This window comes from Saccopteryx bilineata, chromosome 5, assembly GCF_036850765.1.
Source record: "Saccopteryx bilineata isolate mSacBil1 chromosome 5, mSacBil1_pri_phased_curated, whole genome shotgun sequence".
Lineage (NCBI taxonomy): Eukaryota > Metazoa > Chordata > Mammalia > Chiroptera > Emballonuridae > Saccopteryx > Saccopteryx bilineata.
This window is the reverse complement of record NC_089494.1, coordinates 137,773,400-138,010,310: the sequence shown is the minus strand read 5'-3', so window position 1 is coordinate 138,010,310 and position 236,911 is coordinate 137,773,400. Positions and strand designations below refer to the sequence as shown.

General features: G+C 40.6%; 2 protein-coding genes and 2 pseudogenes across 14 annotated transcripts; 2 read left to right on the top strand and 2 right to left on the bottom strand.

The window, feature by feature from the left end:
- Positions 1 to 12,850: 12,850 nt before the first annotated feature.
- Positions 12,851 to 56,142, bottom strand: LOC136306553 (protein adenylyltransferase SelO-like; annotated as a pseudogene).
- Positions 56,143 to 56,521: 379 nt separating this feature from the next.
- Positions 56,522 to 93,621, top strand: PDSS1 (decaprenyl diphosphate synthase subunit 1). Of its 2 annotated transcripts, none has more exons than XM_066280635.1 (11): positions 56,522 to 56,725; positions 63,837 to 63,901; positions 64,749 to 64,869; positions 67,964 to 68,094; positions 72,774 to 72,915; positions 75,877 to 75,988; positions 76,080 to 76,189; positions 83,899 to 83,979; positions 84,079 to 84,192; positions 89,378 to 89,458; positions 91,904 to 93,621. In XM_066280635.1, the coding sequence occupies exons 1-11, from the start codon at positions 56,579 to 56,581 to the stop codon at positions 92,042 to 92,044; spliced, it is 1,245 nt and encodes a 414-aa protein (XP_066136732.1). In that variant the 5' UTR covers positions 56,522 to 56,578; the 3' UTR covers positions 92,045 to 93,621. The 2 variants fall into 2 exon arrangements, with proteins under 2 accessions (XP_066136732.1, XP_066136734.1); XM_066280637.1 differs by lacking the exon at positions 56,522 to 56,725 and adding an exon at positions 56,754 to 56,943.
- Positions 93,300 to 217,976, bottom strand: ABI1 (abl interactor 1). 12 transcript variants are annotated; one of them, XM_066280622.1, is made up of 12 exons: positions 217,718 to 217,975; positions 167,017 to 167,184; positions 130,206 to 130,382; positions 117,268 to 117,282; positions 116,449 to 116,549; positions 115,416 to 115,556; positions 111,165 to 111,265; positions 109,976 to 110,056; positions 105,238 to 105,414; positions 101,254 to 101,340; positions 96,469 to 96,654; positions 93,300 to 94,224 (listed from the first exon to the last, which is right to left on the bottom strand). In XM_066280622.1, exons 1-12 carry the CDS (start codon positions 217,832 to 217,834, stop codon positions 94,049 to 94,051), a joined length of 1,527 nt encoding a protein of 508 aa, XP_066136719.1. In that variant the 5' UTR covers positions 217,835 to 217,975; the 3' UTR covers positions 93,300 to 94,048. The 12 variants fall into 12 exon arrangements, with proteins under 12 accessions (XP_066136719.1, XP_066136722.1, XP_066136726.1 ...); XM_066280625.1 differs by lacking the exon at positions 101,254 to 101,340 and having other exon boundaries at positions 217,718 to 217,976; XM_066280629.1 differs by lacking the exon at positions 167,017 to 167,184 and having other exon boundaries at positions 217,718 to 217,976.
- Positions 155,542 to 158,228, top strand: LOC136337968 (large ribosomal subunit protein uL1 pseudogene; annotated as a pseudogene).
- Positions 217,977 to 236,911: the final 18,935 nt, after the last annotated feature.

The window sequence follows — 236,911 nt, the reverse complement described above, 5'->3', positions numbered from 1 at the left end:
GACTTATTGTAGTGATCATTTTATGATATGTATAAATGTCAAATCATTATGTTGTACACTTGAAACTGATACATTGTTATATGTCAACTCTATCTCAATTAAAACACTTTTCCAGTGGTTCTATCACTTACTTAGATATTATTTAGGAAATGCTTAGTTCTGATATAAAAGATTACATAATTATCTATAATAAAAGAGTAAAGCCAAGAGATCAAACAGAGTACATTACTATATTACCAATACTCTAAATAAGAAGATTGCACCATCATCAATCTTAGAATCGCTCTTACCTTCTCGGGCACTTTCTTTACACATCCTTTTATTAAAGTCAGTTTTAGACCTATCTAATCCCACCTACTAGTTTACAAGCTCCCTGAACCAATTTTTATACTTCTCCACAGTGCCTCACATACAGTAGATTCTCAAGAAACCTTTGAAGCAAGAAGGTAAACACAAGTTGTATATGTAAAGGGCTTCATGTAAAAGGTTCAACAAAATCTTCCCTGCCTGAGAACAAAGACCTTAGGTAACATTCTAGGTCTTTTCCCTGGCAGCCTGATGAGATGGTGTGTCAACTGTATCACCACACAGCACTGCTTCTGACTGAGAAGCAGCCTCAGGCCCGGGGAGCCCTGTAGATACCTGACAGATGACTCGGGCTGTCCTAAGGGTGGTGACTCTCCAGACAGGTCTCTTGTGGGGACATTGGAAACCACACCTATGGCCTTGTTACAAGAGGTTATTAGTTTCTGTGGAACATGAAGCTTTTTTTTTAATCGTTATTGAGTTTATTGGGGTGACATTAGTTCATAAAGTTATATAGCTTTCAAGAGTACAGTTCTATCACACATCATCTGTATATTGGATTGTGTGTTCATCCAAAGTCAAGTCTCCTTCCACCACCATTTATCCCCCTTTACTCTCTTCTACCTCCCCCAAATCCCATTTCCCTCTGGTAATCACCATATTGTTCTCTGTGTCTATGAGTTGTTTTTTATTTTTCTTAATCTCTTCACTTTTTTCACCCAGACACTAACACCCTGCACTCTGACAGCTGTCAGTCTGTTCTGTCTCTATAAATCTGTGTGTTTTTTTTTCTCAATTAGAGTCTATATATAACTAAGATCATATGGTACTTGTCTTTCTCTGGCTTACTTCACTTAGCATAATAATCTCTAGATCCATCCATGCTGTTGCAACAGGTTAGATTTCTTTCTTTTTAGGCCAAGTAGTATTCCATTGTGTATATGTACCACAACTTCTTTTATACACTCATCCACTGATGGGTACTTGGGCTGTATCCAGATCTTGACTGTCATCAATAAATCAACAAGTGCTGGCGAGGGTGTGCAGAAAAGGGAACCCTTGTGCACTGCTGGTGGGAATGCAGACTGGAGCAGCCTCTGTGGAAAACAGTATGGGAATTCCTCAAAAAATTAAAAATGGAACTGCCTTTTGACCCAGAAATTCCACTTTGGGAATATACCCAAAGAAACCCAAAACACTGATTCAAGAGAATATGTGCACCCCTATGTTCACTGCAGTGTTATTTACAATAGCCCAGATTTGGAATGTGAGCCTCTTACACCAGGGCTGTCCCTGCATCTTCACAGAGTGGCTCATCCCTCACGCCAGCGCTGTACTACCACGCCCTCCTGCTGGTGTGGACTGCTGCCAGAGCTCCTGCCAACGAGGGGTCTGACGCTGCCCTGGTCATAGCCATGTCTCTGTCTGCCCTTCTGAGCCGAGTGGGGCCAGAGCAGCCCGTGATAGTGCTGTGAGCCTGCATGTTTAGTTGAACTTAGGAAGACACCCCCCCCCCACACCCAGAGAGGGCACTGCCTCATTACTCAAATATACTTCTGAGAAAGGGAAGAAACAAAAAGGAGGAAAGAAAAGGAGAAACAAGCCAACAAATTTACTAAACAAAGCAGCTTGGATTGCTTTACCCAAAGATAAGTGCTGGGTTATCTCCCTTCTCTGTTTTTTCTTAGTACTATAAAATGATCATATTTAAGAATAATTTATTTTCTAAAATGAAAGCCTAGAGTTGTCAGGCTAATTAAACTACTGAAATAAAAATTAATGCAAGTTCTGCCTGACTGGTGTTGGTGTAGTGGATAGAATGTCAGCCTGGGACATAGAGGTTCAAAACCCCGAAGTCACTGGCTTGAGTGAGGAGTCGCCAGCTCAAGCGTGGGATCATCAATATGATCCCAAGGTCACCGGCTAGAGCCCAAAGGTCTCTGGCTTGAGTCCAAGGTTGCTGGCTTGAGCAAGGGGTCACTGGCCTGGCTGGAGCCCCCCTGGTCAAGGCACATATGAGAAACAATCAATGAACAACTAAAGTGAAGCAACTACAAGTTGATGCTTCTCATCTCTCTCCCTTCTTGTCTCTAGCGTCAGCCTCGCATGTGGATATCCTGGGTTTAATTTCCAGTCAGGGAACACAGAAAAAGCAACCATCTGCTTCTCCACCCTCCTCCCCTCCCTTCTCTCTCTATCTCTCTCTCTTCCCTTTTCACTCCCATGGCTCAGTTGGAGCAAGTTGGCCCTGGGCACTGAAAATGGCCCCATGGCCTTGCCTCAGGTGCTAAAATAGTTCCATTGCCAAGCTACGGAGCAATGTCCCAGATCGGCAGAGCTTTGCCAAGTAGGGGGCTTGCTAGGTAGATCCCAGTCTGGGTGCATGCAGGAGTCTGTCTCTCTGCCTCCCCACTTCTCATTTAAGAAAAAAATGATAAAAACCCTTGTACACACACACACACACACACACAAATATATATATATATATATATATATATATATATATATCATCTTTAAACAAAAATAAAAATAAAATGCAATAAAAATTGTGGATCACTCAGCTTAGGCAGAGGGTGAATGGAGTCATTCAATTAAAAGTTTGACAAATTTGACAAACATTTTCTAGAAACCTGCCAACAAAATAACATAAAATATATTAGTAATTTCAGCTTTAAGTACTTTGCACCATATTATAGATATACAAACTACTCGAAAATCAGGAAAGTATAGATTTGTTTATAAGATTGTTTGAGGAGTTATCTAATTCCATACATTTTTCCTGGTTTATAACTTTTTGTTTGTGAGTTATTTCTTCAGGCACTAAAATTTTAAGCAGCAGGGTAAGGAGGATTATATTTTTAAAAAAACCCAACCAGAGTTCCATATAATTTGATAATCACTGATTGACCAGAATATAAACTACTTAAGGGCAAGTATCTAATTTATCTTTGTAGTTTCAGCTTTAAACAATGTGACTGTGCTAAAAAGGGGGGGCACATAGTAGGGGTCTAATACCCTGTTTCCCTGAAAATAAGACATCCCCTGAAAATAAGACCTGGTGCAATTTGTTTCAAGCTTGGAAATATAAGGCCTCCCCTGAAAATAAGACCTAGTGCGTCTTTAAGAGCAAAAATTAATATAAGACACTGTCTTATTTTCGGGGAAACTCAGTATATGTGTTGAATATGTAAATTTAGTGCTGGGAAAAGAGGCATAAAACTATGCTTTATGACTACATCATAATCTTAACATGTGCCAATGCTACCATCCAGTGGAAATCATCAATATGTCAGAAATTCAGCAGACTCAATGGCCATAAAAAAAAAACTGAGCATTTCAAATTATTAGGTTCAATAATAACTGAAATTGAAGAATGGTGGTTTATTTATCATTTATTATTTAACTCAATGAAATATGTATAAATTAAATAAACCAGTCATAAATATTAGTTATTAAATAATAGAAAAATTATTCAAATATAACATATTCAACTTTTTTTTTTTTGATGCCTCAGAGGAGGAATTAAGTAGAAAATTTCTCTTTTATTCTATTACCTACAAAAGGCTAGGTCTGCAAAATCTACTTGAGGTCACTATTTAAACTGACAGTATCCCCTTAACTGACAGCCCTTTCACAATGATTCCCAAATTGTCTTGTTTAGTTTCCACTGCAGGCTCTCAGCACACACAGGAAATGCCTCTGACTTGCAATTGGTCCAGCATTCTCTTTGTGTTATCTTCCAAAAGCAGTAAGTTTGTGTTGAGCCAGCCCCAGTTTGGGCCAGTTCATTTCCCTGTGATCAGTGGTATGCCATTTGCAGGTGGCGGATGGGAGGTCAGTGGACTAGGCCTGGGGTTATATTCTATAATGAGGCTCAAACCCCAGGATTTCAACTTAGTTGGTCTTATACCTGAGTTCTAATCAGCTGAACAAAAACACAAAGATTCTTCTGAGCATGTGCCACAAATTCACTACTGGGCATGAAGAAAAGCAGAATTACACTGATGAGTTGTTAAATTACAACCAACCTCATTTTTATTGCCGATGCAGATATTTTAGAGCTTAAAAAAATCTCCTTAGTAATATAAACCCAATCATATAATGCTGGAGCTATCTAGAGTAACCTCACCTAGCAGTGTCATTCTTTTCCATCAAGATGAACCAGGGGCACTGGGGTCACCAGCAGCAATCTGTATAAGCCCTAAGTATGTAAGGCTTCTTAAGGACTTAGGATCTTCTGTCTCAACTTCTTTCATCTTGCTGGAATTCACATTGCAAAAAAGAACTATTTTTTCTTTCTCCAAGCCAAGTGTTACATAGCAAATTGAAATCAGTATATAATGATGATTAATTTTTAGAGCGATCACTTATTGAATGTGTATTATATCCCAGGCACTGTAAGTAACAAGATACTTTACATATATTATTGCTCAGCATTACAGTATCTCTCCAAAATATCCCCATTTTACCATAGCTAAGGCCTTAAAACTTGGAGGGTTAAATATCTTTCAGAGTAGACATCCAAAAAGTGGCATGATGTGCTTCATCTGCCAGATTACAAAACTCATGTTCTTTCCACCGTAACTCAAACCACCTTCCTGTCTCTTCACCATCTTTAAAGACTATTTTTCTTTAACATCAGTATGCAAATTTACTGAACACAGGGCTATCACACTCTAAGTTAAAAATCATCTACTGAAATTAGAAAAGTTTATGTATGATACTTCAACTCAACTAAAATTTATTCATCTAGAATTCTCTAGTTTAAAAAAAAAACTCAGTTCCCTCAAGTACTTACTTCTGGTTTTCAAAATGTTTCTTTTATGTGATTATTTAAAAAAATTTTAAATCAAAATGATTACTTACTTGTCATTCTTTTTCTTCTTCAATATCTGAATCATTTTTGTTACTAAAAGTGAATAAAACAGAAGACAAAATTATCTGCTGTCTCTCCAAATTATATCTTTTTTTTTCAAAAGGGTGAGAATTATTTCACAATACAAATATTGACAAAATATCTTTAAATCACATTGAATTAGTATCTGAAAGTAATACAGAAGCCCTGGCCAGTTGGCTTAGTGGTAGAACATCAGTCCAGTGTGTGGATGTCCTGGGTTTGATTCCTGATCAGGATACACAGAAGCGACCATCTGCTTCTCCACCCCTTACCCTTCTCTCTCTCTCCCTCTCTCTCTCTCTCTCTCTTCCTCTCTCTTTCTTCCCCTCACACAGCCATGGTTTGATTGGCTTGAGGGAGTCAGCTCCAGGGGCTGAGGATGGCTCCTAGTGCCTCCATCTCTTGAGCTAAAAATAGCTCAGTTGCCAAGCAATGGTCCTAGATGGGCAGTAGGGGGCTTGCCAGGTGAATCCTGGCTGAGATACCTGTGGGAGTCTGTCAGTTTATCTCCCCACCTCTAACTTTAAAAAAAAATGGAATATAGGAAATATTGAGTTAATTAAGTAATGTAAAATATTACCTTGTTTAGTTATTTTAGCTAATACCAAACCTCTTTTTATTTTTGCAAATTGAAAAATATTTTTGTCTAAAAATAGTCTCTACTGCTTAACAGTTTTCTCTACCTTAAACATAATTTTCTGAAACTATTTTGATCTTTTCCTGTTTTCTCAGGGTCATCTGTACAAACGGCCCTCAGCAGCCTTGAAGCTCTGCAAGCCTATTGGTGCCTGTGTGCCCTGTGGTCTTCCTGTGTCTCCCCCAGCTGCCTCCACCCACAACTCCTTTACTCTTTCATGTTTGTTGCTTTTAATTCACTTTGAGTTATGAAACAAAGTAACTTCTACAATTGAACAAAATGTTCCACCAAGCAAACACTGGACGAGAGCCAAGGGCCAACCGGCACCACTGCAGGGCTTGGGAAGCCTGGGGATCTGCACTAGGGGGGGAGTCGAGATGAGCAGGTGAGTGCTCTCTCCAGGGGGAGGTGTTCCTGAGATGGCTCCACCAGGGCAAAGCACCCAAGGGTGAAAAGGGAATGGTAAAAAATAAAGAAGAAAGGAAGGATCTGATGGACTGGCTGTGCTAAAGTTATGCATCCCATGCTTTTTGTAAAGGATTAGGTTGCCTTACCTCTTCAGTCTCAAAAGGTACTGGAAACCCAGGCAGGAAAGAGTTTATGCTTTGAAATTACCTTCAGTGCCCAGAATTGTTAAATGAAACTATAGTAACAGACTGCTTATTCTATTAATATTTGTTTGATTTAACTCAGCGTTCCTTTATCTATATAAATAAAAATGTAAATGTTTATTTGTTCAAAATCTTAAATCTCCAAAAGTTCTTTATCAATTGCTTTGAAATTTTGATACAATGTTGCATTCGAATACATGCTCTTTTTTATATACCTACTATTATATAGATATAGATGTAACACCTGGACAGGTAAAAACATGCTTTTTGAAAAATAGCGTCATCTATTGGACATAAAAACAACACATGCTATACTAAATATTTTACGATTCCATTTCAATGTTTCCGATTTATGATTCATTTATGTGCAGCCAGACTTGAGACTGTAGGGTTGCAAGCATGGCGATCACGTTCTGCAGCTTCAGATCTGCTTCATTCTCAACAGAATGAATGCAACAGGTTGAGAGTGACTGAAAGATGTCAACGAAAAACAGCAGATCAGCATCAAACATGACTCCATGCTCAGCAATCACACGATTACAATCACCTTGCATTCTGGTACAACCTAGCTGATGATTATAGTTTGAGCCGGCATGTTCTCATCAGCACTATGACTAAAGTGTGTCCTTATTGCAAGGCTCTGAAATTTAATAGAGAAACAAAAGGAATGTGTTGCGCCGCTGGAAAAATTAAACTGCCTCAACTTGGAGAACCGCCAGAGCCATTAAAAACTTTGCTTGCCGGCTATACCGCTGAATCAAAGCATTTCCTATCTAACATCAGGAAGTAGAACTCATGCTTCCAAATGATGTCGTTCGACGCAGAAATCCTAACAGCTCAATTCATGCCAACTTTAAAAGTGAAAGGACAAATGTATCATAAAGCCAGCTCCCTGCTTCCGTTCCCGGATGGTCAACATAAATTCCTATGAATGTATTTCATCAGTGATGGCAATGATGAACTGAATTCATGCTGCAGAATTTCTACCTGCATAAAGAGGTCCCATTGTTTCCCAACTGCAAGAGCTTCTTCACAAAAAAAACAATTTAGTGTGTTTGTTCAAAACAGCAATTGACATGATGCCATCTGATACACACAAGATTGTCATTCATGCTGACAAAATGGTTGCTGGAGAACATGTGCGAAGATTCAATGCTCCAACTATAGACAAAGTGGCAATTGTTATAGTTGAAGATCAATTCCAACCTAGAGATACTGTTCTTCATGGGAGAAACAATCAATTGACAAAACTTGCAGAAACTCATCAATCCTACAATGCCCTGCAATATCCAATCATTTGGGGGGGGGGGGTGCCGATGGATATCACTTCAACGTTAAGATGACAAATCCAGTGAGTGGCAAAGAAACAAATATGAAATGCAGCGCAATGAACTATTATTCATACCAATTAATGATTCGAGACAATGAAGACAATCTCATTTTGAAATGCCGTCAATTGTTTCACCAATACATTGTAGATATGTATGCAAAAATCAAAACGGAATGTTTAATATTCATCTATTTGAATATCAGACCAAGCTTCACTCTGAAGAATACGTTCATTTGCAAGATGCAGTTGTAAATGACAGTAATACAACTAACGCTGGAAGACTAACAATTTTTCCATCTTCATATACAGGCAGTCCATGTCATATGCATGAGTATGCTCAAGATGCAATTGCGTACAGGCGTCCAGACCTATTCATTACATTCACATGCAATCCAGCTTGGGATGATATACAACAGCTCTTACTTCCTGGCCAATGGCCGGTGGATAAGCATGACATCATAGCACGTGTTTTCAGACAGAAGCTGAAATCGCTGGTGGATTTCATGGTAAAACATGAAATGTTTGGGTGTGTGCACTGTAAAAAATTAATGAGCAACGTCATAGAAGCAACAATCTTGACAGGACCTTTCAAAGGTGAAGATGTCTCCCTTCCTTGCATTCCTATGATTCCAACGGATGTACCATTTCAATTTAAGAGACTGCAATTCCCAATTCAAATGGCATTAGCAATCACCATCAACAAAGCTCAGGGCCAATCTTTAGAATTAGATCTACACACGAATTGCTTCTCACATGAACAATTATATGTTGCATGTTCTAGACTCGGCAAACCAGACAATCTCTGTATCTGCACAGACAATGAAACAACAAAAAATATTGTATACCCACAAGCATTGTGAAATTAAACATATTAGAAACATGTGCTTTCTCTTTTCTTTCTTTTCCATTTAACCAGTCTGAGTCACAGCAACGCCTGGCCAAATACAGCTAGTATTCTTTAATAAGTTATAATAGCCAGATTGTTTAAAGTATACTATTTCAAGTAGAAGTAATAGTAAAAAGAAACATTTTCCTTTTCTTTATATAACATTCAACTCTAAAATTCTAATTAATGAGGCAAGAACACAAAATAGGGTAAAGATAATCTATTCAATAAATGGTTTTGGAAAAATTGGACAGATAATATGCAAAATAATGAAACTAGACCACATTCTTGCACCATATATAAGAATAAACTCAAAATTAACTAAAGACTTAAATATTAGATTCAAAACCATAAAAATTCTAGAAAACAGGCAGTAAAATCTCAGACATTTCTCATAGCAATATTTGTTCTGATATATCTCCTCAGGCAAGGGGAAAAAATAAAAAATAAATAAATGGAACTACATTTAGATGAAAAAGTTTTTGCACAGCAAAGAAAATCATCAACAAAATGAAAAAAGAACCCACTGAAAGGGAGAACATATTCGCCAATGACAACTCTGATAAGGGCTTAATATCCAAAATTTATAAAGAACTTGTAAAACTCAACACCCCTACAAAAAAATGAAACTAGACCACCAACTTACACCATTCACAAATATAAACTCAAAATGGATAAAAGACTTAAACGTAAGCCATGAAATCATAAGCATCTTAGAAGAAAACATAGTCAGTAAGCTCTCTGACATCTGTCGCAGCAATATATTTGCTGATTTATCTCCATGAGCAAGAGAAATAAAGGACAGGATGAACAAATGGGACTTTATCAAACTAAAAAGATTTTGCACAGCTAAAGACAATAAGAACAGAATAAAAAGATAAACTAAACAATGGGAGAACATATTTCACAATACGTCTGATAAGGGGTTAATAACCAAAATTTATAAAGAACTTATAAAACTCAATACCAGGAAGATAAATAATCCAATCAAAAATGGGCAAAAGAAATGAATTGACACTTCTCCAAAGAGGACATACAGATGGCCAATAGGCATATGAAGAAATGTTCAACATCACTAATCATTAGAGAAATGCAAATTAATACCACAATGAGATATCACCTCACACCAGTCAGAATGGCGCTCATCAACAAAACAACACAGAATAAGTGCTGGCGAGGATATGGAGAAAAGGGAACCCTCCTGCACTGCTGGTGGGAATGCAGACTGGTGCAGCCTCTGTGGAAAACAGTATGGAGATTCCTCAAAAAATTAAAAATTGAACTGCCTTTTGACCTAGCTATCCCACTTTTAGGAATACACCCCAAGAACACCATAGAACTGTTTCAAAAGGAGAAATGCAGCCCCATGTTTATGGCAGCATTGTTCACAATAGCAAAGATCTGGACACAGCCCAAGTGTCCATCAGTAGACAAGTGGATTAAAAAACTTTGGTACATATACACAATGGAATACTACAGGGCCATAAAAAAGACGGAAATCTTACCTTTTGCGACAACATGGATGGACATGGAAACTATTATGTTAAGCGAAATAAGCCAGGCAGAAAAAGAAAAATAGTGTATGAGCTCACTCATTTGAGGAATCCAATGAACAATGTGAACCGAGGAATGGAATTGAGACAGAGTAGGGATTAAAGGAACCAGAGGAAAAGAGGACAGAGGGAAAGGGGATGATACGATGGGATAAACCTGAAGGGAAGGGGGGAGGGCACTATGGGGAGGGGGACAAGGAGATGTTGAAGGGAATATTGGGGAGGGGGCATGCATTCGGGGCAACACTAGAATCTATGTAAACACAATAAATTAAAATCAATTCTAAAAATCACCAAAAAACAAGAAATCAAATTAAAAAATGGCAAAGGACCTGAGTAGACATTTCTCCAAAGAAGACATAGAGATAGCCAATAAACATAAGAAAAGATGCTCAATGTCACTAATCATCAGAGACATGCAAATTAAAACCACAATGAGATACCATCTCACATCTTTCAGAATGGCTATTGTCAATAAATCAACAAAAAATAAGTGCTGATGAGGCTGTGAAGAAAAGGGAACCGTTGTGCACTGGTGCTGGGAGTGCAGGTTGATGCAGCCACTGTAGAAAGTAGTATGGAGTTAATATCAAAAAATTCAAAATGGACCTACCTTATGACCAAGTGATTCCACTTTTGGGAATGTATTCAAAGAAACCTGAAACACTAATTTGAAAGAATATATACACCTCATGTTCATTCTAGTATTATTTACAATAGCCAAGATTTGGAAGTAGCCTAAGTGCCCAACAATTGATGAGCGGATATAAAAGCTGTGGTACATTTACACAATGGAAAACTACACGGCCATAAAAAAGAAGGAAACCTTACTCTTTGCAACAGCTGGATGCACCTGAAGAACATTATGTTAAGTGAAAAAAGCCAGTTAGAGAAAGACAAATTTCATATGATCTCCCTTATATTGAAATCTAATGATCAAAATTAACAAGCAAAACAGAGGCTGACTCATAGATACAGAGAACAGACTGACAGCTGTCAAAGGAGAGAGGGTTGGGGGTCTGAGTAGAAAAGGTGAAGGGATTAAGCAAAAAATAATAAAAACCCTCATAGACAGACAACAGTATAGTGACTACCAAAGGGAAAGCTAGTCTGAGCACCAGCCTCAGACGAGTGTTGCTGAGTGGATTCTGGTCAGGGTGCACACCGGAGTCTGTCCCTCTGTCTCCCTACCACTTTCACTTAAATAAATAAATAGGCAACACATATTCTTAAAAGTGAATTAAGTGCAGCCACATTGGAAACAGTTTGGCAGTTCCTTTAAAAAATTAAATTTACTAACCCATCCAGTAATTCCACTTCTAGGAGACACACAAAGGAAATAAACATATGTTCACACAAAAACCTGTACGCAAATGTTCAGAGCAGTATTTATTCACAATAGCCAAAAAGTGGAAATGACCCAAATGTCCATAAACTGGTAAACGGATCAGAAAAATGTGGTACAGTCATACAATGAGTGCCACTCGGAAACAGGAAAGAACTACGGATGCAGCTTATGACCTGAACAGACACAGCACAGGAGAAGCGAAGAAGCCAGACCTGCAAGGCCGCAGACGTGTAATTCTATTTACAGAGAATGTCTAGACTCTAGAGAATGGAAAGCTTGAGAGAGGGAAGTCGATCAGTCACTGCTGGAGGTTGGGAGTAGAAACAGAGATTGTCTGCAAAAGGCCCGTGATAGAATTGTTTCAAACAGAATTGTGGTAACTGCCGGGATCTGTAAATTATTAAAAAAAATCACTAAATTGTATACTTAAGGAGAGTGAGATTTTATTGTACGTAAATTATACTTCAATAAAACTATTAAAAAGAAAATAGAATTAAGGAAAAAGCCAAATGTCACAAATTAATACTGAGGAATGCTGAGTTCCTGTAACTGGTTTGGAGTGATCTCACTGAGCTACCAAAAGGTCACTGTAAAATCGGCTTCTGTTTCTTCCATGAGCTAATGAAAACAAGTATGTTTATCAACCTCAGTTCTTTGAGAAGATGATGATTAGTAATTCAAATACTAATCAGGAAAAAAAGATAAAATGATAAACTCACATGTAAGAAAAATGCAATTAAATCATCATCACCTTTCCTTTCTCCAAGTAATCCCAATTTGGCTTTGAACAATTCTCTAAATCTAAAAGAAGAAATGCCAATTTAATTTGTTATTAAAATTCTCAGCCCTGGCAGGTTGGCTCAGCAGTAGAGTGTTGGCCTGGCATGTGAAAGTCCCGGGTTCGATTCCCAGCCAGGGCACACAGGAAAAGCGCCCATCTGCTTCTCCACCCTTCCCCCTTTATGTCCTATCTATCTCTCTCTTCCCCTCCCACAGCCAAGGCTCCATTGGCCTTTGCTCCATTGGGAGCAAAGTTGGCCCCGGCGCTAAGGATGGCTCCATGGCCTCTGCCTCAGGCACTTGAATGGCTCCAGTTGCAATGGAGCAATGCCCCAGATGAGCAGAGCATTGGTCCCCTGGTGGGCATGCTGGGTGGATCCCGGTCGGGCGCATGCGAGAGTCTGTCTCTCTGCTTTCCCACTTCTCACTTCAGAAAAATACAAAAAATAATAATAATTATTCTCACTATCTTAAGAATTATCCTTAAACCAACCACAATGCTCTAACATCTGTATTCAAAAAGAACAAATCTTGTGTAATCAAGCACAGGACAGCCTTCAAGGATATGAGCAGCGCTGCTGGAAGGAAAAAGGAAGGACAGTTAAGCCTTGATTCAGAATCAACATTCTTGAATTACAGTTTACAAGAACAAAGTGAACTTTCTAGTGTATTAAATAACATTAGATTGTGTGCTGCTGATTCTGGTTTATTGATTTAATTATATAGCATATCTTAGAGAAAATTATCAATACAAATTTATTGTCTCAAAGATTTTATCTTAAGTGAGAGGAGGGGAGATAGTGAGACAGACTCTGATGCGCCCCAACAAGGATCCACCCCGCAGCCCTGTCTGGAGTGATGCTCAAGTACTGAGCTACCCTCAGCGCCCGAGGCCAACGCTCTGACCAACCACACTACCTCAGAGCCCAGTCTCCACACTAGAAACAAGCCACTGGCTGCAGGAGGGCAAGAGAGAAAGAAGTGGGAGGGTCGAGGGAGAGAATCAGATGGTCACTTCTCATGTGTGCCCTGACCAGTTATTGAACCCAGGATGTCCGCACAATGGGCCAATGCTCTGTACACTGAGCCAACTGTCAAGGCCTCAAAGATTTGGATACAGTACAAATCATACCATGTCACTCCAGAGACATTAGTATATAAATTAGCTTATAAGATAAATGTGGATATACTAGAGTTATATAAATGGGGTTTTTTTGGTGTATTTTTAAAATCATCTTAGACCCAAAATAATGCATTGCAAGTAGCTCACCCAACACAATATTTTACTTGTCTGAAAGTATGACCATATAATGAAATATTTCATGAAAATATAAAAATTAAAGTTTTTAACCTTAAACCAATTTTTAAACAAATACAGTTTCATTTCTTAATATTTTTAAGTGTATTTTCACTTACACAAAAAGCTCAACTCCCTTTACCTTCCTGACCTCATCCTCCTACAATTATTCTTGCTCATTCTGCTGCAACTATCTTGATGTTTCTTAAACACCCCCCACACACTCCCACCTCAGGACCTTTGCACAGGCTGCTTCCTTGCCTGTAGTGCTCTTTACCCAGATATCTGCATAGTTTGCTCCTACGATTCCTTTAAGCCTTTGCTCAAGTTCTTTGCCGACAATGCTTTTAAAACCGCAAGCCCTCCGTCCCTCCCTACCCATTGCTTTTTCTCCATAGTACTTATCTCCTTCTAATAAGTTATGTAACTTATTTATTCTTTTTATTGACTGTCTCTCCCACAAGAAGTTAGCACTATGAGGGCACAGTTATATTGCTGTTTTTTTTGTTGTTTTTTTTTTATTTATTTATTCATTTTAGAGAGGAGAGAGAAAGGGAGAGAGAGAGACAGAGAGAAAAGGTGGGGAGGAGCTGGAAGCATCAACTCCCATATGTGCCTTGACCAGGCAAGCCCAGAGTTTCGAACCGGCGACCTCAGCATTTCCAGGTCGACGCTTTATCCACTGCGCCACCACAGGTCAGGCTATCTTGCTGTTTTATTTGGTGCTATCACCTTAGCACTTAGAACAATGTCTGGCACATACTGAGCACCTCAATAAATACTTGTTGAATGAATAAATGAACTCTGCAGGACAAGAGGGATGTAAAATTAATGGACACAAGGGTGGAATAAAAACTGCTTAATGAATATTTTATATAATTTTGATTTTGAACTATGTGACTGTATTACCAATACAGCTTTAAATTAATTAATTAAGAAAACCATAAATGGGATATAAAACTTTTTCTTTACTATCAATATAATAATTTTTTTGCTGCCTGGGATTAATAAAGTGACTATATGCCTTGTCTTCCATTTGGGGTCTTGGACTGGAAATGTTAAATTTTAGGTTGGAGAGGATGGAGAAGAGTGTGAAGAGAAATGTTTTATCTCCTAACAAATACATTGGAGACAAAGAAATGAATAAAATGTGGTCCATGCCCTCAAAAAGTTCAAGGACCAGTGGTTAGATCAATAAATATCTTAAGTGAGAGGAGGGGAAATAGTGAGACAGACTCTGATGCGCCCCAACAAGGATCCACCCTGCAGCCCTGTCTGGAGTGATGCTCAAGTACTGAGCTACCCTCAGCGCCCGAGGCCAACGCTCTGACCAACCACACTACCTCAGAGCCCAGTCTGACATAATGCTGGGCCTCGTAGCTGCCGGGGTGTGGAGGATGTGGGAAGGACCTGGGGGTCAGCGCAAGGCGCGTGAGGGAAAGCATGCCTATCCCACAAAGAAGTTTAACACAGCTAAAGAGCAGATTTTACCAAACACGCTCCTTGATCACAAAACTGTGAATATAAGAAGTGTAACTACCTAGAAATTAAGAAACAGTGACAAATAACCCTTGGATCAGAGAAGAAACAAACTAAAATTTCACACATGAAAAGTAATAAATAGAACATAACTTATCCTGATAACTATGGGAAAAAGCCAAAACTGCACTAGAGAAATACATACAGTTCAAAATGCTGTCATTATGAAAGACTAAGTAATAAGCTGGAAAGAAAATCTCACTCTCTTGATTTTCAAAAAATGAGTGTTAAACAAATACAGTGTGTCCATAAAGTCATGGCGCACTTTTGACCAGTCACAGGAAAGCAACAAAAGACAATAGAAATGTGAAATCTGCACCAAATAAAAGGAAAACCCTCCCAGTTTCTGTAGGATGATGTGGCAGCATGTGCGCATGCGCAGATGATGATGTAACACCTTATATACAGCTGAGCAGCCCACAGCCATGCCAGTCGAGATGTGGATGGTACAGAGGAAAGTTCAGTGTGTTCTGTGGCTTGCTAAATTCGAATCTGTGACCAAAGTGCAACGTGAATATCGGCACATTTATAACGAAATGCCACCACATAGAAATAACATCACTCGGTGGGATAAGCAGTTGAAGGAAACGGCAGTTTGGTGGAGAAACTCCATTCTGGTAGGCCATCAGTCAGTGACGAGTCTGTAGAGGCTATACAGGATAGCTACCTAAGGAGCCCTAAAAACTCTGTGCGTGAGCCCACATCGAACTGCACTGAATAGGTATGAAACCTGGGAGAGTTTTCCTTTTATATGGTGCAGATTTCACATTTCTATCGTCTTTTGTTGCTTTCCTGTAACCAGTCAAAAGTGCACCATAACTTTATGGACACACTGTATATTTTCACACAGTTTTAATTAGCAGATTTAAGATGTACTCACAGCTGCTTCTGCCCTGAACCCTGTAATGGGCTTAGAGCTTGTAACACTTTGTTCAAATTAAACATCCCAATATTGGCCTGATTTTCTATTTTATATCTTCTTTCATCATCAGATGTGTTTGATACAAAATCTGTTTAACACAAAAACACTATCCTTAATACAGTGAGGATAATTGGAACAAATAGCTTGTTTCCTCATTTTTAAGTTAATATTTAAAATTAATAAATTTATATTTACTAGAAAAAAACTTTTCTGACATTGAACATTTAACTCAAAAGTAATAGAAATACTTAATATCCATACACATGAAAATATTTTGCAATATAAATATTTGAGTATTCGCCTAGTAGAAGAATACACCTCTAACCTGCAAGGATTTCCAGGTCATCACAAGTCAAACTCCAACTCAAGGAACATGCCCCACTCATACACTCTGAGCCTTCCAGTGTTGAGGATTACATCACTGCTCCCTCCATTGGGTAGGTTAGGAAAGGAAAGGGTCAAGAACTTGTCCTAGGGCACAGAGCCATGGCAGGAGTCAAACCCACGTTTGTCTGACTACATATTCCCTCAAGCCCTCATGTCATCTTCTCTGATACGAAGTCCATGAGGGCAGAGGGTGCACAGAACTCATCTTGGTACACCTATGGCACCTGGAAGACTGAGTACCACAAAAAATGAGTGTGGTTCTATGAATGATCCCAATTCTTTTACTACCCTATCACTGTATTAACCATAACAGTTTATCTAAAATAAATTTGTGAAATAAGGCATTTTTGTATATACATATAAATCATACCTACCTGGGTAATAGGCCTTCATAAAACCAAATGGCCCATAGTCAATTGTAATGGATAACAAACTGAAGTTATCAGTATTGCAAACACCTAAAACAACAAAAAATTCCAAGAACATGATAATAAAATAATAAAGCAGGCTTGACTGCATAGCTCAGTTGCAGAGCACACAGGTTGCTGGTTCAATCCCCAGTCGCTGTTTCGGTCTCTCTTCTTTCTTCCCTCTCTTTCTCTCTCTCAAATCAATACAATAAACAGTTTTAATAATAATAATAATAAAGCATTTGAACTGTATAAAATTATCCAGAATAGAAAAGGTCATGGAAATGCATTTGTTTTATGAAATAAATTAAACAAAATTAGAATATCAATTGAAAGTTTAACTAGTAAAGATAAATGGCTTAATATATATTAAAACTATATTTTAAAATCAAACCATCCTCTTGTTTTATATTCGCCCGTCTCCAAAGATTTCAAATACTTTAAGGAACAAAAGCCCAAAGAAATGAAACTTCCTCTTATTATCCTCAATTTCTAGCATTTGTTTAAAACATGTTATTTTAATGGAGTTGAGACTGGTAAAGGAATAAAATTAATTTTCAAAGGCTGTGAAAAGAAGAGAAGATGAAAATATGGACATGTACCTCCATGACATAAAATGAGCTGCGGACTACTAGCAGTGTGTGCAGTGCTCTCCCAGGAGAGGGCTCATGGGTGGGGGTAGGGTGCGAGGTCAGAGGAAGCCACGGACACACCAGCCTAATACAAGATATCTGGGCAGCTCCTTGTGACAGCTCCTAACAGACTGAACTGGGGTCGGGTTGCATTTTCAAGGATTTGGAATGGTGATGGTGCCAACTTGGACTTGGTGAACATGTTAAGGACACTACTCTTTTATGGATTCTTGCTGTATTGGCCAAGAGTTTGCTTAAAGGCTTTAATCACTGTAAAAAAAAATGGAGGACTGGATAAAGAAGATGTGGCACATATACACCATGGTATACTATTCAGCCATAAGAGATGATGACATCGGATCATTTACAACAAAATGGTGGGATCACTTTTTTTATTATAAATAAATTTTTATTAATTTTAATGGGGTGATATCAATAAATCAGGGTACATATATTTAAAGAAAACATGTCCAGGTTATCCTGTCATTCAATTCTGTTGCATACCCATCACGCAAAGTCAGATTGTCCTCCGTCACCTTCTATCTAGTTCTCTCCACAAAGAAAACTGGATGGAGGGTGACGGAGGACAATCTGACTTTGGGTGATGGGTATGCAACAGAATTGAATGACAGGATAACCTGGACATGTTTTCTTTCAATATATGTACCCTGATTTATTGATATCACCCCATTAAAATTAATAAAAATTTATTTATTAAAAAAAGATATCTAGGCATAATAGCACAATGTCCAATATAGAGAGTTTCCCTGTTTAGCACAGTTTCCAATATAGAGAGCAAGATGGTCCTGTTTATCAAAATGTTAAATGTACAAACTCTCTGACCCAGTCATTCCACTTTTAGGAGTTTATCCTCAAAAACTCACTTTTGAGAATAAAGAAATGGCTATATGGTGGTCACCACAGCACAGCCTCGGAAACACCTACCCTGTTCTCCCCACCTCAGTGAGATACGGAGTGTGTGATAATTGCAAATCAAGAAGGTCTGCATTGTGGAATCCCCCTTTGTTACTTATCTAGAGACCTTAGTACAATATTTACAGAACCTGCTTTTCAGTTATTTCTGGTTCAGGCAAATATTCTTTCCAGTGTAATCCCATATAGTGAATGGCTTCAAACACACACAAGCCAGCCCTGCTGTTTTTATAAATGTATGAATATTACCAAAATAAAGTCTAGAAAACTTGATATGAAATGGTTAGTAATGATTATCTTGGAGTATGGAACTCAAGGTCACTTCTGTATATTTTAAATTCTTTACCACAAGCATGTAGTGCTTTTATAATTATGATTTTAATTTCTTAGTGATTTTGAGAGAGAGAGAAAGAAACAGGAAGGAAGAGAAACAGAAAGCAAGAAAGAGAGGGAAGAGAGAAAGTGAGAAGCAGCAACTCTTAGTTGCTTCACTGTAGTTATTCATTGATTGCTTCTCATATGTACCTTGACTGAGGGCTCCAGCTGAGCCACTGATCCCTTGCTCAAGCCAGTAACTTTGGGCTTCAAGGCAGTGACCCCACACTGAAGCTGAGGAGCCCATACTCAAGCTGGCTACTTCAGGGTTTTGAACCTGGGACCTCAGTGGTCCAGGTTGATGCTCTATCCACTGCACCACCACTGGTCAGGCTATAATGAAGTTTTTAAAAACACCTTCCTTATTCTATTTTGTGTATGTTAATCAATTTGAAACCATTTTAAACACAAGAAAATTGTTTCTCTGTTGCTAAAAACAAATTCCTTTATTATAAATGTTAAGAAACACCTGACCTGTGGTGGCGCAGTGGATAGAGCATCCACCTGGAATGCTGAGGTCACCGGTTCAAAGCCCTAGGCTTGCCCAGTCAAGGCACACATGAGAAGCAACAAGCAAGCAATGAACAATTAAAGAGAGGCAGATATGAGTTGATACTTCTCGCTCCCCCTATCTCCTTTCTCTGTAAAATCAATAAATAAAATACTTTTTAAAAAAATTTTTTAAGAAGCTCACAGCAGGAATATTTTGAAATACACACAAGAACTCTTGTGCCAGAACAGATTAATTCTCATCAAAACAGGGAAACAATCAATAGATAACTTACCATGAGCAAAACCAACAGACAATAAGTTGTGCTGTTTCAGATGCCACAATGGAAAAAAAGTTTCTAAGATAAAATTTATAAATTTTTCAGATTTCCTATACTGTATACTCTTTTTGGATCATCTAATAAATCACAAGAGGAACATAGAAAGAATTCAAAGGTGGGTCAATAGATGACTAAAGGAATGGAAATTATATATGGAAAAACATAAAGTTATTCACGCAGAAATAATATAGAAAAGGTTCAGCCACATATTATGGCCAGAATTTCTCCATATCCAATAAGAAAAGGGAAAAGCATTAGAATTCAGCACAAGGGAGTTAAATATAAGTGTAGTGAGTTATTAAATGAAATGAGTCACCAAAAAAAATAATAATGGAATTCTTTTCTCCTTGACTGTTAAAAGAATTAAAAATAGTTATAAAGATCAAACAATTTCCACAAGAATAGGCCCTGGCTGTGTGTCTCAGTGGATAGAGTGTTGTCCCAGCGTGATGAGGTCACAGGTTCAATCTCTGGCCAGGGCACATGTGAGAAGCAACAATGAATGCACAACTAAATCAAACAGCAGTTGAACGAGTTGATGCTTCTCTCTGTCTCAAATCAATGGGAGGAAAATCTTTTAAATTGGATAGACAATCATATTTTTTATTATGTATCATTTATTTTAGAACTACAATTATAGAAATATCTATATATCTAATAGGTGAGAAAAGAATTTATGTGACCAATTTACAAATGCTGCTCAAAAAATATCATTGGCCCTGGCCGGTTGGCTCAGTGGTGGAGCGTCGGCCTGGCGTGCAGAAGTCCCAGGTTCGATTCCCGCCAGGGCACACAGGAGAAGCGCCCATCTGCTTCTCCACCCCTCCCCCTCTCCTTCCTCTCTGTCTCTCTCTTCCCCTCCCACAGCCGAGGCTCCATTGGAGCAAAAGATGGCCCGGGCGCTGGGGATGGCTCCTTGGCCTCTGCCCCAGGTGCTAGAGTGGCTCTGGTCACGACAGAGCGACGCCCCGGATGGGCAAAGCATCGCCCCTGGTGGGCGTGCCCGGTGGATCCGGGTCGGGCACATGCGGGAGTCTGTCTGACTGCCTCCCCGTTTCCAGCTTCAGAAAAATACAAAAAAAATAAAAAAATACAAAAAAAATATATGTATATATATCATATATACTGTGGTGGCTCAGTAAATAAAGAGTCAACCTGGAACGCTGAGGTCACCAGTTTGAAACCCTGGGCTTGCTGGTCCAGGCACATATGAGAAGCAACAATGTGTTGATGCTTCCTGCTCCTTCTCTCCCCCTCTCTCCCATCTCTAAAATATCAGTAAATAAAATGTTTTAAAAAAATAATGTATACTGTCAGGATGTAGCACCTGTTCTTTTTTTCTAGATTTTCAGACAAAACAACTTTCTAATATATGCCTTGTTTATCTTTTTCTAACAAAATGTTCCAGTGCTCCACGTTTCCTTTCCTAACTGTAGGTTTCTAAGTCCTGTGTTGTAGCCACTAATGTCGGCAGGTCAATGAGAGAAAACAGTATTCCCCTTCCTCTTTAAAACTTACCATGTATCTATTAGATCCTTTGACATCTACTGAGGGAGAATGTTCTCGTATGATGAAATCTAATAATGTCCTGGGGATTAAAAGGAGATACCATCACTGTTCCTCAGAATACAGTATTGAATATCCAGTCATCTAAATCCACCCCTGCCATTTATAAATTCATTAGATTCACACTTAAAATTTTTAAATTTAACATAAGATTGTACATATTCCCAAAACATCAAAAGAGATATATTTCTTCAATACCAATCAAAACTGGAAATGTGTTTCTAAGATCATATTAGATTCCATCTTATTATGTTACAAGTTTGGTTTACTTCAGTAGTATCCATGGAGTCCCTACTGCAGCAAGCATGAGAGAAGAATGACAAGAATGACAAGACTCAGACCCAGCCCTCAAGAAGCACATAGTCAATTAGGGAAGAAGAATATACAAAATAATGACATTCCAGCACATTACATGCAATAATAGAAGTACATAAACAATATAAAACAATAAAGCAGGGAGTGATTACTTATGTATGGCGGTCACAGAGGTTTCACAAATGAGATGAGAAAAATCTGGCCAATGTTTGAAGTTAAAATATTTAAGTGGAGTATGTATCATGTTCTTTATTCCAAATTTTAACTGACTATTCTAGTTAGTCAATTACTCCTGTTATTTCACTGCATAAGAGAGAGTCCAGACCCCAAAAAATGGAGATTGTAGATATGATTTGGAATTCCTAAAACCCAGTCAAAACAATAGGAGTGGATTAGAGTTGAATGTATCACAGTTTCATTTTTCAATAATTTAATCATTGAATAATTTAAATAAGTACCTATGGGTCAAGAATTGTTTCAGGCATTTAGAGAACCAAATAGTGTATAGTCATGTTAGCCAGTGGAAGCATTTTAAGGATGAAGTGGTCATCAATGTACATTAAATGTCAGAGAGAGAGAAGTGAAATATAGCTAAAATATTGCCACCAGATGGAACGATTTCAGTGACATGGTGAATCCAAACAGAAGTAACCCAAAAAATAAATGAGAAGTTAGAAATAATGCCCAGTGAGAGTAGACAACTCTTTCAACAAGCCAAGATGACCATGAATTCAGTGAATATTTGCTGAAGTAAGAGACTCAGAGAAACTTCCAGTCAAGATGGCAGAATAGGTAAATGTAGTTCTCAGAATCTCTCACAACTACTTCAAAGTTACAACTAAACTACAGAACAGCAATCATCCAGAACTGCCTGAAGTCTTCCTGAACAGAAATGCTATTACTAAGGATATAAAGAAGCAGCCAAATGGAGACTGGTGTAAGGGGCTAAAGCACAGAATGGGCTGGTCCCACACCAACGTGTGGCAGGTAAAAATAGGGAAGGGCTATCTCAGCTGCAGGGACCCCTGAGGAGTGAGGGGCCCAGCCCCACACCTCATTCCCAGCCCAAGGTGCTGGGAAGAGAAGTACTCAGGGCTTCTGGCCGTAAAAGTCAACAGGAATTGTGGCTGAGTGAGACGGAGGGCTGCTGGAGACCCAAATGTTCCTCTTAAAAGGTCAGGGCTGGGGCAGCAGCTCAAAAGGCAGCAGGAACATATCGGGAGGAGCAAATTGTCTGGCTTTGAGGTGATAGTTGTGGAAGGTCAGCTTTCTCCCAGACAGATGTGTTAGCAGAGGCCATTCATTGTTCTTTTGATGAGCCCACCTCCCACTAAGCTGACATGCGGGCACCATATCACAGTTTCCATCAACTTGGTTCTCACTGTTAGTCCTGCCCTGGTGATTATCTGAGACCCTGCCCCACCAAACTTGTGGGGCCACACATGCCATTTCCAGTGGCTTTTCAATACAAACAGCCTTTCTTGGCTCAGGCTGCCATCTTTCGTAAAATCTCTCCAATATTCACAAACCCCAAACGGCAGAATCTGGCCTCATTATGCTCTCTGTGCCTCTTCTTAAGTGGCCCCAGGCCCAGCACTAGTGGCTGCCAGCCTTGGTTCACAGCTTGGCCTCTCCTGGGCACCTCCAAGCCCAGCACAAGTAGCAGTCATCAGCAGATCGTTCTATATCTCATGTTGTGTGGCTTCAGGCAGGGAGCAGGTGGCTATTGATATTGGCTAACATGTCCTGGTAGTACCCAGAGCCAGCACACCCCATCAACACCTTCAGACCATGCCAGAGCACCACTCAACCACCTCCATGAATGATACACAGAAGGGGCAGACTCAGTGGACACCAGAGTCCTGCTGAAGCAAGTTCTACACTGTGGGGGCAGTCTCTACACAGCAGCTCCTTCACTACAGTCAAAACCAGTCCTCACAGCCAATTGACCTAGATGTAAATCCCTCCCATTGACGTACCAACAGTAATCAAGGCTCAACTACAACAAGAGGATTCACAAAGCCCACACAGGGAGTGCCTAGCTTGAGTGACTGAAGAAGTGGCAACATGGGGCTCTACAGGACATCCACTACACAAGGCCACTCTACCAACACTGGGAGACATAGCAGCTCTACCTAATACATAGAAATAAACACAGGAAGGCTGCCAAAATAAAGAGACAAAGAAACATGTTCCAAATGACAGAAAAGAACAAAACTCCAGTGAACGAACTAAACCAAGTGAAGACAAGCAATCTACCAGATGAAAAGTTCAAAACACTGGTCATAAAAATGCTCAATAAACTTAGAGAAAGAGTAGATTAACTTAGTAAAAACTTCAACAAAGAGGCAAGAGACATAAAAATTGAGATAGAAAACATAAAAAAAAACAGTCAGAAACAAAGGATATAATAATTGAAATGAAGAATGCATGTACATACATTACAGAGAATCAACAGTAGAGTAGATAAAGCAGAGGATCAAATCAGACACTTGAAAAGATAAAGTAGCAAAAAACACCTAATCAGAATGAAACAAAAAATAACTATCTTATCTTAACAAATGAAAATAGTATTTTTATTTTTTCTAGATGAGAGGAGGGGAGATAGTGAGGCAGGCTCCCACATGCACCCCAACTGGGATCCACCCAGCAACCCCCATCTGGGGCCAATGTTCAAATCAACCAAGCTATTTTTAGCACCTGAGGCTGACACTCTTGGACCAACCAAGCTATCCTCAGTGCCTGGGGTCACACTTGGCGGTGGGAAAGGAAAAGGTGGGGGGAGGAGAAGCAGACAGTCACTTCTCCTGACTGGGGATCAAACCCAGGACATTCATATGCTGGGCCAGAGACTCTCGAGATGGCAGTGGAGTAGGCAGATGCACAGACTCCCAGCTCACACCACCAAACTGGATTACAAATTAATTTAGGAACAATCAATGTGAAAAACCAACTTTGGATTAAAAGAACAGGTCTCAAAAACTAAGGAGCAAAGAAGAAGCCACAGTGAGCCTGATAGGGAGCTCTGAGCTGTGGTGGGGGGGGCTCCCTTGCTTCCAGGAGTGAAGGTGGGGTGAGACTGAGAGCCCAGAAGGGCTCTCATTACAAGGAGAAGAGCAGAGGATAGGGCTCACAGCCACTTCCTGGGGACTTGGGAATGAGGTGTGCTGAGAGGGCTGGCTGGTCTTCCAAAAGGAAAGTGGGGAGAGAGAGACAGACAGTGACGGACCGAAGAATATATGGGATGACCTGAGAAGCTGACTCATCCACTGTGGAGGCAGCCATAGCTAGGAAAGAAGTTGATTCCTCCACACAGCACAAGCCTAAAGTGGTTCAGAGTGACCCTCCAGAAAGCTCTCCAGCTCCAATCAGAACAACAAGACACAGCTGAAAACAGGAAGTGGGGAGGAGGGTCAGTAACTCAAGTCTCCATGAAGATCACTGCCCCCTACTGAAACGGAGAAAGCACTCCATCCCTAGAGAGAAGCTGGTAGATTTCAGGTTACACCCACTGCATTCCTGGATACAGCTTCAAAAAAGCACCCTGCTGAGATCAGTAAACAAGACTACCACTGAATTAAGAAAACTGAGAAGAAAACAAACAGATCAAGACTTCAAAGAGGCTATACTAAGTAAGGAGATCACAGCTAAAAGAAGCCTGCAAGTCATAGAGAATAATGGGTAGGCAGAAAAGCATAAGTCATATGCTTCAACAAGATAAATCCTCTGATAAAGTCTTGTACGAATCAGAAGTAATCAAATTACCGAATGCAGAGTATAAAATCATAATTTTTAGGATGCTTAAAGATCTCAAAGCTACAATGGATAGACTTAATGAACACTTCAATAAAGAAATTGAAAGCATCAAAAAAGACACGGAAGAGACCTGAAGATGGCAGCGGAGTAGGCAGATGCACAGACTCCCAGCTCACACCACTGAACTGGATTACAAACTAATTTATGAACAATCAGCATGAAAAACCAACTCTGGACTACAAGAACAGCTCTCAAAAACCAAGGAGCAAAGAAGAAGCCACAACAAACCTGGTAGGGAGCACCTGAATCTCCCCTGCTTACAGGAACAGAGGGAGGGGTGAGGCTGAGAGCCCAGAAAGGATCTCACTCCAAGGAAAAGAGCAGAAAATACTGCTCACAGCCACATGCCTGGTGACCAGGGAATGAGGTGTGTTGAAAGGGCCAGCTTGTCTTCCAAAAAGAAAGAGGAGAGAGACAGATGGTGAGGGGCAGAGGAATGCAGGGGATGACCTGAGAAGCTGACTCATCAGTGCTAGAGGCAGCCATAGCAGGGAGTGGGGCTTATCCTTCCACAAAACAAAATACAAAGTGCCTCCAGTTCACAGATCTCCAGACATCTCTCCAACTCCAATCAGTGCAACAAGACACAGCTGAAAACAAGAAGTGGGGAGGAGGGACAGTTACTCAGGTCTCCATGGAGATCTGAGATACACCTCCCCCTACTGAAGCTGAGAAAACAACCTGCCCCCAGAGAAAGTAACTGGCAGAAGAGACCTTCAGAGTCTCAGGTTACACCATACACATACCTGGATATAGTTTCAAATAAAACTCCTGCAGAGATCAGTAAACAAGCCTATCACCTGTTAAGAAAACAAACAAATCAAACTTCAAAGCAGCCCAAATCCAAAAGTGGATTATAAATAATAGCTGATGCCAACCCAAGAAGACCTAGAAATATCACAATTGAAAACTGGAGGCGAGAGTAATGGCGGGGTAGGAAGCGATACCGATAAATCTCCCCCAAAACTCAACAAGATCTTCAACCAGAAACAGAAAAACCTATCCTTGGAGCCTCCAGATGTTTCGCAATACACCCGAAGGTATGATCAAGTGAAAAATTGGCTAAATATATAACCAAACCCCGAAGGAAATACAAAGTAAGAAAGGCACCTCCATCCTCACTAACCTAAACAGGGCGGATTTCACTGGGAACTGAGATCATCAGAAAACCCCCACTCCAGGAATTACTAAAGGGGGTTCTCCAATCAGATACAAAGAACAACAACAAAAAAAACCAAAGCCACAAGTAAAAGCTCCAAGAAGAACACAATAAAACCAAATTTAAACTGTGACAACAACAAAAAGAAAGAGGGGGAGAGGATGGAGATTAACAGTAGCAAAGGACGATGGACTGCAAAAGTACTCACAAAATAGTGCACTTCAATGAACAGGGTAGGAACCCTTTTCATTACTTAAAGTTAACCACCATTGAAAAACCACCACAGAAGCACATGAGATAAAAAAAGATAGCAACAGAGGAAAGATGTATGGAATACAACCAAATAAAAACAAAAGATAAAAAAAACGAAAGAGAAGGATCAAACAAGACACAAAACTAACAGAAAGCAATCTATAAAATGGCAATAGGGAACTCACAAGTGTCAATAATTACACTAAATGTAAACGGATTAAACTCACCAATAAAAAGGCACAGAGTAGCAGAATGGATTAAAAAAGAAAATCCAACTGTATGCTGTCTCCAGGAAACTCATCTAAGTAACAAGGATAAAAACAAATTCAAAGTGAAAGGTTGGAAAACAATACTCCAAGCAAATAACATCCAAAAAAAACAGGCGTAGCAATACTCATATCTGATAATGCTGACTACAAGACAACAAAAGTACTCAGAGACAAAAATGGCCATTTCATAATGGCTAAGGGGACACTGAATCAAGAAGACATAACAATTCTTAATATATATGCACCAAACCAAGGAGCACCAAAATATATAAGACAGCTACTTATTGACCTTAAAACAAAAACTGACAAAAATACAATCATACTTGGAGACCTCAATACACCGCTAACGGCTCTAGATCAGTCATCCAAACAGAGAATCAACAAAGATATAGTGGCCTTAAACAAAACACTAGAGCACCTGGATATGATAGACATCTACAGGACATTTCATCCCAAAGTGACTGAGTATACATTTTTCTCCATTGTACATGGATTGTTCTCAAGAATTGACGATATGTTGGGCCACAAAAACAACATCAGCAAATTCAGAAAAATCGAAGTTGTACCAAGCATATTCTCTGATCATAAAGCCTTGAAACTAGAATTCAACTGCAAAAAAGAGGGAAAAAATCCCACAAAAATGTGGAAACTAAACAACATACTTTTAAAAAATGAATGGGTCAAAGAAGAAATAAGTGCAGAGATCAAAAGATATATACAGACTAATGAAAATGACAATACGACATAGCAGAATCTATGGGATGCAGCAAAAGCAGTGATAAGAGGGAAGTTCATATCACTTCAGGCCTATATGAACAAACAAGAGAGAACCCAAGTAAACCACTTAACTTCACACTTAAGGAACTAGAAAAAGAAGAACAAAGACAATCCAAAACCAGCTGAAGAAAGGAGATAATAAAAATCAGAGCAGAAATAAATGAAATAGAGAACAGTAAAACTATAGAAAAAATTAATAGAACAAAGAGCTGGTTCTTTGAAAAGATCAACAAAATTGACAAACCCTTGGCAAGACTTACCAAGGAAAAAAGAGAAAGAACTCATATAAACAAAATCCAAAATGAAGGAGGAGAAATCACCACGGACACTGTAGATATACAAAGAATTATTGTAGAATACTATGAAAAACTTTATGCCACTAAATTCAACAATCTAGAAGAAATGGATAAATTCCTAGAACAATACAACCTTCCTAGACTGAGTCAAGAAGAAGCAGAAAGCCTAAACAGACCTATTAGTAGAGAAGAAATAGAAAAAAAAACATTAAAAACCTCCCCAAAAATAAAAGTCCAGGCCCTGATGGCTATACCAACGAATTTTATCAAACATTTAAAGAAGACTAAGTTCCTATTCTACTGAAAGTCTTCCAAAAAATTGAAGAAGAAGCAATACTTCCAAACACATTTTATGAGGCCAACATAACCCTCATACCAAAACCAGGCAAGGATGGCACAAAAAAAGAAAACTACAGACCAATATCTCTAATGAATACACATGCTAAAATACTAAACAAAATACTAGCAAATCAAATACAACAACATATTAAAAAAATAATACATCATGATCAAGAGGGATTCATCCCAGAATCTCAAGGATGGTTGAACATACGTAAAACGGTTAACGTAATACACCATATCAACAAAACAAAGAACAAAAACCACATGATCTTATCAATAGACGCAGAAAAGGCTTTCGATAAAATACAACACAATTTTATGTTTAAGACTCTCAACAAAATGGGTATAGAAGGAAAATATCTCAACATGATAAAGGCCATATATGATAAACCATCAGCTAACATCATATTAAATGACACTAAACTGAAGGCTTTCCCCCTTAAATCAGGAACAAGACAGGTTTGTCCACTCTCTCCACTCTTATTTAATGTGGTACTAGAGATTCTAGCCAGAGCAATCAGACAAGACAAAGAAATAAAAGGCATCCATACCAGAAAAGAAGAAGTAAAGGTATCACTTTTTGCAGATGATATGATCCTATACATCGAAAACCCCAAAGAACCCACAAAAAGACTACTAGAAACAATAAGCCAATACAGTAAGGTTGCAGGATACAAAATTAACATACAGAAGTCAATAGCCTTTCTATATGCCAACAATGAAACAACTGAGAATGAACTCAAAAGCATAATCCCCTTCACAGTTGCAACAAAAAAAATAAAATACCTAGGAATAAACATAACAAAGAATGTAAAGGACTTATATAATGAAAACTATAAACCATTGTTAAGAGAAATCAAAAAAGATATAATGAGATGGAAGAATATTCCTTGTTCTTGGTTAGGAAGAATAAATATAATCAAGATGGCCATATTACCCAAAGCAATATACAAATTTAATGCAATTCCCATCAAAATTCCAATGACATTCTTTAAAGAAATAGAGCAAAAAATCATCAGATTTATATGGAACTATAAAAAACCCCAATTGCCAAAGCAATCCTAAAGAAAAAGAATGAAGCTGGGGGCATTACAATACCTGACTTCAAACTATATTATAGGGCCACGACAATCAAAACAGCATGGTATTGGCAGAAAAGTAGACACTCAGACCAATGGAACAGAATAGAAAGTCCAGAAATAAAACCACATATATATAGTCAAATAATTTTTGATAAAGGGGCCAACAACACACAATGGAGAAAAGAAAGCCTCTTCAATAAATGGTGCTGGGAAAACTGGAAAGCCACATGCAAAAGAATGAAACTGTACTACAGTTTGTCTCCCTGTACTAAAATTAACTCAAAATGGATCAAAGATCTAAACATAAGACCTGAAACAATAAAGTACATAGAAGAAGACATAGGTACTAAACTCATGGACCTGGGCTTTAAAGAGCATTTTATGAATTTGACTCCAATGGTAAGAGAAGTGAAGGCAAAAATTAATGAATGGGACTTCATCAGACTAAGAAGTTTTTGCTCAGCAAGAGAAACTGATAACAAAATAAACAGAAAGCCAACTAAATGGGAAATGATATTTTCAAACAACAGCTCAGATAAGGGCCTAATATCCAAAATATACAAAGAACTCATAAAACTCAACAACAAACAAACAATACAATAAAAAAATGGGAAGAGGACATGAACAGACACTTCTCCCAGGAAGAAGTACAAATGGCCAACAGATATATGAAAAGATGCTCATCTTCTTTAGTTATTAGAGAAATGCAAATCAAAACTGCAATGAGATACCACCTCACACCTGTTAGATTAGCTATTATTAACAAGACAGGTAATAGCAAATGTTGGAGAGGCTGTGGAGAAAAAGGAACCCTCATACACTGTTGGTGGGAATGTAAAGTAGTATTATGAAAGAAAGTATGGTGGTTCCTCAAAAAACTGAAAATAGAACTACCTTATGACCCAGCAATCCCTCTACTGGGTATATACCCCAAAAACTCAGAAACATTGATACGTAAAGACACATGTAGCCCCATGTTCATTGCAGTATTGTTCACAGTGGCCAGGACATGAAACAATCAAAAAGCCCGTCAATAGATGACTGGATAAAGAAGATGTGGCACATATACACTATGGAATACTACTCAGCCATAAGAAATGATGACATCGGATCATTTACAGCAAAATGGTGGGATCTTGATAACATTATACAAAGTGAAATAAGTAAATCAGAAGAAACCAGGAACTGCATTATTCCATATGTAGGTGGGACATAAAAGTGAAACTAAGAGACATTGAGAAGAGTATGGTGGTTACAGGAGGAAGGGGGAAAGGGAAAAGGAGAGGGGGAGGGGGAGGGGCACAAAGAAAACTAGATAGAAGATGACAGAGGACAATCTGACTTTGGGTGATAGGTATGCAACATAATTGAAAGACAAGATAACCTGGACTTGTTATCTTTGAATATATGTATCCTGATTTTTTTATGTCGTCCCATTAAAAAAATAAAATTATAAAAAAAAAAAAGAAAAGAAAACTGGAGGCAAACAACACCAAGCCTAGACTCAACCAGCTATACAAACAAAACACCCAAACACATGGACATAATGAGAAGACAGAGAAGTGCAATCCAAATGAAACCCCAAGAGAAACCTTCAAGAAATGAACTGAGTGATATGCAAATAACCAAACTTCCAGATGCAGAGTTCAAAATAATGATTGTAAGGATGCTTAGGAATCTTAGAACAACAATAGATGGTCATTACAAACACCTAAATAAAGAAATAGCAAGTATAAAAAAGGATATTGAAATATTAAAAGAGAAACAGTTGGAGATGACAAATACAATATCAGAAATGAAGACCACAATGGAAGCAATTAAAAACAGGATGGATGGAGCTGAGGATTGAATCAGTGAGTTGGAGGACAAGTGGAATGAAGGCATGAAAGCAGAGAAGAAAAAAGAAAAGAGACTCAAAAAGTCAGAGGAAACTCTTAGAGAGCTCTGTGACAACATGAAGAGAAATAACATCCGCATCATAGGGGTTCCTGAAGAAGAAGAGAAAGAACAAGGAATAGAGACTTTGTTCAATCATATCATAGCTGAAATCTTCCCTAAACTAATGCAGGAGAAACTCTCACAAGTTCAAGAAGCACAGAGAACTCCATTAAAGAGAAATCCAAAGAAACCTACACCAAGACACATCATAAATAAAATATCAAAGCTAAGTGATAAAGAGAAAATATTAAAAGCTGCTAGAGAAAAAAAGGCTATCACCTACAAAGTAGCCCCCATAAGGATGACTTCCGACTTCTCCACAGAAAGACTTGAGGCCAGAAGGGAGTGGCAAGAAATATTCAAAGTAATGCAGAACAAGAACCTACAACCAAGACTACTTTATCCAGCAAGGCTATCATTTAAAATTGAAGGAGAAATAAAAAGCTTCCCAGACAAAAATAAACTCAAGGAATTCATTACAACCAAACTAATGCTACAGGAAATGTTAGGGACCTGTTGTAAACAGATCAAAGTGGGAAAAGAATATAGCAAAAGAGGAATACAGCTTTAAAGAATAAAATGGGAATAAACAAGTACATATCAATAATAACCTTAAATGTAAATGGATTAAATGATTCAATCAAAAGACATAGGGTAGCTGCATGGATAAGAAAACAGGACCCATACATATGCTGTCTACAGGAGACACACCTTAAAACAAAAGATGTACATAGACTGAAGATAAAAGGATGGAAAAAAACATTTTATGCAAATGGAAATGAAAAAAAAGCTGGAAAAGCAATACTTATATCAGACAAAATGGACTTTAAAACAAAGGATATAGTAAGGGATAAAGAAGGCCACTACATAATGATAAAGGGAGCAATCCAACAGGAAGATATAACTATTATAAATATCTACGCACTTAATATAGGAGCACCTAAATATATAAAGCAGACTTTGATGAATATAAAGGGCAAGATCAACAACAATACTATAATAGTAGGGGATTTCAATACCCTGCTGATATCACTAAATAGATCCTCAAGGAAGAAAATTAACAAAGAAACAGCAGACTTATTGGAAACACTAGATCAATTTGATTTAATAGATATCTTCAGAACCCTTCACCCTAAAGCAGCAGAATATACATTCTTTTCAAGTGCTCATGGTACATTCTCTAGAATAGACCACATGTTAGGGCACAAAAGTGGTCTCAACAAATTTAAGAAGATTGAAATCATATCAAGCACTTTCTCTGATCACAATGGCATGAAACTAGAAATCAACCACAACAGAAAAACTCAAAAATTCTCAAACACATGGAAACTAAATAGCACCTTGTTAAATAACGAATGGATTAAGAATGAGATCAAAGAAGAAATAAAAAAAATTCCTAGAAATGAATGATAATGAGCATAAAACAACTCAAAATTTATGGGACACAGAGAAAGCAGTACTGAGAGGGAAGTTCATAGCACTACAGGCACATTTTAAGAAGCTAGAAAAAGCTTAAATAAAAAAATTAACCCTGCACCTAAAAGAACTAGAAAAAGAACAGCAAGTAAAGCCCAAATGTAGTAGAAGAAAGGAAATAATAAAGATCAGAACAGAAATAAATGACATAGAGGCTAAAGAAACAATACAGAGGATCAATGAAACTAGGAGCTGGTTCTTTGAAAAGGTAAACAAGATCGATGAACCTTTAACTAGACTCACCAAGAAAAGAAGAGAGAGGACTCAAATAAATAAAATTAGAAATGAGAGTGGAGAAATAACAACTGACACAACAGAAATACAAAATATTGTAAGAAAATACTATGAAGAACTGTATGCCAAAAAACTAGACAACCTAGATGAAATGGACAAATTCCTTGAAACATACAATCTTCCAAAAATCAATCTGGAAAAATCAGAAAACCTAAACAGACCGATTACACCAAATGAGATCAAAAGAGTTATCAAAAAACTCCCAACAAAGGTAAGTCCTGGGCCTGATGGCTTCACAAGTGAATTCTACCAAATATTCAAAGAAGAACAAACTCCTATCCTTCTCAAGCTATTTCAAAAAATTCAAGAGGAAGGAAGACTTCCAAACTCCTTTTATGAGGCGAGCATAATTCTGATTCCAAAACCAGGCAAAGACAACACAAAGAAAGAAAATTATAGGGCAATATCCCTGATAAATTTAGATGCTAAAATCCTCAACAAAATATTAGCAAACTGGATCCAACAATATATGGAAAAAATCATATACCATGATCAAGTGGGATTTATTTTGGGGAGGCAAGGCTGGTACAATATTTGTAAATCAACCAATGTGATTCATCACATAAACAAAAGGAAGGAGAAAAACCACATGATAATTTCAATAGATGCAGAAAAAGCATTTGATAAAATCCACCACCCATTCATGATCAAAACTCTCAGCAAAGTGGGAATACAGGGAACATACCTCAACATGATAAAAGCCATCTATGACAAACCCACAGCCAATATCAATGGGCAAAAATTAAAAGCAATCCCCTTAAGATCAGGAACAAGGCAGGGGTGCCCCCTTTACCAATCTTATTCAACATAGTCCTGGAAGTCCTAGCCACAGCAATCAGACAAGAAGAAGAAATAAAAGGCATTCAAGTTGGAAAAGAAGAAGTAAAACTGGCCTGACCTGTGGTGGTGCAGTGGATAAAGCATCGACCTGGAAATGCTGAGGTCGCCGGTTCGAAACCCTGGGCTTGCCTGGTCAAGGCACATATGGGAGTTGATGCTTCCAGCTCCTCCCACCTTCTCTCTCTGTCTCTCTCTCTGTCTCTCTCTCCTCTCTCTCTTCCTCTCTGTCTCTCTCTTCCTTTCTCCTCTCTAAAATGAATAAATAAAATAAAATAAAATAATTTTTAAAAAAAGAAGTAAAACTATCATTATTTGCAGATGATATGATATTGTATATAGAAAACCCTAAAGTCTCAGTCAAAAAACTACTGGACCTGATAAACGAATTCAGCAAAGTGGCAGGATATAAAATTAATACTCAGAAATCAGAGGCATTTTTATACACCAGCAATGAACAGTCAGAAAGAGAAATTAAGGAAACAATCCCCTTCACTATTACAATCAAAAAAATAAAGTACCTAAGAGTAAATTTAACCAAGAAGACTAAAGACTTGTATTCGGAAAATTATAAAACATTGATAAAAGAAATGAAGGAAGATACAAACAAGTGGAAGCATATACCGTGCTCAAGGTTAGGAAGAATAAACATCATTAAAATGTCTATCTTACCCAAAGCAATCTATAAATTCAATGCAATACCAATTAAAATACCAATGATATACTTTAAAGATATAGATCACATATTCCAAAAATTTATATGGAACCAAAAAAGAACACAAATAGCCTCAGCAATCTAAAAGAAGAAGAATAAAGTGGGAAGTATCACATTTCCTGATATCAAGTTGTACTACAAGGCCATTGTACTCAAAACAGCCTAGTACTTGCATAAGAACAGACATATAGATCAATGGAACAGAACAGAGAACCCAGAAACAAATTCACAGCTCTATGGACAACTGATATTTGACAAAGGAGGTAAAGGCACACAATAGAGTAAAGACAGCCTCTTTAATAAATGGTGTTGAGAAAATTGAACAGCTACCTGCAAAAAAATGAAACTAGACCACCAACTTACACCATTCACAAAAATAAACTCAAAATGGATAAAAGACTTAAATATAAGCCGTGAAACCATAAGCATTTTAGAAGAAAACATAGGCAGTAAACTCTCTGACATCTCTCACAGCGATATATTTGCTGATTTATCTCCACGGGCAAGTGAAATAAAAGACAGGATAAACAAATGGGACTCTATCAAACTAAAAAGCTTTTGCACAACCAAACACAATAAGAACAGAATAAAAAGACAAAGACAAATGGGAGAACATATCTGACAATACGTCTAATACTGGGTTAATAACCAAAATTTATAAAGAACTTGTAAATCTCAACACCAGGAAGACAAACAATCCAATGAAAAAATGGCAAAAAAAATGAATAGATACTTCTCCAAAGAGGACATACAGATGGCCAATAGGCATATGAAGAAATGCTCAACATCACTAATCATTAGAGAAATGCAAATTAAAACCACAATGAGATATCACCTCACACCAGTCAGAATGGCACTCATCAACAAAACAATACAGAATAAATGCTGGCGAGGATGTGGTGAAAAGGGAACCCTCTTGCACTGCTGGTGGGAATGCAGACTGGTGCAGCCTCTGTGGAAAACAGTATGGAGATTCCTCAAAAAATTAAAAATCAAACTGCCTTTTGACCCAGCTATCCCACTTTTAGGAATAGAACTGTTCCAAAAAGAGAAATGCAGCCCCATGTTTATGGCAGCATTGTTCACAATAGTGAAGATCTGGAAACAGCCCAAGTGTCCGTCAGAGGATGAGTGGATTAAAAAGCTTTGGTACATATATATTATGGGATACTACTCAGCCATAAGAAATGATGACTTCGGCCTGACCAGGTGGTGGCGCAGTGGATAGAGCGTCGGACTGGGATGCGGAAGGACCCAGGTTCGAGACCCCAAGGTTGCCAGCTTGAGTGCGGGCTCATCTGGCTTGAGCAAAGAGCTTACCAGCTTGGACCCAAGGTCGCTGGCTCCAGCAGGGGGTTGCTCGGTCTGCTGAAGGCCCACGGTCAAGGCACATGTGAGAAAGCAATCAATGAACAACTAAGAAGTCGCAACGTGCAACGAGAAACTGATAATTGATGCTTCTCATCTTTCTCCGTTCCTGTCTGTCTGTCCCTGTCTATCTCTGCCTCTGTTAAAAAAAAAAAAAGAAATGACTTCGGATCATTTACAATAACATGGATGGACCTTGATAACATTATACGAAGTGAAATCAGTAAATTAGAAAAAACTAAGAACTATATGAACCCATACATAGATAGGACATAAAAATGAGACTCAGAGACATGGACAAGAATGTAATGGTAACGGGGGGGTGGGGAGGGGGCAAGGAAGGAGATAGAGGGGGTGGGAGGAGGGGAGGGGCACAAAGAAAACCAGATAGAAGGTGACGGAAGACAATTTGACTTGGGTGAGGGGTATGCAACATAATCAAATGTCAAAATAATATGGAGATGTTTTCTCGGAACATATGTACCCTGATTTATCAATGTCACTGCATTAAAATTAATTAAAAAATAAGATTAAAAAAAAGACATGGAAATGATAAAGAAGAACCAGACAGAAATGACAAACACAATATCAGAAATAAAGACTACACTGGAAGGAATTAAAAGCAGGCTTGATGAAGCTGTGTATCAAATCAGCAACTTAGAGAACAAGATAAGTGAAAACACAGAAGCAGAGCAGCAAAAAGAAAAGAGACTGAAAAAATCTGAGGAAACTCTAAGAGAGCTCTTTGACGACCTAAAGAGAAACAACATCTGCATCATAGGGGTTCCTGAAGTAGGAGAGAAAGAACAAGGGTTAAAGACTGTGTTCAATCAAATCATAGCTGAAAACTTACCTAAATTGATGAAGAAAAAAGTCACAGAAGTTCAAGAAGCACAGAGAATTCCATTAAAGAGAAATCCAAAAAAATCTCACCAAGACACATCATAATTAATATATCAAAGCTAAGAGATAAAGAGAAAATATTAAAAGCTGCTAGAGAAAAAGAAAAAGTCTATCATCTACAAAGGAGCCCACATAAGGATGACATCTGACTTCTCAACAGAAAGACTTGAGGCCAGAAGGGAATGGCAAGAAATATTCAAAGTAATGCAGAAAAAAGCCTACAACCAAGACTACTTTATCCAGCAAGGCTATCATTTAAAATTGAAGGAGAAATAAAAAGCTTCCCAGACAAAAATAAACTCAAGGAATTCATTACAACCAAACTAATGCTACAAGAAATGTTTAGGGGCCTGTTGTAAACAGAACAAAGGGGGAAAAAATATAGTAAAAGGGGAATATAACTTTAAAGAATAAAATGGCAATAAACAAGTACATATCAATAATAACCTTAAATGTAAATGGATTAAATGATCCAATCAAAAGACATAGGGTAGCTGCATGGATAAGAAAACAGGACATATGCTGTCTACAGGAGACACACCTTAAAACAAAAGATGCACATAGACTGAAAGTAAAAGAATGGAAAAAATATTTCATGCAAATGAAAATGAAAAAAAAGCTGGGGTAGCAATATTTATATCTGACAAAATAGACTTTAAAACAAAGACTATAGTAAGGGATAAAGAAGGTTACTACATAATGATAAAGGGAGCAATCCAACAGGAAGAGATAACTATTATAAATATCTACGCACCTAAATATATAAAGCAGATTTTGATGGACATAAAGGGAGAAATCAACAGCAATACTATAATAGTAGGACATTTCAATACCCCACTAACATCAATGGATAGAGCCTCAAGAAAGAAAATTAACAAAGAAACAACAGAATTAAGGGATACACTAGATTAACTGGATTTAATAGATATCTTCAGAACCTTCCACCCTAAAGCAGCAAAATATACATTCTCTTCAAGTGCTCATAGTACATTCTCTAGGATATACCACATATTTGGGCATAAAACAAGTCTCAACAAATTTAAAAAGATTGAAACCATATCAAGCATCTTCTCTGACCACAATGGCATGAAACTAGAAATCAACTACAACAGGAAAACCAAAAAACACTCAAACACTTGGAAAGTAAACAGCATGTTATTAAACAACAACTGGGTCAACAATGAGATGAAGGAAGAAATAAATTTCCTTGAAACAAATGAAAATGAGCATACAACAACTCAAAATCTGTGGGACACAGCAAAAGCAGTCCTGAGAGAGAAGTTCATAGCATTACAGGCATACCTTAAGAAGCTAGAGCCCTGGCCGGTTGGCTCAATGGTAGAGCACCGGCCTGGCGTGCAGAAGTCCCAGGTTCGATTCCCGGCTAGGGCACACAGGAGAAGCGCCCATTTGCTTCTCCACCCCTCCCCCTCTCCTTCCTTTCTGTCTCTCTCTTCCCCTCCCGCAGCCGAGGCTCCATTGGAGCAAAGATGGCCCGGGCGCTGGGGATGGCTCCTTGGCCTCTGCCCCAAGCACTAGAGTGGCTCTGGTCGCAACAGAGCGACACCCCAGAGGGGCAGAGCATCGCCCCCTGGTGGGCAGAGCGTCGCCCCCTGGTGGGTGTGCCGGGTGGATCCCGGTCGGGCGCATGCGGGAGTCTGTCTGACTGTCTCTCCCCGTTTCTAGCTTCAGAAAAATACAAAAAAAAAAAAAGAAGCTAGAAAAAGCTCATGCTCATATGCTGGGCCGATGCTCTATGCACTGAACCAACCGGCCAGGACTGATTGTATTTTTCTTAAAGGAAGACATGTCTTTGTTTGAAGAAACGTCTTGCAAAGTCAGCTTGAAGATGGAATTCTGAAAGCACAGGCACCTCAGGACCCAGATCCCAGAGGACATGGAAGCCATACTGCATACATCACACATAGGGAGGAAGGGTTGCTTTTGCTCTTTTGAAGCAACCCTTCCTCCATCTCCCCTGCAGAAATCTTCAGTAAGATGCAATCTGTTCTTTAATGCTTTGTGTAAATTTAGTCTATTGGGGTTTTTTTTTCATCCTTTTAAAAGGGCTGATTTTCATATTTGAGCCAACCCAGTGTCAAACAGGCATAACACACATGTCAGTAAAGAAGAGTCCAGTAAAGAAGAGACACAAGACAAAGAACACGTGCTGGGAGTCCTGGAAACTGGTGGAGAGCTCTGACTCCTTAAGGTTACAGAAATGGGGATGTGAATCACTTCCACCCAGGTCTCTGAATGGCACGGAGGCCCTCAAGCACAACTGAGTTGCATACTAGATAAAATAATTACTTGAGAAAGGGTCTACTGGGCCCTACACTTCTCTTTTCATCCTCCTAGAACACCCACATGATATTAGGTATACAAAAAGTGTTAAAAATATTTATTAGCCTGACCAGGCAGTGGCGCAGTGGATAGAGCGTCGGACTGGGATGCGGAAGACCCAGGTTCGAGACCCCGAGGTCACCAGCTTGAGCGCGGGCTCATCTGGTTTGAGCAAAAGCTCACCAGCTTGAAACCAAGGTCGCTGGCTCCAGCAAGGGGTTACTTGGTCTGCTGAAGGCCCGCGGTCAAGGCACATATGAGAAAGCAATCAATGAACAACTAAGGTGTTGCAACGCACAATGAAAAACTAATGATTGATGCTTCTCATCTCTCTCCATTCCTGCCTGTCCCTGTCTATCCCTCTCTCTGACTCACTCTCTGTCTCTGTAAAAAAAAAAAAAAAAAAAAAAAAAATATATATATATATATATATTTATTAATTGAAATTTTTGGTTTTATCTATAAGAAAGTCAAAAATATTTTAACTTCTCAGCACATAAATTAGCATTTTTAAAGGCCTTCTACCATTGAAAAAAAAAGTCATATTCTAACCTTAGTAAATTCAGTTCACCACAATGAGCCAAAATTTCTAATGATACAGTTCTAAACCATGATCTTGCAACACGCTGCACTATTGTACCTTCAAAAGAAACATTTATTTCAGCATAAATGGTTCTAAACTATAAAAACACAGCCTAATATGCTTTTCTAAACAATAAAATTTTATTTAAAAAAGAATTCAGGGCCCTGGCCGGTTGGCTCAGCGGTAGAGCATCAGCCTAGCGTGCGGAGGACCCGGGTTCGATTCCCGGCCAGGGCACACAGGAGAAGCACCCATTTGCTTCTCCACCCCTCCGCCACGCCTTCCTCTCTGTCTCTCTCTTCCCCTCCTGCAGCCAAGGCTCCATTGGAGCAAAGATGGCCTGGGCGCTGGGGATGGCTCTGTGGCCTATGCCTCAGGCGCTAGAGTGGCTCTGGTCGAACATGGCGACGCCCCGGAGGGGCAGAGCATCGCCCCCTGGTGGGCAGAGCGTCGCCCCCTGGTGGGTGTGCCAGGTGGATCCCGGTCGGGCGCATGCGGGAGTCTGTCTGACTGTCTCTCCCTGTTTCCAGCTTCAGAAAAATGCAAAAAAAAAAAAAAGAATTCAGTATCTGAATTTATGGGAAAAACAACTAATTTATACTCTTGAAAGAATCAAGGTGTGTGGTTTTTTTCTATTTCTTTAAGCCTGAACCAGTTAGAATGTTAGGAACCACAACAATGTCAGAAATACTGAGGCCCCAACCTCAGGAATGGCTGCTCAGTGACATCGTTGGGCTCCAAACATCAGGTACCACTGGCTCCTCACTTGTGATCTTTTCCCTGTGCCTCATCCCGAATTGATGAATTAGTGAATTATTTCTATGGCATAGACCCTGCAAAGGCCTTTCACTTGTGCAACTGAAAATTAACTTCAATAAAAAAATGTTTGCATATGTTCCAACTTATAAACATGCTGAAGAAATAAAATGAACCTATGCATTTTTGTTGGGGTTTGTAGCCTTTTTTTGCTGCCTTCTGTTTTGACATTAGTAATACAATTAATAAAAAGGACTCATGTTTCTTTCTTCTATAATGCTGTGTTTATCTGTGTTTAGGCTTCACGAGGAAGTCTAGCCCAGGTGGCCTGAGCTGCTGGTGCTGGCTCTGGGCTGTCTCCGGGCTTTGAGCTAGTCGCCCTCCCCCAGCCCCTCCGCCGGCTCCATGTGCTGCACTCCCTCCTTCTCCCCATACGGAAACCTTTCCTAATCTTATACTCAAGATCAATTCCTACTTCCTCCATAAAGCTAAAATGATTCCCCTTTTACCAACTTCAGATTTTTTATTGTTCATCTGTTCCATGTATTAAAGTCTTTCTCTATGAAGTCTGAGTTACTTAGGACCAGGACTATGCCATACACTTACTACTCCTTGACGTCCTAGAGTTTAGACCAATAGTACGCACAGCAAAGGGCCAATTAGTATTTACTAGGTTGACTGAATTACCATATAGTCAGGATTTATTCACAATATTGATCTGGACATTTGTTTTCATGTGAGGTTTTTTTGGGGGGAAAGGGAACCATAAAAATGCAGTCACTTAGAAAAAAACATAAGAGCTCAATAAGTTATGTTAATGTTTACTTAATGAACAGCCATTGAGAAAACACAAAAGTATCATCTAATCTAACTGCTTCACTTTAGATGGAGAAATAGGGCTGGAATGAGACTTGCCCAAAGTCACAGATCAATTTCCAGAGAGCCAGTTCTAGGCTTCATGTATCCTTTTTGCCTGTCCAGCACTTTTCTCACTGTACCACCGTGCCTGCTGGGCAAATACTAGGGTAAAAGCACCATCGATATATCTGTACATATGTGAACATTTAAATATGGAAATTCTAGAAATGGCCTAAAAAGGAGAAACACTTGGGACCATCTGAAACCATTAAGATTGTGGTTCAGAATTCATACTAACAATATATTATATAAGTCACAGCCACAAAAGTAAGTAGTGTCGTATCCATCGTATGAACAGTCTATGTTTGGAAGCGCATTTCCAATCACCATTAACAAAAAGATCTAAAAGGTTGTTACCAGCTTGTGTGCAACAGTACCACATTACTCAGATGATATTCAAGGGGAGCGAAAGATGCCATAAAAATAAGTAAGCCTTAATTCATTCAAGCATGACTGCTTTGGGGGAGATTGTTTTTTTATCGAAATCTTATCAAAACATATTTTGCACTAAGTATAAAGCTCATAAAATGAACTCTAATGAATCACCATGAACATCAATAAACATGCTGACCCAATAAAGCACATCGGTAGTTCTTGATAGCTCCACTTTTTAAGCAGTTAAATATGTTTAATTTAGATTTGCAGGTCCCCTGCCTCCCCAGAGCTTCAGAGTCAAATCCCTCACTCTCTCCCTACAGCATCCTTCTCATCCTCTTTCTAATTTCTTATGCTAACCTACTCAAGGCTGAAGGAAACATTAACTGGACTTATTAGAGGTAAACATGAAGTGGGAGCAACCAGGCTCCGAGGAAAGGCTCACGGGCTCTCACTGGAAGAAAGTGGCGTGAACTTTCCTGTACTAGCTTCATAACATCTTGTCAACTGTCCATAAACACTTCTGTTCACTTCCAAGATGTTTGCTGTTTAAAATGGGAGGATTAGTGATGTAAGGATGTGGGAAAGAAAATTCTATTATAATATCATAACGCTGAAATATGTAGAAAAACCACAGATCATTCTTCAGGATTTAAAACTTGTTGATTATCTGTTGCTATTTAAGAACTTAGTCTTGTACCCCTATGGTCACTGCAGTTTTATTTACAACAGCCAAGACCTAAAAGCAACCAAAGTGCTCATCAGCAGAAGCTGTGGTACATTTACACAATGGAATACTACTTGTCCATTAAAAAGAAGGAACTCTTCACTTTTGCAACAGTATGGATGGACCTGGAGATTACTACACTAAGAGAAATAAGCCAATCAGAGGAAGACAAGCACTGTATGACTTCACTCATATGTGGAATCTAATGAATAAAATAAACTAACAGAATAGAAGCAGACTCATAAACACAGAGAGCAGAGTGGAAGCTGTCGGGGGAGGAAGTTTGGGAGGCTGTAAAAAAGGTGAAGAGATTTAGCAAAACAAAACTCATATACACAGACAACAGCATAATAATTACTAGAAGGGAAAGGGTAAATAAATGGTGATGGAAGAACACTTGACTTTGGGTGGTGAACACAGTCTGTACACTATACAGATGATGTACTATAGAACTGTACACTGAAATCTATATAATTTCATTAACCAATGTCACCCCAATAAATTTAATAAAAAAATAAAATATTAAAACTTAGTCTCATTTTATGTAGGTAATCTAAAAACTGTTATTACCTTGTTCTTTCACAGTATTTCCATTGTAGAACTGATCTCTCCACACTTCATCCTCACTTACAACCAGACTGGAACATGAGAGAATCAAAGTTACACTGTAACTGCAAGCAAGCTGTTAAGAAGCACCTAAAACTTGTAAGAAAAGATAAGCTGAAACGCGTCTGCTCAATTTACTGCCATGTTTCTAGAGATAACAGGACTGAGCCTTGAAAGTTAGCTCCAAAGAAGGGGTCACCTTGCAGCTCTGCTGGTTGGCAGTCCAAGGAAGTGCATAGCCTCACTGCATAAAAATTCTCTCACTGAGGAACGCAGGCAGCTGCCAGCACCGTTTCTGCTGGAAATAGGATGAAAACATGTTCAAGGGGAAAGACAACATGAGTTTTCATTTTAAAAACTTAAAAAAAAATCATACAGGGTCTTTCCTGAGCCTTTTAACTGAAGCTCACACTTTTTACCCCACCTTCCAAAAAATATCCAAGTATTAGAAATTCATATGAATATTTAGCAGAAGAGGAATTCCACAAGAAAGCACGGGGTACCTGTTCATGTAAATTCCCAGTAGATGGGCTCTACCATCCCCAGGCTGATCTGCCCATATCCCGAACTAAAAGAGAAAAAGAAAATTAGTCATGTTTATTCATGCTTATTAGCTTTTATAATAATTTTATAGCTAAGATTATTTTATCAAAATTGAGAATGAGGTATTGCATTTTGGGGACTGTAATAATCAACAACTCTAATAAAAGTGAAAATAAAGTTCAATAAAAAAAACAGAAGTACAATACATTTTTAAAATATAAATTTAAGACACATAATTAATTTCTTCTTATCTTATAATTGAGCATAAGTTTCTTAGGTATAGAAAACTTAGAAGTGATCTATTTAACTCCAGAATATGAAGTAAGAACAATTTACTATTAGAAAAATTTTCTGACTATACACACACAACATAAAACCAGGAACATACTTGTGCCTGAAAAAATTGCTTTTGAACTTGCATGAATAACTGTTTTCAAACTTTTCTGTTAAAATTTGTTTGTGGTTGTTCAACTTCCAGTTATGCCACTTACTGTGGAAATTTGTTTGAGTTTGATCTCACTGAGCTTGACCTTTCATTTCTGTAAAATGGTATAACCCTTGCCAAGTTGTTGTAAGAATGAATGCTAACACATATATGCAAAATGCCATGTCCTGTGTCTGATATTATCAAGTGCTCAAAAGATGGTAATTATTATTATTGCCAACAGTTACTTGCTAACTTAGACAACACTCCCTTCTCCACATAAATGTTACTTCTACCAGAAAGCTTTCTCTAAATTTCTGGGAGTAGAAGGAAGGTCCTATAAATTTCCATAACTTCTCTATTTATCCCTATTACAACCTAATGTTATTTGAATTTATTTATCTATCTATCCCCTCCCCAAAGTATTAGCAATCTCATCGAAGGAGATAGGTCTCATCATTACAGTTCCTGGCATTTAAAAGGAGTTCTATAAACCGCTGTGTAAATATTTAAACAATATTTACAATTCTGGAAGAAAATCATGAAATTGAAAAAAATTTATTCAATATATTAATTTTTAATCTTAACTAGAAATGGACCACTATTAATTAATTTTAGCTGTGGACTACATCTAAAAGCAGAAGCATGATAGGTGCTCTCCCTTTTATTGCAAAGTTCTAAAGTTGACGATACATTAGCTAAATCCCACACCATGAAAGGTAAGTAGGAAGGAGGGTGAATCCAGAGCTTGGAGTGAACTCGGAAAACAGGATAAAAGAGAAAGCATTTATAAATTGATAAAAGCTTAATCTAATTTACTACCCAAAAAAAAGTATAAAAAAGAATAGCTTAACAAAATTCATCAGGGCTTAAGGTTGCATTTGTACTTTAACACACATGTAAGTACCGGCATAAAATGCTGATAAATTTATCTTATATGGGAATGGCTTTTTGAACCATGGGGTCCTGTATTTAGGAGCTAGAAATAAAAAATAGATCATCTAGTCTACAAGTTTCTAAACTGAGAAACATAGTGCAACAAAATGTGAATAGTTACTTCTTAAAAACAAAACCACCACAAAGCCCTGTAGTCAAATATGTTAAGGAAATGGTGTGTCATATAAAATTAAGCAGATTTCTTTCTCACAGCACTTCTCACAATGGCTGGAGTGAACCTGGTCAATACTCACACATTACAAATCAAGACACTAAGGTTCCTGTTTGTCCCAGACGACCCATAGGGACCTTTTCAATTCTTACGGTCACGTCACTTTGCTTTTTAACTGATGTTAGTTTAGATTCTTAGCTTCTCTGTTACTTTTGCTTCTTAGGAAATCGAAAAATGCAAGCAGTAAAAATAAAAAAAGCATGAACTACCACAACAACCAGAGCTTGATACTAATCATAATAACAGCTATCATGAAAGCATTTTTTATATATTTCCTAACTTAATCCTTACTCCAATCCTATTATACTTTGCTACTTGTCCTAAAAACTATTCCTGAGTAAACTAGTCCCCTAACAACCAGTGTTTAATTAATCTCTAGTTCGTCAGAAGGTCACAGCAATATCAACAATTGGTCCTGTGTTTCTTTCCCTTTTTTCTTTTAAATTAGTCAGATACCACACCTGAACTCGCTTCAATATCTTGCTTTATTTCTAGAACATGCCTTCTTAATGGCTTCAGCACATATAACACCCTCAACTAATCCTGATTTAATTCCTAGCCACTCTAAAACTCTGCTCTACAGGTATCCTGGCAAAATGATAATCGATTGTCCTTCCAAGGCTTTTATATTGACTCATTGTGCTACTTGACTTTGCCTAAATCTCTTGTCAAAATGTCACTGAATGAGTTCTCTAGCAGTAAGTCACAGAAATGTCATATTTGTACTGCCCATTTTCTCAATTCCATTAAAGAAACTTAGTCTCTAACTTTATCACATCAAGAAATCCTATCAGCTAACCTATAAATACTCCTGATAATACATTCTTCTAGAAACATTTTGCTCAAATCTCAATATCCTAATATTGAAGAAATTAGTGCAAAGTAACTTCTTTAATAAGAATTTTTTTTTTTTTTTTACCTAGAGAGACAGAGAGAGGGACAGATAGGGACAGACAGACCAGAAGGGAGAGAGATGAGAAGCATCAATTCTTTGTTGCAGTACCTTAGTTCAAGGGTCGGGAACCTATGGCTTGTGAGCCAGATGTGGCTCTTTCGATGGCTGCATCTGGTTTGCAGACAAATCTTTAATAAAAAGAATAAGAACGTTAAAAATATAAAACATTCTCATGTATTACAATCCATTCATTTCCTACCACTCATGTTCATGGTTGCGGGTGGCTGGAGTCAATCACAGATGTCCTCTGGGACAACACTAAATTTTTATTGGATAATGCATAACATACACAGGTCGTTGTATGGCTCTCACGGAATTACACTTTAAAATATGTGGAGTTCATGGCTCTCTCAACCAAAAAGTTTCCCGACCCCTGCCTTAGTTGTTCATTGATTGCTTTCTCATATGTGCCTTGACCCAGGAGCTACAGCTGAGCCAGCGACCCCCTGCTCAAACCAGCAACCTTGGGCTTCAAGCCAGCGATCTTTGGGCTCAAGCCAGCAACCCTAGGCTCAAGTTAGTGCGCCTGCACTCAAGATGGATGAGCCCACACTCAAGCTGGGAACCCTGGGGTTTTGAACCTGCGTCCTCTGCATCCCAGGTCAGTGCTCTATCCACTGCGCCACCACCTGGTCAGGCAATAATAAGACAATATTCCACCAACTGTTCATTTTGCATAAGGGAAACAATGCATCTGATACTACTCTTACCTGGTGGCCCTTATATCTGTGAGCTAATGGAATGGATCCAAATACTATCTTTCCACCACTTACAAGCTGGATAAAATCATCTGTTTCTGAGACAGCTAAATCAAGGTCCCAAATATCTTCTAGAACTTCCTGAGGCAGGGAGAAAAAGAACACCTCAGTAATCCTTTAATAATTTTTGAGAAAAGAGACTTTAAGGAAAGAAAATTAAAAGAATAAACCTCTTCCAAAAATACATTAATATTTTTGTCATAAGAGATGTACCATATGTTCTATGATTATTTGTTATTTGGGAAAATTAGTTCCATTAGAAAGTTCTAAAACTTTTACACATTTCTTGTGATGTATAGTTTAATAACATTTTTCCTAACACATATGTCCTATTTTTATCCCAAATTCATTTATATCATGAAGGAACAATTTAGAATTTGTTATTAGAGCTCATTTCTAAGAACTCAATTACCTATTCCTTGTAAAATATATAATTTTACAATGAATCTGAGTACTGGGTTCTAAGAAGACGTATCAAAAAGTGTTTTCTAAGAATGACATTCTCCAAAGTGTCTAAATTTTAAACATGAAGATGATTATTTATCAACAGACTAAGAATTTAACTCTGAAAAAATATTAATATCTTTTTAGACAAAAGTTATACAATGAATTAAGCATTTGTGTTGTAAGAAAATAAAGCCTAACCTTAGAAACTGCTACAAGATATACTCTTGATTCAAAAGGAGTAGGGAAGGCAATTGAGAAAATACAGTTTTTCACTTTACGAACATAATTTTCTCTAACAGGGTCAATTGGCAACACAGCTGATTAAAAAGAAAAAAAAGGACAACCTTAATGTTCTCATTTGTTGCATTTACAGCATTAATATTTTTTAGAAAGTCTATAGTTCTTCAAGAAAATCAACTTAAAACACTACTTTCTTCATATTTTGTTATTTAAAGGCTATTTTATCACTTTCAACCACTATATGAATTTATCACTATATGAATATGTGCAATGGAACTGTCCAAGAAGATGGGAGAAGAAAAACGTTTAAAACAAGACACATATCTGCCTTCAAAGATTTTCACTCATGGCAGATCAATAGGATGTGCAACATATTTGTAAATAAGAGTGTATAAATAAAATGGTAGGAGTTGCATTATAGTATTAGAATTATAGTACAAGCCAATTCCATGGAATCCAACCAAAAAATATTAGGCACTTAATCACATTCTTTCTGCCTTTCAGAAAATCATAATTAACTGAATGAAACAGGTACATACACAGTTGTTTTACATACAGAGTTGTTTTAAATGTACCAAAACACTTTCAATCCCATCAGAAACTCAAAACATGAGATACATGCCTGTCGCAAGGCTAGACATGTAACTGCCTCTAGAGCTGTGTTTCCCAACGTGGGGTCCACGCCCCACATGGGGGCAATTCCATAGTTAAGGGGGGCAATTTGAAAATGGACTCGACATGACTTTAACTCTTTCGCCCCGGGCCATTTAAATGCAATGCTAGATATCGGTGCCAAATTTAACAAAAAATGCAATTCTTAAATAATTGCGGTAAATAATTATTAAGTATAATTTCATTTGACGAGACCAAAATATCAACTGGGTGATTGGCGTCGTCAAGTAAACTTCGTCCTGGGTTCACCGCAGAGCGAGCCGTCTGCCCCGGACGTTTTAAAATCTCGCTAAACAACGCAGTTATTCTCACCTAATTGGCCCATCGCAACTTCTGTAGTGTTTCACATCATTCAGTTGGTGTTAATTTGAAATAAGTGTCAGCCAAAACTGTTGTAAAAGCTTGTTGATTTAATAAATATACATATATATATTGTATAGATATAATTGGTAAGTATTTGATTTTATTTTTATCAATATTAAACTCTTTATTAAGTACTTCTTGCATCGGGGCTAGAAAGCACTAATATTTTATAAATATTATTGGGGCTATAATAGTGCATGCATGACAATTTTAATTTTAGAAGCATAACTTTCCAGAAAATTTTGTCAAGTGGAAAAAATATAGATACCTTTTGATTTGCGGTGGTAGTGTAGTAAATGTGTTATATACATTTAAATAAATATGAATTTTTAGTATACGTTTACTCTATGTCACATTGAATATATTTTAACACATATTTTAATATTAGTTTTTAATTGTTCTTATTTTTATTTCTTATAGCCCATAGTAAAATGAGTGGTGCAAGCAAGAAAAAAACTCATCAATATTCGGAGGAATATTTAAAATTTGGGTTCATACCCGCTGTTCACGATGAGCAGATTCCTTTTTGTCTTTTATGCCAGCAATGCTTGACCAACAAATCAATGAAACAAGGTTGTCTTGAGGCGCATTTGAAGGCAAAACAGTGCTCATATTAATTCAGATTTGAGTTACTTTAAAACTTTAAAGAAAAATTTTGAAAAAAGAACATTAAAGTCTCTATTTACTGCTCATACTTCAACTAATAATCGTGTTCTTGAGGCTAGTTATCAAATTTCTTTATTCATCTCTAAAACTGGAGAAAATCACACTATAGAAGAGAATTTAATAAAACCGTCAATATAAGCATTTCTTAAAACAGTTCTTGAAAAAGATGACAAAGATGTAAAAGCTATGCCACTCAGTGACAATACTGTTAGCAGAAGAATAGACAAAATGAGTGAGGATATTGAAAAACAACTTATTGAAAAGCTGAAAACAAGAAAATTCTCCTTGCAAGTGGATGAATCAACTTTGAAAGACAGTGAGGCAGTATTAATAACTTATGTAAGATATATTGATAAAGGACATTTTGCTGAAGAAATGTTGTTCTGTAAAAGATTAGAAAGCACCACTACCTCCAAAGATATATATAATAAGCTAAAAAACTACTTAGATGTCAATGATATACCAATGAAAAATATAACATCTTGTGCTGCAGATGGTGCTCCCAATATGATGGGCAAGAAAAATGGCTGCTTAAAATTGATGAAAGATGCGAATCCAGAAATGATTCTTGTGCATTGTGTTATTCATAGGGAAAACTTGGTAGCTAAAAACATCTCGCCTGTTCTGAATGAAGTATTACATACAGTAGTAAAGTGTGTTAATGCTATTAAAGCTAGTGCCAAATGGGAGCATCTTTTCAAGCTATTTTGTGAAGAACAAAATGAAGACCATGTGAGACTTTTACTTCATACTGAAGTAAGATAGCTATCTAAAGGAAACTGTTTGAAAAGATTTATGGAACTGTTTGATACTCTTAGTGATTTTTTAAGCGACAAACCTGAAATGAAGTATCTGTTAACAATAGATGGTAAAGTATTTGTGAGTTATTTAGCCGATATCTTTGAAAAACTAAATATATTAAATAAGCAACTTCAAGGAACAAATAAAACTCTTGTCAATGCAAAAGCAAAGATATTTGGTTTCTTTACCAATATTGAGTTATGTCAGAAACATATTAACAACAAAAACTTTAAACAGTTTCATTGGCTCCAAAAATGTGAAGTAACTGATACCGCTTTACTTGTTATTGTCAATCATTTGAATATTCTATCAGCTGATTTAAAAGAAAGATTTTCTGATTTAAAACAAATTGATTTCCCAACATGGATGATGCAGCCAATATTAGTGGATTTGTCTGATATATCAAATACGCAGTATCAAGAAGAACTCGCAGAATTGCAAAATGATGAGTCAGTTGAAGCTTTATTTAATATCAAAGGAGCGATGGCATGGCTTTGTGAGGAAACAGAAATCAAATACCCAAATTCAACCAAATGTGCAAGAAAACTATTGCTACCGTTTCCATCTTCATTTTTAGCCGAATGTGGATTTAGTGCTGTAAATGATTTACTGGTAAAAAAAAGAAATCGGCTGGATATAACACAATGTGGAGACTTGAGACTAAAGCTAACCAAATTGGAACCTAATATAAAATCTCTGTGCAGCAAGCATCAAGCACAAGGATCATACTAAATTAAAATAATAAATTAATATAGAAAAATCTGAATTAAAATTATTTAGAATTTAAATTTGTTTTTCATTATATGTTTTGAAATTTTACTTACTGTGTTTTGTTAACAATTTCATAGTGATTTCTTCCTAGAACCTATCATTTATGTTTATTAAGTGAACAAATCAATTTTTTAATGTTAAAAATTATGTATGTTACATAGGGGGGGACATAAAAATTTTAGAAAGGTTAAGGTGGGGCATGGCACAAAAAAGGTTGGGAAACACTGCTCTAGAGAGATGAAGTATGTTTCATGAAGTCTAGGCACTAAAGCACAAGTGTTTGATTTTAAAAGCTGTAGAGAAAAAGAGAGCAAGAGCTTTGCATATGCTTTAGATCCACAAAACATACTTACTTTTAAGTACAATTCTTAAAATCTTAATTAAATTAATGGCTTTTCCTAATTCAAAGCAATCAAAAAAATAGAAAATGTAGGTGTATTATTGAAACTACAAAATAAAGGGACAGAAAAGCCTATGTCACTGAATAGAGATTATGTTGTCAAGATGTCAGTGTCACCGTTATTTAATAAGCATAATGGAAATCCAATCAAAAACCTAGTAGAATTTTTTGAAGAAACATATAAACTTAAAGTGTAAATCTGGAAAAATAAAGACTAATATTTTTTAAGTAAGAGAAATGAGTTTCCTTATCACATTAAAAATATTGTTACTCAAAAGATGTAATGATCAATAGGACTCAATAAAAAGTAAAGAAACTGCCCAAAATAATATAAGAATTCCCTATATATTCCCTGGCCGGTTAGCTCAGTGGTAGAGCATCGGCATGGCATGCAGAAGTCCCGGGTTCAATTCCTGGCCAGGGCACACAGGAGAAGCGCCCATCTGCTTCTCCACCCCCCCTCCTTCCTCTCTGTGTCTCTCTTCCCCTCCCGCAGCCGAGGCTCCATTGGAGCAAAGATGGCCCAGGCGCTGGGGATGGCTCCTTGGCCTCTGCCCCAGGCGCTAGAGTGGCTCTGGTCACGACAGAGCGACGCCCCGGAGGGGAAGAGCATCGTCCCCTTGTGGGCATGCCAGGTGGATCCCGGTCGGGCGCATGCGGGAGTCTGTCTGACTGTCTCTTCCCATTTCCAGCTTCAGAAAAATACAAAAAAAAAAAGAATTCCCTATATAATAAAAATTCCCTTTTTATTTTTTTTATTTTTTTTTTATTTTTAATTTTATTTTTTTATTTATTCATTTTAGAGAGGAGAGGGAGAGACAGAGAGAGGAGAGATAGAGATAGAGAAGGGGGGAGGAGCTGGAAGCATCAACTCCCACATGTGCCTTGACCAGGCAAGCCCAGGGTTTCGAACTGTCGATCTCAGCACTTCCAGGTCGATGCTCTATCCCCCTGCGCCACCACAGGTCAGGCAAAAAAAATTCCCTTTTTAATAAGTAGCAAAAGGTAACATCAAGACAATTTATTCAACTGTTTAAACTAATTCATTCCACCAAAGGCCAGGTAAACTAAATGTCAGTTACAACAGAAATAAGAGTAATCTCGTATCTTTCCATATTAGTATAAAAACAGGCATCTGTGAAAAACAAAACAAAACAAAAAACAAACAGGCATCTGTGGGCCACCTTCAACCCTTTATACTTTCTTCTAAGTACAGGGTGAATAAAGCAGCACCATGGGAAAAGTGGTCAAACAAAAAACAGATAATTTTAGTATCCACCTCAGAAAACCCGACAGTTGGAAAACCCACCAGCATCTTTTCTCCTTTTAGGAGAGCCTCTGTGTGGCAAGAGACTGTTATAGAATTAACATGTTTTCTTTTATGATGCTCTAACATTTTAGTGGGACATGGCAGTATATAATTTCCAATAGTACTTATGATTTTATACAGATGCACATTTGGCGAGGTAGCTGATCATGGGCTACCTATGATCACTGGCCACAGAACAAAAAAAGGCTAACTGCTTCAGAGGACCCAATCCCCTCCCTTGTTATGATTTAATCAAGCAATCATCATAGCCTAATAACACCGGCAAAAATTCCAAATATATGTTAACCCTTTGACATCTCAGAGAAATCAGTAATTCCAAAATTCTTTAGAATTCAGTTTTGCGCCTGACCAGGTGGTGGCGCAGTGGATAGAGCGTCGGACTGGGATGCGGAAGGACCCAGGTTCGAGACCCCGAGGTCGCCAGCTTGAGCGCGGGCTCATCTGGCTTGAGCAAAGAGCCCACCAGTTTGGACCCAAGGTCGCTAGCTCCAGCAGGGGGTTACTCGGTCTGCTGAATGCCCACGGTCAAGGCACATGTGAGAAAGCAATCAATGAACAACTAAGAAGTCGCAATGCGCAACGAGAAACTGATGATTGATGCTTCTCATCTCTCTCCTTTCCTGTCTGTCTGTCCCTGTCTATCTCTGCCTCTGTTAAAAATAAATAAATAAATAAAGTTTAGAATTCAGTTTTGCTTAAGAATAGGAAATCCCCCCAAACTGCCAATCTTTCAGTGCAACCATACTTGAACCTCTTCTCTCATTGAACATTCTTCTCATAGTTACCTTGATAATTCATTGATTATTTCTTATAACTACAGGATGAGATCAATACTAGGAATGGAGACTTATTAATAAGTATGTATATAATCTGTAAAACCTGGACCTATAATGTTTTGAACAGTATCATCATTACAGAAAGTAAATGTCTTACTGTGTAGCCAAGCCCCCAACATTGAAATAACTACTTTGAAAATGTTTTCAATTATACTCATTCCATTTTTATCAGTCAATATTGGTTGTTCCATTTGTATCAGTGCAGTCAAAAAGGTCGTTTTGAGCCTGTGGAAAGGGAGTTGTTTGGCAGTTACTTGCCCAGCTCAGTCTATGTTTTCAGCTTCCTAGACTCATGCTTGGCCTCATTGGGTCAAAAGAACAATTAGTTGGTATTCTGCATGTACTACTGATAGGTTACTGTTCACCAGGGGTTTAGCAATATTATAATGTTGGAAGCCCTCATAAATTTCATCTTCCCTCCCTACTTAGTCTTGCCATATTACACCTTTTTAAGAACCAAGTATTTTGTTTTAATCTGGAAAAACAATTTCTAAATAAAACTGACCTGATAGAATTGCATTGTGCTATATCTGTCAACTACCTGAGCTTGGGTAAGACACTTAATCCCTGTAGCTCAGTTTCCTGATCTGTATAAAAGGGCAAATGATAGTATATAAGTCATAAAATTGTTGCAGGCACAGGTGTTTATTGCTACATTCTACTCTGGCAAATTCTACCTGTAGTGTATTTAACATAAAGCTTTATCAGGATAAGCCACGGGTATGTATTAATCACCTTCATTTGTAAAGCACCTGAGACCTTCCTTTTTTTACGTAATATTCTTCGAGATGGGGGAGAGGAGAACTCATAAAATCGGATTAAGAAATTTCTTTATCCTACACTTTTATTCAGTAAAAAACAATACTTTCAAGATAAATATAATATAATGTGCTCAGCTAATCGGATACTTAAACTCTGGTGCAAAAAGCGTGGTTCAGAGAACAAGGAAAAATACCAGGACTGCAGTTGCCTATGTCCTCAAAGTGAATTTTTTCAGGACAGAGTAAGTTTCTTTCCAAAAGCTTACACTTTCTGTCTGACTCTGTGTGTTAGTATGCATGCATTGATTGATTAATTCTATCATGAATTTATTACAAATATGCTCTCTCCTGACCATGGGAAGAGATTCTCCAGCATCCCCTGGGCTGGCTACAGGTAGGTTCAACATTACTAATTATTCCACAATCTCCCACAGCGCAGTACGCCCACGAGCGGGGCTCATGCATCCAGGTGCGAGGAAGACAGCCCAACTATGCCACCATCTACCTATAAGACTGTTGTAGTGTACTTTAATATGCGGGTTACATAGAGACACCAAGGCAGGTTACAGAAGAAATTTTTGAGGAGTTTATTAATTAGCTGGCTAGCTACACAGGGCACAATCCCAAATCATGTAAGGCCTCATACAGTTCTGAGCCTGCTTTTATACAAAATCAAGTACTGGTTGGGGTGGGTAAGGAGGGACTTGTGATCCCTTTGTCCAGAGGTGTAAGTCACTCCTATGACTTTAGGTTTGGAGGGTGAATCCAGTATAGGAATTCTTGATTAAGGTACGTAAATATTGTTTTCTAAGGTTTTCAGATAAGTTCCATCTTCTTTGCTCTGTGTGGCAAGTGGCCCCAGGCACCCTTTCAGAAAATTCTAGGAATTAGCTAAACTATGACTAGGTGACCCAGTTGTCCTTGTAAGCCAAGAAGCTTCTACATTCTTTCCAGTCTCTACAGAAAGGAAGGGTAAGGGGGCCTGACTTTTCCTTCTTAAAATACTAATTTTAGTCTGACCAGGCGGTGGTACAGTGGATGGAGCGTCGGACTGGGATGCAGAGGACCCAGGTTGGAGACCCTGAGGTCGCCAGCTTGAGTGCGGGCTCATCTGGTTTGAGCAAAATCTCACCAGCTTGGACCCAAGGTCGCTTGGCTCCAGCAAGGGGTTACTCGGTCTGCTGAAGGCCCGAGGTCAAGGCACATATGAGAAAGCAATCAATGAACAACTAAGGTGTCACAACTAAAAACTAATAATTGATGCTTGTCATCTCTCTCTGTTCCTGTCTCTCTGTCCCTATCTATCCCTCTAATTCTCTCTGTAAAAAAAATAAATAAATAAATAAAAATAAAATACTAATTTTAACAATTCCTTGGCACTTTATCACAAGACTTTCAGAGGAGAGGGCAAGAGACCAGGCTAATCTAGCTTCTCTTTCACAACAGCCCTGACCCTGGTTTGACTCGTTCCTGAGAAGATGAAAAGGTTGGCACTTCTCTCAGGGCTAGGTGGTAATAAAGAGCGGAGGACAACGTGGCAGGTCGCACACAGAAGCAGCAGCCGCGGAATCTGCTGCCTGCGGACTAAGCAACAAAACGGCAACCCGGTTCTTTGAGACATATTTCTGCCTGCACCTGCAGAACAAAAGTTAGTGACGAAGTCTGGCGCTCGGTGGCACTGCTTGCTGACGGCTGGCCACGCGAAGGCACACAATGCTCCGGGGGCGCTATGGGCTTCCCGCGAAGCGCAGGGAAGGCTCGGGAGGGGGGCCCACAGGGCGCGAGGTCGCGGTTAGAGCCTCCCGGGCGGGCAGGCGGACAACAGGCAGGGGCGAAAGGGCCCGCCGCCGCCGCTGTGGGTGCGCCACCTCCCCGCCAGCCGGGCTCCCGCGCCCAGAGGCCGTAGCACCAGCGCGCCCCCGGCACCGCCTCGGAAAGGCGGGAGGAGGGCGGGCCCGTGAAGCTCTTCCTGGGCCAGGTTTCCGGCTCCGGGTCCCGGAGGAGGGCCGTCGGTCCATAGGCGGAGCCGCCGCCGCCGCGACTTTCAGACTCGGACCATGGGCTCGTGCTGGTGGCGGTGGCGGTGGCGGTGGCGGTGGTGGCCAGGCTGCTCCTGGAGGCCGGCGGCGCAGAGCCCCGGGCCCGGCTCCCCTGGCCGCGTGGGACCGTGCGGGCCTCGCCCCGCCGCCGCCGCCTGTCCGCAGGTGAGGCCGGGGAGCGCGCGCCACGGCGGGCACAGAGGTCACCGCGCAATGACAGCGGTGCGGCGGAATGAATGGGAGTGAGCGGCACGTGCTTCGTGCGGAGCACCGCGCGCGGGCCGCCGGGGAGGGGCCCCCGGGATGGGGCCAGCCGCCGAGGGACGAAGGGGTGGGCGCCCCGCGCCGGACTGAAGAACAGCGTCCGGGGGACCCGAGAGAAGGTGGGGATCGGGAAGGGGCGGTGAGAAACCGGGTCCTTCGGGAAACGCAGGAGCATCGGTCAGATTTATATATAAACCTGGAGACGGTGTGCAGCTATTTCCTTTCTAGTTACACAGCCAGAGCTTCGGGAGGACAGATCTTAAGGTATTTCAGAGCAGGAGGTGCTCTGAGCCCTCTGAGAGCCGGGCAATCCCAGTGGTCTTACGGTAGGCGGAGATCTCGCGGAGGATATAAGGCTGATGCTAAGAGTGGACAGAATTTCAGCCGTAGGTATGGTGATTGCTTCGGAGGAAGAGCTTACCTGTACGGGGTGGAAGGGCACTGAAAGGTTAAAAGCCCTGAGAATGTCAGGTAGAGACACCTTAGGGTCATCTTTAACTTGACTTGTGACTTCATGAAGTAGAGTGAGAATCTCAGCACTAACCATGGTTCTTTGATTCTGCCCCTGATGCCTATGGACCCAGTCTCGTTTTTCTCCCTTCGGTCTGTTTAGCCCTTGTAAATGAATATGTTTCTACAGCTCTGAGTCCTCTCTGCACTTTGTAGTGATTGATTCTCAACCTGCAGCAGGCCCATGCTGTTTAACATAACTGCCCAGATGATCTGTGGACTCACTGTCCTTTTTACAGACTAGTCACATAGTAATTGTATGTGTTCATCTCGTATTCCCAAGGCTTATTTTTCTAAGTTTACTTAAATTTAGTACTCTTCTGTTAAAGTCAGATTTGGTACACTTTATATTCCCATCTGTCCATCAAACACCATTTACCAATATGAAATAGCTGTTATATATAAATGTAGTCTACTTTGTACCAAAGTGAATGCATATCACAACTTATCCAAGATGGACATTTGACGAGAGGATGGCAGCGGGGCTGGAAGATAGACTCCACAGTAAGGGGAGAACATGGGAAAAGAGAGCCTCAGGACTTTGCTGGGATCCACTTTGACACTGTTCTAGCCAGACTTCAGATGTCTCTAGTACACAGATGAGAAAGAGATGGATGCACCCACTCTCTGATGCCACTGGATACCTTTCTTTGACGCTCCTTTTTTTGATTCCGTGCCTGCCAAGTGACTGTCTTGGCAGCAGAAAGGAGGCTTTCCTGGAGAGGCTGTGCTTTAGTGGACAGACAGCACCGAGGATGCCAATGCTGTGTGTTTCTGATTTGTATTGTCTGTGGTGTTTTTCACTGTAAATTAATTCATTAGCCTTCTGCTTGGTTTGCCTCGGGCTTGTGTTTCGGTTAATTCAAGTCTTCTAGGAGCTAATAGTCCTTGGGGACAAAGGGCAACAATAATAAAACCACCCCCAGCTCTCCAACACAGCACTGTTACTTCCTGATGTTCGTACATTCCTCCCCACCACCACCCCCACTTCTCTACTGGTGGTGGTAACAAGTCTTTTTTTTTTTAAAGATTTTATTTATTGATTCTAGAGAGAGAAAGACAAGGGTTAAGAGAAGTGGGAAGCGTCAACTCATAGTTGCTTCTCATATGTGCCTTAACCAGGCAAGCTCAGGGTTTTGAACTGGCACCTATGGCCTCAGCATTCCCAGTGCAATGCTTTATCCACTGTGCCACCATGGGTCAGGCAATGTGGTAACAAGCCTTGTAATCAGCCTGACCAGGCGGTGGCGCAGTGGATAGAGCATTGGACTGGGATGCGGAGGACCCAGGTTCGAGACCCCGAGGTTGCCAGCTTGAGCATAGGCTCATCTGGTTTGAGCAAAGCTCACCAGCTTGGACCCAAGGTCGCTGGCTTGAGCAAGGGGTTACTCGGTCTGCTGTAGCCCCATGGTCAACGCACATATGAGAAAGCAATCAATGAACAACTAAGGTGTCGCAATGAAAAACTGATGAATGAAGCTTCTCATCTCTCTCCCTTCCTGTCTGTCTATCCCTCTCTCTGACTCTCTCTCTGTGTCTGTTAAAAAAAAAAAAAAGTCTTGTAATCATACAAAACCAGTGTGCATTAGATCAAGCCAAATCACTTGTCAGTGTATCGTTCTTACTCAGCATTTTCTCTTGTGTATTTTTTTATTATTATTTAAAATTTTGTATTGATTGGTTTCAGAGAGAGAGAAACATCGAGCTGTGCCTGTGTGTGCCCTGAACCAAGATTGAACCAGCAACTTCTGCACTTTGGGATGAAGTTCTAACCCTCAGCTATCTGGCCAGGGCACATTTTTTCTTATTTATTTATTTATGTTTTGTATTTTTCTGAAATGAGAAGCTGGGAGACAGAGAGACAGTCTCCTGCATGCGCCCAACCAGGGCCCACCCAGCATGCCCAACAGGCGGTGATGTTCTGCCCATCTAGGGCATTGCTCTGTTGCAACTGGAGCCATTCTAGCGCCTGAGTTGGAGGCCATAGAGCCATCCTCAGCACTGGGGCCAACTTTGCTCCAATGGAGCCTTGGCTGTGGGAAGGAGAGAGACAGAGAAAGGAGAGGGTGAGGGGTGGAGAAGCAGATGGGCGCTTCTGTGTTCCCTGGCCAGGAATCGAACCTGGGACTTCCACATACCAGGCCGAAGCTCTATTGCTGAGCTAGCTGGCCAGGGCCCAACATTTTTTCTTTTTTAATAAAGTAAATTCATAGAAGGCAAGGTAGGTTTTCAGGGACAGTATGCGATGTACTCCTAGGTCAGAGGGAACTCGTTGCTGGTGCTAGCTTAGGCACACCCAGCAACACAGCTCTAGTTTCACACTTTCTTTTACTACTTTTATAGTAGGCCCAGTGACCTGCGGCTTTGCTTTCCAATCTCAGTTACCTCTGCTCCAAAAATATTAGATAGAAAATTCCAGGAATAAACAATTCATAAGTTTTAAATTGCACACTGCCCTGAGTAGTGGGATGAAATCTCACACGGTCCTGCTCTGTCCCTCCGAGGGTGTGAACCATCCTTTTGTGCAGAGTATCCACGCTGTGTTTACTACTCACCTATGAGTCACCTCTGAGTAGACCCCTCGGTTACCAGACTGTCATGGTATCATAGTGATTGTGTTCAGTAATCTTTATTTTACTTAATGACGAGCCCAACATACAGGAGTAGTTATGCTGGCAATTCAGGTGTGCCGGAGAGAAGCTATGAAGTGCTTCCTTTATGCAAAAAGGTATGTCTATAAAAGGGGGGGGGGGAGGGACAACATATAGGGTTTGTTATCTGCGGTTTCAGGCACCCACTAGGGGTCTTGGATGTATCCCCTGCAGATAAACAGGGGCTATATAATCTAAACCTACTTTGGAAATCATTACCCTAAGATTCTCTTAAAGCAGAAAATAGCTTGATTAAATAGACACTATATTAAATGTATACAGTGTATTAAGCTCTGAGCTCAGAGCTTTACATACACCCTCTCAATCTCAGCACCTCTCCAGGTAGTAGGTATTACCAGAAAGATATCACACGGTAACACAACCAGGAAATGCTGGGATTTGAAGCAAGGTCCATCTTCCATAGACCCAGCTTTTTTTTGTTTTGTTTTGGGTTTATTTTTTGTTGTTGTTTTTTACAGAGACAGAGCGAGAGTCAGAAAAAGGGATAGATAGGGATAGACAGGAATGCAGAGAGATGAGAAGAATCAATCATCAGTTTTTCGTTGTGGCACTTTAGTTGTTCATCGATTGCTTTCTCATATGTGCCTTGACCCTGGGGCTACAGCAAACCTTGGGTCCCAAGCTGGTGAGCTTTGCTCAAACCAGATGAGCCCACGCTCAAGCTGGCGACTTGGGGGTCTCGAACCGGGGTCCTCGGCATCCCAGTCCGACACTCTATCCACTGCCCCACCACCCGGTCAGGGAGACCCAGTTTTTAACAGCTGTCACACTGCCTAGTGGTTAAGAGAACTCTTTGTTAGCTGTGTCCTTTCGACTCTTCACCCCAAGGTAAAACTTAGGTCTTGAACTGAGTAAATATGATAAAATACTGAATTCATATGAATGATTACTCATGAAGACTGACAAAAGTAGGTTAAGTTTCATATAATGGTAAAGTGACAGGAAGATAATCACTTCGTTTTCTTGGGACATTATAATAGCTTGGGACACCATAAATGTTCTTACCGGTTCAGTGAGTCTGTAGTGCTATGGTGGACAGAGGGGAGCTCAGACCATCTTATTTGGCCAGGCCTGCCTGGCAAAAGTCAAAGTTCATTGTCATTTTAATATGTTTCAAGCAATGTGTGTTTACTAGAGAAAAATCAGACAATAGAAACAACAAAAGGAATGAAGCAAAAAGAAACCCAACCCTAATTATTCCAAAATAACTATTTTAATACCCTGCTGTATATGTTCTCAAACCCTGTCTTCTGTGTAGTGTGTGTGTGTGTGAATTTCTAGTGGAATTGCATAATGTGCACAGTTCTCTAGGTGTTTTTTCTTTTGGTACTTCCCCTCATTTCTTTCAGCTGGTCAAGTAATTAAAATCACATAAAACAAATTAAGAGGAGAAGATAGACCAATTTAATTACTTATGTACATAGGCATTCCATAAAAATAGGGGACAGAAGACCTAAGGAGAAAGGGAGGGGAGTGGTTTGGGACTTCAAGGAGGATGAATGCAATTCCTGTGGAGATGGAAAAGCAAATGTTTGACAAACAAATGTTTGCTGGGCCATCTTTAACAGTGGAACACCAGGAGGACTTGGGTCAAATGGGTCTTGCTAGGTGCCTCCCTATGACACCTAGTTCGAATTACACGATCATTATCTATGAAGATTGCTCTCTTCCTGATGCACTTCTCTGTCTAAATTCTTTATGCAGTTAGGGGAAGGTCAAAGGTTCTTCCCAGGTCTTTGATTCTTAAAAATAATTGATACCCACTGGGGGCCCAGTTCAAAACCTCCAAGGTCGCAGGCTAGAGCGCAGACTTCCCAGCTTGAGTGCTGGGTCACCAGCTTGAGCGTAGGCTCATCAACATGAGCCCAAAGGTCACTGGCTGGGCTTGAGCCCTCAGTCAAGGCACATATAGGAAGCAGTCAATAAACAACCAAATTCCTCAACTATGAGTTGGTGCTTCTCATCTCTCACCCTTCCAGTCTGTCTGTCTGCCTGCCTGTCTCTCTCTTTCTCTAAAAAATGTTCATAATAATCCATATCCCAAAGAGTCATATTTTGGGCTGAGCAAACTCTGCTCCCCTTTAATATGCAGGCCTGTGCCACTGGGGTATGTTCTTAGATATGCATTGCTAGATGATATTGTTGTATGAGCATCAGAGTATACTTACACAAACCTAGATACTATACCCTGCAACCATGCTCAGTTTTTATATGACTGACAGTGTAGTGTTGTTTATACCAGCAGTATCACAAGTATGTGAGTAATGTGTTTTGCTAGGTATCATATGGTAATAGGAATTTTTCAGCTCCATTATAATCTTATGGGACCACCATCAATATGTGGCACATGACCATCCTTATTGTAAACATCGTTATAGATGAATTACGATGGTTCAACTTAAGATTTTTCAACTTTACAATGGTGCCAAAGTCATACACATGCAGTAGAAACCAGCTAGGCTAAAGTGTGATGCTCAGTAGGTTAGGTGTAGTAAATGCCTCTCCAGCTTCTGATATTTTCAACATATGATGGATTTATTTAGACATAACCCATCATAAGTCAAGGAGCATCTGTATACCAGTTTTTAGACTTCACTTCTCAACTTCAAGTTCTCCAGTTGTATATAAAAGTAATTGAGGGGGGTCAAATAATGTAAAAGCACATTGTAAAGTTTTATTACTAATAGAGTAAATTCATTTTATTTGTCTTGCACTAATTTTGTCCTTTTTGTCAAAATGCTTTCTTCAAGTCCTCTATAAGAGCCCTTACCACATTAGATTAGTAATTTTTGAAATGCCTGTGTCCTTGAATTCTTTGAGATTGGCAGCCTGTTACAATTCCTGACCCATATTGTGCTTACTAAGTGTCGGAACTAATATTTGTCACCACCACTGAATCTTTTAGAAGTTCTGTTGTCCCTCATCTCTAATTAGGTTAACATGATTAGAATGTGCTACTGAGCTTGTGTCAGACCATTACTTATCAAGAAGCAGCATTTCCAAGTGTATGAGAGGCAATAACTTAACATAGGCAGTGCTTCGGCAAGTGTCAGTTCTCTTCCTAACTTGGAAATTGTGTTCCTTTTCACCACCTGGGCTGATACTTTTGGCATCTTGATTATTCTTTGTTTTAAATCAATGTAAGATTTTAAGGGAATGCAAATAACACTAGTCTTTACTATTCTCTAACCAACCTTAGTTAAATGGAAAGAAATTGTTTTAAAACTACTTTTCAGATCTGGAAAGATAGATATTAATCTGGAAACTGTAGCTTTCTTTGGGGAAAAAGATAGATTTTAGATTTTTTAAATTTTCTGCTTTTTTCTTATCTATATTTTCTGTAATGACAAATATTGCCTATGTAATAAGGAAGGGAAACATCATTTTTCTAAAGTTTGCACTCTAACTAAAAGATAAAGATTATATTTATTATAAATTATGGGAGTTTTTGTTTTTTCGATGGGTTTATAAAACATTTTTTTCAGTTACAGTTTACATTCAATATTATTCTGTATTAGTTTCAGGTGTACAGCATATGGTTAGACAATCATACACTTTACAAGGTGTCCCCCTGATATTTCTAGTACCCACCTGGCACCATACCTAGTTATTGCAGTATTACTGACTGCATTCCCTGTGCTGCAGTTCACATCCCTGTGACTGCTCTGTAACTGCCAGTTTGCACTTCTCAGTCCCCACTTCCTTCATCCTGTCCCCTCCCCACTCCCCTCTGGCCACCCTCTGTTCTACAAGGGTTTTTATTTAGTGTAATAAACAGGTTTTTCATGACTATTCTTATGCGTTTTTTCGTTCATATTTTTATTTTATAGATGTCCTACTTTCATCTTGTGAAGAGTTTAACATCTGCCTGTCCAAAAATGTATAGTATATCACGGTAAGTTTACAATCTGTATCTCCAATACCAACATTGTTAGCCGTACTGCCAGTATGTCTCTATTCTAAACTGTGGTGGGTTAGTTCAGCAAATTGAATATGTTGTTTAAGTAAGTGCTGTAATATCTGCTCTGTATGAGCTCTACCTTTTCTTTTTTTTTTTTAATGAGAGGAGAGACAGACTCCTGCATACACCCCAACTGGGATCCACCCAGCAAGCCCACTAGGAGGCAATGCTCTGCCCATCTGGGGCCATTGCTTAGCAATGAAGCCATTCTTTTAGCACCTGGGGCAGAAGCCACGAAGCCATCCTCAGTCCAACTCTTAAATAAATTGAGCTATCACTATGAGAGAGAGGAAGAGGGACGAGGAAGACAAGTAGAGAAGCAGATGGTCACTCCTATGTGCCCTGACCGGGAATTGAACCCAGGACATCCACATGCTGGGACAGTGCTCTACCACTGAGCCAACTGGCCAGGGCCAAACTACCTTTTCTAAAAATAAAAATAAAAAATGGGAATATGACAAAACTTAAACTCAACTCAGAACATAATAAACATAGTTTAGTCTTTCTTTGATTTGGTGCGTTCTCGAGGTCCTGATTATTAAAATAAATTGTTTATATTTATTTTTAGAATAGTAAATTATTGTTTAGCAGGAACAGAATTCTGTATGGTTTTTCTAAATTATAATGGCCCTTTTGGATGAATGCTTAATTTCCAGCAAGTATCTAGGCTTCATTTTTCTGTCATCTGTCTACTATATGTATCTGTATACTCATGTGTGTATAAGTTTTACTTGTGAAATAACACTCAAACTCCCATTTTGTGCATCTGTGCTTGTCCCAGGCTCCGTCTCACAACATCGGCCACATGTTGTTGTAGTAAGACACAGAGCGGTGAGAAGTATACTGATCCTTTTCAACTTGGTAGGAGGTACTTGAAAGGTCTGTATGAGGACATTAGGAAGGTAAGATTGGGGTTTTTTTATAACTTTTTTTAATACTTTATTTATTCATTTTTAGAGGGGGGGAGTAGGAAGCATCAACTCCCATATGTAAGTTGACCGGGCAAGCCCAGAGTTTTGAACTGGTAACCCCAGTGTTCCAGGTCGACGCTTTATCCACTGCGCCACCACAGGTCAGACAGGAAGGTAAGATAGTTTTGATGATGCTGTGAAGTAATGTTGAGCTTTTAGAATTTATGAAAACACAGTGCAGGTTTCAGATACGTACAGAACCACTGCATCAGGAGTCATGAATGTCGAGTTTGAGAAACTTATTGAGCAACAACAATGGGGCAGTGTGGAATACAGGACACATGACCGTCCAGAAGGAGGCTGTGGCGGAGTTGGGCAACTGAAAAAAATGGTACAAGCAGCAGCTACCTGTCCAGTAGCTTATGTAACATTCTCTCTCCCATTTAATCACCCACTCTACATAACTTTAGAAACTTTAGGAACACCTAAGCCATCATGACTCTTGCTTTTGTCTTCCTGATCAAATTCTGAATGTCAGCACCAGACTGCCCCAAATAGGGCTCTCTTCATTAAATAGGGCTTTTTTCCCAAAAAGTTTCAGTGGTTCCCAGCCTCGGTGGAATCTCGCATGCTGCCCAGAAATGCTCCCAGGCCCTCGTTGGCTTCCTCCCCTTTCGAGGTTCTCCACTTTCTTCCTCAGTACTCCCCCCACTGAGCTGTTGTCACAGCCCCACCTCCTGTGTGGTAGACCAGGTAGAGGCCTGGAAGGAGGACGACCCTCAGGGCCTGCTCTGTCTCGCGTACAAGCTCATCTGTGCCCGCCTGCGTGGAGTACTTAAGTGTCTCTCCCTCTCCAGGGCAGTCCTAGTTAAGCTCCACCCCCGGGGCCTTGGAGACTTCCACAGCGGGCTGTCCTTTATCTGCAGACTCTCTTCATGTCTCTCTCCTGTCCCTTCTAGGTGCTCCAGTTTGTTCCTATTTGTCTTATAAAGGGTGGTCCTTTGAACGGGGCCCCACCCCTTCCCTCCATCACAGTGTCTCTGCGTGTGCCTCCATGTTGCTCTTTTTTTTTTTTTTTTTCATTTTTCTGAAGCTGGAAACGGGGAGAGACAGTCAGACAGACTCCCGCATGCGCCCGACCGGGATCCACCCGGCACGCCCACCAGGGGCGAAGCTCTGCCCACCAGGGGGCGATAATCTGCCCATCCTGGGCGTCGCCATGTTGCGACCAGAGCCACTCTAGCGCCTGGGGCAGAGGCCACAGAGCCATCCCCAGCGCCCGGGCCATCTTTGCTCCAATGGAGCCTTGGCTGCGGGAGGGGAAGAGAGAGACAGAGAGGAAAGCGCGGCGGAGGGGTGGAGAAGCAAATGGGCGCTTCTCCTGTGTGCCCTGGCTGGGAATTGAACCCGGGTCCTCCGCACGCTAGGCCGACGCTCTACCGCTGAGCCAACCGGCCAGGGCACCATGTTGCTCTTGCACAGCATTCCTGTCCTCCAGCCTCTGCTCTGGGTCTGCTTCTGCCTCGTCTTCCATTGCTTCCTGCTAACAAACCCAGTGGACACTTCCGTTTCTGTCCTCCTTGATGTATCTGCACACTGGAGACTACGGGTCTCCCATCTCATGACACCCTGGCCTGCTCTGCACTCTCCTGTCCTGGTTCTTAGGCCGTCCTTCAGTCTGCTTTCTGGCTCCCTCTTCACCCCTCCACCTCACCCTTCCACCTCACCCCTTTAAATTTTGCCATTCCCCGGGGTTCTATTGACCCTGCCTCTATGTCCTTAAGTTTGTCCATTCCCATTCCTACAACTCCCAAATAATCTCTCTATTCCAGATTGAATCATGCTTCTAAACCAATATATGTAACTGCTTACTGGCCGCTCCATGAAGTGTCCATGACTATCTCATACTTAACGTATCTGAATTTCTCCCTACTAATTGTCTGTTCTCCTGTTTTTCCCAGCAACCTCAGAAGGCTCCTCCACTTACCCCCCTCCCCTGTCCACATCCTCTAGTCTGTCTTGCCTCTGGTCCCACTGCCTTAGGTTAGGCCAGTCCGTTTCTGCTGCTGTCATCCTTGCTGTCCCCTGTCCTCTTTCACCCTGAGCCAGAGGTGCCTCCTGTCTGATCCTGGGGTAACTGTGCTTGTGGCAAGGACAGTGCCAGTCACACTATTGTGTATTATTGCTTCTCCCAGCCGAGACTCTGAGTTCCAGGTGGGCAAGGGGCTGTCTTATTCATCTTGGTAACCTGCATTTATTACCGTGCTTGGCACTGAGTTGATAATGTAGTGAGTTAGTGACCAGCCCGCTGGATGGGGGTCCCTGGGTCCATTCTCAGCTGCCGCTGCTGCTGGGGACTAGCTCTGGTCCACTCCAGCAAGTCCATGCGTGGCAGGTAAAGCAGGCTCACCTCCACCACCTGGAAGGCCCCCCTCCTCTTCACAAATCAAAGCCCTGCTTCTCCTTTAATCCCAGGTCAGAGCTTAGCTCTTCCAGGAGATGTTTGGTTTTCTGCCCACACTGCCGTCTCCCCTCTTTGAACTTACAATGTATGTAACATAAAGCATTGTGCAAACTACAACTGCATTGTTCACCGAATATTTTGTTTTTAGAACAGTTTTGTCTCCCCAGTTCAATTGTAAGCTCCTGGCCATCAGACAAGCCACGTCTTACATTTCCTTTATGAATTTAAGATGGCCCGGGTCCCCTCTCCAGCCCAGGGTGCAGCTCTGCCCGTCCCCGCCCGGACAGCCTGACCTCCTGCTTCACAGGCTCCAGTCCCTTCCCTCCCTCCACCCCCCACGCTGCTAGCTGGCCGGCTCCTTTGGCGTCAGTGGGGCCACGGTGCCTACTTGGGCACTGCCATCGCTTGGAGTCGCTTGGAGTCGAGGCAGCCCTTGCTTGTGGCCTCGTCACCCGGCAGCCAGGTGTTTGGCCACACCGTGTAAGAACATGTTCCAACTGAGTGTTGAATTTCTCAATTAAAATAAATACACTGAAATCAGGCCCAAGTTTTGTAAAAGAAATCCTGTTAAGTTTTTATGCAATGATCATGTTATATTGACACACAGAAACTTCATTCCAGGAACTACTCATATCTCCAACAGAACTTAAGGAAATGTCTGAATACTACTTCGATGGAAAAGGAAAAGCCTTTCGACCAATTATCGTGGTGCTGATGGCCCGAGCATGTAATATTCATTATAACAACTCCCGGTGAGTCGTTCTCTTTTGCTTCTCTGTCATCTCGTATTTGGCAGGCCCTCCTTCCCAAGGTTACCTTTTAGTGTCCTGTTTAGGGAGTAGCATGTATCTAAGAATTTACTTTGTGATGAGTGGACTCTGACTTTGAGTCACTCAGTCACTCTGGAATCTGGTTCAAGTCCAGTCCATGGAAGAACAACTTCAACTGCAAATAAGCATTTCAGAACGAAGTCTAAAAGCCAAATTTGGTTTTCTTTTTCAGGAGTAAAGACTTCCAGGATATATGCATACACGTAATCATTTTCTGCACGGCTAGTTAGTGCAAAGGTTGCCGGTTATAAAGTGATAAACTTTTCATGATTCCAGGTACCGCTCCCCCTGCAGGTCCCGCCTTCCTGTAGCTTCCGGAAACGTGCTGAACCGAGATCTTTCAAGAAGGTGTTTTGACTGTGGGTCCTCAACTTTTGTGTTTTGAATATATTTGAAATATTTAAATATTAAAAACAACTGCAACATTTCATATTAAACGAAGTCTTAAGAGGAAAGAGGATGCACCTATGTGGCCTCATGCAGCTATCTGTGTCATTCCCCCTTGTGCTCAGTCATACAGTCTGTGAATAACTTAGTTCTGCTTCGTTTACTTCCCAATATTCTTTAAAGTCTTTGCCATATTGCCATATTTCTCTTGTCTTCATAGTTGTTACTTTTACATCATGTAATCTATTGATGGAAATTCCAATAGACCATAATGTACCTAAACATTCCCCCAGCCCCGAACATTTGTACTGCATTCCCTGTTTTGAACAGGTGATAGTTTAAGGAATGTCTTCATCAGCACTGAATTTAAAGATGCTCTAGGAGCGAGCGTTAGACACTGCCTCGTAGTGGCTGCGCCCTTGACGCACTGCTGCCCCAGCCCGGCGCGCCGTGCCCGGCGCTGCCTCCCAGGCACCCTGCGACTTGCAGAGAGCTCCCAGTGTAGTCTGCACAAGCTGGGAAATCTCTGGCAGTGACCATTTAACCTCATCAGGCCCGTTTTCAATTCACATAGAAGGCAGAGCAACAGAAATGCTCCCTCAGCCTCTGAGCCAAACTTGAAGTACAGCTCATGTGGTCTAGAGCAGGGATTCTCAGCCCTGGCACGACTGACATTTTGGGCCACATCATTATTTGTGGTGGGTGGGCTGTCATAAGCACTGACACAGGGTGTAGGATGTAGCGGCACTTCTGGCCTCTCCCTCTAGATGCCAGTAGTGCCCCACCCCAATGAATGATAACCAAAACTGTCTCCAGACATTGCCAAGTGTCTCCTGGGGAACACAATCGTCCTTACTTGAAAACAACTTGTTTAGGAGAATGGAGTTAATATTTTTATTTTTTAAGACTTTGTTTTTTCATTTTAGAGACAGAGAGAAGGGGGGAGGAGCAGGAAGCATCAACTCCCATATGCGCCTTGACCAGGCAAGCCCAGGGTCTCAAACTGGCGACCTCAGTGTTGCAGGTTGACCCTTTATCCACTGCGCCACCACAGGTCAGGCTGGAGTTTATATTTTTAATTTCTCAGATTAATCCTTAATACATTCTTTTGTCCTCAGAGCGAGCGTGCTCTAACTCCCGTCAGCTGTTACCCCCATAGGTGAAGGTTTGTCCTCAGAGCGAGCGTGCTCTAACTCCCGTCAGCTGTTACCCCCGTAGGTGAAGGTTTGTCCTCAGAGCGAACGTGCTCTAACTCCCGTCAGCTGTTACCCCCGTAGGTGAAGGTTTTTTCAGTTTTACTGAACTGTATGAACTGTTGGCTGCAGAAAACATGGGAGAATGTAACACAGAAAAGGCATTGCTAGTTCAAACAGCAAGTTCAAGACTGCCCTCTCCAGGAAGGTGGCGGCTGCAGTGCCACTCGACCCTGCGTGCCCACGGCAAGGCTTGCTGAAGCCACGCTGCAGACGCAGCGTCGACCGCGGCGTGAGTCCTGACAGGGGCGGGCGTGTGGCTGGTGCAGTGTCCCAGCTGTGTTACTCCCCAAACCCCAATTTCTTGAGAATAGGGGTCCTTCCTAAGATCTCTCCCAAGGAACCCTTTGGATTAGGCTCTTAAAGAGCTAAATATCTAGCTGTGAGTTCCATGCCACTTAAAGCAGGACAGGTGGGGAGCCAAGGGCCGGGCCGAGCATGATTTTGCTTCTGAGAGAGGCGGAGATAGCACAGCTCCGACAGCAGGACAGCAGACCGGCAGGTGGAGATCACCTTCTGTGGGCTCAGTGGTACAAGGACCCAGACCGGTAGCAAGTCAGTTCAGTGGCAGATAACAATAACAGCTACCTTCACCTATATGGATGCATCATTGAGCACACTGAAGATGTGGATGTGTGTACCTTTGTCAGGGAACAATTAGGAAATGCAACTCACCTCTTGAGACTTGTATAAAGGCAAAGAGACCTTATTTGCATTTTAAGTCGTAAGTTTCTTCACAATCAACCTGATGCAGTTCTAGTCAGTTTTTTTTCTTTTCTAAAAAACAATATATTTTATTTATTGATTTTAGAGAGCAGAGAGAGAAAAACTCATAGTAGTTGCTTCTCACATATGCCTTGACCGGGGAAGCCCAGGGTTTCAAACTGGCAACCTCAACATTCCAGGCCAAGGCTCTATCCACTGGCCACCATGGGTCAGGCTTAAGTCACATTCTGTAAAACTCATAGCGATGCAGAGGACAGGAGGAGAGAGGTCTCCCTCCCATGCCTGTGTTACTCAGAGCCGGTGAGCCTCTCTGTTCTTACGTTATGAAGAGACTTGGGAGAGTCCTTAGCACAGGACCTCTGAACTGATGCTGCTAGTTTCAGGGCCCCTTTCGGATCAAGCAGCCTCTCACTCCATTTTCCTGTGGTATATAGGTGGGACGCCAGTGGGTCACCGAAGGCTGAGCCTGGACCAAAACCCTCCTTAAGGAAAGCTTCCATTGACTTACAGTAAATTAAATGAGTACTCCCACTGGACAGAGCTGTGTTCCCCAGACTTTGTGCATCAAGATCACCTGGTGTGCTTCTTCACGACACAGGTTCCTGAGCCCCACCGTGGAGGTTTGGATTCAGCGAGCCAAGGCCTCAGTCTGCACTTAGAGCAGGGGTCCCCAAACTACGGCCCGCGGGCCACATGCGGCCCCCTGAGGCCATTCATCCGGCCCCCGCTGCACTTCCGGAAGGGGCACCTCTTTCATTGGTGGTCAGTGAGAGGAGCATATTGACCATCTCATTAGCCAAAAGCAGGCCCATAGTTCCCATTGAAATACTGGTCAGTTTGTTGATTTAAATTTACTTGTTCTTTATTTTAAATATTGTATTTGTTACCGTTTTGTTTTTTTACTTTAAAATAAGATATGTGCAGTGTGCATAGGGATTTTTTTATAGTTTTTTTTTATAGTCCGGCCCTCCAACGGTCTGAGGGACAGTGAACTGGCCCCCTGTGTATAAAGTTTGGGGACCCCTGACTTAGAGAGTGTTGATCCTGATATGGTGGACGCGGGGTATCTGCTTAAGAAACCTCGGGCTTGTCAGAGTGCTAACAAGCAAAGTGAAACACTTAGTTTAGAACTGTCAGAAAAGACAAACAGAGGAACATTTTTAAATAGAAATAGAGCCTCTTATATGACCTGAGATCTCTGTTCATACATAATCTCTAGATATGGGGATAGAGGCTTCTCGGTCTGCTGTTAAAATGAAACCAGATTTACTATTTTATTTGCTTCCCTCCTTTGTTCCGAACCAACACAATACATTGCTGAGACTCGGTTTTCTTTCTGTAGACAATTTGTCCTCATAGCAGATTTCCATGTGTTTCAGATGTCTGAGTATGAAAAGATAAAGAAATTGTTTGTTTTTTAATCATATGTAAGCTGAATGAAGTATATGTGGGAGGTCATTATATCATTACATCTGTTTCTGTCTATGCTTAAAATTATTCATTATAAAAATTCTGTTTCAAATCTAAGGAACATAAGCCTGACCAGGCGGTGGTGCAGTGGATAGAGCATGGGACTGGGATGCTGAGGACCCAGGTTCAAAATCCCAAGGTCGCCAGCTTGAGGGCGGGCTCATCTGGCTTGAGTGTGGGATCATAGACATGACCCCATGGTTGCTGGCTTGAGCAAGGGGTCATTCCCTCTGTGGTAGCCCCCCCACCCTGTCAAGGCACATATGAGAAGGCAGGCAGTGTGAACAACTAAGGTGCTGCAACAAAAAATGAATGCTTCTCATCTCTCCCCCTACCTGTCTATGTGTCTCTATCTGTTCCTCTGTCTCTGTCACAAAAAAATAAAATAAAAAAATAAATCTAATGAAGGAAAAATAAATGTCCTGATGGTGTGAATCACACCACAACCTCACCGGTGTGACATAAAGAGGATGCAGGCTGATGCCCAGATTTCTGCCGTGTTTATCATCTTTTTGTTGTGAATTAATACAAATTCTACTTCTTAATACAGTGTCCATAAAACAGAATCATGGCATACAACAGTATCTCACGCATATTTGAAATGTTCTTCAGGTGATAGAAATGTCTCTGTAGAGAAGCCCAAGTTTTTCTGTGGTTTTTCATAGAGAGGTAAAATTCTCTGTGCTAGATCTGGTGTCCAGGTTGCACACCTGAGGAGGTTGCAGGTGGCACCCCTGTTAAAAAGCATTCCTCTCTGTTATCTAGAGATGTGCAAGCCAGCCAGCGCGCCGTAGCCTTAATTGCAGAAATGATCCACACTGCCAGTCTGGTTCACGACGACGTTATTGATGATGCGAGTTCTCGGAGAGGAAAGCACACGGTTAATAAGATCTGGGGTGAAAAGAAGGTATGTTCTTCTCCTTTTTGTCTTTTATCTTATCAAATCACATACTCTTTAGATTATATCTATTTTCCAGATTTGTTTCATGAAAAAAATGTTTCCTCAAATGTAGTCTTTCAGCTTTCAGAGTAATATTCATGTCTTATCTTTATATAGATATTTGATGATAGATAATACCGTAGAAAAATAATATTTCTCAGTTTTTTTATAGAATTCCTTTCAATTATAAGGAAAGGGATTTCTGTAGTTATCCTAAAAGCGTATTTCATAAGGAATTATACATTATACTTTTGGACTCAGTTACTCAGATTGGGTTTAATTCCTTAACCATTATTGACTGTCCTTTGTAAGAATGTCAAAACTTTTAAAAAACTTAAGAAAATAAAGCTTTAAGAATAGCAAAATTAAAAAATATACACCCAAGTTATTTTACAATGAAAATTTTACCTTTTGAAACAGGCTCTATAATTGGGATTGGTCCGTGTGTGTGTGTGTGTGTGTGTGTGTGTGTGTGTGTGTGTGTGTGTATGAGAGAGAGAGATTTTAAGCAAGAGAGAGACAGACAGGAAAGGAGAGAGATGAGAAGCATCAACTCATAGTTACAGCACCTTAGTTGTTCACTGATTGCTCTCTTATATGTGCCTTGACCAGCGGGGCTCAAGCCAGTGACCTTGGGCTTCAAGCCAGCAATCTTGGACTTCAAGCTGTGACCTTGGGCTCTAGCCAGCAACCATGGGGTCATGTCTGTGACCCCACACTCAAGCCGGTGACCCTGCACTCAATCCAGATGAGAAGCCAGCAACCTCAGGGTTTTGAGCCTGGGGCCTCAGCATCCCAGGCAGACAGGCGCTTTATCCATTGCACCACCACCTACCTGGTCAGGCTATATATGTATATTTTAAAACATATTTTCATATTACTTGATTAATTCTTGACAGGGATGTACGAAATGGAGGGTTTTGTTTGAGGATGCTTAAATCACGGGCTGAAGAATGGCGGTGCAGCTGAACAAATACAGGTGCAGACGGCAGCCTGGTGGGAGAACCTGTCTCCTCTGCACCTGCTCCTGCAGCTCTGCTGGCCACCTGGGCATGTGAGCACGAACCAGACCTGAATGTGAAAGCTTTCCCCTCGCTCACGTAGCAGTGGTGCCTGGTTCCTGCTCTTCTCTGATCGCTGTTATCTTCACATGCTGGTTTTGCTCTAATGTCCCCGACTTTGTTGTGTGATTAGTCCTGCAATTTCATTTGTAAGGTTTTTATTTCAAATTTTAGATAGAAAGGTTTGGTGTCCCATTGACAGAATTCCATACATCAGGACATTATTAAAGAGAGGTTCGTGTTTTGCTTTGGAAAGGTCATGAGTGAGTAACTTCATGATGTGTCCCTACAGACAACTGTCTGTGTTGAGGGCCTGTCCTAAAGCCTCATTTGAGCTCTTGGTCAGGCAGAAGGATAAAGAAAACAAATTCAGGCTTTCTCCTTGACCAGGCCCCCCCAGTGACTGCCTCTGCTGTTGGGGGGCCTCTTTCTGAGTGTAGGTGAAAGAACGTGCTTCCCGCTGCCATCTGCCTCCTGGAGCTGTGAAACCGGTCTGCCCCACACGGGGCCAGCTGTTGGGCTGCTCTCCTGCCTCTCAATCAGAACTACTATGATACCAATAAAAAAAACACAAAAAAAAAGCAATCACACAATGCCTCTTCCATGAGCCCCAACACCCAGCCGCAGCTACCAGCCCGGCCAGCCCCGGCCAGCAGCTCAGCCCCAGCTCCATACGCTGGGACTTGGCCTCGCGGACCGGGGCCAGGAGAGGAAAGAGGCAATGGTCTGGAGACCTGGGCCTTCCACTGCTAACGATGCAGTGTGGATGGACGGGTCTCTGTGTACATGTGTCATAATTATACAGTGGCTTCATAAATCCAAATTTGTGTCAAGATATATGTTACATAAGATGATGGTTAACTGGTCAACAGTGAACATCACTAATTATAGATACTAGAGAGCCAACAGAGAATAAAAATATGTGGTTTGTTGAAAAGTCTATGAATTAAAATTTCTAGGAATGCTAGCATTTATAACTAGTCACTCTATAACATAACACTTAGGTGCATCTTCCAGTATGCAAAGTTAGTGTATTTGATTACAGCATAAAATTCAATTATGTCTAATTTATAATTAGTTGCAAATACAGTACAGACATCTAAAGAAGTTGCAAATACAGTACAGACATCCATCTGAAGAAGATTGGAAAAATATTGATTATCTAGTATTCAGTGGAAAACACATTTTGGGCAGGAATGAGGGGCAGCATACTATTATATAGTGCAGAGAGCACTGAACTTGGAGCCCAGTTCCTTGCTTTAGTTCCATTGAGAAAAGCAGGTGTGCCCCACATCAGGGCAGGCTGAGTCCCAGCTGCGATAATCCCCAGTCCGAGCTGTCAGGAGCCTGGGGGATAGATCACTGATGTGGAAGACCACGCACACACAGCATGTGTGAGGTGTGGGGCATCTGAGTGGACTTCCTGGAGGTGGCATCTGAGCTAATTATGCAGGCGAGTGCTAGGTGAAGAAGGGGAGGACTGAGGGCAGAAGAAACAGTAAGGGCAAAGGTCCAAGAAGATGGCGAGGGAAGCACCAGTGGTCCAGCATAACTAACTACAGGCTGCTGCTCTTGGCAGGGCAGGGGGATGAAGCCAGAGGGTTCACTCTATTGGCCTCATAGCTGCAGCTCTGAAAGGGAGAGCTGGACTAGGTGAGCTCTGAGAGCCCCTCTGGTCCAAACAGTGTCCCAAGGCTACAACTGGTGTTTACAAAGTCCTACTGAGCAAGAGGAAGGAGAAAACTTAACATCCAAGATGACGATCTCTCCCTCACATTCTGTTTGTATCTTCTGAGAAACTGACTGTTGTTGGCACCATTGCTCTGACTCTTCTCTCTGAAAGGATTCTTATTTTTTTCTTTTCTAGGCCGTTCTTGCTGGAGATTTAATTCTTTCTGCAGCATCAATAGCTCTGGCACGAATTGGAAATACAACTGTTATATCTATTTTGACCCAAGTTATCGAAGATCTGGTGCGTGGTAGGTTAATTCTGACTTCTTTTTTCTTCCATGTTAATATCTAGCCAGGCAATAAAAATATGTCTCAAATGACCCCTTTCCTTCTTTATAGGTGAATTTCTTCAGCTAGGGTCCAAAGAGAATGAGAATGAAAGATTCGCACACTACCTGGAAAAGACCTTCAAGAAGACTGCAAGTCTGATCGCCAACAGTTGTAAAGCAGTATGTACGTTCTGTCTTTTTTTACGTTTTAAAAAAAGAAGCCTGATAGCTCTTTCCTGGGAGCTAATTCTCCTTAAAAAAAAGTCACTGGAGAACCTTAAATTAATAACCAAACTCCCAAGAGTCATTGAGAAAAGAATGAGTCCCCAAACAGCAGAGAACGACGTGGCTTTCCCGTCTCTCCCTGCCATTGCTGTGCACGTGGCATCCTTCCCACCAGGAGTGTAATCAGAACACGCATTAGTCACTAAAGCTAATTTACATCTAGTTTCCAAACCATGTTACCTTTTGGACAACTTATGAATAATTCTCCTGACTGTTGTCCCACACACTATTTCTGACATTTTACCTTTAAAAAGTTATGACATTGCTCTTATTAAATATTTACCCAGGAGGAAATGTCTTAGCTATATAGCAGCGGTTCTCAACCTGTGGGTCGCGACCCCGGTGGGGGTCGAACGATCAAAACACAGAGGTCGCCTAAAGCCATCAGAAAATACATATTTTATATATTATCAGATTATACTGGTGTTCTGTGTCCTTGTTTATGAATAGGAGATCCTCCCTTTTTTTTTCATGAAATATAAACAAGCTATTTTTTTTTCTTTAGGTTATAAATTGTTAACCGTAACTTTTTCTTTCCTTAGCATTCTCCCTGGCCTTCCCTCTACTCTTCACGTACTTTTCTTTTTTAAAAAAAACTCAGCCTTATCCTTAATCTGTAGTCTGAAGTGTGTGGTGTTCAGTGCTGGCCCATCAGTGAGCTCTCTCCATAGAGTGACCCTGTGCCGTGTCTCAGCCCAACAGGCTGACAGGTGAAAGCTGGGCAAGTACCAGCTCCTGTAATTAAAGCGACAGGAAAGACGACCTGTAAGTAAGGGACAGGTGTCAGCTGGCTGCTCTCAGGATACACTCAGCATAATTACAGTTAAAGAGCTTTTCCTCCGGCCTCTCAGGTGCAGGCGTCCCTCGCCAATAATGTCTCTATTTTGAGAAGTGTTAAGAAATGGATAATGGTGAGCCAGCAAAGAATGAGAACATTTTCTTCCTAAAAAAAAAGCCTCATTGAATTCCTGAGGAGTGGGAATCATGTAGACCATGCTGGCAAGTTTCAGCTACTTTGGTCTTTATTGAAAGGGCTATTTTTTTTTTGTTTCCAAGAAATTGCAATTTTTTTTTTTCAAAAGAGAGATGGGTAAAAATATGGTAAACACTGGTGGAAAACCAACTAAAAGAATGACCTGTTTAAGATGGGTGCTGTACGTTCTCATAACCTTGATGGCCAGACTATCCGAGCAGGTCGAGCGTCTATAGGCACCGTGCCTTCAGTGGAGCTCACTGAGGATTTCCACAGCTGGCGGCTGCGGTTAGGAGCACACGCAGGGAGAGCGGCTCTTGGAATCAGAACACTTGGAATTGCTGTCCACACAAAGCGGGCATCCCAATAGGCACAGGCAGCGGCGCCACTCGTAGGCAGAACAGGAACTGATGCACTCAGTGGTCAAGTCCCATAAAGGAGCCAAGGTGCCGGCATGAGTCATCAGAGAAAGGCCTAATTATGGTCACCGTCTTCTGTTTAGGAAGCCAAAGACATTCTAGCACATGTAGGGGTTTATAAAGAGCACCTTGTTCTTCACAGGTTAGCAGGTAAACAGTTGATGTGAACGGGAACATGGCTCAGCCTGATGGACAAGGAAATGTTTTATGCTGTCCACTAGGGGGCATGCTGGCATCATCCCAGCACTACCCACTTGTGTGGGGTTTATTCCTGAACTCCAGTGCTATTGCAAAAATAAAGCAAAATCAGTGTGAGCTCTCCAAATAAAAGTTTTTTTATATCTAAGAGTCTATGGGTAGAAATATTCCAGAGGTGTTGTTTTCAAAATGCTGTTTTTATATAGCCCTGGTTTTTAACATGTGTATGCGAGCTACAGAAGAATGCATACAAGGCAGATCAGAGATGCCAAGGAGGGACAAAGAGAATTTAAACATCAGATTATTACAGAAGAACTAATAGAATTCTATGATGTTATGCAGTGTGAAGGAAATTGAGCATCTTATAATTCATTCTGCCAGAACCATTTCTTCCCCCGTCCCCGTTTGTAATCACTCATTGTATTTTAGTGGAGATATATAGTATTGAAATCTAAGAGAGGGCTGTCCCGCATTGTTTGTGACACTGATATTAAATAGAAGTAATCTTAGATGATTGGCTGTTTATTTATATACATAGTCAGCCTAGTACCTTCTGTAGCTTACCAGTGAAGGCTGGGACTAGTTTCCCAGAGACTGATGGGAATGAGACCTGAGAGGGCTGGTTGCTATCTAGTGCTACTCAGTCTGATAGGGGCTAAGCTGGGCTTTGAACTGAGAACTGAATATGATAATTCTGCATTTGTTTTCCTCTTTGTTTTTTTGTTTTGTTTTTTCCTGAATTGATATGGGTGCATGTGGCCTGGAATCAGCAAGCTGACTTCCTATTCCTTTGTTTCCAAAGACAGCACAGACCTTGACGTTGGTTGCGTTTGCAGAGCACTCTGTTTGGTTACGATCTTGTTATCTAATGTGCAGATAGACCTGATTCAGATTGTACCAGTTGTACTAATACTGTTAAAACAAATAGAAACCATTTTTTTCTGGCCCAGGATCCAACCCATGATTTCATGTTGTATTTAGTTGTCATGAATCTTCAGTCTCTTGTATTCCGGAACAGTTCTTTAATCCTGCCGCCAGTGATGTTGACTTCGGTCACCCGATTAGGGCCGTGTCTGCCAGGTTTCTTCACTGTCAAGTTCAAACTCCCACTCTCTGATTTTAGCATCTCCTTATACTTGTTTCCTGAGGCAGTTATCACTGTGCTTATTGCCACATGGCGTTTTAATTCCACTATTCTGCTACATCACGTTTCTGCAGTTGAGCTGGTATTTTATTTTAAAGATTTTGTGTATATGGATTCTTGGATTCTTAGTCTTTGGATTATAACCTTATACCCCTTTATTGTTATTTATTTGAATGCTTGATTGCCCCATATTTGGCCTTGGGGGAGGCCCTTTAACCTGGCTCCTTGTATGGGATTAACATGTCCATCACTCCTTCAGCTTTTCCTTCAATTTTGGGAGCTCATCCCGACCCATCATTTCCAGGGAGCCCTGGTTGCTTCTGGTGGAAAATGGTATTTAAAAACCAGGATCTGGGTACTAGGTCGCTATTTCCAAGCACTCCCAGTGGGCAGAGCTAGAAAATACATGTCTGTAGATAGGTGGATATTTGTCTTTCTGAGTTCATTTATTCAAAATCATATTGATTGCTCCAAATCCACTGAACACCACAGGGCTCAGGACTTATTCCAGCAGTCCATCTTCCCATATCTGTAACTCCCTTCCCCCGCAGAGAGGAACCCAGCTCCAATTCCACAGTACCGTATCCACATTCTCTCCTAGAATATATCCACAGGCACTTAAAAACAGATAACTCTCATCTTTGAAAAACAAACTGAGTAGCTCAAGTTCAGCATTTGTTCAGTGTCTTCTGTCTTTAGCTGGAGGAAAATATAGTCAAAATTCTGTGTTTAAAAGTTATCTTTCTCTCGTTTCAGTGGTTATGTTATTTGAAATGTAAGTTAGGTGCTTTCTTTTATTCCATGTTAAAGGTTCCCTCCAAATTCTTACTGATATTGTTTTTTGGCATCAAGGTTATCGCTGTTGTGAGGGTGGAACATTAACATAGCCCCAGAAGTCAGAACTGTACAACAGGTGCCCTGCCCTCTCATCCCTGCTGTCCTGTCCCCACTCCCCACCACGCCTACACACCTGTGAGGACCCCGTCTCATTAGCTGTGGTTCTTTCTTATACAGTACGTAGCCAAGCATATGTTCTTTTCCCTTCTTTCTTACAACAGAAAGTAGTGCGCTGTGGTACTGTGGATAGGTGGTTTTAATTTCTTTTGTTTTTATTCCCCTTTTTTTCAGTGAGAGGAGGGGAGACAGACTCCCACATGTGCCTGAACTGGGATCCACCCAGCAAGCCCACTAGAGACTATGCTCTGCCCATCTGGGGCATTGCTCCATTGCTCTGCAGCAGGTGGGGGCCATGGAGCCATCCTCAGCACCCAGGGTCAACTCACTCCAGTTGAGCCATGGCTGTGGGAGGAGAGAGAGAGAGAAGCGAGAGAAGCAAGAGGGGGAGGGGTGGAGAAGCAGATGGTCGCTTCTCCTGTGTGCCCTGACAGGGAATTGAACCCAGGACATCCACATGCCAGGCCAATGCTCTACCACTGAGCCAACCAGCCAAGCCTTTGTTTGGTGGTTTGTTTAGCTTTTGCACCATGCTTTCTTCAGTTAACAATATCTTATGGAAATGATTCCATGCTGACTTGTAGACTCTTCCTCATTTTTTAAACAGCTATAATGCCTCCCATTATGTGGACATGGCAGGGTTTACTCAGCTACCGGGCGTTTAGGTTTCCGATTATAAATAACACTGCAATGACTAACCTTGTGTAAACGTGTTTTTGTGTTATTGGAGGTATCTCTTTAGGGTGGTATATTTTAAGGTGATTGTAGATGTTGTTTTATTGAAGAAAAGTCTCCTCCATAAGGGCTGTCCCTTCATGTTCCTACCAGCAGTTGGCGAGAAAGCCCCTAGCCTTATTTCCCTACAGATAGTAGATGTGTCAGAGGACTTAATTTTTTGTCAGTCTGATGATAGATGAGAAATGGTATATTACAGTGGAGTTTTAATTTGCATCTTTCATTTCTGGGTGAAGTTGAACCTTTTCAGATGTCTAAGGGCCATTTTTACATCTTCAGTTTTATGAATTGTCAGTTCATGCCTTTTGCCCATTTTCTTATGTGTGTTTGGTCTTCCCCCTCCACCCCAGTTTAAAGAGTACTTTATATATTAAGAATATAAGCTCTTTATCTGTGATGTTATATTGCATATGTTTTCTCCCGATATTTTCCATTGGTTTTTCACAATAACTTGTTTTGATTTTTTTTTTATGCAATGATGGAGCTACAATAATCTCCACTATTTCTAAAAAGCCCACAATACATATATGTATCTATCAGAATATAGCTCATAACCTAAACACTTCAAAGATAGAGATGCTTGAGAAATATCTGTGGCAGTGGCCCTGCTAATACAAACAGCACTAGTCTGTGAGACCAGGCTCAGGAGCACCTTCTGAGAGATGTGGCCCTTCCCCAAAAAGGTGCCCGCATGCACTCCATGTGCACACCACAGCCTGGCTGCAGACCTGCTTCAAACAACAGTTTGCAGAGCTCCACTTTCTTTTCTTCATCCCACCCACTTCCAGAAAGGAGTGCAGCACCTCTCCTCTTGTGCCAGGAATGAGCCTGTCCCTCGGACATCAGCACACCTCCCTCCTGGTTTTGCATTGCCTCCAACTTCCCTGATCCTGTTTGGCAGATCCAGACTGCCCTTACTGGGTGAGGAGTGGTCTCTGCACTGCAGTAGTTAAAACCTGAGCAAAAACATCCTTCCAAGCTGGGAGGCAAAGCTGCCCTCTGAAAGTGGCAGAAAAACAGAGAAGACTTAGGACCAAGGAGGATCCTTTGATAATGAAAGAACAATATCTGTGTCTAAAGCAGGAGACTGGAGACTATCACAGACTTATCAAGAAATAACTGCATTTTAGGCCCTGGCCAGTTGGCTCAGCAGGACGTCGGCCTGGTGTGTGGAAGTTCTGGGATCGATTCCTGGACAGAGCACACAAGAGAAGCACCCATCTGCTTTTCCACCCCTCCCCCTCTCCTTCCTCTCTGTCTCTCTCTTCCCCTCCCACAGCCGAGGCTCCACTGGAGCAAAGTTGGCCCGGGCGCAGGGGATGGCTCCATGGCCTCCGCCTCAGGTGCTAGAATGGCTCCAGTTGCAATGGAACAAGGCCCCAGATGGGCAGAGCATCACCCCCTGGTGGGCTTTCCAGGAGGATCCTGATTGGGCACATGTGGGAGTTTGTCTTTCTGCCTCCCTGCTTCACACTTCAGAAAAATACAAAGAAAAAGAAATAACCGCATTTTAGAAATAAGTGAAATTACTAACAACTTACTAAAAAAAAAAGACTGCAAATGGGGAAATACACACACACACACACTGCTCACAAAAACTAGGGGATATTTCAAAATGAATATGAAGTGATAAAAAAAGAAGCATTTGATTTTTTTTATTAAACATCAGAAAAGCAAACTACAAAGAAAGTTGTTTGATTATGCAAATAAGATGCAAAACCAACTTTTATTTCATTGGTGAAAATGCACTATGCAAAAGGCCGAAAGTACTGGAATATCTGCACATTCCCTGGTCTCCTAATTTTTGTGAGCAACACGATGTTTTATGGGAACATTGTGTATATGATTACATTAGATACCTATCCCTAAAACAAAAGCCACATCAATAGAAAAATACAAACAAAGCCAACATCTGTGACAACTACCTAGAGCTAGAAGCCAGCATTTCATAGATTGGGTCTGTTTCTTTTGCATGTCAAAAGGTTAACCAGCAGAACTGGTCTGGAATAGATAAATTTTTCCTGAGCAGGAAAGAGGGTTCATCCTGTGAAAGAAAGCAGAAAGGGATTGTTTTCTTAGAACTTAAGGAAACAATCTGAGACTGAAATCTTTTCATTAAAGCACGGGTATAGTTGACCATTGAACACAGATTTGAACAGTGTGGGTCCACTTATATGGGGATTTTTTTCCAAGAAGTACTGTAAATGTATTCTTATGACTGTCTTAACACTTTTCTCTAGTTGACTCTATTCTAAGAAAACAGTATATATAATATACATAATACATATAACATGCAAAATATGTGTTAATTGACTGTGATTGGCAAGGCTTCAGTCAATGGTAGACTATTGGTTAAGTTTTGGGGAGTTAAAAGTTGTACTTGCAGGCCCTGGCCGGTTGGCTCAGTGGTGGAGCATCGGCCTGGCGTGCAGAAGTCCTGGGTTCAATTCCCGGCCAGGGCACACAGGAGAAGCGCCCATCTGCTTCTCCATCTCTCCCCCTCTCCTCTCTGTCTCTCTCTTCCCCTCCTGCAGCCGAGGCTCCATTGGAGCGAGGATGGCCCGGGCGCTGGGGATGGCTCCTTGGCCTCTGCCCCAGGCACTAGAGTGGCTCTGGATGCAACAGAGTGACGCCCCAGAGGGGCAGAGCGTCGCCCCCTGGTGGGTGTGCCGGGTGGATCCTGGTCGGGCATACCGGGTGGATCCCGGTGGGGTGATGTGGGAGTCTGTCTGACTGTCTCTCCCCGTTTCCAGCTTCAGAAAAATACAAAAAAAAAAAAGTTGTACTTGCAGCCCTGGCCAGGTGGCTTCAAGTGTCGACCCGACATGCCAGATGTTACAGGTTCAACCCCTGTCAGGGCATATATTGTACAAGAGGCAATTGATGAGTGCACAACTAAATGGAACAACTAATTGAAACAAGTTGATGCTTGGCTCAAATCAATGAAGAAAAAAAGTTTTTTTTAAAGTTATATATGCATTTCTGACTGTCATGGGGTCAGCACCCTCTACCCTACATTGTTCAAGGGTCAGCTGTACTTGTCGTGTTTGGTCTCCTGACAGTAGTATTTCCTGGTTGTACGTAATCCAGCCTCACTTCCTGTCACCCAAAGGGAGCGGATGTCTGACTCCTTGCACGCAGTGGCTGTGCCAGCCACTGATCTCCGAATTCTCTTTTTCAGGTCTCTGTCCTGGGATGCCCAGACCCCATGGTGCATGAGATTGCCTATCAGTATGGAAAAAATGTGGGGATAGCTTTTCAGGTTGGTCTGCTTCTTAAGACTCTGGCCTCTTCATATAGTGGGAATGGTGGCTGTGATGTGGGGATGCTGGTGCTTACGACATCCCTGTCTTTCCACTAGCTAATTGATGACGTACTGGACTTCACCTCATGTTCTGACCAACTGGGCAAGCCAACATCAGCTGATCTGAAGCTTGGGTTAGCCACTGGCCCTGTCTTGTTTGCTTGTCAGCAGGTAGGTTTCACAATTTGACACACTGTGTGCAGTCCTGCAGAGCCAGTATCTTCCAGAACAGCTGGTGGGAATGTTTAAATAAGGAGTAGTTAGGAAAGCATTTAGGTCAAAGAACTCAGGTCTGGATCTTGTTCCATGACTGCGATATCAGGGCCAGGCATTTCACCTCTAAGCTTTATCTGTTTCTTGATCTGTACAGTTGAGAAGACTACAACTTTCCTAGAGGGTTATGAAGATTGAGCTCAATATTCATGGAGATGCTTTGTAAATTAAGTGCCATGTGCATTTATGGTAGCATTGATTGTTTCCATGCATTCAAAGCGCTGACAAGGCAGTTTCCACATGTTGATTATAGGACTAGACTTTGTGTGTGCCTGATCAAGAGGCACAGGAAGGGCCTCCGAGCGTAAGAATTTGGAGAAATTCTCCAGTTCTAGAAGTTTAATGGGACTGTTTGCTGCTCTCAGAGGGCCTCAGCCACTGCTTCAAACTGTCGAGAAGTCAGTGGAGCCCACTGCCAGAGCCCCTAGTTCCTTCTTTCTGCAGACTGAGGGGCTGTCAAATAAAGGAAGCAAAGCTGCCTTCATATTCTTAATGTGGATGAGAAGCATAGGAAGCTTCAAAGATGCTGCAGTGACTTGCAAGGCAGACATCCGGAGCCTGCCCGGGACCCTGGCCACACTGCTTTGGCCATGCCAACTGTCATTTGGAATTAAGTGGCTGGTATTTGGACACCTTTTTCATAAATTTCATTTTAGCATTGAAGTCATTATTTAACAAAGCAGGAAGATGGTTCATCACCATGCCATGTAATTAAAAATTAGCTCTCTGATCTGAAATTTTAGTAACTTAGTCTCAGAGATTTTTGCCTCTATCATTCTCAAAAATTTACAAAGATAAGTCATGCCTTCCATAGAACTCACTGGTTGGTTCCATTTGGATATTACAGAAACCAGTGACCTTGCTTTTGATCAGTTTTTGACCAGAAAAGGAGAGGTCATCTTTTTTCCTGTATCTAGTCAAGCTGTAACCAGGGCAGTTCTCAGAGGAGGCTGATGACTTAGGGGCTGGGCCAGGTTACCTTGGGCAGCACCCAGGGGACACCGTCGGTGAGGAACAAGGCTGAGAGGTGGGAGCATCCTGTGGGGACCGAGCCTCCATCCTCTGGACACTGAGGCAGCAGGAAGAAGTGAAAGGGCTCCTCCCCTAATGAGACAAACTCACCAGCCCAGAACTCAAGAATGTCAACAGACGTGCCAAGTTCTGACAAAAATGTATAAAATCCCCTTAAAGCATGAGTGAGGAACATTTTCTTTACCATTAACCCCCTAAAACTAGATTCATGGGCCATGTAAAGGCATGGCTGAGGTTAGAAAGATCAGTCACTGGCCACTATTTATACAACTAAAGAAACGGATCTGCTCCTCAGAGCCTGGCTCGTCAATGTGAGCAAAGGACAAGCTGGACAGAGCACACCAGGACCCTGCCACTGAGCAACGCTGATTCGGCCAGGCTCCGAGGCGCCCACAGGGCTGAGGAACAGGCCCTTCCCTACAGCGCCTTAGCATCCACTAAAAAGTAATCTTAATTACAAGTAATGTCATGAGCTCCATAGTTAACAGCCAAGTCCTACCTAGACCTTCAGGAGACTAAGGGACTCCTTTTCTTGCTATTTTACTGTGAACATGTGTCACACAAGGAGTGATGAGTAATCCTGCCTTCATATTTAGTGGGGCGAAGTCAACAGAAAAATGGGCGACACCTGCACACTGATTTATTAGTGATCTACAAGAGGTTGAAAAAATGCTAGTTTTATAAAAAGGGGATGGCAAAGAACAAAACTCCCAGTGCCCCAAACCCATGTTCTGTGTGTCTCGCGGGGAAACCCGTGTCACGAGGTGCACACTCACCCTCAGCAGACAGCACTTTCCCATCTGCCCATTGAGCAGTGGGCAAGCCGTTCAAGGGCACTTTGAAGCCTCAGAAAAGGGAACACGGAATGAGGCCAGGCAGGAAGTGACTGTTCAGGGCTCGTTTCCTAAGTAGACTTATTGTTCTGTCTTGTGGCACATGGGCCAGAAGTGAGTCAAATATGTATTTATAAGTTGTTTTCAAAAGAAAACATCACACATAGGCTCTATTGAAGATTACTGTCAAAAGCGGACTCGGCCAGTAATTTGGGGTAAAACAAGTTCCAAAAATGATGCAGAATGTGCAGGATCTCTACTTTATGAAAATCCATTGTTTTCATAGTGTGCAAAGGATTCTTTTATATGTTATATCTAATCTCACAAACCCTCTTCGGTGGCAGGTAGTATGTCCATTCTGCAAATAAGAAAGTGATGCTCAGACTTGGCCAAAATGAAGCAGTACCTGGCACAGCGGGTCCCCAGGAGGTCTCCCTCAGAGTAGGCATGGGTGTGACAGCTTCCACTGTCTGTGACTGGCCTGCCCCTTTAGTGGAGCCGTTCGTTTTAAGATGTGTTGTTCTCCACAGGCAGGTGAGGTTTGCAGATTAGAAAAATCCATGTTTGAACTTTTCCATCTGTGACCACTGCATCCCACTGGACCAAGACAGTCGACCCTGGGAAACTGCTCCTTTTTAATTTAGCACAGGCAACTTGGCCTTGGTTGAACCCAGCAACTTGATAGAAACTTCCTTTCTGAAATTCACTGTTTTTGGCATCTGTCTAAAAGGGTTTCTTGACAACAGTTGATACAGGGGTTTAATAAAAATTTTAGGATTTCTAGAGACATCCCAATGATAACAGAGCCCTCCCAGGATTCTGTGTGGACATATTTTCTTCAAGAACAGAAACCTCTTGTTAAATCTTCAAAGAGGATATGGGTCTCAGATTTTGAAATCTTTAGAAACAAAATAGAAGTGGGTTGGGGGGGTTGTTTTGTGAGACTACAGTAGTGAGTTCTCAAATAACCTTCAAGAGGTCTTCTCCTTTCCTCTTCTGCTTCTCTTCCTTACTTGCTAAGTTTTCAGACCTAAATGTCAACCTGTGACTGTGCTTCCAACTGCCACCACCGTCACCAGCCCCTGTGCCAGCTGCAAGGAGTTTACTTTATGGTATAGTTTAGATTGGAGGTGTTCAACCTTTTCCTTCTCCTGGCACACAAATACTAAGGGAGAAGAGGTCAGTGCTCCTCTTTGACTTTAGTAATTAGTATATGTGTGCCATGCAAAAAAAGTTGAAAATCACTGGTTTAGATTTCACAGGCTTAAAATCTGATTCATTTACAGCTGGTTCTCCTACTCTTAAAAACAGACTGAGTCAACAAAACTTCCTCTTTCCTTAAATCTGTAGGCAGGCAACTGTTCTTCCTGCCCTGTGTCTCCTGTCTTCTCTGCAGACACGTGGAGGGGACAGAGGAGTGCCTAGGGGAAGAAAGTGCTACTTGCATAGTAGTGCTGCACACAGTACATGTTTCAAAGGAAGGATGCATTCACATTCAATGCAAACATTTTTTTTGAAGTTTTGCTTTCTCAGTGCTTTTTATAGTAAAAAGGAATCAAAACCCATCCAGTCAGCGCATTTTACCACACGGGTTAGTATTGCAGGAAAAGCTCATATAACATAAACAAGGGGATTTCACCAGATGCTGAGGACAGTACCACACCAGCTTTGAGGATACAAACTTCTAAAAATCCAGTTTTAGAATGTAGTATTAAGAAGGTAGATGCCTACTTGATTTGACTTTCCCACCACTAAAATTGATTTATTTGGGTTTTCCTGATTTGTTTCCTGTGAAACTTATTCTTAAAAGAAAGACCAGTAACTAAAGCAACTCACTGGTTTTTATTTAAGACCTAACCAGTTGCTGGCTTTTTAAATGTTATGAGCATGTTAGCAGCCTCTATGTTGAGAACTTTGTTCTGACACAGATTCTGCTCTGAAACCGGCCGTCTTAATTCCTCATCTGCCATCATTTGGTTGAGGTTTTTCCATGTGTCCTGTTTTTTCTTCTTGATTACTAATGCCTTGGTGGTGGTCACAGGATAACAACTTATTTCACCCTTCATGCTCACTGCGGGGAAAACTAGCAGCTGCTGTCAGCACTGAGATGTGCAAAACCAAACACATCAGCTTCCTCTTACCTCCTGGCACCATAAATAGAGATCCCGGACCCCAGGCCCTGGAGTTCAGCTCCTCCATGACACACGGCTTGGCTGGGGCCCCAGAGATACAGGAACTCACCTAGCTGTGGCAGCACCCACCCTAGAGCTTGGTCTGGAAAATGAAGTCATTGGGTGTCCTGGCTTCCTTAATCTGTTAGTGGTGACAATTTTCCTAATTATCCCCAAGTATCTCAGAATAGATTTTTCTCTTCAATGCCTTTTGTGCCCGTTTTCTTTTTTCCTCTTACGTATTACCATCAGCTCAACTCTGGTCTTCTTTGTAATTTACTACAGTAAACTGACTAGTATTTTTACCTGTCTCTCCTCTAATTCAATGGTTTTCAACCTTGGCTGCATAGTAAAAACACCTGGAGAGGTTTTAAAATCCTGATGCTGGGGCCAAACCCCAAACCAAGCCAATATAGTCAAGAGATTTGGGGAGCAGATCCAGGCAACTGTGTTCTAAACCTCCCCATCTGACGTGCAGTCAGCACTGAGACCCACCGCTGCTCTGCTGCCGTCCACCCCACGAGCTGAGACAGCTCTGCTCAGAATACCTGCTGCTCAGAAACCTCTACGGCTCTGAAGTGTCACTCAGTTCAGTAGTAAAGGTAGAATGCCCAATGCCCACCCTCAGTGGTTCTCAGAGTCTTAGCTGACACCAGGCACACCAGCAGCACTGGGAACTTGTTAGATATGCATGCTCAGCCCCCATTCCGCTCCCCCCCACACATTGAACTAAAAACTGTAGCTCGTGGTGCAATCACAAGTTCAGAGAACCATAGAGGAGGAGAGTACAGAGGTGTGCTCTGCTCCATCTCCCCTACTCAGCACTGGAGCAAGGACAGGACAGAACACTAGAGTGAGCACTGCAGCCCAGTCCCTGGGCATGGAAGATGCATGTCCTAGCTCTGCTTCTTAATTGCTACAATTTACTGCCTCTACATCATCTAATCACCTTTTTGTTTTTCCTATTGCTTCCTAGTTTTACAAACTAGTATTAGGATATTTGCTCCTGCCAGGAGCAATAAATAGATTTTCTGTCTTTACGGTTAGTTCCCAGAAATGAATGCCATGATAATGAGGCGGTTCAGTTTGCCAGGAGACGTGGACAGAGCTCGGCAATACGTCCTACAGGTAAGATTGTTTTATTATTTATTTGGTTAGTTATTTTAAGTGAGAGGAGAGAAGATACAGAGACAGACTCCCAGGAGCGCCCAGACCGGGATCCACTGGCTGGGGCCATGCTCACAACCAGCTATTTTTGGCACCTGAGGCCGACGCTCCACAGAGCCATCCTCAGTGCCTGAGGCCAATGTGCTTGAATCAATCAAGCCATGGCTGCAGGAGGAGGGGAGCTGGGGGGGAGCAAATGGTCATTTCTCCTATGCACCCTGACCAGGAATCGAACCTGGGACTCCCACACGCCAGGTTGATGCTCTACGTCTGAGCCATCCAGCCAAGACCAGTAAGATTGTTTTAAAAAGAAAAAAGGCGGCCATGGACTTCTTCCCCCCTGTAGTTGATTGGTTGGTTCAAAGGTGGCCCAGGGTGCTGAGGATAGCTCTGTTGGAGAGCATCAACCTCAGGCACTAAAAATATAGTTTGGTACTCAACCATTGGCCCCAGATGGGGTTGACGGATGGGTCTTGGTTGGGCACGTGCAGGATTCTGCCTGTCTTCCCTCCCCTCACCTTAAAAAAAAAGGAAAAAAGGCAACAGCAGGTCCAATGTGGGAAAGGTTTTTTAACTAAACAAATAACAGTAACAGTAAATTTCAGCTACAAGACCAAGTTTAGCCCATTCTTTTTTTTTTTTTTTTTTTTTTTCCTCTTCATATTTTCTGAAGTAAGAAGTGGGGGAGGCAGAGAGAGACTCCCACATGCATCTGACCAGGATACACCCAGCATGCCCACCAGGGGATGATGCTTTGCCCCTCTGGGGCATTGCTCCATTGCAACCAGAGCCATTCTAGCGCCTGAGGCAGAGGCCATGGAGCCATCCTCAACACCCGGGCCAACTTTCCTCCAATGGAGCCTTGCTGCAGGGGAGGGGGAAGAGAGACATAGAGAGAAAGGAGAAGAGGAGGGGGTGGGAAGCAGATGAATGCTTCTCCTGTGTAGCCTGTCCGGGAATCGAACCCAGGACCTCCACACGCTGAGCCAATGCTCTACCACTGAGCCAACCGGCTAGGGCTAGCGCATTCTTGATTTGACAAAAACTGAAAAAGAAAAACTTGTATAATTAATTTTTCTTCTAGAATTCTTTCTACTGATTCTAATTTAATTGGCCTTTGGATAGGGACTGGACATTAATATTTTTTTGAAAGCTACCCCAGTGATTTTATGTGCACACAGGGTTGACACCCACTGATTTGGTCTCAGTCTCCCCACATCCTTCAGTAGCATGATGCTTCTCCCAGTCACCCACACTTGCTCCAACCTAGTCCAGGCCCTCACCCTTGCGACACGGATAGACTATTACAGCAATCTACGCAGAACTGGTCTTTTTCCTAGTCCATCTTATATAACTGCCATAAAGTGTAACTAAAGATATGTTAACTTAAAAAATTAAACCAACATAGGCAAACTAAACTGTTTAACCATTGGAAGTATAAGCTTATTTCAAATATATTGCCACATATCCTTAGAACTTTCCTGTTGAAGCCAGATTGTTTTGTATATTATCAGTTTTGATGAGCATCTTTTGAGAATGAGCTGTTTGTAAGATCCAAATCCAGTTATTTGGAACCAATAGACCTAGTTAATGACATGGAGCGAGCAAACAATTTTTTAGTAAGCATATATGATCTGAGATCTATAATCAGTGCAGTACTTGAAAGAATTCCAAATAATTACCTTTCAGATATTTTTTAATTTCCAAAAAAACAAAACCCCTCCAAAGGATTCTCTGTTAAGCATCACAGTTTGCTATGGGTTACCACCTTTTTGGGGGGTAATTTGGCAGTAGGAGCAAAAACTCCATATGAAAGGGAGCCATAAAGAAGTTGCCAGGCCTGGGAGAGATTCTGGCTTCAGAAATAGCAGTACTACTGAGTGCTGAAGGGAGTAGTGGAACCAAAGAGAGAAATTAATTGTAGCTCTTATGCAAAACACTGAGGTTCCAGCAAGCTCAGCACAAACACACTTAGAAAGAAATCCTCAGGACTGTCTCTAAACATTTTATCCAAAGACCTCTAAATTCTAGCTCCCTTTTTACCCTAGAGCTCCTAATCACTATCCCCTCATTAAATATGAATGGACAACTAGGGCTTATTTAGTAGGATTAAATAAGCTGATTAAATAGCTGATTAATGTTTGGAATGGAAGAAACTAAGATAAACAGAAACAAAGAGGAAAAACATAATTAGGGGGATTCAAAGCTAACTGCACTCATAAAACAAGAACAGGATAGCATCTTTAAACAACGAAAAGTAGCCTAAAAATAAGTTGGTAGAGGAAGCTAGAGAAACAGAAACATGACTTAGCTGTTAACTAATCTCAAAAATGTTTTAGTTATTGTAACAAAATTGCGAGCTGACCCAGTAGGTAACATGCATCTGATCTGTGTTTTGTATCTCAGAGTGATGGGGTGCAACAGACAACCTACCTCGCCCAGCGATACTGCCAGGAAGCAGTCCGAGAGATCAGCAAGCTTCGACCATCCCCAGAGAGAGATGCCCTCATACATCTCTCAGAAATTGTACTCACAAGAGACAAATGACAAGTCTTTGTTATATCTGGCAGCTATTTTACCAGACTGTGCCTAAAGAATTTTGTCGGATATACTTTGCTTCATGTGCAGATAACCAAAAATCACTTTAAAACATTTCAACCTTCATAATGGGCAGTTCTTTTTATTGGCAAAATTTTTCAGAAAAGTTGTAAAATAATTAAATCATCTGAAACTGTCATTCTGGTCCTGTCAATTCTAATTGAGGTATCTTGATGGTTCTATGTGGTATTGTTTACAATGTTCATATTTACATGTAAAGCCATTACACAAATAAATAATGTTAAAATTCAAAGGGTTTATCTTATTTCACTGTAGGAGTAAATGTCAGAATTGTCAAGTCTATATTTTCAATCAGCACTAGATTTTAACAGTATCCAAAATTTCATATAGAAGAATGGTTTATTATAAAAGACTGTACATAAAATTTAGACGAGTTATATACAGAACATTCCAGTTGAAAAAATGAAATGAAAGCTGATCACTAGTGACATTGAAATCATGTTTAAAATTAACAAGGCTATATGCATATGCAACAGTCACACTGCTATGGTAGCAATGGTCTTTAATTCTCAGAAATAAGTGTCTGTCTTACCATTTACTATGCTGTTAAAAGTCTGTAATGCCCAGTAATACTGTTATTTGAAATTCCAAACAATTCCTCAATACAAAGAAACCCACACTTGAGTGCTCTATGTTAATGTCCTAGGCAATACAGAATTATATACAAGAGAAAACGTCCCTTTAAACCTCCCTTAAATTAAGAGACACACAAAGTGCACGTGTTGCATTTCAATTTTGTCAAAAGACAATACAGGTATATCCCTGTTCACTGATTAATATGTGACCCACCTTTTCCTCAATTTTAAAAATCTTTTTATGTCGCTAGTGCCAAGTAATGGATTAAATAGTACCTATTCAAAAGTCAATGGCAGCCACATCTACAAAACAGTACGTAAAAGATACTTAAATTTCCTTTCATTGAACAACAGTCCACTGGAAAACTGGAGGACTGATAACAGCAATCCTTAAGAATTTTACCTACATAATGTGTATACTTTTACACATTTTCTTAGCTCTGAAAAAAAATTATTTTAGAAAAGCAATTAAGTACATTGACTTGTAAATAACCATCCAAGATTTTTAATCTGCAAAAATCAGTTACTTTTGATCCTGGGAGAGGATGAGATAAGGCTAGAATTTTTTTTTCCAAGTTAATATATATACTAAGAAAACAGAACCATAATTCTGCAATAAATCAGTATATTTTATTTTTTAAAAGCAAATCAGTGAAGTAAAGGACAACCTTTGGTTCACTTATGTATTTATGAATGGAAAAATTTATAATGCAAATTCACGCATTAAAAAACTTAGGTACAAATTACAACATTACAGATAACCCTTTTGTTTGTTTTGTTGCACATGGAAACCTTAGAGACTCAATTCATTTTCAAGAGATTTAAGTAACGAGTGCTCCAAGAAAGTATTACACAAATTGGAAGCATTTTGGATTTTTTAAAGTATATTTCAATACATAAATTTGTATGCATGCTTTAAACAAATAGTTACACTATATTTCAAAAATGAGTCTAAACAAAATGTATGACCAGCACCAGAATTTAAGTTTCTGATTTTAATATTAATCTGACATAGCATTAGTAACCATGCTGCACTGAAACATGTATACAATCTGAATCATGATTTGTTAAATAATATACCCCCATACCCCGAGAATATTTAAGCTGGTCATAAAGTTAACATTGTGTTAAGTAAGTATATAAGCATAATCAGTTATGGACAGGCTATTGTATAAATTGCTGTTTAGCAATATACAAACTGCCTCAAAGATTTATGCTTACAGGTAGACATTCAATTATACCAATAAAACCGCATGTCCTGAAAATATGGGTATATTTTAAGACAATTTTGTTAACCATTAATAGTCCCACAGTATGACTGAGTAATAATAAGAACCTACTTTAAAAGCAAAACAAGTTAATCAGTATAGTGCATGATTGATTCAACATAGTTTCCAGGGAACAGACCAGTCACTCGATTGCAGACTCCTTCATACCAGCCGTCATCATTCTTCTTTATCACATAAATGATTGCACCCTCCATAAATGATAGCTCGTCATCTTTGTCTTTTGTATAATCATATATTGCCACAACTATGGAGAAAAGAGTTGAAATAAGAGTGAGCTATACCCAACATTTAAATGAATTTTAAAATGTAATGCCAATTAAATTTATAGCATAGCAAAACCAACTATTTTTGTAAATATTCTTAGCTCTTCCATCTGTAATTATAGGTATACCACAGCCAACCATGTACCTAAGTCAAGAGCTTGATCTTAGGGCCAAATTGACAATTAGATTTGTAGAAACCACTGATTTCTCTAGTCGGATCTATTTAGGAAAGATCTATGAATTTTAGGTTTTATTAGATATTTCAATTAATTTGTTCAAATATCTACTAAGTACCAACCATATGTAAAACACCATTTTTCAAAATAACTATTGGGCAAAGCTGCACAGCCAATCAGTAAACCAGCTATCTAATTTGAAAATATACATACCTGGAGGTAGTTTAGCCTACTTCACCCAAGGAAAGTATTCATGTAATAGACAGGGCTATGCTCAGAATTTTATAGAATACATACTTTCAAAGACAACAGGGTTTTTATAAGGGGAAATAACCGTAAAGACCCATTAAGATTTAGAACTACTCCCGTATCTGGATTATTTTGAGTTCAAAATATTCACTTTCTTTGCATAGTGTTGTAAGAAAGGAAAGGCATCAGAAATATTACTGGTTTTCTAAACTACTGGTTTGTAAATTACTTATTCCTTCACTCTGCCTTCATAGCATAAAAATTCTGAATTTATATGCAATTTTCTAGTAAATGTGAAGTGGTATGTGATAGGGATTATTTTTTCACTGATTTGCCATCCTGTAGTTCTTCTTAAAATCTAGACTTCTTAAGACATTTAAGATGTTCTGGAACTTGCTTTTCCCGTAACAAAGAGGGCTACTTAACATAATTATTCTGAATTAAGGAATTACAGTAAGGAAGAGACCTGAAGTACTAATCCATGGTATCATCTGCCAAATTAAAACAGGCTCACCAGCTTGAGCATGGGATCATAGACGTGACCCCATGGTTGCTGGCTTGAAGCCCAAGGTCTCTGGCTTGAGAAAGGGGTCACTCGCTCTGCTGTAGCCCTCCCCAGTGAAGACACATACGAGAAAGCAGTCAATGAACAACTAAAGTGCCACAACAAAGAACTGATGCTTGTCATCTCTCTCCCTTACTGTATGTCCCTATCCTTCTCTATATCTCTGTCTGTCACTAAAAATAAATAAATAAATAAATAATAAAAATAAAAGAAAACAGCAAATTTACTTTTAGCCATGTATTAAAATCTTAGGCAGGAGAGAATGGAACAGGTCTCAAGAGCTACAGTTACCTGCTTAAGGTCAGTTAATTGAGGAAAAACAATGGAAGGGAATACATTATATTTCAAATACAATCAAATGTTATCAATTAAATTACAAGCATTTTTCAGAACTCTATACAAATACAGGTTTTTACATAGCATATAATAGGATGAAAAAAGCAAACTCTAAATACATGATTTGTTCCCAGAGTTTCTTAATAATTATAGCAGTTGTCAGGTAAGTTAGGTAAATTTTTTTTTTAATTTTTTTAAATTTTATTTATTCATTTTAGAGAGGAGAGAGAAAGGGAGAAAGAGAGACAGAGAGGGAGAGAGAGAGGAGAGAGAGACAGAGAGAGAAGGTGGGGAGGAGCCAGAAGCATCAACTCCCATATGTGCCTTGACCAGGCAAGCCCAGGGTTTCGAATCAGCGACCTCAGCATTTCCAGGTCGATGCTTTATCCACTGCGCCACCACAGGTCAGGCCAGTTAGGTAAATTTTGACATGAAGAGTTATACATAATTTCATGAAATAAAATCTAGTGATTATCTTCTCTTTTATAAGATCAACTAAAAACCTTAACTGACGCTTTTTTCTCATGATAATCCCAAGATTTTAAAATATTTGAATATGAAAGCTTTCTATTTTTATTATGAGTTTACAAACTGTGTTTTCGATCTTTATTAATTATATGACTAGCAAATCATTTCACTTCCTTTTTGTGTTTTAGTTGTTTCATCTATAAAATGCAGAGAGGCAAGTTAATCTCCAGCTAAGAAACATTATATCATTTGAAAAGCACACCTAACATAATTTAAAATATAAAGAATCCTCTCTTTATACTGGGACCGTATAAGAAATCAGGTTTAACTAAATCATCTTGACTGGTAAAGTTATTCAAAGAGTTGAGAAACACTGGATTAGGTGGTCTTCATAGCTCTTTTATTCCAATTCAATGATGAGTGTACCTTACCTTTCTCAATATAATTCTTGGGGGCCCAAGCAGGATCCCCATCTGCATACGGGTCATTATACTGAACTACTGCAGCTTCCTCATCTTCATAGTCCACCGGAGGCGGGGGTGGTGGAGGTGGGGAGTCGTCAAACATGGGCATGTCATCTGGTGGAGGTGGTGGTGGTGGAGTTGGACTATCAGCAACTAAAAAAAATCAGATAATTAATTTGAATCAGAAACTAGACTAAATGGAAATTCATAAATTAAAAGAATTTAAGGAAGCTTTAATTCATATACAGCATGCACTATAATAAAGCATGCAATGGTTAGAAATAAAAGCATGGTGTGTTAAAGCTTCTACTACTCTTAAGAATAATTTTGCTATAATAAGGTAAAAATAAAGATAAGAAGTACGACAAATTAATGAATGCAAGAGGTTAGGAGACAATATTTCTTTTTGTAAGGACTATAGGAGTAAAGAAGTTTCCTTATTCGAAGGCTCAGGCAGAACAAATGTCACTCTTTAGCTCCTTAAATAAGCCTTATGTCACTTTTGTCATTTGGACTCCAGTAAACATTATGAATAACATTAATGGTTTGATTGCCAGTGACTGTGCACATTCATGTCCCTGATTTTAGCTTTTAGTATCTTTAGTTCCCCAGAAATAAGTCTCCAGTAGATGGACATTTATTTTTGTAGTTAATATAGAAAAAAAAAGGTGGTGGTTTTAGGCCTGCTTCTATGTATATGTTTTCTATTCTATGTAAATTTTAACAAAAGAAAATTCAATTAAAAATTAAATAATTCCAAACTAGTAGAAAATTGTCACTGAACATTTTTTTCAATGTTTGTATTAATGTGGAAAGCAAACTAAAATCTTTGCCTTATTGTTAGTATGGAACAAGGGAAAGACTAGATCCTAAAGATCCATTCTAAGAATACATCCACAACAAAGATTTAAAAATAAAGTATTGTGGTAATTAAAAGAAAAAAAAACATACACCGAAAGTAACTCATATCATGCAAAACAATAAAAACAACTCATACCTCCAATTCTAGGTGGCTGTGCTACATGTCTATGTGTGATTTAAATCATCAAAAGTGTCAATGGGAAAATGTCAGGCTAGGACTGTGTTCACTGAACTATTATGCCACCAGGTAACACATGCTCCAAACATTAAGAAAGTCAAAGCTGGAACACTACTAATTTAAATTTCTTACCCATACATTTCTTTAAAAGTTAAAAATGTGAAAAAAATTTTAATACAAATTGATACAGGAGTTATATCATGTGTGCAGGTTAGAAATTCAGAACACTGATATACTAACTCAAATGCCAATTTCTAAGACAAATTTTATGTGATTACAAAAATAAGTCATAAGGCCCTGGCCAGATGCTCACTTGGTTAGAGCGTCATTTCAATACACCAAGGTACTAGTGGGTTCAATCCTAAGTCAGGGCACATGGAAGACTCAACCAATGAATGCATAAATAAAGTAGAACAAATTGATGTTTCTCTCAAATCAAGAAATTTTTAGCCTGACCAGGTGGTGACACAGTGGATAGAGCGTCGGACTGGAATACGAAGGACCCAGGTTCAAGACCCCGAGGTCGCCAGCTTGAGCACGGGCTCATCTGGTTTGAACAGAGCTTACCAGCTTGGACCCAAGATCGCTGGCTCGAGCAAGGGGTTATTTGGTCTGCTGAAGGCCCGTGGTCAAGGCACATATGAGAAAGCAATCAGTGAACAACTTAAGGTGTCGCAACAAAAAACTGATGATTGATGCTTCTCATCTCTCTCCGTTGCTGTCTGTCTGTCCCTATCTATCCCACTCTCTCTCTCTCTGTAAATAAAAAAATAAAAATTTAAAAAAAAAAGAATTTTTTGACCCTGGCCGGTTCGCTCAGTGGTAGAGCGTCAGCCTGGCGTGCAGAAGTCCCGGGTTCGATTCCCAGCCAGGGCACACAGGAGAGGCGCCCATCTGCTTCTCCACCCCTCCCCCTCTCCTTCCTCTCTGTCTCTCTCTTCCCCTCCCGCAGCCAAGGCTCCATTGGAGCAAAGATGGCCCGGGCGCTGGGGATGGCTCCTTGGCCTCTGCCCCAGGCGCTAGAGTGGCTCTGGTCACAACAGAGCAATGCCCCGGAGGGGCCGAGCGTCGCCCCCTGGTGGGCGTGCCAGGTGGATCCCGGTCGGGCGCATGCGGGAGTCTGTCTGTCTCTCCCCGTTTCTAGCTTCAGAAAAATACAAAAAAAAAAAAAAAAAAAAAAAGAATTTTTTAAAAAGCAGTCATAATCTGTAATACACGTTTCAAACTTTTTCCCAACCTATTTGGAATATTGGGCTGAGAATAGATGGAGGGGATCAAAATTTAAAACATTTGCAGATAATAGCCCTATTTCCACTTCAATTCTGTGAATTTCTATTTTATCCTCCTGAGAAATAAAAAAGGCTATTATAAAAGAAAAAAAGTCCTGTGGTGATGCTCACTCTGATAGGTTTGCAATTTATTTTTTCTTTGAATGCTGGGATCTATTTTATTTTTGCCTATAAGTAACTCTTAAAACTTTCCATTATTATTGAGAAAAGAAAATGGGTGGGAATCAATCCCAATGTCCAAGAGCCATAGCTCCCATCCTTAATTTGGCTTAATTTATAAATTATAGTTTGCCTGAATCCCTAAACTGCATATACTCTAGATTTATACGTAACTTACTAGTTTAATGTTTTCATTCAATTGTCTTTATGACACACTACTGTGAATCTACATTGGCTTATCTTCAAACTATACACACAGGGACAGGAGTCTGCTCAATCTGTCTATGTGTAATACTTTATCTAGTACCCTGTGTGATTTCAAAAATGCTTTCTGATGTTAATCCTAAACACACAAGTAACTTTTTTAGAGGCTCATGTCTTAAACTTGAAACACATTTATTAGTAAGTTAACTGCTACATGCATTCATTATCATAAACTTTGAGATGGTGGAACTCTATTTAAGAAACTTAAGTATCTAAGGGAAGAACACAAAAAAACTTGTACTTCATAAAACACTTAAGATACTGATGATACACAGTTTCTCATCAATTTTCTTAATATGCTTTCAAAGAAAATAAACTGCTCACAAAAATTAGAGGATATTTCAAAAATGAATATGAAGCGATAAAATATCCCCTAAGTTTTATGAGTAGTATACATAGCAAATAAAGCTGGACATTCTGCAGTACCAGAAGAATTACGACTGACTCAAGTTTATCTATTTGGTGAAAAGAACTAAATAGTATCATGGGCATCTTTAGCAAAAATCAGGCATGCCTAAAATGATGGACATTAAATATGAATTTCTATTTAAAGTTACCAAAGAACTATTCAATGAGCTTTGGACCCACTAAATGGATGTTCATTTAGGTTATTTTTAAATAGTTTTGAAAAATTCTTAGTTGTACGGTAGTTCAAAAAGTTTAACTGGCTTAGTTTTAAAACAATTACAGCATTAAAGACCAGCCATTTACTCTTATTTTTAAAAAGATTCATGTATTTTTATATGTTTAAACACAGAGTTTTCAAACAAATTTCAAGGCTGGTTTACACTCAGAAATTTCAGTATTTTGGAACTATAATGTTTTATAAAAAATCCATTAAATCACACATTTCTTACAGGTAGGGCCTTTGTCCTAGACTATTTGTATTCTTCCCAAAGACTAGCACATAACACTAAATGAACAAATATTTGGAAGAAGGCAGGAAACAGGTAGAATAATACAAAAGGGTCAGCAAAAGCTAAATGGAATTGGCCATAATGTAATCTCCTAGAAGATTGGTTATTCAAGGCGGTTACCCATTTGTTCAAACCATTCTGAGATTTATTTGGATGGTGATGGTCCCAAATAAATTACTTCTAGACCACCTTACCATCTTAATCTCAACAACTACTTTGGCATAATAAAGTTCTGTGATAGTGGTATTCTTCATTTTGCCAAGTAGCATTCACTATGATCATGTAACTAGGACTATATATCTAGAACCTTAATCAGGCAGCAATATAAACTTGCTATCCTAATTAAATCCACTTATTTGAAAGAATTTCAAAAACTCTCTCATCTTCCTTCCAGCAGACCTAAGAAATATAACAGATTTGCATACTCCTAAACCATCCTCATGGGTCTGCATGTAGCTAGCCAAACCATGAGGTGGGCTCTGTGATTATCACTCATACAAGTGTATATCATGGATGTAACTTACTTATTCTTGCAGAATCATTCTTAGTCTAACAATAAATCTTTATCTAGGTTAAAAATTATTCATGTATCAAAATCTAAGGCTACAAAGTTTTCTCTAAAAAATTTTTTGTAACTAAAGGGAGGGGGGGAACTGTCCCAATTACATAATAAATTTAGCCTTACAGTGTAACAATCATTATCTTGATGAATTTGGGGACAAATGAATACAAAATGCTTCCTTCTAATTCCCCTAATAATTATTTGAAGCTAGTGGCTTCCACCTAATTAAAATTTTTGTTTGATTCTTTTTTAACAATCCGCAAATATCCAGATTTCATGTTTTATATCCTGTAAATACATAAGAAAGTTGCAGTTTTGAAATTTATATAGGTCAGTAATCATGCACACAAGAGAAAAAAACTGAAGACCGTGCTCTTCAGTCTCAGTAACATATCTGCACCTACTTTCAAGATAAGATTAGCTTCTCAATAAGAGTAAGGAAAATGATGACTCATCAGCCATGCATGCTATATATAAGGCGACAGCCTCTACCCTTGGATAGCTCAGTTTTTCCAAACTTACTGTTTTCCTGCACCCTGGCCACGAAGCCTGTGAGAGGTATCTGTGGAGTCAACTGAGGCATAGGTGGAGGGGGTGGAGCAATAGAAACTGATAGCAACAATACAGTATGGGGGAAGTACGACAGATAAAGGAAAGAAAAGGAAACAAACAAAAAAGCAGAAGTCAGTTACAAGGACCACAAACATAAGTATGCAAAGAACAGTCTGCAAATGAAACAAAACAAAACAAAAACAAAACAAAACAAAAACCTGCAGAACGTTCAAGTTCATTACATACTAGAAAACCTAAAGCTGAGTTGTGCATAGCCAACTAGTTAATTTTATTAAAAAATACATTTAATTTTATACTAAATGTTATGTTGTTTGGGAAAGAGTTAAATTTACCCTCACGTTGACCTTTATGCAATGAAAATTTCAAATTCTAAGATTTAAAAAAAATAGCAGTGAAATGCTGATAGAGGTTTATAGGATATTGTATCTTTGCCTTATTTACAGGTTGGTCTAGTTTAGGGTAATGTAAATTAGAACCCAAATAAATAAAACAAAATATTATTAAAAAGCTATTTACTCCATATATAAACAATTACATTAATCACAGTTTCCTTTAAAGACAATTCTATATATAAATTTACACACAGTTCTCCAGGAAAAAACTTTGTTTGTAAAACAAGGTTATTATTACTCTTTAAAGTTGATAATTTTAAAGACATCACTCCTAAATATACTAGAGAATAAGAGTGCTCCATATACCATGTTAATATTGTTGAGTTTTAGGGAATAAGATATCTCAAAAGTGACCTTTCTTTTTATCACTATTCTCATAAAGGAAACCTGATCTAACAATTGTTTAAAATATGCAATTACTTGCATTTAAGTAATTTCTATCAAATCATTGAGTAGATGGAAATATCTTCCAAATTCTTTCTGGAGAGGACATAATTTATGTGGGCAGGATATGGATTAAAAGATTAACCCACTAAAAACAAATATATATATATGGTTACCACTCTGTCTCACTTTACCAAGACAGTAATTGCTAAAGATTGCTCAAAAAAGTCAATAGGAATGGATCACAAAATTCCGTTTACTGGTAGTCACGAGAAGGGACATTAAATTGACAGAGAAAAACAATTTATTGGTTCCCAAGGGTCAAGCAATCAAAAGACTGCTTCAATTATTCCAATTAACAAATTTTGTTGGAATGCATAAAAATGTGAAAGAGGTTTAGTATTCAAAGAAGCACTAACTTGAAGCAATTAATATTCATTTTATGGCTAAAAATAACATTCAATTCCCTATGAAGTTGGTCCTTGTTCATTCTGATACTTTGTACAAAGAAGGCTCTTAAATGAATAAAATGTTACAGTTTAGATATTTAAAACTCCCACAAACCCAAAAGTTTTTTCTAGAAATAACCCTTAGCAACTAGCCATGCTGGTTAGTACATAATGAAAAAGCTGCACTGTGAAGATAATTTTTACCACCATTTAGACAAAAGAGGAAATATGCACATCAAAACACTAAAAACATTTACAACACCAACAGTAACTCAGATTGAAGGATTTTACAACACGTAGTAATATATTTAAAATTTGATGCTAAATTTGTTTTACAATATCCAAAAGACAGACATTTAATGAAAATGTCTTGTCTCTAAATAATCCACCAAAGTAATGTTAAAAAAAAAAACCACTATACAATGATTAGGTAGGTGAAGAGTCACCAAAAACCCTATTTGCAGAGGAAATTAAATGTCCAAGCGAGAAAAAGAAAAAATGAACATAAAGATAGGATCTAAAAAACAGTCTAGTACGAAAAAAATTCATAAAACTAGTGAGCCTAATAATAAGATAATCTGGAATATTCAGACCCTAGCTAGCTACCTTTCACTACCAAAGGAGACAAGAAAAAATGTGAGGTAAAATTCTAATTGGTAAAGTGTCTTAGTAGTTTGGAAGAAAATTTTAGTCGAGGAAAAAGAATTGTATAAATTTTAGGATTATCTGTGAATTTGGACACTTCTGCTAATGCGGTTTTCAATTCTTTGGAGGTTTTTCATTTGTTTTGCTATAACACAATCTTTAACTTGAAAATTTAAAAAACAAAACAAGTAACTTCCCACAGCTCTACTTTAAAATATATACATATGTTCAGAACATAAAAACAACTTAAACCAACTTCCAATGTAAACATGGAGTATTCAGTGATTTTTAGTTTTAATACTTTTTTTTATTTTGAAATTACAACTGACATATAATATTAGTTTTAGTTTTACAACCCCGTAATTACATATTCATATAACTTTTAAGAAGTAATTACCCTGATAAATTTAGTACTCACCTGGCACCATACAGTTATTAAAATATTACTGGCCCTAGGCCCTGGCTGGTTGGCTCAGTGGCCCGGCATATGGAAGTCCTGGGTTTGATTCTCCGCCAGGGCACACAGGAGAAGCAACCATCTGCTTCTCCACCCCTCCCTCTCTCCTTCCTCTCTGTCTCTCTCTTTCCCCTCCTGCAGCCAAGGCTCCACTGGAGCAAAGTTGGCCTGGGCACTGAGGATGGCTCCACGGCCTCACCTCAGGTGCTAGAATGGCTCCGGTGTAACAGAGCAACACCCCAGATGAGCAGAGCATTGCTCCTTAGTGGGCTTGCTGGGTGAATCCCAGTCAGCTGCATGCAGGAGTCTGTTTCTGTTTCTCTGCCTCCCCACTTCTCACTTAAGGAAAGGGGGGGGGGGAATATATATATATATATATATATATATATATATATATATATATATTTATTTATTTTAACTGGCCCTGGACAGTGGCTCAATGGATAAAGCATCAGCCCAGTGTATGAATGATTCCTGGTCAGGGCACACACGTTTGCTTCTCCCTCTCCCCATTCTCTCCCTCTTCCTCTCCCACAGCCAGTGACTCAATTGGTTCAAGTATGGCTGGGTGCTGAGGACAGCTCATTAGAGTGCATTAGCCTCAGGCACTAAAAATAGCTCAATAGAGCATCAGCTCCAGCCCCAGATGGGGTGGCCAGGTAGATCGCAGTTGGGGCACATGTGGTAGTATGCCCTCCTCTCACCTAAAAAAATAAAAAAAAAAATATTGACTATATTCCCTATGCTGTACTTTACATGACTATTCTGTAACTATCAATTTTATTCAGTGTTCTTTTAAGCCAACTAATAAAACTTCTTGCTCTAGAAGTAGCTACAAAAGTTATGTGGGAAAAGCATGTTTCAGACTAGTCCTAGAGATCACCATCCAAGCCAGTAACAGATTCTAGATGAAAGGCTCATTTCAGATCTCTTTATCTGCTTTTCCTTTTTGGATTAAGCATCTTGATATGAAAAGTGAAATGAATGACTGCCATAGCAATTCAAATTTCCTGACACTACATGGTCCAAACTATTTTCTAATCTTATCAGCTTTTAAACACTGATGCAGTTAGTGTTAAGATGTGCAATTGAGGTGAACAAGAAGAAATCAAAAGAAAATCCTCCCCACTGTTGTAATTATTCAGAGACAGAATAAGTAATATCACAAATGTTTTAATGGTTTTGAACTCATTTCAGTATAAGTTAACAAACTTAAAAGTGATAGCCAGCAATTTTACGTTATTTTAAACGAAAACATCAGTGTTTTAAATTTTACTGTTATTGAACAGCCTCTAATATGCTGATAAAAATAAATTCAGTTTAATTAATTTCAGTGTTTCTCTTCTCTAGCTCTATTTACAGTAATAAAAATATATTAAAGCATCAGTTTAATTTCAGTATAGAAGTACACTAAACCTGAATTATTTAAGAAGTGATAAGCAATTATTTTTAAAATGGTATGATTCAAGAAACAACTTCTAAAGCAAAAATAAGAATGAAATAACATGGTTTCAATTGTTGTCTATCACTGGCAAAAATAAGTTTCAAATAATTTCCTTCAAGAGGAGCTCCACTGGTGTTGTACGCCTGCAAAGCACAAGCTTACTTGAATTCTGAGAATAAAGTGGACCTCCATTAACATGAGGCTGAGCAGAAAACTGAGCAGTCACAGAGGGAGTTCGTCTGTATCCACCAGAAGATGTCGAGGAAGTGGTAGAGTTGTGTCGCGAAATCTGCCTGGTCATTGTGCCATACTGGGAACCAGGAGCTGAGCCCGGGGCCGCTGAAAAGCATTAGTTAAAGGCAACCAACAAAGAATTTGAGCACCGAATATCACCTCCAACAGCAGAACAAAGAGAGGAGGACTCTCAGTAAGAAGTATATATTTTTTAAAGCCCACAGAACAAAATAAAGAGAAAAGTAAAGGTAAAATGCAAATAGCTCTATCTCTGAAGTTACAAACACGAAAAAACTGATACCTTGGAAAGCTGCAAAAGTAAATAAAATTCTTAAGCCTTTTAGTTCAGCATAATCCTAAGTGTTTTGCTAATATTACGTATAAATTTTTTCCTGTCATTTCAGAACACAGTTTTTATATGTAAATTGTATCTCTCCAACAAAGCAAGTACCAAAAGACAGTCTGAAGTGGAAAGCATCAGTTTAAATGTGAATGTATTAATATCTGGCTTGCAAACTTCTTCCTTTTCCAACACCAAATCTTCAGAAGCTCAGTATAAGAATCTATCCAGTCAAGCATAATTTAAACAGTCAAGTATATTTTCCACATATTGTACTATAATTATGTGAATGTTTATTGTATTAGCAGTTATTAATACATACTACAGTAGAATCATCTTTGAGAGTACAACTTCTAGTTTCAAAGCTCTTATATATAATGTCAAATTTTTTGTGTATCTCCAATAACATTTCCCATCACTTAAATTTCTATTATAACTGTCAAAACTAGAAAAAAATTTAGATTCTGATAAATATGGACATTTTCAGGCAAGTTTGTGTAGAAAATTCATTTTCTTCCTCCATACTTGGAGGATTTTCCCCCATACTATGTATATACCCAAAGCAATCTTTTAAAAAAAACTATCATGCATATCATACACTGACTGAAGTATTCACAATACTTAAAGCTTTATTCAAAGTCATCTTTATCAACATTTCACAAGTTTAATACTTTAAAAGGTTAATAAAGTTCAAAGCCTCTAAAGTTAACTATACTTTCCAATGATTACTTTGGGATTAATATTATCATCTTTGCCCAACCAAAACATCTAACCATGACTCATTAAAAAGACAGCATCCTAGTTTATTTTCATTCAGTTGTTTAATATAACTTCCCCTAGAGGTCCTAAAAGTTATTAGATAAACCATACAGCAGAGGTTGTTCATTAAAAGAAGTACTAATATTTAACATTTTGGAGCTCCCAAGCCATAGGCAGTCACTAATTATTTGAATCATCCACACACTCATTTTCTAAATAGAAACATATTTTTAAACTAATAGTCTACTCAGTTTTCATGAGTAACTTCAGACAGCTAGGCTTTCTAGATAGAAAGCTAAGAAGTAACTATATAACCATTTTTAACAGAAATCTCTCAAATAATTTTTATATTCCTCTGACTTATATAAAAAGTGTATGAAATCCAAATTATTTCTCTTGGTGATTTAAAATAAAAAACCAATGGTCCTCGTTCAGTGGTAGAGCGTCAACCCAGCATGTGGAAGTCCTGGGTTTGATTCTCGGCCAAGGCACACAGAAGAAGCGCCCATCTGCTTCTCCACCCCTCCCCCTCTTCTTTTCTCTCTCTCTTCCCCTCCTGCAGCTAAGGCTCCACTGGAGCAAAGTTGTCCTGGGTGCTGAGGATGGCTTCATGGCCTCTGCCTCAGGTGCTAAAATTGGCTCTGGTTGCAATGAAGCAATGTCCCAGATGGACAAATCACCCTCTAGTGTGTTTGCCAGGTGGATCCCAGTAGGGCGCATGTGGGAGTCTGTCTCTCTGCCTCCCTGCTTCTCACTTCACAAAAATATAAATTAATTAATTAATAAATAAATAACCAACCAATCATTTGGCAGTTCCAAACTAAGCCTATTTTAGAATTTATTTTAATATTTTATTATAAAATAAACCATAATACCAGAGTATATAATTGATATATGTAACTTATATATATAAATTATACATATACATATATGTGTGTGCATGGATATATGCTAATATGTAACTGTATGTAATGATTATAACTTATGTATATAAATATAGATAATTTTTTAAAAATAAGATAAGCTAAATACCTGCTCCAAGAAATAGAATATTACCAGTATCATTGAAGCTTCCTGTATGCCTCCTTCTGGATCACAAACCCCAAAAGGTATGTGTTAAACATTTTCTTTCGTTACTATATATAGCTTTATAAAAATCACATATATAATAATCTTAATGCAGAGATTTTATAAATTTATAAATATTTATAATAATGATTATGTATTCTGTTGACTTGTGCTTTTCCTTTAGTATTATTTTTTAAGATTCACCCATATTGATAAGTATATCAGTAGATCATTCATTTTTATTGCTACAGTTACATGGAAACATGCCTCAAATTTATCCACTCTATTAGACATTTCGGTTACCTCCAGAGTTTTGCTATTATCAATACTACTACTATAAATGAACATTCCTAAATATGGTTCTTGAGTTTCTCTAGAACAGTGGTTCTCAAACTTCAGCTTTGATCAGAATTGCACCTTGAGGCAATTCAACAGATTGCCAAGCTCCATTACTCAGAGGTCTCTAACTGAGTAAGTCTAGAATGAGACCTGAGAATTCTAACTAATTCCCCCACAATGACGATGTTATTGTTTTGAGGGTCACACTCCAAAAGTCACCACTCTAGGACACTGGGTTTTAAACTTTGTGGTTTTAGGGTTCAGTTTATTGGAGAACCTCAATGGAACAATAAATGTTTCAATAGAAACAAATGTTTCTCTCTTCCTCTTTCTCTCTAAAATCAATCAATAAAAATTTTTTTTAATTAGAGAACCTCAAAAGTATTTTGTTGAGGTAGATTATAATAATAGGTAATAGAATTTAAAACTCACGTATCTTTAAAGCACATGACTGCATAAATATGCATTCCATTAGCTAACAAAGCATTGACTTTATCATATGTCATATAGCCTCCGGAAAATTCCACGATACCAGAATGAGAACAGGAAAGGCAAAAAAATTTATGACTATAGTTCTGACCTCAAAAACTCCATGAAAGGATCTTGGCAACCCCCAGAAGTCCCATAACCATATTTTGAGAATCAGTATTCTAGGGTAAATATCTAGATATCAAATTAATAAGTCTATGGTAAAAATCTATTCAACTTGACTATAACAAATTACTTTCCAAAGTTAGTGTATACTTATAAACACTGACCAGCAATTACTTTCCCGTTACTACTGCACATCCTCACCAACATTTGAAACTAGGGGACTTTTTCATTTTTTACTGTCTGGTGAATAAAATCTAATTTGCCATTGTGATTTTTTATTTTCCTTTTCCAGATTACCAATTAGGTTGAGGGAATTTTTTTTTCACACAGACTTTCTGTCAACAATTTTTATTATTAGGAACTTTTTATTACCTCCCTTTGACCCTTTTTTCTTTGAGTACAAGTAGAAGTGTTTAGAAAAGATGTTGCTAGACAGCTTCATTTCACAATAATTAAACCCCACTTTCCTTATTTGAAATACTTCATTATCCATTTATATGTAAATTATTGATATCATATATTTTTAGTCTGAGTAGTTTTTTGGTTTTTTTTTGTATTTTTCTGAAGCTGGAAACGGGGAGAGACAGTCAGACAGACTCCCGCATGCGCCCGACCGGGATCCACTCGGCACACCCACCAGGGGCGACGCTCTGCCCACCAGGGGGCAATGCTCTGCCCCTCCGGGGCGTCGCTCTGCCACGACCAGAGCCACTCTAGCGCCTGGGGCAGAGGCCAAGGAGCCATCCCCAGCGCCCGGGCCATCTTTGCTCCAATGGAGCCTTGGCTGCAGGAGGGGAAGAGAGAGACAGAGAGGAAGGAGGGTGGGGGGTGGAGAAGCAAATGGGCGCTTCTCCTATGTGCCCTGGCCGGGAATCAAACCTGGGTCCCCCGCACGCCAGGCCGACGCTCTACCGCTGAGCCAACCAGCCAGGGCCTAGTCTGAGTAGTTTTATATGGAGTCTGTATTTAGAATTGCTTAATATACTCAATCCAGTCACCCTTCCTTGAGAACAATTTAAATGCATTTTTACTGAAGAAAAAAAATGTTCCATGGCATCGTCAGATGCCTTAAGTACTGAGTACTGCTGTTTTTCAAATCGCTACCAACAGAAGAGCCTCAAGCACCCCACGCCACACAGAGTTTTCTTTCCCAGTTTCCTACCCCTGACCCCAACCTGCCCTCCAATATTTTGACTGTTGTATATACCAGGGAGTTCCAAATCAAGTTTCGTTTTTTAAAAAGATTACATTACTAATTTTTAAAAAATGTTTGAACAATCACTGCTATAATTTTTCCTAGAAAAATCTAAACAAATACAAATCACATTAAATTGGTTATAAACTAAGCATAGAAACATTTCATATTAAAAAGTCACTTTAGATTCGTTTTCTGTGTAACTTCAGAGGCCTTTCACCAGAAGAAATTAGTGTAAATTAGATTTAACACTTTAACCTTTGTATTACCACTTACAACCTAGTAACTATAAAAACTAGCAGTCTAACAGAGGAGTTTATTATAAATTATGCAAAGTAAGGTAAATCACTCCAATGGTTATGTGGTCTCACCTATCACAGTGTTCACTGGGAGAAGTGGTGGAGGAGGTGGTGCTGGTGGAGCTCCAGAAGGAGGAGGGACAGAAATGTTTTCTAATAAAATAGTTTATAATTCAGGTCAGAGTGCAAGAAAGAGAACTAAACATTCTGAAACAGTAAGAAAGTACAATGTTTTGGAAAGAAGAAAAAGAGAGAGAGAGACACACATATGTAAAGCATGTTCAAATAAATAAGAATTTTACTAGGTAGAGAGGTCGTTGAGATTATACCTGCATTAACTATAAAATGCCTGTTTTTATAAGTAGGTTTTTCTTTTTTTCAACATCCCTGAGCAGCTAATAAATTTCCCCTAACAGTACTGATTATCATTCTTACTTTTAAAATGCATTATTTTTAACCTTACAAAGTTTTCATCTCATTTATTAAAACTCAAGGGACTAATTTAATGCTCTGTAATAACTTCATAAGTTTTCATATAATCTAAAAAGTAAAAGAACTTTTCCTTTTTAAATTCCATTTTATATTCATGGTATTTTACTGAAATAAGTATTGAATATCATACATAAATATAGTAAAGTCACAGAACAAACAAACACAAGCTGTGATACTAGCCTATAGAGCAGCGGTTCTCAACCTGTGGGTCGCAACACCGGCGGGGGTCGAACGATCAAAACACAGGGGTCGCCTAAAGCCATCGGAAATACATATTTTATTGTATAATAAATATGTATTTTCCCTGTGTTTTGGTTGTTCGACCCCTGCCGGTGTCGGGATCCACAGGTTGAGAACTGCTGCTATAGGGCAACATCAAAACTCACTGATACATAATTCACACTACAGACACTAATCCTTGGTTGCAGTATCAACAATATTGGTTTGCTCTTAAAATAAACAATCATTCTTGACTATGCCTAAAGCAAATATTTCTAAAGCAAATGGTCAAAAGTTATTTAATAAATAAATAAGTTACTCAATATGCTTCATACTTAAGAAGAAATAGCTGGTAAAAAATAAAAAGGAAAAAAAACCTTCAAGACTGAAAACCAACCTAAAAATGTTTTTGAATTTGTTGTTAGCATTTATTTATAGCAACAACCACATAAATTTAATAAATAATTTGATCTAACAGCTAAATTATCAAGCTTCCAAAATCAAGCTCATTAATACTACCACATATTAACTAGATTAGTAAGTAATATACCTGGTCCAATGGTGGGTGGTGAAGGCGTAGGCACGGCAATGGGAATGCCAATACTGCTGCTGCCACTGTTTTCTCGACTTCCACTTCCACCACTACTTCCACTGCAAAGAAATAAAACAATGTCAAAAAAAGCAATCCTAGTAATTTATCCAAAAAAATTATAATTCAAAGGCACAAACAACTTTTTTACTGTTTATATATTTATTTATACATTAAATATATAAAGAAATTTATTTACTAATATATAAATATATATACAAAGAAATTTAAAAATCTGTTCAATACAAATTTTAATCCTAATTCTTAAAGTGGTTCTTGTGTTTCACTCTATTCAATCTATTGGAAATCAATCTAATCTTAACAGTACTCTGAACTATCAGAGGAGATCATCCTACTGAGAAATGAATGACCAATAAAATCTTATAGTACAATGAGTAAACAGTTTATTTAAAACCTGCTATGAACAGCAAGGAATGAGGCAGACATGAACCATGTTGTCATGGAGCTCACAGTCGAGAATGAAAAAATTGACATTAAAAATAAACAACAGTGTAATGGATGCCACCAAAGAAAATGTACAAGATTCTACAGAAATTAAATAAAAGTTTAACCAATTTTAGTCTGGAATTAGTATAAAAACCTCTACTCATCAAAGAATGGTGATAAAACAGAAAATGTCCTCCAAAATGAGCAAAACAAAAAACTGAAAAGGCAGAGTAGTCAAGAAAGGTCCAGTGTGGAGCATTGCAGAATAGTCATTATTATTGTTCAACCTGAACCAATTCCATACTGTGGGAATTCCTATGGATTCACTATCTCTATTGGAATAAGAATTCACACTATATAGTTGTTTTCAACAAGTACTGTGTGCATGTACACATATGCAAATGTTCCTATGTGCATGTGTAGACCTGAGCTCCGTGTTCTATTTTTAATACATGTGTAGGCCTAGAAAAAAATCAAAACAAAGACTTGCATTGCTTATTTAAAAGAGTTTTTCTCCAAAGTGATCATTCTATAATTACATAATCACATGTTAATGAAAGAAAAACAAAGATGTTTATATTACAAAAATAGCTTCGATGTGAAGGCCTCCCTTAATTTCTTGAAGCCAGGTGATCAATATTCTTTGTGCCACCGATGCATCACACACATGAATATTTCTGCATTATCATCCTCTTCCACAATGATTGGCTTTTTTTCTAACATGGGAGTTGGGAAACCACAACACATAAGTCCAATCTGACTCAATTTGATTTTTTATGACCTGTGAGCTAAGAACGTTTTTTACATCTTTACGTACTTTAAAAAAATCAAAAGAGAAATATTTTATTATGACACATTAAAATTACATGAAAGTCAAATTGAACTACCATTTATAAAATATTACTGGAGCACAGGCTCATTTGATCATTTACATATTGTCCATGGCTACATTCATTCGCATTCATTCTATGATGAGGAGCTGAGTAATTGCAACAGAGACCACATGGCCCACAAATCCTTAAATATTGACAATATGGCCCTTTATAAAAGGTGATTGATCACTGTTCTAACAGAATGGGCTCCTAAAATAAAATAACTCTATCTTTGGTATACCCCTAAGTATCTAACAAAGTAATTCTTTTTTTTAATGTTTAATTTACTGATTTTAGAGATAGAAAGGAAAAGAGCAAGAGAGAGACAGGAACATCAATCTATTCCTGTATGTGCCTTGGCTAGGGATCAAACCAGCAACCACTGTGCTTCAGGACAATGCTCTAAGTCTAACCAACCAAACTATCCGGCCGGCGCTATGAAGTAACTCTTAATAACTAGTTGTTCAATAAGATTAAATTATAAAGAAATTCAATAGTACAATAACTTAAAAACAAACATAAAAAAGAACAATTTGGTCCCAAGTGTACTTAACCTGATAAAGTAACTGCAGATATCAACATAAGAATTTACTGCCCTGGCCAGTTGGCTCAGTGGTAGAGCGTCAGCCTGGCATGCAGGAGTCTAGGGTTTTATCCGGGCCAGGACACACAGGAGAAGCACCCATCTGCCTCTCCACCCCTCCCCCTTTCCTTCCTCCCTGTCTCTCTCTTCCCCTCACGCAGCCAAGGCTCCATTGGAGCAAAGTTGGCCCAGGCGCTGGGGATGGCTCTGTGGCCTCTGCCTTAGGCACTAGAGTGGCTCTGGTTACAACAGAGCGATGCCCTGGATGGGCAGAGCATCGCCCCCTGGTGGGCATGCCAGGTGGATCCCGGTCAGGTGCATGCAGGAGTCTGACTGCCTCCCTGTTTCCAACTTCAGAAAAATAAAAAAAATAAAAAAATAAAAAAAAAGAATTTACTAACAGCAGCAATAACAAGTGCCAATTACATAGCATCTAAGGGCCTGTTAATTATTTAGTTGAAAGTCAAAATCATTCTGCTAAGCTGTATCTCTTATAAACCAACCCAAAATTCAAGACAAGGAGAGGTTCTTGCCCAAGTTATTATATGAGAGAGAAAACTGAAAAATAAAAACAAATTAAGTTATACAATAAATTTGTCTGGCTTTATAAAAGTGCCCAAATGGAGTGTTGACTCTTTGGGAGAAAAGGTAGAGGTAATAATTGGGAAAGGGTCTGACCAGGTGGTGGCGCAGTGAATAGAGTGTGGGACTGGGACGCAAAGGACCCAGGTTCAAACCCCGAGGTCACCAGCTTGAGCGTGGGATCATAGACATGACCACACGGTTGCTGGCTTGAAGCCCAAGGTCACTGGCTTGAGCAAAGGGTCACTTGCTCTGCTGGAGCCTGCCGTCCCCCCTTCAAGGCACATATGAGAAAGCAATCAATGAACTAAGGAACCACAACGAATAATTGATGTTTCTCATCTCTCTCCTTTCCTGTCTATCTGTCCCTATCTGTACCTCTCTCTGTCTCTATCTCTGTGTCTATGTCAAAATAATAATAATAACAACAACAACAACTAAGAAAAGGCCTGAGGGGAACTTCTGGGTTGCTAGTAATGATCCATTTTCTGACCTGGGTGACAGTTACATGAGTGTGTTTAATTTGTATTAATCCATTAAGTTATATATTTAATAACATGTATACTTCTCTAAATGTGTTATATCCCTGCCTGGTTTGCTCAGTGGATAGAGCCCCGGCCCAGATATGGACATCAGAGGTTCAATTCCCAGTCAGAGCATACAAGAGAAGTGACCATCTGCTTCTTTCCTCCTTCCTCTCCCCCTCTCCCTCTTCTCCTCCTGCAGCCAGTGGCTCAACTGGTTTGAGCATCTGTCCTAGGTGCTGAGAATAGCCCAGTTGGTCCCAGCATCAGCCTCAGGTGCTAAAAATAGCTTAACTGATTCGAGTATCAGCCCAAAAAAGGGGTTGCTGGGTGGATCCTGGTCGGGGCACAGGCAGGAGTCTGTCTCACTATCTCCCCCACTCTCACTTTGAAAATAAATAAATGTATGTACGTATGTATGTTATGCCCCAAAACCAAGTTTTTAAAAATCCAATGGGTCGCTGATTTCTAGAATGCTTAAAAAAACAATTTATACATAACATATTCTAGGGTATTCTTCTTCAGATCTAAGCCAGGTCTTTCTTCCAAACTCTTACAGTTTAAATCATGTTGTATAATTTCTGATATTTAACCTTTTATCCAAAAATATTTAAGAGTGGTTACCTTGATCTTTTTAAAGACTGTTTTAAAAAATTCTTTAGCCTACATCCAAATATCTCTGTCAAAAGGAAGACATAGCCTGACTAAGTGGTGGCACAGTGGATAGAGCGTTGTACTGGGATACTGAGGACCCAGGTTCAAGACCCCGAGGTCGCCAGCTTGAGCATGGGCTCATCTGGTTTCAGCAAGGCTCACCAGCTTAAGCCCAACATTGGTGGCTTGAGCAAGGGGTCACTCAGTCTGCTGTAGCCCCCAGTCAAGGCACATATGAGAAAGCAATCAATGAACAACTAAGGTGCCGCAATGAAGAACTGAAACTTCTCATCTCTCTTCTTTCCTGTCTGTCTGTCCCTATCTGTCCCTCTCTGTCACAAAATAAAGGGAAGATATTGTAGCAATCTATTTATATATGTATTTAAAAATCTAAAAAACAGAAGTTATAACAGATTTACATGAACATATATAATATTATTACCTCAACTTTTATACTCTGTGTTAACATTATAGTACTTGACTCAGCAACTGTACAGAACAATCAATACCCCCACTCTCAAATGTTCAAAGGCCCAACCTGAAGGGTTACCTGTGTGTCCTCGGTCTCTGATTCAAAGAAGCTGTCCTTCCTGGGCTATGCTGACTTCCAAGCCTAGCAGGGCTTGTCATATAGTCATTAGGAACTGTTGGGGGTTTAACAGGTTCCAGAGTTTTGTAAGGAGTATTTCGTCTAAAGAAACGTTAGAGAAAGGAATAATGAAAAAGAAAAGGCAAAAAGATATTTCTCCCTTTCCCCAAATTTGTGATTGTCCCTTTGTAACCAGGTAGAACCCAAGTTTTTTTTTTAAGTTTTTAATAAAGTTTAAAATTTTTTTAAATTAGAGTATATAAATTTTGTTACTTTGTGCAAAAACTAAAATTTGTTATCTTTTCTTGGAAAACCATAGGAAAGGTAATTTAAAAGTTCTAACTTTATTTCTAAAAATAATGGTTATAACATTTGAAATGCTCAGTAATATCATACTTTGAAATACACATTATTCCCAATTCAATAATCCAAGTAGCTGTCCTTGTACAGTATGAAAGCTAAACATCTCGTCTGCAATTCATTCCTACCTCAATATAAAAATACATGGACAATGGACAAGTATAGTACATTCTGATCCTAGATATAATGTCATTAATTTCCAATAGTTTTTAACTTTTATATTTAATAAATTCATATATATTTTTTTGCAGGGGCAAGAGGTTTATAGAATAAAAATAAAAGGCCCTGGCAGGGTGGCTCAGTGGATCAAGTGTTATCCCAGCACACCGAGGTTGGGAGTTCAAGCCCCAGTCAGGGCACTAAGAAGAAGCAATCAATGAGTACACAATAAAATGGAACTAAATAAACAACAAGCTGATACTTCCTCCCACCCTCCACCCTTCCCCCCTCTATCACAAATCAATGGAAAAATTCAAAAAAAGAAAAAGGAAATAATCAAAATGATTTTGTAAAAGGTAGTGAGTGGTCACATTGAGATGGTCCCATAGCAAGGATCCGTACACTTACTTAAGTCACAGAATCATTTTTTCCTTTAGCAAATGAATTTCCTTGTAAAATGTAGCTGAGTTCTTACCCCAGCGTCCCTCGGCCTGACATGGGAGGACTGGGCGGTTTCTGAGTAGGAGGATTTGTTCTCGACAGTGTGCCAGTTCTTGCGGGCTGATTATTTCCATGCTAAAATGTAGAAAGAATGCGTTTATTTTTATATCAAATTGTTCTCTTGGTGTTTGATACCATGTATTATTATTTTTTAATATCAGAATGTGAAGTAAGGATTCCCAGACAGTTTTAACAACAGACTTTGTTTCTACAATTTAAAAAGTCAAAAAACCACTTGCACTTGGCTTTTCTTATTACTCATACCAATGTATGGCAAAATACAGATAAAATTATTGAATTTTATGTTATTTTATTGGTAAATATGTTCACTGAGATCAAACTTATCTGCATTCAAACACAAAGTTTCCCAAATTTTGAAACATGTGCACAACTAAAAATAAACTACAGATTCCAGTGTCAATTTGCTAAAATTTTTAACTTAAAAAAAATCATCTTTCTCCTAACAACTGAGCAACAAAGTCATATATGATGTCTGGGAAACCTAACTATAAGTCAATAAAAGCAAGGCAACTATCAAAAAATAAGCAAAGCAATATATGTTAGCAAAATTAATGTTCCTATATAAATGCAGATGTCAATATATCTTTGATATATTAACACATCCAAGTTAAATGGAGCTGATTTGTACTGAGTTTGAGTATATTTAATCTACATAAATCCTATGGGGAAAAAGCAGACAGACAGAGGAAGAGTTTTCAAATTTTAGTGGCTCTGCAGCCTCTATCAATATAGAGGTAAAACTGTGGATCAAATGATAAGTAGCATCTCTTACCTTGGCTTTTAGCCACTTTACGTTGGCAAAAAAAGGGGGGAAAAAGTAGAAATTAATTCTATATAAGTTATACCTAATAGGACAGGTTTACATTTACAGTTATTGAATTCATGTTAATGAGTTTTTGCCCAGCCATTATTTCAAATATTTTGTAATTTAAAAAAAAAGAAAAGAAGAAGAAAGAAAAGATCCATAAGCAGTAAGGAAATGTTCACATGTATCACATACTTTTCAATAGAATATATTCATAAGGAAACTGCCACTTATATTTCTGTTGATCTCAGACAGGCCAATAATATCTTAATTTCATCTTTTAACCTATAGAACTAATTCAACTGAATCACGGGTGATAAACAAACTTTGATTTAAAAACAAATACCATAACAAATGATATGTAAAGCTGGAATACATCAGTGTACAAGACCTAAGATTGGATAATAAACACCTGAGTATAAGTATTCATTATCTGAACAGTAATATAGTATTTTTAAAAGTGGTAAACTGCAAATAATTAAATTCAAAATAACAGGTTGCTTCAAATTCAGAAAATAACCTAACACCTCAATATTTAAAAACAAAACCACTATGCACAGTAATAGCTTAGGCAGATTTTAACTACAGAATAAACAGAGTCTGGAAACCCTCATTTGTAACTTATGAATCCAAATCTGAGCACACCAACACTTACAGAAAGTTATAGGTTTAGTTCTAAGTTTTCTTCTGAAACTGCTTAGCCCAAATTCAAAACTGAAAAGCAGCTGCTTTGATCGTAAAGGCTACTCTCATGAAATATGACTAGTGTATATATAATAACATGTACATATGAAATAATATGAACATACAAGTACATATTTGAGTAATATGAAAAGTGTACAGTACTAAAGCATCACTACTCGTACTATGCCACTTAAGAAAAAACATTGTCAGGTTATAGAATCTAACTTTTTATAGATGTTTTGGGTTTCAAGTTCATTCCGTATGCGCTGTTCTAAATATATAGCTATCATTTTTCAGGTGATCGGAAAGACATTAAGGACATCAATCAAAGGAGGAATGTACTTTGTCTTAGATATATCATTTTTAGAAACTGCCAGAAGTTTGGTATTCTTTAATGTCTGCTTAGAATAAGATTGCTTGTTTTTATCTAGAAACAATGTTGGAATTCTGACAAGCCACTATATTTCATGCCTGGATTTAGAAATTAAATACCATTTTTTATCCTTGGAAATAAGATATACTAAAAATAATTAAGCCAGCAATTTTTTTTTTAGCTGATTGATTTTAGAGAGAGAAAACCATCAATGTGTTGTTCCACGCATTCACACATTCACCAGCTGATTGCTGTATGTGCTCTGACTGGGAATCAAACCTGCAGCCCCGGTGTACTGAGACAACACTCCAACCACCTGAGCCAACCTGCCAGGACACCAACAATGATCTTTACAAAAAATCAGAAAAATGGGAAATAAAGCAGCAATGAGACTATTAGGAAAAAAACAATCGTGTTTGCATTTGTATAACACAAACAAAATATGGACAAATACGCCATATTACAGCTTCTAACATACACTATTCTGACAGACCAACCTCCCTCCTACACCAGTCAAAATACATTTTAAAGCTTCTGATCAAGATGGTAGTGCAGGTAAATGCAGTACTCGAATCTTCCCACAATCACATCAAAATTAAAACTAAACTACAGTACAGCCATCATTTGGAATCACCTAAAATCTAGCTAAATGGAAGCCACATTGAGATTGGTAGGAAACACGAAACAGGTTGGCCCCATATCCACGTGTGGCAGTTAAAAATTAGAAGGGGATACCTTAGCTGTGGAGGAGGGAGGGGTCCCAGCCCAACACCAGGCCTCTGTCCCAAGGTTCCTGTGCCAGGAAGAGAAGTCCCCATGGCTTCTTACTGTAAAAACCAGCTGGAATTGAGGCTGAGGGAAAGGGAGGGCTACTGGAATCCCAGGCAGCTCCTGTTAAAGGGCCCCTACGTGGACTTACTGGAACTCACAACCCTCTGAGCTCCAGCACTGGGGCTTGAAAGGCACCGGGGACTTCAAGGGAGGAAGTGAACCTTCAGGCATCAGGGTAAGAGCTTGGGTGGGGGTGCAACTTTCTTCCAGACAAAAGTACTAGCAGAAACTATTTATTGTTCCTTTGCTGAACCCTCCCCTCCCTCACCCCCAAGAGCCATCAGGTAGGTACCATATCTGAGTCTCCATCAACCTGGCTAACAACTATGCCACGCCCTGGTGATTCCTTGAGACCTCAGATCCATCTAACTTGCCAGCTAACCCACGCTGTTTCCAGAGGCATTTCCATACAAATGGCCTATCTTGGATCATGCTTCAGACTTTCCTAAAATCCCTCAAAAAAGCAGCATCTGGCCTTAGCATGACCTGTACAAAGCCCCACACTAACAGCAGCTGGCCTTCGTTCACACTTGGCCTCTCTTGGGCACTGTCAAGCCCAGCACAAGTAGAGCCATCTGCAGATTGATTTATACCTCATGCCGGGTGTTTCTGGGCAGAACACAGGCTGCAACTGACCTTGGCCTGTACCTCCTAGGAGGCCCCAAAGCCAGCACACTCAGTAGGCAGCTTCAGACATGTCAAAGCACCATGGAACCATCTCCACAAGCAACACATTCAAGGGGCAGACTCAGCAGGCACCAGAGCCCCACTGAAGTAAGCCCTGCTCTATGGGGTGGGCCCTGCACAGCTGATCCTCCATGGTGGTTGGGGGTTGCAGCCAGTATTCCCTCCCATTGATGTGCCAACAGTAATCAAGGCTCAACTACAACAGGAGAGTATACAGAGCCCACACCAAGGATACACCCAGCTAGTTGAATGGGGAGGCTACACTACTGGACCCGACAGAACACTTACTACACTATAGCACTATACTAAGACAGGAAAACAGAGCAGTTCTACCTAATACACAAGAACAAACAAAGAGGCAACAAAAATAAGACAAAGAAACATCCCGAATGAAAGAACAGAAATAAACTCCAAACAAGAACTAAACAAAATGGAGACAAGCAATCCACTAGATGCAGAGTTCAAAATACTGATTATAAGACTGGTCAATGAGCCTTGCCTGTGGTGGCGCAGTGGATAGAGCACTAGCCTGGAATGCTGGGCTTGCTGGGCTTGCCAGGTCAAGGCACATACTACAAGCAACCAATGAACAGCTAGAGTGAAGCAACTACTTCTCATCCCCACTCCCTATAAAATCAGTAAATAAAGTCCTTAAAAAAAAAGGATGGTCGGCCCTGGCCGGTTGGCTCAGCGGTAGAGCGTCGGCCTGGCGTGCGGGGGACCCAGGTTCGATTCCCGGCCAGGACACATAGGAGAAGCGCCCATTTGCTTCTCCACCCCCACCCCCTCCTTCCTCTCTGTCTCTCTCTTCCCCTCCCGCAGCCAAGGCTCCATTGGAGCAAAGATGGCCCGGGCGCTGGGGATGGCTCCTTGGCCTCTGCCCCAGGCGCTGGAGTGGCTCTGGTCGAGGCAGAGCGACGCCCCGGAGGGGCAGAGCATCACCCCCTGGTGGGCAGAGCATCGCCCCTGGTGGGTGTGCCGGGTGGATCCCGGTAGGGCACATGCGGGAGTCTGTCTGACTGTCTCTCCCCATTTCCAGCTTCAGAAAAAAAAAAGGATGGTCAATGAACTTAAGAGTAGGTCAACTTAGAACTTCAACAGCATAAAAAAGGACAGGGAATGATCAAGTGGGATTTATTCTGGGGAGGCAAGGCTGATACAATATTTGCAAATATATCAATGTTATTCATCACATAAACAAAAGGAAGGAGAAAAACCACATGATAATTTCAATAGATGCAGAAAAAGCATTTGATAAAATCCACCACCCATTCATGATCAAAACTCTCAGCAAAGTGGGAATACAGGGAACATACCTCAACATGATAAAAGCCATCTATGACAAACCCACAGCCAATATCAATGGGCAAAAATTAAAAGCAATCCCCTTAAGATCAGAAACAAGGCAGGGGTGCCCCCTTTACCAATCTTATTCAACATAGTCCTGGAAGTCCTAGCCACAGCAATCAGACAAGAAGAAGAAATAAAAGGCATTCAAGTTGGAAAAGAAGAAGTAAAGCTATCATTATTTGCAGATGATATGATATTGAATATAGAAAATCCTAAAGTCTCAGTCAAAAAACTACTGGACCTGATAAATGAATTCAGCAAGGTGGCAGGATATAAAATTAATACTCAGAAATCAGGCATTTTTATACACCAACAATGAACAGTCTGAAAGAGAAATTAAGGAAACAATCCCCTTCACTATTACAACCAAAAAAATCAAGTACCTAGGAGTACACTTAACCAAGGAGACTAAAGATTTGTACTCGGAAAATTATAAAACATTGATAAAAGAAATAAAGGAAGATACAAACAAGTGGAAGCATATACTGTGCTCATGGTTAGGAAGAATAAACATCATTAAAATGTCTATATTACTCAAAGTAATTTATAAATTCAATGTAATACCAATTAAAATACCAGTGACATACTTCAAAGATATAGATCACATATTCCAAAAATTTATATGGGACCAAAAGAGAACACGAATAGCCTCAGCATTCTTAAAAAAGAAGAATAAAGGGGGAGGTATCACACTTCCTGATATCAAACTATACTACAAGGCCATTGTACTCAAAACAGCCTGGTACTGGCATAAGAACAGGCACATAGATCAATGGAACAGAACAGAGAACCCAGAAATAAACCCACAACTCTATGGACAACTGATATTTGACAAAGGAAGGAAATACAATGGAGTAAAGACAGCCTCTTCAACAAATGGTGTTGGGAAAATTGGACAGCTACCTGCAAAAAAATGAAACTAGATCACCAGCTTACACCAGTCACAAAAATAAACTCAAAATGGATAAAAGACTTAAATGTAAGGCATGAAACCATAAGCATCTTAGAAGAAAACATAGGCAGTAAGCTCTCCGACATCTCTCACAGCAATATTTGCTGATTTATCTCCATGGGCAAGGGAAATAAAAGACAGGATAAACAAATGGGACTATATCAAACTAAAAAGCTTTTGCACAGCCAAAGACAATAAGAACAGAATAAAAAAACAAACTACACAATGGGAGAACATATTTGACAGTAGGTCTGATAAGGGGTTAATAACCAAAATTTATAAAGAATTTGTAAATCTCAACACCAGAAAGACAAATAATCCAATCAAAAATGGGCAAAAGAAATGAATAGACACTTCTCCAAAGAGGACATACAGATGGCCAATAGGCATATGAAAAAATGTTCAACATCACTAATCATTAGAGAAGTGCAAATTAAAACCACAATGAGATATCACCTCACACCAGTCAGAATGGCACTCATCAACAAAAGAACACAGAATAAGTGCTGGCGAGGATGTGGAGAAAAGGGAACCCTCCTGCACTGCTGGTGGGAATGCAGACTGGTGCAGCCTCTGTGGAAAACAGTATGGAGATTCCCCAAAAAATTGAAAATTGAACTGCCTTTTGACTCAGCCATCCCACTTTTAGGAATATACCCCAAGGACACCATAGAATGATTCCAGAAGGAGAAATGGACCCCATGTTTATGGCAGCATTGTTCACAACAGTGAAGATCTGGAAACAGCCCAAGTGTCCGTCAGAGGACAAGTGGATTAAAGAGCTTTGGTACATATATACTATGGAATACTACTCAGCCATAAGAAATGATGACATCGGATCATTTACAATAACATGGATGGACCTTGATAACATTATACGAAGTGAAATAAGTAAATCAGAAAAAACTATGAACTATATGAATCCATGCATATATGGGACATAAAAATGAGACTCAGAGACATGGACAAGAATGTGATGGTAACAGGGAGTGGGGTGGAGGGATGGGGAGGGGGCGAGGAAAGAGAGGGAGGGGGTGGGAGGAGGGTAGGGGCACAAAGAAAACCAGATAGAAGGTGACGGAGGACGATTTGACTTTGAGTGAGAGGTATGCAGCATAATCAAAGGTCAAAATAATCTGGAGATGTTTTCTCGGAACATATGTACCCTGATTTATCAATGTCACTGCATTAAAATTAATAAAAATAAGATAAAAAAAAACAAAAAAAAAGACAGGAAAACCATTTTAAAAATCAGTCAGAAATGACGGCTACACTAACTGAAATGAATAATAATTTAAAGGGAATCAACAGTTGAGTAGACTCAAAACAGCAATTTGGAATATAAGGAAACAAAAATCAATTGAACAAAACAGCAAAAAGATCAAAAGAATCCAAAAAATTAAAGGATAGTTTAAGGAGTATCTGGGACAACTTTTGGCATACCGACATTCAGATTATATAGTACCAGAGAAGAGAGAGAGCAAGAAATTAAAATACTATTTCAACTAATAATGACAGAAACCTTCCCTAACCTGGAGAAGAAAACAGACATACAAGTCCAGGAAGCACAGAGTATCAAACAAGATGAACCTAAAGAGACCCACACCAAGACACATCATAATTTAAATACAAAAGGTTAAAGACAGAGAATCTTTTTTTTTTTTGCTCCTTGCAAGAGAGACAGGCAAGCAGACAGACAGACATAAAAGGAGAGAGATGAGAAACAGCAGCTTGTAGTTGTGGCACTTTAGTTTGTTCATTGATTGTTTCTATACATGCCCTGACGGAGTGACCCCTTGCTCAAGTCAGCAACCTTGGGCTCAAGCCAGTGACCATGAGATCATGTTGATGATTCCACGCTCAAGCCAATGACCCATGCTTAGCCTGGTGAGCCCATACTCAAGCTGGATGAGCCCACATACAAGCTGATGACCTTAGGGTTTCAAACCAGGGACCTCAGCATCCCTGGTCAACACTATCCAACGTGCCTCCACCGGTCCAGCTAAAGACAGAGAATCTTAAAAGCAGCAAGAGAAAAGCAGTTACAGCTAGTGCTCGACTTACGACCACGATTGGTTCCAACAGACCCGTCGTAACACAATTTGGTCGTAAGTTGAGTAGGCTATATGTACAGTACTGTGAAATGATGTTATAAAAATATTTAAGTCATATTTTATCATAATTTTCTTTCACTATTATATATCATAATTTTCTTTGTTCATTTTATTCCATTTGTATTATATCTACACCATTTTGTTTCTTATTTTTACATTCGTCAGGTTTAAATAAAACACTGCATTACTAGTACAACTGGTTTAATATTTGCAAAGACAATTTCCTCTTGGTAGACATCCTGGGAGGGGTTTGATGAAAAATATCCAAGACACAAAACACAAATTACTGTACCAAGTCTGGGATAACAGTTAAAATGGTGCAGGCGGAGATGGTAGTGCTGCCAGAAGCTGGTCCGCACTGTCGTACACCCAGCTGGCCAACGCTGGCGCTGCCAGACGCGGAGCAGTTGTGGCTAGTGACTGCGGTTGTAAAGTCAAATAGTCATAAGTTGCATAGGTCGTAAGTCGATCAATAGTTGTAGTTATCTACAAGGAAGTTCCCGTAAGGCTGTCAGCTGATTTCTCAATAGAAACTTTAAAGGCCAGAAGGGATTGGCAAGAAATATTCAAAGCAATGAAAAGCAAGGACTTACAACCAAGATTATTCAACCCAGCAAGGCTATCATTTAAAACTGAAGGAGAAATAAGGAACTTACCAGACAAGAAAATGCTAAAGGAGTTCATCAAAACCAAATCAGTATTACAGGGGGTCCTCAGGTTACAACAGTCTCAACATACAACGTTTCAAGTTTGTGACACTCCCATAAAAACTCAAAATAATTGAGACGTGAGTGTTTCAGCTTACACTGTCAGCATCATACTATGGACTACATAGGTGAACTAGTTTGGTTGCATGTGGTGGAAGAATACTCAGTACAGTGTACGGCAGGGGCCCCCAAACTTTTTACACAGGGGGCCAATTCACTGTCCCTCAGACCATTGGAGGGCCGGACTATAAAAAAAAAACTATGAACAAATTCCTATGCACACTGCACATATCTTATTTTAAAGTAAAAAAACAAAACGGGAACAAATATATTTAAAATAAAGAACAAGTAAATTTAAATCAACAAACTGACCAGTATTTTAATGGGAACTATGGGCCTGCTTTTGGCTAATGAGATGGCCAATGTGCTCCTCTCACTGACCACCAATGAAAGAGGTGCCCCTTCTGGAATTGCGGCGGGGGCCGGATAAATGGCCTCAAGAGGCCGCATGCGGCCCGCGGGCCGTAGTTTGGGGACCCCTGGTGAACGGTACAGTATATTTATGTCCTTTTCCTGTGGCTTGTGTTTTTATGTTCTAGATTATGATTTTACAACTGTGTTAGGATAGGTAAATGACTTAGGCTACAGTGTGTTTCGAATTACACCAAAATTCAGATTGCGTCACTGTCATAGGAACAGAACTGTGTCCTAACTCGAGGAACCCCTGTATACGAAATTGTTAAAGGATCTTCTTTAAAAGGACGAGAAGGAATAGGAAGAAGAGAAAAAGAAAAAGGAGGAGAAGGAGGGAGAAGGAAGGAAAGAAGGAAGGGGAGAAGGAAGGGGAGGAGGAGAAAGAGGAGGAAGAAGAGAAGGGGAGGAGAAGGAGGAGAGAGAGGGGAAGGAAAAGGGGGAGGAGGAAGAAGGGGGAGAAAGATAAAAAATATGAACTAAATGGCAATAAATACATATCTACCAAAATTGAATCTAAAAGTCAAAATAAATGAACAAAGAGAACAGAAACAAACTCATAGATACAGAGAACATTTTGATGGTTGCCAGATGGGAGGGGGTTTAGGGCGATGGGTGAGAAAGATGAAGGGATTAAGAAGTACAGATTGGTAATTACAGAATAGTCATGGGAATGTAAAGTACAATATAGGGCAGGGGTCGGGAACCTATGGCTCGCAAGCCAGATGTGGCTCTTTTGATGGCTGCATCTGGCTCACAAATTTTTAATAAAAAAATAATAATGTTAAAAATATAAAATAGGCCCTGGCCGGTTGGCTCAGCGGTGGAGCGTCGGCCTGGCGTGCGGGGGGACCCCGGTTCGATTCCCGGCCAGGGCACATAGGAGAAGCGCCCATTTGCTTCTCCACCCTCTCCTCCTTCCTCTCTGTCTCTCTCTTCCCCTCCCACAGCCAAGGCTCCATTGGAGCAAAGATGGCCCCGGCGCTGGGGATGGCTCCTTGGCCTCTGCCCCAGGCGTTAGAGTGGCTCTGATCGGCAGAGCGACCCCCTGGAGGGGCAGAGCATCGCCCCCTGGTGGGCAGAGCTTTGCCCCTGGTGGGTGTGCCAGGTGGATCCCAGTTGGGCACATGCGGAAGTCTGTCTGACTGTCTCTCCCCGTTTCTAGCTGCAGAAAAAATACAAAAAAAATTTTTCAAAAAAAAATATATATAAAATATTCTCATGTATTACAATCCATTCATTTCCTACCGCTCACATTCATGGTTGCGGATGGCTGGAGCCAATCACAGCTGTCCTCCGGGACAACACCAAATTTTTATTGGATAATGCATAATGTACAGGGGTCGTTGTATGGCTCTCAAGGAATTACATTTTAAAATATGTGGTGTTCATGACTCTCTCAGCCAAAAAGTTTCCCGACCCCTGATTTAGGGAATACAGTCAATAATATTCTAGCCTGACAAGGCTAGAATAGTGGACACAGCAGACACAGTGGACACAGCGTCGGCCTGGGACACAGAGGACCCAGGTCTGAAACCCTGAAGTCACCAGCTTGAGCAAGTGCTCATCCGGTTTGAGTGTGGGCTCACCAGGTTGAGCGTAGGGTCACTGGCTTGAGCATGGGATCATAGACATGATGCCAAGGTCACTGGCTTGAGCAAAGGGTCGCTTGCCCTGCTATAACCCCCCATACCCTTGTCAAGGCACATATAAGAAAGCAATCAATGAAATAACTAAGGTGCCACAACAAAGAATTGATACTTCTCATCTCTCTCCTTCCTGTCAATATGTCCCTATCTGTCCCTCTCTGACTCTCTGTCTCTGTCAAAAAATAAATAAATTAATAAAATAATAATATTCTAGTATCTATGTATGGTATCAGATGAGTACAAAATTTATGGCCTGATTGCTTAGTAAGTTATATAATACAGTGGTCCCCAACCTTTTTTCGGCCACGGACCGGTTTAATGTCAGAAAATATTTTCACAGACCGGCCTTTAGGGTGGGACGGATAAATGTATCATGTAACCGAGACAAGCGTCAAGAGTGAGTCTTAGATGGACGTAACAGAGGGAATCTGGTCATTTTTTAAAAATAAAACATCGTTCAGACTTAAATATAAATAAAATGGAAATAATATAAGTTATTTATTCTTTCTCTGTGGACCGGTACCAAATGGCCCATGGACTGGTACTGGTCCACAGCCTAGGGGTTGGAGACCACTGATATAATATATAGTAAAGTATATAATATACAGTTAAAACTAATATAATGTTGTATGTTAACTACAATTGAAAAAATTCTTAAAATACACTTTAAAACAGCCTATATAACAACATGAATGTACATAATGCTACAGAACTGTTCATTTAAAATGATTAGGCCCTGGCCGGTTGGCTCAGCGGTAGAGCGTCGGCCTAGCGTGCGGAGGACCCGGGTTCGATTCCCGGCTAGGGCACACAGGAGAGGCGCCCATTAGCTTCTCCACCCCTCCGCCGCGCTTTCCTCTCTGTCTCTCTCTTCCACTCCCGCAGCCAAGGCTCCATTGGAGCAAAGATGGCCCGGGCGCTGGGGATGGCTCTGTGGCCTCTGCCCCAGGCGCTAGAGTGGCTCTGGTTGCAACATGGCGATGTCCCGGAGGGGCAGAGCATCGCCCCCTGGTGGGCAGAGCATCGCCCCTGGTGGGCGTGCCGGGTGGATCCCGGTCGGGCGCATGCGGGAGTCTGTCTGACTGTCTCTCCCTGTTTCCAGCTTCAGAAAAATGAAAATAAAATAAAATAAAATGATTAAATGTTAAATTTTACATGGTTATATTTTACCACAATTTTTAAAGTTAAAAAATAAAAAAAAGTCTAATATCCATACAAAAAATAGATTGCCGCCTGACCAGGCGGTGGAGCAGTGGATAGAGCATCGGACTGCGATGCGGAAGGACCCAGGTTCGAGACCCCAAGGTCACCAGCTTGAGCACGGGCTCATCTGGTTTGAGCAAAAGCTCACCAGCTTGGACCCAAGGTTGCTGGCTCAAGTAAGGGGTTACTCGGTCTGCTGAAGGCCCGCGGTCAAGGCACATATGAGAAAGCAATCAATGAACAACTAAGGTGTCGCAATGCGCAATGAAAAACTAATGATTGATGCTTCTCATCTCTCCGTTCCTGTCTGTCTATCCCTCTCTCTGTCTCTGTAAAAACAAAAAAAAATTAAAAAGAAAAAAAAAGAAGAGAAGAAAAATAAAAAGTAGACTGCCAAAACTCACATCTGTATACTTTTCAGTATATATCATGCTGTATTTACACTTCCCATTTATACATATATATAATATAATGAATAGTTGAATACTCCTATCCAAAATTTCCTTGTAAAATGTGGTTTCATTGTATACCTTAAGTACTATGTATTAAACAATTATTAGTGAAGGTACAATAGAGAATATTCACTTCTAGGATAGTGACGTAATTTTTTTTCATGGGTACATATTGCTTTGGTAGGAAAAAAAATCAAGAGTAGACAAACATGAAAGAAGTAAGAGTTAAGTGAATATGCGTACATATGGGCATATACATGTGTAAAGTATACATATCATTTTTAATCCAAAGGCACATAATATTACAAAAATAAGTTCTTCCAGACTCTCAAAATTCAAATCATATAGATCAATCTAGTCTAAAATATCTTAAAATTGTATTTAAGTTCTTACACAACCCTAGCCACATCCTTGGCTAAAAATACAAGAAACAAACAAGTAGCCTCCTCTACATTTGCAAAGTGTTCCAACTTTACATATAACTAACAAGCAAAACAGCAAAGGGGAAAGTCTACTATTCTCAGAGAAGGGTTAAAGGTCAATGTCATTAGCTTGAACTCCCCTCTTGATCAGGAACCCCAGATAATTCAAAATGCAACAGATCCAGCAAAGAACCAGTCAGATCAACCAGCTAAGAAAAGCTTCAAGATTCTGGCAGACTCCTAAAAATGATTATAAATATTCTAAACACCAGAAACAAGATCAAATAATGGTCCTCTAAAAAAGGGACTGTAAAATTTCAGAAGAATAGTTTATCCTGAGCAGATATGACTAAAGAATTCAAGTCATTCCAGATGCTTGCAAAATGATCCATAAATACTAAAATAGTAGGCTACACACATCCACCAAAAGCAATTCTGCTATGCAAGAAATGTACATGGGCAGCAAATAATCTCTTCCCAAAAAGCTTATTAGGTAGGGGGTGGGCAGTGGGGGAGAGTATACAGAACAAAATTACATAAATTTTATTTTTCCTAGAGTGCTAGAATTACATCCACATAGATGCACTAATATGATATATATACATATATAGGAATAAAAGTTTAAAGTATTTATAAAGTACGTTCTAAGTCAATTGTAAAAAGCTTGTAAATTTTTTATTTTTAAATATTCAGTAGTTAAAGCAAGACATGGTATTCAAAATACAAATTTATAATGTTAGTCTAGGATTCAAATGGCTCAATTAATGAATAGCCATTTCAAGTTTTAATAGCCTCTTGAACATAGCCTTTTCCACAGGTAAAATTCTGTTCCATTTTGGTATAATGTATAACTAATATTAAATAAATATTTTATGAAAATTGTATTCAAGTTACTAGCTAAGAAAATCTATTAATTCTTGAAGAAAATTATTTTTATCAGCATTTTGCTATCCAAAATATTTACCAGATAAATAAGTCATTTTAAGTTAATGTAACATAAAAACGCTTACCTTAACACCATGGCCCACATCATCCAAAACTGTATAGTCAATAGGTTTTCGAATATACCTTACAGGTCGCTCCATGTTTGCTGGTGCTATTATTTTGTGACTTCTTGATGTATTCTTATTTGTTGTTAAAATACCGATCTCTCTTCGAGCCACTTTCTCTTTATGGATGTCCACGGTCTATATTTTAATATAAACAATACAAAAAATATTATCAGGCATAGTAAATAATACAGTGTGTCCGTAAAGTCATGGTGCACTTTTGACTGGTCACAGGAAAGCAACAAAAGACGAGAGAAATGTGAAATCTGCACCAAATAAAAGGAAAACCCTCCCAGTTTCTGTAGGATGATGTGGCAGAATGTGCACATGCGCAGATGACGTAACACTGTGTATACAGCAGAGCAGCCCACGGCCATGCCAGTCAAGATGTGGATGGTACAAAGTAAAGTTCAGTGTTCTGTGGCTTGCTAAATTTGAATCCGTGACCAAAGTGCAACGTGAATATCGGCGCATTTATAAAGAAGCACCACACATAGGAATAACATTACTCGGTGGGATAAGCAGTTGAAGGAAACCGGCAGTTTGGTGGAGTAACCCCGTTCTGGTAGGTCATCAGTCAGTGACGAGTCTGTAGAGGCTATACGGGATAGCTACCTAAGGAGCCCTAAAAAATCTGTGCATGAGCCCACATCGAACTGCACTGAATAGGTATGAAACTGGGAGAGTTTTCCTTTTATTTGGTGCAGATTTCACATTTCTATCATCTTTTGTTGCTTTCCTGTGACTGGTCAAAAGTGCACCATGACTTTACAGACACACCATACATGACGTCCATATATACTGGATCATCTATACATAGGTTGGACCATACAACTGTATCACATGTCTATTTCCCAGTGAATACTCTTTCCCTTCAAAATTAAGCAAATTAATATCCTCAAGGTTCAAAACAGGGAATACCTTAAAGCAGTGGTCCCCAATCCCCGGGCCGCAGACCATACCGGTCCGGTCCGTGGGCCATTTGGTACCGGTCCACAGAGAAAGAATAAATAACTTACATTATTATTTCCATTTTATTTATATTTAAGTCTGAACGATGTTTTATTTTTGAAAAATGACCAGATCCCTGTTACATCCGTCTAAGACTCACTCTTGACGCTTGTCTTGGTCATGTGATACATTTATCCGTCCCACCCTAAAGGCCTGTCCATGAAAATATTTTGTAATTTTCTTTACTAAAGATCTGGTGTTTGTGGGAAGACGGGGGTGGGGTGGGGTGGGGGATCATACTCTGAGCAGGTTACACTTTATGTAGTGAGCATAAAAACCAGCAAAGAAATAAATAAAACAGTAAGGTAAGTGTATTGGCGACACATGCACAGTTTATTAGAAAGGTGTTCAGAGCAAGATACCAAACTGAGTTGAGAAAGCTTCACCTAAAGGCTTTATAGAGTAGGTAGGTTTTTAAGTATGAATAGAAAAGGCAAATATAAAATTATTCAGGGCAGAGAGAGCTGCACGTTGCAGACAACAGTGTAAGAGAAAACATAAGAGCAAAGGTCACAGCCTACCTAATACTGGTCTTCATGGCTTAAAAACATTGTTGTTTTTTAATTTACTTGTCAACATTTAAAAATGAGATAGTAGTTAGCACAGAGAAATAATTACACAACTGCCCAACAATTTAAACTTTATCCCAATAGTAATGGGGAATCAATAACAAATGTAAATGATGACATCATCAGATTTGCATTTTAAAAGATCTGGGCCTCCCTCTAGAGGCCCATGCCTGCCTGCCTTCCTTTAGGTGTGTCTATTTCTCTCCTAAGCTCCTAGGGCCCCTCTGCCTCTGTAACGTTGTTCAGGAGCCCACACAGCCCAGCTGGCTCATTCTTTCATAGCTCACTTCTTTTACCTCTGTAACTTTCTAAATAAACATTTACTTGTTTTAAAAAAAATCCCTGTGGCTGAGGTGTTGGGGGTATATAGAACAAGATTACTGGCAGGGAGACTAGATAGGTAATTATGGTAGTCTGGGTGAGAAGAGGCAAGGCTGAGAACTAAACTGAAGAAAGTGGGCTGGGGGTTTTGTGAGAAAAAGATAAATTTAATATTAATGCTTGTTTAAGATTCTATTTCACCAGAATTATAAAAACCGCGATTGGGAAAGAACCTGTAACAAAAAGATGTTTTCCCAATTTCAAAACAAGGTACAGGGAGACAATTCTCCTTGGGTGTCCAGCACTTCTGCACATATTGCAAGAAAAGCCACTTGATTCCCTTTGCTCTGGGTATTTATATATAGTAAATAGGCTTAGAGGGCATAGTGTCTCCTTATAAAGCAAAATGCAGGTTTATTTAGTTCAGTATAATAAAGATTATGTCACCCTTCCAAGGCAAAGGTAAAGAAGGCTTATTGCCCGTTATAAAAGATCTGCTCCAAGCTGGGAGTTCCTTTCTTTTAATACACCCAATTCAGAGTGCAGGCATCACTCAGCTCTCTTTGCAGAATTCTATAAAAATTGGGGCTGGCAACCTGGCACATATGATAACACTTTGGCTACTGCTACTGACATGAATAATGACCTCCTTTTGTAACCCAAGAGTCTCATGTCTTCCAATAGTAAGCCATGATACTGGATAGCTCGAAGGAAGGGTGAAATCTCAAATCCTTCATAGTTTTCTGTAGTTTTGGCAATGAGGGTCTAGTTAATAGTAGGAATTAAGAGAAGTCCATGATTGTGAGTCAACACTTTGATCAAACTGTATGGTCAATCAAGCAATGAATGATCCTCCACTTTACTGCCTATTAATGGGGCTGAATAGAGGAAGTACCATATTTCCCCATGTACAACATGCACCTTAATTTTAGGGGCCTGAAATTTGAAGAAGAAAAAAGTATTACATAAAGTTATTGAACTCAAGTTTTATTCATCATAAAATTCATACACTCCTCATCACTGTCAAAACTCCCATCCATTAGCTTGTCCTCATCTGTGTCTGATGACAAATCACTGTCTTCAACAATGAGCACAAAAACAAGCACAAAAAAGCGGAAAATAAAGGAACTTACAGCCACTGTATAAGACGCATCTGGTTTTTAGATCCCAAATTTTTTGGGAAAAGGTATATCTTACACATGGTTAAATACGGTAGTTTCAGGCTGAGGTCCAGTAAATAGCAGGTTCATAGGCAGCAGTATGAATAATGCCCCACTTACTGACAACTCTCTACACCAAGCCAACAATAAGCCTCAGCAGATTTGCCCTATGAACAACTAGTACTAAGATCTGTCTGGTGGGGGGAGAAGGGAACATAAAGTTCTACCCCCTGTACAGAGAAACATGTCCACACAAAAGGAGGTAAACTGCAACCACTGTGATCAGAATCACAGAATCTTTAGAACAACTGTTCAGGAGAACTGGGGCAGGGCACATAATGCTTGTTAATGAAGAATGGTAACCTCTGCTTATCTTATTGCTCAGCCCCTCCTGCAGTCTATCATGTCAACACTAGATCCATTGGATGAGCAAAAGGCCTTAGCATTTTCTGGCAGTGAGTCTTGTCTGCTATAGAAGAGTTTTGGCCTCCTTAAAGAAATTTCCCAGGGACACACTTCCTGTACTGATTTCGGTTGAAAATGATGATGCAAATGTTTCACTATAGAATGAGAAACTCACCCAAAGAAATCTAGATAAATTCTTGCTATCAGCCATGCAAGCCTAAGAAAACTTCCCTAATCCTTATGCTGAAATCAAGTAAGAATTCAAGAGATGTTATCTTGACAGTGGAGCAGCAAAGAGCCCAAATTAGGTGAGTTCCTAAAAACAATGATGCTACTGCTGAGCAAGGCCAAGTCAGGCAAAGGGTACAAACTCATGACCCCACCAGAAAGCAATGTGGCTGCAGATGTTGAATAAATGAATGACATCAGTAATGATGACCCTGCTGCACAATACAGGGCTTTGGGCAGACCAAAAACAACACAGGTTATTGATTTATCAGCATGTGGCCACAGCACCACACAGCATGAAAGTCAATGAACCTCATTTGCTGGTGTAAAACAGCTCTCTGCCAACCATTCCCTACACCCCAACCTCTGCTGCTTTTAAAAAAAGACGGATAAGGGTTGGGTCGAGCTCTCCCAGTCTCAAGCAGAATCCAGGACCTCTGTAAGATATCCATCTCTGGGTATTTATCAGAAAAGAATAAAAACACTAATTCAAAAATATACAAAATATATAAATGCACGCCTACTGTTGGTCAAATAAGTTTGTAAATATGATGTATATGTTTGCTCGCTTTGGGTGTGGGGGACAGGCTGTGAGCTGGCAGTCATTATAGCCTAAGGCTTAGTTTTCAGACTAAGCCTTTCCCTCCCTTCTAATACTAAGGTCTTCTCAAAACTAAGCTTTCCCCACACCCTTGACTGTTGCATGATGTGGGGTGGTACACTCTTATGAGGAATCCCCTTTATGCCTCAGATAAGTGGCTTTGTATCAGAGACTTCCTTATTTGTACATTGGCTTAAAGGCTTTAATTTTCTACTACACTATCAAATAAAGCAGACCAGGGGCTCTCGCTCTCTCATCCTGCTACCAGCACTGCAGAGGCCTCCCTGACCTCTTGTCCTCTATGGGAAAAGTAGGTTTTCTGCTTTTCCCTTAGCTTTTCTGGTGGCTTACCTGGTCTTGGCGAGAAACCAATAAACAGAATGGCCCACCATCCTCTGACTACCGTTTCTTTACTGTCTGCTCGAATTCAATGAGAACCTGCATAAGAATGGCCACGATGGCGGACCCTAGCCATACACCCATGTTTTCTGCAGCACTATTTACAATACCCAGGATATAGAAAAAACCTAACTGTCCATCAATGGATAAACTGATAAAGAAACTGTGGTGTGTGGGTGTGTGGGTGGGTGTGTATAAATATATGCACACTGGAATACTATTCAGCCATAGTAAAGAATGAAATCATATCATTCGTAATACCATACAGGGACCTTGAGGACACTATGCTAAATGAAATAAGTCAGACAGAGGAAGACAAATACTGTAAGATCTCAGTTATACTTGGAATTTAAAAAACAAACAAGAACAAATATAGGCTCATAAATAGACAAGGCTGGTGGTTGCCAGAAGGGAGGAGGTGGTCAAAACGGGTTAAGGAGGTCAAAAGGAACAAACTTCCAGTTATAAAATAAGTAAGTCATTAGAATATAATGTATAACATAACAACTATTATTTAATAATACTGTATTACATATTTGAAAGTTGCTAAGGGAGTAAATCCTAAGAGTTGCCATCACACAAAAAAAGAAATTTTATAATTATACATGGGACAGATATTAACTAGACTTATGATGGTGATCACTTCACAATATATACAAATATTAAATCATCATGTTGCACACCTGAAACTAACATCATTTATGTCTATTATACCTCTATATAAAAATATACATACACACATCACATTAACAGAAATGTCTTTCTTTCTGCTTCCAACACTTTAATCCCAGTCCAATTCACTACCAGCACTGAACCTGGCTGTTGCAATAGCATTCTGATTCATTTGTATCCAATATAACCTTTTTCCAATCTGTTCTCCATGGTGTATCCATGGTGATCTTTACAAAAACAGTTCCCAAAGATATATGCACCCCTGTGTTATTCAAGGTGGACAAGAAATGGAAACCTAGATGTCCTTGAGTAGATGATTGGATAAAGATATAGCACATATACACAATGGAACACTACTCAGCCATAAGAAAAGATAAAACACTGCCATTTGTGCCCTAGCTGGAGAGTTCTGTTGGTTAGAACTTCATCCTGAAGCGTAGAGGTTGCCAGTTCAGTCCCTAGTCAGGGCACATACAGGAACAGATCAATGTCCTGTCTCTGTCTCTCTCCTTCCCTCCCTCTCTAAAATTAATAAATAAAATTTTTTTCAAAAAAGAAATACTGCCAGCCCTAGCCAGTTGGCTCAGTGGTAGAGTGTTGGCCCAGTGCATAGATGTCCTGGGTTCGATTCCCGGTCAGGGCACACAAGAGAAGTGCCCATTTGCTTCTCCACCCCTCCCCCTCTCCTTTCTCTCTTATCTCTCTCTTCCCCTTCCACAGCCAAAGCTCCACTGGAGCAAAGTTGGCCAGGGTGCTGAGGATGGTTCCATGGTCTCCGCCTCGGGTGCTAAAATGGCTCCAGTTGCAACAAAGCAACGCCCCAGGTGGGAAGAGCATCGCCCCCTAGTGGGTTTGCTGGGTGGATCCCGGTTGGACGCATGTGGGAGCCTGTCTCTCTGTCTCCCCACTTCTCAAAGCTTCAGTGAAATACAAAAAAAAAAAGAAATACTGCCATTTACAACAATATGGTTGGGCCTTGAGTATATCATGCTAAGCAAAATAAGTCAGACAGAAAAAGTTAAGAACCATATGATTTCACTTACATGTGGAATATAAAACTAAAAACAAACAAAAAAAAAACAAGAAAAAACAGAAAAGAGCATGGTGGTTACCAGAGAAAAGGGGGTGAGGGGTAGTGTAGGGGGTCAAATATATGGTGATGAAAGATTTGACTTTGGGTGGTGGGCACACAATGCAATATACAGACTATGTATCACAAAAATGTACACTTGAACCCTATATGATCTTACTAACCAAGTCATCCCAACAAATTTAATTTAAAAAAAAAAAAGTAAACTTGAGAAAACAAAATGAAAAAAAACCTGAAAGATATCTCACCTGTTAAATCCTATTAAAATAATATCCCACATATTTCCCAGTCTTCATGGGAAATACAAATTCAAAATGGCTCAAGTTTGTTCTATATTTTTCTCATACATCATTGTATCTCCTTAAAATCATCTTTTTTCATCCTTCCTACCTCCTTCACACATTATAGAACTATTCAGCACACTATTTCAAATTACTTCAAAATTTTTCTAAGTCTACTCTCTCTCCAGTCTCCCAATTAGGAATCATGAAAGTCCAAATCACAATCCATCCAGCAAAGTACAACCCTCCATATGGCAGAGTGAGTGAATAAAGCAGGTAGGAGGAGGGGACAGGCTTGGAACATTTGTATAACAGCATGCATATGTTCACCAAAATAAAGTTAGCTTTCTCAGGGAGATGATTCTTTCACATACTTGAAATCTCTTACTTTCACATGTTTTTCTTCATCTTTAGGTAGCAAAAGAAGCAGTTTAATATAAAGAAAATTAGTTTTCAATTCTAATATACTGGACATATAATTTAAGAGTTACCCTAGTTAAAAGGGACTAGAAGACTCAGGTGATCATCCTGTAGCAACGCCTGAACCTATGAAGAAGAGCTGAAAACTGATAGTAAAAAACAAAAAAACAGGCCCTGGCCAGTTGGCTCAGTGGTAGAGCGTCGGCCTGGCATGCAGAAGTCCCGGGTTCGATTCCCGGCCAGGGCACACAGGATAAGCTCCCATCTGCTTCTCCACCCCTCCCCCTCTCCTTCCTCTCTGTCTCTCTCTTCCCCTCCCGCAGCCAAGCTCCATTGGAGCAAAGATGGCCCGGGTGCTGGGGATGGCTCCTTGGCCTCTGCCCCAGGCACTAGAGTGGCTCTGGTCGCAACAGAGCATCGCCCCCTGGTGGGCGTGCCGGGTGGATCCCGGTCGGGCGCATGCGGGAGTCTGTCTGATTGTCTCTCCCCATTACCAGCTTCAGAAAAATACAAAAAAAAAAAAAAAAAGTACTTTCTTTTTATTTTTATTTTTTGGTATTTTTCTGAAGTAAAAAGTGGGTAGGCAAAGAGACAGACTCCCACATGCAGCCGTCCAGGATCCACCTGGCATGCCCACTAGGGGGTGATGCTCTGCCCATCTGGGGCATTGCTCCCATTGCAACTAGAGGCATTCTAGCACCTGAGGAGGAGACCATGGAGCCATCCTCAGTCCCCGAGCTAACTTTGCTCCTGGAGCCTTGGCTGCTGGAGGAGAAGAGAGAGATAGAAAGTTAGGAGAAGGGGAAGGGTGGAGAAGCAGATGGGTGCTTCTCCTGTGTGCCCTGGCTGGGAATCAAACCTGGGACTCCCACACACCGGGCCAACGCTCTACCATTGAGCCAACCAGCCAGGGTCTACACAAGCTTTTAAACTCACTAATATTCCATTTTGCCCATGAGGATAGAAGACTATTAAAAAATGTAATATTGTTTGATTAAAAAAATACTAAAAAAATTAACCAAGTCTAAATCTTATTTCAAACTATCAATCTCCCACAGGCAATTAAGGTAAAGTATTTCTCAATGTTAATATGGAAGCACAGACATAACACATTATGTATTAAAGTATAATGTGTGATGGAGCAGGGGATAAAGCATCAACCTGGAATGCTGAGGTCTCCAGTTTAAAACCCTGGGCTTGCCTGGTCAAGGCCCATATGGGAGTTGATGCTTCCTGCTCCTCTCCCTCTTCTCTCTCTTTGTCTCTCCTCTCTAAAATAAATAAATTTTAGAAGAAGAAGAAGGAAGGAGGAGGGAGGAGGAGGAAGGAGGAGAAAGGAAGAGAAGCAGGGAAGAGGAGGAAGGAAAAAGGAGGAGGAGGAGGATGCAGGAGGAAGGAGGAAGAAGAAGAAAGGAGGAAAGAGGAACAAGGAGGAAGGAGAAAGGAAGAAGGAAGAAGAAGGAAGGAGAAATATAATGAATGTTGAACCTGGAGGGCATTTTGCTAAGTGAACAAAGCCAGACACAAAAAGAAAAAAAAGGCCCTGGCCAGATGGCTCAGTGGTAGAGCGTCGGCCTGGAGTGCAGGAGTCCCAGGTTCGTTCCTGGCCAGGGCACACAGGAGAGGTGCCCATCTGCTTCTCCACCCCTCCCCCTCTCCTTTCTCTGTCTCTCTCTTCCCCTCCCGCAGCCAAGGCTCCATTGGAGCAAAGTTGGCCTGGGCGCTGGGGATGGCTCTATGGCCTCTGCCCCAGGTGCTAGAGTGGCTCTGGTCGCAACAGAGCAACGCCACAGATGGGCAGAGCATCGCCCCCTGGTGGGCGTGCCGGGTGGATCCCGGTCGGGCGCATGCGGGAGTCTGACTGCCTCCCCGTTTCCAACTTCAGAAAAATACAGAGAAAGAAAAAAAAAAGAAAAAGAAAACTTCATAATCCCACTCTTACATGGAATCTGAAATAGCAAAATACACAGAAGGAGAATAAAAGGTGGTTACCAGCAGTGGAGAGGTGGGGGAAATAGGAAATCTAAAAAAGTTTAGCCTGACCAGGCGGTGGTGCAGTGGATAGAGCATTAGACTGGGATGCAGAGGACTCAGGTTCAAAACTCCAAGGTTGCTGGCTTGAAGCAAAGGTCGACTGCTTGAGCAAGGGGTCACTGGCTTGGTTGGAGCCCCTCGGTCATGGCACATATGAGAAAGCAATCCATGAACAACTAAGGAGCTGCAACAAAGAACTGATGCTTCTCATCTCTCTCCCTTTCTGTCTGTCTGTCCCTTTCTCTCGCTAAAAAAAAACAAACAAACAAAAAAAAAAACTCTGAATAAAATCACGTGTGTGCGTGTGTGTGTGTGTGTGTGTGTGCGTGTGTGTCTCTGAGAGTAATGGGGGGATAAATGATAATGGACAGTGACCTGACTTGGGATGGATAGTGAACACACAATACAGTATATATACATGATGTATTGCAGAAATGTGCACCTGAAATCTGTATAATGCTAACAGGTATCACCCCAAGAAACTCAATAAAAAGGAAAAAATAAAAAATAAAAGCAGTGGTGCAGTGAATGCTGAGGTCACAGTTTGAAACCCTGGGCTTGCCTGGTCAAGGCCCATACAAGAAGCAACTACTACGAGTTGATGCTTCCCACTCCTCCCCCTACCCCCACTTTCTCTTTCTCTCTGTCTCTCTCTCCCCTCTCTCTTAAAACAAAAGAGAGTAAAGGCAAAACTGAAATTTTTAGCCTGACCAGGCAGTGGCACAGTGGATAGAGCATTGGACTGGGATGCATAGGACCCAGGTTCAAGACTCCGAGGTCACCAGCTAGAGCGCGGGCTCATCTGGTTTGAGCAGAGCTCACCAGCTTGGACCCAAGGTTGCTGGCTCGAGCAAGGGGTTACTCACTCTGCTGAAGGCCCGTGGTCAAGGCACATGTGAGAAAGCAATCAATGAACAACTAACATGTCACAACGAAAAACTAATGATTGATGTTTCTCATCTCTCCGTTCCTGTCTGTCTGTCCCTGTCTATCCCTCTCTCTGACTCTCTCTCTCTGTCTCTGCAAATAAAAAAAAATTAGCCTGACCTGTGGTGGCACAGTGGATCAAGCATCGACCTGGAATGCTGTGGTTGCCAGTTCAAAACCCTGGGCTTGCCTGGTCAAGGCACATATGGGAGTTGATGCTTCCTGCTCCTTCCCCCTTCTCTTTCTCTCTCTCTCTCTCCTCTAAATAATAAATAAATAAATAAAATATTTTTTTAAAACTGAAATTTTTAAAAAGCTCTATCCCCACCCAGTTAAAAATAAAAGAAATATGGAAACAAATGAGTTTGAAAGATTAACCTAAAAAAAAAATTATGTGGCCTTCAAAGCCAGGTATAACACTCCCACCTACTCACTACCATACATCTCTCACTGCACCACTCCCATCCAATGTAGTATTACTGATGCCAAATTTTCCCAAACTGATCTCAATGCCTCCCAATAAAACCTTCAACAGGATTTTTCAGTTTCAAAATATACATGGAAGGGCAATTGGGAAAGAATGACCCAGACATGAATAAAATTAGAAAGGGAGCGCAGGTCTTGCTCATTGACATTTATTATAAAGCCATAGTAAATGAGACAGCAGGGTTCTCAGAGTAAAATAAATGGACCAATTCAACAGAAAAGAGGACTCAGAAACAAACTTGATCTTATCATGACGCCACACGGGAAAAGAATGCATTATTCAAATCGGGTGATAAAGGCTGCACTCGAGATATGAATCCACACCTCACACCACAGGGGGAAAAAACAATTTCAGATCCATTAAATGTAAATGCAAATAAGTGACATTTATAACTGAAATATTACACATTAATGAAAACGAATGAACTATATATGAAATACAGAAAAATAACACTGAATCACTGAATGAGAGAAAAAAACCCAACCATTCTAGGCTATATAGAGCATGAAACTATTTTTATTAAACCCAACACAGACAAGATTAAACAACAATTATTTAGGGACATATATATATGTGATAAACACTTTTTAAATGTTTAAAATAAACACTTCCATGGGCATATATGATTTAAACACATAGGTAGAAGAAACAAAACTGATCATTTTCTAGTTCATTTTGGTAGTAGATTCACAGATAACAGTTTTATTACAAATTTTATTACACATTATTTTTCTTCTTTTGAATGTATCAAGAATAATTTTTCAAAAGTCTTTAATTGTACACAAAGTACAAACAGAGCACAGAGAAAAAAATTAATTAAGCCTGACCAGGTGGTGGCGCAGTGGATAGAGCGTCGGACTAGGATACAGAGGACCCAGGTTCGAGACCCCAAGGTCACCAGCTTGAGCGTGGGCTCATCTGGTTTGAGCAAGGCTCACTCACCAGCTTGAACCCAAGGTCGCTGGCTCAAGTGAAAGGGTCACTCAGTCTGCTGTAGCCCCCTGGTCAAGGTACATATGAGAAAGCAATCAATGAACAACGAAGATGCCGCAACGAAGCATTAATGCTTCTCATCTCTCTCCCTTCCTGCCTGTCCCTCTCTCTCTGACTCTTTCTGTCACAAATAAATAAATAAATAAAAAATTTTAAAAGGAAACCTTTTGAAAAACTAATTAGTATCCCTGGCATAACATCAAAAGACTCCAAGACGAAACTTCACGTTAACCAGCTGTAGTAGATATATCAAAATTAAAAAAAGGAAGAAGGGGGGCAGAGGAAAATTCAAGCAGAGGGAACAGCATAAGCAAAGTCAAAGACGCATGAAAATACAACAACTGCTTAGAGATTAGAGAAAATTTAAAATAGCCTGAATAAAATAAGCTGAACTCTGCTCTTGAGAACTAAAGAGCCTGGCACAGTGGATAGACCATTGACCTGAACACTGAGGTTGACGGTTCAAAACCCTGGGCTTGCCCAGTCAACGCTCATATGACAAACAATCAATAAACAATTCAAGTGAAGCAACTATGAGTTGATTCTTTTCATTTCCCCCTGTCTTCTCTCTGGTAAATCAATAAATAAAAAAAGAAACAAGGTATTAAAGAAAGATTAAGAAAAATTAAAAACCATATCTCACAAAGTTCTCTAAGGACCAAGCAGCCCTTCATGATACGAGATTAGAAAATGAATAGACAAAATAAATTTTGTGGAAAGCAAAGGTTCTAGGAATAATTAAAACATTCCAAGCGATTGTACTTAGAAGGGCAAAAGAATTTTAAACTAATGTTAAAATAAAAGGTTAAATTCATAGAAAAGATTTTCAAGTTAGCTCTTAAGATATGATTATTTAAACCTATTGTACAGAAATGTTATTTTAATTATATTCTCTTTCCTTTCTTTACCAATTTGGGGGACGGGGGGGAAGAAAACATTCTTCTTTTAAAGATCCTCCAGTGAAATTCTTTCTAATTATCAAAAGACAGAAAGGCAGGCAGGAAAGAAGTATGCCATAGCAGAACTACTTAATATTTCACATATTTTCTATTATATCACAATAAAGACTGACTAGCCTCACAACTGCCTCCAACAATACAGGGAGGGAACTATAAGTTTCAAGCAAAGAACCTTGTACACGTAAGTTACAAAGCACAATAAATTTTTGCTTAAAGAATAACTACAGAATAAAAATTGAAACACTTCTGCCCTGAATAGAAAAAGAAGAGTATGAAAGGGGTAGAGAAAGTGTAAGAATTCTGAGACAAGCCAAACAGAGAAATCTTTCTGCCAAGAAAGAGACAACCTTTGTCTGTTACTGCTTAATTGGATCAGGCTCTGGAAATGGCCCTCAGCCCAAAATTCTGAGTTACAGAGCTTTGTTTAATAAGCTTGAAACAAGGTCCCAATCAATTGTGAAGTTAACTTGATTCAGAATGACCTACATACACACTATAAAATAGTTCTATTTAGAAAAGATGAGCTACAAAATAAGACTCTGGTAGAAAACAAAATATAAAACACTTGCATCAGAATTATTATGAAATATTTAAACCTGGGACAAACTGGATCTGTCACTAACACTGTGGCCCATACACAATTTTTCAGTACCACCCAATGACATTTTCCTCTCTTCTTACTATAGAACACTCCACACAGTAACTACACTGCTCCCAAAATTTAGGGGATATTTCAAAATGAGTACGAAGCTATAAAATATCCCCTAATTTTTATGAACTGTATATATAGCCCCTCAAAAAATGTTTTGTACTTAATTTAATGATAGCCACTTTTGATCCAAACTAGGATCTAAGGTAAATAAGAACTTTTAAGAGAACATTAAACCAGCCTGACCAGGTGGTGGCGCAGTGGATAGAGCGTCAGACTGGGATGCAGAGGACCCAGATTCAAGACCCCGAGGTTGCCAGCTTGAGCGTGGGCTCATCTGGTTTGAGCAAAAGCTCACCAGCTTGGACCCAAGGTCACTGGCTGGAGCAAGGGGTTACTCAGTCTGCTGAAGGCCCACAGTCAGGACACATAGGAGAAAGCAATCAATGAACAACTAAAGGTGTCGCAACGAAAAACTAATGATTGATGATTCTCATCTCTCTCTGTTCCTGTCTGTCTGTCCCTATCTAGCCCTCTCTCTGACTCTGTAAAAAGAAAAAGAGAGAGAGAGAGAACATTAAACCACAATTTATTTTCTAAATATCAAGTCATAAATTTGTATTTGGTCCCAAGCATCCTACTCCTCACTAGGAATTAACTTTTGTTCTAATAGTTCAAAAAAGTCTTTCTCATCTATTTTCTTTTTATTTTAAAATATTATTTTATTATTTATTATTTTATTTTAAATTTATTATTTTAATAAAATTTATTATTTTAATAAAAAGAAATTTATTAATTTCCTCATTTTAGAGTGGGGGAAGACAGAGAGAGACAGAAAAGGGAGGAGGAGCAAGAAGCATCAACTCCCGTATGTGCCTTGATCAGGCAAGCCCAGGGTCTTGAACCAGCAACCTCAGTGTTCCAGGTCGATGCTTTATCCACTGTGCCACCACAGGTCAGCCCATGTCTCTCCCTTCTTAAAAAGATAATATATTAAACATTCTGTAGAAATGTCAGGCATTATAGTCTAATAACAAAGAGCACCGGCTTAGGATCCAGACTGCAGAAATTTAAGACTATCATTTACTGGTCCTAGCTGGTTGGCTCAGTGATAGAGTGTCGGCCCAATGTGTGGATGTCCCAGGTTTGAGTCCCAGTAAAGGCACACAGGAGAAGTGACCATCTGCTTCTCCACCCCTCCCCCTCTCCTTCCTCTCTGTCTCTCTCTTCCCCTCCAGCAGCCAAGGCTCCACTGGAGCAAAGTTGGCCCATGGCTTCTGCCTCAGGCATTAGAATGGCTTTGGTTGCAATGGAGCATCGCCCCCTGGTGGGTTTGCTGGGTGGATCCCAGTCAGGCTCATGCGGGAGTCTGTCTCTCTGCCTCCCCCTTCTCACTTCAGAAAAATAATAAATAAATAAATAAATAAATAATAAATAAAGTAGGTGGAGGGTGGGCAAAATAGGTAAAGGAGATTAAGAGGTACAAACCTCCAGTTATAAAATAAGTAAGTCAAGATGTAATCTACAGCACAAGAAACATAATTGAGAAACTTCTAGTAATTTTGTATGGTGACAGATAGTTACTAGATCTACTGTGATAAACATTTCACAATGGATGTAAATAACAAATTACTATATTGGGGGTAAAAATGAGGGTGGAAAGAGACTGCCTGGGGCAAAAGGTGCACAATGCAGTGTGCAGATGGTATATTGAGTTGTACAATTGAAACCTGTATGGTTTTGCAAACCAATCTCATCCTAATACATTCAAGTTTTACAGGACAAAAAAAAAATTACTACATTGTACAACTGAAACTAACATAGTATTATAAACTGTATTTCAATAATTTTTTTTTCGTATTTTTCTGAAGTGAGAAGCAGGGAGGCAGATTCCCACATGCGCCCGACCGGGATCCACCCAGCATGTCCACTAGGGGGCGCGCTGCTCTGCCCATCTGGGGCATTACTCCATTGCAACTGGAGCCATTCTAGCACCTGAGGTGGAGGCCATGGAGCCATCCTCAGCGCCCGGGCAAACACTACTCCTGAAGCCTTGGCTGCAGAAGGGGAAGAGAGAGATAGAGAGAAAGGAGAGGGGGAGGAGTGGAGAAGCAGATGGGTGCTTCTCCTGTGTGCCCTGGCCAGGAATCAAACCTGGGACATCCAAACGCCGGGCCGATGCTCTACCACTGAGCCAACCGACCAGGACCTCAACAAAATTTAAGTAAAAAAAAAAAACCTTGAGAGGTTCAGAATTTCAAAGCGACAGGTTCTACAGACTACAAAAGGTAGGAAAAGATTCAATATCACAATGAAATACCACTTGACACCTGGTAAGATGGCTATATGAATGAATGATGAATGAATGAATGAATGGTTTGCAAAGATGTGGAAAAATTGAAACCTTCACAGACTACTAGTGGAAATGCAAAATGGTACAGCCACTTTGGAAAACAGTGGGCAGCTCCTTCAATAGTTAACATAGAGCGACCATGTGATCCACAATTTCACTCCTAAGTACAGAACCAATTTAACTGAAAAGATATGTCCACACAGAAACTTGTACACTAATGTTCACTGCATCATTATTCCTAATAGCCACAAAGTGAAAACAACCCAAATGTTTACTAATTGATAAATGGATAAGTACAACATGACAGATCCACAGAACAGGTTTGGCAATAAAAAGGTTTAAGTACTGCTACACATCATGGATGAACCTGGAAAACATTATGCTAAGTAAAAGAAGCCATCATTAAGGACCATACATTATATTAATGGACTGGGGATTAATAGCAAAGGTGTACATAAGGTTTCTTTTGGGGGTAAAAATAATGCTCTAAAATTGCTTGTGGTGGCAGATGCATAACTTTATAAATATTGTACACTTTAAGTGGGTAAACTGTATATGATATGTGTATTTATCCCCCTCCCCATTAAGGCACTTATGAGAGAGCAATCACTGATGCATCTCATCTCTCTCCCTTCTTGTCTGTCTGTCCTTCTCTCTGTCTCTCTGTCTCACACACATACAATTTATAGTCCAATATTAAAAGTATAAAGAAGATCCATCTGGAGTAGGAAGAAGGGACAATCAAAACCCAGAAAACAGGCCCTGGCCGGTTGGCTCAGTGGTAGAGCATCGGCCTGGCGTGCAGAAGTCCCGGGTTCAATTCCCGACCAGGGCACACAGGAGAAGCGCCCATCTGCTTCTCCACCCCTCCCCCTCTCCTTCCTCTCTGTCTCTCTCTTCCCCTCCCACAGCCGAGGCTCCATTGGAGCAAAGATGGCCCTGGCGCTAGGGATGGCTCCTCGGCCTCTGCCCCAGGCACTAGAGTGGCTCTGGTCGCAACAGAGCGACGTTCGGAGGGGCAGAGCATCGCCCCCTGGTGGGCGTGCCGGGTGGATCCCCGTCGGGCGCTTGCGGGAGTCTGTCTGTCTCTCCCCGTTTCCGGCTTCAGAAAAATACAGAAAAAAAAAAAAAACCTCCAGAAAACAAAATATGAAAAAAACACTCTCGAGGAACTTGCTGGCCACTAACAAAAAAGCTGGCTGGTCCTTTATCCCAAATGGGAACAAAATATAAGAACTGAGTTTGCTGGCCCTGGCCGGTTTGCTCAGTGGTAGAGCGTTGGCCTGGCGTGTGGAAGTCCCGGGTTTGATTCCCGGCCAAGGCACACAGGAGAAGTGCCCATCTACTTCTCCACCCCTCCCGCTCTCCTTTCTCTCTGTCTCTCTCTTCCCCTCCCACAGCCAAGGCTCCATTGAAGCAAAGTTTGCCCGGGCGCTGGGGATGGCTCCATGGCCTCTGCCTCAGTCACTAGAGTGGCTCTGGTTGCAACAGAGCGACGCCCTGGATAGGCACAACATCGCCCCCTGGTGGGCGTACCGAGTGGATCCCGGTCGGGTACATATGGGAGTCTGACTGCCTCCCCGTTTCCAGCTTCGGAAAAATACAAAAATAAAAATAATAATAATAATTTTTTTAAAAAAAGAGTTTGCTGAAGGTGGGAAGGGAACTGACACGGCACAAGAAACTTTAACAGGTGCCCTGGCTGGGTAGTTCAGTTGGTTAGAGCATCATTCCGATATGCAAAGGTTGCAGGTTCAACCCCCAGTCAAAACATAACAAGAATCAACTAATGAGGGCATGAATAAGTGGAACAACAAACTGATCTCTCTCCCATCATCCCCTTCATATCTCTCTTTCCCTTTCTCAACAATCAATTATCATTAAGAAAGAAAAAAACGGCCTGACCTGTGGTGGTGCAGTGGATAAAGCGTGGACCTGGAAATGCTGAGGTCGCCAGTTCAAAACCCTGGGCTTGCCTGGTCAAGGCACATATGGGAGTTGATGCTTCCAGCTCCTCCCCCCTTCTCTCTCTCTGTCTCTCCTCTCTCTCTTTCTCTCTCTCTCTGTCTCTCCCTCTCCTCTCTAAAAACAAAAAATGAATAAATAAATAAATAAATAAATAAATAAATAAATAAAAGAAAAAAACAACAGGTGATGAAATTAAGAATCTTGAGGTGAAGGGTTATCTGAGGTTACTGAGTTGAGCTCAGTCTTTGTAAGGGAAAGAATAAGGCAGCTGTTAGTGCTCATCAGAGGGATGCCACTGCCAGCCTGAGAATGAAGGAAGAGGCCACCAGCCAAGAAATGCAGGCCTCTAGAAGTGAAAAAAAGTAAGAATAGATTTTTCCATAGAATGTCCCAAAAGAAACACAGCCCTGCCACATCTTAATTTTGGCTCAGTGAAACCCTTATCACACTTCTGACCTTTGGAACTACAGTTGTGGTTTTTCAGCCACTAAATTTATGGTAACTTGTTACAGCAGCTATAGGAAATTAATACAAATACGCATGTGCAGAGGCACGCGCGCGCGAGTGCACACACACATGGGGGGGTCAGGGGGGAGCAGCACTTGCTCTAAAAAGTGTAACATGTTACCATGAAGCTTTCAGATTCAAAACTCTAGGCCCTGGCTGGTTGGTTCAGCAGTAGAGTGAGGGCCCAGCATGTGGAAGTCCCAGGTCTGATTCCCCAGTCAGGGCACACAGGAGAAACGCACATCTACTTCTCCACCCTTCCCCCTCTCCCTTCTTTGTATCTCTCTCTCCCTCCCACAGCCAAGGCTACATTGAAGCAAGTTGGCCTGAGCGCTGAGGATGGCTCTATGGCCTCACCTCAGGCACTAGAACGGCTCTGCTTGCAACCAAGCAATGCCCCAGATGGGCAGAGCATAGACCCCTATTGGACTTGCCAGGTGGATCCTAGTTGGGCGTACACGGGAGTCTCTCAGCCTCTTGGTTTCTCACTTAAGAAAAAATACAAAAAAATGAAAAATTAAAAAACCTCTAAATAGCCCTGGACTTATGGGTATCCCTAGTACCTTTGGCAGAATAAAACTGTCAGGGAATATGCCTTCAGTTTATCTTATCAATGGTATTCCACTTAAGTTGCACAGAGATCTCAAAGATGAGGTCTTAAGATGAGCTTACAAATAAAGTTTACAAAACGCGTAAGGAAACAATTCACCATAAGCAAAAGGTAGTGCACATACACATGAACACACACACACAAACACAATAAGGCCTCCAAGAATGTTAATTCAAAACAGAAAATTAATTCAGAACAAAGAAAGAAGATAAAAGAAATAGATGACATAAAAAAAAAGGTACAATACAGGGTGAAGCAAAAATAGGTTTACAGTTGTTTGTATAAAAAATGCAATAATTAAATAATAATTCAAGAATAAACTGTTTTGTGAATGTACTCACAACTGTAAACCTACTTTTGCCCCACCCTATATAATGGTGGATCATTTGAATCCAAATATATTATTAATTATATTAAGTGTAAATGCAATAAATATCCCAATTAAAAGAACTATCAAACTGTTTTTAAATCCAATTATCCCTAAAAGAGATTGTTAAAAACAGAAAAAGCTGAAAGTAAAAAAATATAAAAGATATATTCTATATATAAATATGTAGTATATAGTGTGTGTATTTCAAGTATTTTTAGACCGGTGGTGGCGCAGTGGATAAAGTGTCGACCTGGAAATGCTGAGGTCGCTGGTTCGAAGCCCTGGGCTTGCCTGGTCAAGGCACATATGGGAGTTGATGCTTCCAGCTCCTCCCCGCTTCTCCCTCTCTCTCTCTCTCTCAAAAAAAAAAAAAAAAAAAAAAAAAGGATCAAGTATTTTTAAATAAACTTAAATACTCAATGAAGGTTTTATAATTTACACTTCAATCTTTAAAAAGAACAAAGCAAAAGCATTAAAGAAGCAACTTACATGCCAAGCTGGGCACAGGGGACAGTTATTGAAAAAATAAACTCGTGTGACTAAACATAAAACTGCAGGTGGTTCAGTAGATAGACCATCGGCCCGGTATGCTGTCACAGATTCAATTCCCAGTTATTGCACATATGAGAAGCAATCAATGGCCTGACCTGTGGTGGTGTAGTGGGTAAAGTGTTGACCTGGAACACTGAGGTCATCAGGTCAAAACCTTGGGCTTGCCTGGTCAAGGCACATCCGAGAAACAACTACTAAAAGCTGATGCTTTCCAATCCTTCCCCCACCTTTCTCTCTCTTCTTCTCTCTTTGGGGGAAAGAAAGGGAGGGGGAGAGGGGAAGGGAGAGGAGGGAGGGAAGGAGGGAGGGAGGGAAGCAACCAATGAATACACAATGAATTGATGCTCCTCCCTCTCCCTATCTCTCTTTCCTTCCCTACTCGCCCACTCCCGTCCTCCTTCCTTGCTCTCTCAAATGAAAATTAAAAAAAAAAAAGGGAACACCAACAAGTGGATAGAAAGGAAACCAACAAAAAGGGAAACAAATCTAAAAACAGGCTTAGAACAGTGATTCTGCCTGCCTTCAACTGGATTTTCAAATTATTTCACAGCTAAAAAAAAGAGTTAAAATGTGTACAATTTGTTTTTAACCAAGCAGATTATTTTAGAAATAAATTCTGCCATAATTAAATATACTTATTTATGTCATGAGTTCTCAAGTACCACTTGTAATTCAGAAACCAAAGAATTTTTAAATCATAAGTAATCTTAATAAAATATAAGGAGAGGTGGGCAAAAGTAGGTTGACAGTTGTGAGTATATGACACAGTTTACTCTTGTATTACTATTTATTAATTATTGTATTATTTTCCATATGAACAACTGTAAACCTACTTTTGCACACACCTGTAAATTATTCCTCTGTCAAAATAAAAATTGCTATGACAAGATGACAAAAATTTTTGTTCTCTTAACAAAATACTTTTAGGGATACTGTGCCTTGATGTACATACCAGGTTCTTTATAGATTTCCTCAATATGTATTTAAAGATTATTGTGGCTTTACAAGCCCAAGACTAAAAATATTTAGAAAAAGACTTAAAGTGTAAATAACAAAAAAGTAGCTTTCAAAAAATAAGACAATGGGCCTGACCTGTGGTGGTGCAGTGGATAAAGCGTCGACCTGGAAATGCTGAGGTCGCCGGTTCGAAACCCTGGGCTTGCCTGGTCAAGGCACATATGGGAGTTGATGCTTCCAGCTCCTCCCCCCTTCTCTCTCTCTCTCTCTCCCCCTCTCTGTCTCTCCCTCTCCTCTCTAAAATGAATAAATAAATTAAAAAAATTAAAAAATTAAAAAAAAAAAAAATAAGACAATGGAGTAGCTTTTAAATGGAAATCTATTATTACCTCCAAAGTCCTCTCTATCACCTAATATAATCATGGCCAAACATTAAACACGCTTATGGTGACATTCTACAAATTAACCAGCCTATAATTCTCAAAAGTGGCAAGGTCAGGTAAAGTCAAGGAAAGACTAAGGATCTTCTCCAGATTGAAGAACACTAAGGAGACCTAATAGTTAAGTGCTTCTGAACTGCACCCTTTACTCCTAAAGCTTTTGTAACAACTGTCAAATGTAAATGAAATTTTAAGATTGGATGGTCACAATGTATAAATATTAATTGCCTGATTTTGATGACTGTTATGGTTATGCAGTATAACACACTTGTGTCTAGAAAATACACATCAAAGTATTCAGGAATAACAAGGCATCGTAACGGCAAGTTCTGTGTCCTGTTCTGCAACTTTTCTGTAAGTTTTAAACTGTTCACCCAAAAATGTTTTAGGTCATCTTTATTACTTAGTCATAAAAATGGAATAGGACTTTTAGTCCACTGCTTCAGAGGAAGTGATCAGTGTTCTACAGAAGAACACAATATAATAAAATTTCTCTAAAAAGAGAATATACTGATTTTTTCATCAAGTGAAATCAAAAAGGGATGGTCCCATTCAAAACAAATAGTGACAGGCCCTAGCCAGTTGGCTCAGCGGTAGAGCATTGGCCCAGTGTGTGGAAGTCCTGGGTTCGATTCCCAGCCAGGGCACACAGGAGAAGCACCTATCTGCTTCTCTACCCTTCCCCCCTCTCCTTTTTCTCTCTCTCTCTCTTTCCCTCCTGCAGCCAAGGCTCCCCTGGAGAAAAGTTGGCCCGGGCACTGAGGATGGCTCCATGGCCTCTGCCTCAGGCACTAGAATGGCTCCAGTTGCAAGGGAACAATAGCCCAGATGGGCAGAGCATCGCCCTCTGGTGGGCATGCCAGGTGGATCCTAGTCAGGCGCATGCGGGAGTCTGTCTCTCTGCCTCCCTGCTACTCACTTCAGGGAAAAAAAAAAAAAAGTTATAAATTCAAATGGCCCTAAATTTTCTGAATCACATTCTTTTCTAAAGAGCTTCTTGACTTTACACTCTAAGTTTCTTTCCTGTATTATATGTTGAATAAATGGACGCATACAAACTACTAGGCACTGGAAATATAGCGATGATCACAACAGACCCCTGTGGAAGGCAGATATTAAATGAAAGGACAAATAACTATGTAAGTCTAATAATAACTGCCATAAAGGGAAAGTATAGGATGCTATAAAAGCAGTTAATAGAGAATCGTAATAGTATGTGTGCAGGTGAAAGGAAGGACAGAAAAGAACATTAGGGAAACCCTCCCTTAAAATACACTCTATGGCCTGACTTCTGGTGGCACAGTGGATAAAGCGTTGACCTGGAAACACTGAGGTTGCCATTTCAAAACTCTGCACTTGTCTGGTCAAGGCATATATGGGAGTTGATGCTTCCTGTTCCTCCCCCCTTTCTCTCTCTCTCTCCCTCCCTCCTCTCTAAAATGAATAAATAAATAAAAATAAAATAAAATACATAAAAAAAATACAATCTATGGAAGACCTCAAGGATGAATGGGGAGTCGGCTGGGTGAAGCATGTCTCTAATTATACAGGCCAGGACACTAACATAGCAGAGAGCACTGATTAAATCCTTGAATTTAAAAGTCCAAGAGGGTTAATACTTAAAGGATGAGACTAAAAATAAAAGTAGATACCAGGCCTTTAAAGAGCCTTAAGTGCCAGTAAAAAAGACTTTAAGATTTTGTTTCCCTTATGGTCACTGATTTTCAAACCTTTTTTACTTGTTTAATCCTAATTTCAAGCAGCTCTTACAGAGAATCTCAATATAAAGTATAAACAAAAATAGCACTGTCCTGCCTCAAGTGGAAGGAAGGTGCTTTAGAACTTCAACTGAAGCCTATTTCCCTAGGTGAGGGCAAAAGCAAACACAGGCAACTACTGAAAAGAGAGAAGGCACTACCAGAAATAATTTATGGAGGATCCTATTAGCCAGACTTCCAATCAGAAAGTGATAAAAGTCTAATTAGAATAATTCAAACAGCATTTATATAAAAGGAACAAACCCCAGAGGAATGGTGAGAGGGGACACAATGAAAGGTATAGACTCTAGTGTTAGCAGCAGAAGCAGTACCCTTAAACCCAAAAATGATATGGGGCGGGAGAGATTACCGAAACTTAGACGAGAAAGTCACAGAAAAGGCTACCTTGAGGGGTGTTAATAACAGCCAAGCCACAAGAAAGAAACTAGGGAAGTAAATATTCTAAGCTTACCTTCCTCACTGTGTTGATCTGCCTGTGTTCCACAATGGCTGCATGCTATCTGAAGCCAAAAGTCACAGGTGACCACTGACATATTCCATACAGATAAGCCTCCCACAGAAGAGACCAGGTGTGAGACAGTGATCAGGATCAAACAGAAGTTGCCTGACATGTAGTAGAAGTATGCACAGAAATACTAGGAGAGATCAAACATGAACTTCTGGGACCAAGGAAAAGGTTTCACTGAGCGGGTACACTTAAACTGAAACCTAAAAATGAGCATGAGTTACCCAGGCAGAGAAAAGAGGGTAGACAGAGTCTAAACCAAGGGTCAGGAACCTCTTTGGCTGAGAGAGCCGTGAACGCCACATATTTTAAAATGTAATCCGTGAGAGCCATACAACAACCCATGTATGTTACGCATTATCCAATAAAAATTTGGTGTTGTCCCAGAGGACAGCTGTGATTGGCTCCAGCCACCCACAACCAAGAACATGAGCGGTAGGAAATGAATGGATTGTAATACATGAGAATGTTTTATATTTTTAATGTTATTATTTTTTTAATTAAAGATTTGTCTGCGAGCCAGATGCAGCCATCAAAAGAGCCGTATCTGGCTTGCGAGCCATAGGTTCCCGACCCCTGGTCTAAACAATGGGACTAGCCACTACAAAGGTATACTTTTAGAACAGTAAGTGAATTAGGATATTTGAAGTACAGAATATGAAGCAAGAATGGGAATGGAATCCTGGCCAGGTACCTTAGTTGGTTAGAGCGTCATCCCAAAAAACCAAGGTAATGGATTCGATCTCCAGTCTGGGCACATACAGGGAACAACCAATGAATGCACAACTAAGTGAAACAACAAACTGATGTTTTCTCTCTCTCTTTCTCTTTGTGTGTATCTCTAAAATCAATCCATAAATTTTAAGAAAGAGAGAAAGGGAGGAATGAAAGAAAGAAAGGAGGGAGGGAGGAAATGGAATGAAGCTAGAGAGGCAAAACTTAGACAAGATGCATGCTTATATCAGTATCACACTAACAATCTAGCCTTTATCCCAAAGTTTAATTTGACTGATATGATATTATCTGATAGAGGTAGGTGTGGATTTTTAATAAAAGTAATGGACACAGATTTTGGGGGATTTTTGTGTAAGGAGTCAATTCTCTTATTTCTTGCTTGGTCATTTTATAAAAACTGCATGGCAGAGTGGGAGTACAGAGAAGAATGCAAATACTAATTAATAACCTAATTTCAGCCTGACTAGGTGGCGCAGTAGATAGAATATTAAACTGGGACACAGAGGACACAGGTTCAAAACCCCAAGGTTGCCAGCTTGAGCGCGGGCCCATCTGGTTTGAGCAAGGTTCACCAATTTGAGCGCAAGGCCACTGGCTTGAGCAAGGGGTCACTCATTCTGCTGTAGTCCCCTGGTCAAGGCACATATGAGAAAGCAATCACTGAACAACTAAGGTGCCACAAGAACGGATGCTTCTCATCTCTCTCCCTTCCTGTCTACCTGTCCCTATCTGTCCCTCTTTCTGTCTCCCTCTGTTTCTGTCACATACAAAAAAAAACAAAAAAAACCTAATTACAAGTTTTAATCCACTTCAGCCTTTAAAAAAAAAAATGTTCACAGTTAGACTTTTTCAAGTAAAAGCAAGCAAAGATATTGTCAGTGACCACATTAAGTAATCTATTTAAGATTCTGAATCAAATCACCAATAATTCAAAATTTACACCTGGGCACATTTATTTTGCTTTAATTTTCGTATTGATTTTAGAGAGGAGGGAGGGAGGGGGAGGGAGGGAGAGAAAGAGAGAGAGAGAATGTGATAGAGAAAGGATGGAATAGGGAACAGGAAGCATCAACTTGCTTCTCATATGTACCTTGACCAGACAAGCCCAGGGTCTCAAATATGAAACCTCAGCATTCCAGGTTGATGCTTTATTCACTGCGCCACAACAGGCCAGGCTGATTTTGCTTTGAAATGGAGAACTTCCTCAAAACAACATTGACACCTCTGTCCTATTTGCAAAGGAACACAGATTTTCAATAGTACCACAATGATAATAGAAAGATTCAGAATCTACTCCTTGCTAGGCCTTACAGGACATGGATACAATGATGCACAAAACAGAAGAGGCCCCATCATCATTTAATTTATCTCTAATTGAAGAAGAAACTGGCATTAAGTAAGTAAACATACAAATAAACAATTACAAGTTTGTTATATGCTACAATTAAAAGCAACATGGATAAGGTGGAAAAAAATATGCTATTAGATTCAGAACAAATCTTTGCAAAAGCAACATCCATGGAGTAGAAGAGACAAAATCAAATCACAATGAGTAGAAGTATACAGATGTTTGAAGGAAGAAGACGCCAAGAGATGAGATTCAACAACTTAGGTTGTGAAATGTCAACAAAGAAAAGATAGTATCTCAAAGGGTATGGTAAAGAAAGCTTTTTTTAAAATGAAAAAACAATCGTGCTTCATGTCAACTGGAAGAGGAAGGCAAAAGGAGTTGAATGTAAGAGAAAGAACAAGTGATAGATTCAATAACTAATAATGCCAACATCTTATTTTCAGGTGTTAGGCTAAATGTTTTATTTGTAATTCTTTATTTTATCTCTAAGCTTACCACTAATGTCCCAATCTTGTACCTGAGAAAACTAAACTCAAAGAAGTTAGTGCCTGACCAGGTAGTGACACAGTGGATAGAGCATCAGACTGGGACACAGAGGACCCAGGTTCGAAATCCCGAGGTTGCCAGCTTGAGCGCTGGCTCACCAGCTTGACCATGGTGTCACTGGCATGAGTGTGGGATCATAAACATGACCCCATAGTCACTGGCTTGAGCCCAAAGGTCGCTGACTTGAAGCCCAAAGTTGCTGGCTTGAGCAAAGGATCACTTACTCTGCTGTAGCTCCTCAGTCAAAACACATATAAGAAGGCAATCAATGGACAACTAAGGTGCCACAATGAAGAATTGATGCTTCTCATCTTTCTCCCTTTCTGTCTGTCTGTCATATCAAGTCCCACTCTCTGTATCTGTCACACACAAAAAAAATAAGAAGTTAGGTAACGTGAGCAAATCACATAGAGGCATAACTGGAATTCAAACCCAGGTATTTATGACTCTAAATCACACCAGGCCACACTGCCTTACTTATTAAACAAATACCTTTCAAACTACTTCTTAAGTGCCAGTTACTGTTTTGAGGATACAGAGATGAATTAAACATATTCTTTACCTTTAAAGAGTGAGGAAGGAGAAACAAACACATACCTCAAGTCACTGATAAAAGTAGAAACAAGTCAGATGGCAGAGCACAGAGAGAGACAGTAATTCTACCCTGAGTTAATCAGTGAAGATTTCAGATGGCCCTGGTGCTAAGCAGAACAGAGACCAGACAAAAGCAATTCCAAGACAAAGAGATAATGCAAAAGCAAAGAGGCACAGATTTACATACTAAGTATGGAACCTTCAAGAAGTTAGGCATTTTGGGCATGGCAGGAATGCAATAAGAGCTGGAAGAAATGAAGTCAGAGAGCTTTTTATGATATACTAAGGAATCTGAGGTTTAAACTATAGAAAGTAAAAAACCACTTCCAGGTTTTCAAACAAGATTAGCCTACTGTAAAGATTCAGAAACTGATTAGGAGCTTCAAGCTGTAGGCTGGTGAATGGCTTACAGAGAGATTCAAACACACAATCTGAGAGAGTCCCAAACTAGCTCTTTATACAATGAAGCTATGGGGGGAGGGGGGGGTCCTGCTCTTTTCTCATTTTTGCAGCGTGAGGAATTACGAGCAGCAAAGTCTCCCACGACACAAGGCCGTGTGGGAAGTCCTGCATGGGAACCAGAGCAAGCGCCTTAAGTTTTTGGAGACGGTGGAGCTGCAGATCAGTCTGAAGAACTATGACCTTCAGAAGGACAAATGCTTCTCAAGCACCAGGCTTAAGTCCACTCTCCACCCCAAATTCTCCATGTGTGTTCTGAGGGACCTGCAGCACTGTGATGAGGCCAAGGCCATAGACATCCACCACATGGACATCAAGGCGCTGAAGAAACTCAACAAGAGTAAGAAACTGGTCAAGAAGCTGGCCAAGAAGTATGACACCGTTTTGGCTTCAGAGTATTTGATCAAGCAGATGCTGAGAATCCTGGGCCCAGGCTTGAATAAGGCTGGCAAGTTCCCCTCCTCGTTGACCCACAATGAGAACATGGTGGCCAAAGTCGATGAAATGAAATCCACAATCAAGTTCCAGATGAAGAAGTTGCTGTGTCTGGCTCTGGCGGTTGGCCATGTGAAGATGACAGATGATGAGCTTGTGTGTAACATCCACTAGGCTGTTAATTCTCTGGTGTCACTGCTCAAAAAGAATTGGCAGGCCCTGGCCGGTTGGCTCAGCAGTTGAGCATCGGCCTGGTATATGGAAGGCCCAGGTTCGATTCCCAGTCAGGGCACACAGGAGAAGCGCCCATCTGCTCCTCCACCCCTCCCCCTCTCCTTCCTCTCTCTCTCTTCCCCTCCTGCAGCCAAGGCTAAGCCTTAGGTGCTAGAATAGCTCCCATTGCAAATGAGCCAAGCCCCAGAGGGGCTGAGCATCGCCCCCTGGTGGGCATACCGGGTGGATCCTGGTCAGGCACATGAGGGAATCTGTCTGACTCCCCCCACCCCCCTACCCCCGCTTCTCACTTCAGAAAAATACAAAAAAGAAAAAAAGAATTGGCAGAATATCCAGGCTCTGTACATCAAGAGCATCATGGGCAAACCCCAGCGCCTGTACTAAGGCAAAGCTTAATAAACCAGGGCGCTACCATTAAAAAAAAGGGGAGGTCCATAGTCCCCTTCTGGAAAAGGCAGTCTTTAAGTAAGATGAGAACAGTTCCATATTATACTATTAATTGGGATAGAACTAAAAACTGGTTTAGCCCAGACTTTGTGAATAACAGGAAGAATAGGTTTGCTTCCTCCACACCACAATTGGACTATTTGAGGCAAAGTGTGCACTTGGGTGATTTTTTTCTCCAAAAAGTGTATTGAACAGAGGCAGGATAGCCTGTTATTTGTTTTATTTTATTTTATTTTTGACAGAGAGACAGAGAGAGGGACAGAAACGGACAGAGAGGAAAGGAGAGAAAAGAGAATCATCAATCCTTCCCTGCGCACCTTAGTTGTCCATTGCTTTCTCATATGTGCCTTCAAAGGGTGGCAGGGTTGGGTGGTGGGAGGGCTACAGCAGAGCAAGTGACCCCTTGCTTAAGCCAGTGACCCTGGGCTTCAAGCCAGCAATTTTGGGGCTCAAGGCAGCAACCATGGGGTCATGTCTATGATCCCACACTGAAGCCAGTGAGCCCACACTCAAGCCAGTGAGCCAACACTCAAGCTGGCGACCTCGGGGTTTCAAACCTGGGTCCTCCGTGTCCCAAACCTACGCTCTATGAACTGTGCCACCTCCTGGTCAGGCACGTTGTTTACAGTACTTTGAAAGAAGAGAACAAAGCCTCCAATCCCCCCCCCAAAAAAATACTCCTTCCTTTGCCTCAGGGTTTAACCGTGTCAGTGTCACCTTGCCATCTGACGACAGTTTAGAAAGACTGATAATATTTCTTCTAAGTCTGTTGCTCTATTCAGGAGCTGTATAGTTCCAACACCACGCAGATATCAGAGGCAGAGAGAAAGCAAAAGAATAACCATCTACTCCCCCTAACACAACACAAGCCATCATTCATCCTTACCAGTGAAACCAAGTCAAGGGGAAATAAATTATAACTTAAAACTTTAGATTTATTTTTCCAAACTAACCTCCAGACACATTCTCCATTCCAAACATGACACCCAAAATCCTACTCACCCTGAACAAGCCACCTGTATCTTTGTCTAGTGCCACCACCTGACTGGAACTCATTTCACTCCACATTAACATGATACATGTACAGGCTTCCCTCAGATCCCAACTGCAACGTCAGTCCTTCAATGTCACTCAAACTGTATGCCCACAGAACTTGTTGCTCTGTATAAAGTGTTTATTAAATACTTCTACTTATTGTATTTTAGTATACATATGAAAACATCCCAAATGAAAATTTTTTTAACAATGAATGCTTAGTCCATGGCAGGTTTAGGGCTAGATTCTAGCATTTTAAAAATTGAATAATAATACAATCTGCTGCCTTCCAAAAGCTCCCCAACTACAATGAAAACATAACGTTACACAGTTAATGCAGCATTTATTAAGTGTTTAAAGTGCCACAACAGCAGAGATAATGTGGATCACTGCTGTGAAACTAGCTCATTCAATCTTCGTTTCACCCTTCCCGCTTCAACCCCAAGATTACCTTCTTGCTCAGCAGAAGCTAAAACACCATTGCCCAATTGTTCTTACAGCTGGGCTCCTGGATACAATTTCAGATCTGCCAGTGAAATGCACTTTCATGGGATATGAAAATTGAAAGTGAAGTGAAGATCACTTACTAGCCCTTTACATTACTTTCTGCTGGTAAGCAGGTTGAGAAATAAGTCCTCCCCCACAAAGTGGTGTTCCAGTATCCATTCTCTAATTCTTTGGTGATTGGGAGGCAACTGCAGTGGACACAACAGCTGGACCCCAAGTTTCAATGCCCACTCATCTGCTGTGCAGTGTCAACAGGCAGCTGAGGCAGCAACAGCGGCAGAAGCTTTCTAACCCTTGGTTTAAAAACCTTGGATCAAAAACAAACAAAAAACCTTGAATCAGGCCTGACCTGTGGTGGCGCAGTGGATAAAGCGTCGACCTGGAAATGCTGAGGTCGCCAGTTCGAAACCCTGGGCTTGCCTGGTCAAGGCACATATGGGAGTTGATGCCTCCAGCTCCTCCCCCTTCTCTCTATCTCTCTCTCCTCTCTCTCCTCTCTGTCTCTCTCTCTCCTCTCTAAAAATGAATAAATAAAATTAAAAAAAAAAAACCTTGAATCAGGTTTTTAAACTCAATAATTCCAATGCTATCATCAGAAATTACAGCTCCCTAGTGAGTCGGTTCTGGGAGTTATCCACGGAGACCAAATTTCTATCTAAAATACCAAGAGTAGTTTCTATTTCCCTGATCTTGATCCATACGTGAACAAGGAATGCCTTCCAGGGGAGGAAGCACACCAACACGAAGGAGGGAAAGTGAGAGGTACTAGTGCAAGAGACCAGCAAACTGTTTAGTGTAGGGTTAGACCTCTGCACATATGAGAAAAAGTACTGAAGAATGAACTAGAATCAGTATCTTGACATGTCCTTTAACCATAAAGTTTTAAGTTGCTGAATTCAGGATTGGTCAAAAAAAGAAACAGTTATGTGTCTAACATGTACATCACCTGAAGGTCGATCTCTACTGACTGCCTTTTATCTTAAATTTTGGTCATATTTTTCCACTTCTTCATAGGCCTAGTAATTATAAATATCCTGTACATGTGAATGATACCCTCCAGAAACTCTAAATCTTGTTCTAGTCCTCTGAAAAGTGCTGAAAGTAAACAAAGCTAGACGTGAACTCCAAACTGTCTCCTGTCAGATGGGCAGCAGCTAGAATCCCTTCACTAGGCTGCTCTGCTTGCAGTCTATTCCACATGTGTATATTCAGAGTCAACCTGGGATCCCAGTAACCATTACCTGCAAAATGGTGGACTCTCTCTCTCCAGGCCATCTATCCTCTCATTTTCTAATTGTTGTGGTCACCATGAACTCTGCCCTCTGGTTCATCATGCAGTATGTACTTTTCTGTCTGAGCTTTAGATGCCCAGCATGGTGTCAACTGGCTATAGAAACAGCAAACCCACAACTGCCTGGTTCCTTTTTCCAAGCATAGACTAAACACCCAGTTCCTTGAAACTTGTGCCTATTAGTTGCTCTTGAAATAGTCTTTGACTTTTATTTTTTGTCTTTTACTTTTCTTTGTTCAGAGTTTAAATTATCTCTAGGAACGTTGGCTTGATAAGAAATACTCTATACCATTACCAGAGGAAGAATGCTTAGTTGGTTTACTCTGGAATAAAAATAAATACAAAGTTTTATCCCTATTCTTATTAGCCTAAAAAAATTGATAATTTTTCTGGTCCTCCTAAGGTCAATGGTCCAAGTCTCTTTCATTCTTTGTTCAATCAGAGGAGAATGGGAGTTGGTTGTATGAATGTGTTCAAAAGAAAATTACTGGGATATAAAACAGCATAAATTATTCATTAACTGTGAATTTCACAGATCAGTAAATACTGGGGAACGGGGGGAGAAGAGGGGAGGGGAAAATAGAGATTTAAAGATAAAAAAAGATAAAAAAAACAGGTTAGGAGGGAGAAGAAGTACTGTTATCAATGTTACTGGCCAGTGACAACATTTAAAAAACAAACAGCCTGACCAGGCAGTGGCACAGGATATAGATCGTCAGCCTGGGATACTGAAGACCCAGGTTCAAGCCCCTGAGGTCACCAGCTTGAGCACAGAGTCACCACTTAGAGCATGGAATCATAAACATGATCCCATGGTCACTGGCTTGAAGCTCAAGGTCGCTGGCTTGAGCCCAAGGTGGTTGGCTTGAGCATGGGGTCAATGGATTGGCTGAAGCCCCCCCCCCCACCTCAGGTCAAGCAAGGCACATGTGGGAAAGCAATCACTGAACAACTAAGGTGCTGCAACTATGGGTTGATGCTTCTTCTCATCTCTCTCCCTTCCTATCTGTCTTTCTCTCTCTCTCAAAAAAAGAAAAAAATACTACCATCGACTATCATTTAAAAAATAAAAAGGAAATCAGAGAATCAATATAAACCTACCTGACAATATTTCATCATCTTGCATAATATATAACCCTAGATTTATCTTTTATTTCTTTACAAACCAGAAACAACTGTGAAAAAAACAGTACTGGTCTTGGAACTACATCTAGACTAAAGTAATCTACAAATAAAACCATTCTGGAGTATAGGCGGTGCTAGATGCAGAAAGAAAGAAAAAGGGAATATAGAAACCTCCAAGATTTCAAAGTGCCCCCCGACAGAGGACTGGATAAAGAAGATGTGGTACATATACACTATGGAATACTACTCAGCCATAAGAAATGATGACATCGGATCATTTACAACAACATGGATGGACCCTTGGTAACATTATACTTAGTGAAATAAGTAAATCAAAAAAAAAACTAGGGCCTGATCTATGGTGGCGCAGTGGATAAAGCGTTGACCTGGAACACTGAGGTCACTGGTTCAAAACCCTAGGCTTGCCTGGTCAAGGCACATATAGGAGTTGATGCTTCCTGCTCCTCCCCCTACCTCTCACTCTCCTCTCTAAAAATGAATAAATTAAAAACAAAACAAAAAAAAACTAGGAACTGTATGATTTCACACACAGGTGGGATATAAAACTGAAAGTCAAGTCATGGACATAGATAAAAGTGAAGTGAAGTATTATAGTTACTTGGGGGATTGGGGAGATGAGTAAAGAGGGACAAATATATGGTGATGAAAAATGATTTTATTTTGGGTGATGGACACACAACACAATCAACAGTTCAAATGCTATGAATATATTTACCTGAAACCTATGTACTCTTATTGTTCAAAGTCACTCCATTAAATTTAATTTCAAAATTAAAAAAAAACCTTCAAAGATTTAATACTCATCTTTCCCAAATCATTCTATTACTGTAGACTCCAATCTGATCAGCCCTAAAAAGTAAGAATAGAACTATGAGCAGAAAACATATTTTGAGGTTATTCACCTCTCTTACTAACCCAGATCTGCAGATCCCAGAGATTCTTTTATGAATAGAAAACCTGCCTGACCTGTGGTGGCGCAGTGGATAAAGCGTCGACCTGGAAATGCTGAGGTCGCCGGTTCAAAACCCTGGGCTTGCCTGGTCAAGGCACATATGGGAGTTGATGCTTCCAGCTCCTCCCCCCTGTCTCTCCCTCTCCCTCTCTCTCTCCTCTCTAAAATGAATAAATAAATAAATAAAAATTAAAAAAAAACTTTGACAAAAGAAAACCTGCAAATTCTGTCACGGGGTGGGAGCGAGGAGAAATGGGATTGCCTACAATCTAACGATAAACATAAAACAAGGCACATATGTTAGATTTCTATTAATATGATTAAAATAAAAAATTTCAGTTATCTAAAACACTAAATAGTCTTCTTCGGAATTAACAATTTGAGAAATCTATTTATATAAATACACAGCACTTCAAGTATCAGTATAAGAAAAGCAATTTAAAACCTTCCAGAAACTACATCTTTGATCTAGTGTTCTACGGCGTCAAAACTGTTTATAAAACAAGCTGACAAAGTAATTCTCCATTATGACTTTTATACAAACTTCAATATAAACAGAATTAAATCGCAGACTCAACCACAAAATATATACATTATTATCTCTTTTTTTTTCTTTAATTTATTTTAGAGAGAGAGAGAGAGAGAGAGAGAGAGAGAGAGAGAAAGGAAAGAAGGGAAGGAGGAGGGGGGAAACAGGAGAAAGAGAGAAACATCTATTTGTTTTCCACTTATTTATGCATTCACTGGTTGACTTGCAGATGCCTTGAACCCGCATCCCTGGTGTATCAGATGACACTAACTAACTGAGCTACCCAGCCAAGGACTCCCTTGGTTTTTCTTTCTTTCACGCCATAGAAACCTCAAAATTGGTATCTGTTGTATACTAAAAAAAAAAATTGACTGAACTCTGTCCCTGGTTCATAGGAGAAAGCTTTCAACCTTTGGAATTTCTCTAGTAACAGGGGTGTCTTTTATGCTAATAAGATGGCTCAGGATGAGAGCTGGTCACCAGAAAGACCAACCATGTAATGAAAGTGCCCAGGCTTTGAGTCGGCACAACCTCTGGATGAGGGAGGAGGGCTATAGACACGGAGTTTAATGAAGTGGCCAATGACTTGATCAGTCATGCCTATAACTGATAAAGTCTGGACACCCAAGTTCAGTGATGCTTCCTGGTTGGTGAACACAGTGATGTGCTAGGAGGGTGATGAGCCCTGATTTCACAGAAAGAAGGCATAAAAACTTCTGTGCTCAGGTCCATCATAGACTTTACCCAATGCATCTCTTCATTTGGCTGGTCCAGATCTGTATCTTTTAAAATGAAACTATAATCATAAGGACAGTGTATCCCTGAATTGTGTCATTCCAATAAATTATCAAATATGAGGAGGATATGGGGACACCCCAGATGAGTGAGTGAGAACAAGAACCCAACTAGCCACCATCATCTGAAGTGAAGGCAGTCTTTACTGCAGGTGGTTAGTGCCAGAACAGGACTGCAGCACACCAAACCACCAGTGGAGTTTCTTCATCATTCCTTACACATGCTAACCTCTATCTGCTGAGGATACAGAAGGAATAAAGCCGTAAACTTGCAGAATTTGGATCATCATACAATCTACACATGCTCCATTCCTCACAATTTCTGGCTTCTTCAGAAATGTAGCTGATCAAGCTCCACAAAATTATCTTTAAAAAAAAAAAAAAGTTATTTACTACAAGTAATTGGATAAGTTGGTGTCAAATCCCAACTTATTTTTTTTGAAATAAATGTTTGTAAAACACTACATGAAGTGCTGGCAAACTTGTTCTGGACAGAGCCAGAGAGTAAAATCTTTTAGGCTTTGCAGACCATATGGTCTCTGTCATAACTGAACTAGATCACTGCAGTGGAGAAAGCAGCAATAGTGCTATGGAAACAAAGGAACCGTGCTCTAGTCCAGTCAAAATTGTTTTGCAAAAATGGGGAAGAGGGAACTGCGTTTAACCCACCCAAACCACAGTTCACTGGGCCCTGCACAAGATTAATTATTCAAATAAACATAAACTTTGTAAGTCATCTGATGCTATGAACATACCAGTAAATAAAAGCCTTACAGACAAGATTAATACATTTTTTAAAAACTGAATTTAAAGTAAATATATATATGTATATTTTAATGGTCCAAATCCTGTTTACTGATACATATTTTAAAGAGACAAATCACGTTAGTCAATACATTTTTAATGATACACAGTTTATGTTAGCTAATACATATTTTTAAATGATATACATTATATATTAGCTAATATATGTATATTTTAATAATGGGAAGAAAACAGGAAAAGAAAGAACCAAAGCTACACCAAAAATCTAGTTATACTTAGAGTATTTTCATCTATCTTCAAAATTTTCCGATGTTTAAAACATTAAAATTCAAAACTTCCCTCAGCTAACATGAAAGCCCCAGGAACCGTGCTAGGTGCTGTGAGCCTCTGGCAGAAGAACTAATGATGAAACAGGTGTTTAGCTATACAGCTACAGAAGTTTCTTTTAGATAATAACAAATATGGTTTAGTGTCAAGACAAGGTTTAATTCCTCAGCTCCCCAAATGAACATTTATATGCTCTGTAGCATGTATTTACATCCAGGAAAAATCTATATTCTGTATTAGTACACCTTTACTATAGCTTGTTCCTCTATCACTTATCTTTTTTTTTTTTTTTTTGTATTTTTCTGAAGCTAGAAACGGGGAGAGACAGTCAGACAGACCCGACTGGGATCCACCCGGCACGCCCACCAAGGGGCTACGCTCTGCCCACCAGGGGGCAATGCTCTGCCCCTCCGGGGCGTCGCTCTGCTCTGTTGCAACCAGAACCACTCCAGCGCCTGGGGCAGAGGCCAAGGAGCCATCCCCAGCGCCCAGGCCATCTTTGCTCCAATGGAGCCTTGGCTGCAGGAGGGGAAGAGAGAGACAGAGAGGAAGGACAGGGGGAGGGGTGGAGAAGTAGATGGGCGCTTCTCCTGTGTGCCCTGGCCAGGAATCAAACCCGGGACTTCTGCACACCAGGCCGACGCTCTACCACTGAGCCAACCGGCCAGGGCTCACTTATCTTTTTAATCATTATAATTTAAGCAAGAAGTCTTCATTAATCTGAATTAATCAAAAGTGTCAGAGAGAGGGAAAGACAGGAAGGAAGAGAGATCCGAACCATCAATTCTTCGTTGCAGCACCTTAGTTGTTCATTGATTGTTTTCTCATATGTGCTTTGACTGAGGGGGTGGCTACAGCAGAGCAAGTTACCCCTTGCTCAAGCCAGCAACCTTAGGCTTCAAACCAGTGACCTTTGGGCTCAAGCCAGCGACCATGAGGTCATGGCTATATGATCTCACGCTTAAGCCAGCAACCCCAAGCTCAAGCTGGCGACCTCTAAGTTTTAAATCTGGGTCCTTTGCATCTCAGTCCGATGCTCTATCCACTGTGCCACTGCCTGGTCAGGCTCAATAAAGATCTTAAAAGAGGAATAAGATAGTGGTGATGGTTGCATAACAATGTAAATATATTTAATGCCAATGAACCACACATTTAAAAATGGTTAAAATGGTAAATTTTATAGTGAGTATATTTATCATAGAAAACTAAAAAAAAAGAGTTAGTTTACTAAACTCAAAGCTAAAGCTGAAAGTGATAATAACTATAGTCAGTCAGTAAGAAAATGAGTAAGGAATTCATAGATCAAGCTATCTCCTACTCCTCTGACATATGCTACCAATTGCTAAGATGTGAATTTAAAGTCATTTACAAGCTGTTACCTGTGAGATGTGATTGATGGAAGACTCCATTCTCCGAAGCTGAGAGGCTTGGATGTCCAACAACTGGAGTACATTGTTGGCCAATGCATTTATTTGATAAGCAACACTAGCTAGGGATTGGGTTGTATAGGCTTTGGTCTCTTCTAAAGCTTTTCTCTTGTCTGTAGCCTGAGATAAGAACAAAAACAACCAATATTTAGGTTAACGTTCATTAAACATATATTTTATAGAAAGGCAGAGTTATAATTATATTTTTAAACAGAAAACCCAACTGAATAAAAAAATCTTATCAGACTAATCTAATACACCTGAGACACCTATAAAGGCATGGCAGAATTTCCTGTCAGCCAGATGTAAACTACTCCCTCCTGAGTAGTCCATCCACTAAAATATCCAGTAAAAGATCCACCAAGCAAGTGACATCAGAAGCAAATTGTAATAGTTGGTACTAAGTTACTTAAAGTCCCTACACCACCAATTTATAGCATTACATCTTTAGAACCTTATGTCAACCCAAGCTCCTAATCCACTGTTGAGAATTTAGCTAAACTATTCCGTAATATTGCTGCCTTGCCATCTATTTTGTGTAGCTAAGTGGCCTGCAGGGTTCTTGAACGGACACTAGCTCTTCCAGCAAGCATATGCCCTAGATAACAGCTCTCAAGGATCACAAGTAAATATATGTTCCTGATAAGACTCCCCCAAGGCCCTTTGCAATAAACAGTCTTCTGCCTCTCACTACCTTTCCCTTTTGTTCCCCTTAGATAAAACCAGCCATTGGAGATTATCAAAAACCTGCTGTTTGGGGTTTAAAATGACCAATCCAGACTTAGCCCAGGAACCCCAAAGCACTGCACCCACAGACCCTAATAAAGGCATCTGCCCCAGGTCCTGCTGCTCACTCTCTAGGCACGCCTTGCATTGACCCCCCAACCCATGTGTATCCTCAATGCATACTGTGTATCTATCTCCTCCAGGATCTGTGAGTAATCAACTTCTCTATTTCACTCTCTCTTCAGTCCTTTGCTGAATCTTGACTCACCACCTATCTGGTTACTTATCAAACATTAACAAAAAATTACAACACTGCCTGACCTGTGGAATGCTGAGGTCACTGGTTCGAAACTGTGTTTCAAGTGTTTGCTTGCTTATATTTTGCATTAGGGTGGGGCAGCACCATGTGTGTGTAGTCTGTGGAAGGCTGTAGGTGCTTGCCCTCAGGGTAGAAGACTGCAAATTGTTTGCCAGAGAAGTATTTCTACCAGCCTGTTTTGCTGGAGAGTTCTGAGGGGTTTGGGAGCCCTGCTGAGGCTTGGGGGGGGGGGGGGGGGGGGGGCTATGACTGGGTAAAGATGGAGAATGAGTCAGGGCTTGGGAGCCCTGACTGAGAGAGAAGCAGTCTTCCCTGCCTGTTTGCTCATCCGCCGTTACGAGACTAATAAACGGAATGGCCCACCATTTTCTGGCTCCATAGTTCCTTTACCTTCTGCCAGAATCCAATGTGAACCTGCATGACCGTGGCTCTTGCCCTTACACCGGGTCAAGGCACATACGAGAAACAACTATTATGAGTTGATGCTTTATGCTCCTCCTTGACCCCTTTCTCTCCTCTCTCTAAAATCAATCAATTTTTTTAAAATCACGACACCCACTAACAATGATATGGACTAAATCCACTCTACCTTATATCTCTGTTCACATTAATCACCATCAGAAATCTATCCTTCCTGTTATCCACTATGATTCAAGCCTCTAATCACCACAAAAACTATCTTATCACCCAATCCTCTACCCACCTGTTCTTCCCAAACCCCTATACCTAACTTAAGAGTAAGGTGGTGAGCAACATTCAAAGCAAAAGGAGAGTGAAGTTCAAAGATAAGTGAAAAACTGTGGGAGTGGGAGGCAGCAACTTACAACACAAACGGTAAATATCATTAATATATAATCTAAATATAAAGAAATGCCAAGCATCAATAGAAAAGAAAAAAGGAACACAGATCTACACAAGCAATGCTTGTATTCAAGTAAGCCTACAATCCTATTTTTACTTAATAAGGGCCCCAAAACGCAACAGTGATGCTGTCAATTGATAGGCCAAAGTGGTAAAGTGCTTCCTGTAAGTGAAAACGTAAAAGTTTGTGACTTAAGAAAAAAATTGCATGCTAAGGCTGCCAGATCTATGGTAAGAATGAATTTTCTATCCGTAAAATTGTAAAGAAGAAAAAATAAATTGTTAGTTTTGCTATAGCACTTCAAAATGTAAAATTTATGGCCACACTACATAAGTGGTTAAGATGGAAAAGGCATTAAATTTGTGGGTGGAAGACATGAACAAAGATCATACTGACATGACTTTTATTACAGTATATTGTTATATTGTTTTATTAGTTATTGTTAATCTCTTATAACTAACTTATAAATTAAACGTTATCATAGGTATAAATGTAGAATACGAAAAAACACAGTATACACAGGGTTTGGTACTATCCCAGTTTCGGGTAGCCACTGGGGATGGTGGAGCGTATCTCCCATAGTTAAGGGGAGGCTACTATAATAAGTGATGTTGAGGAATACTGTTATTACTACTACACCATAATCTTTAGAATATTGCTAAGGTGAAAAAAGATGATGAAAAAAATGTTTATAGAAGGCTACTATTTAACTAAAAAGGAAAAAGAGAGAAAAATATAAGGTTATATTTTTGAAGAAGAAAAACAAACCAGAATGTTTTTATGTTATTGTTTTGTTTTGTTTTGTTTTGTCTGTGACAGAGACAGAGAGAAAGACAGATAGGGACAGACAGACAGGAAGGGAGAGATATGAAAAAAAATCAATGCTTCGTTGTGGTACCTTAGTTGTTCATTGATTGCTTTCTCATATGTGCCTTGACTGGGAGGCTACAGCAGACGAGAGACCCCTTGCTCAAACCAGCGACGTTGGGTACAAGCTGGTGAGCTGTGCTCAAACCAGATGAGCCCGCGCTCAAGCCAGCAACCTCGGGGTTTCGAACGTGGGTCCTATGAGTCCCAGTCCAACACTCTATCCAATGCGCCACCGCCTAGTCAGGCTATAATTTTTTTTTTTTTAATTACATATGAGGGAGGGCATGTAAGTTGAAACATGAATAAAATTCTTTAATTCTTTAAATATTACCTTGTTTTATAGATTTGTTTTAGGAACTTTGTAAATAATTTACACAATTATGAAACAAAGTTAAATTTTAAAAAGGAATGCCACAAAATTAAATGCAAAATTAATCAACATGACTAATTTTGCATCTAATTAGTGGCTAAACCAGAGAGGAAATATCCTAAAAGTGACTTCAAAGTACAGTAATTTGATTGTATATTCTTAATTGGATTTATCCCTAGGATAAAAATAACTGAAAGAGAAAAAAAACTGAAACTGTTTTCAATCACCTTATTACTGATTGTAGTCTTGGAATTATTATCCTGAGACTGTTTGTGTAATGTGGGATAAAGGAAGTCATTAGTTATGTTTGTCACTGAGCACTGAGATTTTTGGCATGGTTCAAAAGAAGTTTTGATGTATGACAAACTTAAGAAAAACCCGGTTAAAAAAAAAATGAAAAAACCTGTAGCTGTAGATTTAAACTAAATGCATCGGTTTGAACTCTATTTTATCATATCATATCATATCATATCATATCATATCATATATATCAATATCCTAGCTCTATCCAATGAAAAGGCCTAAATATATACAACATGAGGACTATAGTTAATAACACTGTATTATAAAACTGAAATTTTCTGCGTCAACCTGGAAACACTGAGGTCGCCGGTTCAAAACCCTGGCTTGCCTGGTCAAGGCACATATGGGAGTTGATGCTTCCTGCTCCTCCCCTTTCTCTCTCTCTCTATCTCCCCCCATCCTCTTTAAAACGAATAAATAAAAAACTGAAATTTTCTAAGAGAGTAGAACTTAACTGTTCTCACACAAAAGATAAATATGTGCAGTGACAAATATATAGTATTAATTAACTAGATGGGAGAAATCTTCCACAAATTATCAAATTATCACGATGTAGACTTTAAATGTCTTACAATTTTGTCATTTATACCTCAGTAAAGCTGGAGGGAGGGGAGAAAAAAAAGGCCTAATAACAATTACTGTTAAGTAGCCATGTAGCACCACTCATTATTCAAATTGTGATTTTTCATACCACTTTCCAAAGCAAGGAACCAGGACTTCTAGACAGTTACAGGTCTAGGACAGAAAATGTAGAAGCTGCACATGGAACATGAATATCACAAAGAATGTGGAAGGACCAAGGGCTACTTACTCTATAAAGGGTCATGTAACAAGGACTCAGGTATCAACTAGAATAAACTGCTACAGTCCAAAGACCGGGCAATGCAAACATCAATGGGTATACTGTAATGGGATAATACATAAAATATTTCTATCTAAGAATTTGTAACAATATATGAAAAATATGTATCACTGGCCAGTTTTGGAGGATGCTAGAAACCATCTCATTTGGGGAAGGAAAGGGACAGCTTTATTAAAGTATAAAATACATACAATACAAAAAATTTAACTTTAGCTTCTTTTCAAGCTAGGCATTTAGGTGATGGGTATCCATGTGAGTTCAACATGTGCATCAAGAAGTGTATACTTCTGGGCCCTGGCCGGTTGGCTCAGTGGTAGAGCGTCGGCCTGGCGTGCGGAAGTCCTGGGTTCGATTCCAGGCCAGGGCACACAGGAGAGGCGCCCATCTGCTTCTCCACCCTCCTCCCCTCCTTCTTCTCTGTCTCTCTCTTCCCCTCCCGCAGCCAAGGCTCCATTAAAGCAAAAGATGGCCCGGGCGCTGGGGATGGCTCCTTGGCCTCTGCCCCAGGTGCTAGAGTGGCTCTGGTCGCGACAGAGCAATGCCCCGGATGGGCAGAGCATCGCCCCCTGGTGGGCGTGCCGGGTGGATCCCGGTCGGGCGCATGCGGGAGGCTGTCTGACTGCCTCCCCATTTCCAGCTTCAGAAAAATACAAAAAAAAAAAAGTGTATACCTCTGTTCAGGGTCCATGGAATAATGTTGATCCACAATTACTGCAAGGTGTTCAGGTTTATAAATCCAAATGTCATAAAACTTGACAAAGGAAGCACAAGCCTCAAAAGGTCAGTTCAACATAAAGCAGCTGGTAAAGAGCTTACAGTGAATAATTCATTTGAATTTGAAAAACATAGAAATAAACGTCAAATACCACTGAGATCTGTGGAATGAAATAACTGACGTCTGACCAGTGGTCACGCAGTGGTTAGAGCATTGACCTGGGACGCTGAGGTCCCTGGTTCTAAACCCTGGGGTTGCCAGCGCAGGCTGATCGGCTTGAGCGCAGGTTAACTAGGTTGGTTGAGCACCGGATCTTCTACATCAGTGGTCCCCAACTTTTTGGGGGCCGCTGTTTAATGTCAGAAAATATTTTCACAGACCAGCCTTTAGGGTGGGACGGATAAATGTATCACGTGACCAAGACCAGCGTCAAGAGTGAGTCTTAGATTGTAACAGAGGGAATCTGGTCATTTTTTTAAAATAAAACATCGTTCAGACTTAAATATAAATAAAATGGAAATAATGTAAGTTAGTTATTCTTTCTCTGCAGACCGGTACCAAATGACCCGCGGCCCGGGGGTTGGGGACCACTGGTCTACATAACCCCAAAGTTGCTGGCTTCAGCAATCCATCCCACCCAACAAGGTACATATGAGAAGCAATCAATGAACATCTAACGTGATGGAACTACAAGTTGATGCTTCTCATCTCTCTCCCTCTCTCAGGATCTCTCTTAAATTTTCTCTTTCTCTCTCTAACAAGAAAGAGTTGAAGAGATCAGAGATAACAAACTAAACTTATAACAGGCTGAAGAAAAAGAACTACAGAAAGTTCTAGACATCAAAGAAGTCAAGCAAAACGTGTCTCATCTAAATCCCTTTTGTCTACAAGGAAAGCAACTCTGAAAGACGAAATGACATAGAAATTACAAGAGGATGTGGATTTGGAAGTTGTTTCTGATCATCTTATTATCTAACCAGTTCTATAAGCATATTGGAAAAAATTTTCTTAGAGACTTAGAACATCTAAATTATTGATATTTTTTTACATATGGTGACTCAAATGGAAAGATGATTAAAAATACATCTCTCCTAGGCCCTGGTCGTATGGCTCAGTGGTAGAGCATCAGCCCAGCATATGGAAGTCCCAGGTTTGATTCCCAGCCAGAGCACACAAAAGAGGTGCCAATCGGTTTCTCCACCCCTTTCCCTCTCCTTTCTCTCAGTCTCTCTTCACCTCCTGCAGCCAACACTCTATTGGAGCAAGGTTGGCCCGGGACTGAGAATGGCTCTATGGCCTCCACCTCAGGCACTGGAATGGCTCAGGTTGCAACGCAGCAACACCCCAGGTGGGAAGAGCATCGCCCCCTAGTGGGCTTGCCAGGTGGATCCTGGTCGGGCGCATGCAGGAGTCTGTCTCTCTGCCTCCCTGCTTCTCAATTCAGAAATATACAGGAAAAAAAATACATCTCCTCTTCTATACTCCTATCTGCAAAACATCAGATAAAACAGATGCTAAATTGTATCTCAATGTTAAACCTTCACTCATATATATACTTATGTAAATCATGAAATTTCTATAAATAGGAAGTGAATTGTGGACATAAAATAATTATGCCACTTGAATAATGGCACTAGATATCATTTATGTAATAACTAGTGATGAAAGCTATGGCTAGTAATTCAGTAAGTCTCCAAATTACAAACACCCCACTTACATACAACTCATGCTTACAAATAAAATGCCCAAAGGGCTACTGGTAATCAACTGTAGCTGGACGTCAGTAAAAATGAAACCACAGAGTTACTCAACTCTCTGGCAAAGAACTTACCAATGAGGACCTTATGGCAGCGGTTCTCAACCTGTGGGTCACGACCCCGGTGGGGGTCAAACGACCAAAACACAGGGGTCGCCTAATATTGTATAATAAATATGTATTTTCCGATGACTTTAGGCGACCCCTGTGTTTTGGCCGTTCGACCCCCACCGGGGTTGTGACCCACAGGTTGAGAACCGCTGCCTTATGGGAACTAGAGCAGCAGACGACAGCATTTAGGGAAGAAAACAGGGACCTAGAAACTCCAGAACTGAAAAAGTTTTCTACAAAAAAGTGAGATGATGCTTTTCGTCTCATTGAAGCAGGAATGGCAAAGTTAAAGAAGCAATATCTTGATACAGAGAGGTTCATCAAAGTTTACTGTACAGTTACCAAAGGCCTGAGATGCTACAGGGTCATTTGTGATGAGAAACGGAAAACCTCTGTACAAATTTTCCTGGTGCCTACTTCAAGAAACTGACTCCAGCAGCAGAATCAAACTCTGACTCTGTAGCACCAATCTCATGCTTTCCATCAAGTCCATCACCTTCTGCATCATCCAAGATTGTTTAAGGTTGTACTTAAAACTGTTTATATGCACAGAAAGAAAAAAGAATAAATACTATGTTAAGACAGATATCTAAGTTGCATTTAAAAGGTCAATGACCTGTCCCAACTTTCGTACAAATTCAACTTAAGAACAAACCTATAGAACTTATCTCATTTGTAACCTGGGGACTGCCTGTATATAAAATTTTCTCGGCAGTAAAAGAATTCCCTTTACTAATGTAGAGAACAAGTGATACAAGGAACTAACTGTTTGTATGATAATCAGCCTTAGGTACTAATATCCTTTGTTTTGATTTTAGTATTTCATATTCTGGTTTATTAACATCTTAGAAGAACATCATGACCTCATAAACTGAAGATTACTAATTCTATTGGACTATTGTGACCTGGTTTAACTGGATAAGCAGTTGTGGATGTTGGGGTTGAGAGCAGAACAGTTTGTTATTGAAATGGTGCCATTTTTCATTTGAAGAAAATTCTAACTTGAGATTCCTGGTAGAACAAGCTTTATTTTTCCAGTTCAACAATGATTTAAAAGCAGAGGAATCCAAAGCCTTTTAAAATTTGTGGTGTGTTTTTCTTTTAAAAAGCTAATTGTTTTTGGAAAAGCTAATTTATAGGTAGAATGTCTATATATTACTTGCACATTAAATCATTTCTATAGTAAGTGACTTCATATTTATTATTTAAATGTTCTAAACAAAGACATGAAGTATTGATTACTTGGGAAAAATAACTTCACCCACATGTACTATTGAAGTAGGAGATTTATACAAAAATATATACTTAATACTTAAAAAGAAAATTTAAGTATGCAATTCAATTTAACAAATGTATCGAGTAGTGTAACCACTAGCATAAGCATCATAAAAAACTTTTCCTTCATGTCCTTTACAGTCAACTCCCTCCCCATTCTTTGAACCCTGGGAAAATCACTGTTTTGCCTTTTCTAGAGGTTCACATAAATGGAATTAAAAGTATAGTCTTCTGTGTCTGGCTTCTTTCACTTAGCGTACTGCTCTTGAAATTCATCCTTGTTATGGCTGAGCGCTATTCCACTGTATGGGTTTACCATAATCTGTTCATCCACTCATCAGCTGATAAACATCTGAGCTGCTTCCAGGTTAGCTAGTGCTACTACAAATAAAGCTACTATGAATATTTGAGTCCAAGTCTTTGTTGGGCATATGTTTTCATTTCTCTTGATAATAATCTAGGTAATTATCTAGGAGTAGAGCTGCTACATCCATGGTAAATCAAGTACTTACTGTGTATGTTTTAACACTGTAAGAAACGGCCAAACTATTTTCCAAAATAGTGGTACCATTTGGCATTCCCACCAGCAATGTATGCAAGTTTTAGCTTCTCCACATCCTTGGTAACACCTGGTCAGTCTTTTTCATTTTAACTATTCTATTAGGTATATAGTGATATCCTATTGTGGTTTTCATTTCCCTTTTCCCATCAAATCATTACTTTGAGCATCTTTTCAAGGGCATAAGTATCATCCAAATGCTTCTTCGATAAAATGTTCGAATCTTCTGCCCATTTTTTAAGTTGTTTGCCTTCTTATTGAGTTCCTTACAAAAATCTTTTGTCAGAGATTTTGCAAATATTTCTGAGTCTGTAGCCTGTCTTTTCATGATTTTCATAGTCTTTTAAATTTTCTTAGTATAAGCTTTTTAGTTTTCATGTACCAGCTGCAGACATTTTGACAAATTAATCCCAGCCCTGGCCAATTGGCTCAGAGGTAGAGCATCAGCCTGGGGTGTAGAAGTCCCAGGTTCGATTACTGGTCAGGGCACACAGGAAAAGCAACCATCTGCTTCTCCATGCCTCCCCTTCCCCCTTTTCTCTCTCTCTCCCTCTCTCTCTCTCTCTCTCTCTCTCTCTCCCTCTCCTGCAGCCAAGGCTCAAATGGTTAGAGCAATTTGGCCCCGAATGCTGGGGAGGGCTCCATGGCCTCTCCTTAGGAGCTAAAACAGCTTGGTTGCCAAGCAACAGAGCAACTGCCCTCAGATGGGCAGAGCATCCCCTGGTAGGGACTTGCCATGTGGATCCTGGTCGGAGCACATGCAGGAGCCTGTCCCATAGCCTCCCTGCATCTCACTTTAAATAAATAAATAAATAAATAAATAAATAAATAAATAAATAAATAAATAAATGTTATCCCTATATTTCAGATTTTTAGATTGTACCATGAAAGGAACTGTTTTTTATATTAATTGCCAATTATTAATGTTTGAATATTGACCTTCCAATCCTACAAGACTGCTAAAATCACTTATGACTGCAGTTGCTTTTTTTGTAGGTTCCTTAGGATAGTCTACAATACAATTAGTAGTTAAATCTATTATAGCAGTCTTCTCTAAAAAGTCATGCTTGCCTGACCAGGCGGTGGCGCAGTGATAGAGCGTCGGACTGGGATGCAAAAAGACCCAGGTTCGTGACCCCGAGGTCGCCAGCTTGAGCGCGGGCTCATCTGGTTTGAGCAAAGCTCACCAGCTTGGACCCAAGGTCGCTGGCTCAAGCAAGGGGTTACTCGGTCTGCTGAAGGCTCGCGGTCAAGGCACATATGAGAAAGCAATCAATGAACAACTGAGGTGTCGCAACGAAAAACTGATGATTGATGCTTCTCATCTCTGTGTTCCTGTCTATCTGTCCCTATTTATCCCTCTCTCTGACTCACTGTCCCTGAAAAAAAAAAAAATTAAAAATTAAAAAGTCATGCTCTTTGTAAATAAAGACAATTTTAATTTTACTTCTGCCTTTTCAATCTGTAGGTCTGTTTCTTTTTCTTTCTCTGTCACACTGCCTAGAAACTCCATTTCAATATTGAATAGAAGTAGTTGTTCCTAACATTAGAAGGGATACATTCAATCTTTTATCATTAAAAAATATAAGCAGGTTTTTCTGCAGATGCCGTTTATGAGGCTAAGAAACTACCATCTAGTGTTTGTTTAGCAAAATAGATTTAATGTTGAGTAAGACTTGGTTATTTTCAGTCATCCACTGTATTCTTGAGTTTCACTGGTCTCTTTCTTGTCTGCAGTGTACAGGCAGCACACTGCATACTTTTTTGCTTACATGAGAGGAGGAGAGACTGGTAGATTTATATCAAAATATATTCTCTCTTCCTCCACAACATAAAATTACACTTTATCTCCCAGTTTCCTTAAGTGCTTGGTCATATAACTAAGTATTGTCAATGGACACAGACACCAGTGTGGTAGTGTGGTGACTACCAGCAAGTGGGGGTGACAGCGCAGGTGGGGGTATGGGAATAATAAGTGGTGAAGAACAGAGACTTGACTTGAGGTGGTGAACACACAATACAGTTTACAGATGATGTGTTGTAGAATTGTGTGCACCAGAAACCTGTATAATCTTGTTAACTAGTATCAACCCACTAAGTTCAATAAAAAGAAATAATATAAAATTTGTAAAGAATGTCAATGCAATAATAGCAAAAATAGGTGCTACTTCCAGGCCTAGAAATAAAAACGTCCCACCTGACCAGTCGTGGTATAGTGGATAGAGCATCAAACTGGTACACTGAGGTCTCAAGTCCAAAACTGCGAGGTCACCAGCTTGAGCATGGACTCATCCGGCTTGTGCAAAGGGTCATCAACATGATCCCAGGGTTGCTGGCTTAGGCAAAGATCACTGGCTCGGCTACAGCCTCGGGTCAAGGCATGTACGAGAAGCAATCACTGAACAACTAAAGTGATGTATTATGAGTTGATGCTTCTCTTCTCTCTCCCTTCCTATATCTATCTATCTCTCTAACTCTCTCTCTCAAAAAAGAAAGAAATAGCCTGACCAGGCGGTGGCGCAGTGGATAGAGCATTGGACTAGGATGCAGAGGACCCAGGTTCGAGACCCCGAGGTCGCCAGATTGAGCGCGGGCTCATCTGGTTTGAGCAAAAAGCCCACCAGCTTGAACCCAAGGTTGCTGGCTCCAGCAAGGGGTTACTGCTGAAGGCCCGTGGTCAAGGCACATATGAGAAAGCAATCAATGAACAACTAAGGTGTTGCAATGCGCAATGAAAAACTAATGATTGATGCTTCTCATCTCTCTCCATTCCTGTCTGTCCCTCTCTCTGACTCTCTCTGTCTCTGTCAAAATAAATAAAAGAGTGGTAGGAGGGACAGACACAGGCTGGTCCCATACCTACATGTTGCAGAGGGTCCCCCGGAAGAGCAAAGGATCGTAGCCCCAAACCAGCTCATTAACAAATGTCAACCCAATAAGTTCAATAAAGCCCTGGCTGGTTGGCTCAGTGGTAGAGTGTCGGCCTGGCATGCGGAAGTCCCGGGTTTGATTCCCAGCCAGGGCACACAGGAGAAGCGCCCATCTGCTTCTCCACCCCTCCCCCTCTCCTTCCTCTCTGTCTCTCTCTTCCCCTCCTGCAGCCAAGGCTCCACTGGAGCAAAGTTTGCCCAGGTGCTGGGGATGGCTTCATGGCCTCTGCCTCAGGCGCTAGAGTGGCTCTGGTTGCAACAGAGCGACGCCCCAGATGGGCACAACATCGCCCCCTGGTGGGCGTGCTGGGTGGATCCCAGTCGGGCACATGCGGGAGTCTGTCTGACTGCCTCCCCGTTTCCAGCTTCAGAAAAATACAAAAAAATAATAATAATAAGTTCAATAAAAAGGAAAAAAATAAACAGGGCTCCAGTGTCAGGAAGAGAAGTTCCCATAACTTGTGACTCTAAACACCAGCGAGGATTGTGGCTGAGTGAAACAAGGGGGTGTTGGAGACCCAGGTGTTCCTCTTAGAGCAGGAGTCGGGAACCTTTTTGGCTGAGAGAGCCATGAACGCCACATATTTTAAAATGTAATTCCATGAGAGCCATACAATGACCTGTGTACATTATACATTATCCAATAAAAATTTGATGTTGTCCCTGAGGACAGCTGTGATTGGCTCCAGCCACCTGCAACCAAGAACATGAGCAGTAGGAAATGGATTTTAATACATGAGAATGTTTTATATTTTTAATGTTATTTTTTTATTATTAAAGATTTGTCTGCGAGCCAGATGCAGCCATCAAAAGAGCCACATCTGACTCACGAGCCATAGGTTCCCGACCCCTGTCTTAGAGAGTCCACGCACAGACTTACTTGGACTCACTCCTTCTGAGCTCCAGCCATGGAGCAGCAGCATAAAAGGAACCAGGCACAGACATGGAGAAACTGGACTGCTGGGCATCAGAGCAACAGCAGGAGGGGCAGCTTTCTGTCAGACAAAAGTGCTGGCAGGGGCCCTTGTTCCTTTTCTGAGATACCCTCGCCTCTACAGAGCTGGCAAGCAGGTGCTATATCTGAGTCTCCATCAACTTGGCTCACACTTTTACCCTGCCCAGGTAATTCCCTGATACCGTCCCACCCAGCTTGCAGGGGCCCACCCAAGTCATTTTCAGTGGCTTTTCCATACAAATGACCTGTCTTGGCTCATACTTTGTACCTTCCTAAAATCTCTCAACAAGCAGCATCTGGCCCTGCATACCCCATACTTCTTCCTTAGTGGCCTCAGGCCTCACTCTAGTGGCTGCCAGCCTTGGTTCACAGCTTGGCCTCTCCTGGGCACCTCCAAGCCCAGCCCAATAGTAGTCATTTGCACACTGCTCTGTAGATCCTGCTGGGTGGCCTCAGGCAGGGCACAGGCAGTGGTTGACCTTGCACCTCCCAGGAGTCCCAGAGCCAGTACACCTATTGGACAGCTTCAGATGACACCAGAGTACAACCCTACCAGTTCCGCAGGGTCAATTCCTGCATGGAAGAACTTCTGCTGTAGCTGCAGCTGGTCCTTGTAGCCGATCGGCCTGGAGGTCAATCCCTACCAGTGCCACCAACAGCACTCAAGGCTCAACTATGACAGGACAGTGCACACAGCCCACACAGGAGCACATCTGGAGCATCCAGCTAGGGTGACTGGGGAGGCTGTGCCACTGGGCCACACGGGACACCGACTACACAAGGCCACCGTACCAAGTCTGGAAGACATAGCAGCTCTACCTAATACACAGAAACAAACACAGGAAAGTGCCTAAAAGCAGAGACAAAGAAACATGTTCCAAATGAAAGAACAGGAGAAATCTCCAGAAAAGAACTAAACAAAATGGAAGCAAACCAGCTACTAGTTACAGAGTTCAAAATAATGGTTATAAGGTTGCTCAAGGCACTTAGTAAAAACTTCAACAAGGAATTAATAAGCTTAAAAAAGGACACAGAAAGCATTAAAAAGAGCCAGTCAGAAAAGAAGAGCACACTAACTGAAATGAAGAATAACCTACAGGGAACCAACAGCACAGAGCATCAAGCCGAGAAGCCAACCAGCCATTTGGAGTAAAAGGAAGCAAAAAACACCCAATCAGAACAGAAAAAAAAAAAGAGAAAAGAATCCAAAAAAAGGAAGACAGTGTAAGGAGCCTGTGGAATAACTTTAGGCATACTGACATGAACATGATGGGGGTGCCAGAAGGAGAATAGTGCAAGAAATTGAAAACCTACTTGAAAAAATGACAGAAAACTTCCCTAACCTGGTGAAGGAAACAGACATACAAGTCCAGGAAGCACAGAGTCCCAAACAAGATGAACCCAAAGAGGCCCACACCAACACACATCATAATTAAAATGCAAAAGGTTAAAGACAAAAAAATCTTAAAAGCAACAAAAGAAAAGCAGTTAGTTACCCTACAAGGGAAGTTCCATAAGACTGTCAGCTAATTTCTCAACAGAAACTTAGCAGGTCATCAAAGGACTGGCAAAAAGTATTATTCAAAGTGATGAAGAGCAAGGATCTACAACCAACATTACCCAGAAAAGCGATTATTTAGAATTAAAGAACAGATAAAGAGCTTCCCAGACAAGAAAAAGCTAAAGGAGTTCACCACCACCAAACAAGTATTATATGAAATATTAAAGGGTCTTCCTTAAGAAGAAAAAAATAAAGATAGAAAATATGAACATAAAATGGCAATAAATACATAACTATCTACAATTGAATCTAAAGAACAAAATAAACAAGCAGAACAGACACAGACTCAGAGATACAGAGAACATTTTGACAGCTGCCAGATAAGAGGGGGAGTTGTGGTCATGGGTGAAAAAGTCACATGACAGGATTAAGAAGTACAGATTATTAGTTATAGAATAGTTTGTTACAGGGATATAAAGCACAGCATATGGAAAAGTCATTAATACTGTAATAACTATGTATGGTGTCAAATACAAGATTTAATGTCTAATCACTGAGCTGTACATGTAAAATTAATAAAATATTGTGTATCAAATGTAATTGAAAATCAACAATGATTTTCTAAAAAATTATTCTGCATAGAAATGGTTGTGGTCACTTATTTCAGGTTTTTAAGTTTAGTATCCAATACTCGGTCCCCTTCACTCTTTAATACTTTTACTGGATAAACTACCAACCAGCCTTAGTATGGTCCAAGAATTATACAAAATAGATTATGAACTAGAAGACAAATAGCCAGAATTTGTCCAAGCAGCTAAAACAGATATTGTTAATCAACTATAGCAGTCTTCCCAGGAAAGTCTAAATATTCTTTAACTAATCACTCTAGGAGGTGATATGTGATATGAAACCCATTTGCCAGCCGTGTCTTATGCCACTAATGAAGTTTGCTTATAATGTAAATAAACATACTCAGCTTTAAAAGAAAATTGTTAACTATTTAAGGAACTACACTCAAAACAAACAATCTAGCCAAGAACTAAACAGGAAATTCCATAGATAATTCAATTTTATGAAAAGCGCATACATAAAATCAACTCGCTTCTTCCTCTCTTATCTACCTGGGGAAACTAAGCTTTACTGAGTGAGCCAGGACCTGCTGTCAGGAGTGATGGAGTCAAGAATTTTCAAATAATATCAACTCCTATAAGTCCTATTCTTATCCCTCAAGGTCACACTATACAGGCAAAGTATTTACTTTCTTTCTCACTTAAGTGGAACTTTTTAACAGAGAGAGAGAGAGAGAGAGAGAGAAAATGAAAAAAAATTATTCATTATGGACCTATCAAATAGACCATGTTAACATTATAGTGTATTTTCTCCAAGTCTCTTTAGTATATGTAAGTATACAAGAATATAAACATTTACCTGACTGGTGGTGGCACAGTGGATACAGTGTCAACCTGGGATGCTGAGGTCCCAGGTTCAAAGCCCTGAGGTTGCCAGCTTGAGCATGGGCTCATCCGGCTTGAAAGCAGGTTCACCAGCTTGAATAAGGGGTCATCAGATTGAGTATGGGATCATCGACATGACCCGATGGTCCCTGGCTTGCTGCTTTGAGCAAGAGGTCATTGGCTCAGCTGGAGCCCCCGCACACCACCCCCCATGTCAAGGAATGCATGAGAAGTAAGCAATGAACTAAGGTGCCACAATTATGAGTTGATGCTTCTCATCTCTCTCCCTTCCTGTCTCTCTGTTTCTCTCACACACACAACAAAAAAAAATGAATGAATGAAAAAATTGACATCATAATGCCACAGCTATATGTCGTTTTTTTCTTGAATAATAAGCATGTGCTGTTCTTCCCTAGCATATTTTTTTAAAAGCAATTTTTAATAGCTTAATAATTATGGCAGTAACTGTTAGTTGCCCATTCTCCTTGTTGTAATTTCTCTAACATTAAGACCCTGAGAAGGTCCAAGATGCCAACGGAGTAGGCAGATGTTCCACTTGCCTCCTCCCAGGACCAAACTGGAACTATAACTAAATTTAAAAACAATCATCCTGAGCCCAGGTTGTTTGGCTCAGTGGCAGAACCTCAGCCTGGGTGTAGAAGCCCTGGGTTCAATTACGCTCAGGGCACACAAGAAACACCCATCTACTTCTCCATCCTTTCTCCATCCCTCCTCCCTCTCACCTGTCTGTCTGTCTGTCTCTCTCCTCCTCTCCTCCTGCAGCCATGGCTCCATTATACCGAGCTGGCCCTGAGTGCTAAAGATGGCTTCATAGCCCCCCACCTCAGATGCTAATAAATGGCTCCAGATGTAACAGAGCAAGGGCCCCAGATGGGCAAAGTATACCCCAAGTGGGCTTGCCGGGTTGAACCTGGTTGGGGCACATGCAGGAGTCTGACTCTGTCTCCCCTCTCACTAAAATTTAAAAAAAAAAAAAGCATCCTGGAAAATCAACTCAACACTAAATGAGCCCTGGGCAGTTGGCTCCAGGGTGTGGATGTCCTAGGTTTGATTCCTGGTCAGGGCACAAAGGAGAAGCACCCATCTGCTTCTTCACCCCTCTCCCTCTTCTCTCTCTCTCTCTCTCCCCCTCTCTTCTTCCCCTCCTGCAGCCAAAGCTGAATTAGAGTTAGCCTGTGCACTCAGGATGGCTCCATGGCCTCCACCTCAGACGCTAAAATGGCTCCAGTTGCAGTTGAGCAAGGGCCCCTGATGGGCATGCCCAGTGAATCTCGGTTGGGGTACAAGCTGGTGTCAGTCTCTGCCTCCCTTTCTCTCACTAAAAAAAACAACACAACAACGACTAGATAAAACCCTAGCCAGTTGGTTCAGTGGATAGAGCATGGGCCCAGCAAATGGACATTCTAGGTTCAATCCCCAGTCAGGACACACAAGAGAAGTGACCATCTGCTTCTCTATCCCTCTCCTCCTTCTCACTCTCTTCCCCTCCTGCAGCCAGTGGCGCTGGACTTGTTTGAGCATATGCCCAGGCACTGAGGATAGTTAGTTGGTCCTAGTGAGTCAGCCTCAGGCACTGAGGATGGCTCGGTTGATTCGAGCATCGGCCGCAGACAGAGGTTGCGGGCTGGATCCTGGTTGGGGCACATGCAAGAAGTCTGCCTCACTATCTCTTCTCTCACTTAAAAAAAAGATAAATAAATAAATAAATACCCGCCTGACCTCTGGTGACACAGTGAATAAAAGCGTCAACCTAGCATGCTGATGTCAATGGTTTGAAACCCTGGGCTTGCCCAATCAAGGCACATATGGGAGTTGATGCTTCCTGCTCCTCCTCTTCTCTCTTTCTCTCTCTCTCTCTCCCCCTCGAAACTGAATAGAGTCTTTAAAAATATTTTTTTAAAGCCCTCAACACTAGGAAAACAAACATTCCAATTACTAAAATGGGCAAGGACCTGAACAGACACTTCTCCAAAGAGGACATACAAATGGCCAACAGGCATATGAAAAAATGCTCAGCATCACTAATCATCAGAGAAATGCAAATTAAAACCACAAGGAGATATCACCTCACACCTGTCAGAATGGCGCTCATCAACAAAACAACACATAAGTGCTGGCGAAACTGTGGAGAAAAAGGAACCTTCCTGCACTGCTGGTGGGAATGCAGACTCATGCAGCCACTGTGTAAAACAGTGTGGCATTTCCTCAAAAAATTAAAAATACAATTGCCTTATGACCCAGCTATCCCACTTTTAGGAATATATCCTAAGAATCCCAAAATACCAATTCAAAAGAAAATATGCACCCCCATGTTCACTGCAGCATTGTCTACAATAGCCAAGATCTGGAAACAGCCCAAGTGTCCATCAATGGACGAGTGGATTAAAAAGCAGTGGTACATATACACAATGGAATACTACATTGCCATGAAAAAGAAGGAAATATTGCCTTCTGCAACAGCATAGATGGATCTGGAGATTATTATGCTAACTGAAATAAGCTAGGCAGAAAAATACAAATACCATATGATCTCACTTACATGTGGATTCTATTGAACACAATAAACTGAGGAACAAAACAGAAACAGAGGCAGGGTCACAAAGAACAGACAGAAAGCTCTCAGAGGGAATGGGAAAGGGGGATGGGATCAAAGAAGGTGAAGGGATTAGCCAAAAAACACATATACATAACACATAGATAGACAACATGGTAGCAATCAAAAGCCAGAATTAAGGAGGCGGTGAAGGTAGGGAGGCAAAGGGGGAGAAATGAGAGTGGAAAATGACTGCACGGGCAGAGGGCACGATGAGGGGTGTAGCTGGTGTTATATTGAGTGGGACACTTGAAAACATGTCAACACAATAAATTAAAAATGAAAAAAAGAATAAACTGAGGGATGGGCTGAGGTTAAGTTCCACTTTTAGGGACTCTTATGTTTGCCATGTCTGCATATTTTAGAAGCAGATATCAATGATTCTAAATGGAATTTCTGTCATTCTCTGCACAATAATCTGTATCTTGAATGATCTACACACTGAATAATTATTTCCTTTCATTTACATGTTTTTAGTTGTTTAATAAAGGTATTTTGGGCCCTGGCCGGTTGGCTCAGTGGTAGAGCGTCGGGCTGGCGTGCAGGAGTCCCGGGTTCGATTCCCGGCCAGGGCACACAGGAGAAGCGCCCATCTGCTTCTCCACCCCTCCCCCTCTCCTTTCTCTGTCTCTCTTCCCCTCCCACAGCCAAGGCTCCACTGGAGCAAGGTTGGCCTGGGTGCTGAGGATGGCTCTGCGGCCTCTGCCTCAGGCGCTAGAGTGGCTCAGGTTGCGGCAGAGTGACGCCCCAGATGGGTGGAGCATCGCTCCCTGGTGGGCATGCCGGGCGGACCCTGGTTGGGCGCATGCAGGAGTCTGTTTCCAACTTTGGAAAAATACAAAAAATACATAAAATAAAGCAAAAAAACCCCAAAAAACTTCACGACTGTTAAATAAACAATGGCAAGGATATGGAGAAATGAGAACATTTGTGTCCTATTGGTGGATGTGTATTAGTACACCCACTAAAAAAAAACAATATGGAGGTTCCTCATAAAACTATGTACAATCCAGAAATCCCATTTCTGGGTATATAGCTAACAGAAATGAAATCAGGGTCTCAGATATACCTGCATTCCCACATCCAAATAACAAAGTTTTAGTCCATCAGTTCAGACCGTGGGACAGGGATCAACAAACTATGACCCTCAGGCCTGACCAGGCAGTGGCGCAGTGGATAAAGCATCGGACTGGGATGCGGAAGGACACAGGTTCAACACAGGTTGCCAGCTTGAGCGCATGCTCATCTGGTTTAAGCAAAAAGCTCACCAGCTTGGACCCAAGGTCGCTGGCTCAAGCAAGGGGTTACTCGATCTGCTGAAGGCCCGCAGTCATGGCACATATGAGAAAGCAATTAATGAACAACTACGGTGTCGCCACGAAAAACTGATGATTGATGCTTCTCATCTCTCTCCATTCCTGTCTGTCCCTAGCTATCCCTCTCTTTGACTCACTCTCTCTCTGTCCCTGTAAAAAAAAAAAAAAAAAAAAACACTTAAAAACTATGACCCTCAGGCCAAAAACTTCCTGTTATTGCAAACAAAGTTTTATTAAAATACAGTCACACCTATTAATTTGTAAGTCGTCTATGGCTTCCTGACTACAGTGGCAAAGCTGAATAGTAATGACAGACCATCGCCTGCAAAGCCTAAGATAATTACAAATCTAGCCCTTTGCTGGAAACATCTGTCTACTTATGTTTAGAACAGTGATCCCCAACCCTAGGTGCCCCCCACCCCCATGAGCTTCAAAAAGAATCCAGAGCCCTGGACCAGACCTGTCAGCTCCCCCTAAAAATATTATAATTACATTGGTCTAGGATAGGGCCATTATTTATCAGTACAAAAATCTACAATAAAACTGGAAAATAAATAAGATAAAAATCAGGATTCAATAATATTAAAGATAAAGGCAAGATGTTAATACACAGTCCATCACAGAAACCACAAAGTACTATATAATTAATTGAAGCCATAAGTTTGGCTCTGATCTCCATGAATCCACAAAGATTAAAAAAAATAAAACAAAAATAAAACCAAGGTCATTATATAATTTATAGTATCTGTAGGTCAAAACTTTTTTTTATTAATTTCAATGGGTGACATTGATAAATCAGCGTACATATGTGCAGAGAAAACATCTCCAGGTTATTCTGACATGTGATTATGTTGCATACCCATCACTCAAAGTCAAATTGTCTTCCGTCACCTTATATCTGGTTTTCTTTGTGCCCCTCCCCTCCCCCCCCTCCTCCCCAGGTCAAAACGTTTTGGTGGAAGCAAACATTTTTCTAAAACTTCTGACTGTAAAGGGAATGTTTTAATCTAATTCTTCTCAGTGATAAAAATTATCATTTACTCCTCTCACAACATCTTACTTCCTCACTCAAACACAAAACAAAATAAATACCCCCAAAATGGCAAGATTTTCATATACGTAGATGGTACACGCTGCCTTCCCACCTTTTATTTTTGGAGGACATAATGATGGGTAAAAGAAATGCACAACTGTTTTTGAGACAAATAACCCTGTATTGTGGAAACTATTAATAAACATTAATAAATCTACTAATGCAAACAGTTCCCACGTTATGACACTTAGTTCATACAAATGTGATTTATTCAGACCTATAATTAATTTCTCCTGCATTTACCCACTTATTCAATGGTCTCTGTGATTTTGCCAAAAATATCTAGACAAATGAACAAAATATATTTCAGGACATAGCAGAAGCATATCTTACCGGTTTGTTTTCAAATGTGAGAAAAACACTGAACTGGTTTTCTTCATTCTGGTTTAATGAAGCAGTATGGGTACATACAGGGTGGAGCAAAAGTACATTTACAGTTGTGAGTACACAAAACAGAGTTTATTCTTGTATTATTACTTATTAGCTATTATACCTTTTCTTTTTTCTAATAACATTTTTAATTAAAATGTACTGATACATAATTAGATACAATAAAATAAAGTATATATTTAATAAGTTTTAACAAATATATAAATCCATATAACCACCACAATCAAGATATAGGATATTTTCTGCCTGACCTGTGGTGGCGCAGTGGATAAAGTGTCAACCTGGAAATGCTGAGGTCGCCGGTTCGAAATCCTGGGCTTGCCTGGTCAAGGCACATATGGGAGTTGATGCTTCCAGCTCCTCCCCACTTCTCTCTCTCTCTCCCTCTCTGTCTCTCTCTCTGTCTCTCTCTCTGCTCTCTAAAAATGAATAAATTAAAAAAAAAGATATAGGATATTTCCATCAACAGAAGTTTTGCTCCTTTCTAATCAAGTTATTCTTTTAGCTTTCCTTTTGGGGGGGGGGGACGGAGGGGGTTGGAGGAGAGACAGGAAGGGAGAGAGATGAGAAGCATCAACTTGTAGCTGCAGCACTTAGTTGTTCAGATTGCTTTTCCATATATGACTTGATGAGGGGGCCTCCTTGCTCCAGCCAGCAACTTTGGGCTTCAAACCAGTGATCCTGGGGTCATGTCTACAATCCCCACGCTCAAGCTGATGACCCTGCGCTCAAGCTGGTGAGCCCGCGCTCTAGCAGTCGACCTCAGGACTTCGAACCTGGGTCCTCCACGTCCCATGTTGACACTCTCAAATCCACTGCGCCACCACCTGGTCAGGTTCAATGGTCATTCTTTAATATCCATCCTTTCGAGAGAGCAGAAGGAGGCCACGTGGAGTAGGCCAGGAGAAGCAGCCAAGATGGTAGAGTGTTGAGTGAGAAGCCAGTTTGTGCAGAGTTTGTGCTGTGTAGAGTTTGTGCAGGGAGAAGGAAGGAGATGGGGAACAGAGGTGAATAAGTCTGGTGAGCTAGAAACTTTTGATTCTGGGAAACTCGGAGCCCAGTGTGTGTTTTACTTGCCCGCCGGGAGCAAGCTAGGATTAAAGAAGATGGCCCATCAGTTTTTGGCTCCATTGTTTCTTTACCGACTGTCCGAATCCAATGCGAACCTGCATGAGCCAGGCTGCTGTGCTGGTAGCCCTGGCTACTGGCTTTACATTTGGTGTAGTCTGTGGCAGGATTCGGAGATCGGTATGGAGCTGCTACCCTTGATGTACATAGTAGAGGACTGGCTGCGGTCATGGTTCCCCATGGCTGTCCTTTTGGGGACCGTAGGCTGGCTGACTTTTACAGCCATGAGTGAGGGAACCAAGAGCTCTGTGGAAGAGGCTGCCCAGGACCTGCAAACCGAGCAGTGGAAGGAGCTGGAGCAAACGTGGTAGAAAGAGATGCTGACCCTGGAGCTGGAGGAAGTGCTGGAGGAGGAGGAGCCTGACCAGGTTTGCGAGATTCGCCTGGAAAAGGAGCAGCTGATGGAGGAGGACTCACAGGTTTGTGAGTTGCAGATTGCCCTGGACCTTGTGGAGAGCCAGCAGCGGCGGGAGGCCGGGGCTGAGGCTGACGCTGAGGCTGGGTCCGGAGCTGCAAGGTCTGCGGAGCAGAAGGCTGCAGCATCCCAGGGCTCAAGACCGGCAACGGGAGCTGGTGTTTTCAGTTCCTCTTAGGAGGATGAGGAGAATTGGGCTGGAGTTGCAATCTGCAGTCTCTAAAAGATGAGAGCCCAGCTGGAAGGAGCACCTACTACAGCCCTGGTAGGTCTGCGATTTTTGGACACAGGGCTGGACATGCTCTCCGGAGCAGAGATGGAAATGCTGATTGCCATTGCCACGTGCTCCTCTTTGGGACAGTGTAAGACCTGCCAGGATGGCAGGAATGAGGGGGGTGGCTGACGCCCTATGTGCATGGACTGATTTCCTGGACTATAACCGGAGTGGGCATTGGCTCCTTTGTTGGATGGACTTACGGATTATGGATTTTGGACAATGTAAAATACCCTGATGGGGGTGGGGGGTGGCTTTGCTGGAAGCACTCCCCTGCCCCGGGAAGTTTTTCACTTGGCTAGAAAGAAGGCTGAGGACATTTTGCACTTTTGGCAAAGTGCTTAGAGACTCGTGAAGTGTACCTTTGTGATTGTTGAAACTGTATGATTTGTGTTGTTGTAATTTGTGTAATGTGCCTAATTTCCTTGCACAGGGATGCCCGTGATGTAGATTGTGGGTAGTAAAGTGAGCATAGGGGTGGATTGTTGGGCAGATAAAATATATTATGCTCACTTTGTTAAAGATGGTGCTGCCCACAGAGAAGCCGTCGCCCAGGTGATATTAATGTGTGTTGGGGGCGGGCTGTGGGCAGGCAGGATCCTTGAAGCCTGGGGCTTGGTTTTAGGACTAAGCCTATCCCACCCTTTTTGATGTGGGGTGGTACAATCCTATCATGCCCCAGATAAGTGACTTTGTATTAGAGACTTCCCTATTTTGTATATTGGATTAAAGGTTTGGATTTCTACACTAAAAAAAAAAAAAAAATCCATCCTTTCCCCAGGTAAACACTGATCTAGTTTCTGCTACTCTGAATTTGGTTTTTCTTTCCTTAAGTTTCACATGAATGGAATCACATTGTTGTGTCTGACTTCTTTCACTCAGCATAACATTACTGTGTCTCAGCCATGTTGTCTATCAGAAGTTAATTCTTCAATATTGGTGAATATATTTCATTTTATTGGCGTATTACATTTTTTAAATCTATTCATTTCTATTATAAAAGCTTTTATAAACATCTGGGTTCAAATCCTGTGTAAAATACAGGATCTCCTATTCTTTTAAATAAAAATCTAGAAGTGAAATTGCTCAGTCATATGCTAAGGGCTTATCTAATTTTACAAGTTTTTGCCAACACTGAAGTTGCAAAGATATTCTATGAATTCCTAAAATAATTTTTATATTTATGTTTCAATGTATAATAGGTCTGTAATCTACTCAGTACACATTTTTGTATATAGTTTCAGATAAGGGTTGTAGTTCAATATTTGTCATTTGGAAACCCACTTAGTCCATTATCATTTGTTGAAAACAATTGTTTTACACATTTACCTTCATACCGTTGCTGAAAATTAACTGATGATACAGGTGTGGGTGCATTTCTGAACTCTCTTGTTTTGCATTCATTTTTAATGTCATTGCTGCATCATTTTATACTGTTTTGATTACTGTAACACTGTCATCTTAAAATCAAGTAGTTCAAGTCTTCTAAGTTTTTCTTTTTAAAAAGTATTTTGACTTTTCTAGGACCTTTACATTTTAATATATTTTAGAATAGGCTTGTCTATTGAAAATAAACATGCTTGCAATTTGAATGGAGTAATAATTAATAACTTGAAGCATCTGCCCCGTTACCATGGTATATCTCTTTATTCATTTAGGTCTCCTTTATTTTTTTCAGTAATGTTTGTTTCTCAGTGAATAATAATTACATATATTGTTAAAACTTCCCTAAATTTTTATGAATGTGTACATATTTGAAATTATTTTAAACAATGTTTATTTATTGTTTATGGAAAATATTTATTTTCCATATGAAGACTGTACACCTACTTTTGTCCCACCCGGTATTTTTTTTTTTTCCCCGGTATTTTTTACTGAGACATCATCTCATTCACTACTTTCTCCCTTGCCATCTGACACTGTCAAAAGGAAACTACTTGTAGCTCTCTCAGGCATGCCTCGGTACACATGCTGTTCCTATTACCTATATCTCTTCTTCCCTTCTAACCGCAATTCCCTCTCAACTTTTTTCTTTTATTTTCTTTTAGAAAGAGAGGGAAAAAAAGGGGAAGGGAGAGAGAATGAAAAAAACATCAATTTGTTGTTCCACTTAGTCGTGCATTCATTGGTTTCTTCTTGTATGTGTCCCGACCTGTGTTTGGGAGGCAAATGTGCGGTTTGGGAGATCAAACTGCAATCTTGGTATATCAGGACAACGCTCTAACTAAGCTAACCCAGCCAGGGCTCCTCTTAACTCTGAACTCATAACTTAGCTTGAGAAACTTTCCCTGAAAATCCCAAATAGGACACTGTTCCTTAGAAATATCTCTCCTGGCCTGTGGTGGCACAGTAGATAAAGTGTCAGCCTGGAACACTGAGGTTGTCTGTTCGAAATCCTTAGGCTTGCCTGGTCAAGACACATATGAAAGTTGATGCTTCCTGCCCCTTCTCTCACTCTCCTCTCTAAAATGAATAAATAAATTTTTTAAAAAAATTTCTAAAAGTATCTTTTTAAAAGGAACAGTTCTCAACCCACATGTCATACATAAAAGTATTTTTTGATTAATTGATTTACTTTAAAGAGACACACTGACAAAACATCAATCTATGCCTGTCCTGCAGATGTGCAACCTCTGCACATCAGAACAGTGCTCCCACTAACCGAGCTATCATCACACAGAAGTATTTAGGAAGAGATCGTATGCCTGACCAGGCGGTGGCGCAGTGGATAGAGTATCAGACTGGGATGCGGAGGACCCAGGTTCGAGACCCCGAGGTCGCCAGCTTGAGCGCGGGCTCACCTGGTTTGAGCAAAGCTCACCAGCTTGGACCCAAGGTCGCTGGGTTGAGCAAGGGGTTACTCGGTCTGCTGTAGCCCCACGGTCAAGGCATATATGAGAAAGCAATCAATGAATAATTAAGGTGTTGCAATGAAAAACTGATGATTGCTGCTTCTCATCTCTCTCCATTCCTGCCTGTCTGTCCCTATCTGTCCCTCTCTCTCTCTCTCTCTATCCCTGTTAAAAAAAAAAAAAAAGAGAGAGAGAGAGAGAGATTCTAAGCGTCTAAAAATGCCAAGGTGCTAAGATTGCCGGTTTAAGACCCTGGGATTGCCCCGTCAAGGCACGTAGTAACAAGCAAACTGACGCATCCTGTTCCTCCCCCCGCCCCATCCTTTCTTTCTCTCTCTCTTCTAAAAATCAACAAAAATAAAAATGCCAAGGCCTATAATATAGAAGATTATAACAGAACATCAATATTAATATTAGAAGGAGGAAATTCCCTTCCCGACTTCACGCCCCAATAGTATATCTGCAGTCAGAGACCTTGGAGTCCCTTTCTTCTCCTCCCTCTCCCTGCTTCTGCCCACACAGCCAGCTAACAGTCAAGCCTATTCCTCTTTTCCAACCCACTGCTCTGCCAATCAATTCAATTGCAGAGGAGTACAAGCTGAAAAGTGCCAGAACCAACTATGTACTACACTTGCACCTATTCCTTCCTTTTTTAATCTTAACTGCAGCTTTGTCAACTGAAGAAAATACTCTTTATATCTAGGAGATACAATATAGTCCTCTAGAACGAATGTCAGATGAACCTTCCTAAAACACTCATCCTTTGGACAAAAAGTAAAAGATATGAAAGAAACTTGAAAATAGTTTTGGGGAAGGTAGGAGTAGGATTAGAGAGAGAACAACAGAGTACCATAGGTTTTGCTTTTAATACAACTATATTATTTGAGTCTTTTATAGGAATGCATTATCTAAATGCTCTTTTTTCCCCTTAACAGATCTTTTTTTTTTTTTTTTTGTATTTTTCTGAAGCTGGAAACAGGGAGAGACAGTCATACAGCCTCCCGCATGCGCCCGACCGGGATCCACCTGGCACGCCCCTGGTGGGCGATGCTCTGCCCACCGGGGGGCGATGCTCTGCCCCTCTGGGGTGTCGCTCCTGCCGCGACCAGAGCCACTCTAGCGCCTGGGGCAGAGGCCAAGGAGCCATCCCCAGCGCCCGGGCCATCTTTGCTCCAATGGAGCCTTGGCTGCGGGAGGGGAAGAGAGAGACAGAGAGGAAGGAGGGGGGGGGTGGAGAAGCAAATGGCAGCTTCTCCTATGTGCCCTGGCCGGGAATCGAACCCGGGTCCCCCGCACGCCAGGCCACGCTCTACCGCTGAGCCAACCGGCCAGGGCTACTGATCTTTTTTTAAAAATGCTGCTTGACAGTTTTTCCTTTCCATAAAGCAAAATTCTACTGACTGTCAAAACTAAATTAAAAACCTTTCAAAAATAACAATTATTTTCTACAATACAGAACATTTCCTCAGTTAAGGAAGTATTATAGATTGATCTTCCCTTTCCTAAATTTAAGGCTTTATAATCATCTCTCATTCAATGATTTATACATAACTATATTATATAATACCAATGTCATATCACATCACAGTACCTAGAATAGTCTTTCACATAGCAGGTAATTAATAACTATTTGTTGAATATAAAATAGCTATTTGTTGAACTACTTCTAACATCCCTATATCCTCAAACACTCCTCCTTCCAGAAAACAAAAACAGGGAAAGGTAATCACAGCCTATTCCATGGAGCCTACCCCATGATAATTCCAGGCACCAAAGATTTTAGATAATTCACCACCATTCAGCACCATCACCTCCAGACTATTTTCACCTCAATCTCTTCTTGAGCTCCGTCTTTTTTTTTTTAATTCAGTGAGAGAAGGGAAGGCAGAGACAGACTCCTGCATGCACCCAACTGGGATTCACCCAGCAAACCCCCTAGGGGGCGATGCTCTGCCCATCTGGGGTGTTGCTCTGTTGCTTAGCTACCCAACTCTTCTTAGCATCTGAGGAGGAGGCCATGGAGCCATCCTCAGTGTCCAGGGCCACCTTGCTCCAATCGAGCCATGACTGCAGGAAGAAGGGGGAAAGAGAGAGAGAAAGAGAGAGAGAAGGGGAAGAGTGGAGAAGCAGACAGCAGACAGTAGCTTTTCCTGTGTGCCCTGACTGGGAATCAAACCCAGGACATCTATACACAGGGCCAACACTCTACCACTAAGCCAATCAGCCACGGCCTTCTTGAGCTCCTTCCAATCCACACTAAAGCCTACTTACTTCCAATCTGTTCTCTACTCTAAACATGTGTCATCTTTTCTTCTTCTTCTTCTTCTTCTACCCGTTTTTAAGCGAGAGAAACAAAGACAGAAAACAAGGACAGAGAGACAGGAAGGGTGAGAGATGAGAAGTATCAACTCATAGCTGTAGCACCTTAGTTGGTCATTGATTGCTTTTTCTCATATGAGTCTTGACCTGGAGCTCCAACAGATCCAGCGGCCCCCTTGCTCAAGCCAGCAACCTTGGACTTCAAGCCAGTAACCACTGGGTCATGTCTATGATACCACACTCATGCCAGGTGAGTCCATACTTAAGCCAGTGACGTCAGGGTTTCAACCTGGGTCTTCAGTGTCTCAGGCCAACGCTCTATCCACTGTGCCGTCACCTGGTCAGGCACAAACTGCTCTGAGCTTCCTTTAGATGCTCTATGTGTTTGTAAAAATACTTCTTTTTTTAACTTTTCTACTATATCCTGCCTTGCATTTGTCTTCTTTTCTGTGTTGACATTTGCGTTAATAATGCAAAGCAAAGTTGACTAAACTACTAGCCTCTTAGCATAAATTAAGGCAGAATCACCAACTGAACTAATAATCATTGTGTTCTTTACTGCCAATCACTCGTGGAAAAAAAGCCAGCTTCTCTTAAAAATGTTCTTGGCCCTGGCCGGGTACCTCAGACGGTTAGAGTATCATCCTAACATGCCAAGAGTACAGGGTTGATCCCCAGACAAAGCACTTACAAGAAGCAACCAATGAATGCACAACTAAGTGAAACCCCAAATTGATGCTTCTCTCTCTCTCAAATCAATTTTTAAAAAGGGGGTCTTAATGAAGCAGAAGAAAAAAGTACTAATTTTATTAAATCTTGACTCATAAGATGCCTTTTAATGTTCTGTAGGACAGAATGGTAAGTCTTCATAAAGTACTTCCATTGCATTCTAAGTAGGATGGTTTCCTTTAGGAAAGCGTATTTTCCCTGTAACTACAGATTTACACAGCAGTTTACATAAATGAAACTGTACAACAGGTATTCTTGTTTTGTCTGGCTATTTACAAAATTCCTTACTATTATTGAGTAGTATCCCATTATACAAATATACCACAATTTGTTTATCCATCTCTTCATGGACATATGGCTATTTTCTATTTTTAGTTATTGCAACTAAAGCTGCTATGGAAATTTATGTAAGCCTTTTGTAGTCATTTTTTGGACAAATACCTACAAGTGGGATGGCTGGGTTATATGATAGATATATAACTTTTTCAGACACTGAAAAAGTGCTTTCTCTCCTTATCTTTAACCACTCTGGCCAAATATTATCAATTTCATTAACTTCTTCCAAAAAATGCTTTTGACTTTATTGACTACTGATGTGTGTATTTCTTTCTACTGGAGATTTGTTTTCTATTTTGTTTATTTTCTCTAATATTTATCTACTTCCTTAATTTCCTGCCTTGTTATTTACTAATATAAGAATTTAAGACTTTGCCCTGGCCAGTTGGCTCAGTGGTAGAGCGTCGGCCTGGCGTGCAGGAGTCTCGGGTTCGATTCCCGGCCAGGGCACACAGGAGAAGCACCCATCTGCTTCTCTACCGCTCCTCCTCTCCTTCCTCTGTCTCTCTCTTCCCCTCCTGCAGCTGGGGCTCCATTGGGCGCTGAGGATGGCTCTATGGCCTCTGCCTCAGGCGCAACAGAGCAATGCCCCAGATGGGCAGAGCATCGCCCCCTGGAGGGCATGCCAGGTGGATCCCAGTCGGGTGCATGCAGGAGTCTAACTGCCTCCCCGTTTCCAACTTCAGAAAAAAATTAAAATTTTTAAAAAAAGAACTTTTAGGACTTTAAATTTATCTTTAACTATGCTTTCATAGTCTCCCATGTTGTATATTTAACATTTCTAATTATTTTTGAACATCTGTATTCATCTCAACTTTGGCTCATGAAGTGTAGTTTTATCAACTGTATAGGAATGTTTTATTTATCATTTTGTTACTGACATATGCAACTGCATTCTGGTCAAAGAACATGGTCCATGTGATACTGATTCTTTTCCAGTTTTTTTGCATCTTGTTTTATGATCTAGTGCAGTGTTCGGCAAACTCATTAGTCAACAGAGCCAAATATCAACAGTACAATGATTGAAATTTCTTTTGAAAGCCATATTTTTTAAACTTAAACTATATAGGTAGGTACATCCCTTATTGAGGTAGCGCCCGCACGTGGTATTTTGTGGAAGAGCCATAGTCAAGGGGCCAAAGAGCCACATGTGCTCATGAGCCACAGTTTGCCAACCACCAACCTAGTGAATGATAAATTTTGATAAATGTCCTATATGTCTGTATGAGTAGTATAGTCTGTTTTTCTCTAATCCACTAGATCAAGACTGCTCTTCATGTTGAGTCTTTTTGATATGAATCTGTATATTTGTTTGTATCTCTATATATCCAGATATATATCTGTATCTTTCTGTCTCTATCTCTAGCCCTACTCTACATCCTCTGACCTGGTATCACTGCACAGATGACATGTCAGTGTACTTCTGAACCCCAATCATGGACATCATTCCCCAGGAGGGTTTCTAACATTCATAAAAACCAATCAGTATGAAGAGACGCATGACACAGAGGGCATTACCTTCTCAGGCCAGCAGCCACTCCTCTGCTACGATCCAGTCCATGCACCTACTGTACTAATGATCAGCATCGCTGGATGGTACACTAGCACCTTTTGCTGCTGGCCAACATTACATTTTTTCCTATTGAATTCCCTGGGGTAATATTGGTTAATAAAATTATATAGCTTTCAGGCATACAATTCTGTAAGACATCATCTGTATATTGTATATTGTGTGTTCAACACCAGTAGTGTTTTTCCATCACCATTCATCCCACCACTTGTACAATTTATTTGAAAACAAAATAAGCCACTTTACCAAGGAATTTCAAAAAATGACTTCATTGAGCCTCACCAGGTGGTGGCGCTGACCAGGCAGTGGCGCAGTGGATAGAGCATTGGACTGGGATGTGGAGGGCCCAGGTTCAAGACCCCGATGTCCCCAGCTTGAGCGCGGGCTCATCTGGTTTGAGCAAGGCTCACCAGCTTAAGCCCAAAATCGCTGGTTCGAGCAAAAGGTCACTCGGTCTGCTATAGCCCCCCCGCCCAGTCAAGGCACATGAGAAATCAATCAATGAACAACTAAGGAGCCGCAACGAAGAACTGATGTTCCTCATCTCTCTCCCTTCCTGTCTGTCTGTCCCTATCTGTCCCTCTCTCTGACTCTCTCTGTCTCTGCCACACAAAAAAAGAGACTTCACTGATACTTTTAAGAAACAAATGACAAACTATTATTATTCAGATTGGGTATTTGGCAGACATTTTCCTAAAAATTAACAAAGTGAGCCTATCACTTCAAGGAAAATATATATATATATATAATTGGAAGTATTTGTTGCCAAGACTAAAGTTTGCACTTTCAAGAAAAATTAGAATTTTGAAAAACTTGTATTCATCAACACAAACTTTGAAGCTTTTCAATACTTAAAGGCTCATCTCAGTCCTGGCTAGGTAGCTTTATTTGTTAGAGGAGCATTGTCCTGATACGACTAGTTTGCGGGTTCAATCCCAGTGAGGGCATATACAGGAATCAACCAATGAATGGAACAACAAATTGGTGTTTTCCTCTCTTTCTCAAAAATTAATCAATAAAAATTTTTTTCTTAAAATGACTCTTATGACCCAGCAATTCCACTTTTGGGAATGTCCAAAGAAACTTGAAACACTAATTCAAAAGACTGTATTGCACCCCTATGTTCATCGCAGTATTATTTACAATAGCCAAGATTTGGAAGCAGCCCAAGTGCCCACCCGTAGATGAGTGAATAAAAAAAGTGTGGTACTGTACATTTACACAATAGAATACTACTTGATCACTAAAAAGAAAAAAGTCTTATCTTTTCCAACAGCAAGAATGGACCTGGAATTATTATGCTAAATGAAATAAGCCAGTCAGAGAAAGACAAGTACCATATGATTTCACTTATATGTGGAATTTTTTTTTTAATTTTATTTATTCATTTTTAGAGAGGAGAGAGAGACAGAGGGAGAAAGAGGAGAGAGAGACAGAGAGACAGAGAGAGAGAAGGGGGGAGGAGCTGGAAGCATCAACTCCCATATGTGCCTTGACCAGGCAAGCCCAGGGTTTCGAACCGGCTACCTCAGCATTTCCAGGTCGATGCTTTATCCACTGTGCCACCACAGGTCAGGCTATATGTGGAATTTAATGAACAATATAAACCAACAAAATAGACACAGACTCACAGTCAGAGAACAGAATGACAGCTGTCAGAGAGGACAGGGGTTGGAAGACTGAGTGAAAACAGTGAAGGGATTGAGCATAGAAAAATAACTTACAGAGCCTAACCAGTGGTGGTGCAGTGGGTAAAGCATCGACCTGGAATGCTGAGGTGGCCAGTTCAAAACCCTTGGCTTGCCTGGTCAAGGCACATATGAGAAGCTACTAAACTAGTTAATGTTTCCTGCTCCTCCTCCGCCCCTTTCTCTCTCTCTCCTCTCTCTAAAATCAGTAAGTAAAATCACTTTTTTTTAAAAGAAAAATAACATAGATACAGACAACAGTGTGGGAACTGCAGGAAGGAAAGAGGGTAGGGAAAGACTAGATGGTGATGAAAGGAGGTTTAACTTGGGGTGGTGAGCACACAATACAATATACAGATGATGTACTGTAGAACTGTGCACCTGAAACCTGTATAATTTTATTAACCAATGTCACTCCAATAAATTCAATAAAAAATTTTTTTTTTAATAAAATGAATAAAACACTGTTAAAACTCATCTCAGAAGATCTGTGGTGATACTAACTCTTTGAGTAGTACGAACGTTTATGTACATCCTCGTGCCACCTGACCATCCAGAGTACGATCGATTTATTTTAAAAAAGTGTACGGCAACATTAAAAAAAGGCAAATGTATGTTCTTCTTGTTTCCAAAATTTGGTTATCAAATAAACATGATTTTAAGTTAATAAACTGTAACTGGAACTAATTTCCTTTTTTTTAAAATTCATTTTAGAGGGGCGAGAGAGTGGGGGGGGGGGCAGAAAGCATCAACTCCCATATGTGCCTTTGACCAGACAAGTGCAGGGTTTCAAATCAGCAACCTCAGCATTTCAGGTCGACACTTTATCACTGCGCCACCACAGGTCAGGCCACTAATTTCATTTTTTTGAAAAAAAAAAACTCACTCCCAGGGGTTATCAAGCATGAAAACAAAAACCACTACTCCAAGGGTTAATGAATGATTTTTTTCATATCATATAATGAAATGTGCCGACATTCAAAAGATCGGCATCACTCAGTGAACAAATACTTTCTGAATGACCCATGCAACAACTTTTAATATACCGGAATATAAAATGTTCATTGATATGGTTTCAGAGTTCACATTGCAACCGATCTTAAAAAAATTACTATCTGCTGAGTTTTGTTGTAGTGTCAAAGAAAATTATCCACAATTTAAGGCACGGCTATGAAAATATTCCTTCCTTTCCAAAAACCTAACTGTATGAAGCCAAATTTTATCAAATACCTCATCCAAAATACTGTATCACAAGAGGTTAAATGCAGAAGAAAATATGAGAATCTAGCTTTCTTTCTAGCCAGTCACAAAAGAAATTTACAATAATGTAAAACAATGCCACTCTTCTCATTAAACTTTGTTTTGGAAAACTATGGTTATTTCTCAAAAAATATATCATTTTTGTTAACAATAAACCCATTAATTGTTATTTTAAATGAACTAATCAATGTTTTAAACTTCCTCATTTTAACTTTTGATACAGTTAATCCTTATAGATATAACCCACCTAAAGAAAAATTATCTGGCATCTTCAATTCTGTTTAAGGGTATGCAAGATTCCTGAGACCATAAGCTTCAGTACCATTGATCTATATACTGCAGAAAAATACTCAAGGGATAAAGACACAAACATTCCAGTTTAACATACCCTCACCTATATCTTCTCTAAGTAAAACTTAGAAAAGTTTATTTTAATATAAAGATTTTAGGCCCTAGCCGGTTGGCTCATTGGTAGATCATCAACCTGGAGTGTGGGGGATGTCCTGGGTACGATTCCCAGTCAGGACACTGAGGAGAAGTAACCATCTGCTTCTCCACCCCTCCTCTCCCACTTCTCTCTCTCTCTCTCTCTCTTCTCTTTCTTCTCTTCCAGCACCCATGGCTCAATTGGTTCGAGCACGTAGGCCCCAGGTGCTGAGGATGGCTTCCAGGAGCCTCCGCCTCAGGCACTAAAAACAGCTTGGTTGGGACATGGTCCCAGATGGGCAGAGCATCAAGCCCAGATGGGGGTTGCCAGGTAGATCTCATTGGGGCACATACTTGAGTCTATCTATCTCTCCTCCTCTCACTTGGAAAAGTAAAAAAAAATTTTTTTTAATATTTAGGAGGAATCATGGTTCATAACAATTTGAATTAAATCATTTCCTAAACAACCTACTAATTCAGTGTCTTGATTTCTTAATTACAACAAAGTTAATATTTAAACGTAATATTTGCTAACAACAAAATGAAAGGAATAGATAAAAGTCAGATTATTTAAAGGAAATTGAAGAACTAACTAATAAAAACATCAGAATTGCAAGGCTAGAAACAAACTCTACTGAACCCATTAAAATTGTCAACTTGGATATACATAATTTAGTTCAAATAGTTGTTCATTACTTGCTAGTTGCTTGTTCTATGTTCTTGACCAGGCCAGCCCAGGGTTTTGAACCAGCGACATCAGTGGTCCAGGTATCCCCTGTGCCACCACAAGCCAGGCTCATGTAATTGAGAGCTTTATGCACCAGGCATCAGGCAGGCACTGGGGATACAGGAATAAAAGAGACAAACATAGACCTGCATTCTTGGAGACCAGCATCAAATATCAAATGGCTATAATGAGTGTTCCACAGAAATATACAGGATTCCATGGGAGCCTTTAAGAGGGTATAAACTGACCTAGTGGGATAGGGTAGCGGTCTCCAGAGAAGTAACCTCCTTATTACTGTCATCAACCAACATTCTCATCATTCCCTCCTTCAGTCCTCCATCTCTGTAAAATCAATAAATAAAATCTTAAAAATATATATATTTGTTACTGTAAGTCTTAGATTGTCAATATTTGAAGTAAGAAGTATCTTCTTCCATATGATACATTATATATACATTTCTGGTGCTTAGGAGGAAGTTATCAATTAACATGGCCCAAACGAAAGATTTCTCAAAAAGTGCCATACTTGCCTTTCCACAAAATGAAATATTTACCAGCCGTTTGGCTCAGTGGTAGAACGTTGGCCTGGCGTGCAGGAGTCCCGGGTTCGATCCCAGCCAGGGCACACAGGAGAAGCACCCATCTGCTTCTCCACCCCTCCCCCTCTCCTTCCTTCTGTTTCTCTTCCCCTCCTGCAGCCCAGGCTCCATGGAGCAAAGTTTGCCCGGGCGCTGAGGATGGCTCTGTGGCCTCTGCCTCAGGCGCTAGAATGGCTATGATTGCGGCAGAGCCATGCCCCAAGATGGGCAGAGCATCGCCCCCTGGTGGGCATGCCGGGTGGATCCCGGTCTGGCGCATGTGGGAGTCTGTCTGATTGCCTCTCCATTTCCAACTTCAGAAAAATACAAAAAAAAAAAAAAAAAAAAAAAGACATATTTACCAAATGCAAATTATCACAGCATGTAGAAATTACTAATAGGAATTAAATATAAAGCATTCAGGCCTGACCGCTGGTGGCGCAGTGGATAAAGCGTCGACTTGGAAATGCTGAGGTCGCCGGTTCGAAACCCTGGGCTTGCCTAGTCAAGGCACATATGGGAGTTGATGTTTTCAGCTTCTCCCCCCTTCTCTCTCTCTGTCTCTCCTCTCCCCCCCCTCTCTCTCTCCCTCTCCTCTCTAAAAATAAATAAATAAAAAAATAAAAATTAATTAATTAATTAATTAAAAATAATAATAATAAAGCATTCAGGAAATGAATGACTTTAATAATAAATTGAAGTTTTCCAGTAACAAACTTTTTCATCAACATAGTATTTTGTTCCCTTTTAAGTTTCAAGGGAATAAATAATAAAAATTTACTCCAGCCTGGCCTGTGGTGGCACTCTGGATAAAACATTGACCTGGAATGCTGAGGTTGCCAGTTTGAAACCCTGGTCTTGCCCTGTCAAGGCACATACCTGCTCTTCTCTCTCTCAAATCAATAAATTAAATCTTAAAATTAAAAAAACAAAAAGTACATTCTCTTAAAAAGAAAAAAAGAAAAAGCTTACTCCCATTAAAAGAAGGGGCCCTGGCTGGTGGTAGAGTGTCAGTCCAGCGTGTGGAAGTCCGGGGTTCAATTCCCAGTCAGGGCACACAGGAGAAGTGCCCATCTGCTTCTCCACCCTCCCCCTCTCCTTCCTCTCTGTCTCTCTCTTCCCCTCCCGCAGCCAAGGCTCCACTGGAGCAAAGTTAGCCCGGGCGCTGAGGATGGCTCCATGGCCTTTGCCTCAGGCACTAGAATGGTTCAAGTTGCAACGGATCAACGCCCCAGATGGGCAGAGCATCGCCCCCTTCCAGGCTTGCAGGTAGATCCCAGTTGGGCGCATGCGGGAGTCTGTCTCTCTGCCTCCCAGCTTCTCGCTTTAGAAAAAATACAAAAAAAAGAGAGGGGGTGGAAGATTCAATGCCAAAACTTGCATATTATGCTTCATTTAAACTCTAAGAATATAGTTCACATTTGATTTAGTAATTAGATAATCTCATAAAACTGTTAGTTTTTTTTTAAATATGCTATGACTGAAACACTTTCTGCCTTAGAATAAATAGTATGAGCTTACCAAGTATACAGCATTAAAGTCCGAAAACATTCCTTAAAGGCTGTATGTGGTTGTGATATTACAAGGGACTTGCCCTAAGAAATATAAGCTTCTAAGAAGTTTAAAATTTATGCTATGCTATCATATTTTATACTACTCTAGTAATCGGGGAAAATTAAGGTTTGTACGTATATAAAATGAAAAATTAAGCCTGACAAGGTGGTGGCACAGTGGACAGAGTGTTCGACTGGGATGCAGAAGGACCCAGGTTCGAAATCCTGATGTCGCCGGCTTGAGCACGGACTCATCTGGTTGGAGCAAGGCTCACCAGCTTGAGCCCAAGGTCACTGGTTTGAGCAAGGGGTCACTTGGTCTGCTGTAGCCCCCCCGTCAAGGCACATATGAGAAAGCAGTCAATGAACAATTAAGGTGACACAAGAATTGATGCTTCTCATCTCTCTCCTTTCCTGTCTGTCTCTCCCTATCTGACCCTCTCTCTGCATCTCTGTCTCTGTCACTAAATAAATAAATAAATAAATAAAGTGAAAAATTAAAATCCACACTGAAATTCTGAGTCTGTCCATTTTGGGGATTACTTACAGTACAGTACAGTGACAGAAATTCAAAATTATCCAAGTGTAAACTTACATAATTATACGTTTCACAACAAAATACCATCATGAACCACTCCTATATGTATATACATAAAACAACTGAAAATAGGCCAACGTGTTGTACGTGAATTATTCACAGCTATACTACTTACAATAGTCAAAAGGTAGAAACAACCCACATGTCCATCAATAAATGAACTGATAAATAAAATGTGTCATATACATCAGTAGAATATGCTTAATGTAAGTGAAAATCGCCAGACAGAAAAGCCATATATTGTATATGAAAGCAACCTGGTGGATGTCAGGTGCTGGTAGGTAGGGATGGAGACAAACTGCTAAATTAATGGGTAGGGATTTTCTGAGGAGTGATAAAAATGTTTTAGAACAAGACCAAGGTGGTCGCAAAGCACTGTGAATATACTAAATACCACTGGACTATTAAGTCTTTAATGGTTGATTTTATATTATATGAATTATAACTCAATTTAAAAAATTCCACTATGAAGCAAATAATACAGCTATATTCTTATCAACCTGTTGCAAAAATCACTAATAAAATTACTATAAATTAAGCCCTGGCAGATTGGCTCAGCGGTAGAGCGTTGGCCTGGCGTGTGGGGGACCCAGGTTCGATTTCCGGCCAGGGCACATAGGAGAAGCGCCCATTTGCTTCTCCACCTCTCTGTCTCTCTCTTCCCCTCCTGCAGCCAAAGCTCCATTGGAGCAAAGATGGCCCGGGCGCTGGGGATGGCTCCTTGGCCTCTGCCCCAGGTGCTAGAGTGGCTCTGGTCACGGCAGAGCAACGCCCCGAGGGGCAGAGCATCGCCCCCTGGTGGGCAGAGCGTAGCCTCTGGTGGGCGTGCCAGGTGGATCCCGGTCGGGTGCATGCGGGAGTCTGTCTGACTGTCTCTCCCCGTTTCCAGCTTCAGAAAAATAAAAAAAAATGACTATAAATTAAAAATATATTAACTTTTAAAGCTTTCTACCCTTTTTGGTCACAATTATGGTAACATTATCTCTTTTTCCCCCACATATAGAAATTATGCAATGGATTTAATAAGCCTTCATCTTTTAGAGATACGTATTAAAATATTTATGGATGAAATGACATGTCAAAGATGAACTTTACAATAATGGCAGGGATGAGAGAAATATCGGTGAAAGCAGATTAGCCCTAAGTAGACAATTGCTAAAGCTAGGTGATAAACATATGGGGATTCATTATATTATTCTCTCCAGTTCTGAATGTGTTTGAAAATTTTCCATAACAAGTTATGAATCATCATGATAACAATTAGTAAAATAAGACTTAAAGTTAGCTTCCTTATACTTCAAACTATACTTGCGAAGGACTTAACAATATTTTTTAGTTGACATAAATCACAATTGCACAAACATTTGTTGAACTTCCTGAGGACAAATGCATATTAAATTAGAATCTACTTGATAACAAATACATATTCTTTTCCTTAGGATGTTTTGTTTTGCATTCAGATTTTCTTCACAAACATTAATTCACTACCAGGTATTTATGTTGTAAATGGAGTAAGTTAGCAGATCCAAGGTTAACTTCAGTTATTTGGGTTGACAAGCAGTAGTAAAATTAAAAAGTTCAGACTCCTTTCTAAACAATGTTTCCTTTAAAATCATCAAACAGGCCCTGGACGGCTGGCTCAGTGGTAGAGCGTCGGCCTGGCGTGGAGTCCCGGGTTCAATTCCCAGCCAGGACACACAGGAGAAGCGCCCATCTGCCTCTCCACCCTCCCCCTCTCCTTCCTCTCTGTCTCTCTCTTCCCCTCCCGCAGCCAAGGCTCCACTGGAGCAAAGATGGCCCGGGCACTGAGGATGGTTCCATGGCCTCTGCCTCAGGTGCCAGAATGGCTCTGGTTGCAACAGAGCGACGCCCCAGATGGGCCAAGCATCGCCCCCTTGTGGGCATGTGGGTCGGGTGCATGCGGGAGTGAGTCTGACTGCCTCCCCATTTCCAACTTCAGAAAAATACAAAAAAAATAAAAATAAATAAAAAATTAAATAAAAATGTGGTGAGCTACTAAGGTAAGAAGAAGCAAGTGATTAAAAAGGAAACTGCCATGTAATCAAGCAATCTCATTTCTAGGTATATATTTGAAGGAATTTAAATCCATATATTAACAGATACCTGCCATCCCATGTTCACTGCAGCATTAGTCACAAAAAAAAAAAAGATAAAATGATCAAACAAAATCCACTAATTGCCATTTTGCAAGTGTCTTATCTTCTCAATGCTGTGCTTTTTTTTTTCCTTTTTTCCTTACAGAGACAGAGAGAGAATCAGAGAGAGGGATTGACAAGGACAGACAGACAGGAATGGAGAGAGATGAGAAGCATCAATCATTAGTTTTTCGTGGCGACACCTTAGTTGTTCATTGATTGCTCTCTCATATGTGCCTTGACTGTGGGCCTTCAGCCCTTGCTCGAGCCGGCAACCTTGGGCTTAATCTGGTGAGCTTTGCTCAAACCAGATGAGACTGCGCTCAAGCTGGTGACCTTGGGGTTTCGAACCAGAGTCCTCCGTATCCCAGTCCGAAGCTCCATCCACTGCACCACCGCGTGGTCAGGCTCAATGCTGTACTTTTTAAATATTCCATTTGTGGCCCTGGCCGGTTGGTTCAGCGGTAGAGCGTCGGCCTGGCATGCAGGAGTCCCGGGTTCGATTCCCGGGCAGGGCACACAGGAGAGGCACTCATTTGCTTCTCCACCCCTCCCCCTCTCTTTCCTCTCTGTCTCTCTCTTCCCCTCCCGCAGCAAGGCTCCACTGGAGCAAAGATGGCCTGGGCGCTGGGGATGGCTCCTTGGCCTCTGCCTCAGGCGCTAGAATGGCTCTGGACACAACAGAGCGACGCCCCGGAGGGGCAGAGCATCACCCCCTGGTGGGCATGCCGGGTGGATCCCGGTTGGGTGCATGTGGGAGTCTGACTGACTGCCTCCCCGTTTCCAGCTTCGGAAAAATGAAAATAAAATAAAATAAAAATAAATAAAAATTCCATTTGTTTTAGTATAATGTCCTATCAAATGTTAAAATCTATAAAGTTTGACTTTCTGGGGTTTGACTATGTCTTCTAAAATCATAACTTCGGCCCTGGCCGGTTGGCTGTGGTAGAGCGTCGGCCTGGCGTGCAGAGGTCCCGGGTTCAATTCCCGGCCAGGGCACACAGGAGAGGCGCCCATCTGCCTCTCCACCCCTCCCCCTCTCCTTCCTCTCTGTCTCTCTCTTTACCTCCAGCAGCTAAGGCTCCATTGGAGCAAAGATGGCCTGGGCGCTGGGGATGGCTCCTTGGCCTCTGCCCCAGGCTCCAGAGTGGCTCTGGTCGTGGCGGAGCGACGCCCCAGAGGGGCAGAGCATCGCCCCCTGGTGGGCAGAGCATCGCCCCATGGTGGGCATGCTGGTGGATCCCGGTCGGGCGCATGCGGGAGTCTGTCTGAGTGTCTCTCCCCGTTTCCAGCTTCAGAAAAATACAAAATAAGGCCCTGGCCGGTTGGCTCAGTGGTAGAGCGTCAGCCTGGCATGCGGAGGACCGCCCATTTGCTTCTCCACCCCACCCCCTCCTTCCTCTCTGTCTCTCTCTTCCCCTCCCGCAGCCAAGGCTCCATTGGAGTAAAGATGGCCTGGGCGCTGGGGATGGCTCCTTGGCCTCTGCCCCGGGCGCTGGAGTGGCTCTGGTCGAGGCAGAGTGACGGCCCGGAGGGGCAGAGCGTCGCCCCCTGGTGGGTGTGCCGGTTGGATCCCGGTCGGCGCATGTAGGAGTCTGTCTGACTGTCTCTCCCCGTTTCCAGCTTTAGTAAAATAAAAAATTAAAAATATATAAAATAAATAAATAAATCTTACATTAAAAAAAAAAGACAAAATAAATAAATAAATAAAATGAAATCAGAACTTCGCCTGACCTGTGGTGGCTCAGTGGATAAAGCGTCGACCTGGAAATGCTGAGATCGCTGGTTTGAAACCCTGGGCTTGCCTGGTCAAGGCACATATGAGAGTTGATGCTTCCTGCTCCTCCCCCTTCTCTCTCTCTGTCTCTCCTCTCTCTCTCTCTCTCTGTCTCTCCCTCTTAGCATTTAGTCATTGTTAAATTACTTTTCATACCAACACTATTTTCATAAAGTTACATCTACATAATCTGCTAATACTTGATTCAACCTCTTCCAATATTAGCACTCTTCCTTTCTAGCTAATATATTCCTGTCTGTTAACGCACAAATATCTAATTCCTATAACAAAATTTCACCCGAAATAAATAGGTTCTTCTAAATGGCCACAGATCAGATACCCAGTGCCAACACCTCTTTTTTACTACAAGGCATGTTAGCTTTCTTCAGTTAACAGAACCAGCTAGAGAAAGCATAATATAAGCGGAATAAGGAAAGTGTACTTACTCTACGAGATTATTTCAACAATTTTCTAAAAAGAACCCCTCCAAAAGACAAACTTGCTGTAACTGAGGCTCTAAACATACTAGGACTGGACTGAAGTACCACATATAAAGCTCTTATTAAGATTAAAGTTACAAAAAAAAAAGTTTTAATTAAGTGTTTAAGATTTTATTTATTGAGTTTTCACAGAGAGGAGAGAAAAAAGGAGGTAAAGTGAGAAGTAACAACTCATTGTTGATTTACTTTAGTTTTTCACTGATTGTCGTATGTACTTTGGCCAGGCAAGCCCAGGGTTTCAAACCTGCGACCTAAGCATTCCAAGTCCATGCTTTATCCACGGTGCCACCACTAGCCAGGCTTAATTAGGTTTAATACAAATTTCCAAATGACACACAATCCTGAAGAATATTCAGTACTTTTTAAAGTTGATTTTTAGTGAGAGGAAGGTAGAGAGACAGAGAGGCCCTGGCCAGTTGGCTCAGTGGTAGAGTGTTGGTCCAGTGATTGGAAGTCCAGGGTTCGATTACTGGCCAGGGCACACATGAGAAGTGCCCATCTGCTTCTACACCCTTCACTCTCTTCTTTCTCTCTATCTTTCTCTTCCCCTCCCGCACCCAAGGTTCCAAAGCAGTGCTGGCCCAGGCGCTGAGGATGGCTCCATGGCTTCCGACTCAGGTGCTGAAATGGCTCCAGCTGCAACAGAGCATCGCCCCTTGGTGGTCATCCCAGTAGGGAGCATGCAGGAATCTGCATGTCTTCCTCCCCACTTCTCACTTGAGAAAAAAATACCAACAAAAAGAGACAGAGAGAGAAAAAAACATTAACCTGTTGCTCCACTCATTCACACCATTACTGGTTGATTCTTGTATGTGCCTTGACCAAGGATCCAACCCACAACTTCATCATGTCAGGATGATGCTCAAATCAAATGAACTACCTGGTCAGAGGAATATTAGACAATCTTGAGAGTATTATTAGTAAGAACTGACGTAATATTCCATCTTTACGAACGGACTTTCATAAGATTTAATATGTATGCAAAAGCCCTGGCCAGTTGGCTCAGTGTCAGAGCGTAGGTTGGCGTGCAGGAGTCCCGTGTTCGATTCCCAGTCAGGGCACACAGGAGAAGCGCCCATCTGCTTCTCTACCCCTCCCCCTCTCCTTCCTCTCTGTTTCTCTCTTCCCCTCCCGCAGCCAAGGCTCCATTGGAGCAAAGTTGGCCCGAGCGTTGAGGATGGCTCTATGGCCTCTGCCTCAAGCGCTAGAATGGCTCTGGGTGCAACAGAGCAACACCCCAGATGGGCAGAGCGTCACCCCTTCGTGGGCATGCCGGGTGGATCCCGGTCGGGCGCATGAGGGAGTCTGTCTGCCTCCATTTCCAACTTCAGAAAAAAATACAAAAAAAAAAAAAAATATATATATATATGTATGCAAAGTCAGATCCTGCCTGAAAGCAGCATTAATAAGGCAGTTGCAACATGGTATGGGGTCAATCTAACAACTACCTAAGACCTTCCGTAAAATTATCTAAAGCCCTGTCTTATTTTTTTTTTGTCTTGACATGCTATATCTCAGATGTTTAAGGTATACAACATAATGATTTGATATTTGTATATATTGCAAAATGATTACAATAAGACTACTTAACAGCTATCACAACACAGTTACATTTTTTTCTATGGTATCATTAACGATAGTCACCATGCTATACATTACTACAGTGTGTCTGTAAAGTCATGGTGCACTTTTGACTGGTCACAGGAAAGCAACAAAAGACGACAGAAATGTGAAATCTGCACCAAATAAAAAGGAAAACCCTCCTAGTTTCTGTAGGATGATGTGGCAGCATGTGCGCATGCACAGATGATAATGTAACACCTTATATACAGCAGAGCAGCCCACAGCCATGCCAGTCAAGATGTGGATGGTACAGAGGAAAGTACCACAGTGTGTTCTGTGGCTCGCTAAATTTGAATCCATGACCAAAGTGCAACGTGAGTATCGGCGCATTTATAAAGAAGCGCCACCACATAGGTATAACATTACTCGGTGGGATAAGCAGTTGAAGGAAACCGGCAGTTTGGTGGAGAAACCACGTTCTGGTAGGTCATCAGTCAGTGACGAGTCTGTAGAGGCTATACGGGATAGCTACCGAAGGAGCCCTAAAAAATCTGTGCATGAGCCCACATTGAACTGCACTGAATAGGTATGAAACTGGGAAAGTTTTCCTTTTATTTGGTGCAGATTTCACATTTCTATCATCCTTTGTTGTTTTCCTGTGACTGGTCAAAAGTGCACCATGACTTTATGGACACACTGTATATTCCTGCTTAATTCATTAGATTTCCAATCTATATCTCTAATTTGCTAGCCATTGTTTTACTCACTTCAAAGTACAATTAAAAATACTACTCACATAAATTAGGAGATATTTCAAAATGAATATGAAGTGATAAAATATCTCCTAATTTTTGTGAGTAGTATACTACAATTTTCAGCCTGACCTGTGATGGTACAGTGGATAGTGTCGACCGGGAATGCTGAAGTCACCAGTTTGAAATTCCAAAACTGCGGGTTGATGCTTCCCACTCCTCCCCTGCTTTTCTCTCTCTCTCATCTCTAAAATGAATAAATAAAATCTTTTTAAAAAAAAGAAATTCTGCCCTGACTGGCTAGCTCGGTTGGCTAGGTTGGCAGAGGTTGGCAGTTCGATCCCCAGTCAGGGCAGATACAGGAACAGACCAATGTTCTTGTCCTCTCTGTCTCCTTTCCTCTCTCTCTCTAAAATCAATAAAATTAAAATTTTTAAAAAATTCTACCATTTTCATACTATTTTAATCTCCTCAATCATTTTGACTATCTTTTCCTGAATCTAGTTTGTGGAGAAATCAAAATGTAGCAAAACATTTTGTCTTGTTAACATCTACTAATTCTTTTATAAATTTTATTATCACAATTGCAAAGATGAGTCAGAACACAAAAAACAGGCAAGGATGCACAGAAAGGAAAAGGATCTACTGAGCTCAATGAAAAACTAGCCTCTGATTCCTATAATTCAACACTTCAAATGACAGAGCATAACTGTTCTTATATCATATTTGTAACTTAGGGCTCAGAAGAAGAAACGATAAAATAGTTGTTAGGTTCCCAGACATGCTCAACAAGAGTCTATTTATTCCATGACATTTCTAAACTAGTCTAAGTTCTAGATTCATGCGCTGCTGCAGACAGTGTGGCAAGGAAATAATAGCATAGCTCTGGAACCTATCAGAGTTGGGCAGAAATTCTGAGTGCCAATTACTAACTATATGATCAAACAAAATTCATTCTTTTCTGAAACCTATCTTTCTGATCTGTAAGAGAATCTTGCCTCTCATGGAGAGTTTCGGTAAGGATTAAAGATAATACAATCAACCAGCAGAGAATGTGACAAAATAGATAATCAATATAATAGTAGTAATTACATATATTACCCTCTTCCCTTCTCTATTACCCTTTGTACCATCTTTTTAATTGCCTATCCTGCAGCAAACACTCTACTCATTATTCATTAAATAAAACTTCGAATATAGAATCAGAAAAACTGAATATGACTCCAGGTATTATCTTATAAGATATGAAACTTTAACCTAGAAATTTAATGTCTCTAAACTCTAAATTGCTCGCCTGACCTATGGTGGCGCAGTGGATAAAGCGTCGACCTGGAAATGAGGTCGCCAGTTCGAAACCCTGGGCTTGCCTGATCAAGTCACATATGGGAGTTGATGCTTCCTGCTCCTCCCCCCTATCTCTCTCTCTCTCCCTCTCTCCTCTCTAAAATGAATAAAATAAAATAAAATAATTAAATTGCTCATGTTAAATAAATGAATAAGTTTATAAATAAAACAAGAATTCTAATAATTGACTTAATTTATAAATTGGCATAAATTGTATAGTACAAGAAATGTTAGCTTTTACCTATTCCAAAGGGCTCCTGCTCAAAAATTACCTGCCCTCCAATGAGCAAATGCACATAAGCTAGCATCACAGGAGAAAGAAAACAAGCTAAATAAACTAAGTAGCTCACTGATGAGATCCCCTTTATACTCGTTAAACTTTAGAATATACTTGCTAACCCAAATATGCTCTTAATGGGGAAATTCCAGGCCAAAACTTTAAATTAAATTTAAAAATTTAGCTGTATGGAAAACGTTTCTGTCCTTACCCAACCTAGCAATTTGCATGCTGAGAAACCTTTCTTAAGCTGTTTCTACTTCTTTTAGCTTAGCTCACTTCCTATTCCCCAAAATAGTTCCCATGACAAAGGCAGTGTGGACTCTAAAATAGAGCAAAAAGTACTGTCAGGGGTAGTCAACCTTTTTATACCTACCACCCACTTTTGTATCTTGTTAGTAGTAAAATTTTCTAACCGCCCACCGATTCCACAGTAATGGTGATTTATAAAGTAGGGAAGTAACTTTACTTTATAAAATTTATAAAGCAGAGTTACAGCAAGTTAAAGCATACAATAATAATTACTTATCAAGTACTTTATGTCAAATTTTTGCTAAGTTTGGCAGAATAAATCTTTATAAAACAACTTACAATAGTTAAATCTATCTTTTTATTTATACTTCGGTTGCTCTGCTACCGCCCACCCTGAAAGCTGGAACGCCCACCAATGGGTGGTAGGGAGCAGGTTGACTACCACTGGGTTAGATGAATAAGTATGTTCAAGTTGAGGAGTGACTTTCCTTGACATAATCTACTAAAAAAAAAAAAATTTTTTTTCAAATTAGTCATATCAACCAAAAGATAGAAGAAGGCAAATATATATATTTTTTTAAACTGAGAGACAGAGACAGAGAGAGGAACAGACAGGGAGGGAAAAAGATGAGAAGCTCGTCGTTGTGGCACTTTAGTTGTTCACTGATTGCTTTCTCATACATGCTGAGACTAGGGAGCCCCAGCTGAGCCAGTGACCCCTTGCTCAAGCCAGCGACCATAGGTCATGTCTAAAATCCCACATTCAAGCTGGCGATCCTGCGCTCAAGCTAGTGAGCCTACACTTAAGCTAGATGAGCCCAAGCTAAGCCAGGGACCACTGAGTTTCGTACCTGGGACCTCAGCGTCCCAGGTTGATGCTCTATCCACTGCGCCACCGCCTGGTCTGGCACAAAGATTTTTTGTTATATAAAAAACACTTATCAGCCTGACCCATGGTAGTGCAGTGGATAAAGCATCGACATAGAACACTAGGTCTCTGGTTCGAAACCCTGAGCTCGCCTGGTCAAAACACGTATGGGAGTTGATGCCTCCTGCTCCTCCTCTCTTCTCTTCTCTCTCTCTCCCCGCTCTAAAATTAATAAATAAAATTTTTTTAAAATAACTTTCTATTTTAAATATTATTTCCCCATAATGATTTCAAAAACCCTGTCCTATTAAGAGAGTACTTTTCTGGAGAAGTTCTGCAATTAATAATACAATTTAGCCTGACCAGGCGGTGGCGCAGTGGATAGAGCGTCGGACTGGGATGCAGAGGACCCAGGTTCGAGACCCTGAGGTCGCCAGCTTGAGCACGGGCTCATCTGGTTTGAGCAGAGGCCCACCAGCTTGAACCCAAGATCGCTGGCTCCAGCAAGGGGTCACTTGGTCTGCTGAAGGCCCGCGGTCAAGGCACGTATGAGAAAGCAATCAATGAACAACTAAGGTGTTGCAACGCGCAACGAAAAACTAATGATTGATGCTTCTCCATCACTCTCTGTTTCTGTCAGTCCTGTCTATCCCTCTCTCTGACTCACTCTGTCTCTGTAAAAAATAAATAAATTAAAAAATAATAATAATACAATTTAGTAATTAAAAGTCCAGCCCTGGCCGGTTGGCTCAGCGGTAGAGCGTCGGCCTAGCGTGCAGAGGACCCGGGTTCGATTCCCGGCCAGGGCACACAGGAGAAGCGCCCATTTGCTTCTCCACCCCTCCGCCGCGCTTTCCTCTCTCTCTCTTCCCCTTCCGCAGCCAAGGCTCCACTGGAGCAAAGATGGCCCGGGCGCTGGGGATGGCTCTGTGGCCTCTGCCTCAGGCGCTAGTGGCTCTGGTCGCAACATGGCGACGCCCAGGATGGGCAGAGCATCGCCCCCTGGTGGGCAAAGCGTTGCCCCATGGTGGGCGTGCCGGGTGGATCCCAGTCGGGCGCATGCGGGAGTCTGACTGACTGTCTCTCCCTGTTTCCAGCTTCAGAAAAATGAAAAAAAAAAAAAAAAAAAAAGTCTATAGGACCCAAAGAGCTAATGAAGTACTTGAGGATCCTAATGCACTACAGCCAAAAGAACTTGTCAACTGAACACCTTAGCCTAACCAGACTGTATTTCCAAACTGTAGGAAAACAATAAAATGAAAATTGAATTCTCAGGATAAAAATCAACCTTGGGAATAAAAAAAATTCTCAAAACACAAGTAACTACATAATTTCCCTGAGAGGAGATACATTTAAGTAAGGTGTTGCTTATAACCCAATCAGGGCCATAGAAGGGATACAGAGGGCCTCTTAAGACCTTCAAACGGGTATTGCTAGTACTCTAGGTTCCCTATTCACTGTACCCAAGTAAGTTAGCAGCACAACTCACGACAAAGTCAGCTACCACATCAACTTCCACAGTCTTCATCATCTTCTACGCCTGCGTAAGCTTCAGGAATGTACCTAGTGTATTACGCAGTCCAAAGTTTAAAGGTTACTAAGATAAACATCTATTCCCCCCCAGTGAGATCAGAATATTTCACTGGTGTCAAGTTTAAGACCACCAAAAGAAAATAAAGAATAAAATAATTGAAGCCACTGATGGTGGCTCTTGGCACCATGGTACTAACGGTTCTAACATGTTTAAAATTAAAAGAGACTACGTACATGAGAAATAACAAGACTTAATAAGGGTACCAGTAAATCTAAAAGTGCTTCAAAGCTCCACAATGGTAGCAGAAGGGAAAAAGGAAAGGGGTCAGGGAAGGGAGGGAAAAAAAAACAAACAAAAAAAAGCTTTACAGCAGACAACTACCTGAAAAAGAAAGTCACCAGACAGGTTAAAACATGTTTGCATTTGCCAATACTTGGTAGTTACCACACCATGTATTAGTCAGATTTCCCAACATGCAAAACAAAAAGAAGCCACCCTTCTGAAATGGGGGCAACTTAACTTACTACACTCTCCCTTTGACTTTCGAAACCCTTAAAACCTTCAGCAAATTGAGATTCACCTCAATTTTAAGGCTTTTCATGTTAAGTTGAATAAAAGTTGTATATATGTAATATCAATTAACTATAAGATCACTTTTCTATTTGAAAACTATATTCACACTTCTATTTCAGAATATTTTTAAAAGGCTAAATCTAAAGTTTGCAAAAACAAGAAATACAGTAGATGTGGCAGACATTCAACAAGTTTATCAGTAAAATTCCTAAAGTAAAAGCTTGAAATAATTTGAGATAAATTCCTAGCAGTGCTACTGAAGATACAATGTTACTAAGATGGAAATTGAGAAATATTCAAAATATTCTGAAAACAGAATCTCCTTCTAAAAATAAGGAGGTAAAGCATTTGCCAACACAGAAACTATTAGTTCTTAAAAATGATAATCACATGGGAGGCTTTCTATAAATACTTTAGTTCTGAATTGCAATAACCCTAATCTTTCAAAGCATGTTTTTGATCATGCCTTATACAAACAAGCAAATTTTTGGAGCCATTCTATTGATACAAAGGACTACTGCTTTTTTTTTTTTTTTTTTTTTTTTTTGCTTCTATCGCAAACTTTTGGTTTACGCAAAGATCTACAAGCCAAGCTACCACACCATAATTCACTTTCAATCCTTAAAATAAAAACAAGTGTCCATCAGAGTTAAGGCCTCAAAAATTTTCTAATAAATCTACAAGAACATATTTTACGTACAGTTCTGAGAGTAAACATGTTCGGTAATCGATCTGGAGTCCTATTCTATACCTTTACTTCAGCTGGAAAGACGGAAACGTTCAGAAAAGCAACAACCGGCGATTACACTATTCTATTTTAAGTTACTTATGGAAGCCCAATAGTTCAAGAACTTCGGGGGGAAAGCGTATTTAAGACATTTTTCCAAGTAGTTAAAAGTCATTTGTGCTTTTGTAGTAACGATAGCCCTAAGCACCTATACACAAACATTACAGACATTACGGTGGGGCGGAAGTGAGAACGACGAGGGAAAACACCCGACCCGAACACGGACGGGCAGGCAGATACACAAACCTCCAATTAGAGGAATCTTGAGCTTAACTTGTTTTAGACGCCCTCCCCTCCTCCCCACTCGCTTCCTCCTGTCCTCGGGGAGGTCTGTGTAATGTGACTCATGACAAAATTTTTTTAAATAAATAAATAAGAGACACACCCTCTGGGTAGAACTGACATAATCGCCCCCACTCTCCCCTCCCCCGACACACACCCCGCTTTTCCTCTCGCTCCAGCGACTGCTCCTCCCTGCGCCTCGTCCCTGCCCCTTCCTCTCCCTCCCGTCCCGGACCCTCTCCGCGCGGGCGCGGAGGCACGGGGGCAGCCGGCTCTCCGGGCAGAAGCCCGGCGGACGGGGGCTGCCGGCGGGCAGCGCCATCCGGGGGCCGAACCCGCGGGGGGCTCCGGGCCGCGGCGGGTTCCCGGCTCCCTCGCCCATTTTCTCTCCACTTCCTGTATCGCAGCACGACTCCCCGAGCCCGGCCACTCGCTCTGTCCCCGGCCGGCGCTCGGGGCTCGGGGCTGGGAGCGAGGCGGCCGCTTAGGTGCGGGCAGCTCCCCACCCCGCCCAGGCGGCCAGCGCGGGTCCTCGGCCCGCCCGCGCTCCTCACCTGTATGTAGTTGTTCTCACAGTAGTCCGCCACCCGGGTCAGGTTCTGGTAACTCTCTATCAGCGCCCTCTTGCCAGATGGAATCTCCTCCTCTAGTAACATCTGCAGCTCTGCCATTTTCCCCCCCTCCGCATCGCTTCCTCTCGCGTTAAAGAGACAGAGGCAGCAAGGTCCGCGGAGGTTCCGAGCACCTCACAGCCCGGATACAAACCGCCTACCCGCCCTCCCGCCTGGTATTGTGGGACGGCACCTCCTCCTCTTCCTCCTCGCTCTCCCCACTCCTCTCCACCCACTTCACGCAGCCACCTCAACCGCCTTATCTCGCGAGCCTTCAGCCCGGCCCTCCGCCCCCCACCACCACACGGGATTTTTTTACTTTTGACATGGTCTTCTGGGAATTGTAGTTTCTCAACGAGCCAGGCTTCCTATCAAAAGCGCATGCATCCAGGAAGACTCAGAAAGCGAACCGAGAGGAGCATAATCAAAGAAGATGGATTTGAGGGGCGGAGGTGGAGTGTGGAATTTCCCAAAAGCTCCAGAAAGTGCGGCAGGGATATTCCAAGAATGAAACCGTTCGGACAAGGCTGTGAAACTTGGCAGAACTTAACACATGGAACCGACCTCACAGCATACTCCAAACTTTATTCAGGATATCTCTTCATATATCTAAAAGAAAAAGGTAAAGCGAAAAACTTTCTGCACGAAAATACAGTAATTCTACAGTCATGGAGTAGTCAGTTTCTTTCTTTTCTTTTTTTCTTTTTGTATTTTTCTGAAGTGAGAAGCGGGCAGGCAGAGAGACAGACTCCCATATACGCGGGACCTTGATTCACCCTGCATGCCCACGGGGGGGGGGGGGGGGGGTGCTCTGCTCATCTGGGTCATTGCCATTCTAGCACCTGAGGCAGAGGCCATGGAGCCATCCTCAGCGCCGGGGCCAGCTTTGCTCCAATGGAGCCTTGGCTGCAGGACGAGAGAGACGGAGAGGGGGAGGGGTGGAGAAGCAGATGGGTGCCTCTGCTGTGTGCCTTGGCCCGGGAATCAAACCCAGGACTTCCACATGCCAGTCCAACACTGGACCGCTAAGCCAACCAGCCAGGGCCCCAAAGTTTCTTAACTATAGAATATTATAAGTGCACATGAAAAAAGACACACTGATAAATTGCTTTTTAATAAAATGTAAAGATATACTTGACCTATGGTGATGCAGTGGATAAAGGGTCAGCCTAGAATCCAGGAGGACGTTCCAGGTCAGGGCAGATAAGGTACAAGAAGCAACTAGGAGTTGATGCTTCCTGCTCCCACCAACCCACCTTTCTCTCTCTCCTCTCTCTAAAATATAAAGTCTCTTTTAAAAATCAAAAATAAAACTACATATATTAGCGAATTTATTGAACTTTAAAGATAAAAATAAAGGCATCTTCTATAGAAAAAACAGGTTACTTTCAATAGAAAAAATACCAGGCAGACCTTTTCCTCTGCAACAGAGGTCAAGAAACAATGGAATGCTTATAAAATACTGAAATGAGCCTGACCAGGCGGTGGCGCAGTGGGATGGAGCGTGGGACTGGGATGCGGAAGGACCCAGGTTCAAGACCCAGAGGTCGCCAGCTTGAGCGCGGGCTCATCTGGTTTGAGCAAAAGCTCACCAGCTTGGACCCAGGGTCGCTGGCTCGAGCAAGGGGTTACTTGGTCTACTGAAGGCCCACGGTCAAGGCACATATGAGAAAGCAATCAATGAACAACTAAGGTGTCGCAACGCGCAACGAGGAACTGATGATTGATGCTTCTCATCTCTCTCCATTCCTGTCTGTCTGTCCCTGTCTATCCCTCTCTCTGACTCTCTCTCTGTCTCTATAAAAAAAAAAAAAAAAAATTTTTAAAAAAAATACTGAAATGAAATTAATGAGACTCAGTGATTATTTAGTGTGGAAGATGAAAAGATCTAAATGTAAAGTTAAATATAATTAAACATCAAAGTCTGAATTCGATTAATAAAATAACTGGTTATTATAATCAAGGATAGAATGAAAAATCAATAAAATCTTTTTAAAAAAAGAAAGAAAGTGCCTGACCTGTGGTGGCGCAGTGAGTAAAGCGTTGACCTGGAATGCTGAGGTCACCGGTTCAAAACCCTGGGCTTGCCTGGTCAAGGCACATATGGGAGTTGATGCTTCCTGCTCCTCCCCCCTTCTCTCTCTCTCTCTCTCTCTCTCTCTCACTCTCTCTCCTCTCTAAAAATTAATAAATAACTTTTAAAAAAAGATTAAAAAAAGAAAGAATGAAAGCAAGCAAAAGGAAAGGGTTGAATAAAAGAAACAATGAAAATGAAATGCACTGGTGAATTAAATTACCAATGGCTAACAAAATAATTTTTTTTCAAGTAATAAATATCTGAGCCTGACCAGGCGGTGGCTCAGTGAATAAAGAGTTGGACTGGGACACAGAGGAACCAGGTTCAAAACCCTGAGGTCACTGGCTTGAGCGCTGGCTCAACAGCTTGAGTGCAGGGTAGCTGGCTTGAGCATGCAATCATAGACATGATCCCATGGTTATTGGCTCAAGTCCAAAGGTCGCTGGCTTGAGCCCAAGGTCACTGACTTGAGCAAGGGGTTACTCGCTCTGCTGTAGGGCCCCCACCCACCCACCCTCATCAAGGCACATGTCAGAAAGCAATCAATGAACAACTAAAGAGCTGCAACAAAGAATTGATGCTTCTCATCTTTCTCCCTTCCTATCTGTCCCTATCTATCCCTCTCTCTGTATCTGTCTCTGTCACAAAAAATAAAAAATAAATAAATGGGTGATGAATTTTAAAAAAGTAATAAATATCTGAGATTTTTCATATGGTATTTTAAAAGGAAAAATCCAGCTATGTAGTGCTTACAAGAGACACCTGTAAAACAAAGCTGTATTGAAATAAAGGGATGGGTAAATACATATTTAACAAGCCAATATTAACCTAAAGAAACTTGTAGCCTAACTAGGCGGTGGTGCAGTGGATACAGCGTTGGACTAGGATGCAGAGGACACAGATTCAAAACCCCAAGGTTGCCGGCTTTAGCACGGGCTCATCCAGATTGAACACAGGCTCACCAGCTTGAGTGCGGGGTCGCTGGCTTGAGTAGACATGACCTCATAGTCACTGGCTTGAACCCAAAGGTTGCTGGCTTTAGCAAGGGGTCACTTGCTCTGCTGTAGCTCCCCTACCCCATCCCCATCAGGGCACAGATGAGAACATAATCAACGAACAACTAAGAAGCCCTAACAAAGAATTGATACTTCTCATCTGTCTACCTTCCTCTCTGTCCCTCTCTCTGACTCTGTCTCAGTCAAAAAAAACAAAAACAAAAAAAACTTGTAAATATTAAGAAACAGAAACCTTATTTAAAATGAAGTCATGACCCTGACCAGGTGGTTGCACAGTAGATAGGGCGTCAGACTGGGATGCCAAGGGCCCAGGTTCGAGACCCCGAAGTCACCAGCTTGAGCGTGGGCTCATCTACAATAGTTTGAGCAAAAGCTCACCAACCCAAGGTTGCTGGCTGGAGCAAGGGGTTACTCAGTCTGCTGAAGGCCCGCAGTCAAGGCACATATGAGAAAGAAATCAATAAACAACTAAGGTGTCACAATGCGCAACGAAAAACTAACGATTGATGCTTCTCATCTCTCTGTTCCTGTCTGTCTGTCCCTGTCTGTCCCTCTCTTTGACTCTCTCTCTGTCTGTAAAAAAAAGTAGAGCATTGGCCTGGCGTGCAGAAGTCCTGGGTTCTGTTTATAATAACTCTCCTCACTTCCTCTTTTCCTCTTAAAAGAGTTTCCTCCCTTTGGCCTGACCAGGCAGTGGTGCAGTGGATAGAGCATCAGACTGGGATGCAGAAGGACCCAGGTCAAGACCCTGAGGTCACCAGCTTATTCGCGGGCTCCTTTGGTTTAAGCAAAAGCTCACCAGCTTTGACCCGAGGTCGCTGGCTTGAGCAAGGGGTTACTCAGTCTGCTGAAGACCCGCGGTCAAGGCACATATGAGAAAGCAGTCAATCAATGAACAACTAAGGTGCCACAACGAAAACTAATGATTGATGCGTCTCATCTCTCTGTTCCTGTCTATCCCTCCCTCTGACTCTCTCTCTGTCTCTGTAAAATAAATAAATAAATAAATGAAAATATATTTTTTTAAAAAGTGTTTCCTCCCTTTGTATCTGGGGACTTGCAAGTGGTTCACTATTAGCTCACATGTTCCAAATTGCAGTTCTTTTTTGTTCTCAAATAAACCCGTTTTGCTGGAGAAATATCTGGCATTTATTTATGATCAACACTGTTACAGCAGTAATAATGTCCAAGTAATTACATCAAGGCCAAATAAAATTACAACAGATAAGGAAGACATAGATAATAATAAAAGGAGTGACTCATTAAGAAGGTGTATTAATCATAACTTCTTAGCAGCCAACATCACAGCCTCCTAACACATAAAGCAAAACCTTTACAAAGAAAAACTAACATATCAACAATCATAAGGGAAGATTTATTTTTATTTTCTTTCTTTTTTTATAAGGCTTTTTTAAAGTGTTTATTTTATTGATTTTAGAGAGAGAAAGTGAGAGAGCAGGAGAGAGACAGGAACATTTATCTGCTCCTATATGTGCCCCACAGGGGGATCTATCAGGCAACCTCTGTGCTTCAGGACAATGTTCTAACCCAGTGGTCCCCAACCTTTTTTGGGCCACGGACTGGTTTAATGTTAGAAAATATTTTCACGGACCAGCCTTTAGGGTGGGATGGATAAATGTATCACGTGACCAAGACAAGCATCAAGAGTGAGTCTTAGATGGATGTAACGGGGAATCTGGTCATTTTTTAAAAATAAAACATCGTTCAGACTTAAATATAAATAAAATGGAAATAATGTAAGTTATTTATTCTTTCTCTGTGGACCGGTACCAAATGGCCCACGGACCGGTACCAGTCTGTGGCCCGGGGGTTGGGGACCACTGCTCTAACCAACTGAGCCATCCAGCCAGGGCTATTTTTTCATAAATAAAAGATTTTAACACATCTCCACCAAAGACCAAAGAAGCAAACAGAAAAGTTGATATAAAATAATTGAACAATAAAATTTGGCCCTGGCCAGTTGGCTCAGCGGTAGAGCGTCGTACTGGCGTGCGGGGGGCCTGGGTTCGATTCCCAGCCAGGGCACACAGGAGAAGCGCCCATCTGCTTCTCCACCCCTCCCCCTCTCCTTCCTCTCTGTCTCTTTCTTCCTCTCCCGCAGCCAAGGCTCCATTGGAGCAAAAATGGCCCGGGCGCTGGGGATGGCTCCTTGGCCTCTGCCCCAGGCGCTAGAGTGGCTCTGGTCGAGGCAGAGCGACGCCCCGGAGGGGCAGAGCATCGCCCCCTGGTGGGCAGAGCATCCCCCCTGGTGGGTGTGCCGGGTGGATCCCGGTCGGGCGCATGCGGGAGTCTGTCTGACTGTCTCTCCCCGTTTCCAGCTTCAGAAAAATACAAAAAAAAAAAAAAAATTGAACAATAAAATTAACAAAAGCACAAATAACCAATATTAGAAATGAAAACAAAAAACAAACAAACAAAAAAAATATCCCACCATCTGACCTGCGGTGGCACAGTGGATAAAGTGTCGACCTGGAATGCTGAGGTCGCCGGTTCAAAACCCTGGGATTACCTGGTCAAGGCACATATGGGAGTTGATGCTTCCTGCTCCTCCCCTTTTTCTCGCTCTCTCTCTCCTCCTTCTCTCCTCTCTAAAATGAATAAAGTCTTAAAAAAAAAAAAAGAAATGAAAACAAGAACATAACACAAATTACAATAATTAAAACTAAGAAATTTTCAGCCTGACCTGTGGTGGCGCAGTGGATAAAGCGTCGACCTGGAATGCTGGGGTCGCTGGTTCAAAACCCTGGGCTTGCCTGGTCAAGGCACATATGGGAGTTGATGCTTCCTACTCCTCCCCCTGTTCTCTCTCTATCTCTCCCTCTCTCTCTCTCCCCTCTCTCTCTAATAAAAATGAATAAATAAAATCTAAAAAAGTAAATTAAATTTTTTTAAAAACTAAGCTTTAAAAAAAAAAAAAAGAAATTTTCAGACTTCCAGGAGAGACTTGATTGAACAATAAATAGCAATTCTATATTAATGAGAATTCTCTATCACTGTATTGCCAAAAATCAAATCTACAGATTCAATAAATAAATAAATAAACAAATGTCTACCTGTATCTCCTTTAGGGTAACCGGTTTGGAGGAAGAGGGTAGAGACAAGTTTGTGCACCAGTTACGGTTCTTTGTGCAATGGTGTCAGTTTCAACCTCTTTTATAGAAGAGTCTTAATTTGAGATTCAAAAATCCCTTGTTTAATTAAAAGGAATCATAGATCTAAATGAAAGAGATAAAACTACAAAATTTCTATAATAAAACAAGAGAAAAACCTTAGTGCGCTTGGATTAACCATAAACTAAAAAATGCATTTAAACTTGAAATAAAAAATAATGAATTGGATTTCATAAAAATTTAAAACATTTGCCCTTCAGCCTGACCAGGCAGTGGCACAGTGGATAGAGCGTTGGACAGCGATGCCGAGGACCCAGGTTCAAGACCCCAACGTCACCAGCTTGAACGCGGGCTCTTCTGGTTTGAGCAAGGCTCACCAGCTTGGACCCAAGGTCTCTGGCTCGAGCAAGGAGTTACTCGGTCTCCTGTAGCCCCACAGTCAAGGCACATATGAGAAAACAATCAATGAACAACTAAGGTGTCACAATGCACAACAAAAAACTATGATTGATGCTTCTCAGCTCTCTGTTCCTGTCTGTCTGTCCCTGTCTATTCCTCTGTCTCTGTAAAAAAAAAAAAAAAAAAAAAAAAAAAAAAATATATATATATATATATATATATATATATATATATATATATATATATTTGCCCTTCAAAAGATACCATTTGTCTGACCTGTGGTGGCGCAGTGGGTAGAGCATCCACCTGGGATGCTGAGGTCGCCAGTTTGAAACCCTGGGCTTGCCCAGTCAAGGCACATACAGGAAGCAACTACAAGTTGATGCTTCCCACTCCTTCCCCACACCCCGCCTTTCTCTTTCTTTCTTTCTCTCACTCTCCCTCAAATCAATAAATAAAATCAAGGGAAAAAAGACACCCTGTAAAAATGAAAAGGCAAACCACAGGCTGGGAGAAAATATTTGCAAAAGAAGTATCTAATATGGGAGGTATCTATAATATAAAGAACTGTTACACCTCAATAATAGGATGACTATCGATTCCTTAAAATGACCAAAAGATTTGAATAGGCACTTGATCAAAGATGACAAACCAATTTCTTAAAAAGACTAAGAGATTTTTTTTTTTTGTATTTTTCTGAAGTTGGAAACTGGGAGGCAGTCAGACTCCTGCATGCACCTGACCGGGATCCACCCGGCATGCCCACCAGGGGGCGATGCTCTGCCCATCTGGGGTGTTGCTCTGTTGCAACCAGAGCCATTCTAGTGCCTGAGGCAGAGGCCACACAGCCATCCCCAGCACCCGGGCCAACTTTGCTCCAATGGAGCCTTGGCTGCGGGAGGGGAAGAGAGAGACAGAGAGGAAGGACAGGGGGAGGGGTGTAGAAGCAGATGGGTGCTTCTCCTGTGTGCCCTGGCCGGGAATCGAACCCGGGACTCCTGCACGCCAGGCTGACACTCTACCACTGAGCCAACCAGCCAGGGCCAAGAGATTTTTTTTAAACAGCATATTGTTTTTTGGTTTTGGTTTTTATTGATTTCAGTGAGAAAAGGAGAGAGAGAGAGAGAGGAACTTTGAGCTGTTCCTGTAAATGCCCTGACTGGGACTCAAACTGGCAACCTCTGCGCCTTAGCACTCTGCTCTAAACAAGCAAGCTATCCAGCCAAGGTCCAAAAGGTTTGTACAGACACTTCACTAAAGAAGATTTATGACAACAAATAAACACAAAAAGAGTCTGAATTACATTAGCTATTACACAACCAACAGGATCACTAAAATTTAAAAGATTGATAATGCAAGTGCTGTCAATAATATGGAGCAACTGCAATTCTTATACACTACTGATGAAAATGCAAAATGGTAAGATTACTTGAGAACACACTTATGTAGTTTCTCATAAAGGTAAAACACACTTACCTTGTGATCTCACAATTTTACTCTTAGGAATTTACACAAGAAAAATTAAAACATATATCAACAGAAAAACTTAAAAACAAATGTCTGAAACAGTTAAAACTTGCAAAGAACCAAATATCCCTGTGGATTAACTAATTTAGTATATCTGTATAATGGAATTACTGAGCACCAAAAAGGAATAAACCAATACATGCAACTAATGACTAAATGGCAAAAGCAGTGTGCATAGTGAAAGACAAACACACAAAAGACTACATATTGTATGATTACATTTATATAAAACTTTAGAAAAGGCAAAACTAAACTGGTAGAAATCAGACCAGACTTTATCAGAGGCCAGAATGAGGAATGGGAAGTGACACCAAAGAGACACAAGTAAACTTTTAGAGATAATGGAAATGTTATGGATCATGACTGTCGTGGGAATTACATGACTATGTACATTTGTTAAAACTCTTTGAATTGCACATTTGAAATCTGTGGGTTTTATTGTAACTAAATTATATCTAACTGAAGTTGACCAAAAAAAAAAAATACTGGCTAGAAAAAGTTCTTTTGATTTGAATATTAGAGAACAGAAAATATATGTATTTTTGTTTTCTTTGACATATAAAGAAATTATACAATCCAAAGAGGTAGGAGACAACATGATTTTCTAAGTAATAAAAGTGACTAAATGGGCCTGACCAGGCAGTGGTGCAGTAGATAGAGCATTGGACTGGTATGCAAAGGACCCAGGTTCAAAACCCTGAGGTCACTGGCTTGAGCGTTTGGTCACTAGTATGAGCATGGTATCATAGACATTACCTCATGGTTGCTGACTTGAGCCCAAAGGTAGCTGGCTTGAAGCCCACTAACTTTTCAGAGTCCAACTCTTCACCCACATTGTATACTTTTATACTGTTTATTGGTTTAGTATTTTCCTGTGGCTTTTGTTCAAATAAATTATAATGAAATGCTTTTCAAAGAAATCTCAACAGAATAAATAATATCAGTGTTTGTGTATAAAACTTAATGATGTATTCCTTGGGCTCAAGCTGCAAATCAGACCTTGTACGTTCTCTTCATGGATGTCTAGTCAAGCTAATCAATTTGGTCATGGAAAACAGTTTGTAACTCCAAACCCTGCACATGTGAAATTAGAAAGTGAAATTTTGCCTGACCAGGCGGTGGCATAGTGGATAGAGCGTCGGCCTGGGATGTCAAGAACCCAGGTTTGAGACCCCAAGGTCGCCAGCTTGAGCGCGGGCTCATCTGTTTTGAGCAAAGCTCACCAGCTTGGACCCAAGGTCGCTGGCTCGAGCAAGGACTTATTTAGTCTGCTGAAGGCCTGCGGTCAAGGCACATATGAGAAAGCAATCAATGAACAACTAAGGTGTCGCAACAAAAAACTAATGATAGATGCTTCTCATCTCTCTCCGTTCCTGTCTGTCTGTCCCTATCTATCCCTCTCTCTGACTCTCTCTCTGTCTCTGTAAAAAAAAAAAAAAAAAGTGAAATTTCATGTATTCCACTTGGAAAGAGCAGATTGCGGACAATCATAAATATCTTACTTCGGAGGAATTAAGAGATGTGCTAGACAAATCATAATTTAGACTATCTTGGTATATAATTGCTATTTTGTTATCTAGAACACAAGGAGTGATACTGTACACTAAATGAACTTCAGACTTCTGCAGAGTTAATTCATTATATTCTATCCCAGGATACTAAATTGGAAGTAGGTGATCAACAAACCAGAAAGTAGAGTACTAATGTGGTACAGTAGAAAGAAACCAGGAGTCAAGCAACCAGGATTTCCCCCAACCCGTGCTGTTCCCATCCACCAGAACTATATCACATAATCACATTCTTTATCAAAAAAAGGGAGGAATAGTGTATTAGTATGCTCAGGCTGCCATAACAAAATTCTATAGACCAGACCAGGTGCTTAAACAACTGAAATTAATTTTCTCACAGTCCTGGAGGATGGAAGTCCAAGATTAAGGTGTCAGCAGATTTGGTTTCTGCTGAAGCCTCTAATCCTTGGCTCAAAGATGGTTATCTTCTCACTGTATCCTCAAGGGCCTTACTCCTGGTGTCTATGTGTCTTAATCTTTCTTTGGGTTATGATGTACATATAATGTGATATCATTCATATTGGGTTAGTGTCATACCCTATGACCTCAGGTAATCTTAATTACATCTTTCAGGGCCTTATTTCCAAATATATTCACTTTCTAAGGAACAAAAGGTTAGGCTTTCAACACATGAATTTGGGCAGTAGGGGTGGAGGAAACAATTCAGTCCATTACATGGAGTTAACTGACACTCTAGGGTTCTACAACCCTCTGTTATTACCTCCCCTTGCTCCTTTTTGAATTAACAATACCAGCCAGGGATTCCTGTAAAAAAAAAAAAAAAAAAAAGGAGGGACAATGGAATACTCTGTTCAACAGTTTAGCAAGGCCGCACATAACAAGAGGAGTTCAGAGGATAGAATGAATTGTGAACCTTCCTTCAATTTTTATTATAATTGATGGTGGAGAGTCATGACATTTGTATGGCAGATCCAAAGGCCTCTTTTCAGGCAAGTCTGATTATTTTTTATTTAACACAGTGGGGGATATCTTTTCTTAGACACATTAAGCTAAACCAATGCAGAATGCCAGAGTTTTAGCATAGAGCAAGCTGTTACCATGAAATAATTAAAAATTAGCAATGGCTAAAAATGCCAGGTGCCTGGAGTCCTGGGGTAAAAATACAACCTTTAAGTGAAATCTCATGTTGTGTTTTTCTTCTTTTTCAGAAGTTGCAATATTTCCATTATGGTTTGAGTGAATTAATCACTTGTTAATTTTGAAAGTTACTGAGTCAACACATCCTTGGCCACTTCCCTTTCTCAACTTCAGTAAGATGTAGTAGGTGTCTGTGACAATCAGAGCATCTCTGGAGCAGTTGACCTTGCCAGCAATTACAAATATCTCCTTCTTTCAGCCTAGTGATAAGCTGGGAGCTAGAGATGGCTTTTCCCTGAATTTTGTCCCTCCAAGCCTTCCAACACTTATAAATTTCTTACTGTTGGCAATATCTATAGTAATTTCTCTTTTCCTGACTAAACAACTGAACAGAATAACTTTTAAAAGCTCTAAAGACAAATGATAATCCATGTAAAGTTAGAATTTCTTCAGTTAAAAGTTGCAACCTGACCAGGTGGTGATGCGCTGGATAGAGTGTGTTGGCCTGGGATGCTGAGGACCCAGGTTCAAAACCCCAAGGTTGCCGGCTTGAGCACAGGCTCACCAGCTGGAGCACGGCTCACTGGTATGTGTGAGATCATAGACATGACCTCATGGTTCGCTGCCTTGGAGCCCAAGGTTACTGGCTTGAGCAAGGGGTCACTGGCTCAGCTGGAGCCCCCTGGTCAAGGCACATATGAAAAAACTATCAATGAACATCTAAGGTGCCATAACTATGAGTTGATGCTTCTTATCTCTCTCCCTATCTGTTCCTGTCTGCCCCCCGACACACACACAAAGTTACAGAAAATAATTCAAGATAGCATAAGAAAAATAGAAGAATGAGAAGAAGAAGAGGATTATAATAATTCAGTGTTACTCCTAAAACTCAAAAACAGAAATGCATTCAGTCCCAAGAGAGGACTAGTACAAATAATTTGGCAGACTTGCAGGAACTAAGCCAGTATTCCCATTGAGTGTCTTGTTTCTTGGTGAAAAAGTGGGGTTTTTTGTTTTTGTTTTGCTATCCTTGCTAAATGGTGGAGATAGCATGGCAAATTTGGCTCCCAAGTTTTTCATCTTTACCATTCAAAAAGCCTGTCCTGAGTTCAAAAATCTCTCATTTTAAAAATATTTATTTATTTATTTTTAGATAGAAGAGAGAGAAGGTGGTGGGGAGAAGCAGGAAGCATCAACTTGTAGTAGTTGCTTCCCATATGTGCCTTGACCAGGCAAGCCCAGGGTTTCCAAACTGGCAACCTCAGCATTCCAGGTTGACACTTTATCCACTGCGCCACCACAGGGCAGGCTCATCTTATATCCAAATTCCTCACAAAGAAAATCTGATTAGTCCAATTTGAATTTCTCTTCTTCCCAAGCATGGCTCTGATAGTGGAGACATGTTCAAACAGCAAGTAGCAGAGCTGCTTGATCCATGTTGAGACTGGTGTGGAAAGTTTCCAGAAAGAGTAGATAATCAAAGATAGCAAGTGTCAGGTTTCCACTACAACTGGGAAGATTTTTGCCATACATATACACATGGATTGGGTGCTGTCCAGGTCTACCTTGTACAATTGTGCCAGCATGTGGCTGAGGATTAAATAGAGGATAAAATCCCACAAGTCCAATGTCTGGATTTTTTTTTCTTCTTTTTTTTTATTTTATTTTTTTTCATTTTTCTGAAGCTGGAAACAGGGAGAGACAGTCAGACAGACTCCCACATGCGCCGACCGGGATCCACCCGGCACGCCCACCAGGGGGCGATGCTCTGCCCATCCTGGGCGTCGCCATGTTGCGACCAGAGCCACTCCAGCGCCTGAGGCAGAGGCCACAGAGCCATCCCCAGCGCCCGGGCCATCTTTGCTCCAATGGAGCCTTGGCTGCGGGAGGGGAAGAGAGAGACAGAGAGGAAAGCGCGGCGGAGGTGTTGAGAAGCAAATGGGCGCTTCTCCTGTGTGCCCTGGCCGGGAATCGAACCCGGGTCCTCTGCACGCTAGGCCGACGCTCTACCGCTGAGCCAACTGGCCAGGGCTTTTCTTCTTCTTTACAGGGACAGAGAGAGAGTCAGAGAAAGGGATAGATAGGGACAGACAGACAGGAACAGAGAGAGATGAGGAGCATCAATCATCAGTTTTTTGTTGCAACACCTTAGTTGTTCCATGATTGCCTTCTCATATGTGCCATGACCATGGGCCTTCAGCAGACCGAGTAACCCCCTACTTGAGCCAGTGACCTTGGGTCCAAGCTGGTAAGCATTTTTTATTTTGCTCAAGCCAGATGAGCCCGCACTCAAGCTGGCGACCTCAAGGTCTCGAACCTGGGTCCTTGGCATCCCAGTCCAACGCTCTATCCACTGCGCCACCGCCTGGTCAGGCCAATGTCTGGATTTTATTAGGGACAGTTTCTATTGGTTGTTCTCTTTTTCTTAATATGATTCATACTTTCTTGTTTCTTTGTACGTCTCATTTTTTGTTGGTGTTATTGGAAACAGGACATTGTAATTAATACTAGACAAATGAAAACTCTGCAAATCAGATTTCTCCCTATCCTCCCTCAGAGTTTACTGCTGTTGCTGTTTGCTTGTGGTCATTTGTTTGTATAAGAGCTTTCTGTGCTGTTTCTATAATATCTGTATTCTTTGTCATGTGTAACCCCTAAAATATCTCCTGGTTACTTTAATGGTCAGCAAATAATTGGAACAGAGATTTCCTTTAATTCTTCCAATCAAAAAGTAGTGTCCTAGCCTTTGTGGAGTAGCTCTTTGTGTACTGGGCCATGCCTTCAATTCTCTAGCAGGAGGTTTAACTCTGCCTTAGCCTTTACAACCTGTTTCTGTAGAGCCTCAAATTAAGCCAGAGGTAAGCCATTAGGGCCTTCTCAGTGTCTGCTGGCATATGCACAATCCTGCATATATGAGAGGCCTTCCAGATTTTCAAAAATATGTTGCTGCTTTCTCCAGACTTTTCTTTTAAGTTTTTAAAAAAAAAAATTTATTTTTTAATTAATTAATTATTTATTTAATTACAGAGACAAAGAGAAAGGATAGACAGGAACAGAGAGACAAGAACAAAGAGAGATGAGAAGCATCAATCATCAGTTTTTCTTTGCGACACCTTAGTTGTTCATTGATTGCTTTGTCATATGTGCCTTGACTGTGGGCCTTCAGCAGACCGAGTAACCCCTTGCTCGAGCCAGCGACCTCGGGTCCAAGCTGGTGAGCTTTGTTTAAACCAGATGAGCTGGTGCTCAAGCTGGCAACCTCGGGGTCTCGAACCTGGGTCCTCCGCATCCCAGTCCAACGTTCTATCCACTGCGCCTCCGCCTGTTCAGGCCCTTTTAAGTTTTGTTGGGTTTTTTTTTGTATTTTTCTGAAGCTGGAAACGAGGAGGCAGTCAGACAAACTCCCGCATGCGCCCAACCCACATGCCCATCAGGGGGCGATGCTCTGCCCATCTGGGGTGTTGCTCTGTTGCAACCAGAGCCATTCTAGTGCCTGAGGCAGAGGCCAGGGAGCCATCCTCAGTGCCCGGGCCAACTTTGTTCCAATGGAGCCTTGGCTGCGGGAGGGGAAGAGAGAGACAGAGAGGAAGGAGAGGGGGAGAGATGGAGAAGCAGATGGGCGCTTTTCCTGTGTGCCCTGGCCGGGAATCGAACCTGGGACTCCTGCACACCAGGCCGACGCTCTACCACTGAGCCAACCGGCCAGGGCCGTTTTAAATTTTTGATTCAGCCTTTACTTATCCCAACAGTTATTGCTGCTACAGCGATTGTAATGGTAAGCAACTGCAACTGATTGGTTTTGATAAATGCTCTGAGGATAGAGCTATTGGCACTGAGTGAGTTCTGAGTCAAGTCAGAAACAAAGTCCTAGACACAGACAACAGTGTGGTGGTTACCAGAGGGGAAGCTGGAGTAGAGGGAGGATCATGAGGGTAAAGGAGGTCAAATATACAGTATGGTGATAAAAGGAGACTAGACTTTTGAGTGGTGAACACACAATGCAATATGCAAATAATATAGAATTGTACATCTGAAACTTATATAATGTCATTAACCAATGTCACCCCAATAAAATAAAATAAAATAAAAAACCCTCTGAAAATGGATCTTTTTCACGGAACTGCCAGCAAGGTCAAATAGTGACAATTCTCTAGGGATAGAACTTTAGGGACACTCCATACCTGGTCTTCCCCCTCAAGTGGCTGCTAGCCGTTGCTTTTCGTAGCACTATCATTTCCAGGCTATTGTAGAACTAGGGAAAGAGAGATGTTTTCAAGGCAATTGTAGAACTAGGGAAAGAGAGATGAAAATGGGGCAAGTTAAAATATCGTGAAGTCTGGCCCTGGCCAGTTAGCTCAGTCTGTTCGAGTGTTGTCCCAACATCAAAGTTGCTGCTTTGATCCCTGGTCAGGGCACTTACGGAAGTGACCAGTGAGTGCACAACTAAGTGGAGCAACAAAGGAATGCTTCCTTCTTTCTCTCCCGCCCCCATCACTGTCTTTCTAAACTCATCAATAAATAGAATGTTTAACAATAAATAACACAAAGCTTGTTATTCTGAGATTCAGTTATTTTTCTTTTTTTTGTGTGTGACAGAGTCAGAGAGACAGAGAGAAGGACAGATAGGGACAGACAGACAGGAAGGGAGAGAGATGAGAAACATCAATTTTTCATTACGGCTCCTTAGTTGTTCATTGCTTTCTCATATAAGCCTTGACCAGGGGGCTACAGCAGACCGAGTGACCCCTTGCTTAAGTGACCTTGGGTCCAAGCTGGTGAGCCTTGCTCAAACCAGATGAACCTGCGCTAAAGCTGGCAACTTCAGGGTCTCGAACCTGGGTCCTCTGCATTAGCGGTCCCCAACCTTTTTTGGGCCACGGATCAGTTTAATGTCAGAATAATATTTTCACGGACCGGCCTTTAGAGTGGGACGTATAAATGTATCATGTGACCGAGACAAGCGTCAAGAGTGAGTCTTAGACGGATATAACAGAGAGAATCTGGTCATTTTTTAAAAGTAAAACATCGTTCAGACTTAAATATAAATAAAACGGAAATAATGTAAGTTATTTATTCTTTCTCTGCGGACCGGTACTGGTCCACGGCCCGGGGATTGGAGATCACTGCTCTACATCCCAGTTTGACGCTCTATCCACTGCGCCACTGCCTGATTGATTTTCTTAAAATTTTTTTTGATTAATTGATTGATTTTAGAGAGAGAGAGGAAGGGAGAGGGGGAGTAACATCAATTTGTAATTTCACTTATTGATGCATCCACTGGTTGATTCCTGTGTGTGCCCTGTCGGGAGCCGATCCACTAATGTTGGCTAACTAGGTCACAGCAGGAGAAGATCCACAACTGCTGGTTGACAAAGTCACAGCAAAAGAAGATAGAGTCACCGCAGTAAAGACCAACAGCTGCGGGTTGACAAAGTCACCACAAGGAAAGGCACAACAATACTTCCCCCTTTAATCTTTTGAATTAATCTGGCCTTATATTCCCCCCTTTTCTGGGTGTGTGCTATTATTTATGGCACAGGAATAATAGTACCGTGCTTTCCCTGTAGATTTGTAGTAATTTCTTTGGAAATGAGACAGAAGGTGTAAGTTCCACAGAAAAGCCTGTAAGCCCCTTGATCTGGGCTCGTAAACATAAGAGGCTGGCCATGATATCCCTCGTAAAGGGTTAAGTTTGTAGGAGAATTTCTTCTTAATCATGTTAGAAAGAATAGATTGTGACTTGTGTATGGGTAGAAGGCAGTGGCTGTGCAGAGCACCTTTCGGCCTTCACTTAATTCATCATTTTTTCTCCCTAGCCTTTTCAGGTGATAGAGTAGAGAAACTTTCCTTTCTTCTTGCTTATTTGATCTGCAAATAGTGGTACACTCTAAGAAGAATATAGTTAGAACTTAACTAGTGTGTGAATATAGTAAATAAATAAAATTTGACTAGACAATAGAATCTTAGGTAAGGTGTAATGGAATGGCCCGTTGCATGGCTTGGGATGGGAACGCAGTCAGCAAGAAAAGAATGTTTTGCTAAGAGAATTGTTTTATGACTGAAGGCAGTTGCTGGGCTTTCTCAGTGAGACATTCTCATGAGATTTATATACTTTACAGGGTTTTTCGTTCAGATAATAAAGAGAAATATGGGGGAATTCATAGAAGCAATAGCAATTAATGCCTTCTGATATTATGTTGCTACTAAGCTATCTTGCAGGTGCACTCTATATATCTTTAAGCAAAAGTTACTCTTGATGTTATGACAATTTCTTAATAAGCAAGCCTTTTGAAGTCTTGTGAGAAAAATTAGGACACTGCATAAACTCAAGGCCATTTGCCTGAGCAAGGGGTGGTCCTTTGCTAGTCCTTAATGATTTTGTCTGTTAATCTCTCTCTGCCCCTTGACTCACAACAACAGTAAAGTTGAGTTATTAGTTAGTACTAATCCTTTAAAAGCTTTTACCGATGTTATCGCTATTCAAGTTATCTTTTAATTGTACTTTGAATGATTTGCCACCTGATTTGTAGTTTATAGATATAAATTAACTGTTATCTGGAAACATGTAAACATAGTGAAACAGAAGCAATGATTAATACCATGTAATTGTAACTTGGTGTGTGTATGTATAAAAAAGAAAGCTAGACCAGCATTTGGGGGAGATGCCTGGCAGTAAATGCTAACTAGAGAATAAAGAGAAAGAAAAGAATTCGGCTCTCTCACTTGATTTCGCCGACGCCGTCTCCTCCTGTGGGACCCCTGGATCCCCCCGGGGCTGGACCCCGGCAGTGCCCTGATCAGGAATCCAATTTGCAACGTTGGCGTATCAGGATGATGCTCTAACCACCTGAGCTACCCAGCGAGGTTCCAAATAGTTTTTCTACAATCTTTATCACACTTTTATTATTTACCACTGATTATACTCTTTGTGATAAAGATCGTTATTTGTTCACCAAGTCCAGGGTTTTGTTTTTTTCTGTCTACACATCTATATAGACCAAAATTTTTCAGAATTGCTTGAAGTTAAGTGGGACCAATGGAATGCTGGTGGAAAGTGCTATTCACCACTTCCAGACCTGGCATCTAAAAATATCCCTTGCCTGACTAGGCAGTGGCTCAGTGGATAGAGCATTAGACTGGGATGCAGAGAACCCAGGTTCGAAACACCAAGGTTGCCAGCTTGAGCACAGGTTCATCTGGCTTGAGCACTGGATTATAGACAAGACCCCTTGGTCACTGGCTGGAGCCCAAAGGTTGATGGCTTGAAGTCAAATGTTGCTGGCTTGAGCCCAAGGTTACTGGCTTGAGTCCAAGGTTACTGGTTTGAGTAACGGGGTCACTCGCTCTACTGTAGTACTTGGTTAAGGCACTTATGAGAAAGCAATTAATGAACAACTAAGGTGCCACAACAAAGTATTGATGCTTCTTATCTCTCCCTTCCTGTCTGTCTGTCCCTATCTATCCCTCTCTCTGATTCTCTGTCTCTGTCAAAAACAAAAACAAAATGTAAAAATATCCCTTGAACCTGACCTGTGGTGGTGCAGTGGATAGAGCATTGATCTGGAACACTGAGGTCAGTGGTTCAAAACCCTGGGCTTGCCTGGTCAAGGCACATATGAGAGTCGATACTTCCTGCTCCTCTCCTTTCTCTCCTTTCTCTAAAAATGAATAAATAAAATCTAAAAAAAAATCCCTTGATATTCTCTATGCCTTCTCTCTCTAATCTCTCCTTCTGGCTGGATGCAGCAGACCCAGTGGAAGACTCGGAGGTCCTACTGGGTGATGGGGCCACTAGATCTTGCATTCCCAGATGACTAAATGGAGCAGAGTCCACCCTCCCTTTTGCTCTTTTTCCACCAACCAGGATTGCACTGTGTGACATGTGAGAAAAATGAACTTTATCGTGTTAAACTTCTGTGCTACCGCAGGTATTGATTGTAGCAGTTAGCCTTTCTAATTCTAACTTTCCTGCATGTTCTTGTTTGATTCATCTTGTCTGTTCCGGGCCTTTCTTTGGGGTTTTCAGTCAGTTTATAAAGTTTATCACAGTCTTGTGGGAATTATAATTGGAATTATATTGTATTTGTGGATCAATATGAGAAGAATTTTTATTTTTATGATTTTGGATATAACTATTATATGTCCTTTTATTCAGGTCTTTTATACCCATTGATTAATTGTATGATTTTTCTCTTTTAAGGTATTGTAAATCTTTTGTTTCTAGTGAAATTTACTGCTAATACTTTGGAATTGATCACTCCTATGAATATGATTTTCCAATTAATTATCTAATTTAGTACTTTTACTTTAAAGGATTGATC

Coding starts and splice junctions, on each gene's coding strand:
- PDSS1 (XM_066280635.1), top strand. CDS start 56,579: ATGGGCTCGTGCTGGTGGCGGTGGCGGTGGCGGTGGCGGTGGTGGCCA. Junction 75,989..76,079: donor TATCGAAGATCTGGTGCGTG/GTAGGTTAATTC, acceptor CCTTCTTTATAG/GTGAATTTCTTCAGCTAGGG. Junction 84,193..89,377: donor TCTTGTTTGCTTGTCAGCAG/GTAGGTTTCACA, acceptor CTTTACGGTTAG/TTCCCAGAAATGAATGCCAT.
- ABI1 (XM_066280622.1), bottom strand. CDS start 217,834: ATGGCAGAGCTGCAGATGTTACTAGAGGAGGAGATTCCATCTGGCAAG. Junction 110,057..111,164: donor ACCACCCACCATTGGACCAG/GTATATTACTTA, acceptor CTATTTTATTAG/AAAACATTTCTGTCCCTCCT. Junction 101,341..105,237: donor ACTTTATTCTCAGAATTCAA/GTAAGCTTGTGC, acceptor TGTTGCTATCAG/TTTCTATTGCTCCACCCCCT.